This window comes from Xenopus tropicalis, chromosome 5, assembly GCF_000004195.4.
Source record: "Xenopus tropicalis strain Nigerian chromosome 5, UCB_Xtro_10.0, whole genome shotgun sequence".
Taxonomy (NCBI): Eukaryota; Metazoa; Chordata; class Amphibia; order Anura; family Pipidae; genus Xenopus; species Xenopus tropicalis.
Genome location: NC_030681.2, coordinates 19,540,753 through 19,798,818, shown reverse-complemented (window position 1 = coordinate 19,798,818; position 258,066 = coordinate 19,540,753). Strand labels below are relative to the sequence as shown.

Genomic DNA, 258,066 nt, shown 5'->3' with positions numbered 1-258,066 from the left:
TCTGTTTACACTTGCCCCACTAGGTAAGAGCATTCTTTATTCCTACTCTTCCTCCCAGTGCAAGGAGGAACAATGAGCCTTCTATAATTAGATACTTTCACGCTGCACAATAAAAGAGGAGTTTATTATGCAGAGAAATATAAAAAGGAAGGGAGATCATGGCAAAATTATTTCCAGCCCATCTCTTAACCCATGTAAAACGTTGATCTTTCGAGCTTGAATAACTTTATACAGTAGAATATATTTTAAATTAAATAAATATTTGTTGATTTTATGTGGTTGAGCAATTGTCTCTTTAAGACTCATGCCAAAATGGAAGATTAGTAGCTGCTACCTGCACTAATAATTGCTTTAATTGTGATTTCTAGAGACCAATTTCAAGTCAGTTACAAGTAGCAGCTAATCATCTTCTTATGTGACAAAAGCCTTAAATGTCCCCTAAAGTAACCTGACTCACTTTCCCTTTAATTATCCCATTCTGGGTATGTTGTAACTCCTGTTAAGACCCTGAATTAAGCCTTTTGTTTAAGGAGATATAGAAGGGTGTAACACATCAGCCAATCCCATTGCATTACAATACACGTGTATCAGATTGAACTCGGTTAAAAGGAAATAGAACTAGCAGTTCTGTTTGGGGTAAGGTAAAACAGCTGGCTCTGGTTTCATAGAGTCCTGTGCCATTGCTGTTATTGGCAGAAGTGATTATATGTATGATTTTACTCCATGGCGTAATTGTAAGGGCCTAGTGAAACAGACCACGATGGACAGGGCCAGAACTAGGGGTAAGTAGAAGAGTTGTGTACATTACAAATGCAGTGGGCGGAGGGAGCAGTAGGTGACGGGCAGGAGTGGGCATCTGAGGTTGGAGCAGATGATACTAAGGGGCTGATGGTGACGAGTGGGAGGGGCCATTCTGAGGTGGGCCAGTCTGAGATGACACTAGGGGACTTGCCTAGGGCACCCATCCCTGTGGGTCCAACACTGCAACTACAGCCATCTGTATCTACTGACTAATAATAATAATAGTCTATGGCCTATTTATAAGGAGGGCATAGTTACATAGTTACATAGGGTTCAAAAAAAGACCAGTTGAATGTTCAACCCTTCCAAGTAAACCCAGCATCCACAGACCTATACTGACCTATCTATCCACTCACATGCAGACCCATACTGACCTATCTATCCCCTCACATACAGACCCATACTGACCTATCTATCCACTCACACACAGACCCATACTGACCTATCCACTCACATACAGACCCATACTGACCTATCCACTCACATACAGACCCATACTGACCTATCTATCCACTCACATACAGACCCATACTGACCTATCTATCCACTCACATACAGACCCACACTGACCTATCTATCCACTCACATACAAACCCACACTGACCTATCTATACACTCACATACAGACCCATACTGACCTATCTATCCACTCACATACAGACCCATACTGACCTATCTATCCACTCACATACAAACCCACACTGACCTATCTATCCATTCACATACAGACCCATACTGACCTATCTATCCACTCACATACAGACCCATACTGACCTATCTATCCACTCACATACAAACCCACACTGACCTATCTATCCATTCACATACAGACCCATACTGACCTATCTATCCCCTCACATACAGACCCATACTGACCCATCTATCCACTCACATACAGACCCACACCGACCTATCTATCCACTCACATACAGACCCATACTGACCTATCTATCCACTCACATACAGACCCATACTGACCTATCTATACACTCACATACAGACCCACACTGACCTATCTATCCACTCACATACAGACCCACACTGACCTATCTATCCACTCACATACAAACCCACACTGACCTATCTATACACTCACATACAGACCCATACTGACCTATCTATCCACTCACATACAGACCCATACTGACCTATCTATCCACTCACATACAAACCCACACTGACCTATCTATCCATTCACATACAGACCCATACTGACCTATCTATCCACTCACATACAGACCCATACTGACCTATCTATCCACTCACATACAAACCCACACTGACCTATCTATCCATTCACATACAGACCCATACTGACCTATCTATCCCCTCACATACAGACCCATACTGACCCATCTATCCACTCACATACAGACCCACACCGACCTATCTATCCACTCACATACAGACCCATACTGACCTATCTATCCACTCACATACAGACCCATACTGACCTATCTATACACTCACATACAGACCCACACTGACCTATCTATCCACTCACATACAGACCCACACTGACCTATCTATCCACTCACATACAGACCCACACTGACCTATCTATACACTCAAATACAGACCCACACTGACCTATCTATACACTCACATACAGACCCACACTGACCTATCTATACACTCACATACAGACCCATACTGACCCATCTATCCACTCACATACAGACCCATACTGACCTATCTATCCACTCACATACAGACCCAGACTGACCCATCTATCCACTCACATACAGACCCACACTGACCTATCTATACACTCACATACAGACCCATACTGACCCATCTATACACTCACATACAGACCCATACTGACCCATCTATCCACTCACATACAGACCCATACTGACCCATCTATCCACTCACATACAGACCCATACTGACCTATCTATCCACTCATATACAGACCCATACTGACCTATCTATCCACTCAAATACAGACCCATACTGACCTATCTATCCACTCACATACTGACCCATACTGACCTATCTATATACTCACATACAGACCCATACTGACCTATCTATATACTCACATACAGACCCACACTGACCTATCTATACACTCACATACAGACCCATACTGATCTATCTATCCACTCACATACAGACCCACACTGACCTATCTATCCACTCACATACAGACCCACACTGACCTATCTATCCACTCACATACAGACCCATACTGACCTATCTATCCACTCACACACAGACCCATACTGACCTATCTATCCACTCACATACAGACCCATACTGACCTATCTATCCACTCACATACAGACCCATACTGACCTATCTATCCACTCACACACAGACCCATACTGACCTATCTATCCACTCACATACAGACCCATACTGACCTATCTATACACTCACATACAGACCCACACTGACCTATCTATACACTCACATACAGACCCATACTGACCTATCTATCCACTCACATACAGACCCACACTGACCTATCTATCCACTCACATACAGACCCACACTGACCTATCTATCCACTCACATACAGACCCACACTGACCTATCTATCCACTCACATACAGACCCATACTGACCTATCTATACACTCACATACAGACCCATACTGACCTATCTATACACTCACATACAGACCCATACTGACCTATCTATACACTCACATACAGACCCACACTGACCTATCTATCCACTCACATACAGACCCACACTGACCTATCTATCCACTCACATACAGACCCATACTGACCTATCTATACACTCACATACAGACCCATACTGACCTATCTATACACTCACATACAGACCCATACTGACCTATCTATCCACTCACATACAGACCCATACTGACCTATCTATACACTTACATACATAAACCCATACTGACCTATCTATCCACTCACATACAGACCCATACTGACCTATCTATACACTCACATACAGACCCACACTGACCTATCTATACACTCACATACAGACCCATACTGACCTATCTATACACTCACATACAGACCCATACTGAACTATCTATCCATTCACATACAGACCCATACTGACCTATCTATCCACTCACATACAGACCCATACTGACCTATCTATACACTCACATACAGACCCACACTGACCTATCTATACACTCACATACAGACCCATACTGACCTATCTATACACTCACATACAGACCCATACTGACCTATCTATACACTCACATACAGACCCATACTGACCTATCTATACACTCACATACAGACCCACACTGACCTATCTATCCACTCACATACAGACCCATACTGACCTATCTATCCACTCACATACAGACCCATACTGACCTATCTATACACTCACATACAGACCTACACTGACCTATCTATACACTCACATACAGACCCATACTGACCTATCTATACACTCACATACAGACCCACACTGACCTATCTATCCACTCACATACAGACCCATACTGACCTATCTATCCACTCACATACAGACCCATACTGACCTATCTATCCACTCACATACAGACCCATACTGACCTATCTATACACTCACATACAGACCCATACTGACCTATCTATCCACTCACATACAGACCCATACTGACCTATCTATACACTCACATACAGACCCACACTGACCTATCTATCCACTCACATACAGACCCATACTGACCTATCTATACACTCACATACAGACCCATACTGACCTATCTATACACTCACATACAGACCCACACTGACCTATCTATACACTCACATACAGACCCACACTGACCTATCTATCCACTCACATACAGACCCATACTGACCTATCTATCCACTCACATACAGACCCATACTGACCTATCTATACACTCAATATCAACTTCCACTGTCCATCATTTTAAGGTAATGTTATTGTAATCAGATACCATCCTAAATAACATGCAAAACCTTCCTAAGTAGGTAAATTGTTTACATGATTCCTGATCTAGTAGTAGTGGAAGAACTGGTTGTTCCTGTAGAGCCAAACCAGAGATGTTAGGGCAACTCTTGGAAAACTTTAATTGTCTTTTCAGATAACAACAAAGTAATTCTGGCATGGAGTTCCACTTAATAAGCATAATGTGGCTTTGGCATCTTTCATGGGAAGGTGGCAGCTGTCATCATGTGCTAAAGCTTCTTCTTAGAAGAAAGTGTCTATGTTGAGTTAGGGCTGTCATAGTGTGTGGATAAGTATTATAGACTTTGGCTGTGGGATAGCAGGAATAGTAGGGAGAGATGGTGCCTATAGTAGCAGTGGGGGGATAATAGCCTCTGGGAAGGGACTGTGGCTGTGGAATAGCAAGGTATAGTAGAGACAGATGGTGCCTATAGTAGCAGTGGGGGGATAATAACCTCTGTGAAGGGACTGTGGCTGTGGAATAGCAGGTATAGTAGGGAGAGATGGTGCCTATAGTAGCAGTGGGGGGATAATAGCCTCTGGGAAGGGACTGTGGCTGTGGGATAGCAGGTATAGTAGGGAGAGATGGTGCCTATAGTAGCAGTGGGATAATAGCCTCTGGGAAGGGACTGTGGCTGTGGGATAGCAGGTATAGTAGGGAGAGATGGTGCCTATAGTAGCAGTGGGATAATAGCCTCTGGGAAGGGACTGGGGCTGTGGGATAGCAGGTATAGTAGGGAGAGATGGTGCCTATAGTAGCAGTGGGGGAATAATAGCCTATGGGAAGGGACTGGGGCTGTGGGATAGCAGGTATAGTAGGGAGAGATGGTGCCTATAGTAGCAGTGGCATAATAGCCTCTGGGAAGGGACGGGGCTGTGGGATAGCAGGTATAGTAGGGAGAGATGGTGCCTATAGTAGCAGTGGGGGGATAATAGCCTCTGGGAAGGGACTGGGGCTGTGGGATAGCAGGTATAGTAGGGAGAGATGGTGCCTATAGTAGCAGTGGGATAATAGCCTCTGGGAAGGGACTGGGGCTGTGGGATAGCAGGTATAGTAGGGAGAGATGGTGCCTATAGTAGCAGTGGGATAATAGCCTCTGGGAAGGGACTGGGGCTGTGGGATAGCAGGTATAGTAGGGAGAGATGGTGCCTATAGTAGCAGTGAGGGGATAATAACCTCTGGGAAGGGACTGGGGCTGTGGGATATCAGGTATATTAGGGAGAGATGGTGCCTATAGTAGCAGTGGGATAATAGCCTCTGGGAAGGGACTGGGGCTGTGGGATAGCAGGTATAGTAGGGAGAGATGGTGCCTATAGTAGCAGTGGGGGAATAATAGCCTATGGCAGTGCTGTCCAACTTCTGTGGTACCGAGGGCCGGAATTTTTCCGACCTACGTGGTGGAGGGCCGATAATGGAAGCCAGTTTTGACTACTCCCCTTTTTGAAACCGCACCCACTTGAAACCACACCCATGTTATCACATGACCATACCCATATTAATGGTTGTAGTACAGCAAAAACCTGCCATACTCTGCCTGCCCTACCCTGCCTGTGTGTGCCATACTCTGCCTTCCCTACCCTGCCTGCATGTGCCATACTCTGCCTGCCCTACCCTGCCTGTGTGTGCCATACTCTGCCTGCCCTACCCTGCCTGTGTGTGCCATACTCTGCCTTCCATACCCTGCCTGCATGTGCCATACTTTCACTGTGTTTGTCATTCTTGGCTGGTTTGTGCCATACTTGGCCTGTGTGTGCCATACTCTGCCTTCCCTACCCTGCCTGTGTGTGCCATACTCTGCTTGCCCTATGATGCCTATGCTGTATGGCGCACACAGGCAGCCTGCAGTGACACAATGCTGGCACTGCTCCTACGGTCTGCACAATAACTATATATTAAAAAACTTTTTAATTGCAGTACCACCTCAGTATATGTTCTTTTTGTAGTGTGCAGGGATTATTTGTGGGTTTCTACTGCTCCTGAGGTGTGAACAGGGGAACAATGGGGGTGATTACAGCCTGAGCCTGAGGTGTGAACAATGCAGAGATTAAAAGGTGTGAACAACACAGGGGATTACATATTTAAACAATACAGAGGGATTACAGCCTGAATCTGAGGTGAGAACCATGCAGGGGGCCAGTTAATCACAGTACTGATAGCATTTAAAGCTTACACAAGAGTAAGCCATCAAAGCAGCCAGACAGGTGGGGGGCCACACAGAGGGGGGTCGCGGGCCGCCAGTTGGACAGCACTGGCCTATGGGAAGGGACTGGGGCTGTGGGATAGCAGGTATAGTAGGGAGAGATGGTGCCTATAGTAACAGTGGGGGGATAATAGCCTCTGGGAAGGGACTGGGGCTGTGGGATAGCAGGTATAGTAGGGAGAGATGGTGCCTATAGTAGCAGTGGGGGGATAATAGCCTCTGGGAAGGGACTGGGGCTGTGGGATAGCAGGTATAGTAGGGAGAGATGGTGCCTATAGTAGCAGTGGGATAATAGCCTCTGGGAAGGGACTGGGGCCGTGGGATAGCAGGTATAGTAGGGAGAGATGGTGCCTATAGTAGCAGTGGGATAATAGCCTCTGGGAAGGGACTGGGGCCGTGGGATAGCAGGTATAGTAGGGAGAGATGGTGCCTATAGTAGCAGTGGGATAATAGCCTCTGGGAAGGGACTGGGGCCGTGGGATAGCAGGTATAGTAGGGAGAGATGGTGCCTATAGTAGCAGCGGGATAATAGCCTTTGGGAAGGGACTGTGGCTGTGGGATAGCAGGTATAGTAGAGAGAGATGGTGCCTATAGTAGCAGTGGGGGGATAATAGCCTCTGGGAAGGGACTGGGGCTGTGGGATAGCAGGTATAGTAGGGAGAGATGGTGCCTATAGTAGCAGTGGGGGATAATAGCCTTTGGGAAGGGACTGGGGCTGTGGGATAGCAGGTATAGTAGGGAGAGATGGTGCCTATAGTAGCAGTGGGGGGATAATAGCCTCTGGGAAGGGACTGTGGCTGTGGGATAGCAGGTATAGTAGGGAGAGATGGTGCCTATAGTAGCAGCGGGATAATAGCCTCTGGGGAGGAACTGTGGCTGTTTGGTCATGGTGTTTATCTGGTAGCAAAATCATTGAACTGAAAAAACAACCAAACAGAGATTGCATAAATTGGGCAGATTTTCCCTTTGTTGTCTTTTCTCTGCCCAAACAAGTTGGATGTGTCTGCTGTAGGAAGTAATACAGTATCAGTTTTGCTCCAGGTGTAGTAACCAATAGCAACAATCCAACAGTTAGCATTTATTGGTTTAGTTATAGAATAGTGAACTTATGTAGCTAATTGGTTATTATACCTGAAGGAAACCTTTTTTTATGCTGTTTTTGCATCTTTGATTTATACTGGGAGATAATAAGTTACTTGTAAATTTCAGATTGTATATTTCCCCAGTAGTTGCGCCAACCCTATGTACATTCCAGAGCATGGATTGGATCTACCAATACATTATATGCAAAATATTTTCTTTTAAAGGATAATATCATTGAATGATGTATTATATATAATCTGGAATATTAATTTTTAGAGCCAGCAGTCATAAATTATATATTTTGATGACAGCTTTGACTCCACACATGGGCATATTGCCATTTATCTTAAACATATCTACCCCATATTATGTCTTTTGTAGCAGCATTTATCCCAGCAGGGGACTTCAGCTGGCACTGAGGTACCAAAACAGTAGCATTTACATTGGTTTCAGGTCAGTCATACTCAATGTGGGGAATCATTAAGGCAGAAGAAGAACAAAGACTTAGTAAACAAAGAAAATTTACATTTTTGAGGTTTTATGCAGGAGCAGATTCCCCTTCCATGGGGCTCAGTTTCGGCAGACAGGTAGCTGGCGGGACTTCATTCGTCTCTTAAATATTCCCTCTAGTCGCTCTTATTTCTTTTAAGTGCTGCTTAAGTTTTAACATGAACTAAAACTACCATCAAATAGTTTTGATCAAAATTCTGTGTATTTACATGGAGTACGTATGTGTGCTTGTGTGCAGGTTATTGTTTGTGTAAAGCTGTGCCCTATTTACTTAAGGTCCAAATTGTGTGAAAAAGAAACAGAAACTTTGCCCCAGGCCAGTGCTTCTGATAGCAGAAAACTGCCCCCTTTTTTTTTTCTTAATTATTATTATTATTATATAGATATCGCATGTCCTAACAGATACATTATGTAACTTCCTTGCTTAATAGCATATCTTCCTTCTCCTTTCTTGCTACTTGAAATCTATTGTATAAACATCAGTGTTTATCTTTCATATACAATAGTAACAAAAAATATTCTGGTTTAAGTGCATTTGCTTTATGTATAGTAAAAGGAGGAGATCTAAAGGTCCCCATACACCTGAAGATTCACTCGCTTGGCGAGGTGGGCGATATCGGGGGAACATGTAGGCTAATTCCCCTATGCACTGGGGCCAAACGATCAAATTATAATGCGGCAATGGGGCAGTCGGTTCAGGGACCGCATCAAGGAGCCAATGCAGTCCCCGATCCAACTGAATCTTTTAACCTGCCTGATCGATATCTGCCCAATTTCAGGCCAGATATCAGTTGGGTATGGCTGTCGTTTCTGCCACTACATGGGCCGATAAGCTGCCGATATCGGCAGCTACAATCAGCCCGTGTATGGGGACCTTAAGGCTTCAACAGATAAATAAAGTTTCAGAGTATATACCACCTCCCCAATATAAGTAGAATAATACACAATCATTTATAAATTACTCTGCACTCTTTATAAATAAACAAACACAAAGGGGCTATACTTTTGCAATTTCCCTTGACAAAGCCTTCTGCTGAACTTTGGGGCGATTCTCACTTTCCCAAAGTATCTGCTTTCTGGTATTCTGGAAAAACTCCCACACCTGACCCTAACCAGAAAAACTTCATACCCAAACTTTGCATGGGAAGGTTCGGGGAGATTAGTCGCCCATGGATGCGCACTCTCTGTTTGCTACTTCTGCGCCCAACTCTGGTTCCAAGACAGGGAATCTTCGGGGCCAGAGGAGGAATGTACTTCCCCAGTCCGACCCACACCCAACCTGAATCTGCAATGGTCACCCAAATATCAATCCAAACACGCCCAACCCACACATTACCACTGTATAAGCTAAACTTCTGTATTGCTACAATCTTCAAGTAAATTGAGTGCCTAATTGCAAAAGCATAGCACCTTTGTATTTCCATTTATTCACTTACAGTTCAATAACATTTTTATATGAGTTTAACTCAATGATAAGTACACTTTCTTTTGGAGAAACTCTATGCAGCCAAATCTAATTTGTGGATTAGAAATTACTGCTATAAAATAAACAAGGGCTATGAATATCCTATAAATTATATCCTTATAAAGGGTGCTTAGTGATGTAATTTTTATCACATAAAACTGAAACTTGTGTATTATAATAAATAATGTACCCTCCAATGTAAGGGGATATCAGATGCCACCGAGGGGTTCCATGACCATTATAAAATCCTTCGGCCTTTGGTCTTGTGCTTTTATATGGTCTTGAAACTCATCTGTAACTTAGAATATCCTTATATTTTACAACAGGGGATACTTTATTTACTATATTCAGTATGCACAGATCGGGTGCAACGTTTGCTCCACATCTAGCAACCAATCAGAGATTTTGGTTTAGGAAGACCTTAATATGCAGCATGTGAATTATTTTAGATGCTTTTAAGGGGAATCTTTCTAAATATATCTGAAATATCAGTTAAAAATGCTGGCAAATTTCTTAAATATTCTAGTTATTCGTCACTATTCCTTTCTCAGAAATCTGTCTTCCTTCATTCTCTCTTCATGCAAAAGTTGTTGTCTGATTTCAAATGACAGGTAGGTTTAATACATGCTGGGAGACTCCCTTTACTAGCAGATGTGTTGGAGCTGCAGTAACTCTAATAACCAATGCATAAATCATGTGGAAAGAGAGTATTTCTAGTTATTTTGAAAAATGGAGCTCTAACACATTATCTAGGCAAAGGGAGTCCCTCCAAGTGATGTATTAGACCTATCTAGTTCTGGATTTGGACTCAAAATAGGCTCTGGAATGTAAAGTACATTTTAGTAGACTTAAGGTATGAAGATCCAAATTATGGAAAGACCAATTATCTGGAATACCCTTGGTCCTGAGCATTCTGGATAACGGGTCCTATACCTGTACTACACACATTTTCCATACACATTCAGTAAAAAATGTTTTGTTGTTTTAAAGCTGCCTTTGAATGTAATTGCTATTGAAAGCAGAGTTTGTCTGATTGTTTATAGTATCTGCACTGCACTGCTGGTTCTGACTCTTAAAACAACTGAGGAGAAGCAGCAGAAGAAAACTGACTCCTGTTACAGGTATGGGACCCATTATCCAGAATGCAGGGGACCTGGGGTTTTCTTGATAAGGGGTCTTTCCGTAATTTAGATCTCCTACCTTAAGTCTACTAAAAAAAAAATATTTAAATAGTAATTAAACTCAAAAGGATAGTTTGCCTCCAATAAGGATTAATTATATCTTAGTTGGGATCAAGTACAGGTACTGTTTTATTATTACAGAGAAAAGGGAATCCTTTAACCATTAAATAAACCCAATAGGGCTGTTCTGCCCCCAATAAGGGGTAATTATATCTTAGTTGGGATCAAGTACAGGTACTGTTTTATTATTACAGAGAAAAGGGAATCCTTTAACCATTAAATAAACCCAATAGGGCTGTTCTGCCCCCAATAAGGGGTAATTATATCTTAGTTGGGATCAAGTACAGGTACTGTTTTATTATTACAGAGAAAAGGGAATCATTTAACCATTAAATAAACCCAACAGGGCTGTTCTGCCCCCAATAAGGGGTAATTATATCTTAGTTGGGATCAAGTACAGGTACTGTTTTATTATTACAGAGAAAAGGGAATTATTTAACCATTAAATAAACCCAATAGGGCTGTTCTGCCCCCAATAAGGGGTAATTATATCTTAGTTGGGATCAAGGACAGGTACTGTTTTATTATTACAGAGAAAAGGGAATCATTTAAACATGAAATAAACCCAATAGGACTGTTCTGCCCCCAATAAGAGGTAATTGTATCTTAGTTGGGATCAAGTACAGGTACTGTTTTATTATTACGGAGAAAAAGAAAATCATTTTTGTGGCTAATGGCATTCCGGATAAGGGTCCGATACCTATATATTGTTTTGAAGATCCAAAAACCAGAGAACTGAAAGGGATAAAGGAAATACTGCAACCAATAGCAATTTCATTTACAAATCCTTTTAAAACCAGTGAATATTGTTAATGAATATATACTGGCTAGTTGTTTAGGAATTCATTTGGTTTCATACTGCATACTGTTTTTGGGTGGAGATGAACTTTAATATCAGGCCTTGCCCTGTACCCAGATTCTTCCTCCGGGAGGAAATATTTCATTTAAATTTAACCTTGAAGCTTACAAATAGGGACTATTTGCATGTAGTTGAGCAATGTACAAAGCTGCGCAATTGCTACAAAGTTTGGGCTGTGTCAAAACAATTACCGGCCTCTTAACATTTGGTATCCGAGTAACAACACATAATAACACTGTCATTAAATCATTATATTACATTCCATTAAAAAATAAATATATATATGTGTGTGTGTATACATCAAAATATTATGGTACTTGGATTAAAATACACATAAAATAGCAAGGTTAATGCAGGGGAACCAAAACATTGAATAATAATTCTTCACCTTATTTTGTGTACAGATTGTGTGCATACAATCTGTTATCCAGAATGCTTGGGACCTTGAGTTTTCCAGATAAGGGATCTTTCTGTAATTTAGATCACCACAAGTCTGCTAAAAAACCTTTAAACTTGAAATAAACCACATGGGATTGTTTTGTCACCAAAATGGATTTATGCAGCCTAAGCTGGCCATACATGGCAAGGTTGCCAAATGAAAATTCACAGTCCTGCTGTAGGTTCCAGTATTCAAAGAAAGTACTCGTCAACAGGTAACAGGCCCCGTGCTGGCTGTACACCTTTCAAATTCAATATAAATAACCTGGAGAGTACACATGTTCTTCAGTGCAACAGTGTAATTTATTGAGATATCACTGTATGTATGTATGTATAACCTTATTTATAAAGCACCACAAGGGTACGCAGCGCTGTACAATCTTACAGAATACAAAATTACACACAGGGAGGACAAGTGATATAATAAATAAATACAATAAATATATATATAAGTGCCATGTCGTATGAGACACAGTAGGAAGGAGGTCCCTGCCCCGTAGAGCTTACAATCTAAGTGATATCTCAATAAATTACACTGTTGCACTGAAGAACATGTGTACTCTCCAGGTTATTTGTATTGAATTTGAAAGGTTGCCAAACGAGCAGATCTTCTCCCGATATGCACACCTATGGCCCTGGGGCCAAATGATTGAATTAGAACAGCGGGTATAGGCACTGTTGGTTTGGGGACCATATCAAGGTGCCGATGTGATCCCCGATCCGAAGGGAAAAATCAAACCTGACTGATCAAGACCTGTTTTATTATTACAGAGATATAATAATTTATAAAAATGAAAATTATTTGCTTAAAAATGACTCTATGAGATATGGCCTTCCCGTAATATGGAGTTTTCTGAATTATAAATTTCTGGATAAGGGATCCCATACCTGTATTTAAATCCTCTGAGTCTGGACATATTTTGAAATATGTATTGCTCAGTTGCACTGTCACTTAGCATTTTCCACTGCACTCATTTCTGAACACAGTGCAGCATATTTTAATCCAGCGTTCGGGTAGGATACATGTGTATATATAGAGGAATAACGCACATAACACACCTTGACATTACCTTCATTAGTTGTTGAACTACAGGTATGGGACTTGTTATTCAGAATGCTTGGGACCTGGGGTATTCTGGGTAAGGAATCTTTCTGTAATTTTGGTACCTCACGCCTACTAAAAAATCAACTTTAATTAAATCCAATAGGATAGTTTTACCTCCAATAAGGGGTAACTATATCTTGGTCGGGATCAAGTACAAGGTACGGTTTTATCATTACAGAGAAAAATAAATCATTTTTAAAAACTTTTTTTTTGTTTTATTAAAATGAAGTCTATGAGAGATTGCCTTTCCATGATTCAGAGCTTTCTGGATAATGGGTTTCCGGGTAAGGGATCCCATATCTGTACTACTATCACCCACGGATACCAATTGAGTCATATATATATATTTGTGGTCCTTTAGAAGGGTCGGACTAGGCCCCTTGAGTGGATGTGGGAGCCCTGGGGGGCCTGCACACCCCCAGTCCAACCCTGCAGGAGGGTGCACAATGGGGGTGGTGATAGCCCCCTGTGGGCCCTAAACACCCAAGTCTGACCAACAAAGTTGCAGGGACAGAGAGCTCTCAGAATATCTAACTGCAACATTCGCAGCTTATAGCATTTGAACCAAAATTACCAAACATGGGAATTGCAAATTCACAGTTCATTTGTATTCATTTTCTTCCGTCTTTGCAATGAAAATTATTTAATATGACCTATTGTCTAAAAATAATATGTTTTTTTGTGATAATATGCATCTATTCATACAGGTATTGGCTGCCATACTGCCTGTCTCAGAGACATTAGCAGAATCTCTGCTGTTTATAAAAAGCAAACAGAAACATTCAGTATATTTTTTTACTACTTATAGCAGAATCATATGTACAGTAAATAGGTAAGTTGCAAACTTTTCTATAAAGATAGGGTTTAATTATATGTAACCATAAAGACATATAAGCGAGACCCATCCTATATTTCAGCCAGGGGAGCGGATTCACCAAGACTTGTAAATGAAGGAACTCAACAAACCTCTCTATTCGCCAGAATCATAAAACAAGGTTAGTTATATATACAGTTAAATATACAGTGACTTAGCATGACGCATTTTGTACTTTCCTTTAGCACTAGTCATAGTCCTGTTGGACTAATTTTATAAACGCCTCTTTTATGAGCCTGGTGTCTGGAGAAAGGTGGCCATACACGCACCGATATTCGTACGATAATCGGTGCGTGTATGGCATGTCGGCGAGTCGACCGATATCGCAGGAAGCTGCCGATATCGGACGACTCGCCGATCGGACAAGTTTGAAAATTTTGATCGGGCGCCATAGAAGGCGCCTGACCAAAATTCTCCCTTCAGAGCTGAATCGGCAGAAGGAGGTAGAAATCCTATTGTTTCTACCTCCTTACCTGCCGATTCAGCCCTGAATGGTGTGTGGCGGATCTTACGATGTTTCGTGCGACCGATGGTGTATGGCCACCTGAAGGCTTCTTGAGTCCCTGCAATTTATAAGTGATTTTAAGGGCATCCAACTTCCAACAAGAAGGCCATATACATTAAAATTCACCAGTTTTGCAAGGCCGCCTAACAAGTGCCTCTTTGCCTGAGTTGGCCACCTTCATTCTGGGACAGATATGGTCCCTGCTAAACAGGATTTTTAATCCTGCCTGATATATGTCTGCACGATTTTTGTCCAGACATCTATCAGATATCGGCCCGTATAGATGGCCAGATTAGCTGCCCATTTAAAGGGGCTGAATCAGCAGCTCAAATCTGGCCAGTTTAGCTACTTGGCTAGACACTGTTGACAGTGGACAGATTTGACTAATCCAACAAGTTGATAAGATCACTACATGGAAATACCCCCATTCTAGCAGTCTCTTGCTGATAGTCTCACTGGGCAACCTGGTTTTCCATTTGACTGGTCATCTGAAACACTCATGGACCAGTGAGGGGAATGATCAAATTGTGTATAAAGATTTGTGATGCCACCTTAATGCTTTTGTGATCATGTTGTAGAAAACTATGACTATTATGAGATGGTACGCTCTCTGACTGGTCAGCCACTTGGTTGAATGGACAGAGACTGTACGAGGGGTCAGTTATATGTAATAATATGCAATAAGCCAACATGGTGCAGGGGCAGGTAAAATGTTCAATCCTGCCTGATTCCTGAACTGACCATTATTCATAGTACATAGGGATGTAGCGAACATCGCCAAAAATGTTCGCGAACCCGTTCGCGGACTTTCGCCAAAACTCGCGAATATTCGCGAACTTTGCGAACCCCATAGACTTCAATGGGAAGGCGAACTTTAAAACCTAGAAAAGCCATTTCTGGCCAGAAAACTGATTTTAAAGTTGTTTAAAGGGTGCCACGACCTGGACAGTGGCATGCAGGAGGGGGATCAAGGGCAAAAATTTCTCTGAAAAATACTTTGTAAAAAAAACGCAAAAAAAACGCCAAAAAATAACGCCAAAAAAAACCGCAAGCTATTCCTATGTATACGCAAAGGCGAAAACCGAAGCAAAAAAACGCGGCGGAAAAAAACGAGGCGAAAAAACGCGGCGCAAAAAAACCCTGCGGCGAACCCAAAATGGCGAACATCGCCAAAAGTTCGCAAATTTGCGGACTTGCGAACACCCGATGTTCGCGCGAATTAGTTCGCCGGCGAACAGTTCGCTACATCTCTAATAGTACATAGATATTGATTTTGATTGGTGGGCTACCATACACATATAAAAAAAAAACAACAAAACTTAGGGGCTGATTTACTAACCCACGAATCCGACCCGAATTGGAAAAGTTCCGACTTGAAAACGAACATTTTGCGACTTTTTCGTATTTGTTGCGATTTTTTCGGCTTCTTTACAAATTTTTCGTTACCAATACGATTTTTGCGTAAAAACGCGAGTTTTTCGTAGCCATTACGAAAGTTGCGTAAAAAGTTGCGCTTTTTTCGTAGCGTTAAAACTTACGTGAAAAGTTGCGCCTTTTTCATAGCGTTAAAACTTAAATGGTGCAAAGTTTCACGTAAGTTTTAACGCTACGAAAAAAGCGCAACTTTTTGCGCAAGTTTTAATGCTACGAAAAATCGCCAGATTTTACACAACTTTCGTAATGGCTACGAAAAACTCGCGTTTTTACGCAAAAATCGTATTGGTAACGAAAAATTCGTAAAGAAGCCGAAAAAATCGCAAAAAATACGAAAAAATCGCAAAAAATACGAAAAAATCGCAAAATACCGATCATTACGAAAAAAACGCAATCGGACTCATTTCGACCCGTTCGTGGGTTAGTAAATGTGCCCCTTAGTCTCATACAGTATTATTAATGAGTGTATAGCCAGCTTAGGGGCCATTTCTTTGCCTCTAAGGCAGGGACCCCCAACCTTTTTACCTGTGAGCCACACTCAAATGTAAAAAGACTTGGGAAGCAACACAAACATGAAAAATGTTCATGAGGGAGCCAAATAAGGGCTGTGATTGGCTATTTAGTAGCCCCTATGTGGACTGGCAGCCTACAGGAGGCTCTGTTTGGCAGTACAACTTTTATGCAACCAAAATGTGCCCCCAATCCAGGAATTAAAAAATAAACACCTGCTTTGAGGCCACTGGGAGCAAAATCCAAGGGGTTGGGGAGTAATATGTTGCTCACAAATGACTGGCTGGGGAACGCTGCTCTAAGGGAATGGTCTGAAATAGAACCAAAAGTATAGTTTATGTCAGATTAGCGGCATAACTATAGAGGAAACCAACCCCGTGGTGGCAGGGAGGCCTGGGGGACAGAGGGGCCTGTACCACAGATTCTGCTTTCTCTATAGTTTTAGCAAAGCCCCCTCCCCACTGCTCTCCTACCTGAGAGTTAGTGGATGGGGAGGGGGGATGTGAGGGTGGGTAGTGTTTGCTTAAAACTCTGGGTCCCTCTGAAGATTTTTTTGCAGGGGGGCCTGGCAAGGTCTAGGAAAATCATTGTGTAAGAGAGATTTCCTAGGAAGATTTCATATGAACCTTCTCTAATTTTCCTGCAGCTCGCTAAATTTCCAGAAATCCATAGGTTGGACAAGAGTTTCTGCTGTTCAGCAAAGATATTTCTGAGGTTAATGTGTCTTTAAAGGTGAGGTGGCATCTGTACATGCATGTCAAAGCAGCCTTGTCATGGTAGCTATTGTCCTTCGGCCAGTGAAGGGCTTCTGTTTCCAGCAGCAATCTGCCTCCAGCATTGTTAATATTTGTTCTACCCGCTTTGGATTTTCCACTCTTGGCACTTTAACATTAGGTGTTTGACAACTGACATATGAGCAAACTGCCCAGTGCCCAAGAGGAACACGCTCCTGTCAATTTTGCTACAAAAAAACTAAAGTGACCCTTGAGATGAAGGACAAACAAGCTGTCAGATCATGTAAAAGGAAAGCACAAATAGATCTGTGGTTGACAAATAAGAAAAAGAATATGTGTGGAAAATAGTGTGGGGATAGCTACGTAAAAAGGGCAGAGCTTAATGGACTATTGTCTTTTTTTAAAGGGATGGTTCCCCTTCGGGTTAGTTTTCTACAAAAAAACTAAAGTGACCCTTGAGATGATGGACAAACAAGTGTTTTGCTGTGGAACGCCGGAACGCCAGAACACTATGTGATAAGTAATGTGCATTGATATATCAGGACATGTAACAGCAAAGTGCAAATGGTTTCCATTTTCTCTGTAATAATAAAACAGTACCTTGTACTTGATCCCAACTAAGATATAATTACCCCTTATTGGGGGCAGAACAGCCCTATTGGGTTTATTTAATGGTTAAATGATTCCCTTTTCTCTGTAATAATAAAACAGTACCTGTACTTGATCCCAACTAAGATATAATTACCCCTTATTGGGGGCAGAACAGCCCTATTGGGTTTTTTTCATGGTTAAATGATTCCCTTTTCTCTGTAATAATAAAACAGTACCTGTACTTGATCCCAACTAAGATATAATTACCCCTTATTGGGGGCAGAACAGCCCTATTGGGTTTATTTAATGGTTAAATGATTCCCTTTTCTTTGTAATAATAAAACAGTACCTGTACTTGATCCCAACTAATAATGAATCCTTATTGGAGGCAGAACAGCCCTATTGGGTTTGTTTAACTTTTAAATAATTTTTAGTGACTTAAGGTACAGAGACCCAAATTATGGAAAGATCCCTTATCTGGAAAACCTCAGATCCCGAGCATTCTGTATAACTGATCCCATACCTGTATATATAATAGTCTGTACACTGTAGAACTGAGATTTATTACAATGGCCTGTGTATAGTCTATTAGGAATGATATAAATAATATATTTGCATGCTTCTCTATGGAATCATTTGAGGTTAATATAACCACAGCCCAGTTGCTTTCTTATTGTACCAGCAGTTTTCTCCCTGAATACACACAGGTAATGTATATCTGTGAATAGCCGAGGTTAATCTATTTGTGTCATCACCAGTGGCATATAACACCGCGCCATTCCATATTCACCTGCGGGCACCATCCACTGCCTCAATTAGAGCGACACTTTATAAAGGAGTGGGCCAGTTCTGAGAGCCTGGCACCTGTTGGAGCATTTACAAAAGGTCTTTCAGGGTCACATTACCGGATTGTAAATCAGCTCCTGAGAACCTCGAGTAAAAGTAAATTGAAACGACTGCTTTTAATATGCAAATAGTGTCTCTGAGGTGTCAAGGTACAGTGCAGGGATTATTCTTGAAGCAAGATGGAAATCAGGGCACTGAACCCAACAGGCATGTATATGGATTGGCAATCTGTGGGGCTGCCATAGTGGGCTGGTGCGGACTGTTTGGGCCTCTGTTTACTTGAAATGCCAGGGCCTTTATTGAATCCCAGGCCAGGCCTGCTGGCAGCGGATGATGGAACTTGAAGCATTTAATGGGACCTGTGTCCCACACATAAAAAGCTGCATAAAATGTCCGTTGCAAATTAAAAATGAAACCCAAATTCTGTTTTTTATTAAAACATTCATACCCATTATAAATGCATTTAAAAACCAGAGGTGTCAATCATATATTGCCTGCCCCGTGTCTATGCCTTAGGCATAGAGGCGGGGCAGGCAATTATTTTCACATGTATGTATTCTATACATCAGTGATCCCCAACCAGTGGCTCAGGGGCAACATATTGCTCCCCAACCCCTTGGATGTTGCTCCCAGTGGCCTCAAAGCAGGTGCTTATTTTTGAATTTCTGGCTTGGAGGCAAGTTTTGCATAATAACCAATATTGCCAAACAGAGCCTTCTGTAGGCTGCCAGTCCACATAGGGGCTACCAAATAGCCAATTATAGCTCTTATCTGCACCCCCAATAACTTTTTCCATGCTTGTGTTGCTCCCCAACACTTTTTCCATTTTAATGTGGCTCACAGGTATAAAAGGTTGGGGATCCCTGCTATACATACACATGGGCGTCAGGTACTAGATTATGGACCATAAACAAGATTTCGGGATGATGCAAAGCTTGTCTTTACAAAATGGCAGCTGCCTGCTTGCTGTTATTGTGTACTTCCAAGTCTGAGGGAAACTAATTTATGTAGTGTATATAAAGTTTATTTTGTGCAGTTTACATAGAAAAAGGGATCTGAAATTATTTTTTTAAGGTGACAGGTCCCCTTTAACAAAAGAAGGAGGGCCAAAGGATGTAGATTACTGATATCTAACCGATCAGAAACTGTGACTATGTTATGAGTTGTCTCACCAAAGAAGTAGGGCTTTACTGATGCATTTCACAGCAGGTTCTGGGCATGCATATATATATTATGTCTCATGTGCTATCCACTGCCTTCCTAGAGCTTTTCGAGCTTCTGAAGATAAACGCACTGTTTTTCCAGAGCATACATCATACATTCTGCTACCTGGTCCTGACTCCTTTAGGTCTGTTAATGAGTTGCATTGTTTCAGGAGTTAATACTAGAAGAGCAGAAAATAGAAACAGCTAGACAGAAACCACTTTCAATAACAATTACCTTTACAAATAACTTGGAGAGTGGGGTGGGTAAGGGCGTGACCATACCCTAAACTGTTGTTTTAACAACTTTTAAATTTACAAATATAGTCAAACAGCAACATGGTAGTTCTAAGAATAAGCAGTTTCACAAAAAAGTACTCACTTCACATATAAACATTATAGGCCTCCAAAGTGGGCTAAACCACCTGCTACATTAACCTTTCCCCACAAACAGCCCCACCAGCCCAATAAATAGTGACTGTCTATGGCATCTTACAGCAGCCCGTCTGGCATTTGGCAGAACCCACAGATTGCCAGTCTGGGCCTTACATAACATGCACCATAAGGTCTGGAGGAACAAAAAAAAAGGGTGTTGGTCTCTAGGGAATAGGGGCACTCATCTGGAAGAATCCTTTAACCTTTCCTCCTTTCTTTAAGCTTTATCTGTTGATATAATGGGAAAATTCATAGAAAGGTAGATTAGTCAGGGAGGAAAGTTCATTGACATCTAATAAAAGTACAAGGGTGGAAGCACATGATGAACCCCAGTCCAAAAGGACTACCTAAAATGAAGACAATGTCACTCTGCAGCTCCAACCCGGCCCAAGCAAAGCCTCCCATAGGGCTCAATGGCACTCTGCAGCTCCAACCCGGCCCAAGGAATGTCTCCCATAGGGCTCAATGGCACTCTGCAGCTCCAACCCGGCCCAAGGAAAGTCTCCCATAGGGCTCAATGGCACTCTGCAACTCCAACCCGGCCCAAGGAAAGTCTCCCATAGGGCTCAATGGCACTCTGCAGCTCCAACCCGGCCCAAGGAAAGTCTCCCATAGGGCTCAATGGCACTCTGCAGCTCCAACCCGGCCCAAGGAAAGCCTCCCATAGGGCTCAATGGCACTCTGCAGCTCCAACCCGGCCCAAGGAAAGTCTCCCATAGGGCTCAATGGCACTCTGCAGCTCCAACCTGGCCCAAGGAAAGTCTCCCATAGGGCTCAATGGCACTCTGCAGCTCCAACCCGGCCCAAGGAAAGTCTCCCATAGGGCTCAATGGCACTCTGCAGCTCCAACCTGGCCCAAGGAAAGTCACCCATAGGGCTCAATGGCACTCTGCAGCTCCAACCTGGCCCAAGGAAAGTCTCCCATAGGGCTCAATGGCACTCTGCAGCTCCAACCTGGCCCAAGGAAAGCCTCCCATAGGGCTCAATGGCACTCTGCAGCTCCAACCCGGCCCAAGGAAAGTCTCCCATAGGGCTCAATGGCACTCTGCAGCTCCAACCCGGCCCAAGGAAAGTCTCCCATAGGGCTCAATGGCACTCTGCAGCTCCAACCCGGCCCAAGGAAAGTCTCCCATAGGGCTCAATGGCACTCTGCAGCTCCAACCCGGCCCAAGGAAAGTCTCCCATAGGGCTCAATGGCACTCTGCAGCTCCAACCTGGCCCAAGGAAAGTCACGATAACGAAGCTTGAATGAATCCAAAACTCGGTGCGACAATATGATTTTGACGCACAAATTTTGTTGCAAGGTACAAAATTGTCTTGCAAGCTACGAAATTGTGGCAGAAAATACGCTCAGAGCATTCGTACATTAATAAATGTCCCCTTTAGTGTTGCATGTTAAATTGGTCACTGGCCAGCAGACTGGGCAAATGGGCCTTTCTGGAGCTGCACCTTTTAGACGAGGTGACAGAAGAGCTGTGGGTTGCTGTGCCCCATATGTGCATTTACATATGGACACTATGCTCTGAGTGAAAGGCAATGTTAAATGTCAAGCAAATTCTGATTGGACTGTCAGGTTACTTGGGGCTCAAACAATATCAGCCCCTGTGTGTCCATCTTTAGTCCTTAAAAAGTTGCTCCTCCAAACATGCACCCCCAATACACCATACTCCTATGATTTGCTAACTAAAGCCATTTGTTCCACTGTGATCCAATTATTGCAAAGAAGGTTACTCGGATTCCCGTATGAATACACACAGCAGTTTTTCCTGCTCTACCAGTTGGGATTTTGGTGAGCAAAATAACAAATGAAAGTCCTGGGTTTGGAAACACTGTATAGTTGGCCTCGGCCTGCTCATTTGAGACAACGCTGTGCACCAACAAAGAACAAGAGTTGGCAGGCAAATGGCAAGTGAAACATTTATATTCTATTTATATGGCTTACAAGCTAAATACGGCACTTGTGCTCGTGGGTAAATCTGGCTGTTTAATTCATTGTAAATCTATGGTAATTAGTGATGAGCGAATCTGTCCTGTTTCGCTTCACCATAAAATTCACGAAAACGGCAAGCAAATTCACAAAACAGCAAAAAATTTGCGAAACGCCTGTGTCTTTCTCCTTTTGTCGCATGCCCTTTTTTGACACACCCATCCCCAAAAACACTAATGTTAATGGCTAATGTCCCTTGGTAGATGAATAAACACCCAGACCACTGATGAGCCCAGCATGCTGTGCAGTTGATAAACTTTGGTAGATCCCTGATCCACTGCCTCTCATTAATCTTATTTTTTTTAACTTCTGTGGGACACAGACTCACTCACTCTGGAAATTCTTTGTGCAGTTTTCTATTGTAAATAATGCATGGTGCCATGACTCTTCCATGGTTCATAGATAGCCTTCTCTTACCCTTAATGCTTTAAATGTTACTATGACATCAGCAAGATTCTTAGCTCCTTTCAACTCAATGGGCTCATTTCTGAACACAAGAGCCTGTTCAGCATGCCCTATTGAGCTGCAATTGCATACATGGATGCTAAGGAGTCTTGTAAATTCTGACCGTTCTAGACCTGGTGATTGTGTAGATAGATGGATGCGACTGACTTGAACTACGGAAATCTGATGCTAATGTCATTATCGACACCATCCTCACTAAAAGCCACAAACCCCAACTTGCACCCACTGTCAACAAAAAGCAAATGCTAATTTGGGCCCCACTCTAAAGCAGATGCCGTTTAGTATGGGCCAACACAGACTTGAATAAATCCCACTGCAAAGTCCATATTGTGTTGCCAAAAGCTCACAAACCACAATTTTCCTTAAGTACCGCCTGCCCCAAGTAGGTGTTAATTTTCGCACAGACTAATGCGATATTTAGCGTGTTTAACGCTTCTTTTGTGTTTGTGAATCATGTGTTAGTATTATTTCTATGCGAGAATTAAGGAAATGCAAGGTAAATAACGCATGCGATATGCATCTTAATGCATGCGATAATACTTTAGCGAATCAAGCGTTATTTTTTGCGTCAATTTTAATGTAAAAAAGCATGCGATAACGCATTCCGCACTTTAGTGAATCAACCCTAATATTTCTTCGTTCAGCATCATTGCAGCCAGTAAGTATTGCTAGCGTGGGAGCAGAGCACCATGAAAGAAAGAGTTGGTGCGTGCCGAATCAATAGCTATTTATGTTTTCCCATCAGCGATTTACATTACTGGGAGTAAGGGCCAAGTCTGGGTGGAAAAGGGATCACTTTAGTGTTTATTCAGTATGGTTCATCCAGGACGAGGGAGCAAGAAGACAATTGAAGATCTGGTTCTGAAGTTTCTAGATTAGTGAAGGGGTTCATAAATACATCTGTATATCAGCCTGACAAAGGAGAGTATTTTTTGGCCCCTGCTTCACAGCAAAATATGATAAAATGGCGAGGGCAACAAGAAAGTCTGATTATAAGCCAGAGCTACACTGAAGGCAGGTTTCAAATACAAAAACAAGTACAGTGCCCAGGCAGCACTCCATAAATCATTCTTCATAATACATAAAGTCCCTCATCTTCTATCCCACTTGGTTGATACCCATTTTATGTGCCTCAGTATTTGTTCCTCCCCCTGCCCTGCCCTGAGCATAGCACAATGCTCCAAGCCCAGTCATGGCAAGGTTTGGCAAGGTTTACACCACACTTCCTGGCAGAGACACCACTAATATTTAGAAATAAATGGGCCTCTGAAAATGGTTTAGCCCCAGTTTCCTGATGGGCCCCATGAGGGGAGTCATCGTCGCTTGGGGGGGCTGATTGCCCCCTCATTGTTGTGCCCTAGGCAGGTGCCTTTTCTACCTGCCCTAGTTTTGGTCCTGCTTCCACCTCCTGCACCACACCACTATGCTGCTTTATCTCACTATGGGTATGGGATCCATTATCCAGAAACCCGTTATCTAGATAACTCTATATTATGGAAAGCCCTTCTCCCATAGACCCAATTGTAATCAAATATTTTAGATTTTTTAAAACTGATTTCCTTTTTCTCTGTAATGATAAAACAGTACCTTGTAATTGATCCCAACTAAGATATAATTAACCCTTATTGGGGGGCAGAACAGCCGTATTGGGTTTATTTAATGGTTAAATGATTCCCTTTTCTCTGTAATGATAAAACAGTACCTTGTAATTGATCCCAACTAAGATATAATTACCCCTTATTGGAGGCAGAACAGCCCTATTGGGTTTATTTAATGGTTAAATGATTCCCTTCTCTCTGTAATAATAAAACAGTACCTGTACTTGATCCCAACTAAGATATAATTACCCCTTATTGGAGGCAGAACAGCCCTATTGGGTTTATTTAATGGTTAAATGATTCCCTTTTCTCTGTAATAATAAAACAGTACCTGTACTTGATCCCAACTAAGATATAATTACCCCTTATTGGGGGCAGAACAGCCCTATTGGGTTTATTTAATGGTTAAACCTGTACTTGATCCCAGGTGCAATTTAATTAATTTTTATGGGAGGCAAAACAATCCTATTGGGTTTAATTAATGTTTTATTGATTTTTGTAGTAGACTTAAGGTATGGAGATCCAAATTACAGAAAGACCCCTTGTCCAAAATGCCCTTGGTCCCAAGCATTCTGGATAATGGGTCCTATACCTATACAACATCTTCACTAACGTAGCGTATCTAGCATTATCTCACTCCAAGACACTCTTGTCTTTTACATTTATTTCATATCCTCATCCTCTTGATCCGGGCTTTCCTGTTGATCTGCACAATGCTGCCCTCTGGACCTTTATGTAATCCCCTGCCATGCAGCAATGTCTCTATCTGAGGGCTCTATCTTGGGGGGGGGGGGAAATGAATGTTATGATGTTCTGTTTCCTACAAGAGCAATATTTATTCAAGCGCCAGTGTCCCTAAAGGATTGTTCTACAGACAAAGAGGTTCCCTGCACCAGCCTGACATTTCCGACTACATTCCTTTAACATTGGCGAAGGCTTTCAGCGCTGACATCTTTGGTACTGCGAGCAGCCAAAGGAGCAAACCAATGGTTATTTATCAGCAAAGATTTATCACTGTCGAAGAAAACCATTTTTAGGACAAAGAAGACTTCTACATGGCTGCAAAACAATAAATATACAGAATATGATTTGTACTGCAGTTATTGCTTTGCAATCATACCACAATGGAACGCATGGCCATCTTTAATTTTGTTTTTATCTCTCCAAAGTTTTATATGGGTGGCGGGCTTGTGGGCGGGAAGCAGGGCCCAGCAAGTTTGGGGCCCACTGGGATTTTTCCCAGTACCCCAATGGGCCAATCCAACCCTTTTAGGACACAGGTGGCAAAGACAGGGCAGACGTTACAATTTGTAATGTCAATATTTTAGACCCTCCTCCTCTGCCAGGATTTCAAATAATGCAGAAACAGAAAAACAGTTTTGCAGCTGGTTATCAGCATATAAACATGGTATTTATTTATTCATAAGGAACAGATTACAGTGTTAGGTGTATTAAGCATTTCTGGTGTGTGTGGGGCTCTTTAACAAACTTTGGCTTGGAAGCCCGAGTTCCCCTCCAGAATGGCAGTAATCCCAGGGTTCCCTGTGCAATTACACTCCCAGTTGCATGAAATTCATCAGAGCAGACAGGGTGGGAGTATTGGTGCTTCTGACAAATTGCAATGGAACAGATAAAACACAAGTGCAACTGTACTTTGTATTTATTTCTATCTATTATTTTAATGACCTCCTGCCCCCCTCCGCTGTACAGCACTCCCCCATAAATAGTGCTATATAAGTAAAAATATAAAAACAAGCGCCTTATGGTGCAAAAGTACAGTGCAAATGCACACAGATGTAAGAGAAATTGCACTTGCCCCTAGCACCTTGCACATTCACATACAACTTACTTGTGCCAAATGAATCACACCCTAATGCTCTTATTAAAGCTGGAAGTGATGCCATTTCTGCAGAAACCATGTGGAAACCTGTTTTCAATTTACCAACATGCACCCACACTGGCAAAGAGCAGTCAGGCCCGGGCTGGCCACCTGTAGCCTCTGGCCAATGCCAGTTGGGCTGCTGTAAGATATTTGATATCACGGGAGCACTTACCGGAACCCAGATGGCCAAAGTCCCGAACGATAAAGAGATTTGTATGGAGCAATCCAACACTGCTGTTTTTAAAAAATCTTCATCTTTATTTTTTGAATCTCTATAAAAACATATTGTGCATATCCAAAAAAAGGACCACACGCTTATCAGGCTGCTGTAAGATGCCAGATTTTGCACTTTCTACATTGCACCTGCGGTTCTAAAATCACCTTAAGTTGGACATTGAAGATGAAGCCAATGCCAATTCAGGATGGATGGGGCAAATATAAAGAGGAGGGAAAAAAATTACAAAGGTGAGTACTGTCCAACCCGCAGAAACAATTATAGTTTAACAACAGCTGATGCCTGGTAGCTTGGTACCTTTGTTGTATTGAATATCCATGCCCTCCTCGCATGTCTCTACTTTAGATGTAGGAAATATAAAAAAAGTGTCAGGGACCAGGCTTCTGGGACATTACGGACAAACAATCCAATTGCCCCTTCCTGACTTGGCAGCCACTGTCCAAACACGTGACCTCTCTGTTGTCATATGGACCACACGGCCATTTTATAAGAACTGCAGTAATAATAACATTTAATATTGCTGACTAGTTCAGGGGAAGTGCAGGGGTATATCTATATTGGTGTACTTTTATGGGCTCTCTATGTAGATGGGGTAAAAAAACTTGGGATTTTCTTCTGTTATGCCTGGAATACTCCATGAGTGCACCACTGGTCACATCCACAATAACACCAAGCTGCACTACTGGCTACCTGGGTCGTGGTCCTGGGGGCTGTTAAATTCACAGTGATTGCTACTTGCTGCAACCAAAACATCAGGGACCACATCGGCTCGTTGATGCAGTCCCTGAACCGTCTTCGTCTATACCCATCATTCTAATTCGATCGTTTGGCCCCAGGGCCAAATGACCGAATTAGCCTGGATTCGCCCAATACCGCCCACCCGTAGGTGGGGGATATTGGGAGAAGATCCACTCGCTTGGCAACATTGCAAAGCGAGTGGATCTGAATGTGTATGGCCACCTTAAGCACCTATGCTATAATTTGTTATTGGATCTTATTATTTATCTCACATAAAGAATCAGTTCCTATGTTATAATCTGATAAACAAATATCTGTAACTGCACTGACACATGACAGAAATACCCCAGATAGAATTTGGCCAATATCCTGTGTTCTTTCCAACCAAGAGTTACTTGTGGTATATCTGACTGCCCCCACATATTTTATAATAAAAGAATCTCACACAAAGTTTGTAATTACATCATTGGGTCACGGTCGGCCATTAATCTATGTCAGTATAGGTATTCCCTTGTAGTAAGCACAATTCTCCAAGGAAGTTTGAGGGTAAATATTAGGGATGCACCAAAGCCACAAGTTTTTAAGTCAGCCAATTGGCAAAAAAATTTTGGGCAAATCCTAAACCATATACAGGAAAATCTTTATCACTCTTCAGATAGAGTTTGCTTCCTCTGGATCAGTTAGCAGTTAGGCAGGTTTTACTTGGATAAAGGGTCGAACTTGACGGAATTGTGTCTTTTTTCAATCTCATCTACTATCTAAACAGGTAATCCTGTAGCATCCGAGAAAGTGTTCTGGATTGTCATATAGATAAGAGGCGTGAAAAGTCTTTGGCTGCTATAATTGGAATTTTAATTGGCCCCAGCAGGGCGATGACCCAGGCAATTTTGTTTTCCATGTCATAAAAAGACATAAATCTAACACCTACAATTAATACTGTAAATTGCTAAAATCCATGTATAAATATAAATTCCCAGATCTTAGTAATGTTACTCACATTACACTAATTTGTTAATTACAAGTATGGGAATTACAGGTATCCAGAATGTTCGGGATCTGTGTTTTCCTGTGTAAAGGGCTTCTACTAAAAAACATTGTAACATTAAATAAACCCAATAGGATTGTTTTGCCCCCAATAAGAATTAATTGTATCTTAGTTGGGATCAAGTACAGGTACTGTTTTATTATTACAGAGAAAAGGGAATCATTTAACCATTAAATAAACCCAATAGGGCTGTTCTGCCCCCAATAAGGGGTAATTATATCTTAGTTGGGATCAAGTACAGGTACTGTTTTATTATTACAGAGAAAAGGGAATCATTTAACCATGAAATAAACCCAATAGGGCTGTTCTGCCCCCAATAAGGGGTAATTATATCTTAGTTGGGATCAAGTACAGGTACTGTTTTATTATTACAGAGAAAAGGGAATCATTTAACCATGAAATAAACCCAATAGGGCTGTTCTGCCCCCAATAAGGGGTAATTATATCTTAGTTGGGATCAAGTACAGGTGCTGTTTTATTATTACAGAGAAAAAGGATGTTTAGGATGGAGTTCCATATTTCAGAATTTTCTGTATAACAGGATTCCAGATAACAGATCCTATACCTGTATAGGTAAAAGGTAGCCCAGCTTTAAATCTCAAGGAACAGGAAAGGTAAAATAAATCACAACTGTATTACCTGGGGTGGTGTGAGTTGAGGAATATCTTTAGCGACCATTCAATGCACCATGTACTTTAACACAAGTGCTTAGTAATAATATTTTTTTTTAAATTCAGAGATAGGTTTTGTTATTAAAGGAGACAGGGGAGTCTTTCAGTTTATGACAGGGTTTGTGGCATGACACAAGGACAAACCTTCATTTAAATTCCTGACACTTCAATAAGTAAAATATGCAGTTAAGAATTGCAGGTGTTTCTTGGGTCATTGTGTTAATTGTCAGGCTCAGGGCAGGCCCGAGGCATCAAAGCCGCTCACATTTCAACCCGAACAAATGTGCTGTGATCATCTATCAAACAGACAATGGCAGAAAACCAGCTTTACTTATAAGAAGAATAGATATTTACTGTATGCGTTGCTTTATTGGCCAGCCGCACACTGGGCTGCTGCTTGTATAATAATATATATCAGAATGAGTTGCGGCACACACTGTCAGCACCGGTTATCCTTTTCCATGTAGTGGGACAATTATAGATTATAGCAAAATGATCAGCAGAAAAAGTAGCCTGTGGATCTCTTGAACAGGCTGGGGGGACCATAAAAATTCCTTGAAGGGTCACAGCCCTGCCTGCATCCAGTTGGCAGCCCTTGAGTTTCCTGCAGGCCGTTTGAGCAATAATTATCTTTCTGGGCACTTTTTAAAAAAAAATCTGCATGTTCAGAATGGGGAATGTGTCTGAACAAGTATTGCATTATGTCATATACACAACATATTCTGTGTGCACTGGTGGGGTAACTTGTGTTGGCTTGTAAAACACACACACATGGACAATTATTAAGGTTTTTTAATTTATTGATATTGACAGTGGTGTAACAAAATGTTACTGGGCCCATTACAGATTTAATTTAGGGTCCCAAAACATTGGTGAGTTGACCTGTTCTACCAAGATTTATTGAAATTGCTCATTAATTAAGGCCTTACTGGGCCTCTACACTCCTGCCCCCCCCCTGCAACCACAGGGTCTGCTGCCTCTGTATTTACTCCCCTGGCTATTGATTTTTAACAATATAAGTTTAAGGGTTTATTCATATTGCATTCAGGACAAGGGTCATTTTGCGTCACTTTAACCTGGTGCAGAGGGCAGAGATGGGCAGCACTGGAAGAGCTGAGCTGAAATTTCAATTTCACAGCCTTTTGCACCTCTAGTAACTTGCACCAAGCTGGGGCGAGTAAAGGTGGCCACATACAGACTGTATGTATGTATGTATAACTTTATTTATAAAGCGCCACAAGGGTACGCAGCGCTGTACAGTCTTACAGAATACAAAATTACACACAGGGAGGACAAGTGATATAATAAATAAATACATATATGTATATATATATATATATGTGCCATGTGGTATGAGACACAGTAGGAAGGAGGTCCCTGCCCCATAGAGCTTACAATCTAAGTGGTTGGGTAACATACAGGCACAATTGGAAGGTAAGAGTGCATCAGGTATGGGCATTTGCCCTTAAGCGCAGGACTGGGCAAAATAATGTCTTAGTGCTCCAGAAGGTACAGCTGAGCTTTTTCTTAAAGAGAGTGGGTGAGTTTTCCCTACGAAGGGATTCAGGGATAGAGTTCCAGAGGTAAGGAGCAGCGAGATAGAAAGGTTTAAGACGAGAGAGCGCAGTGGGTGTGGATGGTGTAAAGAGAAGGAGGCTCTGAGAGGAGCGGAGGAGACGACCAGGAACATGTAGGGAGACCAGTGAAGAAATGTAGTGAGGAGCAGAGGAGTGAAGGGCTTTGAATGTCAGCAGAAGGATTTTGTAAGCTATCCTTTGCTTGACAGGCAGCCATGCTAGTGAGCTTAGTTGAGGCTGAGCAGGATCCCTCTTAGGAGAGAGCAGGAGGATCCTGGCAGCAGAGTTTAAGATTGATTGCAGGGGAGAGAGGTGGGAGTCTGGGAGGCCGGTTAGTAGGAGATTGCAGTAATCTAAGCGGGAAAGGATAAGGGCATAGATTAGTGTTTTAGCTGTTGCTTGTAAAAGAAAGAGGCGTATCTTGGCAATATTGCGGAGGAAAAAGCGGCAGGTTTTGGCAGTGTTATTAATATGGTTAGAGAAGGAGAGAGACTGGTCAAAGATAACCCCAAGGCAGCGTGCAGAATTTACAGGGTTGATGGTCATGCCATCAATAGTAATGGTGAAAGGAGGAGAAGGGCCAGGTTTGGGCGGGAAGACCATGAGCTCTGTTTTAGCTAGGTTAAGTTTGAACTGGCGTCGGTTCATCCAGGAGGAGATAGCCAGGAGGCAGTTACCAATCTGGGTTTGGACATCAGCAGTTAGTGCAGGGGGGTCTAAATATATCTGGATGTCATCTGCATATAGGTGGTATTTAAGACCAAAAGAAGAAATAAGGTCTCCTAGAGAGAGAGTGTACAGGGAGAACAGCAGGGGACCAAGCACAGAGCCCTGAGGCACCCCCACACTAAGCGGAACCGGGGTAGAGGATTTGTTAGTAAGAGCGACAGAGAAGGAGCGGTTAGAGAGATAGGAAGAGAACCAGGATGCAGCCTGATCCCGGATACCCAGAGAATGGAGAATTTGCATAAGGATAGAATGGTCAACAGTATCAAAAGCAGAGGAAAGGTCTAGGAGAATGAGAACCGAGTAGCGTCCTTTGGCCTTGGCAGTCTGGAGATCATTTGCCACTCTACATAAGGCTGTCTCAGTGGAGTGCGCAGGCCGAAAACCAGACTGCATAGGGTCCAGCAGATTATGGGTGCAGAGGAAGTTAGTGACACGAGAAAAGACAAGATGTTCCAGGAGTTTAGAGGCTAGGGGCAGGAGAGACACAGGATGGTAGTTATAAAGGCAGGATGGGTCCAGTGTAGCCTTTTTAAGAATGGGTTTGACACATGCTTGTTTGAAGAGAGAGGGAAAAGTGCCAGAGAGGAATTGAATATGTGGGTAAGAGCTGGAGTAAGGGCAGGGGCACACTGTTTTAGTAGGGACGAGGGCATAGGATCCAGCGAGCAGGTAGTAGGCGGAGAGGAACGGAGAAGCTGAGAAACTTCAGACTCTGTTACGAGACTGAAGGAGCTGAATACGGAGAGAGGAGATTTAGGAAGGTTGAGATTACCGGTATCTGAGGGTTGGGAAAATTGATTGTGGATAGAATCGACTTTGCTTTTAAAGAAGTCAGCAAAGTCCTGGGGGGGGTGTTCAGATACGATTGATTCATTAGGTGAGGGATGAAGTAACGCGTTAAATATGGAGAATAAGCGCCGCGGGTTTGATTTATTATTATTTATAAGTGTGTTATAGTATACTTGCTTGGCCTGGGATAGGGCAGTATTGAGGCACACCATAAGAAATTTATAGTGGAGGAAGTCAGCTTTAACGCGTGATTTCCTCCAAATGCGCTCAGCAGATCGCGCACAGGAGCGCAGAAATCGCGTCTGAGGGTTAAGCCAGGGACGGGGATTGCGGGCACGACTGCGTTGGGGCTGCAGGGGGGCATGGGTGTTAATTGCAGATGATAAAATTGAGTTGTAGGTATTTACCAGTAACTCAGGATCAGAGGAAGCACAGGAGGAGGAGAGGCTAGAACTAAGAGTGTTAGAGAGGGCAGTTAAATCAACCATTCGCGTGTTGCGAATCAGGGTTTTAGGCGGAGAGTTAGAGGGAGAATGAGCCACGTGCGAGATAGAAAAGGAGATAAGATGATGATCTGAAAGAGGAAAAGGCTCACTGTTAAATGTAGATAGATCTAGATTTTTAGAAAAGACCAGATCTAGAAAATGACCATTCTTATGGGTAGCTGTATTAGTCCATTGCCGGAGATCAAAGGAGGAGGTTAGATGGAGAAATCGAGAGGGCCAGGGCTGAGAGGGGTCATCTATATGGCAATTGAAGTCGCCTAAAATGATTGCAGGGGTGTCAGAGCATAGAAAAAAAGAGAGCCAGGATTCAAAGTCAGAGAGAAAAGTAGCCAAGGATTTTGAAGAAGGAGGTCTGTAAACAACTGCCACCCGCACCGAGAGAGGGTGGAACAGCTGAACCGTATGCACCTCGAAAGAAGGAAACCTGAAAGTAGGGGGTATAGGGATTAGTTTAAACCGGCAATGAGAGGAGAGCAGAACCCCTACCCCTCCCCCACGGCCAGTAATGCGGGGAGTGTGAGAGAATGAAAGGCCGCCATAAGAGAGAGCTGCCTCAATAGCATTATCATTCTGAGAGAGCCAGGTCTCTGTTATGGCAAAAAGGTGAAAAGACTTGGAGCAAAACAGATCATGAACAAAAGCGGCTTTGTTAGTTACAGAGCGGGTATTGAGAAGGGCACAAGAGAAGGGGAGATAGGAAGAGGAGAGAGTGGGAATGTGAATAAGGTTAGACGGGTTAGCGGTTTGTGAGGGTTTTACCAGAGGAGAAGCATTGCGTGGGCGATAGGAAATGGGTATACGGCAGGGACCAGGATTGGGAGAGATATCATCTGCAGCCAGTAGTAGCAGTAAGGAGAGGGAGAGGAGGTGCGAGAATGATTTAAAATCATTATGCTTTTGTGAGGTATTGGTTGGAGGTGCTAGATTTTTCAAAAACGTATAAAGATTGTAAGAGCAGCAGTGTGTAGAATGGAGGAGAGAGGGAGATATTGTTATGGAGTAGGGACAGTCAGCTGGGGGGTTAAAGGAAGAAGTTACCTTTGGAAGCACAAATATGAAAGATAAAACTAATAAGAGCAATGACATTATGCAAGTAAACTGGGTCTTGAGTCAAATGGACTGAGGCTGGCCGGTCTTCTGCTGTTGCTTCCCTAGTTGTTCCTCCTGTTGCTCCTCTTGTCTAACTCCTTGTTAAACTCCTTTTCCAGTTCACTTGTGAATGATTCACTTTGGAAGGATTCACTTGTGCGCTGCTATCCCAAATGAGGTTCTTAAGATATAGGGAGAGCAAGCTGGGTCACTCCTGAACACAGGACTGGAGAATCAGGACTGATTGCAGCTGGTTAAATTACCTATAAGGCACTCACACAAGGGCCTGCTGGAACACCTGACCTCCAAGGCCCCTACTACTACCCCCACCCCAGTTTTTCACAAACCTCTGCCTGCCGTGAATATACCTACCACACAGACCCATAGCAGCGGGATTTCTCCTGGTGGGCCAGTCCATTTCTAGGTTGACATGGTGCATTGGTAGATGAAATTTTTAAACCTGCCCAATCCCAAAACCAACCAAAATCCATAGTACATGCATGTCGGTCAGGATTAGTGTGCTACCATACTTGTACCAATAATCAGAAAAAAACTGGGCATATGTTCTTGTTCAAGGAAGTGGGGGAAGAGGCCGGCGGCTGGGAATTTTAAGAGCCGCATTTTTATCTATGATCTAAAACCAACCATTGTCAGGCCAGTCAGTGTATTCCTAAATGGAAAACAACAAAGATATTTTTATATACTGATCTTTCAACACTCCCTTCAGTGTCCACTGCTGGCAAGGAGATGCTTAATACTTGAAAGTTAAGTCTGACACACTTTGACACTTGGTTAGTTGTGCGGTACACTTCCAAACTAACATTACTAGCTACTGGCCCATTCCCTTGGCTGGTATACTGCGCTGTGCTCTCGCACAAACCAAGGGCACACATACACATTAGGGTACATAACCCTTCTGCCTGTTACAGACTTCTGTCAGCTGATCTGAGCCCTCATATATATATATATATATATACACAGTGGTGTGAAAAACTATTTGCCCCCTTCCTGATTTCTTATTCTTTTGCATGTTTGTCACACTTAAATGTTTCTGCTCATCAAAAACCATTAAATATTAGTCAAAGATAACATAATTGAACACAAAATGCAGTTTTTAAATGAAGGTTTACGTTATTAAGGGAGAAAAAAAACTCCAAATCTACATGGCCCTGTGTGAAAAAGTGATTGCCCCCCTTGTTAAAAAATAACTTAACTGTGGTTTATCACACCTGAGTTCAATTTGTGTAGTCACCCCCAGGCCTGATTACTGCCACACCTGTTTCAATCAAGAAATCACTTAAATAGGAGCTACCTGACACAGAGAAGTAGACCAAAAGCACCTCAAAAGCTAGACATCATGCCAAGATCCAAAGAAATTGAGGAACAAATGAGAACAAAAGTAATTGAGATCTATCAGTCTGGTAAAGGTTATAAAGCCATTTCTAAAGCTTTGGGACTCCAGCGAACCACAGTGAGAGCCATTATCCACAAATGGCAAAAACATGGAACAGTGGTGAACCTTCCCAGGAGTGGCCGGCCGACCAAAATTACCCCAAGAGCGCAGAGACAACTCATCCGAGAGGCCACAAAAGACCCCAGGACAACATCTAAAGAACTGCAGGCCTCACTTGCTCAATTAAGGTCAGTGTTCACGACTCCACCATAAGAAAGAGACTGGGCAAAAACGGCCTGCATGGCAGATTTCCAAGGCGCAAACCACTTTTAAGCAAAAAGAACATTAAGGCTTGTCTCAATTTTGCTAAAAAACATCTCAATGATTGCCAAGACTTTTGGGAAAATACCTTGTGGACTGACGAGACAAAAGTTGAAATTTTTGGAAGGTGCGTGTCCCGTTACATCTGGCGTAAAAGTAACACAGCATTTCAGAAAAAGAACATCATACCAACAGTAAAATATGGTGGTGGTAGTGTGATGGTCTGGGGTTGTTTTGCTGCTTCAGGACCTGGAAGGCTTGCTGTGATAGATGGAACCATGAATTCTACTGTCTACCAAAAAATCCTGAAGGAGAATGTCCGGCCATCTGTTCGTCAACTCAAGCTGAAGCGATCTTGGGTGCTGCAGCAGGACAATGACCCAAAACACACCAGCAAATCCACCTCTGAATGGCTGAAGAAAAACAAAATGAAGACTTTGGAGTGGCCTAGTCAAAGTTCTGACCTGAATCCTATTGAGATGTTGTGGCATGACCTTAAAAAGGCGGTTCATGCTAGAAAATCCTCAAATAAAGCTGAATTACAACAATTCTGCAAAGATGAGTGGGCCAAAATTCCTCCAGAGCGCTGTAAAAGACTCGTTGCAAGTTATCGCAAACGCTTGATTGCAGTTATTGCTGCTAAGGGTGGCCCAACCAGTTATTAGGTTCAGGGGGCAATTACTTTTTCACACAGGGCCATGTAGGTTTGGATTTTTTTTCTCCCTAAATAATAAAAACCCTCATTTAAAAACTGCATTTTGTGTTTACTTGTGTTATCTTTGACTAATAGTTAAATGTGTTTGATGATCAGAAACATTTTGTGTGACAAACATGCAAAAGAATAAGAAATCAGGAAGGGGGCAAATAGTGTTTCACACCACTGTATATATATATATAATTAATATTCTGCTCATTAATCTTTCTTCCAAACCAAATAGGGGCTGATTTATGAAGGCTCATAGAAATACCTGAGTAACTATCGTTACTGCTAGGTAACATTTTTAGAGCCTTTGAAAAAAATAAAAGCAGAGTTGGACTGGGGGACCTGGGGCCCAGTGGGGACCCAACTCAGGGTCCTCCCCCACTTCCTGCTACGCCCCCAGCCATTTCTGCTCCAGTGCTTTTTACTTACTGTGGAAAACTGAAAATGGCTGTGTGGTTTACTTTGAAACACGCGACCATCTTTATCAGCAGCGGAGCAGGGTGAGGGCAGGTGGCAGGGCCCAAAAGGGTCGATACCAACCAGGTTTCTGGTAGCCCAATTGGCCAGTCCAACCATGAATAAAAGTAAAACTTCTGCAGGCCTTATAAAAACTTTACCTTCAAAATATGTATTATTTTCAATGGTAAATTTGTGGCAACTTTTTTCAGTTGCTTTTTACCTCAGTTTATTTTTTTTAAACGTTTTTCTAAAATGTATGTTTTAAAAATTAATTTGTCTCATTTTTTCCCTTTAGTGCTGGGACAAAATATAATTGCCAGAGCACAGGCTTTGTACATTTGAAATAAATATTGCAAAAATGAGGGGTAATTATATCTTAGTTGGGATCAAGTACAGGTACTGTTTTATTATTACAGAGAAAAGGGAATCATTTAACCATGAAATAAACCCAATAGGGCTGTTCTGCCCCCAATAAGGGGTAATTATATCTTAGTTGGGATCAAGTACAGGTACTGTTTTATTATTACAGAGAAAAGGGAATCATTTAACCATTAAATAAACCCAATAGGGCTGTTCTGCCCCCAATAAGGGGTAATTATATCTTAGTTGGGATCAAGTACAGGTACTGTTTTATTATTACAGAGAAAAGGGAATCATTTAACCATTAAATAAACCCAATAGGGCTGTTCTGCCCCCAATAAGGGGTAATTATATCTTAGTTGGGATCAAGTACAGGTACTGTTTTATTATTACAGAGAAAAGGGAATCATTTAACCATTAAATAAACCCAATAGGGCTGTTCTGCCCCCAATAAGGGGTAATTATATCTTAGTTGGGATCAAGTACAGGTACTGTTTTATTATTACAGAGAAAAGGGAATCATTTAACTATTAAATAAACCCAATAGGGCTGTTCTGCCCCCAATAAGGGGTAATTATATCTTAGTTGGGATCAAGTACAGGTACTGTTTTATTATTACAGAGAAAAGGGAATCATTTAACCATGAAATAAACCCAATAGGGCTGTTCTGCCCCAATAAGGGGTAATTATATCTTAGTTGGGATCAAGTACAGGTACTGTTTTATTATTACAGAGAAAAAGGAAATCAGTTTTAAAATTCGGAATTATTTGATTAAAATGGAGTCTATGGGAGACAGACTTCTGAGCTTTCTGGATAATGGGTTCTCGGATAAGGGATCCCAAACCTGTATATGCATGAGAATACCGCAGAGAAAGAAGAAGCCTACCCAGAGAGACTGTTTGACATTGTTGTATTTATTAAGTTCTGACACAAGTACACATTCACATCCTCTGTAAGTACAGTACATTTGGCACAGTAATAAAGTTTACGGTGAAGTAAAACAAATGAATGACAATAGATTTAAAACACATCCATAGGAAATAAAAAGGTCCTGTACAATAAAAGCATCACAATACAAAAACGGAATACCTTTATATTTATATATTTATATATATAGCCAGAACTATTTGCACATAATTTAAAAGAGGTAATTTTCAGCTTTTTTTTTTCATCTTTAATCTGCCTTTTTTTTTAATGAAAGAATGAACTGGTTTTGCCATGCTGCGGGGTTCCTGATATAGAATGCTAAACACAGAGTTAAGACGCTAGTGATCATTCCACGGTTTTTGTCATTTTTTTTGTCTTTTTTTTTTTTTTTTTGGCAAATTGCACAAAATGAAAAAAAAATAAAAATAAATAAAATGGCAGAAGGCAAGTTGAAGAAGAGCAAGAAATGTAACAGGTCGTCCATTTTGTTTTTGTTACTGGCAGTAGGATGGGTCTCACACAGGTAACAGACAAGCTAATGTAAACGCGGCAATGATAGAGAATGGGTTTCCCCTTTACCGAAGCAACAACTGCCCATGCAAAGCATCGACGGAACATGTACGGTCCTTAGTAAGGAGCTTTAGATGTTGTTGAACTACAATTACAAGTACCCCCATGACAAACCCTAATCCAGGCCTACTCCCAACAATGCAGAAACATCATAGATTTGCCCAAAACCCTGGGGCGTTTACTAAGATTGGAGATAAATATCTCTGGTGATGTGGCCCATAGCAACCAATCAGCAATAAGATCTGAACAGTCACCTACAAATTAGAAATCAAAGAAAGACCTAATAGGTTGCTACAGGCAACATCACCGGTGAGACCATACCCCCAGTAAACTCTGCCCCTTTTGAGTCTATTATCTGGCCAAGTCTTTAACTGGAACCATAAACATGTAGGCCATGAAAACCTGCTACTGTCAATAGGATTCCACAAAGGTTGTAGTTCAACAGCAACTAAAGGGCCACACATTAGACTATACTTTAGCAGAACAAGGCAATACGAACATCTCATATGCTGAACCCGCTAGAAACACCTTGCTCACAGGAGCTAATAAGGTCTATGTCACATGGGGCCTTTACTCAGATGGCGGAGGCCATGCCAATGTGCTCCATTTAAACTGAAGTGAGCATTTTCAGGCTGAAGACAGGAGCAAACCCTAAATGTAACATCACCCCTTGGGGTGAACGAGCCCCTCCCCTTACTCCCAAATCCCATCACTCTGTAAATGCCTTATACAATCAGCAGGGTGCCACGCAGCTTTCTGAATTTAAAGCCTGTCTATCCATGGGGAAGGGCACTTGACTCTATCAAATCCGTTATTATATTGGTATCGTGGCTGAGAATGGTTACGACAAAGCCAGTAGTGGTACGTTTTCTTTTTTACAATTGAGATGATGCATTCATTACGATGTTTCTATGCTTGTATAGGATTCCACAAACCAGTCTCCTTTCTCCCAGCCCACAGATCTACTGTTGATAACTTATAAATAACTGTCTGCGTCAATTAGAAATCGCCTCCATCTAACGAACAACCAAGCCAACGCATTTCGCAAAATATTTCAAAATCATCGTTAAGAATATAATTACACCTGAGTTCATAAAAAAAAATGGAAACTTGAAGTCCTGCTTGAGTGTGAGCAGCCAGACATAAAACTGACAAAGATCCTTATCGCAACAGGCCAAAAAATGAGAGCTCCGTTGTCCCAAATCAACAGCAGCGCTAGCAGTTATGTAAGTGGGAGGTTCTCAGCCCTTCCCTAGAGTTTAAAACTATTGGGTTATGTAATAAAAGGCAATTAGTTTGTCCAGGAGCAGTAACCCATATTAACCAATCAGCAGGAAGCATTTACTGGTCACCTGTTTAAAAGCAAACATCTTATTGGTTGCTATGGGTTACTGCTCCTGGGCAAACTTAGTGCGTTTTATCACGTTTATTGGAGCTGTTCTCCATATCTGCGTATGTCTTACCTTCACTTACATGGAGTGGACAGTAAATATTGTAGCATTTAGTTGGGAAGTATGCTATATTATATATATTTTCAAAATTAGATGGAGCATTCTAGGGACTTTCTCAAGAAAAGGGAACCTTCCTCGGGGCTTTAAGGGATTAAAAGTTGACCAAATAAACCATTATTGGGTGAGCGCTCCATCTATTTTGAATTATTCAGGTTTGATTTCATTGTAGCTGACAGCCATTATATATGAGTGACATGGAGTGACTGTATATATCTTGATGCATTGAAATATAATGGCTCCATGGGAAGCACTTTATCAGTACATATAACCAAACATAGATGGAGCCAGACAACACTTTGTCTTGAGAAAGGACCTTAAAAATTGACTAAATTAACTTTTTTTAAAATTTTTTAGATGAGTTTCAGATGAGTGCTCCATCTGTTTTTGATTATTCATGGTTAATTTCATGGTTGCCCAGGGCCATTATACGTGAGTGGCATGGAGTGCACGGTTTATATCTCAATTCACTAATTAAACAGAATGAGGAGGAGTTCTCACATTTAGCTATGTTCTGCCTACACTGATCCTGTTACATAGGCGGAGCGCATCTGATAATAATATTAAAGTGGGTGGAGCTTGTTAATAAATATATATAATCAGACAGTGGGAATGAGTAATAGCAAGTGGTTTGTGCCATTGGCGAGGGGTTTCTCTTCAGCACTGCAAAATAATTTTTCACTAAAGGGAAGGTCAGTAGGACCTGTTATCGCATACAATAAATATCCATTTATACATATTTACTTTGTATTGAATAATAAGCCTTAAGCTTTCACGGATTTCCTATATTGCTTAATAACTGAATTTATCCTATGGCCACAACAGGTGCTGTTATGTTTGCTTAGGAACAAAAACATCCCACCCTACACCTGCCAACACAAACAATATGGCGTCTCCTACTCATGGATAAATACCTGTATCCAGACAAGGAATATTTGGTGCACAAACTCATTTTTTTCATATTATTAGGGGCAATTAATACAATTTATTAATTTTATATTTGTTTTAATGCAAATCGCAGCACGGCCAATTTGCCTCACTAATATATGGTGATGTTATCAGATGCAAAGACTAATGACTAAAAAAATAAATAAAAACACGGGGGAACTATATGACAGGAATAGTGGGAGGAGCCTGTTTCAATGCAAATGAAAAATGCAATGGGAAAGGGAGTGATTAACCCAAACCTCCCTAAATCTTATTGAACTACCACTCCCAGCACCCTTTGCTGTCAGTCATTGGGTGTCGGTGGGGACGCTGGGAGTTTGCAGTTCAACAACATAAGGAGGGGCCTCAGGTAACCAATCCCTGTATTTAGGACATAGGGATAGGTAGCTGCAGATGTAAAACAAAATGGCTTACAAGTACTCACTGTGCCAGCACTAGTGCCCAACCAGCCCATTGCCGACCCTTCCTGCTCTTTCCTATCGACCCAATGTACTATACAAGGTTCCTAAGTACAGCTTGATAGAAGCTTACATCTTTTAAAAGAAAATTCTCACAGAAACTTGAACCAATACACATACAGAGTATTGCACATTGACCTTAATATAATGTGTTTTTTTCTCCATGAACTAACGTTTTTTTTTTAATAACATGCAGCAGTTTGAAACCTTTATAATGATTTAGACTCCACAGGCCTTGCAGCAAACACTATTTACAAAAATCTCACCTGTACAAAAGGGAAACAAAAAACAAAATAATTCTTCTTTTCGTGCCACTTTGTTTTTTCAAGAAGCAGGTGATCCGGCCACGTGAGTTCCTTCACACGGATCTCATCAACTGCTCGCTCTTCAGTCCAGTAAAGTAGATCATCGACTGTAATACATGTACACACAGCGGGGTTCCCCCCGAACATGAACGTAACACTGTTTGCACATCTGTAGCGGGGCGCTTAACCTCAGCGGGGGCGTGCCTGATGCCCAGGTCACAGGTGCAAATTCATAGTCAAGGTATCTTTATTGGTTTTTCCCATGTCAGTTTGATCAAGACGACACTATTCTTGCTTATAGTTCATTGTTTTTAAATTATTGTATTTTTGCTTTATTCTGCATTAAAATATGTTGGGGGAACCTCCTAGATGAGATGCAGGTATTGTCAGCAGAGTTATTGCCAGTCAATAGTAGGGCATAGACATTCTTCAACTCTGCTATTCTCATTCTGAATCCTCACCTCATCATGGCCCAAGCCAGACTCCATTTTATTCCAAGCTCACTGGTTACAACCAATCAAAACAGTGGCATTTGGGTGAGACAACTTTATGCACCATGTCGGCTGGTTTAGGTTCAAGGCAGAGCAGAACCAACGGGGGAAATTAGTAAAAAAAAACACATCATAATACTTGTTAGATATTCATACTGATCATCTCAGGAATGTCCAGCCTGCAGCCCTCCAGCTGCAACTCCTAGAACACCACCAACAGCTCTAATACCCAATAGCCTATGAGCAAAACATAGCATAATAAACACAATAGTGTTATGAATGGTCCACCAACAGTGTGCAAACTACCCCACCTAGAAACACTGTCCAAAAGTTTCTACAAAGTCAGAGGTCTCCAAAATACTACACAATAATAAGGTCATAGCCTTTCAGGCCACCGGAGACCCAAAGGGAACCATGTACCAAAATACAAGTTGCTGTCAGCCAATTGCATTGCTTCATTCGCACACATGCATATAAATATTTGCAAATCTTAATAGAACTTAAGATAGATGTTTGATTAGGTTTGTACTGGATTTTAGCAGTCCAAGGGTTCCTGCTATGTACATAGAAGAGAACAGCTCAGCTGACCAATGGCTTCCCTGACCAAATTTGTGACTTCTTGATCTTAACATCCATCCTGCTTCTAAGACAAGAATAACTATTTTAGTTTATGTTGATTTTATGTAACAGTTTGTGGAGAGCAAATGATGCAACAGTCATTGTGAAAATATAGCCTGTCCATAGGTAAGTGTGGTGTTCAACTTCTGGAGAATGAGAGAAACTAAGAGCTATTCTTCTCTCCCAGGATGAACATGTGGCCGACATGTGATCGGGGTAAACTGGTTGAGTGAAATGTAATACTTGTAATGACAAATAGTGCTGATTGGCCCTGAAATAACAGGCAATGGCTCGCAGGCCTGAACATCCTACTCTTAAGATGCAGTCAGCTGGGTGTAGACATCTAGGTGTAAATAGCAGGAAACCCAATAACTTGTTTTGTTGGATGAATAAAATAACAGATTGTTGCTAATATCTATCCAAAAATAATGTCCAGAACTGAGTTAGAGAAGTCAGGGGGTGGTCCTGGCAATGCAGGAACTCTGGCACAACCAGCCCAAGGTGTTGTGTAATAACAGGTACACAATATAATCAGTCATTTCTATTTTATCTATGATTTTGTCCCCTCCAAGGTTGTAAAGGGCCAATTCCACCTCTGTCTTACCCTGATCCAAAGCCTCTGATGTTTGCACTGCTTAATTGCAACACACTATGGGCCGTTTGAGCTCAAAGTGGGTAATTTAAAGGATATATTGCTCTAGCAACCCATAGTGACCAATCAGCAGGTACCATGTACCAGTCACCTGTTTTAATCCAAACATCTGATTGGTTGCTATGGCTTACTAGACCTGGAATATCTATATATCATCTTCCATGACTTTAGAAATACTCTCAGATCTGGTCCTCTATATACATACATAGTGAATAACCCTTCACTTTGATCCTAGGGTACAGACCTATAGCAGTGGCTTAAGCAGAACCATGGAAATGATAGATAATAAATGTACATCTCTCAGCATATCCACTTGGAATAACATTAAATATGATGCCACACACCTGAACTACCCTAGCCCCACCCTGGCACAGCTGGACACGCCCATATCTCACCAAGGATCTGTCCCACTTTGGGCAAGCTAATTAGTTATAATTGTAAAACCTTCCTGTTCTCGTTAATGGTCGGTGTTCAGATATTCATTCTTTTGCCCCCAACCTTACTTTTGCTGTAAATTAAAAAAAAAACACTTAAAAATATTTCTTTTAAAAAAAAAAATCAGGTTTTCGAGTATACTGTGGTCACGGCAGTGTGTTACAGCTACAGTTTCTTAAACATAAAAAATAAACGGTTTGCATTGCTCTGTAAGAGAAATTAGGAGTGCCTTTGAGAAATAACAAAACAAAAAAAAAACACAGGCAATAAATAATAAACTCTTTACATGGGTGTAGGCTCATAGTAGAACAAGACCGTAAGAATCCAATAAATCTCAGTCTCAGGTTGACTCTCTAAAACTCCTGCTCGTAGGAGCAGCCACAGTCTCCTTAGGACAGCGGCTCCTCCCCAAAGTACGAGAAGCCTTTGAATTCTTCCTGATTGATCTGCTTTACTATGGCTTCATCCACCAGTGTTAGCACAGGTTCTTCTCGTGTGAAATCCTGATCAAAGTTGTTTACGTCACGCTTGGTTTTCTGGGAAAAATAAAAGTAAGAAAAAACATTAACAACGATAATGAAGATATTCCTACAAAAGACAGACATGTTGGGGGCATTCTCATTAAGGCAATTAACGGTTACCGTACTTTTTTTTTCCATATAGCCTATAAGCTAAACAGCAAGACAATACTATTAAGACCAGAACCTCAAGATAGACCCATTATTTTGCACGGCAGTCAACATGGAATTGCCACTGTATTTATATTGCCTTGTGTTCCTGGGGTATTATACATGGAATTGCCACTGTATTTATATTGCCTTGTGTTCCTGGGGTATTATACATGGAATTTCCACTGTATTTATATTGCCTTGTGTTCCTGGGGTATTATACATGGAATTTCCACTGTATTTATATTGCCTTGTGTTCCTGGGGTATTATACATGGATTTGGCACTGTATTTATATTGCCTTGTGTTCCTGGGGTATTCCTGGGGCACTGTATTTATCCTGAGTATTATATATATTTATATATATATACACACAAGTTCAAAGGGAACAGGCACACTCGTATAGTATAGTATAATTATGCCTGGGTGCAGTATTGAAAAAGTATCATAGCATGCAAAACAGAAATGCCGCACTCACAGGACTCAGTGGTGAAAAAAATTATATTTTTTATTGCAACGTCAATCTAACGTTTCGGCTGCCTCTGCAGCCTTTCTCAAAAGTGAGAAACGTTAGATTGACGTTGCAATAAAAAATATAATTTTTTTCACCACTAAGTCCTGTGAGTGCGGCATTTCTGTTTTGCATGCTATATATATATATATATATATATATATATATATATATATATATGTGTGTAAGCCTGCTATGTGTTCTGGGGGTATTATACATGAAACTACCATTTGTTCATTTATATTTTTCTAAGGCTATATCTGTAAAATGGGAAGTGGCTTATTGGGCGTATGTCTCCCAAAGTGGGTGTGGCATAACATTTGGTGTGGTGCGCAAAGTGCTCTGCCATTTTCATCACTGTCCCTGTATTTCTGAAAATCTGGTCACCTTAAGCCAAAGTGATTCACTAATAATTTTTTTATGCAAGGTTGGATTTAACAAATCAATAAAGGCTTATAACTGGATGTTTAGCAGTTGTTTCAAAGAACCTAATGATGGTGATTGATGTAGCCCATTCATGCACTACAACTACATGCACAAAACAATTGGAAGCATTTCATCAAAACTACCCAAAATGGCTGACATATACCTGCTTGTGTATAGCCAGGATACCACTTGGCATGGCCCATCTAATGAAGCTAACTTTAGTAAGTAACAGAGCAGAAAAAAAGTCAGGGTTTCTGGAGATGGGGTTAAACATGTGTTCAGACTAGGAGATCAATGTCAGAACCCCCATTTAATGTCCTGACTATTCTCCATGCAAACAGTGCATTGTTGAGGAGAAATCTTTAGCTGCCTCCATACTCAGTCTACACCAGGGATCCCCAACCATTTTTACCCCTGAGCCACATTCAAATTTAAAAAGAGTTGGGGAGCAACACAAACAAACATTTACCTGAGGGTATCAAATAAAGGCTGTGGTTAATGGTAGCCCCTATGTGGACTGGCAGCCTACAGGAGGTTCTGTTTGGCAGTACACCTGGTTTTTATGCAACCAAAACTTGCCTCCAAGCCAGGAATTCAACAATAAGCACCTGCTTTGAGGCCACTGGGAGCAACATCCAAGGGGTTGGGGAGCAATATGTTGCTCGCGAGCCACTGGTTGGGGATCACTGGGCTACACTGTTGACCATCATAGATAATTGGCAGCAATATTCCTGCCAGCAACAAGCAAAGGCCACTGTTGGAAACTTAGTAGATGACACACTAACGACTGTCTGGTCTTGTTGCAGTCAAGTGGGGCCTTCTATGTATTGTCAGCATTTCCCCCACTAGTTCAAGGCCAGAGTTAGGCACTCAAGGCTGCTGCCTGCATCTCAGGGGAAATATCTACATAAATGAAGTGGCCATCCAACGATTTAGCACAGAAGACATAGTAAATGAACGACAATGGCTTCAAAATATTCCTAGTCTAAATTTCAAAATGGAATAGTTACAGTATGGCAACATCTTAAAGGGAAGCATAATTATGGCATGTGGGGGGGCTTAATTCACAAATACTGGAGGGATATCTGACATCTCTGTTGTATAAGCAGTCGTCTCCCATACACTGACATAACAAGGCTGTTTGCAAAGAGCAGCCACTTTAATTAAGGAACCTTAGAACAATCTACTGTTTAAAATTACCCCAGAGCGTTATTATGTAATAGACTGAGTAGGCAAATCAGTGCCATATGCAAACACCCCAGGGATTATATTTGCTTTTGCGCCAGTAGGTGTGTTTGTGCAAATATGTACATGAATAGAGAATCAACTGAGATCTTCTCTTCATATACATTTCCTCATCCCATTCCTCTTCTTTTCATCCTATTTGCTTTTCTCTTCATCTGTTGTCCTTTTCTTTTCCCCAGTCTATTATTCTTCCTATCTTCCCCAATTTTCTTCTTCCCCCTCTCATTTTAAGTGCCCCTTGCCCATCTTTGCCTATATTTGCCTCCCTCTATCAGCCTTTCTCTCCATCTTAACCCATTCCTATCTGCCTTCCCCTTATTCTTTTCTCCTGCCCTCCCTCAGTCTTCTCTATCTGCTTATTTTAGCTCCTCCTTTTTGTTTCATCTGCCTTTCCTCCTCCGTCCTCTTATGTCATGTGCCTGTCTTCCCCATTTGTCTTTATTTATTTATACCCCACTTCTATACAAATACCTTTTTCTATTTATTCCCCCCCCCCCCTTTTTTTTATCCTATTTCTCTCCTTCACTCCTCTTCCTACTCCTTCCAGGCATTCTCCCCTCATAACATACTTTTTTGGGGTTCCCATATATTTTTTAATGAAGTCTTCCACTTTTCTTACTATCGCCTTGACTATTCCTTCCCTTCCATTTGTATTTATTTCCTCCCTCTTCTCTTTCCTTTTATTGATCTTCACCACCACTTGTACTGTAATGCACTGGGGCTAGGGTTGCCACCTCTGCCGGCTAAGAAAGCTGGGCATGGGTGACGTCATTGGGGGTGGGAGAAAGCAGGGCCATGGCATAATGTGGGCGGGGCTATGACTTGTCAATGTGACCGAGTCCTGCCCGGTATTCCTAATCAAAACCTAATCTCTGTAATAATAAAACAGTACCTGTACTTGATCCCAACTAAGATATAATTACCCCTTATTGGGGGCAGAACAGTCCTATTGGGTTTATTTAATGGTTAAATGATTCCCTTTTCTCTGTAATAATAAAACAGTACCTGTACTTGATCCCAACTAAGATATAATTACCCCTTATTGGGGGCAGAACAGCCCTATTGGGTTTATTTAATGGTTAAATGATTCCCTTTTCTCTGTAATAATAAAACAGTACCTGTACTTGATCCCAACTAAGATATAATTACCCCTTATTGGGGGCAGAACAGCCCTATTGGGTTTATTTAATGGTTAAATGATTCCCTTTTCTCTGTAATAATAAAACAGTACCTGTACTTGATCCCAACTAAGATATAATTACCCCTTATTGGGGGCAGAACAGCCCTATTGGGTTTATTTAATGGTTAAATGATTCCCTTTTCTCTGTAATAATAAAACAGTACCTGTACTTGATCCCAACTAAGATATAATTACCCCTTATTGGGGGCAGAACAATCCTATTGGGTTTACTCAATGTTTAAATGATTTTTAATTGACCTAGAGAAGGTGACCCAAACTGCGGAAAGACCCCTTACCTAGAAAACACCAGGCCCAGAGCATTCTGATAAAAATAGATTTCAGTTATTTCTGGAAGATGCTTTGTTCAGAAGTGTTCATATCAGAATGCCTGATCTCTAGCACCATGAGAAGATCTCTTAAAAATATCTGACCCATAATATTTTAAAACATAAACATTCGTAGAGGGAGGGGGGAGCTGTTTTTGACATATCTGTTAGAAAAGCCATTAGCCACCCTTGCAGGGAAAGAAAAGAATCCAAAAAATGTCTTTTACACACAACAGCTCAGAGTTGCCTTCTTCAGGCCTGACAGACTGACATGCCTGAAATCATCTACAATTAGTGCTAAAAATAATATAAATATACCGTTCTGACACATGCATAAGAGCTTGTGTGAATAGTTACATAAATAAGCCCCTGTCAGAGGAACTGGATAGACAAGAACCAAGAGCAACAACACATACAAGTGCGCAGACACAAGAATACACACACGGTGTTATGTACACTGAGCCCAAGTGTTAGGGTTTGTAAGTTATTCTTCTGCCTCTAAACTTATAGCAGACTAACAAGGGCCCAGCGCCGGTATCATTACACACACTGGTCATGGTGGAAAACAAATTCTGCAGTTTGCATGTTTGGCCCAAACTATTTAACTAATACTTCGCTTAGTAGAAAATTACCCGAAATGGTTCTGTTAGAAAGGAACTCAAGGCTAAAGGAGGGGGTAATTATCCTTTGTTGTACTTAAAACCACTTAAACAGTCCCAAGTTTGTAGAACCACTAAGCTCGTTGTTTGAACCGAGCAAATCCCAGGAATTATATAATGACAATCTCAAATCTCTTACACCAGGTTTGGCAAACGAAGGACTCCACCTGCCAGTTGCTGTCGGACTACAACTCCCACCACCCCGCTGACCTTCCAGCTCAAAGCAAATCCAATAGTTAAAGTGAAAAAACTCACATCAATGTTCAGTAGCATTTATTTTTTGTTGTTAATTTACCATTTTGGTTGTGCAGCCCCAGCAGCCATCAGTAGTTTGGATGGATGGATCAATGGCGAAGTATAATGAGTGATGAATATAAACATATAGGTATTAACCCTGTCCGCGCTCCTAGTAGATTTATATATATGTTAAACTATTAAATTATCAAATTTCGGTGACCACACCAAAAAAAAAAGCTGAATATAAACATATAGCCTCACAGACAATAGACAACTATTACACTGGCAACACATTATTTCATATTGGAAGCTGGATACAGGCTGAATGGGAAGCCGATTTATTGAAAAGCCACAAAGTTGGTCTTGTATAATAATCAGCCCATGTGTGGGGGTCTTTAAATAAGTCTCTATTTGCCTGGTAACCCTATCATTTCCATGGGGCCATCTGCTTACCCAGAACAAAATGGAGCTTTACTTTAACTAGAACAGGCCAGTTGATTGGATCAGTGCTATTTCACCATCCAGATAACTGGGGCCAGAATAGGTGTATTAATGTTTACACCAATGACTTTTACAGAGATAAGGAAACCCCAGCAGCAGGAACATTTCACCTGAGCACATACACTGAGGACATAATGAAAGGGTTACTGTGCCGTTCAAGATGTTTCAGTAACAGAATGACTTCCAAACCGAAACTAGGGTTTAAGTGTTCTGAAGTGCTGAACATTTATCTGGCTTAAAACATTAGAACTAAAGTTGCTGTTCTTAAAAAAAGCTAAATCTTACTTACTGGGACTGCCCAAGGCAAATCCATAATGGAGAAGGACCTTCCAGCCTTTGTAGATAACAAACTTTACTGTAGCAAGCAATGTATGTACATATGTATGTATGTATGTATAACTTTATAAAGCGCCACAAGGGTACTCAGCCCTGTACAATCTTACAATATACACAATTACACACAGGGAGGACAAGTGTTATAATAAATACAATAAATAAGTATAAATGCACAGGGAGTAAGTGCCATGAGGTATGAGACACAGTAGGAAGGAGGTCCCTGCCCCGTAGAGCTTACAATCTAAGTGGTTGGGTAACATACAGGCACAATTGGAAGATAAGAGTGCACAAGGTATGGGCATTTGCCCTTAAGTGCAGGACTGGGCAAAATAATGTTTTAGTGCTCCAGAAGGTACAGCTGAGCTTTATCTTAAAGAGAGTGGGTGAGTTTTCCCTACGGAGAGATTCAGGGATAGAGTTCCAATGCCAGGCAGCAGCCACAAGGGCAAACAAGGGTTTGAGCTGTATTAAAAGGGGCACAGATTTATAGAAAGGGGGGGCAATTTGTCACTTTACAGAGTGCTGGTAATGCCCCTCTGAAACAAATAAGAGAGCTTAAGATCTGGACCAACTAGCAGTTAGGCAGGTTATATATAGAAATAAAAGGTTGAACTTGATGGACATGTGTTTTTTTTTCAACCTAACTTACTATGTTTGCAATGGTCACATAAATCTGTGCCCGACCCCAATGCTAAGCTCACACTAAAGCCCTGGAAATGTAAAGTACTAAAGACACAAACTGGAAGCTCCAGAAAAGTGACATTGTCATTGCCTAGAAATGCACCGTCGCTGGCAAAACAAACCCAGGTAACTTGTCACATGATGCAAGGCTTTCTAATCCTCTTTGCAATTAATTCTTTAAACCCTTATAATGCACATAATCACAGTACCTGTGTTTAAACCTGCAAGGGGAACATCACTTACAGATTACACCATCTTTTCTTACAGATAGAAAGTGTCTCCCAAATGTTTGGAACAAAAATCATCAGTCCCATCTTGCAACTACAATAACATATCAATGAACCAACTCCTATAGTTAGCAGCCCTGGTTCTGATCGGATCCAACAAAAGGAACACTTGAGGTGCCACTTTACCTTTAAAATTGTCTTGGAAATATATTTCTCAATGCTCTCTATTTTCAGGGCTACAGTAGCCTTTTGTATGCAGCAGGAGTAACGTTCGGCTTGTATGTTTAGGTTGCTGTAGCCCTGAAAGCATAGCAATCTGGAAAATATCTAGGATAAAGCCCCATTGCTGATCTAAGGAGGTTGGGGAAAATGGAAAAGCTAGGGGTTTGATCCCATTTTCATTAGGGGTGCATCAAATGCAGTCTGACATCTATAAAGAACTAGGCAACTGAGAGAAATATGGTTTTAAGCCATATCCTTTTCGATTTCAAATGCACATATTAAGGTTGGACTTTGTTTGCTATTTGGGCAGGCATATCCAAAACGCTTAATTCAGCGTAATATCCCTATTTTCATGTAGCAAGACCAGGGATCCCCAACCTTTCTTACTCGTGAGCCACAGTGAAATATAAAAAGACTTGGAGAGCAACACAAGCACCATAAAAGTTCATGGAGGAGCCAAATAAGGGCTGTGATTGGCTATTAGGCAGCCTCTATGCACACTATCAGCTTACAGGGGGCTTTATTTGGTAGGAAATCTTGTTTTTATTCAACCAAAACTTGCCCCCAAGCCAGGAATTTAAAAATAACTCCCTGGTTTGGGGGCACTGAGAGCAACATCCAAGGGGTTGGGGAGCAACATGTTGCCCCCGAGCCACTGGTTGGGGATCACTGAGCTAGATGATGCTATATCATTTAGTAGAGCATTGCCTCAAGGAAAGGGCAATTAATCTGCTTGGGAAATTTCCATGAAATATATATATGTCAATATCATAATATGTCAAGTACATTTAGTGTTAGACTGGATGGTGGACTCAGAACGGCTCCTCGCCCAAAACCCTGGGCACATCATCCTGTCAGTCTGTCCAGTCGGACCTAAAGACCCATTTATTCCCACATAACAATTTTCTCTCTCCCAGGAAACTGAAAATATGTTTTCAATTGACCTGACCTCCCCCCCAATTGCCACAAGAGAGAATACGGGGGGGGGGGGGGGGGGGGGTTGGTGTTGTGCCATTGGGTGGTCCTCATATGACTGTGGCAGTGGGCATGGGGGGTGTGTGGGGGCCCCTGAGATGGCAGCCATGGTGGGCCCTGGACTCCCCATTCTCCCCCCCCATCATTATAACACAGACATGATAAGCTCTTTTGGGCAGGGCTCTCTACACCTCCTGTATCGGTTATTGATTGCTTTATATGTTACTCTGTATGTCCAATGTATGTAACCCACTTATTGTACAGCGCTGCGGAATATGTTGGCGCTTTATAAATACATGTTAATAATAATAACAATAATGATATATTATATGTAGCATCAGAAAGAAAGCAGGCTGATATGCTAGGCTGCACAAATGCACAAAACAAACTCACGGATCCATCATATGAACAGAACAATTGAAAACATATTTTCAGTTTCCTGGGAGAGAGAAAATTGTTATGTGGGAATAAATGGGTCTTTAGGCTCAGGGGACAGGTCCGACTGGACAGACTGACAGGATGATGTGCACTGCCCCAATCTTCACAGAAATCGGAAAATAACATTCCTGGTGCTGAACAGAACATCAGTGTTTTATTTTGGTTCTGTACCCAGGAATCCAGTATAGAAAAACACTGCCTCGTTTTGCAAAGACAAAGTGTGATTTAAATGATAAGATAATGTACCATATAGTGGCTAAAAGCAAAGCATTTTGTTGCCAAAATATGAAGTATTTGTGTCTTCCTGAAAATACTGAGTAATATTATGTACAGCAGTGTATGCATGGGAACTCTCCCTGTCTGGCCCAGGGGGTCTCTGGCAGTGACTGTACCTGCTTCCTTGTTCCCAAAAGCAACAGTGCTGTCTTGCTTTATGGCAGGGAATCCAGATTTCCATTCTCTGTTTATAAGGTATATATATTTCCCTGCAGGTTAATTATGTATTTTAACAATTCAGCTTTAATTATACTGTTGACCAAACACATTTTACAAGAGAATTCACATGAACTCAAAAGACTTTGATATCATTATTTTCTACTTACAATTCGTGGTTTGAAAGGAGGCTTGACTTTCCTTTGCTCCAGAAGTACCCAATCAATTTCTTTGAAAAACGGGTGTTGCTTGATGGCTTCCTCCAGTCCCTGCGCGGCCACGCACCCTAATCTCTTATTGGGATTCTTTGTCATAAACTGAGAAAAAGAAAACAATGAGAAACACTGGTCAGTGCAACTGTTGGCGGTTTTGTTTGGTTGTACATTGCTATTAACTTGTGTCTGCTGAACAGAATTTTATAGAACAACAAGCCGGCCCATCTTCTGATTCATAGTTTTGGTATAACCTGCTGGCAAATAGAGTTTACAAATCGTGTAAAGTGAAAGCACTGTGTGCTATATACTCAGAGTCATATCTGGGGACAAGAAGTCATTGCGGAACAAGCAGCGAGCTGTGCAAAATGTTAATTTTCCACATATCCCCATTGCCGAACACCCTCTCAACGTCACAGTCACGTATTTTAATCTTTTTATCTAGAAAATCTCCAAAATAATTGTATACATATTCCTCCCTTCAGCAACACAAAAGATTGAGTGGGAAGTATGGAGTATGTGGGAGGAGTGAAAGGGGTCAGGTGACAGCAGATCACTTCCTCCTTCCCTGAAATAACAACGATTGGCTGGAGGGGCAGCTCTGTTGCCACGGGTACAGCTAGGGACAACTTTTAGAGACATTTGCTGGGATCATTTTTCCACGGGGACAGGCAATCTGAAACAGGGTGAGTCCCCCTGAAACGGGGACTGATGGTAACCTTAAAAGAGAAGGAAAGGCTAATAAAGAGTTAATCTCAAGCTGCAGGCATACCTTCAGTTCACTCAATAGTGCCCTTAAGTCTCCCAATATTTCTCCCGTTCAGATGATCAGAAGCCAAACAGGAAGAAAAAACGCTGAGCTGTGTAAAGAAAGTTCCCATAATGCCTCACTCCTGCACAGACACCCAGACCAGTGTACATGCTCAGTTAGTTAGACTATGAGTCAGCTCCCTGCTGATTGGCTCAGATCCACATTCCTAAGGGGGGGGGGGAGTGAGATCTTAGCATTCTTGAGGGAGGGGGGAGCAGGAGAGAGGAGAAAGCAGAGAGCTGCGTGTCTGTGGCACAGGAATTACAGACACAACAAATCTTTTGACAGCGTTTCTGTGAGTGCTTATGGCTGTATTTACCTTTCTGATAAAGCTTACTTAGTTTTTACCTTTCCTTCTCTTTTAAATCAGTCCAATCCAAATCCATATGTGAATGCAATTTCTGTTTATTAATGTTATTTAACACATTATTTCAGCAAATGATACACACAGAGCTGAATAAGTTTCAAGATTGAGCAATAAATGATAAAAGGTCAAAGCCTGTTGCCTTAATTGCAGAAATGTGCCCAGGACAGCAATACAATCAGAAAGCCTTCTAGACAGGGGGAACCCTTCACTCCTCAGCTCAGTTCCATTACAGAAAGCCATGCCTTAAAGGAGCTGTCTCTGGCTTCAGTAAGTGAGGCATAAGCCCAGCGTCTGCAAGCACAATGTGAGGAAATCAAGGGTTCCAAGCCTAATCCCCTGTTAGCATTTTGCAGTAAACTGCACAGACGCCTTCTTGCTTCCTCTGCCTTTCCTGTAGAACACAACAAGCCAGCGAGGGTATGTGACTCACAGCACAGAAAGCTCCGCGGCTATTAATAATGTCCCAGCAATGAATGCGCAAATCGCTAATTTTTTAACTTAGGAGATTAGTGCATCCTCATTTTTCTTTTTATATTGCATTATTTCTAATGAGTCATGGGTGCAACATAAGAGTAACAGTATAAGTGCCACTTGTAATCCATTTTTTTTTTAATTGGGGTCAACCAGGGAGTTTCACTTGGATGAAGCCACTGGTGTGAGCCGCCATTCAGTGGTGACATCCATATAACTATGTATATAGCTGAGCATGTTCTGGAAAGGACAGTGAGCCGCAGAGCTGACAGTTATCTGCAGGTCTCCCCACATTTATAAGCTGGCATAGGTGGTGCATAGGGACATACAATCAGGAAAACCATGACTATTAGGAAATCTTTCTGTCGGCCTTTGTTAGTTTGTTCTTTAATTAAAATCAACTCATTTTAAACGAACGCTACATACTTGCCATACAGGCAACCACCAGGCCTCAGCCAAAGACATGCCAACATTTTAGGAGTCATTTACTGTGTGCAAAATGCAAAAACAAAAACGACCACAATCGGACAGTTTTCTGCACCTTGAACACTGCTTTTGCTCTTATTGTATTACCATTTTGAAGTATAGGGGCCTGCAATGAGCCCCTTGAATAGAGCCATGCTTGCGTTAGGCAGTGCTCTATCCAAGAGAGGAGAGTGGGGGAGGCATATAGGGTCCCCCCTCCCACCATTACTTGTATGAACCACAAATTATGATGTGCAGGTTAAAAAAAGTCAGCAGCCAGAGTCAGCCCACCTCTGTTTATAGACCCACACCTGACCTGTCCAATCTCTGATGTCATGAAGGGGGCGGAGCAAAATAGATGCTCACCTATAAATAGAGGCTGCCGGAGGCAGAAGCAATGCATAGTAAGGGTCACGGGCAGAGGGAAGAGCATGTCCTGAACCCATAAAACTTGTGGGACCCTTGGGTTTCTGGCCGACGCATACATCACTAACACGCAAGTTATTGAGCAGCAGGAGACACAAGATGCAACAGGGCGCTGTGCTTACGGACTGCCCCACACTCTTACACCCCTTATAGCTCAAACACTTGTGACTCTACCAGTGCAACAGTTTCTTTCCTCTGCCTTTTTTCCTTCTTTCATAGTTTCCTTCCCACCCTTTTCCTCTGCTTACACCTTTCTATGGCACCCGTATTATTGTCCCCAGGTTTTTTTAAGCATTATTATCACTATTATTTCACATTCTAATTAATTATAATAATAGAAATATTTATTACATTATTGCGCCATAATTAGTTGGTGATGTAGTGTGCTCTTTAATTGTAATCAATGTATTTACATTTGATTACATAGTTACATAGTTAAGTTGGGTTGAAAAAAGAACAAAGTCCATCAAGTTTAACCCTTCCAAGTGAACCCGGCCCAGCTGCACCGGGTCTATTAATGCTACAAACTGTCAACTAATGTGAATAACTGACAGCTGCAGCATCACACAGGGCACCAGATGTGCCAGACGGGGGGGGGGGAGGAGATGAACAGCAAGTGTGAATTCACACAGTGGCCCTAATAATTACTAGAGTGCTGTTCATCCTTAGAGTACTTTCTGGCTAATATTTTAAAAGTCACACATTTTGCACCAGGTCCAGTAACTCCTAGTAACTAAGTAATGTTTGCTTGCAGGCAGGTGACCGGTATATGTAACATACTGGTTGGTTGATATGGGTAACTATACCTGGTGCAAATGTCACAATATTTACATTATCCCAAGTGATCCTTATGTATGTGCTATTGGCATCGCTGGTGCTGGCACACTGGTAACTCCGGGTATGCTGCAGGCACAAGTGATGCACATTAATTGGGAGGGGGAGCTTGGTTGCTTTATAAACCTTTAAAAACACTACCAATGACTAATGCAATGCAGTTAATACAGGGAATAAATTCTATACCACAAACAATGATGCAAACTAAATTAACATCATAAGAAATTAGAGGAAAGTGGAACCTGGAGTGAACAGAGCATAGGATACGGGTCTGACTCGTAAAATAGTGAGGTTACTGCCTAATCTGGCAAACATCGATATGTCTGCCTCCATTTACACCATAGTAGCACTGACATAGATGGCTAAAGGGTAACAATGTGCGGGTCAGGCAAAACTCAACCCACACCGACCCTAGGCCACAAAACCTTAACCCACACCGACCCTAACCCACAAAGCCTTAACCTGCACAATATTGCCATTGTAGGACCCGCACCCAACCTGTACCCACATCTTTTCGCTGTGTACACTACTTCTACATTGCGGGTTAACCTGCACATCACTACTAGAGGGATCTTGTAGGTAGTAATGGCATTCAAGTGTTGTGGTACAGCAGGTATATAGAACTAGTATGAAAGAAAAAATGAATGGTGATTTAAGACATGATGGTGGTGGCACCACTGCTATATATCAGCTCAGTCTTAGGGGTGTATTTATTAACACAGGACATTAACATTGGCAACCAACCTACAATTCATTTTGAAAGGTCGCCTATAAGTTAGAATACCAAAGCTGATTATTTGCTTTGGGCAACATCACCGGTAAAGTTGTCTCCAACGTTACGAAATACACCCCTTAGTGTATTATAGGGAACGTTCTACTCCCATGACAAAATATTATGGTATTAGAAATCACCAAGGAGAAATGTGACCATATAAAGGCAGGGGCCAAGTTAGGACTGCCATCTTGTTTTGGCAAAAAAAACAAGATTTCTATCTTTTTAATACTACTCAACAAGTATAACTGATTCTATCCCACTGTACCATTCATAGACAGATATTTATTATGGGTTATGAATGGCTTATGTGCTAAGATACTCATTAAGTTGCAAAAGTATATCAGGCTGTAAAGCACCACACCTAATAATCTCTGATAATTTACATTAATAGTATAATTAGGTAATGAGAAATATTTCCAGTCATGGACAAAAAAAAGATGATATTTTATTCTGGCTTAATATCAACCCCCCAGGTATCTTATATGCAGTCAGTTTCATGTTTCCCAAACAATTCTTGCATTTATTTGTTCCGTACATCATCTGCTGGATTAATCTTGCCGCTCCGCGCCTCACCTTTGGATAATTTGTGCCTATTTAAATGACGGCGGTTCTTGTTGCTACAGCTTCAAAAGCCAAGAAGCCGCGTTTTTTTTTCTGTCTGGAAACTTGGAAACCTCTTTGCCTTTCTGTGCCAGAAGCTTATTGGAAAACAAGTGGAAGAGCTTCCTCTCGCTCAGAGTAGAACAACAAACTGTCTAATTTGTTTGTGACATCGGGTTACTAATAACCCGCCACAAGATTTCTCTACCACATGAGGGAAGGAGAGTGAGAAATTAACAGTAACAGGTCGTTAATGCACAAATTTACTAAGGTTTAGAGAGGCACAAAACATTTTTAGGTTTCATCCTGCCTTTATCCTATTTACAAAAGGCCAACACACATTTCCAGTGTTTTACAAAGACTGTTCATTATTTACATTTACACATTTTATCTATTATGTCTGTGATGTCTATAAAAAAAAGATGGTGATGTGGCGGGTATTACAAATATGTAATTTTTCCTACTTCCCTGAACTGTTCAACCACCCAAAACACACTTGATTGACAGGTAGGTCTAATGCACCTTTTAGGGGGGCTCCCTTTTCTAGCAGATGTATTAATGTTAGTATATAGTTTATATATGTGAGTGTATAGATAGGTCAGTGTGGGTCTGTATGTGAGTGGATAGATAGGTCAGTGTGGGTCTGTATGTGAGTGTATAGATAGGTCAGTATGGGTCTGTATGTGAGTGTATAGATAGGTCAGTATGGGTCTGTATGTGAGTGGATAGATAGGTCAGTATGGGTCTGTATGTGAGTGGATAGATAGGTCAGTATGGGTCTGTATGTGAGTGGATAGATAGGTCAGTATGGGTCTGTATGTGAGTGGATAGATAGGTCAGTGTGGGTCTGTATGTGAGTGGATAGATAGGTCAGTATGGGTCTGTATGTGAGTGGATAGATAGGTCAGTGTGGGTCTGTATGTGAGTGGATAGATAGGTCAGTATGGGTCTGTATGTGAGTGGATAGATAGGTCAGTATGGGTCTGTATGTGAGTGGATAGATAGGTCAGTGTGGGTCTGTATGTGAGTGTATAGATAGGTCAGTGTGGGTCTGTATGTGAGTGGATAGATAGGTCAGTATGGGTCTGTATGTGAGTGGATAGATAGGTCAGTATGGGTCTGTATGTGAGTGGATAGATAGGTCAGTATGGGTCTGTATGTGAGTGGATAGATAGGTCAGTATGAGTCTGTATGTGAGTGGATAGATAGGTCAGTATGGGTCTGTATGTGAGTGTATAGATAGGTCAGTGTGGGTCTGTATGTGAGTGTATAGATAGGTCAGTATGGGTCTGTATGTGAGTGTATAGATAGGTCAGTATGGGTCTGTATGTGAGTGGATAGATAGGTCAGTATGGGTCTGTATGTGAGTGGATAGATAGGTCAGTATGAGTCTGTATGTGAGTGTATAGATAGGTCAGTATGGGTCTGTATGTGAGTGGATAGATAGGTCAGTATGGGTCTGTATGTGAGTGGATAGATAGGTCAGTATGGGTCTGTATGTGAGTGGATAGATAGGTCAGTATGAGTCTGTATGTGAGTAGATAGATAGGTCAGTATGGGTCTGTATGTGAGTGTATAGATAGGTCAGTGTGGGTCTGTATGTGAGTGTATAGATAGGTCAGTATGGGTCTGTATGTGAGTGTATAGATAGGTCAGTATGGGTCTGTATGTGAGTGGATAGATAGGTCAGTATGGGTCTGTATGTGAGTGGATAGATAGGTCAGTATGAGTCTGTATGTGAGTGGATAGATAGGTCAGTATGGGTCTGTATGTGAGTGTATAGATAGGTCAGTATGGGTCTGTATGTGAGTGTATAGATAGGTCAGTGTGGGTCTGTATGTGAGTGGATAGATAGGTCAGTATGGGTCTGTATGTGAGTGGATAGATTTATTTAGAAAATTTCTTATTTCAGTGAGAAAAAGCTTATTTTATATTTTAAATGTGTGATAGATCCCCATTTAAATCTGTCTGTCCAAGCAGCAACCCACCCAAGGCAGCATGGGCAGTACAACGGTTAATAGACAGGTGACACTGAAAACTGCTGCAGTAGGAACAGCAATAGGTGGAAATAATCGGCACACAGGCTAAAACATGGGTGGCTATATCAGGGGTTTGATAGTGTAATGAATTGATCTGTTGATGCAGGCATGAGATCATTATTAAAATTGCTCTTTTATTGTTTTCTATGCTGTTTATTTAGAACAGACCTGTCCATCATTTTCCATTCAGTGACCCATTGGGGGAAATGCAGAGTAGTCAGGGGCGAGGTGGCGTCATATTAAGTTATTAATATGGTATCTGTGCTTTGCCCCCCTGATCTCCAGCTCAATAGCTCCACTCGGGGCCCACCAACAGTAAACGATTTGTAAAAATCAATATAAAAGCCCAAGCTGACTAATCAGTAACATGGGTGAATCTGTCAGAATTTTTGTAATCAACGGGGCTTCCATATAAATGTTGGTGGGGCATAAAACATATGTTTAAACATTAACTATGGAAAGGAACCTTGTGGTCTGTTTGTGGCCAAAGTGATAGGAAGAGGGGCTTACAGTAGGGTGGAGTGGATATAGCAGCTAAATGGTTGATGGGTGGAAGAGGAGACGGCTACAGGACTTAATAGCAACATGGTAGGGGAATCGCAGTCAACAGTTAGATTGTTCCCACCACCAGCGTGCAATACATATGCTGCTAGGCAGACATATTACTTTATGTAAGTGGGGGTGTCGGAGAAGTGTTGCTTTTCGTGAAGTGTAACTGCCAGTTGTCAGGATAATGTTAGCTCATATCCACTAGAACAATATCTTGCATTCTAGTATAAGGATTTTGGTGATATGTTCAGTAAATAACAATACAACAACCATAATTCTTCCTTGTGTGACAATACTTTATTTACATTAAAACACAATTAGGAAAAGCAATTAAACGTCGATGTCAGATGAAACCTTTCCTAATTATCTCTGACTAGCTGTAGATCATATTGCACAACAACTCTGCATACATAAATCACCAGGCCCTTCGTAGAGAAGCCATTGGAGCTCATCAGTTATTAAACCGACTCGAACAAAGAAGATAAAGGTCCTCTCTGAACAGCAATTTGAATAGTGAACCAAAACTAATTTATGGAGATGGACAGAATATTGCTGTACTGGTGATTGTTAATGCTCACCATGCCTAAGAACTGGGCCAACTGGAACTTATAGAAGAGATTATTATACTCTTTGATGTGCTATAGCCCAGTCCACTGCTTAAGTCTCAGACTTGACATTTGTTCTTCTTCCCCTTCCAATATCCTCTTGTCAAACTTAGGGAATAAAAGGCTAAAGTGACAAGAAGGTGGGGCTAAATCAGCACCACCCTACAGTATGTCTGCTCATACTGTATAAATGCCATGAAACTAACTCTAGCATAGATGAGTTTACATGTACTAACCACAAATACGTAAAGAAAGACATGTTTAGTGTCCCTTGGAGACACCTACATAGTATCTATTTTCATAGTGCATCTTTAAATATTAATCTTTTCTCTGATGGGAAGGAAAAAACATCCTCTGCAGAACAAGTGTTGGCTCCTTTAATAACAGCGGCACACAACCTGATCCAAGCATTGCGTTATCATGTGTTACTTTGCACATAATTCCTGGTGTCAAGCAACACATGAAAGTCACACAATATGGATTGCTATTAAGTTACAAAAGAACAACTATAACTCAGTAGCTGAACTTTGGAGTAGGATGTCCTCTCCATCAGATGCCCCTAAAGGAAGGAGCCATGCCAACTTGAAACACTGCACTACCTTTAGCGATAATTACAATGCATTATCATTGCTAAACAGCATTTCCTAGCTTACCAGTTGACTTGGCAGGCACTAGAATCTGTAAACGGTGGCACAGATAACAGAGGCTGCCTTTGTTGTATCTTCCCATTTTACACAGTTCTCCATTCTCAGGTTTACACATCACAAAAAAAAAAAAAAAATCAGTAAACGCAAACATTATGTTCCTTTCCCACAAGAAGGGTAATTTATCCCAGGCCCCATTATCCTAACAGTGGCATTATGAACTAGGTTTGAACTCCCTTTGGGGTAGCTGTTCTGTATTAGTCAATTTCATTTTTTGGAAAGAAAATAATAAACAAATAACATAAGAGACTCACTGCTTTTAAAATGCTGACTGCTTCTTTACTGAGCCAAACTGGGTACAGAACATCATCATGAAGGATGGATTCAAAGAGGTCGTCTTCATTGTCCGCTTCAAAGGGAGGTTGACCAGCCATCATCTCATACATTAGAACACCAAGGGCCCACCAATCCACCGATGGTCCATATTCCAACTCTTGAAGTATCTATTGAGGAGACAGAGGTTCTAGTGAATTAAAGAGGTTACTAAAACTATGGTTCCCAAAATCCCAAATTGCTTGCTATGCCAATGATGTAGGGCTGCACTGTCAACCTCTGTCCTTACAGTAAGCCAATGATTGGACAGGGACCAAACTGTAGTCAAACATTTGGCTGCCAGCAACACAGGATAAGTCACATTGTTAGCCAATGGGCAATGCTGGAGGAGGTGGGCAGTTAAAAGTTGACAAACTAATAGTCTGTGAAACCTAATAGTCTGTGAAACCTTTCAGCAAACTAGGGGGCTATGTGATCAATTGTGATCCACTGGGCTTCCATATCTTTGAATGCTAAGACTATGTTTAGAAATATAATGAAACCAGAGAACCTTGGGATTTATATAAACAGCAGCAGCCCAACTACTGCTCAAGGCCTATATATATAAAACCAACCTCCTTCATAATTTTATATGGGATCTTTCCGTAATTTGGATCTCCATACCTTAACTCTACTTAAAAATGATTTAAACCCAATAGGATTGTTTTGCCTCAAATAAGGATTAATTATATCATAGTTGGGATCAAGTACAGGTACTGTTTTATTATTACAGAGAAAAGGGAATCATTTAACCATGAAATAAACCCAATAGGGCTGTTCTGCCCCCAATAAGGGGTAATTATATTTTAGTTGGGATCAAGTACAGGTACTGTTTTATTATTACAGAGAAAAGTGAATCATTTAACCATTAAATAAACCCAATAGGGCTGTTCTGCCCCCAATAAGGGGTAATTATATCTGAGTTGGGATCAAGTACAGGTGCTGTTTTATTATTACAGAGAAAAGGGAATCATTTAACCATTAAATAAACCCAATAGGGCTGTTCTGCCCCCAATAAGGGGTAATTATATCTTAGTTGGGATCAAGTACAGGTACTGTTTTATTATTACAGAGAAAAGGGAATCATTTAACCATTAAATAAACCCAATAGGGCTGTTCTGCCCCCAATAAGGGGTAATTATATTTTAGTTGGGATCAAGTACAGGTACTGTTTTATTATTACAGAGAAAAGGGAATCATTTAACCATGAAATAAACCCAATAGGGCTGTTTTGCCCCCAATAAGGGGTAATTATATCTTAGTTGGGATCAAGTACAGGTACTGTTTTATTATTACAGAGAAAAGGAAATCATTTAACCATGAAATAAACCCAATAGGGCTGTTCTGCCCCAATAAGGGGTAATTATATCTTAGTTGGGATCAAGTACAGGTACTGTTTTATTATTACAGAGAAAAGGAAATAATTTAACCATGAAATAAACCCAATAGGGCTGTTCTGCCCCCAATAAGGGGTAATTATATCTTAGTTGGGATCAAGTACAGGTACTGTTTTATTATTACAGAGAAAAGGGAATCATTTAACCATTAAATAAACCCAATAGGACTGTTCTGCCCCAATAAGGGGTAATTATATCTTAGTTGGGATCACGTACAAGGTACTGTTTTATTATTACAGAGAAAAAGGCAATCATTATAAGAGACGGCCTTTCTGTAATTTAGAGCTTTATGGATAACGGATCCTATACCTGTACATACATATGTAGATTTTGTTGTTATTGTATTGCCAAATACATCATTTTAATATTTCCCCTTGTAGAAACAGTTTTTGTAATCTAATGATTAATGTTACGATTCAACCTACAAGTGAATGGTTCCTCGCCCACATACATGAAACCATTCAATGTCACTGAATCCTATTAAATCAGACAAGCAGTGAGGGCAAAGCACAACTCACAATGAATAGCTCTTCTTATAACATATTCATTTATCATGTAAAATTCTTTATAAGTGTGCCTGAGGGTTCATTTTAGTACTTTTGATAAATAAGTCAGAGCAGATGAAACATCTCACAAAGCGTACATTTACTGAAACGGGAAAAGGCCGTAGTATATAATCAGCCCTGGTTAGTCTCAGCGCAGTGTTTCTTGGCACACTGCAGCCTGTGACATACTCTAAAGTGAAACAAACAGATGTAAAGAAAATGTAAAATATCTATTCGCTTCAGAATGAATCAGTGTGAGTTCTGGAGACTTTGGCTCGAACGCGGTTTAATCTGAATGGCTTCTGATAGAATAAACTCCAACGAATTAGCTCAAGTTTTTATCTTGAAAAAGAAATTTAAAATAGAAAAAAACAGATTAAATAAATTGAAAAATGAAGAATTTTTAAATAGGATTATTATTATTATATTGTTTGTTTTCCGGGTGGAATGTTTTATTTGCAAGATCAGGTGATTCCAGAAAATGTGAATAAGTTAAGGAACTACATATATTTTCTGCCATTATTTACCCCGACATGAAGGTCAACCGATAAAAAATATGACAGGAATACTGTCATGAGAAAACATGTTTTTCTTTTTAAACGCATCAGTTAATAGAGCTTCTCCAGCAGATTCCTGCATTGTAATCCGTTTTAAAAAAGAACAAACAGATTTTTTAATAACTCATTTTGAAAACAGACATTCTTATTTTCCCTAGTGCCCACAGCCATGTGACCTGTGCTCTGATAAACTTCAGTCACACTTTACTGCTGCGCTGCAAGTTGGAGTGATATCGCCCCGCCTCCCCTCCCAGCAGCCGATCAGCAGAACAAAAGGAAGGGAGCAAGACAGCAGCTCTCAGTAGGTATCAGAATAGCACTCAATAGTAAGAAATCCAAGTCAGGCTTGGGACTCCTCCAGTTACATGGGAGTAGGAGAAACAATAGGTTAGCTGAAAGCAGTTCTATTGTGTAGCGCTGGCTCCTTCTGAAAGCTCAGACTCAGGCACAATGCACTGAGATGGCGCCTACACACCAATATAACAGCTAAAAAATACATGTATTGGTTCAAAAATTAAATGTTAAATGATAGAATAAATTATTTGAGATGTCGATAGTGTAATAAAAACTGTGCCATAAAAATTATGAAAGGAATGAGTTCACTCATTTACTATACTGTACATGATGGATTGGTTCTTTGTTGTGTGGGTTTAGTTGTAGCACCAAATCCTCATTTTTAGGATTGGGATGAATCATTCTCACAGGATTCAGCCAAATCTAATCCAGAGTCTAATTTGCACAAGCAAATTTCACAATTCCTTAAATGTGTGCCCTAAAGTCATGTGATATTTAGGATTCAGCCAAATAACATCAGATCCTGGATCTGTCGTATCCCTAGTTGTTAATGAAGTTCAGGAAATGTGGCTCATATAATAAATCCTCATTTAATAGAGTCAACTCCTTTTTATTAGAATTATCTGAAATAACTGAATATGCTGACTGTAACGCTTTGGGAAGAACCGAATCCACTTTATCGGATTCGGCTGAACCCTGACTCCAAAGATTCGGCTGAATAATGAACCAAATCCAAATTTTCAACTTCCTTGTTTACATGACAAAAAGTCACGTGATCTTTAGGGTTCGGATTCGGTTTGGCTAGGAGCGTGGATCTGAGCAAATCCGAAAAAGCCTGAATCTTATCCAAATCCCGAACCAAATCCTGGATTCGGAAAATCCCTATTTAAAATGAAAATATATTAAATTAGACATGTAAATATTTGGAACATTTCAATTATTTTGATGTATTGACAAACAGCTGTTCTGTGCTCAATATACGCACATTTCTAGTTAACTGATATCAAACAGCAATGGCACAGATGTCGGAGTATAACAACAGAAAGGGCAATGGGTCAATATTTAATTATTAACTAAATAGGGATTTATTTACAGTTCACCTTGCTCTTTTCTCAAAGGCCGTGCAATAATTTTACCCAGCGGAGCAGAAAAGTAGGAAGATTTAATGGCTGAAAGTGTTTTTTTGCTTTCAAACACTGGACCTTGGCTTTGGTTTAAACCAATGAAAAACTCCTATTCCTGTGATGCAAGCACCTCATTTAGTTACTCATATCTCCCTCAATGTGATATTTTGCAATAACTGATCTGTAAATTAGTAATTACTTTTCCATTATTAAATGTTATAACAATTATATTAATGACTAAGTCACAGGGAGTCAGCGTGCCAACATAACACTTTACGGCTCACAAAACAAATATCATTTGCAGTTATTAAGGCCTTTTAGTTACCTTTTAGATTTTATTTCCTTTTCACGTCCTAAGATGCTCGTTTGGAACGAAAACATGGGGTACATCTTACTTTTCAACATATAAGAATACATTGAATATTTTCATTTAATAAATACTGCATATTAATATTATATATGTGGCAAATGCAAAGGAAAACTTTGCCTAGAACATCTTGTTTTGCTTCTGAGTCCAATGAATTCCTTGCTAAATAAGATTATGTTATTGTGGGGGGGGGGGGGGGGTTGTAAATTTAGAACGGCGACTGCCAAACCAGATAATCTATAGCAAACACATACCTCAGGCGCTATGTAATCTGGCGTTCCGCAGAAGGTGGTTGTAGTGACACCATTCAATATTCCTTCCTTACACATCCCAAAGTCGGCCAGTTTGCAGTGGCCTTCTGCATCCAGAAGAATATTGTCCAGTTTAAGGTCCCTAGAGGAGGAAATATAGCCGTTAGCAAGAAGAACAGTTTGATCAAGCAAACAAGTTAGTTGTCATATTGCATGGAATTTGTATCTGACCTCATAATACCACATGAACCCTAAAAAGCAGTGTTCGAAATGGGCCACTGGGAAAAAACCCGGTGGGCCTGGACCCGATCCCTGTTGCCGCTTCCCCTGGTCGCCAAAGTCCTTCCCTGATGCGTTTCACTTATGCGTGCTCAGGGGAGGGCGGAGAGGGCGTGACACGGCCGGCAGGGGCACCTTGGGGGGTGCGCCAGCCCTGGTGGGCCCTGCCCCCCCAATCCAACCCTGGTAAAGGCAATGCAAATGCATTTTGTTTTTCCTACGATACCCATCATAATAAAACCGTATTGCTTTAACAATCCTTCCTTTCATAAATGTAGGGTTGCACATGCTTTGAACCTACGGCTAAGTCTGGAAAGATAGATATTGTTCATCTGGAATTTTATAATGCAGATTATTAATAGGAAAAGACAGGGTTCCCCCTGACTGAAAGCAGGTATAAATGTCTCTATGTAAATGTGGTACGTTTCTCCTTTAATACCTGGTCTCTAGTCTGCTACACTAGAAAAACATGAAAAACTCAGATGTGCAAGTTGCAATAGAAAACAAACATTTAAAAAGTCATCAATATAACTGCTAAAAACCAATTCAAAGAAGTCAGTAGGTTATCTGAAAATAATACATTAAACAACCTAAGTACACAAGCAAAGTACAGTATAACAAGCTATGGATCATTCTATCAAGTCTATAGTCAACGGAGTGTAAAGAGAGCTCTTATCACACATTGCTGTGTATAAAGCACCCTGCAGTGAAAAATAATCAATTTTCTATTTAATGTGCTTTCCCTGACTCCCTGAATTTCAGTGCCATCATATCAATCATTGTAATGATCTAAATTTAATGAAACAAGTGCTTAAACGGTGTAAAAACTCTGTATTTCTTGGGTTGATATGCAAACCTTATCAGTGGGACCTACCTAGGATATCATATTAATTACATCACATTTATATATATATAGATATTATATACATATATATTAGATTAATTAAAGTCCACAAGATGAACGACTGGCCAATCACAGCCCTTATTTGGCTCCTCCATGAACTTTTATGGTGCTTGTGTTGCTCTCCAAGTCTTTTTACATTTGACTGTGGCTCACAAGTAAGAAAGGTTGGGGGCTCCTGCCCTAAGGGTTGAGACTTGCAACTGTTTCCCCATGCTTGGTGTCCAGGCTCCCATTAGTATGTTAAATAGTTATCATAATGAGGAACTTTATTAATTATAAGCCATACTGAGTAGCTAAAGCCAACTCTCAGAATTCATCTGAAAACGGTTAAAAAGGACCTTTACCAAAAACCTTTTTTTTGCATAAAGAAATGCAGGGGGCATAATACGTATGAGTAATATCAGGCTGTAAAGCCACAATGACTTACCTGCCCCTATTTCTCTAATTATCCTATATCCCCCTATTATTGCTATACATAGAATTCATTTAAAAACCACCCAACGCAGTTTAAAATTCTTTTGTGTTATTAGTGTATTATGGAATCATCAATGTCATGTTTGAAATTGAAGTTTCATCAAAGACATAACCAATGATATTCAGGAATACAATTTAACCAATGAAAAAAGTAGTTCAGGTTTAAATATATACTTTTTGTAGAAAACTAAACTGGTGGTAATTTTCAAACCATAAGAATTTTTGCCCCTTTCTGTGTTCATCTACTATCTTCTCTCAGGTATAATCCTTAATTAGCAACTTATTTGCTACTATATATATATATATATATATATATATAGAGAGAGAGAGAAAAAACTTTCACAAAATATGGGAAATTTAGCAAAACATGTTTCAATAATTGACATCATATAAGCTAGTTTTTTTCTTGCAATTTCTAGTGCAGGTTACAGAGAATATTTAACAACTTTAACTGCATGAAATGAAAATAAAAATATAATTCTATAATGATTAAATAATATTTGCAAAAATGACTTTTGTTGCTCAATAGTTTAATTTATTTAATCATTAATATTAATATTTTTACTCAATTTTAATTTGATTCATGTTATATTAAAAAATAATGACTCTTTCATGAAACATATGGACTTTTCAATTTCGTTTATACTACAATATAATAACAAACACAGCTTTTTTTTTTTTTAAATGCAGAATTAATTTAATAATTATGGAAAAAGCTTCATTATTTCTTATGAAGAATAAAGATATAGTGATGTAAAAACATCAGATTGTACCAGTATGGGGTCCATTACCAGGAAACCCATTATCCAAAAGCTCTGAATTACGGAAAGCCTGTCTCCCATAGCCGCCATTATAATCAAATAATTCTGATTTATAAAATGATTTCCTTTTTCTCTGTAATAATAAAACAGTACCTGTACTTGATCCCAACTAAGATATAATTACCCCTTATTGGGGGCAGAACAGCCCTATTGGGTTTATTTAATGGTTAAATGATTCCCTTTTCTCTGTAATAATAAAACAGTACCTGTACTTGATCCCAACTAAGATATAATTACCCCTTATTGGGGCAGAACAGCCCTATTGGGTTTATTTAATGGTTAAATGATTCCCTTTTCTCTGTAATAATAAAACAGTACCTGTACTTGATCCCAACTAAGATATAATCACCCCTTATTGGGGGCAGAACAGCCCTATTGGGTTTATTTAATGGTTAAATGATTCCCTTTTCTCTGTAATAATAAAACAGTACCTGTACTTGATCCCAACTAAGATATAATTACCCCTTATTGGGGGCAGAACAGCCCTATTGGGTTTATTTAATGGTTAAATGATTCCCTTTTCTCTGTAATAATAAAACAGTACCTGTACTTGATCCCAACTAAGATATAATTACCCCTTATTGGGGGCAAAACAATCCTATTGGGTTTAATTACTGTTTTATTGTTTTTTTAGTAGACTTAAGGTGTGGAGATCCAAATCACAGAAAGACCCATTATCTGGAATACCATTGGTCCTGAGCATTCTGGATAACAGGTCCTATACCTGTACTTTTTTCAAATTAGGGCAAATAATAAAATATTACACACTATTCCAGCCTCTTTCAGGCACAAATTTGCTCAAATCAGCTTCAATTACAGAGCAGGCTTATTGCTTGATCTAATTCGCAAATAATGTAAAAAATGCAAAATAAATATTTATAAAGAAATGGGATTTCACTAACATTATCTGGATGTTTACAGTGCTCATTTTTTAAAATTTCTTTTACCAATTTTTTACCAATAATTTATTTTACCAACTTTTTACCAATTTCTTTTTACAATCTATTTGAATTAAATGTGAAGACACACGGAGCTACTAGTAGCAGCTACTTGTCACGGCTACTAAAACAGACAATGCTGATCATTTGCTGATAATTGTCTCTACATGCGTTTTAGCAGAGGCAATTGTCAGTATTGTCTATAGCAGGGGATTTTCTGGAGATTAGTAGTACCGAAAAAGTAGCTGCTACTAGTTGCTCCGTGTGTCTTCACCCTTACAAATACATTAGATCATGTTAAAGATAGCGGGATCTTTTTCCCATTAAAAAAAGATTAAAGAACAGTAGGTCACCACTTTAGACTTGAGGAACAGAACTTTCAATTTCTAAGTTGAGGTTGGGGAATGCCCAGCCGAGTCATATTGTGATGGCAGGTTCTATTAATGCCTTTAAGAGGGTTTGGAAGACGTGTTGGACAATCATAATATCCAAGGATATAGTGAACTAAAGTTCTACAGTTAGGGGTTGACCTTGATGGACTTTTTCCAACCCAAATGAACTATAGAACGATGCATAAATAAGACTTTAAGCTATAAGGGTTTGACTTAAGGGAACAAAGAGACTTCAAACCACTGACTGATTGTTCAATATGACTGGGCTGCTGTTTAGTGATATAGAACTGAAAAAATCCAAACCAGTGTTTTCAAGCATAGTATCTAACTCTTCTCTTTCACGAAAGAGTGTTGCAAGGTCCTACATTAATCTCCAAATTGCCCTTTTAGTTTACATTGCTGCCCAGTAGCATTAGAATTAATTGGCAATACTAATAATAATATGGAGTGTTGTAAAGGGAAAGCAGCCTGTCGATATCAATAGCAAAGGATTTAGAAGAAGCTCCAACAGGGGCTGCCGGTCTTCTTGTAGAATCTTCGATCTATTACTATTGTCTCTCAAAGAATGCAACTTGGTGAATAGCGACAAGTCTATTATCTCACTTTTCTTATATATGATGGACATGTACAAATATCCCTACATGACCCTGGACATGACTGCAGACAGTCACCTAAGCGCAGCAGGTCCTGCCATGGCTTCATTGTAGTTGGGAGACTGTGCAGCCCCTCGGTTTGTTCCAGCTGGTGGTGTTCCAGTTCTGCCTGTCATTGCTGCATTATCACATTCTTCGCCAGAAAGTTCATTCCAACATTTTCAGCCCAACATTAGGTTATTAAAGGGGTTAAGTATAGTACGTGCATTACAGAGCATGTGCCCTGCAAAGCAAACCCACAAAGTCTCGTTTTCAGTGTTTATGCTGGTCATTTAAATAGCTTATCAGACTTGTTCCCACATGGTACCTTATCCTGCACGTTTACAGCTTAAATAAAAAATATGAACAAAAACAGTACAAAGCGACAGAAGGAAAACAATCTCTCCCAGCATGTGGCGAGCGATACATTGGAAGGAATCCCCTGTATAAGGTCTATTTCATTAAAGAATATTAAACGCCCAATAAAAGAAGAAATGAATGCATATTAAACAACTGTAACGTGAAAACCTAAAAAATAAGGTAAATTTGTTTAGAGTTTTATTCTCAAGGATTCAAAAGGACTTATGAGGTTATGAAATATAAGGCACTAAGTTTGCCAAGGAGCAGTAACCCATAGCAACCAATCAGCAGGTAGAATTTACTGGTCACCTGTTTAAAACCAATCATCATTTTGGCTGCTATGGGTTACTGCTATCGGGCAAACTCATTGCCTTTTATTACATATGGGGGTTAGTGTTCTTATTCTTTGGTCTGGTAAATGGCTACCAGTACATTTGTGGGAGACATAACAACCTCAGCACGTTTCCACACGTCAGTGCAAGTATTGTTCTCTTGAAATGCTTGACAGATAGTTGTTGAAAGACAGTGGTGGCATCTCTAGCTTATAATCAGACACCCTGTGTGGAGAGGTACAGCAATTTCGTGGAATGGGAGTCTGCACCTCACCTTCAGACAATGCCTGGAAGAGAAGCAATTCATCTCCTTTATGATTTTCTTCTGGCCTTTGTTTTCCTAATCTCCCCTCTTTCTACCACTTATCCCACTTATCATCCATTATGATTCTCAACTCCTTCTCCATGTTATTTTCCACTTGCCTCTCCATTGCCTCATCCTGCTACAAGGAAGACTCTATTTCTACCTGTCCCTCCATCTGGCTAACAGACTCTCTACCACTACAACAATTTATGACCAGAGTGAACTATATACACAATGTGACATGCCTTGTAGCAATATTGGAAGATCAAGTAGAGAAACACCACGTAGAACACCTACAAAAGCCACATACAAAAGTGCAGCAACTCGCGCAAACTGAAGAACACATAGAGAGCCACCATGTGTCCTATGATGTTGATAGACTGCTATACTTTTTATATAACCTTAATCTTATCTATCCCATTAAAATAACCAAATGGTATGACTTGTTTTTGATTCCCCTCTACCCTACCTTCATGCATTATATTTCTCCTCCACACGTCTCCCTCTGCTCAACCAACTTTTACCCAAACTTAATTTTCCTATGCCTCTTATACATCCACTCAATGCTAAAACTTTCTAAATGTATTCCCTCTATTGTTGCCACCAAGAATCTGGAACCATCTATGGCTATGCTCAGATGAATACATAAAAAAAATAACCAATATATCCTATGTATGCTTCTTATAAGAATACATAAAATCATTTATTTCCACTACCACCAATACATTCTGCCACACTTATACCAATGAGTTCTATGCCAAAAAAGCTTTTGGGAGAACAAAATCATGAGATTAGTCAGAGTAAAGACAAAGGGTTGGTTTGGAGAGCTTAGTCAGGTTTAAGAGTACTTCATAGGTTGGCAAATCTGTGTAAATACAGCCGCTTTTTTTCCATGTGAACAATATTTAGCATATGTTTGTATAATGAACTCAGAGAACATTTTCCCAAACATAGTAATCCGGTTATGCAACTGAATTAACGTAAGCCACTTCTTCTAATCATGAAGAGGACTTTAAACAAACTACTTGTAACAAGGCAGGAAGTTCTATTGTGCCAACTGCAAAAATATAAATATAGGATGTCTATGGAAGACAAGGAGATGGATTGACTCTTTCACTGTAAATATTCTATGTACGTTATATAACAGAATGCCAAAAATAGACCATGCCCAAACATTTCAAACAATATTTACAGAGTGACGGTTTAGAAATGGCTGATGGAAGACCAAAATATAATGGTAATATTTTGAATTCCCCTGTTAACGCAAATAATTAGAACATACAGAAAAGCAGAAATAACCAAAGCTTCTGCAGCTTGTTTGTTCTTTATTTATGGGGGGGGAGATTTTTTTACGTCAAACCTTTCTAAATCTATTTTTGGGTTAGGATAACCCTAATATTGTGGAATGCTCCAGCGCGTTAGCCTTATCCTTGTCTGTTAGCAAAGGCTTTGTATACTAACCATGACCTCTTTAACCAGTTTTGTCTCTTGAAAATGTGGACAATGGGTCTGCAAAAAACCTTTTTCTTATGATCATGTTGCTTAATCTAGGGTCTAACCTGATATTCATTTATGATAATAAAGCCAAAGGTTTTGTTATTATCTTTGAGTTGAAACTGCTGTCTAGCTGTTAAGCTGACCATGTGCCTTGAGAACCCCTCCTCTGGCCAAGCAATGGGCCATATCAGGCTGATCAGCTGCATCATACTATGGGCCTACGGAAACCCAAAAGGATTTTTAAGGCTGGCAGGTTGATATCTGGCTGATTTTTAACCAGATACTGATCATGTAGGCTGTTGGAAGGCCCAGATACATGGGCCAACAATCTTTCACTCACTCATCACTTGGTCTGCACTGAATTAACAGCTTATATCACCCAAAGTATGGCCATGTTGTAGCTTCCATCATTCCAGCTACAGTCAGGTGAAGCAAGTTGCAGGTAAAACTCAGTCCATGTATAATGAAGCAGTAGAATTCTTAATGAATTAGATAAAAGTGAGTGTAGGACTGGCCAGACTGGGGATGACTTTGACGAATTGGCCAGTTTGAAATATATATCAATATATAGACAAACAATCCCTGTTTTGTTTAAAGCGAAGGGCATTTATGGAAGCTGAATGCACAAATATATTGATAATGGGTGAGTGCAGCAGACTGCTTTTTTTTTTTTTTTTTAAGTGCCCTCCAGTTTTGATGTTGGTGGATATGGTTTTCCTGCACCCCCAGCCGAGGGTCTGGGGTTGATGCACCTGGACCATGTTCTACTTCTGGCGAGTTGATATAGTTTTTTTGGGCTAGACATGGTTATATTTGTTTTATGCTTAATGTTTTGGCCAGGTTTAGGCCCCTACTTGGTTGTTAATGTCTGAATGAAGGATTATTTGTAATCCTATAATATTACAAATATATCCTTTGCCTAGGATCAATATTGCCTTGGACCATGGGCCAACTCTCAGAACTTAACTTTAATTCCTCCTCTCCTCCCTCAAACTCTTTATTATCCTAGCCTCGTTTCTCTACATACTTTACTCTATTCTTCCATCTATCAAACTTCCTTGTTCCCATACAGAAATAGGGAATGACCAGGAAATAGGCTAAATAATTAGAAGCAAGAGGGCCTACTGACACCTGGGCCCACCGGGAGTTTCCCTGGTATCCTGGTGGGCCAGTCCCAGTCCAACACTGTAAATATATATATATATATATATATATATGTCGCATAGCATCGCCACACTACATAGAATATATATAAAAAGAACAAAAATTTAAGACCTAATGGAAAGCTGTCTTCCATACAACATACTTTACGGTCATTTACAGGTGATCTTTCCCATTTACAGAAGTTGCAGTGCCAATATACAATAGCAATGCTTTTCATGACCATTCAGCGGCATTGTTCTTTATCCTATTAATCCTAAGTATGGCACCCTAAATCCCTGATATTCTGACACATCCTAATTACTGAAATCTGATTGTTGCCCGATTAGGGTCTGCTAAGGTAATATAAGCAACAGTCCTGTCTGTCTGCATCGAGCCTCTTCCTGTTCATGATTCAGTAGTGATGGGAGGAAAGGGCACGGACTGCAAAGCCTCACATCTGCTGCCCACCGATTCAATTCCTCTGGAGACGAGGGGAACAAACTCAGGAAGTGGCAGAGGACTGTAGACGCAAAGGAAAGAAGGGAAGAGATCGCCTTGATCTGCGCCGGGTCACATGAGGGCCACAGTGTGCGGGCTCTGCTAAGCCCTTCGCTTACACTGAAACACTGGCACACACAGCTGGCAGCGGCTGCTGGCAGTTTGCAGATGTTAACACTCGGCACTCAGGCAAACAATTGAAACCCCTGAGCAAGCAAACAAGTAGAGGCAGGAGTTCTGCACGGCGCTGGGGCTTTGTCCCTGGAAACACCGCAGGGTTACAGGTAACAGCCAAGTGTTTGCAACATAAATTAAATGTTCATTTGTTCTCCATCATACACGCCTGAATGTGTTTAAGTGCAATGTTCCCTGTCTCAGCTCTATTCTGGGCTAAAGTTTCAGGGAAAAACACGTCACATTGTCTTCAATAACAACACTGCCACCAAGTAGTAAAATATGCCTTATTATCAGTAGCAGTAAAGTGTCAATCAAGAGTTAAAGGGGTTATTTGCCTCTGAGTTAACTTTTAGTATAATGTAGAGAGTAACATTCTGAGGCAATATACAGCTGGGCTTCATTTTTTTTATTATTTGTGGTTTTTAATTATTTCACTTTTTGTTCAGCAGCTCTGCAGTTTGGAATTTCAGCACATATTTGGTTGCTGGGGTTCAAATTACCTTAGCAACCAGGGAGTGTTTTGAGAGACGGGTGTATTTATAGGAGAAAAACTGAATAGAAATAAAGGAATAAAAAGTAACAATAACAAAAAAGTTGCAGCCTTACAGAGCAATAGTTATTTGGTTGCTGGGGTCAGTGACCCCCATATGAAGGTTGGAAAGAGTCAAAGCGGCACATAATTCAAAAACTATAAAAATGAATAATGGAGTCCAATTGAAAAGTTGCTTAGAAATGGCAATTTTATAACATAGTAAGTTAACTAAAGGATGAACCACCCCTTTGAGTATGAGGCCAGGCATTGGCATTATAGAAAGACCAACCCACATCCGCAACAATCCAGCCCCTTAAAACAACCAATAAGATGTTTCTGTCATTGTATAGACCAGATGGAAAAAAACTGTGGATTTGTTGCTCTTCGTTAATTAATTAATTATCCAGAATGCTCGGGACCTGGGGTTTTCCAGATAAGGGATCTTTCCATAATTTGGATCTCAATAACTTAAGTCTGCTAAAAATAATTTAAGTAAAATAAACCCAATAGGATTGTTTTGCCTCCAATAAGGGGTAATTATATCTTAGTTGGGATCAAGTACAGGTACTGTTTTATTATTACAGAGAAAAGGGAATCATTTAACCATTAAATAAACCCAATAGGGCTGTTCTGCCCCAATAAGGGGTAATTATATCTTAGTTGGGATCAAGTACAGGTACTGTTTTATTATTACAGAGAAAAGGGAATCATTTAACCATTAAATAAACCCAATAGGGCTGTTCTGCCCCAATAAGGGGTAATTATATCTTAGTTGGGATCAAGTACAGGTACTGTTTTATTATTACAGAGAAAAGGGAATCATTTTTAAAAATTAGAGTTATTTTCTTATAATGGAGACTATGGGAAATGACCTTTCCGTAATTCGGAACTTTCTGGATAATGGGTTTCCGGATAAAGGATCCCATACCTTTACTGTCAATGAAGGAGAGATAGAAAGTAAAAGGAGTAAAAAAAAAGTTTATTAGCTCCAGAAACCAGACAGATGTTTACTGGTTTCTGTTACTGTTAAGATGATAATTAAAACATTAGATTGGATGCAGAGCTATATTGTGCATAGAGAGGGCATTAATGATCTAAATGATCTATAGTAAGGTGCTCTAGACATGGCTAAAGCAGGGATCAAACCTGAAACACTGAATTACTTGTTAGTTACTATATACTATATAGTACATAATGTACACCTTGTAAAATATAAGGATATTACAAGTCACTGAGGAGTTCCATGACTTTATAAAGGCACAGGGCTGAAGGCAAAGCGTTTTTATACAGGTCATGGAACTCTGAGGTACTGTAATACTTATATTTTATAACAGGGGTACATTACTTAATATAATACACAAATTTTAGTGAGAAATGTGACAATAATTTCTCACTAAAATAATCACTGACATCACTATAAGAACATCATCTGCAGAACATTCATGCCTTTAGTGTATTATTGTGTATGATATTAGTGGAAAAATGTTGTACAGGTATAGGACCCGTTATCCAGAATGCTCAGGACCAAGGGTTTTCTGGATAGGTTGAACTTGATGGACATATGTCTTTTTTCAACCTAACTTACTATGTTACTATGTAATATAATACAGAAGCAAACACTGCCTATTGTGCATCGAGATGATATAAACATGACACAATACAAGAACATTTTCTATGGAAGTGAATATTCCCTACCTGTATATAACACCGTGCTGGTGAAGAAACATGAGGGCTGAGGTGACTTCAGCAGCATAAAACCGTGACCGAGGTTCATCAAATTTACGAGAGCGCTGAATCTGGAACATTAGATCCCCTCCATTCACATACTCCATGACAAAAAACAAGCGGTCCTAAGGGGAAAAGACCAAAACAATTATTGTCTAAGAGCGGGTCATTTTGACTGTTTGGCACCAACTGATGGAATCAAGTTGTAACAAGTGAACCCTATACACACTGAGGCTTATGAACCAAAATTCGTATTTATGTCATTTTTGTATGTTTTCCCTATTTCACTTAATTTAAAAAAAATTTATTCATTAAAGAATCAAAAGGAAAAAAAATACAATAGAAAAAATTAACAAAAAACCTTTAACACCTCTCACTTTTCATTCAAATTTCAGAAACTCAAATTGTAGAGATTTCTTAAAAATGAAAAAGTCAGCATCTAAAAGGGGACGCGTTCACATCAAATTCAAGCTATTTTTTACAATTCAAGCCTTTGAGACCAATTTGAAATCTGTCGACTTGTAGAAAATGCTGGGTAGAATGTGATTTCACTGCATTTAAGGGTTTTTTCCCCCAATTTTAAGTTTTATTAACATTTTTGCAATAGAGTTTCTGTAATTTGAGTTATTTCCCCCATACCTGCACGCAGAAGTTCACCTTAACAGTGAGAAAATGATCTATTCGTTGCCACTAGAGTACTCCATGACAATGACTGGCAAATTCTTTTCACAACCTTAGAGAAATATATATATATAGCTACCGTATGCTGAATATATATAACCATGTAATAAACAAAATCCATCAGGAACATTCAGTGAAAAGCCGAACGTAACAAGAAAGTTGCTATTTTCACCCTTCTGCGCAAGGACCGGCCCCAAGATTTGGAAGAACAAAGACAGACGGAAAAGGACTGCTCTCTCACAGCTACCTCAGTCTGGTAAGGTCTTCTCCTAACAGGAGCACCATCCCGGGGTATAAGGCAAGTGACTGAAATCACTGGGGGTACCTACCTAACATTTTGGAAAGTCACCAATCAAGATTTAAAATTTTAAAGAATTAGAAAAAAATGAAAGTTCAATTTTTGATAAATCAACGTCTTTATCATCCTTTGCAGAACATTCTTTTTGCTCTGCAGTGTGTTGTACTTCCATTGTTGCAATCAGTTTTGACTGGCAGCTTCTTCATCCCATCTGTAAAAGCTCACACCCACTGCAACAAAGTCCCAGTTCTAGCTATCGATGGGATTCTGGGAATTGCATTGCATCAGCTGGAAGGCACAGGTAGGACATTCCTGCTGTGTATAATAAAAATACCTAACAAAGCTAAAGTTACATGCCTGCATGCACATCTACTGTGAACCTCATCCACAGCCCATCGTAGGCCTTGGCCAACAGGACTCTCCTTTCTGCAAGCCTTGGGCACCAATACTACTTAGCCAGCACTGATGCTTAGTTCCCACTATTGGGGAAAACCTACTGAAAAATGCACACATTTTTTTGTTGAAGGGATGCTAGAAGTCTGGACACTCCTGAGATAAATATCCATAGATTATGGAAATGCGGGACATTCATTGAACTATCCAGAACAGCGGGATGTGCTGGCTGGAGCCACCCATGTGTATTGACGTCACACGTACGCACGGGGCGCAACCTTATAAAAGGGTCTGTCATCGCCGCAGAAGAAGGAGCCGAAAAAGAAGACAACAACTTCAGGGGGCACTGTCTATGAGGCAATTGGGGGCACTGTGTATGGGGGCAATTGGGGCACTGTCTATGGGGGTCAATTGGGGGCACTTTCTATGGGGGGTACTGTCTATGGGGGCACTTTTTATGGTTGGTACTGTCTATGGGGGGTGCTGTCTATGGGGGCAATGTGTATGGGGGGTACTGTCTATTGGGCCACTGGGGGCACTGTGGATGGATGGCAAAACTGGTACATAGTTATAACTCACTTATAACTGCCTTCTCTCTATATTTGTATTTTATATGTAGGAGTTGATATATTGCTTTCCTTAGGTAGTACAGTATTAGGGTATAAAACATTTTGTGTCTGATTCCGTCATTTCAACTATATAAAAGTATTTTTTTTAAATGGGGTGTGGTAATTGGGGCGTGGCCACAAAAGTTGGTGTGGTCAAAAAAATTGCCACGCTGCACACAACAAATGTTTTTGTCCCTCTTTTCATTTTTAAATGTTGGGAGTTATGAAATATCTATTATCAGATAGATAGATATTGCACAATATACATCCTGAGGACACGTATAGCCCTAAGCACATATCTTGTTTCCAGAATCCAGAATATACTGCTGTATGTAGCCATCTTCTGTAGCAGATATCTCAGGGACTCTGAACTATAAAATAGTTAGTGCAGTTTTTGTGAGAAATATAACAAAGATGACAAATGCCTTGGGAAACGTGAATAAATCAGCCAAATTCTAGCCCTTGTATATTTATTCTGCCAGCCCAGAAGTCTTGAGCAGGAAAACATTCAGAAGACGGAGTTAAAAGCAAGAGTTCCCATGGTTTAGGATGGCTGCTGAATACACTGAGTACCAAAGCATGCCAATATTGGAAACTTATTGAAGCTGAAATGTCACACTTTGTTCTCTGGACTTCTGCTGCTGTTTGCTTATCAACTGTGGAGAAAGAGTGTAAATACAATGGGGGCGAGGAAGCCTTAAACCCTGTAAACAAAACGTGTGTGGGATTTTCCCAAATACGAGCAGAGCCTACGGTCATGCAAGTACCTGTGTGTTAAAATGAAACAGAAGTGAAGGCGCTACTGCTTAACCAAACACCCTGTGTATAATGTTGGCCTATCATTTCCAGCATTCCTCAATGTCTTTTAGAAAGTGGTTGCTACACACCAATCACAATCAAGGGATTTATCACACCATTGTTGGATTTCAATAAGCCGGACATAAACTCACATATAAGGGCCAAATACTGTGCTGAAAATGGACATTAAAATGTGCCCACTGCATTGCCTTACACTAAGGAACTTGCACGGGGGATTTAAGCTGCTGATTCAAGTCCTTCAGACTCATTTGGCAGCTCATTTGCCTCCCCGACTAATATCTTGACAAAAATTGGTGTTGATCAGGCAGGTTTGATTTTTCAGTTGGATTTAGGATGGTATTGGCTCATTGATGCAGTCTGTGCTCTGATGGCTCCTATACCCCTTAGGGTCAAACCATCAAGTTATTGCCCACCAATTGAGTGGATCTTAATGTGCATGGCCACCGGGTACATGATTTTCTGTATAATGCCACCTCATAAAACATGTTTATTGTGCAAAAGCCATCAGAAGTTAGATTGCTACCCAGCTGAACACATCATCCTCTTGCCTGTTCTGTTGTGATCAACATAATACGTGAATTTTTTGTTAACGCGTAGGAAGGTGGCATTGTTGAGAAATAAGCCGACTGAAAGCATGGCTTTGATGGTTTGTTTTGCCCACACAAGGCTGATTATACACTACCACATCAATTAGAATCTCCTAATTATGAAATCATTTTTTGTTAATTGATGATTCCATGACTAATTTATTTATGGTAGCCAGGATTATTCAGCCAGTAGAGGAGTATTTACATTTCCATCAATGGTCACATTTATGTCGAAAGAGAAACAAGAAGACCATTATCGCCTGCTAATTAACTATATTACTATTTATTGATACTGAGTACATCCTCAGGGCTATGGAACAAAAGGCATTCTGAGCATGGATAACATGGGTTGTAGGAAGCTCTTTCCTTTGAAGGATAATGGGAAATGCTGTGATGAGACCTTAAATAGCAATGTTTGACCACAAACACAGTTATAACATTTTGGGTAACATCAAGAGTAAGTGGCAATTTGACGCTCTTCCCTTTGCCTTCAATAGGTTGCAGCCTGCTCTGCTCCTGTTGTTTTGATTAATCTTCAGGCAGTTGCACTTCATAGTGGTGACCTCTCCACCCATAATCCCTGACTGTGGAGAGACAGTAGCTATGAGTGCTCAACCCACAATATTACCTAAGCCCAGTCATTTATTGGCTCAAGGGATACACATGACTAAAATAAACTTCATTTGTAGACAAATAACCACCTACACTAGGGATTAATTGAACCAGGAACCATCTAATATTAGCAAATTAAACAGTAAATATATATATCAGGGGTCCATAATCATTGAAAACACCTGAATACCAAATGCTGAACAAAAAATTAGCAAGATTCACCAAAATTCCATATGAAAACCCGCTGCTTTATAGTCATGAGACTTTACGGCAGAAATCCTCAAATGTTACCAGTTCAAGCCTCACTTGAGGGTCCAACATGGCTCCTTGAAGGTCTAGCCTTTTGTCAGGGCCACCATAGCCCATAAATGAGTATCTATATAGAATATTATTGTATTCAGTCATAGTTTCAAAAATATCTAAAGCAGCTAATATATATTGCCCCCAAATCTTACCCTAACTGACCTTCAAGCTGGGCTTTCAGATGTATCTAGGAAAGCAAATGGCCATATTCCTTCATTCTCATCCATTTTTGGACTGGCATGCCCCCAAAAAATCCTAAATAGAGACTTTTTTTTTTTTTAGAATCATGTACAGGTATGGGATCCCTTATCCGGAAACCCGTTATCCAGAAAGTTACGAATTACATAAAGGCCATCTCCCATAGACTCCATTATAAACAAATAATTTCAATTTTTAAAAATGATTCCCTTTTCTCTATAATAATAAAACAGTACCTGTACTTGATCCCAACTAAGATATAATTACCCCTTATTGGGGGCAGAACAGCCCTATTGGGTTTATTTAATGGTTAAATGATTCCCTTTTCTCTGTAATAATAAAACAGTACCTGTACTTGATCCCAACTAAGATATAATTACCCCTTATTGGGGGCAGAACAGCCCTATTGGGTTTATTTAATGGTTAAATGATTCCCTTTTCTCTGTAATAATAAAACAGTACCTGTACTTGATCCCAACTAAGATATAATTACCCCTTATTGGGGGCAGAACAGCCCTATTGGGTTTATTTAATGGTTAAATGATTCCCTTTTCTCTGTAATAATAAAACAGTACCTGTACTTGATCCCAACTAAGATATAATTACCCCTTATTGGGGGCAGAACAGCCCTATTGGGTTTATTTAATGGTTAAATGATTCCCTTTTCTCTGTAATAATAAAACAGTACCTGTACTTGATCCCAACTAAGATATAATTACCCCTTATTGGGGCAGAACAGCCCTATTGGGTTTATTTCATGGTTAAATGATTCCCTTTTCTCTGTAATAATAAAACAGTACTTGTACTTGATCCCAACTAAGATATAATTACCCCTTATTGGGGGCAGAACAGCCCTATTGGGTTTATTTAACAGTTATATGATTCTTAGGAGACTTAAAGTGTGGAGATCTAAATTATGGAAAGACCCCTTATCCGGAAAACCTCAGGTCCCGAGCATTCTGGATAACAGGTTCCATACCTGATTCTATTACACTGATATGGTTTTGGACCTGTTTCTCCAGTTTAAACCACTCTTTCTGTGTTTTGATCTCCCTAAAAAGAACAATACGTTTCTGTATCTATTGCCATTGCTCCTATAAGTATTTTTGCAGAATATGCTGCATTTATTTCACATCTTCAAAACCCCAAAATAAATGAACATACACAGCAAAAAGGTAAGGCTCATGGGAGCACTAAACAGAAACTTTATGTTCCTTTAATGGAGATGAAAGAATTATGAAAACCAACTGTAGAAATACATCTAAAACCATTTCAACGCAACAAGACGTTTAAAAGAAAAATGTCTTTTTTGTGTATTTTTTTAAGTTTGCCAGGCCGAGGCCAGCTTCTTAGAAGCCTAGTAAATCCATAACTATGTCTACTAAACAGACATCCAACTGATCACTAACTCTTCAATATATGCTAGCGCTCTCTCTAGGAACTACATTCTTGAAAGTGGCAGCCATGATGAACTGCAAACAAAATACAAAAATGAAGAATAACACCATTAAAGAATGCTTTCCAAAAGCCCCAGGGAACTTGTTGTTAATTAATCAAATAGGCGGGGAAGTAATGTAACTAGAATCAATTTATCAACTAAACCACTTAAGCAGAGAAAAAAAATGAGCTTTTGTTAGCAAGTAGCCTTTACCAGGAAATCTCAGTCAGACATAGGCCTGGCACAAGGCATATCTGTATTTTGAGAAGCCGCCTTAAGTCTAAATGTTATGTTTGTGATCGTGCTGCTACTCTCTAAGGTTCAGTTAATGGTTCAGCCATCCATGGCGGCTACGGCTTTTATCCAATGTAACAAAACAAAAAAAAATACTATTGGTTAAGCAAGGGTCATGGAACAACTTAGCAGCTACTGTAACGCCATCTTTTATGAGGATTATATATAAAAACTCACTGATTTACACCTAAACAATGTGAGAAACCAGACTGACCATAAAAGTTTGCATCAATATTCATTAGTCCCATGAAGGAAGCATTCACAAGCAAAACCAAGAGCTTCATGAATGTGGCTGGATCCATATAGGCCACTACCTCCATATTAAGAACCCATTTAATCACAGTAAAAATCCCCTTGAAGAGCCCTAGTTCCGATATAATATCACTGATAATTAGAGAATTGGGAAATTGTGCAGATCCATTCAGAAAGGAGCCTTAGAGCATGTGATCTACATGTGCATGTAAATAACACAGTAATGTAAAGTTAACTAACTGGCATTTCTTCCATGGGATGGTGCAGTTGGCATGCTAAGCCTACAGTAGAGTGTATTTTACATAAGAAGGGTTGCCTAAAGGCCAGTTACAGGGAGATTTTAGGGTGAAAATGTATTTGGTGTCTTAGATATTTTTGGATCTGTAGCTGAATTGTTACTACATCAATTATTTGCAATAGCTGTAACCGTATTAGCTAAAGGGATGGGATATTGAAAGTATGAAGGTAGACTGGTAAGGTTGGAGTTGCCTTCTCTGGAAAAAAGATGCTATGGAGGGGACATAATTACCCTATACCAGTAGATAAGAGGGGACTATAGGCAGATAGGGGAATCTTTTTTGCCCATAAACGATCAGCGCACCAGAGGCCCCCCTTTACAGTCACGGAACTTTCTATGAAGCAGAGTTCAAGGTCATTCACGGTGAGGGCAGTGAGATTGATGAAAGCACCTCCTAGTGATGTTATAATGGCAGATTCTGTTAATGCCTATAAGAGAGGCCTAGATGAGTTCTCAAACAAGTATAATATTCAAGGCTATTGTGATACTAATATTGGTAAATATAGTTTATATATGTGAGTTTACAGACAGGTCTGTAGAAGTATGTGTATTATATATATATATATATATATATATATATATATGCACTGGGGTCCATTTGGAGAGGTTGAAGTTACTTTAGTCTTTTTACAACCTAACAACTATATAATGGGGGGATTCTATCCAAAGGAAGAACCACCAAAGTATGCCTTGACCTGAAAAAGTTTGACAACCACTGATCTTAAGGCAACCAAGGAATGTCTGTACCAAGAGATGTAACTTTGAGTGATTCAATGGTGGGGTTGAAAGTGTTTCTTGCAATCAGCACAGATATATAATTATGGCACGGGGTGACCAGGAAGGAGTTTGCCCTTGTGAGGTTGAATTGGAAGCTGGCCAATCAGGGGTTTCTTTCTGTTCATCTGGATCAATCTGCAAAGTGCTTTGGAAAGGTTGATCTGAATGGGCTTGCAATCTTTCAGATAGATCCTTGATCTTGTTGTAACTTTTCAGCCTCCTATAAGGATATCCAAAGTGCCAGCCAAGCAGGGAATGATGCAGTATGGGCAGGAATGTTGTGCTTGGAACCAACAGAAATACGTGCACGTGAGCCCATTTTCCCAACGCGAAATGAAATCCACACTGGTCTCCTACTGAACCCTCCTTACTTCCACCAATTGGGTTAGTTCTGCGCATCCAGGTTTGGAGAATGTAAATAGCGCACAATTGCAAATAAATTTTATTTTAGAAAATCATTTCCTCATTCTTTATTGGTTTCCCAACAAGCATTAAATTTTATTACCAAGTTTTTGTTATTTTTTTTTTTTTAAACAGGATGCTGAAAAAGTTTGTTTAGAAATGCTCAAAAAGGCATCAAGTGACCCACCCGTTTCAGCACGAATAAACATTTCCTGCTGATGATTAAAACCACCAAGACAATCGGCAGTCTGCTAAGATAAAAGGGCACAGCATCTGATAACGCCACGCTCTGCCAGAGCCCATACATGCACTTATATAAGAGTTTCTCCAAGCTGCTAGCAGCACTCTCATTATTTTATATAATGTTTTATTGCATGTAAAGCCTCACTCGTTTACAAGGCAAAGCACTTAATTGCCATAATCTTGGGCAAGGCTGATTTCCCATGAGTGGCAATGACTCTGAGCTAAACCAGTGTTTATGAAGTACACACAAATAGGAGGATTACATGAAGAAACATAATCTTATGAAATGATGGAAGAACACTAGGGCTGAAGTAGCCCCCTGTGTGAGTGATGGGTTATATAATTAGCAAATGTAGGACTGAGCAGTACAACTCTAATTACACTTCTGTGGTTCTGAAAATGCACCATAATTGCAGTATTCACCCCAATTTATCGGTGTTTCCAGAAGTCATTTATTTTTCAAGTTGGAGCCTTTAAGGTCCTCATACACGGGCCGATTCTAGTTGCCGATGTCAGTTCCTTAGACCGATTCGGCAGCTAATCGGCCCGTGAATGGGCACTACCGACGGGACTGCCCGACCGATATGTGGCCTGAAATCATCCAGATCTTGATCGGGCAAGTTAAAAAAATTTGCACATTATGTGACCTGTTTAAAGGAGAATGCAAGTCAAAATGTAAAAAGCATACTGCCCAATAGTCCTCCTATTGTTTAGTAAAAACGCCACACTTTTGGCTCACCTAATCACATATTTACTCAGTCACACTTACTTCACATTTTCTAGAACAGGCAGCCATCTCTAAAAAGGTATTCTCCCTTCCTTTCCCTCCTTGCTTCATACTGCACATGTGTTTCATTCCCTCCCCCCCTGCCAGATCCGCTTCTGATTGGCTGGTGGGCATGTGTAGCTCAGAACAGGAGACAGGATCAAGTTACACACATGCTCAGAGAATAGGAAGGCTGCCGCTGGCACCTACAGGAAGGGGAGAGAGATTTCAGTGATGTCACTGTAGGCTTCACACTGCTGTAGGCTGCCAGCACCATATCTCAGAGAAGCAAGCAGGGATCTGGGAATTTAGATATGCAGTAAGTAACATAGTAACATAGTAACATAGTAAGTTGGGTTGAAAAAAGACATATACGTCCATCAAGTTCAACCATAATGCCTATATATAACCTGCCTAACTACTAGTTGATCCAGAGGAAGGCAAAAAACCCCATCTGAAGCCTCTCTAATTTGCCACTTAAAAAGTACTTAAAAAGAATGCCTTTAGACTTACTTTTAATTTATATTAACCATTCATTGTCCTTTAAAAAAAAGACAGGTTTAACAGCGTAAAAAAAACGGCATTACTTTTAATTCTTTTTTTCTTTCACTGGAACTTATGTAACATAACAACATAAAATCTGGTGTTCAGACGGTGAAATTTACCATTTATTTATTTATAGCATAAATTACAGGCCGTTAATCTTGCACACTAAGCATTAGCTACTATATAAACTGTGCTACTGTCTGAAATTCCTTTCTCAGCTTTAACGCTCACAAAAACACAGAACTGTGAAACCAATGCTAAGGGTTATCAGGTTGCACTCCACATATCTGCATTTAAGGATAAAGGTTACAAGCGCCTTTTCTGTAATTACATCCAATTTTGTCTCTACAGTAAGTTTAGTTTTTATGTTTACCAAATAAGATTTCCTGGGGGATTTCATTACTGTTCCAGTGATATAACGCTGCGGCTGGGTTTAGTCTATGCATTCTGTGCACATTTTAGCAAACAGCGGAGCTGGCTAGGGTCCATCTAGTTCAGGGATCCCCAACCTTTTTTACTCGTGAGCTACACTCCAGATGTTAAAAGTGTTGGGGAGCAACACAAGCTTGAAAAAGTTCTTTGGGGATGGCAAATAAGGGCTGTGATTGGCTATTAGGAAGCCCCATGTGGACTGCTGGCCTGCAGGAGCCTCTGCTTGGAGTAATTGTGTCTCTGGGCTTCCAAAACTTGCGTCCGAGCCAGAAATGTAAAAATGCCACCTAAAAATGCCACTGGGAGCAACATGTTACTCACGAGCCACTGGTTGGGGACCACTGATCTAGATTGTGCTGAGCCAATCATATGCATGTATAACTAGAAAAGTTGCATTTAAAGGGGCCTCTGGGGTCGTTTATAAATACTGGGCAAATTTGCACATGGACAGTTTAGGTGCCCATACACCTTAAGATCCGCTCGTTTGTTGTCAAGCAAGCGGATCTTCTCCCGATATCCCCCCACCTACAGTTGGGCGATATCAGGAGAATCCAGGCTAATTCGATCATTTGGCCCTGGGGTCAAATGATCAAATTATTATGGCGGTTATAGGCAAAGTCGGTCCGGAGACCGCATCAAAAAGCCGAAGCGGTCCCCGATCCGACTAGATTTTTTTTAACTTGCCCGATCGATATCTGGCCGATTTCAGGCCAGATATCGGTCGGGCAGGCCCGTCGGTAGTGCGCATACACGGCCCGATTAGCTGCCGAATCTGTCTAAGGGACTGATATCGGCAGCTAGAATCGGCCAATGTATGGGGACCGTAACCCATGCAACCAACCAGATACATGCTTTCTATGTTCAACCTGCAGCTAGCTGAAAAAAAAGCTAATCACTGATTGGTCGCTATGGGTTATTGCCCAGATGCAAACTTGCCCAGTGTTTTTAAATGAGCCCTACTGAGCTTCCGCTAAATTACATACAGTGCTTTCCTAGTTTCATTTTTGCATGAATTTAATATGGGCTTTGTGAATGCGGAAACTGTTTATCTGTTAGGTTACTAGATCTGAGGCAAAGCAGCAAGTCGTGGCACAGCCCGCCAAGCTAAAGCTACAGCCACCTTTAAGGCACAACTTTTTTGTTCTGCGAATTTCTGAATGTGACGTTGCCAAAATAATGCCCTGGTGAGAACTGCAAGTACTTTATGTCTCCGTGCCGGGGCTGTTTTTTCCTCCTTTGAAGCTCTAGGCACGCAGCTCAGACATTGGATGTTAGCAGGAAGAATTAAAAAAAGACTAATTCCAGTTCTAACTTTCTTTACCAAAAGCAGCCGCTCATTGGTTCCTTCTCAGTTACTGAGGGCCGTCTGTTAGCCGGCAATAGAATGGGCAGCCTTTCTGCTATGCTATGTCTTTTAGCAATTTTCCCACATACTTGGAAACAAAGGTCATCTGGTGAATGGAAGTTTCTTGCAAGAACACCCATGTGGATGCAGAGAGGGAAGAATGGAAAATGAGCAGGAGATATAATGGCGTCACTCAGGAAGTATTACATGGAAAAAAAGAACCAGTGCTCAGCATTTCTGTACAAAATGTCCTTATCTAAGAAAAGCCCTAAACAAGCACAAGACAAAATGTTTCGGTTCCGTCATTGCTGCAAGTCTCTAGACAGAGCGATATATATATATCTTGACTTGTAGCCCAATGGCTTATAGGGAATGCTGGGTCTTGTAGTTCACTAATAGGGAGGGGGTGCATATTTGTTTCAGGGTTAATTAATCTGCTTACTGTGCCTCGGCTAATTATATCACTGTTAAATGAGGCACAGGAATAGCAGCAGGGAGAGATGTATGGTAAAAGGGTAGGTGCACCTACAATTATGATTTTTTTGGAAATAAAATGGCAACATTTGGAAACCATTTCCAGCAATAATTTGTCACCGGGCCTCTATAATGGCACTATAAGATGCCATGATATATGGTACATGGTAGCTCTCCAGCAGCCAATCAGATGGTGAGATTACAAGGGTCCATACACTGTATGAATGATCAGACCAGGAGGGGGTGATGGGGAACTGTGGGTCCCTTCCTCGCTAATGCCCCATACACTGGCACGTATCAGGCACCGGCACATAGAATTTTCCAGAATGACCATCCCTGGACCCAATATCCACAGTACAAGGGTGAGAGTGTATCTGAATGGTGACTCAGCAGGTTAGCACGGATACAAGTGTTAACAGCTTTGAGAACATAAGCTGAACATCCAGTGTCCTTTCCCATACCATAAAAATAAACACAAGTAAAATCCTTGGGGACATTTAAAATCCTCTATGTCTCTGCTGTTAGAAAGGAAAGAACTGGGCGGCATGGTGGCTCTACTGCATTGCAGAGTGTGATTCAGACTTGCAAGCACTGAGTGTGTTCTCTCCAGATGGGTTTTTCTTCAGATATTTAGGATCACTTCAAACCACACCCATGTTATCACAAGAGCTTTTAAGACCATCCCCACATTAATGGTTTTAGTGCAGCAAAAACCCAAATGGTTGGTGCTTACTATAGGGATTTAAACCTTCATTCATATGTGAGAAAAGTTCATTATGTCATATTAAGACACACCCTTAAACCCATATGCCTCCCCTATAAATAGCAAAGCAACCCCCTGCATACACACCTAAGGGACCATATAATGACTATTTCCAAATGCTAACAAACTCCCAAAACAAACCCCTGTCAGGTTCACCTAACACAGGCAGCATAGGGCAGGCAGAGTATGGCACACACAGGCAGCATAGGGCAGGCAGAGTATGGCACACACAGGCAGCATAGGGCAGGCAGAGTATGGCACACACAGGCAGCATAGGGCAGGCAGAGTATGGCACACACAGGCAGCATAGGGCAGGCAGAGTATGGCACACACAGGCAGCATAGGGCAGGCAGAGTATGGCACACACAGGCAGCATAGGGCAGGCAGAGTATGGCACACACAGGCAGCATAGGGCAGGCAGAGTATGGCACACACAGGCAGCATAGGGCAGGCAGAGTATGGCACACACAGGCAGCATAGGGCAGGCACAGTATGGCACACACAGGCAGCATAGGGCAGGCACAGTATGGCACACACAGGCAGCATAGGGCAGGCAGAGTATGGCACACACAGGCAGAATAGGGCAGGCAGAGTATGGCACACACAGGCAGCATAGGGCAGGCAGAGTATGGCACACACAGGCAGCATAGGGCAGGCAGAGTATGGCACACACAGGCAGCATAGGGCAGGCAGAGTATGGCACACACAGGCAGCATAGGGCAGGCAGAGTATGGCACACAGAGGCAGGGTAGGGCAGGCAGAGTATGGCACACACAGGCAGCGTAGGGCAGGCAGAGTATGGCACACAGAGGCAGGGTAGGGCAGGCAGAGTATGGCACACACAGGCAGGGTAGGGCAGGCAGAGTATGGTACACATAGGCATTTGTTCTTTTACATCTGTATCATTGTTGGTAGCTAAGGGTGACTCCTGAGCTGAACCCAACACATTTTAGTGTTTTTTTCTGGTTGGTTACTTATTAAGTCTTACACCTCAGCCGTCTTTGTTCAAGAGCACACACTAAAAGTGGCCACAGACTGTAAGATCCATTAGTTTGGCGAGGTCACCAAGTGATAGGATCTTCTTCTGATAAGCCCACCTATGGGCCAATTTCAGGCTAGAAGCCAGTTGGGAAGGCCCGTCAGTGGTGCCCATGAAGGGGCAGATAAGCTGCTGAATCGGTCTAAAGTAACGATTTTGGCAGCTAAAATTGGCTGGATCTTACCCGATATGCCCACCTATGGGTGGCCACCTTAAGCTAGCATTTCTTCAGATATAGCTGGTTGAAGGGATTATTTGCTGGGGTCTCTGCGACTATTTTCTAAAGGGATTTCTGATTTTAATTGGTTTATGGTAGGAGGAATGTGAATGGCTTCTGATTTCAAAAACTTTTCCATTATATTTCATAGGGTGGCACTTTTGGCCGGCTTTTAGCCACCTCACCCTACTGATAAGTCACCAGGGTGAGGTTCTTGTGTTCAGAGACCAGCCAATGAGTCTGCAGCTCAGGAAGCCGATCAGAACTCTTCAGTCCAGCTCAACAGCAAGTAAACAAAGGGGAACAGGGTTCAGCAACCTGAAACAACCTCTAATATCTTACAACATGCAGATTCTAAGACACATCAGGTGGACTTCCCAAAATGCGGCCAATGAAAACATCTAACCAAATCAGAATAAAACAATGAAATATTATTTCTGCCGTTGGAGTCAAGGAAGTGAAAGGAAAACAGCACAGGAACCCAAATCCCTGCTATTAATCTACTTTATTGTGCTGCATCTATTAATAGGAGTGGGAAAAACAGTTTTTTTCCATCTAAATACAGAAAATGCAACAATGTTTCAGAACAAAAACTAGAATAGAAATGGAAATTCCCTATCAGAATGCATGGAATTTGTTCCTTTGTAATGAATTTTATAGTTAAAAGAGGATGAAAAGGAAATATCACACAGCGCTGTCTAAGCTCTATGCTGCATGCAGGGCTTTATCTCTAATAGCTCCATACATCTATGCACTACTCTGGCACCTCAGCTTTTGGCCTCATCTTAAGATGGCCATACATGCACCAATATAATCCTATGAAACTATGTTTCGTACAAATTTCAGACGAAATTGTCGTAATAATTTTGGTACCATGCATTTTGGCCTGATAACTATAAAATCTGTATTTGTATAGTAATCTCTCTGTGTACGTATTGATATCCTTGGGGGACCTAAATGCATTTCCAGAAGGTCACATTCGTATGATTGTTGTCTGACGTTCGTCGGAAGAAGACTAAAATCTGAACGTGTATGGCCAGCTCTAGGCTACAATTCCGTAAATCTTAATACTGGAGAATTATTTAAACCAGTGACTTAGCTAATTGGACCAACAGAGGCTGTGTGTTAGCCAAGCTGATTAAGTCTTTGAGGATTAGCATGTAGTTGCACAGAATAAATTTGTACAAAGAGAATCACGAAAAGGGATTTGTTGGTTCCTCGCCAACAATCCTTATATTATTTGCATCGTATTGGAGAAATCAACCTTGGAGGGTTTCTTTGGAAGAGTACAAGGGAGACCCCTGCCGCACACCCTAGCTCTCCAAAATTGAACACCTGGTGCACACTGCTGGAGGGCTCGGCACCCTCCCAAAACCAGTGGAAATGCAAAAAGCAAAATGGCACTCAGGTTTACAGGGAATTAATCCCTTTAATGAATATTTATTTGCGAAAAAAGCAACGTTTCGAGGCAAGGTAGCCCCTTTATCAAGCATTGATAAAGGGGCTACCTTGCCTCGAAACGTTGCTTTTTTCGCAAATAAATATTCATTAAAGGGATTAATTCCCTGTAAACCTGAGTGCCATTTTGCTTTTTGCATTTCCAAGGGTTTCTTTGGAAGTCATCTAAGAAGCTCAACCCACTTTGTTAATAAAATATGGAGCACTTAAGCAAAATACCTTTCCAGCAAACCTAAAACATAAGCTTATAAATAACTGCTTTAGACCTGCTTCTACACACTTATGGAACCATGAAGGATTTCCAGCTTTAGAACTTTCTATAAAATCTAGGGCTCTGCCCCCTATTTCACACAGTACACCCTTAACCCATTGATTGTCACTTCTGAACTTTCCTTATTCCGGCCTACAACTGCCCCAAACGTACACCTTCCTGGCATATACAGGCTTCTTTACTGCACCCACCAAGGACTAAGACCCCCAAATCCTTATGCACAGTTTCATCACTGCACGTATTGCTTTACACAAAGCTAAGCAAGAAAAGTCTGGTGTTCTTTTAACCAAGAAATGCTGCAAGGCACCTTAAAAGGTGCATGGCCTAAAGGATATGGTCAGTGGTGTGTAGTATGGCAATGGTAATGTCCTAGAACCCCAATTCTACTAAAAGTGACCTGTGATGGCAATCATATAAAGCAGGGCAGAGCCAACTGATGAAAAAAAAAAAGTTCTTGTAGAGCACATGTATCACCTGAAAAGGTGTGGGCTAATAGAACCAATGCTCTAGTTGGGGAAAACAATAGTCTTTTTTTTTTTTTTTTTTTTTTAGAAAGAAATAGCCCCCAACAGTGCTAAGCTGCCTACATCAGGAGGGAGGTCCCAGTGCAGACAGCCATGTTGTGGAAATCACATGAACATAACGAGCAAGTGCCACAACTTACCCATTATACCCATTCATGTGACATAGGTGGCATCCAACACTCCTTCGTCACATACATGGGAATAATGATCTAGCGGGGAGTATCACTGATTATACGCATGCATGCTAAATAACATGGCTGCCCGCACCGAGAAATCCTTCCCAGTGTGGGCGGCCTAGCGCTGGAGGGGATTGTTTTGTTTTTTTATTTGAAAAACCTAGTTTCCCCCAGACGGAGTGCGGTCTCTATTAGCCAGCACCTCTAGTGGAGAAAGCAATTTTCGGATTATAGGTGCCCTTTAAGATTAATATCAGTATGTGAGTATATCATGACATAATAAGGCTAGACTGATATACAAATAGTGGCTATATACACACATCTATATATGGATATTGTTAATCTCTATGCAAAAATAATATTTACACAAAATCTTTGACATACGCCCAGTGAGTGAGGGCAAAGCACAAGTATAAAGGATGAAAGATCAGATAGGGGCACAGATAGGAATTTCCTCGCAGGTCTGTTTATGTGACATAATGTGCCTGGCAGGGAATCTAATAACAAGCGCCGTATCAGCAGCTCAGGCCCGGTAGCCTTGAACATCAAAGAAGGAAAGTTTTATCAGATAGTGTAACATGATTGCTTCTGCGCAAATCCCCAACGAGCAGATGGCAGAGGATGCAGCCTATTCTTTTCATCAAGAGGAAAAAGAGCACAGAGTGGGGACGCCCTGGGTCTATCATTATTTGATATATGGGCGGAATAGACCAAGTGTGCCCACAACCATCCGGACTGTAATCCAAACATTAGAGCAATGTTCGGGGAATGCAAGACCTTTGTCTGTTATACGGTAAATGTTTACAGGAACTTGGGTCTCGGGGCAACAGACGTTGGGAGCAGCGCGGGGCCAAGAAGCACTGGCAGTGGAGGCATACCTTACTAAATAAGATTCTGCTCCTTTTGGGGTAGGAAGCATTGTATATATACATACAGTAAGTGTAGGGGACTGGTAACATGGTTGGCCCTTTTCTCAGGCAGCCCCCTAGTATATTAGACAGCTAAGGAGGTCCTTATGTTTAGAAAGAAAGGGAGCTCCTTTTCCTGGGTCAAAGTATGACCAATGTAGTTCCATAAATTGTGTTAATTTATATAAGCTGGAGCAGCCATGTGCTCTGGGTCCATTGCCAGAGGAATTCCACCTAAGCAGGAAGGTGAGGGGAAAGTAGAAGCTAGGTTAAGTAGGGCCTAGTCATTGTCAGGATATATCAATCATAGATCACACTAGGCGTCATAGATAGTTTAGGGCTTAACTCATAGAGCATCCTGAAGCTCCAACGAGGTATAGTGGGATTAGTATCCTGGGTGCACTATTGCACAGGGTAGGGACAAAAGTGTACAGAACTAGGGACAAGGAGTTGACCTAGGTTCTACTTGAAGGAAGATCCATCTTTATGAGCAAATCCATCATTGTTGAGCTAATCCTTTGTGCATTAATAAATACTAAGGGGCAGAGTTTTGTATGAAGGTACAGTTGTGAGTATATGCCTGACACCTGTGCAAAAGGTATATCCTGCTTTATTGATATTCAAGTACTCCTTTGTATATCAAGTTAATAAAAGCTTGTTGTTTGTGTTCAAGAACCACTGGTAATATTATTAATATCTCAATCCGAGAGATACAGTTGTGCTAGACCCTGCTTCCAATACATACAAGGGCTCACACCTGAGAAACAGAGTTTCATCCAGGACAATAATTGGCAAAGCGACTGCATTTGGGAGCCCTGGGTAGCCCTATTTTACCATGGCCTTACATTAGAAAACCGTTGTCCCAGTTCTACAGATTCCTAGCAGATGTTTGCATTTAAGTGCTGACTAGTAAATGCCACGTGCTAAACTATCACGAGTGATTACGTTGCCCCCTTTCTTTGGACTGACATTCCGCATATTTTTATCCTGTACAAGTAAAATATTTTAAGAAGAAACTACATTTATTGCATTGAATTCTCCTCTGTTCTTTTATCTGTTGTCCAAACAAAGCCCCACCCTACTGCCCTATTGTGATCAATGGAGCTTGAGATAATACATATACTGCTGCCATTGAAACAACACATGATTTCTAAAACCAATGGCACTTGAAGTTATATAACAGGTGAACTTTAGGCTTCCGTACATTTTGGGCAATTTCATTTCCTGATGTTTCCTGGCCTTTCTTCATTATGATTCTTGGCATTGACAGTGGAAACCAGTAACCCTAATGGGATAATACATGAAGCTAAAACGGTTTCAGCTTCTAAGAATTTGTCTCAATAACTCAATAATGAAGAACAAACTATAAATATGACTGGGCCCTTGTTTTAGAAAGTTTTTGGTTTGACAATATGGAAAATATATTTTTAATTCAACGGAATCACCATGAGGATAATTTTGCACTAGTGGCTTGACCACGTTAAAACACCCCCCCTCCACCTTTTACAAACTACGGGGGCTTCAGAATAGCTAATGTAGAAAGAGCTATATAACACTGATACATTTTCAGTTATAAAATATAATTCTGCTCTTAGGGTTACCAGGAGTCCCCGTGTCTCATTGCCAAAGTGCCCATAGGTTTTGGGACAGAGATGGCATCCACTCTCTTAGTTCATACTAGAAACCTTCTAGTCCAGTGGTTCTCAATCTTCCTAATGCTGCAACCCTTTAATACAGTTCCTTATGTTGTGGTGACCCCCAACCATAGAGGAGCGGTGTCTCGGTTCCTAAGACCATCGGAAATATGTGTTTTTCGATGGTCTTAGGCGACCCCTGTGAAAGGGTTTGTTTGACCCCCAAAGGGGTCCCGACTATATACTTCCAGGCTTTGAAAACATACATATCACTTTCACAATTCATTAGTAGGATAAATTCTTGACACGGGAGGACCTATTGCAACAGTAGACTTAGAAATGGCAGTCTAGGACCAGCTGCCCAAATGTTAACTTTATAGGCTACTCTGGGCCTAGATATCAATCTTTATGCACAACTGTCTCCGACCTGCACGTAAGATCTATATAATGTCTTGTACAACGTCAGCATTTTGACATAATCCAAACTACAAGCATGTATATACTGCAATCAACTGACTTTGTTCATGGGAGGGGTGGAAGGAAGGGCAACACTGTAACTGAGCTTAAAAAAATTAGGTATTTATATTTAGGTGAAGAAAGATTGGGGTTTGTAGTCAGTCAATTGAGGTTCTAAAATTTCCCCCCCTAAAACTAATTGGAAGATACAACAGATAGCTGGTCTACCTTTGACAAACAAGAAATGACAAAGGAATTGGCACGGATTTACAAATATAGGTAGTTAAAATTGCAACCAATCAGATCTTTGCTTTCATTTTCTAATGTATAACAGACAGCTTAAAGCTAATTGCTGATTGGTTGCTACTGGCAATCATACTTGTGCTATTTAGAACCTTTGTTAATGAATGATCCCAATAGAATAATGTTACTATGACGTCCTAGAGTTAGAAAGGGTATTTTCCTTTGTTAATGGCAGGTAATGTGGCAGTCTTGACTGTTTACTATGAGTTCAGGAGACACTATTTGTATTTGTTACATTCATCATTAGGTGCCACTAATGTATTTTAAAAGAAACCATACCCTTAGGATAAGGGAAAACTGTCTGGGATTAAATCAGAAGAAAGGCTAAAAACTTGTTTTTGGGCAAAACTACAAAAAATTAATTGGGCCATAATTGTTAGATATTTCTGTAAGCTCTACGGGGCAGGGACCTCCTTCCTACTGTGTCTCATACTACATGGCACTTATTCCCTGTGCATTTATATATATTTATTGTATTTAATTATTATAACACTTGTCCTCCCTGTGTGTAATTTTGTATTCGATAAGATTGTACAGCGCTGCGTACCCTTGTGGCGCTTTATAAATAAAGTTATACATACATACATATTTCCAAATACATATTCCATAGATAGACTGCAAGTTGCATATACTTGATTTATCCGTTTGTTCTCAAGTTCCAAGCCTTATTGCATTTCACTGGACTCCACTGTCTCCGTTACCCACCCCCTGTTTGTAGACTGGGGCATTAATACCATAGAATTAATTACATACATATATATCCCTTTAAATGGAGCATTTCTCAAACCTTGTGGAGTGAGAGAAGCGAGGGCTCGGTGCCAGCTGAGGGAATATATCTTTTCACAATACAGAAATTGAATTAGCAGGTGTGCCTCCTATAAGCCTTAATAAGAAAATTCCGCTGGCACAAAAGTGGAATATATTATATCATTCTGGGCATCTTCTTATTTATAAAAGGAAAAGCAAAAGTGGTAACAAAACTTTATGTCCATGTCCTTCTTAAATGAAGAGAGGGACATTATTCAGCAGCATATAAAGACCCTAGCTTTGCTTAGGAACCAGCTTCTCACTACCAACTAAGCACAGTGTTTATAAACAAGTGGAATAAATAGCACCCACATATATCAGAAATATATTAACTTGCTAACATTAGGGTTGCCACCTGGTGGCTTTTGACCTGGACAGGTTGGATTTCAGTAGGGCTGTCTGGGTCTAATGGAAAACCAAGCAGGATTGACAAGGCGATCACCCATTCAAAGATCTGTACTTCATAACCCCACCTCTAATGTCACGGGCCCCACCCACGTCATCAGTCCCACCCCCGTAATGTCACCGACTCTGCTTCTAAAATAACTTAGGCCAACCCATAGCCATACTCTTTGCCACATTAGCACTTGCCCTTATTTCTGGCAAACCTAGCCCAATTTACCCCAGAATCTGGGACTGTTAAATGCCCAATACCCTGAATGCTACCCATGTTTCAGGTTTGCAGATAAGGAGGAGCAAGTAATACAGGGGGTTTATATAAAAGGTGAATCTGCACTGTTTTTCCCTATTAATGACACTCATTTCCCATGATTCCATGCAAATAACAAGGTGCCCAGTCTTTTAGAATATGCATAGTCGCACTACATTTGAGGCCCTGGCTACAGTATATGAATTTGTATATAAATTGGTCTATTTGCTGCATGCATTTCCATCTGCGCTATGAACCTTTTAGTGTTGAATGTTTTCTCAAGAAATTTTCTACATAAACAATTTCAAACAAATGTGCCCGGTATCCATCTCTGCATGTTCCGACTCTCCCCTGTGCCCTGAGTGAACTGCACGGGGTATGTCATGCCAAGCATGCAGGGAGCTCAGCAGTCAGAACATGTCTTGAAAGTTTTATTCCACGTTATTTGTGTTTATAGGCTATAAATAAGAGAGATAAGCTTATGGCAAGGATCCTACAGCAGATAACACACACAAATGAACAATAAAACAGTTGATCTATTCAATTCAATATCCCTAATTTCATTCAATTATTTCCATGCCATTAAGTCATTGATATATACCACCTGTGATTCTGAGGGAGCACATTGCACGATGCTTAACGTATAGGCTCTTGAAATGCAGACAAGGAGTTTTGGTAAGCTGGTAAGTTAGACTAGAGGCCACTGGATCATTGGGAGATCTGGTCTCCTGGTGGGAAAACATTAGCTTTTAGGTCAGGGTTCCCCAACATTTCTTACTCGGGAGCCACAGTCAAATGTAAAAAGACTTGGAGAGCAACACAAGCACCATAAAAGTTCATGGAGGAGCCAAATAAGGGCTGTGATTGGCTATTAGGGGCCTCTATGCACCCTATCAGCTTACAGGGGCTTTATTTGGTAGGAAATCTTGTTTTTATTCAACCAAAACTTGCCCCCAAGTCAGGGATTCAAAAATAACTCCCTGGTTTGGGGGACACTGAGAGCAACATCCAAGGGGTTGGGGAGCAACATGTTGCCCCTGAGCCACGGTTTGGGGATCACTGTGTTAGGTAACAGAATCTGCCTCAAGAATTATATACTATTAATACTATTGTCTTACTATATCTTGAAACAATATACCATAAGTAATTTAGATACAAAGCTGGTTAATCTTTGTTAAGTTCCTAATAACATAAACATATCTACTGAAATAGAGTCTTTCCCATCTTGACAGCCATAAGGGCTCTGGTACAGGGGGAGATTAGTCGCCCGCAACAAGGGAGATTTGTCGCGGGTGACTAATCTCCCCGTGTACCAGAGCCCTAAAGTGAAGTCCATCTTTGCCTACAGATACCGACAACTAACCATTGTGATTCACACCCAAGCCTCCTATGGAAAGGGAGGAGGTTATTGTTGTCTTGTTGTTGTTAAGACATTCCCCACCCGGGCTATGGACTTGGGTCCATGAAAACCAAACAAAGTCTCTCTAGATATTCCTTTGCTTTGCTGAACTGACAAGTTCCAAACTGTGATTGCATTTACTTCCCACTATGCTACATATATCATAATATTTCTCCGGGAGTTGGTCTAATCCCAACACAAAGCAAATCTTTTTGTTAAGGAAACTGTTTCTGTAGCCCGTGCATCAAGTCCCATACTCTCTGAGCCATTAGAAGAGATAACAGAATCCCAGACAAAGCCATCATGCCCTGCCTAATGGGCTATTTCACAGACATCAGCTTATTACTGGAGGGCCCAGCAAGACTCAGAACTGGGATAAACTCACATAAGTATAAACTCTTCTCACCCCTCAGTATCATGTCCCTAATGAAGGCCAGTATCATAGAGGTTACATTAGAATCATTACATTTCTTATGGTTTTATCTCAGCAAGTAAATGCTAAACAGCCATGCACTGCAAATACTTTTCTAATTGGCAGGTTCCAGACATAAACACTAGGAACGCCTATTTAAAAATAAATAGAAGTCATTAACCCTGCAAGTAATTATCAGCGTGAAAAGATATAACCAAACAGAGAGGCATTTTCTGGTGTAAAGTTGTAATTGAGTATTTCAGATGATCTCCTGTATAAATTTCTTTACATTTGTACGATAATTATTATTTATATAGCAACAACATAATGTTTAATGCTAAAAGGGATTCTGTCATGATTTTTATGGGGTACTTTCTATTTCTAAATGACACTGTTTACATAGCAAATCATTCATTCTACCACTTACAATGTTATTCTTAAACAAACATGTTTTATTTTCCCTGTAATATTGGTGTGTAGGCGCCATCTCAGTGCATTGTGCCTGAGTCTGAACTTTCAGGACCCGAGTCCCATAAATAAGGGGTTTCTCCTGCCAGGGTGCTATTCTACCACTAGGTGGGGCAGGGGAGCACCTTTATCAATGCCAACCATTTCTGAACTCATTTTGATCTCTACAATTTTTATTATTATTAACATTTATTTATAAAGCACCAACATATTCAACACCACTGTACAATAGGTGGGTTTCATATATTGGACATACAGAGTAACATATAAAGCAACCAATAACGGATACAGGAGGTGTAGAGAGCCCTGCCCAAAAGAGCTTACAATCTACAATGATGCAATCTTCTCCAGCCTTTAGGAAAGAGTAAAGGCATGTGGGGGTGTCAGAAATCATTGTCTCTCATTGTTTTTAATGCATTTTGGACTAAAGTTTCCTTTGCTTCTCACTGTAATTAATGTATTTTGGGTGTCACTTAAGAGTCTGGCCAACTTGCCCCCCCATGTGCACACGTGAAACGAACACACGCCATGCACAGTGATTTTGTGGGGGGAGGAGATCGCAGTGATAAGTGGCGGTGCCAAGAGAGCCCAGACTACGAGTATTCAGAAGAGGTACCTGCCTAGTACCCCCCACCATTACTCCCTAGGGAGATGCTTCTTCTGCCTACTCCCAGTTCCAGCCGTGATACCTCCAGGCATTTTGTTTTGGAATTTTCCTGTGAGCTGAAGGTTTTTGAGATTTGAGCACGTGAACCCCATATACTAACGGGTGAATATACCCCAAAACTAGTCCAGTCTGATTTTTTTTCATTATTAATGCGATGCCACTAAACCCTGTTTCTCATTGTATTTAATGTATTTTTGGTGCCACTGCTTCTGCCGCAACCAAGCAGCATGTACTCTTGGATCCTGTGTAAAAGAAATGCAACTTTTATGACAAACCCACCAATCAGAGCAGATTACAAATTAACCAATAAAAGATGAAAGCATTCCATTGATTTTAAAAGCAAATATTGACTGAAACGTGCAAGGGCATGTAGCCCCAAAGTTTCTGCTCCCAAAATTAAGCTTTTACCACATAAAGTAATGAAATTGACATTAAGGACCGTGGACATTGGCCCGGAATGTGCCCGTATGAAGGTTGGACAAGAGGTTTGCACAAGGCTGGACGAGGAGAATTACACATGTATAAGCTGTGGGTCCAGCATGTTCTGCTGAGAATCAGTGTTTACATTGGTACGTTTCAACTAGAAAACACCATCTCAAACAGCTCTTTGCAACTCGATAAGATCTGACCCAAGTAATTTTCATAGCTCGGATTATTTTGGTGGGAGATCACAGGTTCTATTGCCGGTCTACAAGACATAATGTCCTCTCTTTGTCTGGGAATCTGCGTAAATATTACAATTTGCCATTGACTTGGAGACATTCAAGTATCTTTCTCACAGAAAAAGATTTGTGCACTTCAGCTGAACCTGAATCCAGCAATACATCAAACAATCAGATGTTGGATTACCATCAAGAGAACAACCCTTAGTAGTAAACTCAAATCATGTAAAGGCCTCAGACTTAATTCAGCCTAAAACCACAAGGGATGTTTACAATTCCCCTGGGCAGAAGTGCAAGCACACTTAAGCTGGCCATACACGTGGCGATCTAACGATGTTTTGTGCGACCATTGGTCGCACGAAACATCGTCAGATCCGCCACACACAGTCAGGGCTGAAACAGCAGATAAGGAGGTAGAAACAATAGGATTTCTACCTCCTTCTGCCGATTCAGCCCTGACGGTAGATTTTGCTCAGGTGCCTTCTATGGCGCCCGATTAAAATTTTCTAACCTGGCCGATCGGCGAGTCGTCCGATATCAGCAGCTTCCTGCGATATCGGTCGTCTCGCCGACATGACATACACGCACCAAATATCGTACGAAACGAGGTTTCATACGATAGTATCGGTGCGTGTATGGCCAGCTTAAGGATGAAGACAGACTGGGCAATTAGTCGCCATCATATTTTAAAAAACCCAGTTGCAGCAACTAAAGTTCACAGTTGCAGTGTCTAATTATGTTGATAAATATACAAGTTGTTGCAACCTTGAGGTACAAGTCACCATTATGTTTAGCTGTGACTAATCTCCCATCTGCCTTCACCCTAAGGGCAAAGACACACGGAGCTACTAGTAGCAGATACACAGTCACAGCTACAAAAATAGGCAATGCTAAGCATTTACTGATAATTGTCTCTACATGTGTTGTAGCAGAGGCAATTCTCAGTACTGTCTATGGCAGGGTATTTTCTGGCGTTTAGTAGCTGTGACAAGTAGCTGCTGCTAGTAGCTCAGTGTGCCTTAGTCCTAACATCAAAACATGGGGTTTGTACTTTTTTTTTTTTTTTAAAAAAGCAAATTCTCAGAACTGTTATTGTGCGGATTCTTATTACAAATACCTGAAACAATGTGCCCTTAGGTCAATTTTGAAAAACAAAAGCAAAAGGTATTTAGGTAAAACATGAATAAAAAAATAATTCACTTCTTTCAGTGTCTTTGTGAAATTAAACTTCCATTCCTAAAATAAGATCCCATAGAGAAGACATGGGCATATAATGAGATACTGTGCAACCTATTGCCTAGTCTTGGCTTATTCCCCTAATAAGACGTTTTATTTCTCATGCACAGAGTCTCGACACTTGCACAGCCATGCTCTTTCCCATTAATTCCCATCCATTTCCCACATCGATGCTGGCAAAGCACATTTATTATAAAAACACGTTCCATGCCAGCAAGATTCTGAGAGCTGATCTTGGTGTTTAGCTATCCTAGAAATGTGCTCCAGACATAATGTCTAAAAAAGAAAAAAGAAAATCTAATATTGTTTTTCTTGCAAACGAAAAGCGATGAGATAATGATTATTGGAAACAAAAATATCTATGCTATTAACAGTGACAAATTAGCCCCGAACAAATGCCTACGTGGATGGATAACTCTGGTTTAAGATTTTGTGGCTATGCCCAGGATAATAATGAGTTTGAAGAATAGGAATATAACATAAAAAATACACAGTTTTCTTTAAATCTGAGGATTACTGTGACCTTTCATCGGTAAGAAGATATTGCTGTATATGGATAAGTTACCAAGATGTGTCCCAGTGGGGAAGAGGTGCTATTAGTGTTTGCCCATCCTGTGGTGTTTCTGTAAGTTTCTTTAAGTTAAACCGTCACTAATGGAGGTTCTGTTCTTATGCAGTTGTCACTGGGTTGCCAAGATCTTGTAGAGATCCCCACAACTGATGGGACTGTACCCTAAGGAGCCTTGTAAATCAAACTCTGGCTTATGCCTCCCAGTGCAGCCTTACAGATGGGCATGCCAACAAGTAAAAATGTGGCCCCAATGGGAAAATGCACCACACATGCAGTCACACCCCCCACCTTAACCATGCCCATGATCCTGTTGCACCAAGCAAGCCCCATCCCCTAAAAAATCCAAGAAACTTAGGTACCCCCCTGCTACTTGAGTTTACCCTTTCGCCCCATGATGGTGGTCCAGCTTCATGCTGGCAAGCTGCAGCACAGAGGACATTTTTTCTGAGTGGCTGGTCTCCCTACCTCTCTGCCAATATTCTTTTGTACCAAGTTTAAGGGTTCGAGCGGGTATGAAAATCTCTTACCAAATTCAGGCCATGTTGGGCCTTGGTTGAGAAGGTGCGGGTTAGAGTTACCCAAGAAATTCCCAACCCGTGCATTACTACTTGCTAGACCTTTGCAGTTCAAGCCTCATTGGATGTCTAAACTTTAGTTATGGTCCCCTTAGCTCTTAAGGCATAGTTTCAAGAATATCTAGGATGGCACATAGGTTTTGACCCTCAGATTTTGACTTTCAAATGTTCAGGTGTATCCAGGAGGACATATAAACATCTAAATCTTTCCCACACTGGTGAATCCCCCACCACCACTGCCCCAGTGTGCCCCACAGTTGAGGTATAGCAAGGGGGAACAAAATGATAGGATTTGGGCAGTAGAAATACTCAGCATATGTAAATATGAACATCAAGAAGCCACAAAGAATGACAAAAAATATTCTGGCTGCTTTCCAGCTTTCTACCTATAATCCTTCCCGAAAAGGCTGATCTTAAAAAAAACAGGTGATGCTGGTAAATAATGATGGTGTCATTTATTGAAAGAATAAACATGTAATTGCATATGTTTGCGGTGCCTTCACATGGAAACTGCTGATGTCTCTTGCATTGCTTGGCACTGTTGTGATGTAAATGTGACCTTTGCAGAAAAATATTTTAGCAAATGTTTAGTTGACTCACCTTTCTGTTCTAAGGTAGGACTCATTCCTGGCACAGACCCACCGCTCATTCATCACAGTGGGCACCAAAAGATCAATTTCACTCGATACATTCTTTATATTATATTATTTATATATATATATATATATATATATATATATATATATATATATAGTTGCATTGAGGAAGACTTGTTTATCTTGGCCAGGGATGTTCAAATGGACTGCACAGAGGCTCCATAGACCTTACTTTACAACATTGTGATTTTAACGGAGTCTCGTCTTCCAACATGCTGCATGGAATGTAGTTGGCCACTAAATGGAATAAGTTGGAGAGCACTGGTCTAGGCAGTAGCCTGGCCATCTATAAACACTACAGCAAGGTCTCCCTTATCTGCACTCTCTATCAATAGGCCTTACTGGTCTGATTCTGACCTTAAGGCCCCCATACACGGGCCAATTTTTTACTGTCAAACGACCGATTCGATACTATCGTTAAGTTATCCTATAGTTGATGGTGTGCACTAATCGACCCGACATTATCGTCCCCAAAATCGATCGGCCAGGTTTAAAAATTTTAGTCGTTTAACGATAAAATCTGCCAGTTGGTGTGAGTGTCAGACATTTGTCTTCGAACGATTGTTCTCTGCGCATGTCATGATTGCCAGCAGCAGAAGTCAACGAACATAAATAAATAAATACCGCTTCTGCCACGACATTGGATCGTACGTAGATGTACGATCGTACGTATTTTACGATAATGATACGATTAAATCTTTTGCAAATTATCGTTGCCCGTGGATGGCATATCGTATGGAAACCCGATCGCCATACGATCGTTTGTCGATATAATCGTTCGTCGCACAACGAGTGAAATCGCCTCGTGTATGGGGACCTTAAGTCTTTGGATACCCTTTGCTCCAAGGTATTGCATTTTATTTGGAGGGATTGGCAAGAATCAGGGTTCTAGGTATCATTTATCTTGAGCCTTTGCAGCAGTGCCATTTTCCAAGGATTGCAGCAGAGTGTTCCCTATGATGTTGGTTTTTATGACATGCTCCACCTAGTGGCAGAATGCAGAATCTATTAATTAAAATATTTAAAAAATAATGTAACAGTAAATTGTATAAGGGGAAAAAAAATAAACTAGGAAAATCCAGCAAGATAACCCTGCAGATTTGCATCTTGAACAAAGCACATCCACAATTCCACTATCCCCCTGATAGGTAGCTACATGGTCCTGAGAGTTTAGTAGAAACTGTAGATGAAATACTGCTTGTACTATTTCTATGCACTGTAACTAAATCTCCCAGAATCTTTGGGTATTTGATAAATGAACCAATAACATCCGTATTTTTGATAATTTTCTTGGTGGTGGCAACGCCGAAAATGGTTTTATAATGAAAGAAGAAGAAAAGCCAATATTGTTTTCCCTGCATAGATTTATACTGCTATGCCTTGGGAGCTGCCATAATAACCGCAAACACAACTATAAAGTTAATCCTTTTGGTTTTTGAGCCATTGCAGTGGGTGCTTTTCTGAAACATCTGCTCAGCTATAAAAATGAGTTACTAGAGAAAATGAGTATCCAAGCTATAAATTATAAAGCATTTATGCAATGCTGCTAGCAAGTGTGCGCGAGCCAAGGACGCAGCATGTATAGAACTGTACACAGTTTGAAAGCAAATAGAAATAGATGAGTTGGCCCCCGGCCAGTTAAGAGGCAGACTATTAGCTAAAAATAAAATGGTTGTACAGGCAGAACTGTCATGTTTAGCAAAGTGTTTTCATACACTAAATGCCAAGAACTGCATACACCCTGTATAGAAAATGTAAACATGAAATAGGAGAAGAATTGGACATAAGCCTGACAGAAAGGGAAGGTGGCGCCCAGGCACACACACACATTGCCTTAATGGATTATCCAGTGGCATTTTTTAGCCAGTGAATCCACCATTTCAATTCATTAAATTGGGATATACTTGGCAGTACCGTAAACTGGGGCTTTTCAGCCTAAAGCTGGCCACACACATGGTGATTTTAGATCTTTAGTGTGTCCGATGGTCACATGAAAGATCGTTCCCACCCTCCACAGATGTTCAAGGCTGAATTGTCAGATATGGAGGTAGAAACAATAGGATTTCTACCTCCTTCTGCTGATTCAGCCCTGAAGGTAGATTTTGCTCAGGCGCCTTTAATGGCACCTGATCAAAATCTTTAACCCGCCCGATCGGTGAGTCGACCGATATCCGTTGCCTCGCAGAGTCGCCATACACACACCGAATATTGTACGAAACAAGGTTCATTGGTGCATGTATGGCCAGCTTTAAAGTGCTCAGCTGTATAGCCACACATTTCCCATTCAGGTGAACAGGAACCAGTAATAGTGGATTTGTTGTCTTCTCTGCTGCTGGAGAGTATGCACAAAGTTCCATCAGCCTAGCTGCCCATATACAGCCCTACAATATTCCACATTTGGGCCTTGAAATAAGAAGTGGTGAAAAGTGAGGCAGAACAGGACAGAAGAAAAGAAAATCATTGGAGTGACTGCCTGCCCTACTTATGTCTAACTGGGGATCAGTCACATATCTATCATGCAAGTTATAAAATTGTGTTGGGAGTTATAAAATTTGGCCCTTTCAGTAGGGACTCTACTGAAGGGTTTAAAGAGGCCCCATTATAATCTAATTGTTGGGGGGGAAAAAAGTTGGATAAGATTAAAACTGAGTGGAATCCCATAAGAACTCTCCAGATACAATTTTAATAAACTTTCCCCGTCTCATTAAAGTAGTGGTTGGCAATCTCTTTCAGTTCAAGCTCCTCTTTGACTCATGTAATAAATACAGATATAGGAAAATATTGGTGTACTGGTCATCCAGTCATAGATTCTAGAATATCTACGAAAGCCAATACATATTCATCCCAAATCTGAACCTAACAAATCTTCAAGATGGGCTTTCAGGTGTTCCTAGGAGAGCAATTGGCTATTTTACAAAATTCCCACCCTAACTGGCCTAAAGGCTGAGCCCCCCTGTCTCTGCTCCAAGCTCCACAGTTTGGGGATTAATGCAAGTATTCCCCACATTCACATATGAGTTAATTGAAGGCCCTAAACTGCACAGACCTAGAAGCTGAACTTGGGTACTAAAAAGTACGCTGCAGTTTGCCCATGTTTTCTTCTAACACCTAAAACTATTTAGCACAGCCATTCTGAGGTCATCCAATCGCCATATAATTTGCCTTATTTTTTAAAACCACCCACTAATATAATTTTTTAAAATAACAGTTTGCCTTTAAAGAGTCAGAAAGGCCATTTTAACAATGACAAATAGCAAATAAATGTGTGGGTGATAACAAAAAGCCTTCAAAAAATGAGGTTCCCATGAAAGTTAAATAGCTTTTTCCTGTGCAACGAGGCTATTAAAATAATTCAACCTAATCGCTGTTTATACGAAGCCGAGCACTAGGCTAAGCATTGAGTTTACATTACAAAAGATGGAAATAAACATCCACCCTGCCATTCAGATCAACAAATTCAATATCTGGTGAATGGTAAGAACATCTGATGGATTCGATGGATTAGGGAACAGCAGTAAATATTTAGGCCAAAGAGCAAATTTATGGGGTTATTTATTGCGTAGGAGGTGAAATATTATGGCTAACGGAATACAGGGTATTATTACAGCACAAATACAAAGATTTTTTTTTATGATTTATGCTCTTTAAAACTGACAGATATTCGTGATGTTGCCTCAATGGAAACCCAGTGGCCTCACATTGAATAGATGGTGAAAATGCTAAATGTAATAAGTGTCATTTAGACCTGTGGCGGAAATAACAAAGAGCCGTGGAGGAACCCACAGGGCAAACTTCCGGCACTCCAGTAGGCGAGTCCAACCCTGCTTACTACAATTGCTTTAATATTCATTTGTTACATATATAATTATATATATAAACAAGGAATGGACAAAAAAATTGACGTTTTGGTCACAAACCCTTGTGAAACCTTTAGTCTTTTTAAAACGAAACTTAAAGACTCCCTTTTGGAGCACTCGCCCAGCACTTGATCTGGGAACTGGCACTTATATTGTAGTGTCACCCACTGTGACCTACAGCACTTATATTTGCCTATTTGTGTCTGTAAGTTACCCTCCCATATAGATTGTAAGCTCTACGGGGCAGGGACCTCCTTCCTCTTGTGTCTTCGACTCTTAACTTATTGCAACTGTACCTTGTATTTATTGTTATACTTTGTATCTATCTATTATTATCTTAATAACCCCCTGTTTGTATTAATTTATTCTACTGTACAGCGCTGCGTACATAAGTAGCACTTTATAAATATATACATACATACATACATAAATACATAGGTCAAAGCAACATTGTATGTTGATGACAAGAGGTGTCAAAGGCCCCCTACTCTGTTCAGGGATGGTGTTTCCAAGCTGGTGGGGCAATCATAATGAGGGGATATTAGGCCTATTATAATGATGGGAATAGCTGACTTACCTCAAGGTATCATATTTATGGTTTGAATGCTTTGATTTAAAATTCATTTTTAGCTGCACAATCCAGAGGAACATCATTAGATCAGTTTTGTGCCACAGAATCAGTACAGCATTATAGTTCTCCTCCATCTGTAAGACATTCCATTTAAGAACCTGCCCAGGACAATGTAGGTCACTATAAAAATATATAACAGCTCATGTGTAAAACTCTGTAAAAATATACTTTTTTAGTAGTATGTGCCATGGGGTAATCCTAAATAGAAAACTGCCATTTTAAGTACTAAGGGCCGCCCCCTGGGATCATAGGATTCACAGCGCACACAAACGCTTGAGAAAAGAAGCGCAATATTCCCAAAATGTCACATACAGAATATTTGGTGCTCTGGACAGATAAGTTCTCACTGATATTTTACTTTTGAACTGTATTTGGATACAGAACTTTTATTCATGTCCTCATAAAGGCTACCAATCAGATTATTGCATTAATTGTTCTACCTGCAGCTGGCTGAAAAAAGTAGGAAAATTGGTTTCTAAGGGTTACTGCCTACGGCAAATGTGCCCATTGTTGATAAATGAGCCCCAGTGAGTGCTGCCAGGTACTTGAGAACAGTGTATATTTTGCTTTATGGTTTTGCAGTAAAAACCTTGTGCAGAGCCATATATCAAATTAAGTAAAAAAATATTACCACTTTCTGAGCTAAATTTGACTTCATTTCCCCCCCCCCGCTTGCCCCCCTGCTGAGCCCGGGATATTTCAGTAAACAGCCATCAAACTTTATTTGGTTGTTTGATTGTTCCCACATTGCTAAAGAATATAAAATAAATGCCGTGCTGGAATAAACAGGCGCAAATAGTCAGCATTGTGGGAATCGTCCGTATAACTGCCACTTCCCAAGGATCTTATCTATTGTTTTACATAACAAGCAATTTGTTTGTTTTCTTCGTTTCCGCACGTCAAGCACAAATGCGAGCATCAAATTCAGCAGCAGCTCTTTGGTCGTTGGCTTATTTTTATCACGACATGGGGTAGAAATGGTATTCTGATCTGGCACTGATTCACTTCGGGAGAAGGGTTATAACTGGAATTGTGAATCATGGCAGTTGGGGATATGCCGCTGATCCGGGAGAAATCTATACACAATGCACGAATACAGTATCAAATAGTTTCAGTTCCTGACTCAAGAGAGTCCAAATGAGTTGGTGCCGGTGGAGTTGTTGCTTTGCTTACCATGTGCCCTTTACCAGTAGAACACGTGTGTCCCTCTTACTCAGCTGAGCCCTAAGCATAAGGGTCACTGTCCTTACTATGCCAGTAACAATATATGAATAAACTGGGCTCTCATTGTTCTTGGACGGGAACATTACGGAAGAACAAACAATAGAAATAAGGCACTTCTCTTCGTACAATGGATAATTTTAATATCTCACATGAAGTTTATTTTCTTTCACCAAGAGCACAATGGAAGTTAACCTCTCCCCCTAGGTCTCAGACCCCGAGTACCGGATATTCAATGGATGTCTTCTAAGGGTATACACTCTGAGCCCTACCACACTGAAGCGTCTACTCTTGAGGGTGTCTCCTGGGGAAGTCCTCCACAGTGGGCAAAGGGACTGCCCACACTAGCTCTCTTGTCTCCAAGAAAATTCTATCCTATCACTAACTAGGAGACCTCTTTCATTTGGTCCCTCCTGCTTCAAGCTCCTACCAAGGCCACACACCTGGCCTCCTGCCTCAGGCTCCTATTGGCCCTGCTGCCTCAACTGGAATTAAACTCAGGATCTCAGAGCTGCAAGTCCTCACCAATGAGCCACCATGCAATTCTCATTTTGCTTTGTTGTCCCTGGTTTCTATGAAAAGTATTATGAACCCTATGGCATTTTTAAGCTGGTGTAACGTTCCACTGTGAATGTCCTTCTTTCTGCCCTCCCATAACCATCTATAGCGTCATCACAATTAAAAAAAAAAAACTTGAAACATGACTGGCTGACCAATAAAGTTTTAGTTTAATACAGATTATTTGCAGACAAAACTTTCTAGTAAAAAAAAATGACAAAGACATAGCCGCTGAAGGAACAGCCACCCTTAGGTTTATCATTTCATCCCCATTATTTTATGAAGATTTACTATGCATACAGGCTAGGGCTCCTATACTAAATACTGTTCAGAAGGAACAGCCTCTTCAGGTACCTGTACACAGGGATAACATAAAACTCTGATTCCATTAATGGCAAAGTACAGAGCAATATCTGTGGGTTGTTGTTTTTTTTGGAAGCATCACTGTTCTTGACATTGACCTAAAACTATCCTGGTGGGCAGAAATTTTTTTTTTTTATTAGAAAAAATTGCTGCTGTTGTAAAGTAGCTTTTAAATGCTTTACGGGGTACGACACTAAGCAGTTGAACGCAAGCTCTTCTGTATTCCTTTTTGCTACAGATTTAAGGACTAGCTTTTTTTATTTGTTAATGAAGAATTTTAATGAATAAGCGTCAGATCCAAACCAGTCGTGCCAGTATAAACACTATTAATCGGGTCTGCTGAAACCGCAAGCTTTCCAAACCCTACTGCTCTCTCATCAATGAGCTGATAGACACGCTGGGAAATGAGCGGAAAGTTAGTTGGGAAGAGAGCAAAATAAGGGAAAGGCAAGTTAATTTAGATTTATAAAGCTTTTTGACCCATCAAAGATGCAGTCCATTCCTCTTAATCTATTTAGCTGGGAGCCATAAAAGGGGTTGCAGATAAAGCCCACAGTTCCAGTTTTAAATCACAGTCAGAGCTGAGTTGGAAGGCCTGGGTGAAGCCATGGACTCAACTCTGTGTAGGGTATGGATATTGCTGGAGAACCTGAGAGTGAAGGCCCCAGTAGGAGCCTGAGGGGGAGGCCCCGGTAGGAGCCTGAGGGTGAAGGCCCCGGTAGGAGCCTGAGGGTGAAGGCCCCGGTAGGAGCCTGAGGGTGAAAGCCCCGGTAGGAGCCTGAGGGTGAAGGCCCCGGTAGGAGCCTGAGGGTGAAGGCCCCGGTAGGAGCCTGAGGGTGAAGGCCCCGGTAGGAGCCTGAGGGTGAAGGCCCCGGTAGAAGCCTGAGGGTGAGGGCCCCGGTAGGAGCCTGAGGGTGAGGGCCCCAGTAGGAGCCTGAGGGTGACGGCCCTAGTAGGAGCCTGAGGGTGACGGCCCTAGTAGGAGCCTGAGGATGGAGGCCCTGGTAGGACCCTACATACCTTCCGATAGCACTTGAGATATTAAACTGCCATAAAGTGCCATTGTCAGTAGCAACCAATACATATCTTCCCTTTCATTTTCCAACTTGTAGAAGACTAATTGCTGGTTGGTTGCTGTTGGAAAGTGCAATATATCACCTATGTTCATAATTCAGCCCCCCGAAAGTACCCAACGAGGGGCCTGTTCTATAAATATACCTATCCGCCTACTCACTTTCTTTCTCCAAAACCATCATTTTCATTATGAAGCAACTGGTTTCTTATTTACAAGCATCTAGCAGTTTCAGAGAACTGCAGTGCATTATGGGGGAGCTCTCTATATTTAGTGGTATTCATTCCCATTCCTAGAATAGACCCAGTGCAATAAATGTTGGATGCTTATTAGAAGCCAGAAAATGTGGTTACGCTGAATATAGCCCCAAACATAAAGAGCCCATTAAGCCTGGTCATTGGGCCAGCGGGGGGAAAGGAGCGCAAAGCCTCAATGGATCATATTTAGAAAGGCTTTATAAATCCACAGCATTCTGATTCCCTTGCAAAACAAATAGGCACCCCAAATCATTAACAAACTACAAATCCCAGAGTGCACCCCTGGTTATACAGTACTGCAAACCCGCTCCTTTGCCCTAATACGCACAATATTATAATCTCAGGAAAATTCTCTCTTGCTAGCATTTACTGAAAAGTTATTTTACAGGGGAACCACCCAAAAAGCAATATACATTAATTAAGCCAAACCATATTATTACATTAGAAATCATGAAAAGGCTGCATATTTTTTAATTGATGTATATTGCAAAGTTGCTTAAAATTATGTTTACTTTTAAATAGCTTAAGTTGTGTATGGGCAGAGTTCCACTTTAATAAATACGTTGTTCTTTTATGCAGCGATGCCTAGTGATATATGGTGTATTTTGGCTACCATTATTTTCCACAGTATGATAATAGGCCCCTTAGTGTAAATAACAAGCAGCCTGACTGCAACGGCTGTACCCCTTGTGACACAGTGTACTCGCTTTAGAAAGCTCTCTGCTGCCACCCTGTGGATTCACAACATAATATCCCATATAAGAATCCCTCAATTATCTTCAGCGCATCCAATGGTGGTTACAGCTTTATTACACGACATGACCGTACAGTTTGTAGGGGTTGGTTTGTGATTAAATACATCCCAAGGAATCTGTTTATACCTCTGCCCTTTCCTGTATCCTAGAGCTGGGGGGGTCGTACAGAAGAACATGGAACTGCTAAAATATAAAGGACACAAACATACAGGTCTGCTGATCGGCATTGTGATGAGATTGCCTGTGTCCTGTTTATCCAAAGCCAGAATGAATCACAGAAAGGCAGTTCTCCAGTTGGGCACGGCAGTTACATTTAGCAACAAGTGGCTTCTTGGTAAATCTGTGCAAATATTTACTATTCATTATTCCGTGGGAAATTCTGTGGGACTGCAATAAAACCCTTTTAATGGGGTTGTTTACCTTTAAATCAACTTTTAGTATGAACTGATATTCTGCAGCTCTCCAGTTTGGAATTTCAGCAGATATCTGGTTGCTAGAGCTGGTTTACCTTAGCAACTAGAATATGAATAGGAGAAGGTGTGAGTAAAAATATAAGGAATAAAAAGTAACAATAATAATAATAAAAGCGTAGCCTCATAAGGGAATATTTTTTTTAGCTGCTGGGGTCAGTGACCCCCATTTGAAAGTCAGAGAGATGTACAGTAGAAGAGAAAGGCCTTCTTCTATGATGCCACCCATTTTTCCCGCAGGCCGAGAATCAGCCCCTTATGGCATCACATTGGCGCAGATTACAGCAGCCCAATCTGTCAGGCTGGTATAAAGGAAGCACAGCTGCAAGGGGCATTTTGTGACCCCAGTTGCATACGTCATAAGGTTGATTACTCAAAAGGTAAAAAAGCCATTGATCCCGTGCCTGTGTAGGAGACCATGTTCTCTCGCACGCGAGGTCTCTGTGCCCAAATCTGGCTGAACAGAGAACTGAATTCGTCCAGCCCTGCCCTGGTCCCTGACACACATGTTCAGCATAGGGGAGTCATTGGTACGGTGACACTGTATCTCCCAGAGCTACAGAGTTGGGCAGCTGGAATGTCCCTATTTTGGCAAGAACTTCATAATTTATAGAAATGGCAATGGGAATGTGTTCAGGTGAGGCCGACTGGGCATGACCAAGTAGGATGAGGACTACAAAGTCCTGCTGCTCCAGATGCTTGGGAAGAATAACAAAGGTCAGCATTTTAATGCCTCTAAATTACTTATGTGACAAACTATGTGTTATTAAAGTTAGTACAGGTATGGGATCCCTTATCCGGAAACCCGTTATCCAGAAAGCTCCGAATTACGGAATGTCTGTCTCCCATAGACTCCATTTTAATCAAATAATTCAGAATTTTAAAACTGATTCCCTTTTTCTCTGTTGTAATAAAACAGTACCTTGTAATTGATCCCAACTAGAGTATAAATAATCCTTAATGGATGCAAAACAATCCCATAGGGTTTAATTAATGTTTTATTGATTCTTTAGTAGACTTAAGGTATGGAGATCCAAATTATGGAAAGACCCCTTATCCGGAATACCCTTGGTCCCGAGCATTCTGGATAACGGGTCCTATACCTGTACTTAGTGTTAGTGTTATTAAAGTCACATTACTGCAACTCAAGGTGGCCATATACCTGCCAAACCAAACGATTGGATCTTTCCACCCATATGGCCATCTAAGGTGGACAATATCGTAGTCATTCAGTCGTGTTAGAACAACAGGAATAGGACATATCAGAGCAAGGATCTCATCAATGAGCCGACGCAGTCCCAATTCTGATGGGAAAATCAAATCGGCCCGATTAATACTTGGCCAATTTTCAGCCAGATATTGGCCCATACACAGCAGGCAGGTAAGCTATTGAATAAGTCTGAAGGACTCAAATCGGCAGCTGAAATCTGCCTGTGTATGGCCACCTTTACAAGCAGGGGATATCAGTGTTACTTGCCCCCCTGGAAAGAAGAGAGTAGTTGTGGCCGCCAGTGCATGGCCACGTGCCGGTTACCTTTGTCTGGAAGCAGCAGTAGAGCTGGGTCAGGTAAGGATGCCTCCGTGCCAAGGCCAGAATCCTCTTCTCCGTCATAGTGCAGTCTACATCGTCATCTTGCAGAATGACATCTTTCTTCAGGACTTTTACGGCGTAAACTTCATCCCTGCCCTTGAGCTCGGCCAGCATAACCTGCAAAGCGTGGGATTAAGCCTGGTTATTCCAGGGACCAGGGTATCTGCAGAATGTAGGCATACTCATAGCTCATGGGAGATTATTCAACACAAGCAGCTGATTAAAGGGAAAGCAGAACCCTGTACATTCCCCCCAACAGCTTTCATTTGGAATGAGGACAGAACCAAGCATACCTAAGCAATATTCCCATAAGTGCAACTTTTATTTCTCACCTTTCCAAAACTGCCTTTTCCTAATACTTTGATGAAGTTGAAGTCTTCCAGGCCTGTCCTCTTGTGCTCGTGCAGTTTCACCTCGCCGTTCTCACCATTTTCCCCCGTACCGCTCAGCTGGTTCTCTGTGGCGGCTGTAGCTGTCGACTTGTGTTCTTCCCCCCGGTTATCAAACGACAAAGCTTTTCTAATGTTGTTTTCCAGATCTTTTATTTCTAAAGGGAAGAGGATGAGGCAGAGAAAACAGACAAATCATTTTTGATTTCCCAATGGTGCCTATGATAAAACTTGGGGGTTCAGATTGTATCTTTGTACCTTGTGACCAGAGGCGGCCAGTGTTTGACTCCATATGGGGCTCATTTATAAATGATGGGCACATTTGCACTTGAGTAGTAACCCATGGTAACCAATTAAATGTATGATATAATTGTTCAAGCTGCAGCTAGTTGAAAAAAGCCATGGGTTAGTATGGGTTAATGCCCATGGGAAAATCTGCCCATGTTTATAAATGACTCCCCAACTGCAAAGTTTAATAAAGAGGCGTTGTGGGTTGTGATGCCAGTGGGTGGGCAAATTTCATAATTGAATAGGTTTCTGAGATAATTGGGCCTGAGGAAGCCATATAGTAAGCACATGTAACCCACAGAGTACAGTAAGGAGGTAGGAAGAACAGCTGCAGGGGTCACTTTGTGACTCAAATGGTGGACTGAAGCAGACCCATACAGGCAAGGGGGTAAATATCAGAACGATACAATGGAAAATTGATCTGGTTTTCCCCATTTCGATTTAGCCAAAAAGGGGCAGAAAAAAAATCTTACCCTGATCACATGGAGAGGTTGGTGCAGATTTTGACCTATCATCTTCAACGGCCGGACCCCCAGGGACAGGCTGCTGTGTCTCAGCACCTGCAATTAACTAATTAAACAAAATGAGAGATTTGGTAAAAAAAAAAAAAAAGCTGACACAAGATATGAGGTTATCCCCAGTGGCAAGGAACCTGCAAGTCCCATCAGCTGATATTGGCTCCAACTCCCAGTACCCCCAGCTTTTGCCATGATTATGAGAGTTGCAGTTCAGCAACACCTGTTGGGCTGCAGGTTCCCTATAACTTGTACACCCACAGATTTACACGAAGCCCCTAAAAAACAAAAGCACAGAAAAAGATTTTTTTTCACATTAAGCAGAGAATGATTAGTTGCACCCCTGCAATAAGTAATGTATTAATCAGGCAAGACTGACATCTGCAAAACGAAACCCAAGTGAGATTCTAAAGTTAATTAGGTCTGTAGCTTTAAGAGTGGAACCTACAGGTGCAGTTATAAAGTGAGCCTTCCCAGCTACCATACAGGAAAGCAGGTGTAGGGGATTAGTGCGGATTATGGATCAGAACCCTTAGAGCTAAGCTACCAGGGTGACTTACTTGGAGCGACCTAATGAGGTACAAGGCATATTTATAAAGCAACGCATTTCACGCCACTGTGTACTACCCCATGGATTTAGCTCCGATGTAATATGGTGGTTGGGAAAGAATGCAGCATGGAGTATTATCACTTCATAGGATAGTAAGGAAGCAACCTATAGCAACCAATCAGCATGCAGCATTTACTGGTCACCAGTTTAAAAGCAAAATTGGTTGCTATGAGTTACTGCACCTGGGCAAACCTTGTGCCTTTTATTACATATGGGGTAGAGACACTCCCCGCAAGTGGCCCTTGTAGCTCAGCCCTATATATAAGATATGTTCAGGACAGGAGGTTCACACGATGAGAGCGAGTGTCAGTAAAGCAGCAGAGAGAGGCGACACAGAGCGCCGCTGGCGGCGGGTTCATAGCATACCTTCATCGGTGAAAATATAAGGGCGTTTCTTTTCTGTTATAGGATGGAAAAACAGGTAATCAGGTACGACCTTAGTAATGAATTTGCCTTAATGAATGCCCTTTATACAGCGGGTAAAGGGAAAGTTCACCTAAAGAGATAAAACCCTTGGTACAGTAGAAGGCTTCATGCGCACTGGCATTCTGGGTGCTACTCCCGCCCTCCCACTGGAGGTATGAAGATGGAGTAATCAGGAGACTTGATATCCCAAAAGGGATGTACGAACACAGAACAAAGACATAATGCAAAAAAAACCCATATGAAAATAAAGGTAGCCTTAAATTCACTTGAAGGTTGCTAGGGCTTATGACTGTAGCAACCAAACAGCAGTTCATCTACAAAGTTGGATGGCAGCTGAATAAGAAGGTAAATAAATAAATACAGAAAAGACAAATAAAATACCAGTATTTCTACTGCAAAACATTCCACGCCAACTACCAGTAGTGTTCTTGGGCAATACCCTGGGCACAGGGGTTAGCTGCTACAGGGGGGCATTTACACTGGCACAGTATGAACAGCGCCGACCATAACTAGTGTCCCATCGCCCTCAGCAGTGGGTATCAGCAAATGCACTCACTGCCCGTAGGTACCAGGGATAGGAATGTACCTTTTTCCTTCGCTGCCCGGCAGCTGTGATTTTATCCGGCGTGACACCGAGATCTGCTAATACTTTTGCTATCCCCCGAGAGTCCACGCCACAGTTTGGTGCTACGTTCGATTCACAGCGGCGGTGGACGTTCATTTTACAGACTGAAAGAGAGCATGGGAGAACAAATTTGTTTCTGCTCAGTAACACGGCATTGCATTCACCCCAATTCCCTTTCCTTCCTATTGCCAGGGATGCACATCTGCTGCTAATAACCTTTTCCTACAGTTTCCATTACTCTTGCAACAAAACTTTTCTTTTCGAAAGCTGGTCCTCTAGTGCCCTCTGGTGGCATCAGCAGATATCTTCCTTAGCGCCCACAGACCCTCTGCATCTTACACCAGTGATCCTTAGTTTTTGTGAAGATTCCCTGATGAGAGCTAATTGCTGGTTTACTTTTGAACAGGGCCAGGTGAATCAGCCAGCCTTGCAATACACAGAGGTGGGCTATATGATGGCAGCTTTGAAAACAGACTTAACATAAGCAATGTATCTCCCCCAGATTTTAGCCAAGATACAGTGGATATAAAAAGTCTACAGGTTCCTGTGCTGTACAAAAATGAGACAAAGATAAATAATTTCAGAACTTTTTCACCTTTAATGTGACCTATAAACTGTACCACTCAATTGAAAAACAAACTGAAATCTTTTAGGAAGAAAACCAAAGAAAACTAAAATAATGTGGTTGCATAAGTGTGCACACCCTCTTCTAACTGGGATGTATTTGTGTTCAGAATTAAGCAATCACATTCAAAATCATGTTAAACAGGAGTCACATACACCTGCCATCATTTAAAGTGCCTCTGATTAACCCCAAATAAAGTTCAGCTGCTCCAGTTGGTCTTTCCTGACATTTGTTTAGTCGCATCCCACAGCAAAAGCCATGGTCCCCAGAGAGCTTCTAAAGCATCAGAGGGATCTCATTGTTAAAAGATATCAGTCAGGAGCTGCAGAATTATCTGGCAAGTACTGGCTGTGTGGTACATGCAACAACAATCTCCCGTATTCTTCATATGTCTGGGCTATGGGGTAGAGTGGCAAGGGGAAAGCCTTTTCTTACAAAGAAGAACATCCAAGCCAGGCTACATTTTGCAAAAACACATCTGAAGTCTCCCAAATGCATGTGGGAAAAGGTATTAAGGTCTGATGAAACCAAGGTTGAACTTTTTGGCCATAATTCCAAAAAATATGTTTGGCGCAAAAACAATACTGCACATCACCAAAAGAACACCATACCCAAGGTGAAGCATGGTGGTGGCAGCATCATGGTTTGGGGCTGTTTTTCTTTAGCTGGAACTGGGGCCTTAGTTAAGATAGAGGGAATTATGAACAGTTCCAAATACCAGTCAATATTGGCACAAATCCTTCAGGCTTCTGCTAGAAAGCTGAACATGAGGAGGAACTTCACCTTTCAGCATGACAACGACCCAAAGCATACATCCAAATCAACAAAGGAATGGCTTCACCGGAAGAAGATTAAAGTTTTGGAATGGCCCAGCCAGAGCCCAGACCTGAATCCGATTGAAAATCTGTGGGTTCATCTGAAGAGGGCTGTGCCCAGGAGATGCCCTCACAATATGACAGATTTGGAGTGTTTCTGCAAAGAAGAGTGGGCATGCTGATAGACTCATACCCAAAATGACTGAGTGCTGTAATAAAATCAAAAGGTGCTTCAACAAATTATTAGTTTAAGGGTGTGCACACTTATGCAACCACATTATTTTAGTTTTTTTGGTTTTCTGGTTTTCTTCCCTCCACCTAAAAGATTTCAGTTTGTTTTTCAATTGAGTGGTACAGTTTATAGGTCACATTAAAGGTGGAAAAAGTTCTGAAATTATTTATCTTTGTCTCATTTTTGTACAGCACAGGAACCTGACATTTTAACAGGGGTGTGTAGACTTTTTATATTCACTGTACCCTTTAGCTTTGGGCCAAGTTACCCTTTAGCTTTGGGCCAAGTTACCCTTTAGCATTGGGCCAAGTTACCCTTTAGCATTGGGCCAAGTTACCCTTAAGCATTGGGCCAAGTTACCCTTAAGCATTGGGCCAAGTTACCCTTAAGCATTGGGCCAAGTTACCCTTAAGCATTGGGCCAAGTTACCCTTTAGCATTGGGCCAAGTTACCCTTAAGCATTGGGCCAAGTTACCCTTAAGCATTGGGCCAAGTTACCCTTTAGCATTGGGCCAAGTTACCCTTAAGCATTGGGCCAAGTTACCCTTTAGCATTGGGCCAAGTTACCCTTAAGCATTGGGCCAAGTTACCCTTAAGCATTGGGCCAAGTTACCCTTAAGCATTGGGCCAAGTTACCCTTAAGCATTGGGCCAAGTTACCCTTAAGCATTGGGCCAAGTTACCCTTTAGCATTGGGCCAAGTTACCCTTAAGCATTGGGCCAAGTTACCCTTAAGCATTGGGCCAAGTTACCCTTTAGCATTGGGCCAAGTTACCCTTAAGCATTGGGCCAAGTTACCCTTTAGCATTGGGCCAAGTTACCCTTAAGCATTGGGCCAAGTTACCCTTAAGCATTGGGCCAAGTTACCCTTAAGCATTGGGCCAAGTTACCCTTAAGCATTGGGCCAAGTTACCCTTAAGCATTGGGCCAAGTTACCCTTAAGCATTGGGCCAAGTTACCCTTAAGCATTGGGCCAAGTTACCCTTTAGCTTTGGGCCAAGTTACCCTTTAGCTATGGGCCAACTTACCCTTTAGCTTTGGGCCAACTTACCCTTTAGCTTTGGGCCAACTTACCCTTTAGCTTTGGGCCAACTTACCCTTTAGCTTTGGGCCAAGTTACCCTTTAGCTTTGGGCCAACTTACCCTTTAGCTTTGGGCCAAGTTACCCTTTAGCTTTGGGCCAAGTTACCCTTTAGCTTTGGGCCAAGTGCAAACTGGAGAAACACCATTTTCAAATATGGGCACAGGTCACTATTTAATGGCAACTAAAAGAGTATTATTCTGTTACTACTTACCACACTTAAGGGGGTGTATAAAGTATATTATATAAGACTTATGTAAGTCCCAGAACCACAAGCCGTGGGCCACTTACCTTTGCACTGCAAGCCTTGCCTCAAGAGGCCCCAGAGTAATGAACCACAGTGGTCACAGAACGTGGGTACTTTGTAGTTATGGATGCCAAACTTGTGGGGCATGTTGACACTAAAACGCTGAGAGCCCACCTGTAAGATTATAATATATTCATTAAATGAATAACTCCCCCCAGTGAATAAAACCACAGGATTACTGCTGCCCCAGACCCACTTTGCTTATGGTGCCGCTTACGGGTTTCTAATGACTTTCTCATTCATCAGATCCCCCACAATCCTTAATAAAATAACCTCATTGGTACATTATTAAAAAGTTCTATTCAGTTGTGCATTGGTACAACTCCCTGCACCCTGGGACTTGTAGTTCTACACCAGGAGCTCTACCAATAAAAGTGAGTGGGAATACACAGAAGAGAAGGATGTTTTCCAACAAAGGCTGTTCCTCAAGCTAAATATTTACCTCGTCGGGGGTTTCCTGTTTCTTTAGGCCGGCGCACTTGGTTATTATAAGCTCATGGCACCGCTTGTGAACTACGCAAGTGCAAACTGGAAACAGAAACACAAGTGGTATTATCTCAAAGAAACAACCATTCACATCACTCTAACTCATATTTATTTATATATAACATAATAATAATGGGCAAAATACATTATTTCATGTAGGTATCCTAGGTATGAGGAATAATAGTCCCTTTTTAATCCCTACAAAATTACATGAAAACAATATCTGTTTCATTCATACAGTAGAACTGGCCCCTCCCCTGGGCCCCAGGATGAGTAGCTCAGAAGCTACTTATCTGGTCTTTGACCGGTCAAAATTATGGCTACCACCAGAGGGTGCTGTTATGTTGTTGGTCTAAGAGCTTGCATTCATTAACATGTAAACACAGATCAGCTGATACATCACTATGAAGGGGAGGAGGTTGGTATATGTCATTGGGGAATATAATATGTATATAAAATGCCCCTATGCCTGCAGTTCACTCAGTCTCCTAAAGGTGGCAGAGCAGCACACAGAGTTAGATGCATACAGTTAGTTGCTTACTTACCTTGACATTGATATCCCTGTTTTCCTATAACTCCCCTGCAACAATAAGCAAACAATAATAATGAGACAATGAGGGCAGGAGGGTAGAATTCGTATTTGGGGAGGGGGAAACAACAGATTCCTATGGGGTAAAATGTTTTTTTCTTACAAGCAAAAATTCTATCCTATGGTTTGCTATCAGGCCTCCTCTGCACCCATTCAGGTGTGTTTACCAAAGCCATAAAGGAGTAGTTCACTTTTGAATTAACTTTCAAAATGCTGTAAACAATGATATTCTGAGACATTTAGCAATTGGTTTCCATGCTTTATTTTTTATGGTTTTTCAGTTATTTTGCTTTTTGTTCAGCAGCCCTCCATTTGGTATTTTAGCAGCTATCTGACTGCTAGGGTCTTTTTTGCCCTAGTAACCAGGCAGTGGTTTAAACAACAAATGGGAATATGGATAGTAGAGGGTCTGCACAGAAAGAAAAGTAATAAAAATGAACAATAATAAAAATGTAGCCGTACAGAGCAATAGTTTTGGGCTGCCGGGGTCAGTGACCCCAATTTGGAAAACTGAAAAGTGGCAGAAGAGAAAGGCAAATAATTTAAGAACTGTGAAAAATAAATAATAAAAACCAAAGTTGCTAGGAATATGGCATTCTATCAGGGTTGGTCTGGGCCGGGGGGCCCCGCCGGCCCAGAATCGATCCCTGCCGGAGCACTCCAGGGGTCACAGGTCCCCTAAGTATGGGCGCTCGGGGGAGGGTGCACCACGGCAGGGGTCCCTTTGGGGGTGTGGGGCCCCTGCAGTGGCAGCCCCGGTGGGCCCTGAACCCCCAGTCCGACCCTGCATTCTAAAACATACTAAAAGTTAACGTAAATTCCCAAAAATAGGGCCCCAGATTGTGCAAGAATGGTTCCCCCCCATCTCTCCCATAACCCATTAATAAGGGAAGGGATTCGGAAGCACTAGGTACCCACTGGGGCTGCGCTGAGCTACAGCTGTGCCTACTGTGCCAAATTAGTGCCAAAATCTGGGTATTTGGGAATAATAGAAAATGGTGTCAAATCTGGCATCAAATGAATCATCATTGGAAAAAGAAATCTCTCTATATAAAAGTGTTTAGATCCCTATTAGAGAATTTGTGCGTGAATGTTCCCCAGGGCACAGGTGAGTGAGCTTAATGGCATCAGGAGTCGGAGGCGCAGGGTGGCAGCGAGAAGCTCACAAACACTTCACGTCACTTGTATTATAAATAGCTGCAGCGAGGATTTATTTAGCTCTTTAAAATGCAAATTGCAGGGCCGTGTAACTCGGGAAATGGGACTATGATTTGCCTGTAATTCATGTGCAATAAGGAGCTGCATTAGAAACGTCCCTCTGATATTAGTAACGAGCACTTACAGCACCTTAATGAGTCACTGTCTGACGGTCACACACACGGACCCCTGCTGCTCGCTGCTCATTGGCCCCCGGGCACAGGGGGAGCTGAATCCAATAGGCTTTGCCTTTCTATGCAATTGTAGCCTGTGGGTGGCAGGTTATTTCCTTTGCAAAGGCACTTACAGGCCCTCCATGGGAGCCTCCCACACACCTCAGCCCAGCTCCGCTCCAGTGTTACAGAATAATCCCTATATAGCAGCGATCCTTACACTCATGTACAGCAAGGTATATTCATCTACCATACACAGGGCTATTATCCCACTGCTACTATAGGCACCATCTCTCCCTACTATACCTGCTATCCCACAGCCCCAGTCCCTTCCCAGAGGCTATTATCCCCCCACTGCTACTATAGGCACAATCTCTCCCTACTATACCTGCTATCCCACAGCCACAGTCCCTTCCCAGAGACTATTATCCCCCCACTGCTACTATAGTCACCATCTCTCCCTACTATACCTACTATCCCACAGCCACAGTCCCTTCCCAGAGGCTATTATCCCACTGCTACTATAGGCACCATCTCTCCCTACTATACCTGCTATCCCACAGCCCCAGTCCCTTCCCAGAGGCTATTATCCCCCCACTGCTACTATAGGCACCATCTCTCCCTACTATACCTGCTATCCCACAGCCCCAGTCCCTTCCCAGAGGCTATTTTCCCCCCACTGCTACTATAGGCACCATCTCTCCCTACTATACCTGCTATCCCACAGCCCCAGTCCCTTCCCAGAGGCTATTATCCCCCCACTGCTACTATAGGCACCATCTCTCCCCTACTATACCTGCTATCCCACAGCCCCAGTCCCTTCCCAGAGGCTATTTTCCCCCCACTGCTACTATAGGCACCATCTCTCCCTACTATACCTGCTATCCCACAGCCACAGTCCCTTCCCAGAGGCTATTATCCCCCCACTGCTACTATAGGCACCATCTCTCCCTACTATACCTGCTATCCCACAGCCCCAGTCCCTTCCCAGAGGCTATTTTCCCTCCGCTGCTACTATAGGCACCATCTCTCCCTACTATACCTGCTATCCCACAGCCCCAGTCCCTTCCCAGAGGCTATTTTCCCTCCGCTGCTACTATAGGCACCATCTCTCCCTACTATACCTGCTATCCCACAGCCACAGTCCCTTCCCAGAGGCTATTATCCCCCCACTGCTACTATAGGCACCATCTCTCCCTACTATACCTGCTATCCCACAGCCCCAGTCCCTTCCCAGAGGCTATTATCCCCCCACTGCTACTATAGGCACCATCTCTCCCTACTATACCTGCTATCCCACAGCCCCAGTCCCTTCCCAGAGGTTATTATCCCCCCACTGCCACTATAGGCACCATCTCTCCCTACTATACCTGCTATCCCACAGCCCCAGTCCCTTCCCAGAGGCTATTATCCCCCACTGCTACTATAGGCACCATCTCTCCCTACTATACCTGCTATCCCACAGCCCCAGTCCCTTCCCAGAGGCTATTATCCCCCCACTGCTACTATAGGCACAATCTCTCCCTACTATACCTGCTATCCCACAGCCACAGTCCCTTCCCAGAGACTATTATCCCCCCACTGCTACTATAGTCACCATCTCTCCCTACTATACCTACTATCCCACAGCCACAGTCCCTTCCCAGAGGCTATTATCCCACTGCTACTATAGGCACCATCTCTCCCTACTATACCTGCTATCCCACAGCCCCAGTCCCTTCCCAGAGGCTATTATCCCCCCACTGCTACTATAGGCACCATCTCTCCCTACTATACCTGCTATCCCACAGCCACAGTCCCTTCCCAGAGGCTATTATCCCACTGTTACTATAGGCACCATCTCTCCCTACTATACCTGCTATCCCACAGCCCCAGTCCCTTCCCAGAGGCTATTTTCCCCCCACTGCTACTATAGGCACCATCTCTCCCTACTATACCTGCTATCCCACAGCCCCAGTCCCTTCCCAGAGGCTATTATCCCCCCACTGCTACTATAGGCACCATCTCTCCCCTACTATACCTGCTATCCCACAGCCACAGTCCCTTCCCAGAGGCTATTTTCCCCCCACTGCTACTATAGGCACCATCTCTCCCTACTATACCTGCTATCCCACAGCCACAGTCCCTTCCCAGAGGCTATTATCCCCCCACTGCTACTATAGGCACCATCTCTCCCTACTATACCTGCTATCCCACAGCCCCAGTCCCTTCCCAGAGGCTATTTTCCCTCCGCTGCTACTATAGGCACCATCTCTCCCTACTATACCTGCTATCCCACAGCCACAGTCCCTTCCCAGAGGCTATTTTCCCTCCGCTGCTACTATAGGCACCATCTCTCCCTACTATACCTGCTATCCCACAGCCACAGTCCCTTCCCAGAGGCTATTATCCCCCCACTGCTACTATAGGCACCATCTCTCCCTACTATACCTGCTATCCCACAGCCCCAGTCCCTTCCCAGAGGCTATTATCCCCCCACTGCTACTATAGGCAAGATCCAAGTTAGACAGGCACAAAGAATTTAAAATGGAATTCTCTCTCATTTCCATGAATAACCGGTTCCCCTGATGATAAAATCACCTGCAGCAACATGTCATGAAGCATTTTTGGGTGAATAATGCCAGTACAGGGCAACCCACAATGCCCCCTACATGGGTCACTGCATTAATTCAGTGACCTCCAATTTCTATACAGACCAATATTAGGCTGATTGGGCCAATAAAAATCTGTTCTGCCTCAAGCTCTGTGTGTTTGTGTACAGTCCTGGCCATTAAAGGCTGGGGAATTCTTCGTAACAAAAACAAAGAATAATACATTCTTAGAATAACCCCCAATCTGTGTTATTCTAACAATGTATGGACAGAAGGACAGTGTGCGGCTCATCTGCTGAACCCATTTGCTGCCTGCTGGCTCTGGGAGCCCCTGTCATTTCCGTGCCGTCGGTACCATACTACAAGAAGCCAAGGAATGTTTTCCTGTTTTGTATTTGCTCTGAGTGCCGTGTGAATGACAGGATCTATCAGGCAGGAAGAGACACGTGCCCAGAGGTAGAAGAATGCGTGTGCAGGATAACATGAGATGCGTGTGTGCTGCCTGTGCGTGGGTGTGCGGAACAATACAGTCAGTAGCAATGTAGGTAGTGCTGCGAAGCAAAAACTGAATGCGAGTGATTTGGAGCAGACAATGAATGGGGACCGACAAACACTGATTCAGCCATTGCTCAAGAACTCCCCATAAGCTTCAAAGCCTCACCTCCGATTGTACCCCAAACTGTGGGTCTTCCCCACTAGGGGAGCATAAGGCAGTAGATAAGGGTCTCTAGATATTCCTGATACTACAGTAGGTAGCAGTTATCCCCTGTATAGGGAGACCAACAAGGCATCCCATTCAGGGGCAGCTCCATGTGTGCCGCCCAGCTTCCATGCAGAGGAATGATTATCTGCTATGTCACACGCAGGGAAAAACAAAAAGCAATTGAAATCAAATCAATAAAAATAACTGCAACTCCCATTGTGCTCAGTGATAAAAGCCCTTGCAGGATGCCAGGAGTCAGAGTAACCCCACGCTTGCTACGCATGTCAGTCTATTACTTTCCAGCAGAGGGAGCACTTGCACCGACCTGGAGAACTTCATTGAAGTTCTGCACTATCATGTAAGGGCCCTAAGGGATCTAACAGGAGAGGTGCCTTTCTAATGGCAGCCGAGTTTGCAGGTCAGATGTGGCCCTTTAAGGGAATTTTATGACCCTCTATCAGCGAGGGTCAACCAGACTTGTTTGTATGACATAAATTTAATGTAAGTTACCCCCTAAATACTGTACAATAAGTGGCACATCTGTTAATTGACCCAAGAAAAAACTGGACCACATTGGAAAAAAATTGCACCGCACTATACTAGACTACTGTATATGTTCCTGGCATTGGACATAGTTTGGACAGAAGACGCTTCAGGTCAATATCTCTGCCAGTAAGTTATGGCAAGACACTTTCTCTTCATGGGCCCTAGGCAGATTGCAAGTTCATCGGGGTAGTTTTACGACAAAAACACAATTTTCCCTGAGCACCACAAAGAAACACTTGAATCAAAAACAAACAGAGCCCTGGGCAGGGTAGCAATTATGTGCCCCCTCCTTCCACTGCTTCCTTTCTCAGAGGCACAATATAGTGGTTGCTGCACTCAAATACTGCCAAGACTGTATGTGCCACCCTGCTCCTAGTCTGTCTTGGCTAAGTCAGGTAGAACTGGCGGGGCAACTTATTTTTATGCCTAGAGTTCTTGTGCATAAGCCAGCTCTGAGTGGTACAGAATGAATCAGTTTGGGTCTAATTCAAGTGCAGATCAGTACCAGAGATACTAGGCTCCCAGAAGCATCAGAGGGATGGGGAATACAGTAGCCAGGCTCTGCTCCCACCCCCAGTACCAGGCTGTAATGTACCAGCGGGAAGTACCCGAGCCATTACTGTGCCAGCCTGAAGACTGGAAGTACCAATTGCTCTGTACCAATCTTTGCTTATAAGTTAAGTGGTATAATTACACCAAAATCATTACTGTAGGAACTATGCGTTATCACAATGTTTGGAATCAAATAAAAAGAACTAAAGAACTAAGAAGCTGAACTGAAGCTTGAAGCAAAGACATGAAAGCAGGTGCAAACAGTTGGTAAAACCCCTAAATGAATAATATGTCTTACAGGGTGGGCATAGTTTTCCCTACCCCCCAGGCCACTGTTAGCACCTGCTTTCCTGACATTCCCCTACCTGTCTGTTCTTGTTTCACCAAGGAGAGCCACCTCTTTGGTCTCATTTCTTGCTGGGGTTCGGTGTGGGCAGTGGGCACACTGGGCAGGAAAATGCTATGACACACCACTTTCACTGAGATACAAAGTAATTTGAGACAAAACCCTTTATCTCGCCCCCTTCAGTACATATGGAAACAGATAGAAAGTCCCAGTGGTGCTGCACGGTCGGCCCACAACTTAGCCTGTGTTTTAGATTTTGGCCCCCTTATGTAATTGAGGTTGACACCCCCTGGTATAGAGCCGCTAGTTGCGACTATAAAAATACCTGTATAATGGGTATTTCCCTGGGGTTTAAACAGTGGGAGTGCAGCCTCACTAAAATGCCCTTACAGTTTAATTTGCTATATAACAGATAGGACCACATGATCCCCCAAGGAATATATAAGGCAAGGAATTTGCCTTGACCTTTTTCTTGAATCCATCTCAAGCTTAAGGGTTGATAAGTCGGAAGAGCCTGGGGCAGGTATGTCCAGGCAGATTAAGCAAGAAATGCAATGAACAAGGGTTGGCCACCGTAGGGCTAGAACCCAATGAGTAGCTCAAGGAGCATAAAGAAGTTAGGGCTTGGTAGTACAGCAGCCATAAATTCCACACAGATTAGTAAGTGGGTTGACAGTGTATAGGGCCCAAGTGCCAGTTAGGGGTAAAGGTTCTTCCCATGAAAAGCTGTAGTCTTAGGAAACAAAAGTCAACTGCGTTACACCTTTCCATTGTGCAAGGTCCTAATGTGTACCCTTTTGCAAGTATGGCTTAATTATTGAAACAGTGGCATCTGTAACTTTGTCATTAGATAAATTGGGCCCAGACCTAATAAATAACCACAGGCTAAAAGTGTGCAGGATTTCAACTTTACAACTGGATCCATCTCCCTAAGCAGAACCTGCCTGCTACGCGCTACAGATTGTCCAACTAATGGTATTCGTTTCTGGACACCCGTACTTCATCCCAGAACCCACCAACCATTTTGCCAAACTAAATACCTGTGTAGAATATTGTCCCTTTAAATGTATGACAAATATATTCATGAACCAGATTTTGGATCAGGCAGATGCAATAACAGTTTGCAGATTTATATCTGGAAGAAGCACAAGCCTATTTCACTCCTACACTCTGAGCTGAGAGAAACACTACAGCTGAGGGAGGGGTGCAGAGCAGTTGGGCAGGGAGAACAGATAAATAACATGTAAAGCATAAAGTAGGGTTAAACAAGGTCCATAACCTGTAAGCAGCTCTGCTCGGTGACGCCCTGATTGTTGCCGGATTGTTGAGCACAGCAGGATTATAAATCAATGCAACTTTGCCAAACTGGGTACCATAATATGGATTAGAAAGAATAGACAAAACATAGGCCTTACCATATAAAATCCCGGCAGTGGGAACAGTAGGTTGGTTGTCTAAGGTATGTTGCCATAAACTTATGCCCGTTAACCTGGTGGACCCTGCGCCGCACAGCACCCTGCCGCTTCCTGGGCCGCATTCGCTCCCTGAATACACGTTCTTCATTTTCTTTGGGTGCTGTAGGGAAAAAAAACTAAAAATATTAATATATACACACCAAAAGGCCTTACTGTTATATGCAATACCTATACAGTACCTTGTACTTAATCCCTTCTAAAATGTAATTAATCCTTATTGCAGCCAAAACAATCCTATTGGGTTTATTTAATGTTTTACTGATTTTTTTGGTAGACAAAGTATGGAGATCCAAATTACAAAAAGGCCCCTTAGCCCTAGTTCCCAAGCATTCTGGATAACAGGTTCTATACCTGTACTATCTCAGTAGGATTCATATCATACTAGGAGTCAAGTGACTCCTGAAGGTTTTACCATCATCATAAAATATTTGCTTTTGCATTTGGACAGCACTGTTTTATTGGGTCATTCAGGCTTATTATATGTAAAGAACAATCCTTTAATGATGTCCCTGTACTGAACCTGGAATAAAAAAAAATCCCATGATTCCTGCCAAGATTCATATAAGTGCTGAAGTGCTGGCACTGAATGCTGGGAGTTAAATGCACTCTTGCTCCATTGGCTTGGCTTGGCCTGGCTTTCTAAGGCCACGTGCAACATCAGGAAGCCTGCGGGCACATCATGTGTTTAACTGCTGAATGGCTCTGGGTGTACTGATAATTACCAACAATAAAAAAAACTAATTGCAATGAAGTCGGCTCCAAGGTCAGACAGTCAATTTTAATGAAAACAAAAACATCCAGACTTGCCGAGTCAGGCTCTGGCGCTCCATCTGCCTGATGGAACTGTCATCTTGCTGAGGGGACAAATCTGGAGATAAATGAGGGTTATTCACTGTTCCTACAAGGCCAAGCTGTGAATATTACATAAATGAACTTAGATTGGTCTGTGTCAAAAAACGGCACAATGAAATGAATGACTGATACTTTCCAACTTTTATATAAGAATATTAAGTCACCTCTATCCTCCCACCCAACCATCAGATTTCCATTCACAGCCTGGGGCTCCTCTGATGGATTGGCTTAAGCCCTAACCCTTTATTAAGCACAGAGAGGGCTCCAACAGTGAGGGCTCCATCGGTACCCCAGCCAATCAGGATTACATGGAACCATTCAGGACCCACAACTGGAACTCACTATCAGGGAACTTAATGGCTCTGAGAGAAGAGAAGATAAGGCAGAGGAAGAGGCTGCTAGAGCCCCAGCATATACAGTTTAATCAAAATGGTCATGAATTTAGTATCTAATTAAAACCAGTAAATGCAGGTTAAAAAATGAACAAACATACTCATCGGATGATGTTTTAGGACATAGGAAAGAACAGGTTGGCTAATGAGCCCATAAAAGAGCACTTATACGGATTGGGCCGGGACAGACATATCATCCAGCCGACTCCTCTAGGATGTGCATGAAATTGGTCCTTGGCTTCTAAGGTTTCCCATTCTATTCTGCCTAATGGCATTTCTGTCTTACAAAATGATGTTTTCCTCATAGCTGCTTGCATGGTAATTTGATTGCCAGGACTGTGTTGGCTGTATGAAATACAAGACCACTAAAACAGCAAGATAATATAATTGGAGAATTACCCTGTGTGTAGGATATGGCTTTATTTTGCCTTAAATCAGAGTTGCCTTTAGGGGGGTGCATAGTGTGTGCCCTCAAAACACAGTAGTTGTAGGCAGGTGTTGGGTACATCGAAGGGGAGTGCTGGGAGTTGTACCTAAACAACTAAAGGGCTTTAGTTGTACTGTGGTTTTTTTTATTGGTCTGCCCTACTTCCCTCATAAATGGACCAAAAAAAATATGACTGCATATTCTCCTACTCAAGCCATATAGTGCTGTGTATTTAATGCTAAACATGATCGGCACAATCCATTAGATCACATACATTATATAGAACTAGTGATTTTCTCTCTGCTGTGCCTTGCATTTGGGGAGATTAGGAAAGTGTTGTGATGGCACAGGAGCTCCCTCTACTGGGGAGACATAATGGAAGTAGTAACAGGGGTACTGCACACTACTTATCTCCTCCCTGGAGCAGCCCAATCACACACACAACCTGGTAGCACCCACACTTCTTATTATAAAAATTCCTGCAGGCCAGTGGACTGTAAAGAGGCAATAGTTTCTCGACATCTTTAAAGGGGAAGTACTCCCTCATTATAAATTTAGATTCAGCTGAATAAAAAAAAAGGGCACAGGTTATTGTGTGTACATAACATTACTTCCCTGTATACTTCTATTTAACATATGAGCAGCACCCTCTGGGGTGTATTAAGACAAAAAGGGGCCCTGGGCATGGACATGATTTGGGACCTCACCATTGTACTGTTACAGTTATATCTTTCCCAGAGATACAGAGCTGTCTTTGGGGGGCAAATGAGCAGAAATCAGTGGGGTGCGGGAGTTACTTTTGTGCTGGGTCCTGGAAATCAAGGTTATTGGTTAGTATGTAACAGAGGCTCCAAATGTCCTCCATGAAAAGAGCTTTAATCTATGGGCCCTGTGGGTTTCTTAGGCAGTCCTACCACAATGCTTTCTATTGCCATGCATATCTCAATGGACCCGATGGCTAATTGTTTTTTAGCTTTGCACCCCAAGCACCTGATGTATATAAACATAAATGAGCAGACGTGTGCTCTGTGCATTAGCAAATGCCGGTACCGCTTAGTACCCACTAATCCTCTTTAGCAGCCAAGGGTAAATCCTGATACACTGCCATGTATAAATCATTATAATATGAGAGTTACAGTAGGAATGTTACAGTGGATTGTTTTGGAACTCTGCATTGCCTATGCCCAGTGTGGTGCATAACACGTTTCTCAGTTAAAAACTGGAACACGGCTTAGAACAAAATTACCAGCAGGGGGCAGACAAACACAGATAAGCAAATCTTAATTTTCGTCTACAGTAATATCAAACCTGCTGCTTTCTAGCTGTTCTGAACTACAATTCCCATCCACAGTGAGATTCCGCCACTCTCTATTAATTTCTATGGCATTTTTAAGGACAGATTTATTAAAAAGGGTAAGCATTATCTTATTAATAAATACTTTTAAAAATCCCATAGCAAGGATTGGAGAGTGGTGGAATTTTACTCTAGCGGCGAGATTTAACTTCACTCCTTGATAAATATACCCCATAGTATTTTTTAGTTAGTACAGGTATGGGACCTGTTATCCAGAATGCTCGGGACCTGGGGTTTTCCGGATAAGGGGTCTCCATAACTTAAGTCTGCTAAAAATCATTTAACCATTAAATAACCCCAATAGGGCTGTTCTGCCCCCATTAAGGGGTAATTATATCTTAGTTGGGATCAAGTACAGGTACTGTTTTATTATTACAGAGAAAAGGGAATCATTTAACCATTAAATAAACCCAATAGGGCTGTTCTGCCCCAATAAGGGGTAATTATATCTTAGTTGGGATCAAGTACAGGTACTGTTTTATTATTACAGAGATAAGGGAATCATATTAAAAAATTAGAATTATTTGCTTATAATGGAGTCTATGGGAGATGGCTTTTCTGTCATTTAGAACTTTCTGGATGACGGGTTTCCGGATAAGGGATCCAATACCTGTACAAGCAAAACTGACAGCTGTGGGAGGCAGGACCCATAGAATGCCTCTGCAGATGTCCCCTTAGTGGCCTGTATATGAGAGCCGCATAGCGCTGTTGTGACTTTCAGTTGCCCATGAGGACTATAATCCTGGGGACTGTGCCAACAATAGGATGTGTTTCAGGCTGTACCAGGCCAGCGGAACAAAGTGCCTATAAATGGATATTTAATAGTCCCTGGCAGAGATATCTTTGTGCAGCAATATCAGGGATGGCTATCCTGCTGTCCTTGAGATCAGGGGGGACCCAGGTTAAATCAGCAGTGGGACCCAGGAGAGAACGGATATAGAATCAGTTACCATTACTACTATTCCTACAAGGGTTGCGACCTTTCCTATTACAGGTATGGGACCCATTATCCAGAACCCATTATCCAGAATGCTCGGGACCTGGGGTTTTCCGGTAAGGGGTCTTTCCATAATTTGGATCTCCATAACTTAAGTCTGCTAAAAATCATTTAAATATTGAATAAACCCAATAGGCTTGTTTTGCTTCCAATAAGGGGTCATTATATCTTAGTTGGGATCAAGTACAGGTACTGTTTTATTATTACAGGGAAAAGGGAATCATTTAACCATTAAATAAACCCAATAGGGCTGTTCTGCCCCCAATAAGGGGTAATTATATCTTAGTTGGGATCAAGTACAGGTACTGTTTTATTATTACAGAGAAAAGGGGATCATTTAACCATTAAATAAACCCAATAGGACTGTTCTGCCCCCAATAAGGGGTAATTATATCTTAGTTGGGATCAAGTACAGGTACTGTTTTATTATTACAGAGAAAAGGGAATCATTTAACCATTAAATAAACCCAATAGGGCTGTTCTGCCCCAATAAGGGGTAATTATATCTTAGTTGGGATCAAGTACAGGTACTGTTTTATTATTACAGAGAAAAGGGGATCATTTAACCATTAAATAAACCCAATAGGACTGTTCTGCCCCCAATAAGGGGTAATTATATCTTAGTTGGGATCAAGTACAGGTACTGTTTTATTATTACAGAGAAAAGGGAATCATTTAACCATTAAATAAACCCAATAGGGCTGTTCTGCCCCCAATAAGGGGTAATTATATCTTAGTTGGGATCAAGTACAGGTACTGTTTTATTATTACAGGAAAAAAGGGAATCATTTTTAAAAATTAGAATTATTTGCTTATAATGGAGTCTATGGGAGATGGCCTTTCCGTAATTCTGAACTTTCTGGATATTGGGTTTCCAGATAAGGGATCCCATACCTGTAATAACATTGGGATCAAGCATCATTTTTATCAGCCAGGTGGCCACCCTAACTACTGCACACAGAAATGCTATGGAACAAAATATAATTATACCCACCCAAAACTGCATGTGATCCAGACCCATAAAGTAAAAATCCCATATCCCTATTCAAAGGCAGGCAATATTAAAGCCGGTCTGTGTTCCCTTGGACAGATAAGGAACGGTCTATGGCTGGTGGCAGTGGGGGGTGCTGCATCATTCCTTTGTGTATATGCTGCCAGCCCAGCCATTTAACCAGAGACTCAGATTAAAGGGGAACTCTGGCTTACAAATTTGTTAAAAAGCCCCACACAACATAGAAACCCCTAATATACCTATTACTGTAAACTGTTAATTCAAAAAGTAGGAATAAATATCATCTTTATATACTGAAATCCAGCTGCAAAACAGTTCTTCTCTTTCTGCATCATTTGAAATCCTGGCAGGGGAGGAGGGACTAAAACAATGATGTTACAAACTGTAACAACTTCTCCACATAATTGACATCACCTGTGCAGGGAATTGTGGGATTTGAAGGATGCAGGCTAAAGGCAGGCTGAGGTAGTCGATTACTGTTAGTTACCGTAGACTACACTTTTTTTGTGTGCATCAAAGTAGCCAGCCAGATCAGCAGGGGAACAGGGAGCGGGGCTTAGGGAACTGTTCCAACCCATATTATTACATTAAAAATCATTAAAAGGCTGCATATTGTTTTAACTGATGTTTATTGCAAAGTTACTTGAAATTATGTTTACTTTTGATAAAGCTTCAGTACAGTTTGGGTGGAGTTCCCCTTTAACATGCAACCAATAGGAAGAGGTCTTTAAAATTCAGCTACAGCCAGAATAATCACAGCTACATTAAGTTCATGTATGGCCATCTTTAGGCCCATGGCACACTGAGCAAAATCTCCATGGGCATTTTCCACCAGCGGAGAAGTGCCAGAACATGGCCAGCCAGGCTGTCATTTACTGAATGAAATTGGCCTGACACAGATGGTGACAGAGGGATTCCATTCAAGTAAATGGCGTATTGGAAAGTTGCAAAGCCTGGAATCTAGGGGAAGGGGTTTGTTTATACAGATGTTTTTTTTTTTATAGTGGACTGCTAATTTGTTTTGACTGCTCATATGAACCAAAAGTATAATGTGACTTAATGATACTTATTGCACTAATTCCAGATATAGAGCATGAAATACCAAAACACAAGCCCTATTCATTGCATGCTGAAAAGGAGTCTATATTGTCCCTTTATGTTTTGGTCCTTGTGTAGGAATATTCTAGTTCTTACTGGCAGAGCTGCCGGGGGAAAACAGACACAGTACTGGTTGGGCCCAGGTTGGGTACCCACTGTCTAATCTGTGGGGTCTGCTATTTGCACTAAAATTTCTTATTCCTTCTAATCAAACCAGGACTGGGGTATCCCGTGCTTAACCCTAGAATATCTGCACATTGTAAATAAAGCAGTGCCTCTCTCCTAATTATTCTGCCCAAGCAGAACCTTTCAGCATTATGCAGAGACCACGGAAAAACATCTTTAAACATAAAGAACCGATAGAGAAATGAGAAAAAAAGGGTGCAAGATAAAAATAAATTGTGATGCCACATTCACAGAGTGCAATGTCAACACCTTGTCGCTTATTCCTGGCACATTCCATTTCTGCTCTGCGGGGTGCCACCTACGGGTGTGAAGCATCATGTGACAGCAATGGAAGATCACATGGATCCTGCACTGGTACTGGGTAAGGGGCATATTTAATATTGGTACAGGTATCAGATCCCTTATTCGGAAACCCATTATCCAGAAAGTTTCGAATTACAGAAAGGCCATCTTCCATAGACTACATTATAAGCAAATAATTCTAATTCTGAAAAATGATTTCCTTTTTCTCTGTAATAATAAAACAGTACCTGTACTTGATCCCAACTAAGATATAATTACCCCTTATTGGGGGCAGAACAGCCCTATTGGGTTTATTTAATGGTTAAATGATTCCCTTTTCTCTGTAATAATAAAACAGTACCTGTACTTGATCCCAACTAAGATATAATTACCCCTTATTGGGGGCAGAACAGCCCTATTGGGTTTATTTAATGGTTAAATGATTTTTAGCAGACTTAAGTTATGGAGATCCAAATTATGGAAAGATCCCTTATCCGGAAAACCCCAGGTCCCGAGCATTCTGGATAACAAGTCCAATACCTGTATTTAGTATTGGTTGGTACAATATCATCTACAGCAAATACTGTTTCCTGTGTATGGGGCCCACCAATTGGACTACCCAATCAGAGATGGCCAGTGCCAACATCATCTGAAGTCCAGGGAGATTGGTTAAAGGACAGGGCAGGACCTAGAAGGGTATATACCTTTATTTATTCTCCATATAGTGCAAAGTAATAATGTGTGGCCCTTCGCTGCTAAACATGCTCTAATGCCTTAATGTTCCTCCTGAGATGCAGCTATTTGCAGAATTCCATTTATAGAACTAATATTCTGTTATTCCCACCAAGAATACATGCAGCGTGCGATTTCTTTCGTTCCTTTACAACTAAAAGGTCATTATACAGTTACCACGGTTACCAAGCGCAGCATGTCAAATTACACCTTAAATAAGATTTCTTGGAAAATAAAATCAAGAACAGCACTGCATTTGTTTTAGAGGGAGAGCAAAGGCCAGGCCATGTAGCACCGTTACATCCAGTCTGTGGGTTTCCTGCTGTTGCTGAACTACAAGTCTCAGAGAGAGCAGCTGATCGAGCAGATGGGGTGGGGGACAGAGAACAGGGATTATGTAACAGATGAAGGCTCAATGGCTGCTTACATGGGCCAAGATCATTATGCGAACAGTGCTTAGTCAGATATTGATCAATAAGGTGGGACGTTACCTGGGGGTAAGAACTGTGTCTACCCAATGAGAGGATACATCGATGTCTAACCTAAAGGAGAACTAAAGCTTAGGCACCCATCGCTTAAAATTGTTTCCTCCACCAGAGGTGATACTGAACTTACTACACCAGCCTAAAGGTTCAGCTTCTGAACAGCAACAATGATCCAGGTCTTTACAGTTATCACAGTAGTTCCCCATCTTGGAAAGTGTCAGTGACACACACATGCTCAGTGGGCTCTAAGCTAGTGAGAAGCTAAGCTTTGGGGTCGTCTCAAATTAACAAGCAGAAGATGGGGTTTACCTGCCTGACTACTATTCAGCCTTATACTGCGAGATTTATATTCTATATATACAGTATATTGTGAGATTTATATTCTATATATATAGTATATTGTAACATTTATATTCTATATATACAGTATATTGTGAGTGGATCCCTTAGCTCAGGTAAGTGCCAGCAGAACAGAGCATGTGAAGGGAATCGGCAGAAAAGAAGATGGGGGGCTACTGGGGCATCTTTGGGGGCACAGACCATCCCTGCTAAAGGGCAGTGGGTGACTTGGGCTGGTACAGAATTCCAATCCCAAACATAATGCACATTTCTATCCAACTTCTTAAGATGTAGTTCTCCTTCTACAAAGATTTGGAATACAAATTCTACACATTATGTTTTGGGCATCTGTACCAGCCCAAGGCCCCCACACCCTTTAGCAGGGAAGATCTGTGCCCCCAAAGATGCCCCATTTTCCCTTTTTTTTTTTATACAGATTCACTGCACATGCTTTGTGCTGCTGAACTCACAGTGTATATATAATGCAAAAGTCTCAATACAAGGCTGATTAGTAGATTCACATTACATGGCAGTTTAGAAACTAATATATTCTGCATCAGAATATAAAAACTATCTCTGTAGCGTCAGCTTTTCTACAGCCGTCATTGGTTCAATCCCAGCCAGGGCACTATCTGCAAGGAGTCTGTAAGTTCTCCCCGTGTCTGGGTAGGTTTGCCCCAGGTACTTTGGGTTCCTCCCACATTCCATAAACATACAGGCAGGTTAACTGGATCCTGGTAACATTGACCCTAGTGTGTGTGAATGTGATTTAAATTGTAAGCTCCAATGAATAACCTCTTGGCTGACAGTCACACCAAGTGGCAGTTTAAAAAAAAAAAAAAAAAAGGCATAAATACTGCAGGATGTTTTTCAGTCCCTTTCCCAACGCCGTCTGCCTCAGCCACCAAGAGAAAATGGATTGGCGATCTCTGAAGACAGTCTCAAAGCAATCATCCCATCAATAGACCTAATATTCACATGCTTCTATTGATTAGCGCTGTTAATGGACTCATTAAGCATGGGCTTTATTGTGACCTTTAAAACAACTGATGACGTGTGGCTTAGATTCATCCCCATGTAGCACTGCGGCACGGATAGAGGGAAAGGAACAAGGAGAAGGGATGTTCCTAGTGCTAGTGAGTAATTAGCATTAACATGCTCAGTAATTAGTCTTTTTTTTTTTAGTTGTGGAGTAATCCTCTCATTCAGCAGCCGGGATCCGCCGCCCGCAGACAGCCGTATCCCCAAAGTATAAGGCAGAGAGGAAGCACAAGCAGAATCTGGATTGTCCTCATTTTGCCTTTGTGTTCTACAGTCACTTCACATTAGGGTGGGGACGTAGCTGCCCTCAGGCTGTGCTCGCACCTCCCCACCCTCCTCACGCAATATCTGTGCCGGGAAAGCCTGCAACTAATCCTACACTTTCCCAGGGAGCAGGAGAAAGCGCTCAGGAAAAGCTTACGGAAAGGCCCATTTCTATTTTCTGCCAATCACAGGAGGCCAAAGTGGGCCCAAAACTTGCACACAGGCCTTCTCCTTGGGAGCCATCATTCTAGAGTTCCCACAAGTCCCAGTTTCAGGGGCACAGGCCCCATTTTGAATCCTTGTTCCCCAAATATTTCCCTGTTTATCAGCTAACCCTCCCCATGATTTTGTTAACATATTTATCTCCCGTTTTTTGCTTTTTTTCATAATAAACTGAGGGACAGTTTCCCACAGCTCACATTTCTTGAGAAAATCTTATACAGGTCCTTTTCAAAAAATTAGCATATTGTGATAAAGTTCATTATTTTCTGTAATGTACTGATAAACATTAGACTTTCATATATTTTAGATTCATTACACACAACTGAAGTAGTTCAAGCCTTTTCTTGTTTTAATATTGATGATTGTGGCATACAGCTCATGAAAACCCAAAATTCCTATCTCAAAAAATTAGCATATCATGAAAAGGTTCTCTAAACGAGCTATTAACCTAATCATCTGAATCAACAAATTAACTCTAAAAACCTGCAAAAGATTCCTGAGGCTTTTAAAAACTCCCAGCCTGGTTCATTACTCAAAACCGCAATCATGGGTAAGACTGCCGACCTGACTGCTGTCCAGAAGGCCATGATTGACACCCTCAAGCAAGAGGGTCAGACACAAAAAGAAATTTCTGAACAAATAGGCTGTTCCCAGAGTGCTGTATCAAGGCACCTCAGTGGGAAGTCTGTGGGAAGGAAAAAGTGTGGCAGAAAACGCTGCACAACGAGAAGAGGTGACTGGGCCCTGAGGAAGATTGTGGAGAAGGACCGATTCCTGACCTTGGGGGACCTGCAGAAGCAGTGGACTGAGTCTGGAGTAGAAACATCCAGAGCCACCGTGTACAGGCGCGTGCAGGAAATGGGCTACAGGTGCTGCATTCCCCAGGTCAAGCCACTTTTGAACCAGAAACAGCGGCAGAAGCGCCTGACCTGGGCTACAGAGAAGCAGCACTGGACTGTTGCTCAGTGGTCCAAAGTATGTCATTCGGAAATCAAGGTGCCAGAGTCTGGAGGAAGACTGGGGAGAGGGAAATGCCAAAATGCCTGAAGTCCAGTGTCAAGTACCCACAGTCAGTGATGGTCTGGGGTGCCATGTCAGCTGCTGGTGTTGGTCCACTGTGTTTTATCAAGGGCAGGGTCAATGCAGCTAGCTATCAGGAGATTTTGGAGCACTTCATGCTTCCATCTGCTGAAAAGCTTTATGGAGATGAAGATTTCATTTTTCAGCATGACCTGGCACCTGCTCACAGTGCCAAAACCAGTGGTAAATGGTTTACTGACCATGGTATTACTGTGCTCAATTGGCCTGCCAACTCTCCTGACCTGAACCCCATAGAGAATCTGTGGGATATTGTGAAGAGAAAGTTGAGAGACACAAGACCCAACACTCTGGATGAGCTTAAGGCCGCTATTGAAGCATCCTGGGCCTCCATAACACCTGAGCAGTGCCACAGGCTGATTGCCTCCATGCCACGCCGCATTGAAGCAGTCATTTCTGCAAAAGGATTCCCGACCAAGTATTGAGTGCATAACTGAACATAATTATTTGAAGGTTGACTTTTTTTGTATTAAAAACACTTTTCTTTTATTGGGCGGATGAAATATGCTAATTTTTTGAGATAGGAATTTTGGGTTTTCATGAGCTGTATGCCACAATCATCAATATTAAAACAAGAAAAGGCTTGAACTACTTCAGTTGTGTGTAATGAATCTAAAATATATGAAAGTCTAAGGTTTATCAGTACATTACAGAAAATAATGAACTTTATCACAATATGCTAATTTTTTGAAAAGGACCTGTATATCCTCCTGCACTGAGATACAATTGTAACTAATAAGCTAAACAGGTCTCTTGGGGGAACTGAGACTCAGATTAAAGGGCAATTTTAGCTTCAATAGCAAAACTGTAATAAAAGATAAAAGACCACAAAACTCCAAAAACTGTATTCAAACTTTAAATGACCTGCTAAATTGTATAAAATGGGAGTGGTATTTAGGGGGTGTGGTCACAAAAATGGAGTGTGGTCATCTCTTTTTGTCCCTCTTTACATTTTTCAAATGCTGGGAGGTATGGAATCATCAGCTAGGGCCAGAGCCTGTATTACTAATGTACTGGAAATGTTCTTGCTGGTAAATCTGTAAATTCCTCACCTGCCCCTCCCTGAACAGCTCTGCTACCCCTCCAAGCCTTGGTTCCGCCCCCCCACCGCCTACAGCTCCCAGGCACTCCCTCGACCCGCCCATTCCCCACCCATGTGACATCACCACCCCATCCCTCTCCTCCCTGTCAGCAAAATTCATAAGAAAAGGTGGCAACCATAGCTGGCTAGTTTGTATGTATTTATGTATGTATGTATGTATGTCTAACTTTATTTATAAAGCGCCACAAGGGTACTCAGCGCTGTACAGTCTTACAATATACACAATTACACACACAAGTGTTGGGCCTTTGCCATGTTGGGCACTTTGCAGGCGCCCCCTGCTGGGCACACCACAGGTTGGGTTGCCATCTGGCCGGTACACTACCTGCCAAGGCCGGGTCTGGTCAGATTTACCGGCGATGTATTTGACTTATGTAAGTAACAGTGGTTCTACTCCCGGGCCCACCCCGAAATGTCGCTTCCAGGATGGTCTGTTAGCCCTTGTGCCTCTGATTTTTTGATACATGTATAGGACCTGTTATCCAGAATGCTCGGACCAAGGGTCTTCCGGATAAAGGGTCTTTCTGTAATTTGGATCGCCATAACTTAAGTCTACTAAAAAAATCAATAAAACATTAAACCCAATAGGATTCATTTTGCATCCAATAAGGATTATTTATATCTTAGTTGGGATAAAGTACAAGGTACTGTTTTATTATTACAGATAAAAGGGAATAATTTAACCATTAAATAAACCCAATAGGGCTGTTCTGCCCCCAATAAGGGGTAATTATATCTTAGTTGGGATCAAGTACAGGTACTGTTTTATTATTACAGAGAAAAGGGAATCATTTAACCCTTAAATAAACCCAATAGGGCTGTTGTGCCCCCAATAAGGGGTAATTATATCTTAGTTGGGATCAAGTACAGGTACTGTTTTATTATTACAGAGAAAAGGGAATCATTTAACCATTAAATAAACCCAATAGGATTGTTCTGCCCCCAATAAGGGGTAATTATATCTTAGTTGGGATCAAGTACAGGTACTGTTTTATTATTACAGATAAAAGGGAATAATTTAACCATTAAATAAACCCAATAGGGCTGTTCTGCCCCCAATAAGGGGTAATTATATCTTAGTTGGGATCAAGTACAGGTACTGTTTTATTATTACAGATAAAAGGGAATAATTTAACCATTAAATAAACCCAATAGGGCTGTTCTGCCCCCAATAAGGGGTAATTATATCTTAGTTGGGATCAAGTACAGGTACTGTTTTATTATTACAGAGAAAAGGGAATCATTTAACCATTAAATAAACCCAATAGGGCTGTTCTGCCCCAATAAGGGGTAATTATATCTTAGTTGGGATCAAGTACAGGTACTGTTTTATTACTACAGAGTAAAGGGAATCAGTTTTAAAATTCTGAATTATTCGATTAAAATGGAGTCTATGGGAGACAGGCTTTCCGTAATTTGGAGCTTTCTGGATAACGAGTTAACGGTTAAGGGATCCCGTACCTGTACATACAAAGACAAAGAACTGCTGTGACCCAAGGTCCCCTAATACCTGTTTATCATGCTACTATAGAGCAAAATATGACACTTTGCATTAATATTATGCTGCGATTTTAAATATGATCTTTAGGTTGAAACAGGAGAGCTTCTTTCTGGAACAGAGAGGAACTACATCTCCCAACATCCCACTTACAGCCACAGCTGTAGAACTGCCAGTTGCCAATCTGTGTCACAGACCAGAATAAAGGAAGACTCACAAGAAAACAGAGGGAGAAGCACTGAAGATAATCGGAAGATGCATTTGTCCCCTTTGTCAACACAATGACCAAGGAAGGAAGTGCAATTTCCTTTTGAGGAATCTGTCCAAAAAGAACAATTGGACATTGAGATTTATTTTAAATTCCGCATGGTAAAGAGGCTGGAATGTTCTTAATATAGAACACCATAAAGATTCTAGAAGATGCCAAATTTATTTAAAAAAAAAAAACAACCAAAAAACAATGCTTACGTGTCCTGACTGAAGGAAAGAGATAGGGGCAGCGCATTGATGCCTATTAACTCTAAACATAGTTTAGACTATTTATTATCATAATTTATATAGTGCCAACATGGCACTATATATGGTTGTATACATTGAACATACAGCTTTCATAGAGCTGAGCAATATAGGAGGTAAATAGGGCCCTCCAGCTCAATAGAATGTCTCAGCATTAATCTACTGTAAATCCTATTAGGTTTGGTTACAACGAAAAACATATGTGTTGTATTTTAAAAGGTAAACTTTATGAAGAAAGAGGGAATATTTAATTTGCCTGTACTGGAAAACAGTGTCGCTGTTGCTGGCTATGGAGAGGATGGTGGGACTAAGCTGGTGAGTTCTGCAATGCCAATCTCTGTGCCACTGTGCATTGGTATCTGTTCTAAAATAAATTTGTTGATATCTTTTAGAGCTTGTTTTGAAAATGTCAATGACTATCGCTGAATTTTGATATCAATAAATGCTGTACAGGTATGGAATTTCTTATCCGGAAACGAATACAGGAATGGGACCTGCTATCCCGAATGCTCGGGACCTCGGTTTTTCCGGATAAGGGGTCTTTCTGTAATTTGGATTTCCATAACCTAAGCCTGCTAAAATTCATTTAAATATTGAATAAACCCAATAGGTTTGTTTTGCCTCCAATAAGGATTATTTACATCTTAGTTGGGATCAAGTACAGGTACTGTTTTATTATTACAGAGAAAAGGGAATCATTTAACCATTAAATAAACCCAATAGGGCTGTTCTGCCCCCAATAAGGGGTAATTATATCTTAGTTGGGATCAAGTACAGGTACTGTTTTATTATTACAGAGAAATTAAAAATGAGAACTATTTACTTATAATGGAGTCTATAGAAGATGCCAGTGGGATGACTGGCGAAACGTCTTCAAGAAAAAGAAAAAAAAAAACACAGCAAGTCCAGTTGATTTGACTTATTACTACAGATATAACTACAACCACTTTCAGGTAAGCTCTTACCTTGAAATTGAACCCAATCATGTGAAGAGTCGCCAGCTTTTCGGTAAGAAAAATATTGGCTTCCCTAGGGCTGGACACTTGCCATCCACCTAACCCAACCACCACCTACTTGTATGACTAGTACCAGGGATGGAAGAAGGGGTAGGCAGAAGATGCACATTCCTAGGGAGCAATAGTATGGGGACACATCACTTCTCCTGCTGCCCTGAATTCCTATGCCTAAGTTCTTGGGCTACAGGACTACAGAACAGGCCACAGGTGATTCAGTCGTAAGGTGGGGCTGTTGTGGTGAACAAGCAGGGGCTGTTGTGGTGAACAAGCAGAGGCTGTTGTGATGGGCCAGCAGACAGGCAGGCAAGCAAGTGAAGGGAAAGTGCAAAGCAGGAGCAGGTAATCATCTAGGCTGCCGATATCTCTAGTCCCAGCTTTGGCTAGTTCCACTAGTACTGGAAATAGGGGACAACCCTGGAACTGGCCGCACAATGTCTCCAGGACTCCAAGTCTATATTCCATAAACAATGTGCCTTGCCAGCATATAGGAGCAGCAAGATATCCCTAAAATCTTGCCACCCTAGACATTCCCACAATGCTGCCTGCATTACCACCATTTTTACCTGCTTCAATGGTAAAATAATGGCTAAAAGGGAACCCTAGAGGCAATATAGCAGACAGAAGTAAGCCCTACAAAGAAAAGGCCTCATGCTGGGCAAGCATTGAGTGCTTTGGGCCCACATTCAACTTCAGCTGCTTGTCAGAAACAATCCAGTGGAAGCCCAGCATTTTCAGAATTCTTTACCATGTTGATGATACTAAATCTTCTATAACATAAATAACCATAAGAAAGTACATTGGAGAGGAAACAGACCAAAAACACAGTAACTTGTGTTCAACTTTTGACTCTCCTGTAAGTCTGAAAGGCACAGCTGGACACATGCATAATAGTTCAATTAAATGCTTTTTATTATTCACCGGCAAGCGTAGCATTAACATTCGGTGCTAAAATCATTAGGGCCCTTTGTAAGGCACAATGTATTGCTGTGTTCCTTCTGGAGGAGCTCGGAGCTCTTGAAAGTGATTCATAAAATGTACACAGCCGGCAAAATGTACAATGGACATCAAAGGGCTGCTAATACTGCGAGCTGTACTGCTAAGCGTTATTGAAATTCTAATTATTGCAGTTGAAAGCAGATCCCCCTTTGCTTTGCAACCGTGTCTGTTTAATTACTTAGATTATAGGAGCCCGTATATTAATGTATAGCTTGCTATTTAATGCAAAAAATACAAGTTTCCCAACAATAAAAGTGCCAGGGTTACTTTTTACTGCACTGGCTGTAAAAGTTTTCAGAACATGATATACAATGGAAGGGGGATCCCACTGCGAGTGCTCCGAGGAGGCAACTGGCTTTGAACTTCTTGCTCCCACGTCAGGACATGGTACTCAGCATGCGCCATGCACAGCAGTTAGCCAGGAATGTAGGCAAAGTGTATTATGCTAGCTGCTAAGGGAAAAAAAACAAGTCAAATATCTACATTTTTCTTTAAAAACAGAAAATGATATCATTTTAGGTGTTGCAAGATATTCTCCTGTTTCTCAAGTTGGCCATACCCTGGCTCTTTGGTATCGATATTGTACAAATGGCCATTCATGGTGTGACCACCTTTCCATTGTTCCAATATTTCTGGATATTTTTCATCATCACAAAAGTTATCATCATTAATCTGTACTCTCTGTGAGCCAGCAGCTTGTTGGAGCTACAGAAGGACACACCAGCACAAACATGAGAAGCAGCGGTCACATTGATGAGCATTAAGCAATGGTGGTGGATCAATTTTGCTTTAGGGCTGTGGCACAAAAAATACTGAGAATTATTCAACTAATTTAACTATATATCAGCATACCCTAATATTTTTTTTAAAAAAAGTTAAAGCTAAGAAAAAGTGGAACAAAAACAGATATGTCAGGAAGGAGTCTTTGGAATTGCCTTCAAAGCTCTCAGACAAGAAAATTATTAAATATCTTTGGGAAATGGTGCATGCAAAGAGGTCTGTGGAGCACATAGAGCTTTTCTGCTTGTATATTTCATTGGAGAAATGCTTGATACCCCTCTGTGCCTTCTGGATACAAGGTGGAACAAAAACAGATATGCCAGGAATGAGCCTTTGGCATTGCCTTTGAAGTTCCCAGACACAAACATTACTGAATATCTTTGGGAGATTGGTGCATCAAAGAGATCTAGGGAGCACATAGAGCTTATCTGCTGGTATATTTCACTGGAGAAACGCTTGATACCCCTCTGTGCCACCTGGCATTTATATAAATGAAAACAGATAGTGACAGGGGCATCCACACATGTGAATGACAGATGTCACATAGGTGTACCAGGCATAGTTTCCACTAACTAAAATATTTTAGGGAAGAAGCCCTACATGGCCCATTATCCAGTGCCTCAAATTTGTTTATTTTTCCTCAAAATAAAGAAGTATGACCAGAAAGACATATATCTTGCTTTAAGAAATACATTTACATCAGCCAACCGAGTATATTGACAGAACTCCCAGACCAAATGGGCGACCTCAGTGGACATACACCAGATTGTGGGTTTGATCTACATAGGGTTTGTCTCGGCTTCTGTTCTGGCTTAAAATGGGTGAAGTTTCTTTGTACAAAAATAATAAATGGCTACAGAATTACTAATAAGTATTTATTCTGCAGTGCTGTACCACAGAAGGGTAGACACAGTAAACATTCAAGTTAAATACAAATACTGACTGAAGCAGAAGGTAAAGAGAACCCTGCTCATTACGCTTTATAATCTCATAGATCCTCACACTGCTGGATAATACAAACATCCAAATCCATGTGGGCTTTGAAGAGTAAAGATATCCATCTCAGAACATTACTGCCAATATCTGATGATGATCTGATGGGCATTGTCACAAACGCACCACCATACAAGTCTATTGTTGTTTATAAATTGCTAATATGATTCTCTCAGCTGAGTTTGCCCATCCCTTATATCTGCCACTGCTCAACTTTCTCCTGCAGGGCTTTGAAGGCAACTTGGCTAAGTATATATATCTTGTAATACACTTCCCACAAAGAACCCACGGGATCTCTAAATCACATCACTCCAAGTTTTATGGAGTTAGAAATGAGCCTGATCTGTGTTTCTGAAGGCAGAGTAACAACCCAAAGTATTTAGTGGTCACAAACTGACCTGTTAGTGCCAAACAATGTATTTTAGCTTATTTTGCTTTTTATTTTCTTTGGAGGGTTTATAAGGCTAGAAATGTGAACAATTCTAAAATGTGATGACTTTTTTCATCAGCAGAACTTATTTGGGCCCCACAGCAAAAAAAACCAAGACATTTCCATAAACAGGTATGGAAACTACATTAGTCACAGCCCCACTTGGTCCCCTACACTTCCTGTACCCCACAGGATTCTTCAATAGTTACACCCCTGAACACCAGCTCTAACACTGTTCATCAATGCCAGTGGGGTTCCATGATGTTTAGAATTAGTCCCTTTAATACCTTTGATATTTCTTTCTGCAATAAAAAATAGTAGCTATATCAAGGTGTATGACTTATTTGAACACACTTTTTGGATCACACAGGTCCCGAAGTAGGGAGGAGAGGCACGGTTTGAATAAAATGTTTGGGTCACAAAGCGGATTCTAAAGGTCACCATACACGGGCCGATTCTAGCTGCCGATATCGGTCCCTTAGACTGATTCGGCAGCTAATCGGCCCGTGTATGGGCACTACCGACGGGCCTATCGGACTGATATCTGGCCTGAAATTGGCCAGATCTCGATCAGGCAGGTTAAAAAGTCTAGTCGGATCGGGGACCGCATAGGCTCGTTGATGTGGTCCCCGAACTGACTTTGTCTATACCCGTCGTTATAATTCGACTGTTTGGCCCCAGGGCCTGGATTCTCCCGATATCGGGAGAAGATCCGCTTGCTTGGCGACATCGCCAAGCGAGCGGATCTGAAGGTGTATGGGGACCTTAAGTGCAGAACTAGGAGTAGGGAGGAGAGGCATGTCTCAGACACAATGGCAGGAAAGATGGAGCACAGTTATAGGTGGGAGTAACCAGTGGTGGGGCAGGCAAGAAGGCAGGGCGCCAGGCTAAGTAGTGTTACCTTGGGTGGCAATAGTACATAATCGGCATTGCCAAGAAACATTGGCCAAGAAACACTGGCCTACATGATCCAGTAAACATGACATTATAGCAAATGTACTATTTTGCGGTTATTGCTCATAAATTAGGTGTGTTAATGTTAATTTCAACTTCTAGCAAGCCGCACCTAGTCTGTGTCTCCATTTAATAATGGCCTGCCCTGGTCTCCTCTGCAGCAAACACTGCATTACTGTCATTAACAGCAGCACAAAAGCAGACGTTTAAAAGATTTTGAAAAATGTGTTTGCATCGGGAGAATAAACAAAACAACAACAACTGTTGTGCAGTGGAAATTAGGATCCCAATTCCCAGAGACCATTCCGGAACCCGAAGCGATACTGGGGTGTGACTGATGGTCGCCAGTGCCAGACAGTGGCGCCATAATATTATAAATGGGACATGAACACTGAGCATCTTGTAGCTGCGGGCAAAGCTGTCGCCTACTGTAGCTGTCCATACACCAAAGAGAAAGCATTAGTGAAAAATTAATGAGATTATTTAAATCAATGCAAATGCCTACTTTACGTTAATTAGCCTTACAGGGTTGATGTGGCGCGGTGCTTCCATGCGGGAAATCATATGCCTAAATAAAATAATATGTACCATAATGATTATGAAGTTTTACACAGAGATTAGGAATCACTGGGAAACACAGCAATACCAGGGTCTATAGATACTGGTCAGTACTGGTGGTTCCATTCTGTGGGGGTAGGGTTGCCACCTCTCTGGTTTTGAACTGGGCAGCCCTATTTCTTAAAGTGACACTGACATTAAAAACTACTCTTCAAAATACTATTGATCATTTTTTGCTGATAGGTTTAGTCCGCCAACCTGACCGTCCCTTCTCAGCCTGTCAGTGATAGCTTCTAATGGTAACGGACTGTGCTGCACAAATATGGCAGCCCCCTCATACAGAAATATGGAGGATCAAATAGGGAATGTAAAGCAGCGACAAATACTTTTAAGACAAAATTGTTAACACGCAAAGACAATGTTATGATAGATGTAATAAAAAGGTTTAATTTTTAGTGTCGGTATCTCTTTAAGGGGGCTCCTGTCCAGTTATTCTGGTTTTAAAGCCAGACATGCCAGCCATGGGGTGTGTGACATCAAAGCCCCAAACATGACAATCACCTCCCCACCACAAACATCACTGTTACGCCCACTCAGGGTCGGACTGGGGGGTGCAGGGCCCACCGGGGCTCCCGCCACAGGGGCCCTGCAGGTGCCCCAGCCAGCCGTGTCCCCTACCCCCCCCCCAGGGGCCCCCCTAACCCCCCCATCCGACGTCTCCCCTGAGCGCGTATAAATTGAACGCGTCAGGGGAGGAACAGTCACAGTTGGGGAGCGCCGGCAAGGGTCGGACTGGGCCGCTGGGGCCCATTGGGATTTTTCCCTGCGCCACTGATGTCACGGTGCCACCCCAAAGTCATCGGCCTGCCCCCTTTGTCCAGCTTTTTAAGGTGCCAACCCTATGTGGGGCCCACTCATTGCCTTTAGAGAGCTACTACACCTTTTTGCCTTTGTATTTGTCGACAAGAAATATGAAATATTCCATAACTTCCATTAAATCCATGATCTCAACTCACAGTTTCAGCCTTGAATAAGACTCCACTGTTCCCTGGTCACAACCAGTCATGTTTTTAGGATTTGATCACCTTTATTCCTCACCTTATCCAAAACAAGTATTCCAGGAGCTCCAACTCTTTTGTGATAAGGAATGTTATGTGCATAATATTATATATTTCTTCAAAAAATGCATTCTATGACCCAATCTCTGTTATAGACCTCTTGGTTTTGGTCCGCTTTCCATTGCAGTAAATGTCAATTATCACTAGTGGCATAAGACATAGCTATGGGTGATCCATTGAACCAGAGCATCTTCAGACTGTACAGTTTTACTCTTAAAGGGCTGGGTTCACCTTTAAATTGACTTTTAATATATTATAGAATATCCTATTCCTAGCAACTCTGCAGTTGGTCTTCAGTGTCTTTTTTATAGTTTTTAAATTATTTGCCTTCCTCTGCAACATCTTTCCTGCTTTCAAATAGGGGTCGCTGACCCCAACGGCCAGAAAATATTGCTCAGTGAGGCTACAATATTTTTGTTATTGTTACTTTTTATTACTTATCTTTCCCTTCAGAGCCTCTCCTATTTTTATTCCAGTCTCTTATTTAACCCACTGCCTGGTTGCTGAGGTAAACAAGACCCTAGCAACCAGATAGCTGCTGAAATTCTAAACTGGAAAAGCTGCTGAACAAAAAAACTAAATACAGGTATGGGATCCCTTATCCGGAAACCCGTTATGCAGAAAGCTTCGAATTACGGAAATCTTGTTTCCCATAGACTCCATTTTAATCAAATAATTCAGAATTTTAAAACTGATTTCCTTCTCTGTAGAAATAAAACATTACCTTGTAATTAATCCCAACTAGGATATAATTAAAAAATTAACTAAATGACAGAAAAGCCATCTCCCATAGACTCCATTATAAGCAAATAATTCTAATTTTTTAATATGATTCCCTTTTCTCTGTAATAATAAAACAGTACCTGTACTTGATCCCAACTAAGATATAATTACCCCTTATTGGGGCAGAACAGCCCTATTGGGTTTATTTAATGGTTAAATGATTCCCTTTTCTCTGTAATAATAAAACAGTACCTGTACTTGATCCCAACTAAGATATAATTACCCCTTATTGGGGGCAGAACAGCCCTATTGGGTTTATTTAATGGTTAAATGATTCCCTTTTCTCTGTAATAATAAAACAGTACCTGTACTTGATCCCAACTAAGATATAATTACCCCTTATTGGGGGCACAACAGCCCTATTGGGTTTATTTAATGGTTAAATGATTCCCTTTTCTCTGTAATAATAAAACAGTACCTGTACTTGATCCCAACTAAGATATAATTACCCCTAATTGGGGCAGAACAGCCCTATTGGGTTTAATTAATGGTTAAATGATTCCCTTTTCTCTGTAATAATAAAACAGTACCTGTACTTGATCCCAACTAAGATATAATTACCCCTTATTGGGGGCAGAACAGTCCTATTGTGTTTATTTCTTGGTTAAATGATTCCCTTTTCTCTGTAATAATAAAACAGTATATCTTAGTTGGGATCAAGTACAGGTACAGGTATGGGATCCCTTATCCGGAAACCCGTTATCCAGAAAGCTCCAAATTACGGAAAGCCCGTCTCCCATAGACTCCATTTTAATCAAGTAATTCAGAATTTTAAAACTGATTTCCTTTTTCTCTGTAGTAATTAAACAGCACCTTGCAATTGATCCCAACTAAGATGTTAATAATCATTATTGGAGGCAAAACCATTGTATTGTGTTTAATTCATGTTTTTGTGATTTGTTATTAGACTTAAGGTATGGAGATCCAAATTACGGAAAGACCCTTTATCCGGAATACCCTTGGTCCCGAGCATTCTGGATAACGGGTCCTATACCTGTACTGTTTTATTATTACAGAGAAAAGGGAATCATTTAACCATTAATTAAACCCAATAGGGCTGTTCTGCCCCCAATAAGGGGTAATTATATCTTAGTTGGGATCAAGTACAGGTAATTACCCCTTATTGGAGCAGAACAGCCCTATTGGGTTTATTTAATGGTTAAATGATTCCCTTTTCTCTGTAATAATAAAACAGTACCTGTACTTGATCCCAACTTAGATGCAATTACCCCTTATTGGGGGCAGAACAGCCCTATTGGGTTTATTTCATGGTTAAATGATTCCCTTTTCTCTGTAATAATAAAACAGTACCTGTACTTGATCCCAACTAAGATATAATTACCCCTTATTGGGGGCAGAACAGCCCTATTGGGTTTATTTCATGGTTAAATGATTCCCTTTTCTCTGTAATAATAAGACAGTACCTGTACTTGATCCCAACTAAGATATAATTACCCCTTATTGGGGGCAGAACAGCCCTATTGGGTTTATTTCATGGTTAAATGATTCCCTTTTCTCTGTAATAATAAAACAGTACCTGTACTTGATCCCAACTAAGATATAATTACCCCTTATTGGGGCAGAACAGCCCTATTGGGTTTATTTCATGGTTAAATGATTCCCTTTTCTCTGTAATAATAAAACAGTACCTGTAATTGATCCCAACTAAGATATACAGTAAATAATCCTTATTGGATGCAAGACAATGTTATTGGGTTTAATTAATGTTTTATTGATTTTTTAGTAGACAAAGTATGGAGTTCCAAATTACGGAAAGACCCCTTATCCGGAATACCCTTGGTCCCGAGCATTCTGGATAACAGGTCCTATACCTGTAACTAAAAACACACAAAAAATAAAAATCAATTCCAAGTTGTCTCAGAATCTCACTAAAAGTTAATGTAATGGTGACATTAAAAAACACACTTTCACCTGGGGAGCAGATGGGACTCTCTGTGCCTTTTTAGAGTAACAAATGGGTTTTGAAGGCCCCAGCAATGACTAGAACCCCTATAACTGTACCCCCTGTACCCCCATGACACACTAATAATCCATTAGCCATACGTCTGTATGTTTTGCATTGTTCATTTGCTGTCCCAGGGGTGACCAAGGCCCACTGAGCGCTGCACTTGTGAGTCACTTTACAGTCCAAGGGAATGTTACTGGGGCTGGCTCAGGTTCAGAGACCACACAGCACTCAGGCAGCAAGGCAACACTAACCACATCAAGCTTTTTACGAAAAGTGAAAAAATATCCATGCGCTCCCTAAGCTTTTACTTTTAACCCTTAAGCAGAAACACGGCCAGGCAGATCAGGCAGCTGAGCTAAAGCAGCCTTAGATATGTAGGTGATTTGTCTATATGGCATCTCCACTGGAGGTACCGGCCTGAGCGATAAAAAGCCAGGTGGCAACCTTAATCCCATATAACAAAGTATAATGAACACATTCTTTCTCATGATCAAAAACCTGCCAGACAGCATCCATTGATCTTAGCCTACTCTAAAAACACAGTGCTTGCCAGATATTCCATTAGGTGCCTGGGATGGAGCCAAGAGAGGGCTAGGAAGCTACAAAGAGGGAGATGGGGCTATGTTGGATCTCAAGACCTCTTTGCAGCTGGGAGGGAAAGAACTGGCAGAGTTTCAAAACTCTGAAAATATAAATCATCCAGCGGCCGGCTCACACTGGCCATCCAGAACCCAACACGCTCCCTTTTAAAAAAAAAAAAAAAAAAAATGAGTAAAATAACAGAGAAAAGGATAATTAGGGTCGAGAAAGGGAGAAGTGGCAACTTTAATAAATGACCTGCCATTTCTGGTTTGTTTGGGTGGGAGAAGCGCAAGCAACTGTGACCCCAGGAGCAAACTGGGGCCAATGTATCTGAACTTATGAAATGTAAACAGCAAATACATGCTTTATATTAGTAGAGTTTACTCAAAGGTGGTGACAGGGAAGAACCTCAGTAACTGCCATGATTTCTACAAGCCACGCCCAGTTACACCCGTTAAACTCATAACCACCGCCCCTTCTTGGCTCCATAACTGCATGCTGCCCTGGGTACACAGACATTTATGGGGCATACAGCCATATGGAACCAAGCTTCCTTTCCTCAGTCTGTCTCTTTGCAATGAGAGTTCATTTCAGGTAACGGAATAGAGAAGAAATAAAAAAACCACAGGGTTAAAAGAAAACAGAAAACAAGGCAGCTGCTGAACAGGTTTCTCTCAGTAATAATCATGGAACGGGGGAACAATTTTATTCAGAAAACAGTAATGGGTTTAATAATTGAAAAGAACACGGAGCAGCAAAAAGCTGTGAGTTGCAGGACGGCCTGACCCCCGCGCCGATTCTCAGAACTCAAGTGCTTCTCGTTGGTGGATCGGATACCTATTTAGCTGGCTCAGCATCCGGTAAATACATATACCTGCCAATTGTTTTTCACAGGACAGGGCTGAATCCATGGCAAAATAGGTTGGGCCTACTGGGAGGCACCATTGCCAAGGGGGAAACATCTAAAAGGTGCATGAAACAAATTAAGCATTATATATATTCACTCTATGTGGTGTTACTGATCCGTAAATGGCAGCCCTGGGTTGCATTATTTATATTTAGCTGACATGTTTATGCAGCACTTTACAAAAACTACTGTTCATCATTAACTCCAGTCCCTGCCCCAGGGGAGCTTGCAATCTATTTACCTTTAATCAGTACGGTTTGTCAGAAAACATTTAGTTCTTTGCAGATGCCTCACTCTAGCCTGCAGGCACTCTGTCCTGGGTTCTGTGCCAGCTGATGGTACCTCCTCTGGTATTTTAATTCCAGGAATTCAATATTATAATGTGCCCACTCTTTTCTCATAGTACTTTGCTGGTGCGTCACCCTCACATGAGATTTGTGTGCCCAACAATTCATGCCCAGAGGAAATATTCCATGCCAATTCAGTGTTATACTGGGGCACCAGAGAACCTGACCTCTAGGGCCCCCCCATACTCCTTGGGACGGTTGCCTCTGTGACTCGTGCAACAGCGGTGAGAGGCGACGGGTGCCTGCCCAGGGTAAAAGGAGACTGGCTGTGTAGTGTATCAGTATATGGGCAAGCCTATGTAGCTGCCACAATAAACTAGCCAGGGCCCACTGGAATTTTCCCCGAAAGCCCTCGGCCAGTTTTAAGCTAGAAAAAGTTGCTTTATAAGATAAACATTGTGCTGGGTTTGACAGATGGCATAAAGCCATGTATACAAAATAGGTCTCAGGTTTCATAAAGCCACATATTACACTGTACACATATGGGACCTGTTATTCGGAACCCTCTGGGGCCTGGGGTTTTTCGGATAAGGTATCTTTCTGTAATCTGGATCTCCAAGTCTGCTAAAAATCATTTAAATATTAAATAAACCCAATAGGACTGTTCTGCCCCCAATAAGGGGTAATTATATCTTAGTTGGGATCAAGTACAGGTACTGTTTTATTATTACAGAGAAAAGGGAATCATTTAACCATTAAATAAACCCAATAGGGCTGTTCTGCCCCCAATAAGGGGTAATTATATCTTAGTTGGGATCAAGTACAGGTACAGGTATCGGACCCCTTATCCGGAAACCCGTTATCCAGAAAGCTCCGAATTACGGAAAGCCCGTCTCCCATAGACTCCATTATAAGCAAATAATTCAGAATTTTAAAACTGATTTCCTTTTTTTATGTAGAAATAAAACAGAACCTTGTAATTGATCCCAATTAAGATATAAATAATCCTTATTGGATGCAAAACAATCCTATTGGGTTTAATTAATGTTTTATTAATTTTTTAGTAGACTTAAGGTATGGAGATCCAAATTATGGAAAGACCCCTTATCCGGAATACCCTTGGTCCCGAGCATTCTGGATAATGGGTCCTATACCTGTACTGTTTTATTATTACAGAGAAAAGGGAATCATTTAACCATGAAATAAACCCAATAGGGCTGTTCTGCCCCACAATAAGGGGTAATTATATCTTAGTTGGGATCAAGTACAGGTACTGTTTTATTATTACAGAGAAAAGGGAATCATTTAACCATTAAATAAACCCAATAGGGCTGTTCTGCCCCCAATAAGGGGTAATTATATCTTAGTTGGGATCAAGTACAGGTACTGTTTTATTATTACAGAGAAAAGGGAATCATTTAACCATTAAATAAACCCAATAGGGCTGTTCTGCACCCAATAAGGGGTAATTATATCTTAGTCGGGATCAAGTACAAGGTACTGTTTTAATTTTACAGAGAAAAAGGAACTCATTTTTAAAAATTAGAATTATTTGCTTATAATAGAGTCTATGGGAGATGGCCTTCCCGTAATTCGGAACAGGAACTTTATTCCAGAGCAGAGTACCATAAATGGGTGCATACAATGAACATACAGATTTAGATACAAAATAATCAATAAAAGACCTATAATGGATCCTGCCCAAGAGCTTACAATCTAAAAAGAAAAGGGGTAGACGACCAAGAGTGTGGGGATGCCCAATTGTCCCCAGGCAATAAGAAATCAGAGGTAACATTAGTAACTGACATAAATCCTATTATACTGCATTAGAGGGAATAAGTCAGTTGTACTTTTTACTAATACCTCTAGGACAATATGCATAAAGCAAATGACATGTCTGCCTGCAATTGCCTTTTTGCATTTACTAGTGGGTGTGATTACATGGGGTCTGCTGGTTTTATATACTGTATAACAGTGCTGAATTAGAGAGCGTATGTAATGATAATCTATCTTTAAAGATCTGCATAGGGCCTAAGGGAAGAGAAGGCCTGTGCCTGGAACTGACTGCATGCCCGTCAGGGAGCACTGACCTTGGCTGCACTTAGTGGCTCATATGGCGGAAATGCTTCTCACCGCACATGAATTATGTCAGTTAGCCATATGCTTTGGTTAAAGTGTTGCTGGCAGTCTGTATGTGATTTATGGCTCTGATATGCTGCCCTCTTGGCAAGTTAATCAGGTATATTTCTCCATTTGTGTCAGACAAATGTTTATTTTACAGATAGATCAGGAGCAATGCATACATTTATTTGTTTCTTTGTGAAGAAATGCTATAAAGATTATAGATGAATCGCTTCCCACTACCCTTCCTCTAGGGCAGTGGAACAAGGGGAGTTTAGTCGCCCAGCGACAAATCTTCATTATTGTGGGCGACTAATCTCCCCGCAATACCATCCCACTGGCAAGAACATAAATCGCCGTTGGGATGGAATACGCAATGCTACGATTTCCCGAAGACGCCCAAAGTTTCTTCTAAAGGAAACCTTGGCTGGTATTTTACTGGCTAGGTCCTCTTCTCCGATCTGTTTTGGGGGGCAAAGGGGCAGTGCTTATAGGAGTGTGATGCTTATACATGCCATGTGGCAGTAGTCTTAGGGGGTATAGATAGGGCAGACTTCACAGCAGCTAGGAGGTACCGCTGGTGACAGTAATACTATGAGTTCCTTCCTCAGGGCAGTCAACGTTTCTGTGCTGCAAAACTGTCACACTGCCACACTATCTAGGAAACCAGAGGGTCAATGGACAAAGGTCAGTTCTCCAGTCTGTCAAGGTAGGTAGGAGAACAGATTACATGGCCAATCAGGATTATTTAATAAAAAGAAAACCAAATCTAAAAACTCATATATATTTTCCAGATTACAGGATGTGATGCTGTGATTGTTGATGTCCTTCTTGAGGTTACAAAGGAAACATTGCTTTTCAGTACTGAAGTAAAATGGGAAACTGGCCAGATGTTAGGTTTGTGTCTTTTAAGGACAGAGTATTATGAACTACACAGTAGCTCTTTAGGACTGATTTATCAAAAAAAAAAATTCTGAGATCAAGTCACAAGTAAAAAAACACGCAGTTTTTCCTGTCGGAGAACTGAATTCTCACACATTATTTCTCGATTCCCTTGGGCGCAAAGACGCTTGAGAAAATCTTTCTCGAGTTGCACAACTATATTAAATGGATTAACTAGTCCAACTTGACATCTCTCAAGTAAGTCCACTGATTGAATACTTCTATAAAAGCAACGCTGGTGTACCCATTGGCAGGAATAGATCTCGGCACCTTTAAGCTCCTGGGTTTCTTAGGCACTATCTTCTCATACCAATCCTTTTGTTTTCACCCTTCATTATCCTATTTGGGCAATACCCGGTTCTCAGTCATGATTATTTAACAATATGTTGTATTATGCCATAAATTTGTCTAAATATCTGAGCATCTTTGGAGCTAATTATTGATCCTACATATCTGTTGGGCCAAAGATGTCAAATTAATTGGCAAAGAGCGATCAACACTGCAACAGATCAATACATCTCAATCTGTGGAGCTGTGGGGTTGGTGGGGATTAAAGCAGAGGCAAGGGGGGCTCAGTCTGAGAGCAAGTCAAGATACCACTTGGGGAAAGTGAGTTCTTCTAGACCTACAAGAAAGCTCTGCTTGAAACAGGTGAGGTGAGATTTATTATTGGCTCTCCAGTTCTTGGAACTATGGCTGAATGCCTGATAAAACAATGTTTTCCTAGATCTCTGATGGGAATAAGAGGAGTTGAATGTTCATTTGCCTCCCTGTCACTAATGTTCAGGAAGGTCACCCTGAACTTTCTTTATCACTTCCCACACCCTCTGCCATGTTATTATATTTCCCAACCAATGATAGAAGATAGTGATAAGTGAATCTGTCCCATTTCGCTTCCCCTAAAAATTCGCAAAAGAGCAAAAATTCGCGAAATGCATTGCAATGGGTGAGTTTTTTTTGCATCTACAGCCATTGGAGTTTGTGGCCAAACCTGGCAAAATATTTTGCTCATCATTAGATAATAGAAAGGGTTGTCACCTAAGCTTATGGGGTGTGGTATGACATGACCACAGGGCAGTGAATGAAACTCTCCTTGGCACATATAATTTGAGATACCTTGAAATTATGACATAGAGGTCTAGTCTGTAACAGCCAGCCATTTGGGGCAAACCGAAGGCCAGTTTCAGTTCGGAGGAACCTTTCCGTGCCCATAAAGCAAAACTAGCACATTTCACGGAAAACTATATTATGACAAGGGCAGATTTGTGAGTTTCATCCCAAACACGAGTAGGATCATCAACCAACCAACCAACCAACCAGTCAGATCACTGTCTGTCTGACAAAACAAATGTATTGCTCTGACCAAGAACTCAGGGTGCCTTTGGGATCCTCAGATTTGGTATTTCCAACATGGAAGATGCAGCTGAATCCACTCGTATAGTTAGAGTTTGCTGATCCCCTTAATTGCATTTCAATTAAGGGGACCAGTGGGCCTTCTGGGTCCCACACAGGTTCTGCTTCCCTTATCTTCCCTTATTGTTATGTCTCTGGCTGAATCCTTAGAATTCATATGAACCAAATCTAATCCTTTTTTTTTTTTTTTTTTTTTGATGGATGATGCTGTTTTATCAATTGTGCTCAAATATGCATATGCAAATCAAATTCAGTACAGTATTCAGATAATTCTTCATAGTCAAAAAGAAAATGTGGGAGTTGAAGGCACGTCCCAGTCCCCTCTTTCCCAGTTATTCCCAAGCATGTGCAATAGCGGCCCCGCCCCCTGTTCCCCCACTGATCTGACGGACTACTTTGAGACAACAGTAGTCGACTCTTCTCAGCCTTTATTTAGTTCCTGCATGCTATATGTAAGCTGTGGATAAGTTGTTACAAATTGTAAAATCAATGTTTTAGTCCCTCCTCCCCTACCAGGATTTCATATGATGCAGAAAGAGAAGAACTGTTTTGCAGCTGGATTTCAGCATATAAAAATGGTATTTATTCATACTTTTTGAAGGAACAGATTACAGTGATAGGTATATTAGGGGCTTCTGTGTTTGGCGGGGCTCTTTAACCAATTTTGGTTCGGAAGCCGAAGTGCCCCTTTAAATAAGTAAAGCTCCCTATCGGTGCTCTGTAACACCCGGTGGGCACTTGAGCAACTTTCTTTTTCTGAGTAGCTTAACGTCAATGGAAAGAGAGATGAACAGCAAAAACCAAGAAGAGCTTACATCTCTGCCTGGAAAAGGCATAAAGTGGAGGATCTCAGCAGAGCAAGTAACATTATTCTAACACACAAGAAGGCTAAACATCATCAGCGCTAATTGTTTAACAGAGAACTCTCAATCTCCTGCCATTTCATCTCGGCACAAATAAAAGAGGATGATGTACATATCCCACACAAACAAAGGGGAATGATGTGCGTGCTGTTTGTGACTATGTGCCTGTGCTCTGCTGCATAATACTATGATCCTCAATAGTCTACAGCTGAAAGGTAATGGAAAATAAAGTCTTTTTGAAGGACAAGGAAAGGTTAAATCAACATTCTGCCTTAAACTGGGGCACTTCTAGAAAAAAGGAAAAAAAATACATTGTTGTGGGGTACTTGGCTGGGGAGAGCTGCCATCTTTCTGAATTTCCCAACTATATACCTTGCCCTGGGGACCTGTTATCCAGAATGTTCGGGGCCTGGGGTTTTCCTGATAAGGGATCTTTCCATAATTTGGATCTCCATAACTTACGTCTGCTAAAAGCATTTAAATATTGAATAAACCCAATAGGATTGTTCTGCCTCCAATAAGGATTAATTATATCTTAGTTGGGATCAAGTACAGGTACTGTTTTATTATTACAGAGAAAAGGGAATCATTTAACCATTAAATAAACCCAATAGGACTGTTCTGCCCCCAATAAGGGGTAATTATATCTTAGTTGGGATCAAGTACAGGTACTGTTTTATTATTACAGAGAAAAAGGAATCATTTAACCATTAAATAAACCCAATAGGGCTGTTCTGCCCCAATAAGGATTAATTATATCTTAGTTGGGATCAAGTACAGGTACTGTTTTATTATTACAGAGAAAAGGGAATCATTTAACCATTAAATAAACCCAATAGGACTGTTCTGCCCCCAATAAGGGGTAATTATATCTTAGTTGGGATCAAGTACAGGTACTGTTTTATTATTACAGAGAAAAGGGAATCATTTAACCATTAAATAAACCCAATAGGGCTGTTCTGCCCCAATAAGGATTAATTATATCTTAGTTGGGATCAAGTACAGGTACTGTTTTATTATTACAGAGAAAAGGGAATCATTTAACCATTAAATAAACCCAATAGGGCTGTTCTGCCCCCAATAAGGGGTAATTATATCTTAGTTGGCATCAAGTACAGGTACTGTTTTATTATTACAGAGAAAAGGGAATCATTTAACCATGAAATAAACCCAATAGGGCTGTACTGCCACCAATAAGGGGTAATTATATCTTAGTTGGGATCAAGTACAAGGTACTCTTTTATAATTACAGAGAAAAAGGAAATAATTAAAAAAATTAGAATTATTTGCTTATCTGTTGCCTACATTCCCTTAGTTTCGGCCTCTCTCTAAGCCCGGTGCACTGGAGGTGACTGGGGGAAATAAGCATTGGACCTTGCCTTGGACCCCCTTACCTGTCGGCCCAGCACTGGTTTGTTCTAGCCCTGCCATCCTAAAGTTTGCAGCACAAACTGGGGTTACAGGAGATACAAAAGGCACACACACTTCCCATCACAGCCATGAAATGAACTGAAAGAACAACTTACCTTCACCTGAGGACCCAGAAAGATCAATGATTACGTATACTTTTCCTTCTGGCTCCAAATCAATCTGCAGATGGAGAGAAAAAAAAAACATCATCATATTCTGCTCACTGATTGGTTGCTATAGGCAACTAGACCTGTGGCAAACTTTGCACCTTTTATTACATTACCTTTCATGGCAATGCCATTTTAAACGTAACTAAAGGGCAAGTAAAACCAGAAAATGAAAATGTATTTAAACATATTGTACATTAAGCCTGACCTGCCAAATATGCATTATTTCTGAAAAAAGTCAGCTTAAAAATACATTTATTGTATGTTTGCAAGTTTGTCTGTTGGCAAAGAGCTAACCTAAGGATAAAAGGGGGGGGGCGGGGTTTGATTATAGAATATTGCATTGTATTACAGGTATAGGACCCGTTATCCAGAATGCTCGGGACCAAGGGTATTCCGGATAAAGGGTCTTTCTGTTATTTGGATCTCCATACCTTAAGTCTACTAAAAAATTAATAAAATATTTATTAAACCCAATAGGATTGTTTTGCATCCAATAAGGGGTAATTATATCTTAGTTGAGATCAAGTACAAGGTACTGTTTTATTATTACAGAGAAAAGGGAATCATTTAACCATTAAATAAACCCAATAGGGCTGTTCTGCCCCCAATAAGGGGTAATTATATCTTAGTTGGGATCAAGTACAGGTACTGTTTTATTATTACAGAGAAAAGGGAATCATTTAACCATTAAATAAACCCAATAGGGCTGTTCTGCCCCCAATAAGGGGTAATTATATCTTAGTTGGGATCAATTACAATGTACAGTGTTATTACTACAGAGAAAAAGGAAATCCGTTTTAAAATTCTGAATTATTTGATTAAAATGGAGTCTATGGGAGACGGGCTTTCCGTAATTCGGAACTTTCTGGATAACGGGTTTCCGGATAAGGGATCCCATACCTGTATTATCATCTCTTATTTAAATATATATATATTTATATATGGATGGCTACAGGCGCTGGAGCAGATACTTAATACATTACAATAAAGACGAGCCACCTACAAGGCAAATAACATGAGGAATAACTGTACTTGTAACGATCTGGCTCTGAAACCGAGCAAATGAATGTCCCACAGTGATTAATACCTCTTGAAATTTCCTTATACAAGCAATGATCGTAGAAGAGCATGGAGACCTTGTGAATAATGGCAAGAAATCCACTTCCTAGTGATTTAGCCGTACATTTTGAAAATACATTTATAAATAGTTGTCCTTTAATGTGACAACCTAATTCTTTTTTATGACTTTTATTTTTAGACTGGCTTCTGTGCTGTTGCCCGGCAACCGGTACAACAAGTCTCTTAAGGACCGACAAAGACAGTTTGACATGCTGGTGGCCAACACTCCCAACATAATCACGTTACAGGGTACAAGGCTGCCTGATTAGACATGCCATTAGTGAGCCAATGCATATTAAACAGCCAGCATTCCAATGAGATCATGGCTCATGAAGACAACTTCCAGAGCTGCCGGCACTTGCTGCCCAGACCATTCCAGAAAGCCCATGGAACTGACTACATTACAGAATGTTCCTAGAGCAGCTGTAACGTGTAGGACACACATGATATTTGTGGTGGATTCACGGTTGTCCTTAGATTTTCTTAACTTCAGGGAGCTGTCTCAATGCCCAAGTCAGTTCCTAAATACATATTTATACAAATAAAAGTTCCAAAGTAGAAAACACTTGCTAGACAATTCAGGGCACCGCCTTGGGTAGGTACCTCATTGTTGGTAGAAATAAGAGAACCAAGCAATCAAATCAGTCAGTTAATCTGTGAGGCCACCATATGAGATGCTAGCAACACCTTCTTGCTCAGATAAAAGCTAAAACTGGCCACACACGCACTGATAATATCGTACGAAACCTCATTTTTGTACAATATTCGGTGCATGTATGGCAAGTTGGCAAGTCGACCGATATCGCAGGAAGCTGCTGATATCGGTCGACTCGCTGTTCGGGCTAGTTAAAAAATTTTGATCGGGCACCATAGAAGGCGCCTGACCAAAATCTGCCTTCGGCGCTGAATCGGCAGAAGGAGGTAGAAATCCTATTGTTTCTACCTCCTTATCTGCTGTTTCAGTCCTGAACGGTGTGTGGCTGATTGTACGATCTTTCGTGCGACCGATCGTTCGCAAATCGCCACGTGTGTGGCCACCTTAATGCTGGTCATACATGCAGCGTCCGACTGGGCCACCAGGATACTACAAATACTCTTGGTGGGAAACATGAGTCCTTCTGTTCACCCAGCCATTTGCCTTGCATGCCTATACAATAGCCTTTCCTCATTGCTATACCAGAAGAAAAGAAAAGAAATGGAAGGAAGGAAGGATAGATAATTATACATATGGAAAAGTGATTAAGTGAATAAAGAAGGTGAATGTAAAGAGAAGGAAAATTTTTTGGAGAGCGGCCCCTGGCACCCTAGTCCAACAATGCATACATGGGGTGTGGAAGGTTCTTTCACACTATGCCTTTTGGGAAAAGGCTGCTACTGTATTAGAAACATAATTTGTCTTCTGGGATAGCATGCAAAGGAAAAATTTGTGACCACTTGTGAAATACTGACACAACGATAAAGTGGATTCCAGAGCCCTGTTAATTAGAAGGGCCCCAACAGTAGTATCTCATAAGCTGCCCTGCCGTTAGGAAAATGTACAGGATTGTGCAATTTGAGCTAATAGTTGGGGAAAACCTGCAGCTAATACCAGCTTTGTATAAAAGTTGCAGCCCCCTTGGACCACCCGAAAACTAACAATGCCCTTAGCAGCAAATTCAACAGTTTCTGGAGGACACACACACCAGTAATCTTTTTCTAGTAAAATGTAATCCCACAAAGATACTAATTGTAAATAACATAGTTGGCTTTGCTACAACTGAGATGTATAACAACCACATATTTCCCATACTTTAGTCAGTGATTTAGTAACCTCATATTGTGATAAAAACTTATTACTTAGCACCCATCACCTCCTCCAGCAACCTGCCTGCTGCTTTACTAATTAAACTAAATGGAAGATACAGTGTATTCAACTCACGATTCCTTTCTGTATATAGAGAGAGAGAGTTAACACTGTGCCAAAAACCATTCCACAGATTCCATCTATGAATCTGCAGGTTAAACACACTACAAAAAGAACCCAAAAGTTGTTAATGTTGCTGAATTGTGAACTTTCTAATGTTCTGACTGGGTGCCAGTTGGTGTAATGCAGCTAATGTGCTAGTGATCTGATGGAATACAGGTTGGTTGTAAACCTTTGTATGTATGTAATGGTGCATGCTTAGAACATGGGTTCTAGCGGGATTGACGAAGAATTAATTGGGCCCCGTAAGCCTGCTAGGCAACATCCTGATCGGCCCATAATCTATCCTTCTTGGCAGTCCCTACTCTTCAATCCCTCATAATGGCGGCCCATGGCCTAGTAGTCCAAAGAGGGTTCTAGAGAGAGAGAGAGCTGGTCCAGCCCAGTGAAGATTCATATACACCCAACATTTAGAGATTTAGAAGCCATGGCTTCTAAATGGCTTTATTTGCTGGAAAACCCCATTTTAGCATATGGTTTGGCCACTTGGTGTAGAGTGTCATTTGGGTAATAGTATAAATTTATTAAACTAATTTTTGAGTCCTTATTTCACATTACTATTTAAGAGTAATTTTAATTTTAAAAAAGTCCAGGAGTTGATCTTTATTGCCCTAACAGCATGCCTTTAGTCCACTCCCTCATATTGTTATATGGTTCCGAGTAAGAGTTTATTTTGGGTCCTTCAACCCAATGTTCATACCCTAGCAGCTCACCCACTAGCAATTTGTGTTTAATTGTAGGCAATGTTTCATTGGCATTTCATTGGAACATTCTTTATTTCTTGTGCGGATCACAGTCCAAGTGTGCCATCCAGATGATTCAGGGCCTAATTTCACTCAGTGGAATTCATCAAAGAAGATAGATGTTCTGAGACATGTATTGTGGATAGAATAAGCCAAAATAAAGCAAAACGCAGCATTGTTAAAGCCACTGATTCTGTGCTATGAACGTGTTATAAAAGGAGTGAAAAAGGAAGGAGGGGAACCTGAGTTAAATAAAACTGTTCACAGCAGTATTTCTGAGCCATAATAATGGAAGGAAAGGTTGTGCCGAACGATGATGTGGGAGGAATTAATTGGATTAACCGTGCCCGAATTGTTCTACTAGAGATATCCAACATGTACACGGCACCTACAGTCCTGGGCTTGGATCAACGCTGAGTTCTACAGAAAGAAAAATCACAAACAAAATGTCTCACTCTGAAAGCCAAATACAAAAAATTCTTCTATTTTTAGTCATTAAATAAAAGAAAAAGCTCACCCAACGTGGAACTTTTAAGGGGCCTATTTACAAAATGTTAAGGGGTTACGTGTTATGTGCAGTGTAGAACATTTTCTTTGCAGCAACTGCACTCAGGGGCCCCTTGGGAGGTTGTCAGTGCATCAGAAATAGTGCAAGCAGAGGTGCAACAGTAAGGGAGCAGGACAGGGGGCAGTACAAGGGGAGGAGGGACAGGTGGTAACATCAGTCAACATCAGTCAATATTTCCATACAATGCTGTAAGACATGGCAACTCGCCAATATTCAATAAAGGGTACTTGTGGGGTAAACATGTCATGGTAATAAAGGAAGTTTTGTAGCAAGGTTCTGTGTGATTGCTCTCCTCACTACTTTTTCAGCTGCTGTTTGATTTGTTTGGCTCTGGTACCAAGTTAATAAGGGTAGGTGAGCATGTTTACTAGTGGAGAGAGGTTAGTAGGCATTGCTTCACTTTCCCTCATTTTATTTCATGAGTCACCCTGATTTTATCCCTGGGCACCTGCTGTAACAGGTCTGTCACCCCAGTCCAGTAATTTGCACCTGAAACCTAACTTACCCCCTACACTAACATACACAGAATTGTCACCCAAAGTCCTCTGATATCCATGAAGAGCACGGCAGGGGACTAGAGGGAAGGGGAGTCAAGCAATCGTAGCCAAGATGTACCCAGTTCCCTTCAGATCCAGTTTGGACACAAGCACCAATGAGTTTTATTCATCAAACAGGTTGGAGGAATGATGGCACTGGCCCCTTATTTATTCTGCTTTGTCTTATTTAAATGCATCATACATTTAGAGAGCACTATATTTACCCTACCCTGGCATGTGTTTTGGGGTTCTCGTACACAGACCTGTCATGTGTTTTGGGGTTCTCATACACAGACCTGTCATGTGTTTTGGGGTTCTCATACACAGACCTGGCATGTGTTTTAGGGTTCTCATACACAGACCTGGCACGTGTTTTGTGCACAGTATACATAAAACTGGAACTGCATTTATCTTGACATGTGTTTTGTGGTATTACAGGTATGGGACCTGTTATCCAGAATGCTCAGGACCTGGTGTTTTCCGGATAAGGGAACTTTCCGTAATTTGCTAAGTCTGCTAAAAATCCTTTAAATATTGAATAAAACCAATGGGCTTGTTTAGATTTCCTCATCAAAGAACACTTTTTTTGGCTACACCTTAAAAGGGCCGAAGTAGTATTGGTTAAATTAAAACCTAAATAAGAAACAGTGGCCTTCTGGCTTCAGATGAGTCAAAGGAAAACCAAAAACAAATGCTGTAAAATGACAAAGGCAGATACAAAGAAGAATCAAAAAGCAAAATATTTCAGCACATAAATTCAAAGTTAACGCAATATTAACCCTTTCAGTCCCCGGATCTTTGGAACGCAACACGCCACGTGTTTCCAGTAGACATATGCCATGGCGCAGATCCAAAATGAAGCTGTAGACCTGGTAAAGCTGAATAACTGATTCGGCACCTAAAAACTCTTGTCAAAAAGGCTGCCTATGGATTTGACTAAAGAGAATGTTAAAAAGTTTTATCCTTTCCTTCATTATTCATAGCTTTCATGGTGTTACTGGCACTGTTTGTAATCGGAGGCTTGGCCAAGATCCCACCACCTTCCATATGAATAGGGTTGCCATCTGTCTTGTTTTGACTCTGACAGCTCGGGTTTTGGAAGGGCTGCCAGGGTCAAAACCTTTGGCCATACTCTCTCCAACTGTACTTCTGAAATGGAAGTGCTACCATAGTTCATATGTAGGGTTGCCAACTCTGCTGGCTAAGAGAGCAGGGCAGGAGGTGGGGGTATCGTCATGGGGGGGGGGGGGAGGAGGGGACGGGGGTTTCCTGATTAGGGAAACCAGGCAGAACTCAGTAACATTGAGGTGGTGATCATAGCGCCAGCCCTGTGACAGTACAACCCTGCCTCCTCCCCACAACATCATGGCCCCGCCCCTCCCCCCATGACCCCGCCCCCTCCCTGGCTTTCTTAGCCAGCAGAGGTAGCAGCCCTACTTATGAACTATGGTAGCTTTTTAATTTCACGGGTACAGTCGGAAAGAGTATGGCCAAAGATCATTGGGGTGTGGTTTGCTTTGCTGGTGTTCATATATTCATGTTCAGCATAACCAGAAATAACCCCCTAAATTAGCTCATAGTCTAGAATGCCACAAAAACTATAGGGGAGTGTGCAAAGTGCGTGTATAAACCCATAATTCCAATGCAATTATGGCTGTGCTTTGCATTGCGTCCACCACTATGGCACCTGATGGCCTTGCAGTTGCTGATTCATTGGGCGCAAACATTAGTACACCAATTAGAGGCAACCCACTGTGGGAATCATGGAGCTACCACCTGGATGGGCTTTTATTATTTTTGAGAGTTTAAGGCTATATTTTTGGGTTTGTTTAGAATTAAAAGCAGCAGAGTGAATTTAGCACTGAATGAATGGCCGACATGGTGACAAGCAGCTGCATGGTCTCTACTGGGAATTACAGATCACAGCCATTTTCCTAACTAATTCTGCTTCCTGTGGAGGATAGACCAACGAGTAAATGATACATAACATTTGACTTCTAAGGAACTGCTATCTGTTCTCACTCTCAGTGTTAGTGGTTTTTGCCCAACAATAAGTTACTGTAAAGATGTGGCTTTGGAGGGTTGAAGTGTAATACTCCACATCCTGACCAGCAAACCCTTATTCTAGTACTAGTTACATGCTTTCTCACATCCATTTTTTCCTAATTTTAACAGTCGTCATTTAAAGGGACACTGCACTGCAATCTGTTATGTGTAGAAATGCGCTTAGAACATGAAAATACACAAATCATTACACTTTGACATCATCATCATCTTGCTTTCTCTTTGTACAGCCTATTTCAAAAACTAAGTTGGAGATTGTTGGAGAGCTCCATTTATGACCCCTATAAGCTGGCTAAGCCCCTCCCAGTGATGCCAGGACACTCCTCTAGGACAGCAAGGACACAATAAAAGTGTGATAAAGCCACAGTCAGCCAGGGAAATAGTTCAAGTGCAACCATCAGGCTGAGCCAGTAGCATTTTTATAGAATTTGGGGGGGGGGGAAGGCAGAAAGACATTCCTTTGCCATTGACCTATTAATTTTTCTTTTTTTAATTGCCCTTTAAAGAGAATGCAGTAATTCAATTAGTCACTTTACTTCAGAAAATACGATATTTCCAGACTATATTATCCAAAGAGATTAATTGCATTTTTAATCCATAAAGATCACTTGAAGGCCCATGGGACTCTACTAGGACAGCCCTGTTCTAAATAACAATAATAATTATTATACTTGTGGGATTATCGACATAAGTCATAATAGTTTGCAAAAGTCATAGATACTGTCCAGCACAAAACCCCCATGGTTTTACTTCAATTGCAAAGTAGGAAAATGAACCCTACTAAGAATCAATTTCCCATCAAAATGATACGGCAACCTCCCTTTTTTGCCCATTTGCCTTAACACAAATTGGACCGAAATGTAAATCTGCTTAGCAAAAATGCAATTTCCTATACCCTAGGCATAGCAGAACAACTTATGAGGGTCCATTGTGTCCATTCTTAATATTTCTATAGTATCAAACCAAACAATTTGGTACCATCTGGACATCTAGTGGGTCAGTGAGGGCCATTCCCTGCTCTAAATAAGTGACATGACTGCAATTTCTGTAAACAAAATAGATGAGTTGATCATATTTAAAACGTGATGAAATGATTAGATTGCTGCCATTGCATTTATTGGAATATTCACTTATCCCAAATGTAATTCAGTATGACATGATTGGATGATCTAGCCATGGCCAAGGCAGAGGCATATGATTACAGTGGGATTCATCTTTCCAAATAAGAATATTGTTATACTGATGCTTCCCACAGAGCAGATGCAGTCACTAAATAAGAGTCTTTCAAGCTGTCCCTACTTATACCAACACCCCCTTACCCAAATCATCATGCCTGGCATTCAGCTCTCCCCATGTCCCCCCCCCCCCCCCAAACCATGGTGCCAACTTCATGTTTCCCCTCCTGTTGGTGATACAGTGTCAGTTTGTGGCCCCGAAAAGGCTCAATTCTGAAAGAGCTCTATTATTTACTGTTGTTAATCATTATGTTCAGGCCCTCTTCTATTCACCTTTTATTCTGGCATTCAAATTGCCAGCTTGTTGCTAAGGCAAGCCACTATTAGCAGAGAGAAAATTCGGAACAGCACAAAACATCACACTGCAATTTTATACGTCTCAAGCAAGTTTCCTTAGTGCCACGGTATGATCCATATAAGTAGTAAACAGTACCATATACATTCAGAACTAGTTTAAAAAGCTTTTATTCCAACATGGCTACATCAAGGACTATACAAGTGGTGTTTCAGGCCATAGCAGCCCTTTTTTTAAGCTCCAAGCAAGCCACTATAGCAATCAGATATTCCACAATTGTCCTAGGGTTTTAGTTTTATAAATAAGTAAGAAACGGCTCAATCTATAAAAGCAGGAGTGAACGGATATCTAACGTAATAGCCAGAACACTACTTCATCCTTTGCAGCTTTCTGTGAGTCAGACAGCGACTTGAGGGGGAATATATGGGACATAACTGTTCAGTTAGCTAGACCTGTGTGCTCTGGATCAAAAGCCAGCAAAATGAACAGTTTTGTCCCATGTGCCCTTCAAGTTACTAACAGGTTAGGGAGACACAAAGTAAGAAGTTGGGTTTTACCTATTATGTCAGATATCCAATCACTCCAGCCATTATAGATTACATTTCTTGGCTTACTAACTATATTGAAAACATTCTTCAATATAGTTATATATAGTTTTATTCTTATACTAATCCGTTCCTTCCTTTCAATCTGCGGAATCAGGTATGTCTGTGTACAAAAATATTTATATTTATTTTTGGAAGTTGAGATAAAGTGTATGCACTGTTCTCTACATAAACTCAACTAAACGAACTAGTGTCAAAGAGGAGGTTCATGTTCCCTTTAGTTTTGACAGCCAATGAGAAGTTCACCAATTTCCCATCTTCCCATCCTTGGGATTTCAATATTAAAGGAGAAGGAAAGGTAAAAACTAAGTAAGCTGTATTAGAAAGGTCTATGTAAATACACCCATAAGCACTTACAGTAATGCTGCGCCGAGTCCTCTATCAAAAGAAACACAGGATTTCTTGTCTCTTTTTTGTAAACATGATGTTCCAGTGTCAGACTTCCACTCTCAGTAACATTCTTAATTCCAGTGGCCAGAGTCTGCACAGTTCTCTTCCCTCTCCTGCTCCCCCTCCTATAAGAATGCTAAGAACTCCTTCCCCCCTCCCTTAGGAATGTGTGATCTCAGCTATAACGGCTAGAGACTGCAGGCAGGAAGCCATTTAAAATGGCAGCTGCTATCTTAAGCAAATGGAGAAAGCTTCTAAAGCTGTTTACTCAGGTATGGTAATGGTTTCTGCAGAATAAATATGGTGTTCTAGGTGGCACTAATGTGGCAAATCTATTGGCAGTAAAATGCCAAAATGACTTCTCCTTTAATGTCTAAATCTTTTCAGGTTACAGTTTAAAAACTGGTAGTGCCCCCTCGGCTCATAAAAAGGCTACAGCTACATACAGTACTATATATTATATATATTGTCTTCACTGTCACACTGCTATAGTGTTCCAAGAACATCAGCACAATGTACCCCAACAGTCTGTCTTTCAGACATAGACTTGGGTCCCCAAACTGAGCCAGCCCTTATGTATGGGACCCATTGGGGTAATCAATAGGATACCAGCCCCCTCACTCTTATGCATACAAGTATCCAGCTCCTGATTTGAGATGGCGTTGGTGAGTGCTGCCTGTTGTGCGGCTTTGCTGATTCTAGGTTCATGCTAACAGCAAAACCACAAACTACTGCTGAACAGATGGGGTTTGGGGGGGAGGGGGTTATTGTAGGCAACCCACACAGTTTGTTAAAACAGTCTTACCATAATATAAATATAACTTATTAATAACTCCCAGTAGAGTAGGATTTATATTACATATTATATATATATATAAATAAATGATACTTGTGAATCTTTAACCTAATAGCCTATTAAAAGAGAAGTTCAGAAAACTTATTTTCACTACATCATAGATAGACCTATTCTAAGCAACTTTTCAACTGAAATATTTGCTCTCCAGGTCTGCCTCTTTCTAGTCATCTCAACATGCAATCTGGTTGTCTGGGTCAACCAAAAAATAGATTGACTGTGAGGTTTCAATTTTAGTGTTAATTTTTCTATCTTTTTCTTTCTCAGCAGTCCCTCTGTTATTCATCTTCCTTTCTGATTTTTAAACTGTATCCTCGTTGCTAGGGTGATTAAGCCCTAGGAACAAGGTTTTTAAAAATGACAACTCTTATAGTAGCAGAACCAAAAATGTAAACATTTAAAAGAATTATTAAAGAAAAGCAAAAATAAAAAAAGAAGAAAACAACTGCCTACATTACAACAACAACAAGGTTAGCTATAAAGGAGAAGGAAAGGTACAGTCACTGGGGGGTGCCAAAATGTTAGGCACCCGAGTAATTGTAATGACTTAGCAGATACCCCGGGCCGGTGCTCCTGTTAGCAGAATACCACACCCGCCTGGGTAGCTGTGAGACAGTGATCCTCTTCCTTCTATTGTCTTTGCGACGGCATTTGGAAGAACAAATACAGACGGGCTGGTACGTTTTTCTCCTAACAGGAGCACCAACCTGGGGTATAAGGTAAGAGATTACAATTACTGGGGTGCCTAAAGTTTTGACACTCCCCAGTGATTTTACCTCTCCTTCTCCTTTAAGGTAAACACTTTTTTAACTGTAGACAGTTTCACGGCGAAACCTAAGAAAAAAAATCACTCATCACTTCTAGACATCTCAGCAGAATGTTTAAGGTGGTCCCTAAAAACTAGAGGAAAGGCACCTAAAATTCTTAGTAAGACTGCTTGGTTCTTCTGAAAGACTGCAACTTTTTGGGGTTCAAGCCCCACTCTTTGGTCCTCCTTTTTGTCAGGGTGCCATTCTTAAAGGTTTACATATACAGGTATGGGACCTGTTATCCAGAAAGCTCTGGACTTGGTATTTTCCAGATAGGGGATCTTTCTGTAATTTGGATTTCCATAACTGAAATCTGCTAAACAACATTTAAATATTGAATAAACCCAATAGGGCTGTTCTGCCCACAATAAGGGGTAATTATATCTTAGTTGGGATCAAGTACAGGTACTGTTTTATTATTACAGAGAAAAGGGAATCATTTAACCATTAAATAAACCCAATAGGGCTGTTCTGCCCCAATAAGGGGTAATTATATCTTAGTTGGGATCAAATACAGGTACTGTTTTATTATTACAGAGAAAAGGGAATAATTTAACCATTAAATAAACCCAATAGGGCTGTTCTGCCCCCAATAAGGGGTAATTATATATCTTAGTTGGGATCAAGTACAGGTACTGTTTTATTATTACAGAGAAAAGGGAGTCATTTAACCATTAAATAAACCCAATAGGGCTGTTCTGCCCCCAATAAGGGGTAATTATATCTTAGTTGGGATCAAGTACAGGTACTGTTTTATTAATACAGAGAAAAGGGAATAATTTTTAAAAAATTAGAATTATTTGCTTATAATTGAGTCTATAGGCGATGGCCTTTCCGTAACTTGGAATTTCTGGATAACGGGTTTCCGCATAAGGGACTTCATACTTGTACATAGAAAGCATCCTGATATTGCCCATTCTTCAATAGCTTTTAGAGATCCACTCTAACTTACTTCCACCATAGGCCTAAATCCCCCCACCCCCACCCCAAGTCAGTGCTTTGGGCCAACCCAAGAATTACGCAATCACTACCCTATGAAGATCCAGCCAGACAGGTTCACAAGAGAGTGACCTATTGAGTGCATTAGGTTCACCAGTTCTATGCATGGATTAAATCCCAGAACCATCAGTCACAGTGACTGCAGCTCTGCACACCTGGTACAGCTTAAATATATAGGCAGGATGAAATCTCCTGGTGTCATGTGTTATAGTTCAGTTCATCATAACGTTCTTATTAAAAGGCAAAGCAGAGCAGCTAAGGGAGCCAAGACTGCCAGGCCATTGAAGATCTGCCACATTAATCACAATGACTTTGCGTGAAACCCTAATTGCTCTTGTCAGAGAATGTTCAACAGTAATTTATAAGGCTGAAGTAATGAAGACAATGATTTAGCAGCGAGGGTGACCTTGACTGCTGTAACAAGAGCCAAGGCCAGCAATCCAGGGGGAGGTGGGGTGGAATAAAACAAATCTGTGCAATGGCTGCGTTATACGGCACAGTGTGATTTTTGGCGGCGCTCCATCTCGGATTCCCTGGCCCCATTGACTGTGCTCCTATGGCTCTATCAAACATGCAGCACTAGAATTTTTCTGCCCTGGAGCCTATGCATTTTCTGTTGGGCGTAGGTCCCGTTTCAAATACTCTAGGCATCCCTGCTATGAGGTGTCTTGGCCTTGATAATAGGGATGTAGATTCTCAAAAACATCATCCAAGCCGGTAATGAGCTGTAAAAAGTCAAATACTGGCCCATTTCAGGCAAACAGGCTGTAACCTAAAGGATTTACATCTCTGTCCTTGACCATGTTCTTCACCAGTACTTGATAACCCCTATAGAACTTCAAAGTGAGACCACCCCTTGCTCACCTATTTGGTCCAATTCCTTTAGCACCAACTCCAACCACTGAACTCCGACTGTTTTGCAGAACTTGATCTCTTAACCTAAATGGCAGGATGCTTAAGGAACAATTGCCATTTGGTTACTCCTCAAGTACCTAATATCATAAGAAATGCTAGACTCTAAGGGGACTTCTCACATTGGATGATGCCAGTAACCAGGAGAATAGCACCTCCTGCCATAGGAAACAAGACTTTTTACTTGTATTTGTTATATCCTTATATGTTTTGCTGTTTAGAAGTATTGTTATAGTCCTACTTTAGTTCCAGGAGTACTGTAGCCACAAAGAGCAATCGTTTTTGTCTGCCAGGATCCATTTAAATAAAAAAAAAAAAATTAACAAATAAATAATAAGACATTCTAAGAATAAAACATTACATAATAAAACACACTAAAAAAAAAAACATCCCTTTCAAGAAGAAGAGTCAGAAACATATGTACAGTACTGTATATACAAATAATTGTCTCGTTTTGCTTTGAAACTCCAGTCATTTCAATCAGAAAGTTCCCCGTTAAACCTCTGGGGATCTGTACATGCAAAAAAACACTTTTTTTGACAACTGCTTTTTAACACTGCTAGATATAAAGTCCATTAACGCTTGTGAATATATGATACCAGCCCAGACATACTGTACAGTGCACCGTGGATGAACCCTGGTATGAGAAGAGCCTGTCACGTCTGCTTAGACTCTGAGACTCAGCCAAAGTGAATTTATTGTACTTACAGAGGAGACTTCACCTTGGTCTCAACACAAAATCAGTGGGAGCAGTTGACTTATTCCCAGTATATAATGGGGTTTGGCCAAGAATGAGGCTGATTTGATTGGACAGCAGAAATGAGTATTGCACAATATGTATCAGTCGTGCACACAGGCCCCTCTTTATTAGCCCCTATTTTCATTTTTGCTGAGCTACTCCAAGCAACCCCTGACAGCATTTGAAGGAACAGAGTAGATCCATTTAAATGCGAAAGCCCTTCATACCCTCCGAATCTATCAACTGCAAGTAGGGTTACCACCTGGCCTACCAGCCTAGCAGGTAAAATACAAGCCAAGGCTAGGGCCGGTAATATACTTTCCAGTACATCTATAATAATTTATCGATCCAGTTCCCCGGCCCACAGCCAATCTGCCCCTTTTTGGTCAGATACTCACCAAATTCTGTATTAAGTCAATGCTGGCCTGGCTCTGCCCCTTTGATGTCACAGCTCCATCCTATGACATCACCGCCCCTCCTATTTATGTCACTGCCCGCCCACTCAAGGCCCATCGCCCAACTCTACCAGCATAGATTTTTTTAAAAAGATGGCAACCCCAACTGCACCCCACTGGCCACAGTCTCTATATTTACTTTAGAATGCCACCCAGCTGAATTACTCAAATGATAACACAATCCTAATTAGCACACAATTAAGGCATTATCTGTGCTGTGTTTGTCACTGACAGGCATGCACCACTGGCCTTCTGGGACCTCAGCCTCGGCCTGCAGTGAGCAATTAGCGGACGTGGCTGGTGTTGAACAATACGGCGTTACATGGCTGATATTAATGGATTGAGACAAGGTGTCAATCAACCTTCTTGTGTTATGACACACGTTTATAGCATTAAAATATGGGGGAAATGTGTCAGACAGAGGATGTAGCAAGTTGTGTCACCAACTCAAGCAGGTTTATTTATATTTTGTGTAAATGAACGCAGCCAAAGCCGATAGGTCTATCACATATGAGAAACTGAATAAAATATTATATATCTACATGTGTGTTTCTAGATAATATGATATAATTTTATTCATCGTTTTACTCTTTATCTCTATTGAAACTGACCCAAAGTGTAGTACCTGACTAGATAGTCTAGACAATATAGCTGAAATAGACCAAACAGCCTAATCAAATCAGGTTTGTTATAGGAGCTGCCATTTTGCTTGCCGCTTTAGAAACATTTTCAGGAACCATATATAGGAAAGCATTCGTAATGGGCATACATAGTTGGTGCAGCTCAACCAATATTTTACTATGGCCCTTTAGCCTTATCCAACAATTGGCAGAGACTGGCCTGCTTACCCACATGTCATGGCTTAGATGCCAACAAGGGCACACAGCATAATTCCAGATGTTCTGTTAATCACTGGCATATTTTAAAGCAACATTTGCCTGCCCCATGACTGCACCCACAGGCCCAGACGACTGTCACTGTAATTAATAGGTAGCAATTTCCAGCGTTTTGTTTTTAGCCCATAGAGCTATTAATCATGAAACCTTCCCTAGCCCTATTCAGCTATGGAGCTTTCAGGCAGGTTGCTAGACTTACTTTCCACTTCTTCTATTAATATTATCATCAACGTGTATTTATAAAACACCAACAAATTCCACAATGCCATACAATAAGTGGGTGTACACATCGAACATATGGATTTTGAGAACACCTACGGGTGGGCGATATCGGGAGAATCCAGGCTAATTCGATCTTTTGGCCCTGGGGTCTAGGCAGGGGACCGCATCAACGAACCAATGCGGTCCCCGATCCGACTAGATTTTTTAACCTGCCCGATTTCAGGCCAGATATCTGTCGGGGAGGCCCGTCAGTAGTGCCCATACATGGGCCGATTAGTTGCTGAATCGGTCTAAGGGACCGATATCAGCAGCTAGAATCGGCCCGTGTATGGGAACCTTAACCCCCATATGTAACAAGGCAATAAGTTTGCCCAGGACCAGTAACCCATAAAATGGTTGTTTTTAAACAGGTGACCAGTAAATTCTACCTGCTGATTGGTTGTTATGGGTTACTGCTCCTGGGCAAACTTAGTGCCTCTCATTACATAACCCCATAAAAAACAGCTCATGAACACATGCTCAGAAATACCCAGATAGGGAATATAGCGGAGTAACTAGGGATGGACGAAAAAATTTGCGTTGCTTCCTTTGATGTGGGCATCACTTTTTATGACACGCACGTTGGCTTTTGGTGCTTGTGTAGTTTTTAACGTGCGCATCATTCTTTTGATGCGAGTGCTACAAGCACTGAGCGAATTATTTCCCCCATCCCTAACAGTAATTAACAGAGCTCAGTAACTAAGGGTAATGATTTGTTAGTCAAAATAAAGAATAATATGAGAGTAGAAGAAACAAAGCTGTTAGCATTACAGTATGTGTATGTTTTGTATAACCCTGCTTTGCATGGCCACAGTGACCTTACATCACATCTCTTATCTTGCTCAGAATAAAAGATAATGTTTAAGATATTTACATCTGTGCTTATTCACCAAATATGCTTTGTGTTGTATCTTACAAGCCTTGTTGCTTCCAAGCTGTTTTAAATGAACATGAGAATAAGCCTTCACTTAATTCCTTTGTTTTCCTCCTTGTAAATATTTAATCCCAAATTAGACTCCAGCTTCCCACCTAAAATGCTTCCATCACTGAAAGTCAAAGGGAGTCATCTAGTACAAGTGCACCCCAAATTTGAAATAATATCATGGGATCCAAGGAACACTGTAGCAGCTATCCAGGGGGGCATGGGGTTTATGTAGAAGAGTCAAAATGGACCAAACATGCTCTCTTCTACGCACCTTGAGTAGAGTAAGTACAGGAATGGAACCTCTTATCTGGAAACCTGCTATCCAGAATTATGGGAAGGTCTTTATCCTTAGACTCAATTTTAATCAAATAATTCAAATTCAACAGAATCTTGTACTTGATCCCAACTGAGAGAGAGAAAAGAGAAAACTAGAGACACTAAAGTATTGTATTCAACTTAATCTATATATAGAAGTACCAGAAGTTAGGCCGGTGTGGGCGATATTCATCTGAAAATGCTTGTGAGCCTTTATAGGCAATGATACTCCTGTACTGGCAAGAAAGAAAGTATTTGAATTATCGATTAAATAGTCTGTATTTGTTTATAACTACTAAGTATTACATGTTTAGGGTTTAGCCCAGACTAAACAGTACAGGTATGGAATCAGGTATCCGGAAATCCATTACACAGAAAGCACCGGATTACGGGAAGGCCATCTCCCATAGACTCAGTTTTATTTAAATCATTCAAAATGTTAAAATATTTTCTTCCCCTTTAATAATAAAACAGTACTTTGTATTTGACCCCAGTTAAGATATAATTAATCCTCATTGGTGGAAAAACAATTCTACTGGGTTTATTTACATTTAGGCTGATGCCACACGTGGCATTTTTCCGCTGCGTATTTTCTCAGCCTAAAAACTACGCACAAGCCACACAGCCCCTGACTATGGCGTTTTTCAGCCTCGTACTGGTGACGTAGCAAATCCCGTTTCCATGGTGCTAATAGTGAGAAATAGTAAAAAAACGCTGTGTAATTCCGCTAGGTTTGGCAGCTACCTTTGTGTATACATAGGAATAGCTTGCTGTGCAAATACTGGCGTATTTTGGCAAACGCTTGAAAAATCCGTGGTAAGGCGTTTTTTAGCGTATTTATGCATTGTGTAGTTAGCTTCGAGTCTTTTCAAGTTATTTCTATGGATGATGATATCGTGCGTTTTTCAGCCGCTGAGAGAATTAGAAAATACGCAGTGTAAAAACGCCACGTGTGGCATCAGCCTTATGTATGGAGATCCAAATTATGGAAAGACCCTTTATTTGGAAAACCCCAGGTCCCAAGTATTCTGAATAATAGGTCCCATACCTACTGAATACTCAATAACAGGGACCCAAGTATTGACAGGGCCCAGTGCTATTAGACCCTCAGATAACTGTGCAGTAACCTGTAACAGTGCTAGTGAGTAGGTTAGTGAATCACCATTTCCCAGTTTAGGTTTTATAAGCAATTAATAAGCAATTATTAATAACAAATGTCAGTATCGCAATATGCAGCGGCTTTATAAAAACGTATGTTCTGCCTGTGTGTCACATCCAGGGGCAAATGAAACCCATGCAGGTCAAAGACTATCAGTAACAGCAAGATAGCCTTTGGCTAAAAGCTGACATAAAAAATGTATGCTCCACTGAGATTTGGTCTTTCTGACAGCTGCCATGAACGCTGCAAGCACAGACTCGGGTCAGCCATTACTGAGACTGCACAGAACTGACTCAGCCGTTTGTATGGAACAATACTAGCAAGCCTGCCCCGGCTTATATATTGACTGCCAATGCACATACTGTATACAGAAAGTTTTAACTATAGAAGATGCTTATGGCTGTATTTACATAGACCTTTCTGATACAGCTTACTTAGTTTTTACTTTTCCTTCTCCTTAAAAGGTTGATTTCTCCTGTTATTGTGTGTATGCAGCCATGGCGCCCAGTCTTATAGCTAGCACCCCTGCCAATCGGACATCCCTCTCTCTTTGTCTCCTCTGGAATGAAGGGAAACTAATGCATCTTACAGAGAAGATCTCTGGTGTTGGCTTATTGGCGTAACTTGCTCAGTGCCTCAGCAGACACTCGTTCGTGCTACAGCGCTATCAGCCTGTCAAGTGTTTCGAGAAGAAATTTCTTGGCGGAGCCTTGCACGTGGCCCCACAGCCAGATAACTGAAATCACCAAGAAAGAGCTGGAAAATACAATAAGCTGACAAAACAGTGCAAAAATGTGTATCATTTTACTGTATATTTTGGCAATAAAAAATGTAAAATTCTCCCCCCACCTCTCATGTACTCCAGATGGTTTTACTTTCTTTTTCTACATCAACAGAGATCTGGGAAGCCTTGTACTCCTGTCTGCTCAATCTGCAAATGCATCTCAGCTCTGACAGCGAGAACACTGATCCGCTCCAGGAGAGACGGAGAGAAAGGGGCATCCATGTGCCTACGGCGGGAACATGTGTGTCCTGCCAATGTACCCTCCCTGTCTGTGTGATAGATACAGAAGTGCCAGCAGTGGGAATTGAGATACACAGGCACATTCAATTACATGCCTTTTATCTTTGGGCTGGGCAGCTTTACACTCCGTATGGTTTACATTTACCCTATTTTTCTTACAATACATTGACATAGGTTATCCTACAAAAAGACCTTTATTTATCTGCTTTCCTAGAAGTATCCATATTTAAGGGCACTACAGTGTCTTTGGGTATTGCAAGTATGGCAGCACCCACCTGTCTGGGCTCTGTCCTGTCCCCCCCCTTGATGGTGGCCCTGGGCGCCGAAATTGTAACACCGGTGTTGACCTTATTGTGAGCCTGAAAAAGCCGCAACTTGGGGGGAAAGGAAAGTAGAAGGTTTAGGGTGAAGACACACAGAGCTACTAGTCACAGCTACTAAAATAGACAATGATCTTCACTGATAATTGTCTCTGTGTGTTTTAGCAGAGGCAATTCTCAGTATTGTATATGGCAGGTTATTTTCTGCCATTTAGTAGCCACGACAAGCAGCTGCTACTAAGTAGCTCCATGTGTCTTCACCCTTAAATCATCTTCATCTAAACAAACCACTCTGTTTATAGGGGGAGAGAAGGAAAGGTAGTACAGGAAAAATGTTCCATTAGTGCTTTAAATATTGTTTTAAAACATAGGAAGAATACAGTTTCAACACAAGTCCTATTTATTGGGGCCACATTGAGCAAATGTGTATATACACGCATTTTGTCCCTTTCTGACTTACCTTGCCAACTGGCCCTGCAATATTCATATTTCTATCACATACCAGATGTTTTACTTCTAAACAGGGAAGGTGTAATGACCAACAGCTGTTGCTCGGGAGGGGGTGCGAGGTGCCAGAAAGATAATATCAGCAGCATTCTATCTAACCGCACTCAGCCATGGGAATTTCATACCAAGGTGCAGAATGGGCCTTGCAACTTCTCTTGAGTTCTGACACTCTGTGAATTTGAGATAAAGAACAGTGCGGATTTCATAACAGGGCAGGAAAATAAATCAAATGCAGCTCAGGCTAATATGTGCACCAAGAGGCAGAACACAGAAGGGTCAGAACATGGAGGATGTTGCACAGAGGGGCAGAAATGGTTCTGCATAGATCCAGAATTCTGGGTATTTCACACTAGGGGGCTGATTTACTAACCCACGAATCCGACCCGAATTGGAAAAGTTCCGACTTGAAAACGAACATTTTGCGACTTTTTCGTATGTTTTGCGATTTTTTCGGATTCTGTACGAATTTTTCGTTACCAATACGATTTTTGCGTAAAAACGCGAGTTTTTCGTATCCATTACGAAAGTTGCGTAAAAAGTTGCGCATTTTTCGTAGAGTTAAAACTTACGCGAAAAGTTGCGCATTTTTCGTAGCGTTAAGTTTTAACGCTACGAAAAATGCGCAACTTTTCGCGTAAGTTTTAATGCTACGAAAAATGCGCAACTTTTTACGCAACTTTCGTAATGGATAGGAAAACTCGCGTTTTTACGCAAAAATCGTATTGGTAACGAAAAATTCGTAAAGAATCCGAAAAAATCGCAAAACATACGAAAAAATCGCAAAATACCGATCATTACGAAAAAAACGCAATCGGACTCCATTCGACCCGTTCGTGGGTAAGTAAATCAGCCCCTAAGTAGCAAAATGTTGTGTATATTGCACTAAGCAGCCAAATTGTAGGCATATTGTGCTCATGGGCAGACCTCTATGTATAATGTACCAAGGAGCACATCTTTGAGTATTTTGAGCTAAGGAGCAGATTTCTATGTATATTATACTAAAAAACAGAACTTGGTGTATATTGTGCTGAGGGGAGAAGAATTCTGGGTATGCTTTAATGAAGAACAACAACTCTGGGTATAGTCCAAAGTCTGTCTATACAGTACCAAGGACACAGAACTCTAGGAATATATCATAAAATCTTGGATGTACAGGTATCGGACCCCTTATCCGGAAACCCGTTATCCAGAAACCTCCGAATTACGGAATGCCCGTCTCCCATAGACTCCATTTTAATCAAATAATTCAGAATTTTAAAACTGATTTCCCTTTTCTATGTAGAAATAAAACAGAACCTTGTAATTAATTCCAGCTAAGATATAATTAATCCTTATTGGATGCAAAACAATCCTATTGGGTTTAATTAATGTTTTATTGATTTTTTAGTAGACTTAAGGTATTGAGATCCAAATTATGGAAAGACCCCTTATCCGGAATACCCTTGGTCCCGAGCATTCTGGATAATGGGTCCTATACCTGTACTACAAGATAGAAAACTGGATATATCATGGCATGGTAAATAGTAGTTGCCAATAGCAACTAGTCAACATTTCATTTTGGACACTCCAGTACAAGTAGGGTTGCCCCCTAGTCAGTATCTGACCAGCTAGATTATGGTCTAATCACCAGCTAGGGCCAGTGCTGGTATAACAAATTTGAAAGGGTGGCAACCCTACCTATAACTCCCTTCCTTTTCTGACCCTCTCCATGGCCGATCGCCACTTTTAAGCAAAGACCCGCCTTTGCCCCACACATGTCCCTGCCCAGTCCGCCCACTTCACACCCTGTTATATCATCAACCCACCCCCAATCAACGTGCCTGCATGTCCCCAACCCGAAAGGCCGAAACTATCGGCAAAGCCCTAAGAACAAGTTGGATGATAGCAAAGACCTGATTGTCTTCCATTGGCAACTGCATTATTTCAGGGGGTTATGTAATAAAAGGTGAAAAGTTTGCTGCAGGTCTAGTCAGCTACAGTAACCAATCAGCAGGTATTTTACTGGTCACGTGGTCATACAACACAAAACACAACTATAAATAAGGCATGGCACGCAGTGTAAAGGATCAATATTACCAAGCTTTGTTATTGTAGGTTTACATAGCAACAGTAAGGAGGTTAGATGAGTTTATTTTAAAGTTGGAATTGTGTATTAAATTGGATCCAAAATATTTGATACCTTTGGTTCCTAGGAAAATTGCCCTGCTGCCATAAACATAGCCGGTCTTGTTCTAATAAAGATAAGCCCCCCCGATCTTATGGGATTTGTTTGATGTGCCTCGGCAGTTATATCCCTGCACTATTTACATTTCTCACAAAACATTCCCTGGCAACTAAGCAATATGATTTTAGAGCAATCACTGACTTTCCCCAGGGACTAAATGAAAAACATCGGGTTACATAATCTGGTGCTGGAAATGTGCCTGCGCAGAATGTACTCGATCTGCAATTTAGGCCACATTCTCTATAGATTTGCATTGAAATTTTATACAGTGCTAGACATGTATGTCCAATACGCAGGCCTCCAGATGCTGGCAATGATGGCTCCCAGGATGGTGGGAGTTGTAGTTGACAACAGCTGTAATACCACAAGTAACATTCCTGTGTTTCTCTACAAACCTCAGTTACCATCAAATTAAATAAATGCTACAGAGATTTTTAACAGTGGGAGTCAAAGATTTACATCAGCGAAGTCCAAAATCCATCTTGTTTTATGCTCTGGTGCAATCCCCATGCAAAGGTAGCCAAAAGATCTTACTATAAGGTATCAAATGTAAGTAATCAGGAGTCACATCTGAGGGCCCTGTATGTTATAGAATGGCCTATTCTTTTTGATTTGGTCTTCATTTTTTATAGTTTTTAACTATTTACCTTACTTTTCTATTTCCAGCTTTCAAACTGGGGATCACTGACCCCAGCAGGCAAAAAACTACTGCTCTGTGAGGCTACAATTTTATTGTTATTGTTACCTTTTATTCCTTATCTTTCTATTTAGTCCACCTCTATTCATATTCCTGTCTCTCTTTCAACCTAATGCCTGGTTACTAAGTTAAATTGGACCCTAGCAACAATATAGCTGCTTAAATTGCAAACTAGAGAGCGGCTGAACAATAAGCTTAATTGTTCAAAAACCATAAAAAATAGACCAATTGCAAACTGTCTCAGAATAGCACTCTCTACATCATACTTAAAGTTTATTAAAAGTAAACAAACCCCGTTAAGGAGCCAGCGGACCTTGAGGCAAAGATCTAATTTGTGGGCCTCCTGCCAGCACCCCAAAAAAAATGTTGACCAACAGTCATTGCAATGTCATTACAAAATGATAAAACAAAATTAAAAGTAAAAAGTCTGAATTTCTGTATTGTATTGCTCTCCCAGTGGATTAACAGGAGGGCTCTGCCATGTCAGGGGAACACTTCAGTCTGAAGTTAAAGCAGATAAAAGTCTGGCTGGGGGGCCCCAGGGGAGCCATGGGCAAATGCCCCTTTTGCACATTTATTAAAAACGCTGTGGTGCACATTTAGGGAGAAAGGAAATTCAGCATTTGGTATAACACAACAACACTTTGCTCGCCTGCTCCAAAGCTGCAGGAACATTATAACGCAAAAAATATAGTGCCTTCCCGACCCAATGTAGAACAGAGCACTGCCCATCTCCATTTGTAACCTGCGCCATCAGCATAACCGAACCGGGAGGCGCCAGAGACATTACAGTAGATCAAAATTGACATCATGATAACAAATGTTATTTCATATCGTGGACCCATCGGTCTCCAAACTGGTGACACACATAGTAAAAAAAGTGATTAGAGTAGACACAACTCAGTAAAAGCTATAAAAATAGCACTAAGGCTATACCACAGCTTCTGGGGGCATAAGTGAATGCCCCATTGCCCATAGAAGGAATCCCAGTAGCGATATCTGAATATCTGAGGGTAGGGGCATATGATAAATACCCCACTGTAGGAATACATAAGGCTCATTCATATGAGTGGTCTGCAGCTATTAGGACTGACATGTGACAAGTCAGGTTAAATCTAAGGGCAGTGACACATGGGGAGATTAGGAGCCGTGCAACAAATCTTTGCTGTCGTGGGCGACAAATCTCCCCGCAATGCCATCCCACACGAGGCGCCCAAAGTTTCCTCTCACGGCAACTTTGGCAAATTGCGGCGCCGCGTATGCCATCCCACTGGCAATTTACATTTTAGCCGGTGGGATGGCATTGCGGGGAGATTAGTCGCACACAACAACGAAGATTTGTCGCACAGCAATTAATCTCCCCATGTGTCACTGCCCTTTGGGTTTCTGTTATTACCCTACATCCCTGGTAGAACACTGCCCTACAAAAGAAAACTCATACAGCTTAAGGCCCATTTAACATAGTGAATAAGTGGTCACAGACTGAAACAGTAAGGGACTAAATAAACAATTAACTAGACAGGGTTGATGAGGGTATGCAAACTATACCTACTGGTTTGCATTGGTCTCCTAAAACAAATCAACCTCTATGTTAATCCCACGAGTAACTGGCGCACTCACTGATTGGCCTTTCTGTGTTATTTTATGAAGGTGGATAATAAATGAAGCATATGTCAAGCGCACATATAAAAAGCAAAAACATGGAATCACATAATTACATTCCAGCTTTATGTATGTTTGTCTTTCTGATGCCCACGTCATACATGTGGGCTACAAATGTGTCAAACGCATCCAGAGCAGTTCTTTTTGCCTGACGTCATTCTTATAAACGGTAACATTCGCTTGATTTCAATTAACGGCAAGAGGTAACTAGAAGAGAAGAAAAATTAGCTCAGAGTTCTTCTACTTTTGAACAAACCCTGTTTTCATTGTCTAGTTTTGAACATATTTTAAGATATTTTAGACTGCTAATGAAGTAGAAACACCACCTAGAAAATAAAAAGAATGAGCCGAGGAGAGTCACCTGCTGTCTCTTTGGTCCATTCATTATATGAGCAATTACTGCTGCTGATATCTTGAAAACGTAAAACAAAAATGTATGTCAGTTGCAAAAAATGGTTAGAAAAGTGCTCTGAGTAATTTTACATTTGGTGCTATAAAGCCTGCCTATCAAGCTGTCCAGGCTCCCTTTGTCTTAATCCAGCAAGGATATTCAGAAAGCAGAGGCTGTATTTATATAGTATGTATGTATGTATGTATGTATGTATGTATGTATGGCTATGGGACCTGTTATCCAGAAAGATCAGGACCTGGTGTTTTAAGGATAAGGGGCCTTTCCATAATTTGGATCCCCATGCCTTAAGTCTAATAAATAATCATTGAAGCATTAGGTAAACCCAATAGGATTGTTCTGCCCCCAATAAGGGGTAATTATATCTTAGTTGGGACCAAGTACAGGTACTGTTTTATTATTACAGAGAAAAGGGAATCATTTAACCATTAAATAAACCCAATAGGGCTGTTCTGCCCCCAATAAGGGGTAATTATATCTTAGTTGGGATCAAGTACAGGTACTGTTTTATTATTACAGAGAAAAGGGAATCATTTAACCATTAAATAAACCCAATAGGGCTGTTCTGCCCCAATAAGGGGTAATTATATCTTAGTTGGGATCAAGTACAGGTACTGTTTTATTATTACAGAGAAAAGGGAATCATTTAACCATTAAATAAACCCAATAGGGCTATTCTGCCCCCAATAAGGGGTAATTATATCTTAGTTGGGATCAAGTAAAGGTACTTTAAAAATAAGAATTATTTAATTTAAATGGATCCTATGGGAGATGGCCTTCCCGTAATTAGGATGTTTTTGGATAACAGGTTTCCAGATAATGGATTCCACACCTGCATATGTATCTAGCCGCCTTACTCAAGAAAGCCCTTTCTAATATTAAATTTAATTCCACCCTTGATGCCATGGATAATTCCACACAACAACACTGAAGGATATTCAAACACACTGTCAAATGTTAATACAGATTTAGTTCCCAAGTCCTTCCTGGACATCAACTCCATGTCCGTAAACCTAAAATCCCGAGCTCTTTCCAAGGAATTTCTTGATTACAGAACTGCTCCAGCACTGCTCTCAATTCGCAAACCAACAATAAAATCCAACCATCACTCACGGGCCATCTGCCTGGACGCTGACCAGCTCCGTAATCACTCAGGATTTGCTTTTTGTGATTCCTGGGTACCTTGCCAAATACAGGCAGGGATTGAACGCAAATGCACAGCACCTATTACAAAAGATCTGTTATTGGAAACATCATAAAATGAGAAGAAAAAGAAAAAGTACGGTATAAAGCAAAATACTTTAATTATTGTCCCTATGCTTGGAATTTATCTGGATCAGTCGGTTCTGCTGTAAGCCATTGAGGCTCTTAGACAAAAGGCTAAAGACTAAAGGCCATTCATGGCTCTCTGCACACCTGCAGGATGAAAGCCTCTCTCATATATAATAGGACCGTTACTGCCAAGAAATAATTTATGTGCAGAAGTTGGACAGATATAACCGTTATGTGTAAAGATATTTTCACTTTATGGTGTTATTGTAATCGTTCCTGTAGCAATAAGAACATAATAATGCAAATGTGCTTATATTCATAGCCATTGTTCCTATAGGGCACCACAACTTTGAGTAGAATGCCCAATTCTTACCAACTTTTCAATTGGTCTTCATTATTTATTCTTTATAGTTTTTAAGTTATTTGCCTTCTTATTCTACTTCTTTTCATCAGGCAAAAATCTATTGCTCTGTGAGGCTTCATTTGCATTGTTATTGTTAAACTGTATTACTTATCTTTCTGTTCACTCTCTTATTATCTTATCAGCCTCTCTTATCCTTATTCCAATCTCTTATTCAAACCACTGCCTGGAAGACTAGTTGTAATCTGCTTCAGAATATCACTGTCTCCGAAATAACAGAAGAGCCAGCTCCCATCGGCTTCATTTTAATCAAATAATTGAACCCTTAAAAAAATGATTTCCTTTTTCTCTGTAATAATAAAATAGTGCCCTGTACTTAATCCCAATTAAGATATAATAAATCGTTACTGGGGCAAAACAATCCTATTTGGTTTATTTAACATTTAAATGATGGAGTTCCAAATTACAAAAAGACCCCTTATCTGGTAAGAAGTATTGCATATTCTAGATAACATGTCCCCTACCTGTATATATCAATGGCCCTTCTGTAACTATTTTTACAGGGGGTGCCTTATTCCCTATATATTAATGACCCTTCTGTAAATATATATTTATACAGTATATAAAACATTGATCGAAGGCACATCCCAACTGATTTCCTGATGCACCCAACGGGGCACTGCAAGCTTACAAATAAAAAGGGCGAACAAATTAAAATAGTAAAATGTATATTTCCCCAAAGCCAAATGTCAATGTGTTCTCCAGACCCTATCTATTATAGATATTGTTCAGCCAATGAAAAACGCCACAGCCCAATAGCAAGAATGGGGCATTAGATAGAACATCAAGCAAATACTTCTCATCTTTAAATCATAAAGCACAAAGGGCTGGCCAGGATCAAGGCCGTAATGCACTAGTATAAGCGGCTTTGCTTCAGCCAGCAACACGAGGATTATTCAGGGGAAAACAGGAAAAATCAGGGCCCACTTATTTAAATTAATATGTCATTTTATGTGCATTATGTAATATTATTAGTTCTATTTAACTTCATCATTGCCAATGGCAATGGATCATCTTGTAGTCAACATGGGTTATCAGTTTATTCCAGAACTTTTCTCTGTTTTTAGATTTGGACTTTTTGGGGGTAAACGTTTGGTTATGCCCCCCTATTATTCGTTTATGAGGTTAACACATTAATGTATCAATCATAATGCTGCTGTTGCAAGAACACACCACCAAATAATGGTTGGTATAAAATGTGGCCCTTATTGACTGTGCTTCTAGACAGCAAATAATTTTAATGTACCATGGAGACACTGTCGGACTGGGGTGCCAAGGGCGCACCAGAAAACCTTAGACCCACTCTCCCTTCTCTTTTCACTTCCTTTCTTTAGTCTTATTGACTTCTTTTTACATACTATTATCTATCATTTTCTCCATTTCTTCTGTTTACTCATATTAATCAATACTCATATAGTGTGTTGGAGGGCCAGATTATATTCAAATAAAATGATAAACTGAAGTTCTAGAGCAGACTAGTGGTCATAAAAATCATGTGGAGGATCACATATGGCCCATGGGCTTCCAGCCCTGGACTTGGCAAAGCACCTGACACAAAGGGGCCTATTTATTACACCGTGTAAAGAAACGACAGCAAAATTTGCCACATAAAAAGCAGCATAATTTTTTACACCATCTGTTTTTGCCCAAAAAGTCTTGATTCCTGCACCCAAAAAAAACACTGCTCATTCTATACTCTTTTTGTAGTGTAATTAGAGATAAAAATAGATAGAAAACATAGCCATTTTGTGTTTTTGCCAGGGGGAGTGTATTTCCGATTGCATCTGCACCTGCATTACGGCAGGGCTCATAGCTATACGCTCAGGAGTAGAGCAAATATCTCACAAAACACCTGATTGGCTTCTGTCTGATTGTATCTAGGAGAGGCACCCTCTGCACCCACAGTAGTTCTATCACTAAGGAGAGGTAAGGAGATTAAAACCCATTCAACTTTAACATAAATGAAAGAAATCTGAACTGATGAACCCATGATAGAAATAATACAACAGTTTTTCTCTAAAGAAATAAATAAAAGGACATTTAGTGAAATGAAACAAAAACCCAGAGTTTTATGTTGGCCCAAACTGACCGCAGAACTTGTAACTTCAACCACTCCACTTGGCTGCTTCAGTCTACAGTGCAGCTCTCAGTACGTTCATTTGACACCTTGTGAATAAATAAGTAGGCCTCCATTTTGCCTCACTAATTCCCACAAATTGATTGAATTTGCATTGTAGTCAGATGCCTCCTCTAACCGGATCCTGAAAACCTGGTTACAATGGAAATATCATTTTCCCTAGTTGGACAGCAGGTCAGTTCGGTCACTGTGGGGATCGTCTTTTCACCCACTCTCTACCCTACTGAAGGGATCTGGCACCCAAAATGGTACAAATCAGCTACGTGTCCTGTAAAAGTACTCAGACATTCACTTTATCATCATCTGAGGGTTTACGTCCCCTTTAAATGTTCTTGTCCATGCCTCGGATGAAACTGATCTTAGGTATAAAATATACCTGCATTATTTTCATGTAAATTGCCCTTTTGCACCTTGGCCCTCTGGAGGCGTTGGCAGCTTGGGAATATATATACATTTGTTCGAATAAGGCATCCGATACCTTGAGTGTATCAATATTTAATGTTATGTGCAAAAGTGGCAGCAACTTTCTTCTCAGTGGGAAACATAATCTCCTAATTTGCCATTTGCTCCAAGGAAGCCGAAGCTCTAACTCCCAGTCTCACCCCGTGTCTCATACCAGCAAGCCTAACACTCACTCCTCCAATCTGAGACACATGTGCTCTCTCGTGAAATTCAGTGCACAGCAAAATTTACTGTATATTAAATAAACGATGCAACTGGTTACAAAAAACTTGTGGCCTGGCAGAATCAATAGAAAGGATCATAAATGAGGGTCAGGTTGGAAAAAAACTGCATTTACTTTATTAGAGGGGAGTGGTAGGAAGTGTAAACAAAACAATGATCCGTTAGTTATTTATAATGTGAAAATATGCATCAAATAAATGCAGAATGTATTTTGCTTAAATGAGGTTAGGTCTAAATCACTAGGGGTGATTATTAGGCACCCCCGGTTAGTGTAATGACTTACCCGATACCACAGGCCAGGGTTGGACTGGGGGGTGAAGGGCCCACTGGGGCCCACGCCCATAGCCTCCCCACCCCCGGAGGAGCCCCCTAACCCCCTTCACAGGGCCCCCCACCCAACGTTCTTCCCCGAGTGTGTAAATTTAACGCGTCGGGGCAGGGGGAGCGCCGCAAGGGTCGGGTCTGGGCCGCCGCGGCCCACCGGGATTTTTCCCGGTGTCCCAGTCTGACCCTGCCCTGAAATATACCCCCTGCAATGGCCTGGGGTATATTTCCGAGAGTACAACGGAGTGATCATCTTCTTCCACTTCTTCATTTTTCAATGCCCCCAGACCATCGCGAGTGCAGTAGAGTTTTAGTAGTGTTTTATTTCAGCTTTTCACTCTAATGTGCATGCAAACCCACGTGAAAAAGTAGAGGCAGGAAGAGGATGGTGTCATGGTGCTTGCTGAAAGGTTCCCCTAATTTGGTGCAGTTTCCTGCTAACAAGAGCACTCACTGGCTAGGGGTATCAGATAACTTGAGTACAATACTTAATATTTGGTTTATAGATGGGTACCTATAGAAGTGAATGTCTATTTTGCTGTGAGTATCTCTAAACCTGCCTATGGCTGATGGTCACCAAGAGCTTCTATGCACATTTTTAAGGTACCCCACTTGCTCTGTACTTCTCCAACTGCCTCAAATTTAACTTTACATTGCCAAGCTACAATGACACAAACATTAACTTACTCACTGACAACTGGCTCTCCAACTAGCTGATAATCAGTAGAGTCAAGGAGAATGAGAGTGGGTATACATTCAAAAACTGTGCCATCCTTATTTCCGAATGGCCCGAACTCTGTAGCTGATCATAACACACAGAATAGAGAGGCTGACAGCAGCCAAGTCTGGTCTCTTCCCTTTCCATCCCTGGTTCTCTGGTAGCAAGAAGCGTGCCACTTGAAGCCAATATAGTCTTATGCAGGGCCCTTATGGTGTACACACAGCTTTTATTATCCTCGGTTTTTTTAAGAATGCCCTTTACTGCTCCTTCGCATGAACATATCCCTTTACCCGAATGATACAAGCCCCTGATGAAATTGACCCTTCTGTGTTGTGTTACTGTGATAGGTACCTTAGGCTAATATCTGACGTGGTGTATTCTCTGCAAGCCGAAAAATGATTTCAGAGAATATGCCCCGCTACTGCCAAATTCCCCCACCTGTGCCTACACTGGGATGCATTAAATACGCTCGGGTATAGGCACATGTAGCCGATATCTGCCAAAACACGCAAGGCTTTGCATTTTCAGCAGATATTGGCTACATGGGACTGCACCCGAGCGTATTCAATGCTTCCCGGTGCAGGCACAGGTAGAAGTTTTTTCAAACATAGAGGCGTATTCTCAGCAAGCATTAGCCTTAGATTGTAAGATCTTTGGAGCCTGTAAATGATGCTCAATCACTGTAAAAGTGCTGAGAACAGTATGATAATAATGGTACTGGATCACTCTACCGCTGGGATCATAAAAATGCCGTTTAGGACAGTACCCGGCAGGATGACCTACAGCTGGACAAGCTTAACCCATTCTAATATAGTTGTATAGTATTGTATAGGCTATGAATTAAAGGGCTTGTTAACCTTAAAAATAACTTATTATGATGTAGAACAGTGATCCCCAACCAGTGGCTTGGGGGCAACATGTTGCTCCCCAACCCCTTGGATGTTGCTCTCAGTGCCCCCAAACCAGGGAGTTATTTTTGAATTCCTGACTTGGGGGCAAGTTTTGGTTGAATAAAAACAAGATTTACTACCAAATAAAGCCTCTGTAAGCTGATAGGGTGCATAGGAGCTGCCTAATAGCCAATCACAGCCCTTATTTGGCACCTCCATGAACTTTTATGGTGCTTGTGTTGCTCTCCAAGTCTTTTTACATTTGACTGTGGCTCACGAATAAGAAAGGTTGGGGACCCCTGATGGATGTAGAGAGTAATATTCTGAGGCAATTTGCAATTGGCCTTCATTTTTTATTATTTGTGATTTTTTAAATTATTTAGCTTTTTTCTTCAGCAGCTCTTAAGGTGGCCATACACGTGGCGATCCGCCACACACCATTCAGGGCTGAATCAGCAGGTAAGGAGGTAGAAACAATAGGATTTCTACCTCCTTCGGCCGATTCAGCGCTGAAGGGAGATTTTGGTCAGGCGCCTTCTATGGCGCCCGATCAAAATTTTCCAACTGGTCCGATCGGCAAGTCGGCCGATATCAGCAGCTTCCTGCGATATCGGTCGACTCGCAGACATACCATACACGCACCGAATATCGTACAAAACGAGGTTTCGTACGATATTATCGGTGCGTGTATGGCCACCTTTAGGTTTGGAATTGCGGCAGCTATCTAGTAGTTAGGGTCTGTTACCCTAGCAACCAGCCAGTGGTTTGAATGAGAGACTGAGATATGAATAGGAGTGGGCCTGAATAGAAAGATAAGTGATAAAACAATAAGAATAAATGTATAGCTTCACAGACCAACAGTTTCTTGGCTAGATAAAACCCCCACCTGTGCTGTTATTGCAGGGTTCGGAGGGGACTAGAGGACCGGTGCCGAGGACCTTGCTAACATGCAAACGAACAAACCAGTGCAGACTTTTTGAAGGAACAGATGGGCTTTAGGGAGAACAAAACAAAGGCAAAGGCGCATTTGGGCACACATTTCTAGTTCTGGGAGTCAATCAAGAACACGAGCCAGACATCTGCTCAGGAACTTCACAATACAACAGTGACGCATGAGAGTGCATCATGTGTGGGATGGTACGAGCTGCTCGCTGTGACAGCCAATAAAAGAGCTTCCCCCAAACCAACGGAGCCCACACATATCTGTTCACATTCACCATTAGATAAGCGAAGGCATCAGCTCACCTCTTCTACCTCACTCTGTGTTCATGCACAAGTTTTGTTTCTCTGCATCAGAGGTTCAACCACTAAAGTGAATGTGTTCCCCCTGTAGATAACAGTGGTATGTGCGAACGCGTGGAGGTAAGTCAAGTGAAAGTTAGGCCACAGCATTATAAAGAGCTTTCAAAGTGCATCAGCTTTTATTTAACACAAAAGTGATGCCAAAAACACATTGGTTTAGAATGACATTCCCCTTGCAAATGATAACAGATGAGGCCGATAAATGTACCGCATTGTAAAACGTAAGGATGTCACAGTGGAGTTCTATGGCCAAGTGCCAATTACTGATATCATCACTAAGCACTGTGAAATGTGCCCCCTATGTTACAACAGGAGGTATATTATTTTGTGACACAAATTACACCACTAATTTAACTACACAAGCGCCATGAACATCCTGTAAATTATATCCTTATAATCCCATGAAACGTGACACAAATTAAGTACCTCTTGCCCATTGGTTGTATGCTTTTAAACCCCTATTATTTACAATAAGCAGTACATTATAGGCTGTATATCAATGGGTCTTCTATATACATTATTGCCTATATATTGGCTTATGGTAAGGAGACCCAAATTACAGAAAAACCCTTTATCCCGAAAACCTTACTGTAGGTCCTCGAAACTTAACAAATGATCGTCATGGTATGAAAATTATCGGGGCGATTTTATCAGTAAATGTATGGCCAGCTTAACAAATTTTGTGGGTAAAAAGTGGGGCACCCATGCTTAGGTGTGTGGAAGTCTCAGTGACCAGTCACAAGCCTATATAGAGCGCTGCAGGAAAGCAGGAGGAAAATGATTGGCCACACCACTGACCAGGCACTGCTACCTGTAAAGGTGGCCACACACGTGGCGATCTGACGATCTTTCGTGCGACCATCGGTCACACGAAAGATCGTCAGATCCGCCACTAACTCTCAGGGCTGAAACAGGCAGATAAGGAGGTAGAAACAATAGGATTTCTACCTCCTTCTGCCGATTCAGCGCTGAAGGCAGATTTTGGTCAGGCGCCTTCTATGGCGCCCGATCAAAATCTTTTAATTTGCCATTCACGCACCGAATATCGTACAAAACGAGGTTTTGTACGATATTATCGGTGTGTGTATGGCCAGCTTTAGACAGCCTTAGAGCACCGGGTCCCCATACATCACAATCCTACAGCTGCAGCCTTGTCTTTGCTTTTAAGGTGGCCACACACGTGGCGATTTTAGAAAGATCGTACAATCTACCACTAACCGTTCAGGACTGAAATGGCAGATAAGGAGGTAGAAACAATAGGATTTCTACCTCCTTCTGCCGATTCAGCTCTCAAGACAGATTTTGCTCAGGCGCCTTCTATGGCACCCGATCAAAATCTTTTAACCGGCCCGATCGGCGAGTCGACCGATATCAGCAGCCTCCTGCGATGTCAGTCGACTCGCTGACTTGCCATACACGCACCAAATATCGTACGAAACGAGGTTTCATACGATATTATTGATGCATGTATGGCCAGCTTTAGCCAGATATTTCAGTATAAACTCATTATCAGAGTATCAATAGCTGCACATATAGATCAATCTTAAAAAAACCTCATTCGATTTCCTGAAAAGCTGCCAGGAGAGGCCCATGACGGATTCGGCTCTGAGAGTAAGAAAGCAGAGCAAAGGCAGAACAAACAGAATTGCTGAACCTTTAAAATACATCATTACCAGAAACCCACAAATATTAACCAGGATTACCATAAAGAAGGCTGGGCCAGCGAGTGATGCACTTACCCATTTAAGGCCCAGTCTCCCACTCCGGTATTTGCCATACACCATTTACAGTGTTTGGTGCGAGAGTGACAAAAGCTCTATTCTGAGCAATTCAGCCATGCCTTATGCTTAGCAGCCTTCCAATATGCACTTTAAATAACAAGAAAGCCTGTATGTGTCCTTTTGTAGTTATGTAGTTATGTTTGTGTGACGTGTTCATTGTGTAACCATAGCAGGTAGGAGAGAGTTATTTGTCTAGCTAGTGTATTCTCTAGTTCCACAGTCAAATTAGCAGTATATGTATGTAAATACATTTTTTAGACATCTGGATGAGTATATTCCCCCTTTAATATTTATTGGCGGCCCACTGTTTCCACTGGATGTGCTTGTTTTGCTAGGTTACCGAGGCTGTGTATAATAAGTGTCACTCAGAGCTGTCACAGCACAACCTCATCCAGGGGTTCAAACCAAAGTGACTTTGCTATCCTTGATAGCCGATTTATTGCGGACACATGGCACAGGCCCCAGGCTCGGCCTGTCAGAAGCATTTAGCGTCCGGCTCAGTGAGAAACATGTTGAGCGTGTCTGCTCGGGCTGCCCATTCTGCCGTGAGAAGCGCTAATTCATGGCCGGGTCCCACAACATGACGCAAGCGTATAATGTTACACAGACGTTTGCAAATCCTCCCGGCTCACTTCCTTTGCTTGTCTGTCAGGTGAGAGTTACAGGAGCCAGCGCTACTGCCATGGCAGTGCTCTCACTTCCCTAGGATTCCTCAGTAAGCAGCTTTAGGAGAGAGTTAGCCTTAATGGCTTTAATAAGGGGATGTAAATGTCAGCTATTTTATGTACCCAGAGTAATGGGAGTATTTAGTCCTCCATCAGTGCGCACATTAACCCTCAGAGCGCTATACTAAGCAATGCAATTTAGCTCAAAGGGGGGAACAGAACCCAAAGCTTGTTACATTCAGACCCCCCATTCCTGCAGAACTTACGCTCTAGGAGCCACAAGCAGAGGGTAATTTTTGTATTTGGTGAGATTATTATTATTATTATTAACATTTATTTATTAAGTGCCAACATATTCCGCAGCGCTGTACAATAAGTGGGTTTCATACATTGGACATACAGAGTAACATATAAAGCAATCAATAACTGATACAGGAGGTGAAGCTAGCCCTGCCCAAAAGAGCTTACAATTTCAGAAAAGGCTGGGGCCAGGAGTACAATATAATTGTATTAGCAGGTAACTGTGTAATTACCTGTAGTTGCGGCCTTACCCGTCCCCAATCCCCACATCCAGGCTAGCCTCTTGTCCCTTGCCCCTCGACCCCCCTGCCCAACTCCTCACGTCTGCCTGATTGGCCCTGATCCACTGCCTCTACATCACTCTTCAGCCCATTTTGCATCATCAGTTTTTCACCAAGAAAGCTGCCAACCCTAAGTTTAATACATGGCAGGATAAATGCAGTGCCAATTGCAAGTATATAATCCTATAACACACAGATGGATAAAAGCAGTGGCAGTTTCATGTATAGGATTTGTTTTCTGGAAACCAGTTATCCAGAAAGTTTCAAATTACAGGAAGGCCATCTCCCACAGACTCCATTTTAAGAAAATAATTTTTAAATTGATTTTTCAAAGCTATTTTTTCTTCTCTGTAATAATAAAACAATACCTAAGTAACTAAGCTGCATCTATATTGGTGGTAAAACAATCCTATTGAATTTAAATGATTTTTTAGCAGAGTTAAGGTCTGGTGATACAAATCACAGAAAGATCCTTTATCCGGAAAACACCAGGTCTCAAGCATTCTGGATAATAGATAACTGATCCCCAACTAGTGGCTTACAAGCAACATGTTGCTCACCACCCTTTTGATGTTGTACTCAGTGGCCTCAGAGTAGGTACCATTTTTTAAATTCTGGCTTGGAAACAAGTTTTGGAAGCCCAGAGACACAGTTTTACCCTCCTACAGGCCATCAGTCCACATGGGGCTACCAAATAGCCAATCACAGCCCTTATTTGGCACCCCCAAAGAACTCTTTTCTTGCTTGTGTGGCTCACCAACACTTTTTACATGCGAATGTGAGTAAAAAGGAAGTTTGGGGATCCCTATAATAGATCCTATACCTTTATAATGCCTCTAAGATCACATGGCTGGATAAATATGGTGCCAATTCTGTGTGTAATGCCATGGTCATGCTTACTGTAGGAAATTCATTGGTGATGATTAGATTAGATTTATCAAGGCTTCATTGAAATCCGCCTATGGGTGCAGCAAACATTCTTCACAGCCTGGGCACAAAACACAGCACGCGATGTCAGTCAAAACGAATAAAACAACAGCAAGATGGCCATACTGTGTGCGGCCCCCTCGTACACTATCCATCTATTCAGCCTTTATACTTTGTAGCACTACCAGTCAGAGTAAACATGCTAAGGAATGCTTCCCTGTTACACAGCTATTCTGACACGGAAAGGAAACACAAGGGATAACTGGTTTGTTACATGCAAAGCGACTTTCCAACATTCTGACCGGGAGGCTGAATGGAAAAACAGCTTCAGTGGAGAAGAGTTACTATAGATTTTCCTATTTTTATCTGCTCACACGTGCAGTTCCTCTATGTGCACTGCTGAGAACATCTCTGCTTCTAATTAGCCAGACTTGGCATGGGCGCAGGCATTGCTCTGCATGACTGAGCAGGATCTCGGATCTCTTCCCTGTTTGGGTTCAGTGTGTTACACTATAGCTTTTATATATTTATTTTACCTTGCATGTAGTGGTTTGGAACAGGACATACATTGCCTGATGTGCAGGGTCAGACTGGGGGGTGCAGGGCCCATTGGGGCTGCCGCCACAGGGGGCCCCGCCCTAGCCCCCATGCAGGGCCCCCTCCACCTGCCCGATCCCTCCCCCAAGCACCTGTAAATAAAACTTACCCCCAACTCATTGGGGGAGGGAGCCAGTGGGCCGGGGGAAGTGCCCAACAGGGAATGGGTGTGGGACGGGTTTTTTCCCAGCAGCCCGCCGGCCCAGTCCCAGGTGCTGATGTGCCAGGTCATGGGATGTCTGATGTGACTTCCACTATCCTGGAAGTGGAAGTCACATCAGAGTGGGAGTGGGGGAATATTATTTTTTATAATAAAGGTATGGGATCTGTTATCCAGAATGCTGGGGGTTTTCCAGATAAGGGATCTTTCCTTAATTTGGATACCTTAAGTCTGCTTAAAAAAAAATAATTTTAATATTAAATAAATCCATTAGGATTGTTTTGCCTCCAATAAGGATTAATTATATCCTAGTTGGAATAAAGTACTGTTTTAAAGGAAATAATTTTAAAACATTATAATAATTTGTTTATAATGGAGCCAATAGAAGGCCTTCATGTTATTTGGAGCTTTCTGGATAATGGGTTTCGGAATAATAGGCCAGATACCTGTACACGTGTTTCAGTTTTGTGACATCATTATGCACTGATTCTAACTGATGACATCACTAAGTACTTTACAGATTACTATATAAGATCATTTTTTATAGGTTTGTGTGTATTATATTATAATGCGGTCTCACTACTGGAGCTGCATAATGATCACACTGAGGGGCCACACAGCACGATGGTGGATCTGTTTGCTCGCAGATTACCACAGCTGCACGTGCGCGGCCGGCTTTTGAACGCTAAAAGAGAACAGGAAAAAGATTTTCCTCACATCATTGTTTCTTCTTCTTCTCCTCAGAGTAATTAGCTACGAGAGATAAGGGAAGGGAGCCGGCAGGAAGCATTGCCACTGAATAGGAGTTTGTTTTTCTAACAGTTTACACCAAGCATGAAACAGAGCTAACTGCTGCAAAGAGATAAACACACATACACTTCCAGCTTACGGCTATCAGTGAGAAATGCCACAGATCCGTATCCAGAATCAAAGCGAAAAGTGGTTGGATGATTCCAACAGGAAAACATTGTCTGCACGACTGAGGTTCAGAATACCTAAACTAACCCAGAAACCTCCATATATTAACCCTTACAGCAGGCATGACTAACACTGGCGCAACAGACAACCGGACCACTGAATGATACAAAATGCCCCATAGCAGGTAATATAGAAGCAGTTAAAATGCTTGGGGCCAAGGTTTATAGTAAGGTGGTCGCAAAGTAAAAGATAGGGCTCACTTCCGCCCCTAAAACATCATTATAAGATGTCTGTGTTAGGTTTGCTCAAGTTCTAGACCAGTCAACCAGACCCAGTTGAATGTTTACTATGGGACCAAGCGATGGACATGCACAGTCAATATCTGACTGAAAATCAACCAGATATCAATCACGCAGGACTGATTTGTCCCATCTGAAGAGGGTTGCACTGGTTTGTCGAAGTGGTCCTCATCCAGTGGTCCTGTAGGCCCCTCTGTAGGATTCAATCTTTGGCGCTTCCTGACCTAGAGTGTGGGTGGCCAAATTGGGTCCAAATACTGGATCTGGTATTGTATGGCCAGTTTAACTCATAGAAGCAACCTAGCAAGTGCCATAGTCTTACCATTAGACTGTTGGCAAATGGACTGTTGTACAGCACCATATTGTTGGGATGTTAAGAGTGGGAGGTTAGCATCAGCTTGGAAACAACAAGTTAAAGGAAATCTATACCCCCATAAGACATAACCAACTGATAGTTTATTTCATATGAAGTGACCTATTAAAGAATATATCAGTAAATATTGCCCTTTTACATCTTTTCCCTTGAGCCACCATTTTGTGATGGGCTGGGTTCTCCCTCAGAGATCAGCTGACAGGAAATAATGCAGCTCTTACAGTAAAAGAGAAAACTTTGCCCATTAATTGGCTGTTGTACCCTAACATGTCTGTGTGCACCGTGAATCCTACGATCCCAGGAGGCGGCCCTTAGTAATTAAAATGGCGATTTTGTATTTAGGATTACCCAATGGCACATACTACTAAAAAAAGTATATTTCTATAGAAATTGTTTATTTAGATGAAGCAGTGTTTCACATACAAGCAGTTTTAGGCAATATATTTTTATATGGACCTACATTGTTCAGGGGTACAGTTTTTCTTTAATCTTCAAGGTCTGGCAGCAGGTTATGGAGGGGACCCCATAGGTAAGAGGCAAAGATAGCATTGTATTGACACTGCCATTTTCCACTTGATGGAAGTAGCTATCAATACGCTCCTTGTAACCCTGCCTTGAGCCAAGGCTATGTTACACCAGCATCTCCGTCAGGCTATGGATCTCCACATGCAGACAATGGAGTTAACACCCTAGCATTCGAGAAGGCGTTCTGTGGTAAGTTGCTGATTTTTATGCCATTGCACAGACAGGAGTTTCTAGGCGTTTCGTTGCCAGCGCTCAGCAGCATCATGGATTATCTGGCAAGGTCTGTGGGAAGATTATGAGTAGAGATTTTAAAGTGCCAGAAAAAGCAGAGACTGTGCGTGATTCACGCTGGTGACTCACTATGTGCAACTGTGGGCTTCCGAGCCTCTCTCTTTGGCTTCGAGAGTCAGTTATGTTCCAACAGTTGGCTGCACCTGAGAATGCAAATCCTCTGCCCGTGCCACTCGCTCTGAAATGAACCGAGAGGGGAAAAACCACCACCTAGCTCTGATAAAAAACAGCTACAGATATTATTATGTTATTACCATCCTGTAATTGTATAACACTGACATATTCAACAGGGTTTTGCAGAGATTCTACATCATAGTTACATAGGGTTGAAAAAAGACCATCAAGAGTCCATCAAGTTCAACCCTTCCAAGTAAACCCCGCACACACAACCTATACACTCACATACATAAACTATATATACAAACATTAATACTAACTGTAGATATTAGTATCACAATAGCCTTGGATATTCTGATTGTTCAAGAACTCATCCAGGCCCCTATTAAAGCATTAACAGAATCTGACATTACCACATCTCTAGGAAGGGCATTCCACAACCTCACTGCCCTCACCGAGCCCCTGCCCCAGTGGAGATCACAGTCTGAGGTCCCTATCACATTCACATACCAGGATCCAATTAACCTGCCTGTATATACTGGAAGGTTCGAGGAAACCACACTAGCACAGGGAGAACATACACACTCCATGCAGGTAGTGCCTCTATAGGAAAGTGGATTTTACTATCAACAAAGGGAGGGTTTCATTTACTGTTAGGGCAGTCAAATTATGGAATTATTAGGTGATTATGGGCAAGATTCCATTGCCATTTGTGGACAGGTTTTACCTGCCATCATGAAGAGCAAGACTAGAGGCCCCAGGGCCATCATCTTAATATAATTTAGTCTTCACATATGCTGTATGAAATGAATTGGCTTAATAGATGCAATAAATTGGACAGAACTGGTCTAGAGCAACTAGCTTCTCTCAACTTATTTTATAATGAGCACCCATGAAAGCTGGTGCCCCCATAACCCTACCCCTGCCAACAGGATCACTGAGCAAAGAGACTGACTGGCTGCACAGAGTGAACAAGTAATGGTTCATAAAGGTAAACACTGGGGCAGGGAATAATATTAATAATGTATCATCTCTGCAAAACCCATTAAAATATGCTGGTGCTATATAAATCAAGCATAATAACAATATTAATGTAGCCTCTAAACTGCAGTCATTCGACAATAGTAAAAGAGGGGTTTCTGGCCCAAATGCAAGTCATTACGGCCGAAGCACACTCAGCAGTCGATCCTTATTATGAGTAGTAGTGACAGCGGCAGGTTTGTGTAATGGAGATATTTCTCTCATTGTCAGAGACTGGGCCCCTTGTCAGAACAGAATGACATTTTATGGAGCAAAGTACAAAAAGTCCTTGAGGAAAGAAAACCTGCTGCTCTCAGCAAGAAACCTGGAAGCAGGACATAAGTACAGGATAACAGTGAGCCCAATTACACCGCCAGTGATACACTACAGCGGCCAAGCACAAAAAGGTAAATGTCACCGAGAGGTCTATTATGTGTATAGAGCTAAATCCAATGGGCACCTGTGGCTTGGCTTGGAGACTTGGATAGTGCTGGACTGAACTGTTACAAATGCCTTACAGGCAGGGACAGATTAACCTTCATTTTTGCACTGGGTGGTTCCACACTGCCGGCCCCAATGGGGGTATTGGGGCCGGCAGTGTGGAACCACCCAGTGCACCTATGCCCTTCCCCACCCAATTTAAGCCCCTTTTTACCAATGCTGGGCGCCACTTCAAACTATCAGCCCCATCGCCCAGACGTAAATCTGTCCCTGTTTACAGGGGACAAATTTGCCCAATTCAAGTATGGCTTATGTCCACTATAATCTTCCAAAATACTGGGTAAAACCTGCTTTTACTGTAGCTATTGGGCAAAAAGGGCTCACTTAGGATAGATATGGCACTATGGTGCATTTCCATCCAGTTAATAGATACTGCTAACAAGTTAGCCTTTCTCTTTTTTAGTTAGAAAAAAGAACACAAAATGGCCCCATGGGTGACTGAGTCTAATTTCGCTTGATCCAGTATATGGCGAGCCAAGGATACGGTCAGTGTTCAGGTAGCTGGGTGCAGTAAGGGGCAGGGTGCCATGTAGAGGTTCACCAATGCACACCATGACTTGATGACCTATTCTTGGACCATGGTTATTTGTTTTTCCTATTTGAGAAAGGAAATGGGTAACTGAGGAGAGAAAAAAAGAAGGAAGAAAAAGGAAAACAAAGACAAGAATACACAGAAGGGGAAAGAAGAAAGGGTGAAGAAGGGACCAGAGAAGCGAGGAGGCCAAAACTACAAAAGAGGAGCAAGAAATAACAAGAAATAGGAGGGAAAAGGAGGATATTTTAGAGTGCGGACCGATAAGGTTTAAGGTTGCAAAATATGCCCAGGCACCCCAAGTTCAAAGGCTCATGGAATGGCAGCACAGTGGCTCAGTGAATAGCACTTCTGCCTTGTGCTGCGGGTTCTGAGTTCTGAGCCAGGAAGCTATATGCAAAGAGTTTCTATGTTCTCCCTGTCTCTCATGGGTTTCCTCCCAGATCCCAAAAACACGCACTCAGGTTAACTGGTTTCTAACTATATTGGCCATAGCATTTGTGATAGGGACTTTAGATTGTAAGTTCCTCTGGGGAAAGGACAGATTTAAATGGTGAATAATCTTTGTGAAGCACTGTGGAAATGTGTCCACGCTATATAAACAGGAAATAAAAAATAAGTGGGTTCTGTAATCTTACCAATGAATCTGCAGATATCAGAATATGGTTGCTATGTTGCTACATCCCTTTAAGAGAGTGTCCTAGAGCAGTGCTGTCCAACTGGCGGCCCGCGACCCCCTCTGTGTGGCCCCCCACCTGTCTGGCTGCTTTGATGGCTTACTCTTGTGTAAGCTTTAAATGGTATCAGTACTGTGATTAACTGGCCCCCTGCATGGTTCTCACCTCAGATTCAGGCTGTAATCAGGCTGTATTGTTTAAATATGTAATCCCCTGTGTTTTTCACACCTTTTAATACCTGCATTGTTCAACCCCTGCAGTGTTCACACCTCAGTCTCAGGCTGTAATCACCCCCATTGTTCCCTTGTTCACACCTCAGGAGCAGTAGAAACCCACAAATAAACCCTGCACACTACAAAAAGAACATATACTGAGGTGGTACTGCAATTAAAACGTTTTTTAATATATAGTTATTGTGCAGACTGTAGGAGCAGTGCCAGCATTGTGTCACTGTAGGCTGCCTGTGTGTGCCATACACACAGGCAGCATAGGGCAAGCAGAGTATGGCACACACAGGCAGGGTAGGGAAGGCAGAGTATGGCACACACAGGCAGAGTAGGGCAGGCAGAGTATGGCACACACAGGCCAAGTTTGACACAAACCAGCCAAGAATGGCACACACAGTGAAAGTATGGCACACGCAGGCAGGGTAGGGAAGGCAGAGTATGGCACACAGGCAGGGTAGGGCAGGCAGAGTATGGCACACACAGGCCAAGTATGGCACAAACCAGCCAAGAATGGCACACACAGTGAAAGTATGGCACGCAGGCAGGGTAGGGCAGGCAGAGTATGGCACACACAAAGGCAGGGTAGGGCAGGCAGAGTATGGCACACAGGCAGGGTAGGGAAGGCAGAGTATGGCACACACAAAGGCAGGGTAGGGAAGGCAGAGTATGGCACACACACAGGCATGGTAGGGAAGGCAGAGTGTGGCAGGTTTTTGCTGTACTACAACCATTAATATGGGTATGGTCATGTGATAACATGGGTGTGGTTTCAAGTGGGTGCGGTTTTAAAAAGGGGAGTGGTCAAAACTGGCTTCCATTATCGGCCCTCCACCACGTAGGTCGGAAAAATTCCGGCCCTCGGTACAACAGAAGTTGGACAGCACTGTCCTAGAGCATTTGCTGGGGAAGGACAAAAACAAAGAAGGCTAGTTAGAAAAAACTGGGAAAGAAGGCCATTTTTTTTCTCCCTTAGAATCCCCTAAGAGCCCTAAAACCCCAGCTTGAAGATCAATTAGACTGGGGGTTACATTTATTTGTTGCCATACATATTATTGCAAATGTGGCTTAATGACAGATACAGTGATTTTTAATTATGTCTGTAACCTAGTTAAGGGGGACCCCACTTGCGCATTTGTGTGTTACAAAAAAATGTATGCAAAACTTTCCCATAAAACATATATTTAGGCCACGTTCCATGGAATGCTATTGAGGTCACCTTCCATAGGATATTACTGAGACCATGTTCCATAGGATGTTACCGAGGCCACGTGCCATAGGACGTTACCGAGGCCACGTGCCATAGGACGTTACCGAGGCCACGTGCCATAGGACGTTACCGAGGCCACGTGCCATAGGACGTTACCGAGGCCACGTGCCATAGGACGTTACCGAGGCCACGTGCCATAGGACGTTACCGAGGCCACGTGCCATAGGACGTTACCGAGGCCACGTGCCATAGGACGTTACCGAGGCCACGTGCCATAGGACGTTACCGAGGCCACGTGCCATAGGACGTTACCGAGGCCACGTGCCATAGGACGTTACCGAGGCCACGTGCCATAGGACGTTACCGAGGCCACGTGCCATAGGAAGTTAATGGAGGCCACGTTCCATAGGAAGTTAATGGGGGCCACGTTCCATAAGACGTTAATGGGGGCCATGTTCCATAAGACGTTAATGGGGGCCATGTTCCATAAGACGTTAATGGGGGCCATGTTCCATAAGACGTTAATGGGGGCCACGTTCCATAGGATGTTTAGCTTACAGGACTGGGACCAAAAGAGTTAATGGCAGTTGAAAATTACTGTTTTCCTCCATCAGTGATCTATAATGTAGCACAAGCTTTTAATTATTTCCCTCTGCAATGCTAAATGTCTGACTTTTGAATCCTAGATCAAAGTCCTTCTTTTATTTCTTCCCTTTTCTCTCTCCCCGCAAGCACATGTGATTGCACTCTTTCAGCGCTGGTCCCATCCGCTATCAAAATACATGTAAAACCATTCATTGGAAAATGCTGGTATTATTTTCCTTTATGAGGAAAATACAGCCCAACAGAGACAATGATTGTATTCACTCTTCTTATGGTATAGACATACTGAGGCTCTTCCCACGGCCAGCAGCACTGGGTGATATACAGGTGCCCCCACTTATGGGATTCCCAGTACCCTTCCTACAGTAACTATCCTGCAGCCAATGGAGTATGAAGTTGTTGCTGGGCCCCCAAATTTCAAATAAATCCATAACATTTTAGAAGATCCCCTTTTTCCTTAAACATATACTAAGCTTAAAAAGGAGACAAATTTAGGCCATGCCCAAAAATGCCCAGACATTTTGCCCTAAACCCCAAGAGAGAGGATGCCAGAGATAGAAAATTAGTGATTCTAGGACCACAAAAGGGGTGGAGCCCATGTGGAAAGGGATGAGTTTTGATAAATTGGGGGTGGGTGGTTTTGCAAAATTGGGGAGCAGTCAGGCCTGATCAAGGGTCTGCTGGTCATGCAAGGGGCCTAATACATGACCATTGAGGTACATGCAGATCTAATGCATAATGCACTTTCCAAGACAGGATTTAGCAGGCTGGAATATCTGCCAGTGAAAGCAAGTTTGGAATGTCTGTGAGTTGTAGTTGAACAACACCCGATCCTAGCTTTAAGCTCTCCATCTATAAAAATGGCCTGATGGCTGGCTATCACTGCCTTTAAGGAGATGATGAGCTTCTGCAGAGGATGGAACAAAGAGAGCTTGTTTTTCCTGCTTTCTTTAGTATTTTTTGGCAAATGTTTCAAACGCAGTTATTTTCTCCCTCGTTTGTGAGCCCTCGCTGTATTCCACTGTCACATGTTCATCAAAGGCTCAATACCACCGGCCAGAAAATGCTCAGTGAACCTCATCCAAATGCACCCGATTTATTGGTGCTGCACAGACAACGGCCTCATGTTAGGGCTGCTACACCCGCTAGTTTCATAGCATTGTGCCATAGGGCTGCTGTAGGCTACAATTTCTTTTATTTTCCCTGAGCATTTGCTTAATGGTAGTATTAAAAGAGGACGGTGTATTGGTTTCCCTTTCACTTCCTTTCCCCTAGGTATAATTAGGGCTCATCTTGCAGTTTTAACCTTGCCTAAGCCGCTGGCTGCACTCTCCTTGCTGCCTACAAATGTTTTATAATCCCATTACATAAAGGCTGGGAAAGGGGGCCTAACACTCCAGCAGTGTCACGGGACGCTAATGGCCCTCTCCATATCAGGGACGACTCTGCAGGGGGAGAAATTTAAAAAGAACGTTGGGCAAAGCACTAATGTGTTATAGAACAGGAACTAGGTAAAAAACAAAACAGGGCTTTAAGCAAATCTGCACTACCTACATGTGGGTAAATGACAAATACCCCATTTATACACCCCCACATCTCTCATTCTGCCATGCAGTGATCTGGGGGAAAATGGGCTGCACTGCTGTTAAAGTAGTCATCAGATATGCCCAAACCTTTCACAGTAACATGTCACTATGCCTTTAGAGAAAGAATAGCGTGACTACGGTTTATGTAGGCATAGTTACACATTTCTGTTAAAACGTGAAATGTGTCACTATCCCCCTTAAGGGGGTTATAGGCTGACCCAACTATGAATAATCATAGTCATAACATTAGATTGTTTAAGGATGCAGTGATACAGTATTAAAAGGGCAGTGGGGTTAATAAAATGTGATTAGTATCAATATTTGTTTCATTATTTAAGTAAATTATTGGGGTTTTTTGTAAGTTTCCCTTACATCACTGAGAGAATTCTATTTCCTTTGCCTCCTCAGCCTCCATGGCCAGTAAAGGTGACCATGTGCAGGTCGATAAAAGCTGTAGATGGACCAAGTCGGCAGCTTCTCAGCCTGGGAATGGGGCCCTCAGAGGGGCCTACGTGACCAATATCTGGCCAAAAATTAGCAATATGTCGATGGGGCAGTTAAAAAATTCCACTGGGGCAAGGAATGCATCTGCTCATTGATGGAACCCTCAGCCAGACAGACTACATCCCATCAATGTGATTCAATATTGCTCATGTCAAGGTGGGCATATCAGGGAAAGATCCACTCGTCTGACAACCTTGCCAGATATGCACATCCTTTCCGTGTCAGTATTGCTTACAAAGCAAATCCATGTCATTTCCTGACATTTTGGCACCACCGACAAACTTGAAATTGCTCTGTGGTAACAGACTTTCTTTATGGGGTGAATCCAACCAACCCGCGGTGTCTATGCTTGTACATATGCACATATTCGCATCATTTAGCTTACAGATTTTTATATTCCCCAGATTGCATGTTTCTATTATCATAACCCACTGCCATCATGTTCCCCTCCTCCCAACGCGAGGCATATGATCAGAGTTAGCAGCCGTAAGAGACATGTCGGCAGTGACTGCTACCTGGGTGCTTAGAATTCCCCCGCTGGCTTTAACACCACTCTGAGACATTTGTGAGCAAGTTCAAATAGGAGTGGAAGCTGCTATACATTTATATATAATCAATAAACTCCTGGAACTATGGATAGCGCCATTTATAGCATTGGCCACACCCCAACGCAATCACACCATTCTTACTTGACTGCTAAGCCACACCCCTTGGTGTATATTTTAACAACAAAAAAAACAAAGGAGCCCTGCGGGAGGTGCAAGAAGCTTGTTAGCCTGAAATACAATGACAGTTTTAGGCAAGGCTAAAAGAACCATCTAATCAAATAATACCTTTATGGGTATTACAGATATGTATAGTGGAACAGCACAGAAGTAAAAAATTGTTTTCATCTCAATGTTAATATTTAAGTTGCTTCTTTTTAACTGTATTTAAGCTACAGTGCTGTATGCAGTACTGACTGCCCGTGTCCCTGCTACTCTCCCCCGTATGCATCAAATGCAAATACAGGTGATATCATCACAGGGAGACACCAGACAAGCAGATACACCTGTCCCCATACAGGGCATGCCGCTGCATGTGTACCTTCAATAACAGACTTAAAGTGGGCGTTGTGTGTACAGAACAAGGATGTATTTATCATTAAAGAACTTCTTATTGCCTTAATTGATTAATACTTTGACTTACAATGGGGGTAATAGAAATCATTCAGTACATTCCGAATATGTGTGTATATATATATATATATATATATATATATATATATATATATATATATATATAGACAGATAGGGGATGTTCTTTTTTTCCCCATAAAAAGGATCAGCGCACCAGAGGCCCCCACTTTAGATTAGAAGAACAGAACTTTCATTTGAAGCAGCCAAAGTGGTTTTTCACGGTGAGGGCAGTGAGGTTGGGGAATGCCCTTCCTAGTAATGTTATAAAGGCAGATTCTGTTAATGCCTATAAGAGGGGCCTGGATGATTTTCTGAACAAGCATAGTATCAAAGGCTATTGTGATACTAATATCTACAGTTAGTACTGATGTTGGTATATATAGTTTATGTATGTGAGTGTATAGATAGGTCAGTATGGGTCTGTATGTGAGTGGATAGATAGGTCAGTGTGGGTCTGTATGTGAGTGGATAGATAGGTCAGTGTGGGTCTGTATGTGAGTGGATAGATAGGTCAGTATGGGTCTGTATGTGAGTGTATAGATAGGTCAGTATGGGTCTGTATGTGAGTGGATAGATAGGTCAGTATGGGTCTGTATGTGAGTGGATAGATAGGTCAGTATGGGTCTGTATGTGAGTATATACAGTGGTGTGAAAAACTATTTGCCCCCTTCCTGATTTTTATTCTTTTGCATGTTTGTCACACTTAAATGTTTCTGCTCATCAAAAACCATTAACTATTAGTCAAAGATAACATAATTGAACACAAAATGCAGTTTTTAAATGAAGGTTTACGTTATTAAGGGAGAATTAAGGGAGTAATTGAGATCTATCAGTCTGGTAAAGGTTATAAAGCCATTTCTAAAGCTTTGGGACTCCAGGGAACCCCAGTGAGAGCCATTATCCACAAATGGCAAAAACATGGAACAGTGGTGAACCTTCCCAGGAGTGGCCGGCCGACCAAAATTACCCCAAGATCGCAGAGACAACTCACCCGAGAGGCCACAAAAGACCCCAGGACAACATCTAAAGAACTGCAGGCCTCACTTGCCTCAATTAAGGTCAGTGTTCACGACTCCACCATAAGAAAGAGACTGGGCAAAAACGGCCTGCATGGCAGATTTCCAAGGCGCAAACCACTTTTAAGCAAAAAGAACATTATGGCTCGTCTCAATTTTGCTAAAAATCATCTCAATGATTGCCAAGACTTTTGGGAAAATATCTTGTGGACCGACGAGACAAAAGTTGAACTTTTTGGAAGGTGCGTGTCCCGTTACATCTGGCGTAAAAGTAACACAGCATTTCAGAAAAAGAACATCATACCAACAGTAAAATATGGTGGTGGTAGTGTGATGGTCTGGGGTTGTTTTGCTGCTTCAGGACCTGGAAGGCTTGCTGTGATAGATGGAACCATGAATTCTACGGTCTACCAAAAAATCCTGAAGGAGAATGTCCGGCCATCTGTTCGTCAACTCAAGCTGAAGCGATCTTGGGTGCTGCAGCAGGACAATGACCCAAAACACACCAGCAAATCCACCTTTGAATGGCTGAAGAAAAACAAAAAGAAGACTTTGGAGTGGCCTAGTCAAAGTCCTGACCTGAATCCTATTGAGATGTTGTGGCATGACCTTAAAAAGGCGGTTCATGATAGAAAACCCTCAAATAAAGCTGAATTACAACAATTCTGCAAAGATGAGTGGGCCAAAATTCCTCCAGAGTGCTGTAAAAGACTCGTTGCAAGTTATCGCAAACGCTTGATTGCAGTTATTGCTGCTAAGGGTGGCCCAACCAGTTATTAGGTTCAGGGGGCAATTACTTTTTCACACAGGGCCATGTAGGTTTGGATTTTTTTTCTCCCTAAATAATAAAAACCCTCATTTAAAAACTGCATTTTGTGTTTACTTGTGTTATCTTTGACTAATAGTTAAATGTGTTTGATGATCAGAAACATTTTGTGTGACAAACATGCAAAAGAATAAGAAATCAGGAAGGGGGCAAATAGTTTTTCACACCACTGTAGATAGGTCAGTATGGGTCTGTATGTGAGTGGATAGACAGGTCAGTATGGGTCTGTATGTGAGTGGATAGATAGGTCAGTATGGGTCTGTATGTGAGTGGATAGATAGGTCAGTATGGGTCTGTATGTAAGTGGATAGATAGGTCAGTGTGGGTCTGTATGTGAGTGGATAGATAGGTCAGTATGGGTCTGTATGTGAGTGGATAGATAGGTCAGTATGGGTCTGTATGTGAGTGGATAGATAGGTCAGTGTGGGTCTGTATTTGAGTGGATAGATAGGTCAGTATGGGTCTGTATGTGAATGGATAGATAGGTCAGTATGGGATTCCAGATCATATAAATGGATTTTGGGGTGGACCAATCAGACAGCAAGCAGATCAAACCCTGTGTGGATTTGTTTTATTGATCACATTAGTAAATCATGTCAGGTCAGGGAGATGCTTGAAGTTGCAGTACAACACCGTCTCTACAGCAGGATACAAATGCATACAAAGATACATGTTACTGAACTTCTTTTCAGATTCTCAGTACAAATATATAATATCTGCCTCCTGAGTAACAAATAAGGTGTTACCATGCTACCCTGCCTGTCTTTCCATGCCAGGCCTGAATAACTGGTTCCATTGCAGAGGTGTAGTGGTACATTGTATCTTCTATGATTCATCCGGTTACGGAGCAGGAATATTTAGGAAGTGCTTTTTTATTCCATGATCTGCAGTTTAAGGGACTAAAGGCATAAAGGAAGTTACAAAGGAAGCTGAATTTACTCTTTTAGGCAAATAAAGCCCCACTAAGAATGCTTGCCCCCACGTGACTGTCCCACGGAATATGCAGGTGTTTAATAAAGGTTGGGAACCCCTGCCCTAAGAAATCTTGGACCCCCCTGCAACTAGATCATTCCCCTCGAGCAGTAAAGCCATGGGGGATTTTTACATGTGAACAAGGTGGCTGTGCCATAGAAAGCAGGGAACACACAGGGCTCTGCAGTTGGAATGGAATTGTGTTTGGAGGCAAATAGATATTGTTAAAACAAAGATAAGCACTAGTTTGCCCTATTTTAGCGTAGGGAACCACATTACACTGTGTCACTGCTGTTTTGTATCACATGACCCCTTTTTGGCATCACCTGCCCCTGGCTGTCCCTTGTGAAGGGTGGGCAACTGTCTCAACACAAGGCCTGAGATATTGGCTTCTGCAGATGGGGTCTCACCCCTTATATATTGTGTAATTGCAATAATGTCTCCAATTTTGATCTCTAATCTCTCTCTAAAGGAGATATAAACCCATAATTACAATTGCACACAACAAAATAAAGAGCAGTTCTCAGCAACTTTCCAGGATATGTTAAATAAGAACTGAAGCTCAATGATATGGAATCTCATGCTAAAGAATTTCCAATTTATATTCATTACAAATAATCAATTATTTAAAGTTGCTTAGAATTATAGTTTCTTTCATTAGGCCAATTTTACTTAAGCAATTTTATTTTCTCTTCCTCTCAGACACACAGAAAAAGTATATCTCTTATATCTGTTATATATGTTTTATAACAGTTAAACTAGACCCCCACAACCCTCTTTATGTGCTGTGCCAGTCAGTATATGTATATAAGCTGTATGCTTCATGTATACATCCTACTATTATACAGCACTGCTGAGAATGTTGGCACTTTATAAGTTGATTAATAATACCACCAACCTCCTAACAACCAAAGAAGCCAAAATCATTGCCTTAAAGGAGAATTAAATTCCCCACCCTACCATTTTAACTCTTAGCATCCCCGTATAGGATCCCCTTACCAACTGCATATTTCACACAGACACAGGGGTCTATGCAGATCCTTTCTGATTTATATTCCAAACTCTTGTTCAAATCATTGCCTGATTGCTAGGGTAAATTGCACCCTAGCAACCAGATAACTGCTAAAATACCAAACTGCAGAGCTGCTGAACAAAAAGCTAAATAACTGAAAAACCATAAAAAATAAAAAATTAAGACCAATTACAAACTGCCTTAGCATAACAATGTCTATATTATGCCAAAAGTCTATGTCAGTGACACAGACAAGCAACACTTTTCTGATCAACACAAACATTTCACTATATATTCTGATTCTAATTTCTTTGTACTTGCCTGATGGGAATACCAAGAGGTAAATATAATGTTTCCTTTCTCCTCCCCCCTTATTTGCTATAAATGCCCAGCTAGGAGGCATTGCCTGTGAGCCTTGGGGCAGGACATAATGTGATTAGGGGAATGGTTGCAAATAACCATAGAAGGATCAACCTTCTCTATCTCATAGGCTATACAGCCTGTAGGCATAACGACTGGCCCGCTTTTCATTCTCAGAACAGGTATATGATCTGTTATCCAGAAAGCTCCAAATTATGACAAAGCCATCTCCCATGGACACCATTTTAATCAAATAATTCAATTTAAATAATGATTTCTTTTTTCTCTGAAATAATAAAACAGTAGCTTGTACTTGATCCCAAATACACTGGAGGTTACTGGAGGTATGTAGATCCAAATTATGGAAAGACTCCTTATCCTTAAAACCCCAGGTCCCAATTATTCTGGATAACAGGTCCCAGACAGACAGTTTATCTGCCCTGAAATCTGGCTGAAATGTGCATAGTGACAGGCAAATCCCATGCATTCCAGTTAACACACACAGAAGAGGGCCATATCTGAGTTTTATCCACTGGTGTTTCCCCCCACCAGCCGAGGAGAACACTGTAATGTGAGGTTAAACTAGTACTAAAATCCATGTTACAATTATAGTACATTTTTGGGCAAATGGATATTCAAGAGCAGGGGACCCTAAGCTTTTTTTACCCATTTAAATAAAAAAAAAAAGTTGAGGAGCAACACACGCATGACAACAGTTCCTGGGGGGTGCCCAGTAAGGGCTATTATTGGTTATCTGATAGCCCTATAGAAGGCTCTGTATGGCAGTACACAATCTTTTTGCCTCCAAAACTTGCCTCCAAGCCAGAAGTTCAAAGACGAGCCCCTGCTCTGAGGCCACTGGGAGCAACATCCAAGGGTTTGGGTGCAACATGATGCGCCGCTGGTTGGGGATCACTGTTCAAGAGAATAAGCCAGAGATTCATAATATCATGGGGGGGACTTACTGGAAAATATAGATAAAGTAAAGTATGCACATAACCTGCAAATTTTGCTTAGCTGCATCCAGCCAGAAGCCTTCCAACACTACCAGGGGGTTTCCATTTCTCTTACAATTGGGCATTGCAACAATGGTTTCCTGACCCCCTTTTTAACTGCTATATTGATATTCTTATTATCCCCGATGTATCATTCTCACAATTACTAATAACATTAAAAATTAAATGTAATAATTCTGTATTCAGGGACCACTTTAATAAATCATTGGCAGAGTGAAGAAGCCAGATTGTCTGACCACTAATCCAGTGCCCACAGCTAAATACATCATTTTGTCTTATTTGCTGACATAAACAACACGGGCTGCAAAGGAGAATGAGATATATATAATATTGAAGAGAAGCCATGATTTCCAAATACAGGGGTGCTTCCAGGACTATTTACCCATAGCAACCAATCATTTGTTTGCTTTCAACCAGTCGACCACAAAAATGTTAATTGGTTGCTATGGGTTACAAAACCTGTAAAAAACCTATTTCTAAGCTGCACATATTCCCTATTTACAAGCCATTCTCTTGTATATGAGTAACACACAGCTCAGATGCAGATTCTCCCTACTAAAATCAAGTTTCAGAACTCATCATCAGGCAAACAGAAAAGGAAACACCATGCAGTGTCTCAATCACTGATCCATGCACGCTCTACAGTGGTGGCATTAAAGGGAACTTAACCTGCAGAAATGGTGTTTTTCTTTAGACATAATTAATGGGATTTCGCTGTACTTGCTGTGATAATCACATGAAACCTTTGCATCCCTACAGCCACTTCCCTAGTGTTATTTGCAGAATTGCTCATGTTAGTAGGTTCCTACAGACTAGCAGCCTTATATCAAAGCATTTGTTCCATGTGGGGTATCAAGAAAGCTTGTTGTGCATTTATGTTCACACTAATTGTTTGAAGGCATTTTCTCCATTGATCATTTATGCATATTAAAGGGCAAGAAAATGCTGGTAACATCTGGTCTTCTTGACTATTCCACAGTGCTTCTCTCCACACCCCCACAAGTACTATGATATTGTTCCTTCTGCTTCAAACCTTTTAATTTATCGCAGCCACCTACATTTTTATCCATTCACTGCTTCTTTTTTATCCATTTTGGTGGATGACTGTCAGCACATATATGTGAGTATAGATCAGTAGTGGAAAATTAGGGCCAAAGTATGGCCATCTGGTAACTTTTCTGCTACACATGGGCCCAATGGCCCATCCCCAGGCACAACATTGCATTTACAGATACACAGGATAATCTTGCTTTCAGTCTTTGAAATGCCCATGCAATGATTTGAATATAACCCCACAATAAAGCAAGGCAGGACTGCTGTTCTCTACACTAAGGGGCCCATTTATCACCGTATGATTGGTTACGAATAGAAAAAAATTCGTATTTTTCCTAACTTTTAGAACTGTGTGTATTTTCCGCAACTTTTTGGTACTTTGCAACAACTTGCACGACAATTTGTGCAACAAAATCGTTTTTGTCGCAACGAGTATGAAAGTTTCGAAATTCATTCAAGCTTCAGTATCGTGACTTTCTTTTGGCCAGGTTGGAGCTGCAGAGTGCCATTGAGCCCTATGGGAGACTTTCCTTGGGCCGGGTTGGAGCTGCAGAGTGCCATTGAGCCCTATGGGAGACTTTCCTTGGGCCAGGTTGGAGCTGCAGAGTGCCATTGAGCCCTATGGGAGACTTTCCTTGGGCCGGGTTGGAGCTGCAGAGTGCCATTGAGCCCTATGGGAGACTTTCCTTGGGCCAGGTTGGAGCTGCAGAGTGCCATTGAGCCCTATGGGAGACTTTCCTTGGGCCAGGTTGGAGCTGCAGAGTGCCATTGAGCCCTATGGGAGGCTTTCCTTGGGCCGGGTTGGAGCTGCAGAGTGCCATTGAGCCCTATGGGAGACTTTCCTTGGGCCAGGTTGGAGCTGCAGAGTGCCATTGAGCCCTATGGGAGACTTTCCTTGGGCCAGGTTGGAGCTGCAGAGTGCCATTGAGCCCTATGGGAGGCTTTCCTTGGGCCGGGTTGGAGCTGCAGAGTGCCATTGAGCCCTATGGGAGACTTTCCTTGGGCCGGGTTGGAGCTGCAGAGTGCCATTGAGCCCTATGGGAGACTTTCCTTGGGCCGGGTTGGAGCTGCAGAGTGCCATTGAGCCCTATGGGAGACTTTCCTTGGGCCGGGTTGGAGCTGCAGAGTGCCATTGAGCCCTATGGGAGACTTTCCTTGGGCCGGGTTGGAGCTGCAGAGTGCCATTGAGCCCTATGGGAGACATTCCTTGGGCCAGGTTGGAGCTGCAGAGTGCCATTGAGCCCTATGGGAGACATTCCTTGGGCCGGGTTGGAGCTGCAGAGTGCCATTGAGCCCTATGGGAGACTTTCCTTGGGCCGGGTTGGAGCTGCAGAGTGCCATTGAGCCCTATGGGAGACTTTCCTTGGGCCGGGTTGGAGCTGCAGAGTGCCATTGAGCCCTTTGGAAAGCTTCCCACATCATGCACTGAAGTGTCAGAAAGGGTTTCACGCCATTTCCAATAGATGGGATCGCCATACGTAGACGATTATTTCAATAGGAAAATTTCTGAACTTTTGGATCGTACAAAATGTTTGTAGTCAAATGAAAAAACATTTTCGTGACATTTTCGATCATCAAAAATGATCGGATTTCGCTATTCGTCTATTAGTGAATCGGCCCCTTAGAGTTATGATCACCTGACCAGCAGGTCATTTTCATTATAGAAGAAGCCCTGCGAATACACACAAATAGTGTACTTCTATTATTACTTGTTTTAAGCATGGTTGACCTAAAGCCATCCAGATACTGTTGAGTTATTACTCCCAGAACTAAAAAAAGAAAAAAAAAAGCTGTTGATGCTATGCACGACATCTGGAGGGCTGCAGGCCGCTAATCCCTGATTTGGCCTATAAATGTAATACTTCCTTAGTTTAACAGAAATACATTTTTTTCCTTAGATTTCTTGTTGCTATAGAGATTAATTTGCCATGAATAAGTCTGTAAGAAAGACACTGTCTTGATCCAGTTTATGGCTAAAAGGCTTATGGGTATCGCTGTAGTTCTCTCAGCTCTGTGCCACCTTGGCTTCCGTTTCTGCATCAACGGCCTCAGAGAAGCACCTGGACCCTGGCCAGAGGTTATGGAGAATCTGATCCTGCAAGGTCAGTGAGACAGGAGGAGGATTACCCTCCCCGTGGGCAGCCAAATACACACAAATATATTACCACTAGATTACCACAGAAACCCAAGAGCTCCCCCAGGTACAAAGAACAACACATATATAAGAAAGAACCATTAAAGAAACAGAAACATACAGGGGGTCTCACAATGGTTGGAATTTAAAAAGACATTTTTTTGGTAATCCCACATCAAAGAATATAAACACTTTCCCATTAAACATATTGCTCATTGTTGGAAAAGTATTTATACTAAATCCTAAATGTTCTTCATATTTAAAATAAAACAACACCGGTATACGCATATGGGACAGAAATAAGCACTTTTCATTTTTTTGGGCGCCACTGGTCCTTTAAGCAGAAGAGAATGACTATCACCTCAGCAATTATATGGTCCTGCTACTTAAGATAGCGCAAATTACAGGCACTAAAGGAAAAGTGCAATCAAAAGCACAAGGCCATCAATATTTTATCTTGCGCAAACAATCATAAAGGTCTTTCCAAAGCAAAAGTCAACATTCACCATTGATGATAACATTCCTTAAGATAAGGGAATGGCTCATGGTGCTAATTAAGCCTCTTATGGCACCCCAGTAATATTCTCTATTACTTAGGGGTCACCCCCTAACATCACACTATTTAGGTCAGGCAACAGCTGCATTTAAATCAGTGGATGACAGCATGATCCCTTTGGCAATAGACAAAATGCTACCTGAGCTTCAGGCCAATATCAGTGAAGAACCCATCATGATGGCCCCATAGGCTCCCCGTGTATGGCCACCTAAAGATTCAGGCTGGTGTCAAAATGGGTGGCCAAGTAAAGCTATGCTTGAAATGCCTTTTTGGCTAGTGGGATGGGGCTCAGCATGTTGCAAGGTGAGTCTCCATTATGTCATTACCAACATCTTAGAAAGTCTCAGCAAGATATCCATATTTTTTGGCTGCACTTGCCTATGGTCAGAATTGAACTCAGCTTCCCCACCAACAATTTCTATAGTGACTCGCTAGAATGGCTACCAGGGAACCATACACTATTTTTGGCTACTTCCTTGCATGTGGTAAGAAAGTAGATGGGCAAACCACATTAGAAGCGCTGCATACAAACTGCATGATATAAGTGACCAACTACTAAACAGCATCACTACTATAGATCAAGAAAATGGCCAATACCTATAGCACATCCAATCACAAAAATACATATCTAACAGTGTTTATCTGCATATTTTAAAAAAAAAAAATTATGGCACCCTGACCGTGGCCACATGCGGTTTTCTGAACTCATGTGGATAAAACCCTAGGGAAAAGAATAAGACAGGCCAGGGATTTGAATCACAAGACATTAGGATAATTGAGGGCACACCAGTAAGGCAGAGCATAAGACGCACAGAAGGAAGATGCAGCGGGTAGTGTAACAAAGCCAGTCGAGTGAGTAGCCAACGCTTGATTTAGCAATAAGGTTTGCTTGGATGTAGGCTTTGGGATAATTAACTTTAGATCAAGTACAAGCATAGTAATACATATGATCAGTTACAAAGCAGCTCAGAATCTCTAAGCCACTGAAAATAAGCCACCCCTAGGCACGGACGTAATGGGAAATATAAGGCAATCTTCAGTTTATTGTGCCTTGAGAGGTATCTGTTGTTCCAGCAGCTTTACACAACTAAACCTTGTGATTAGTGATGGACGAAATAATTTGCCAGCGAATTTCCGCATTTTGCAATTGAAAAAAATTTGCCATGGAAAAATTTGATGCACGGAATTAAAATGACGTGAGTCAAAAAAAAAAAAATGGTTGTTTGCGCCACAATAAAAACACACCCCGATTTTTTTGCCACATTACATTTATGCGGTTTTGCAAATTTTTCACCGTTCCGCAAGTCTTTTGCAAGATTCGCTAGTTTTTCAGAATAGCAAAATGGGACAGATTCGCTCATCACTACTTGTGGGAAGTTACAAAAATATTTAGACCCCCCCAAAAAATAAATGATTTGGGGACAACAAAATGGGAATTCCTTGGCCTGTTGCCATGTGGGGTAATTTGATAGCATTCAGTGCCCGTTTGTGACACCCCCAATACATGGTTAGGGTTGGGTGAGCTAACAGCTATCTCACCCTCAACACTATGTTCTGTGGTCTCCGTAATTGTTTTAAAGCCAATAAAAATATACTTTGTTACAGCTTCTCGAATTTGCTTAATGCAGTATATTATTACCCATAAACAGACATTTAATGTACTAAACATTTTGAAGCCTGTTAATGGAACAAAATTAATATGACGGATGCAATATGGCCTATGCTTGATAAGCTATAAAGGCTTCCTAACCTGATCTTCCCCAGTTGACTCAGACCCAGACAGGCAATGTGTGTATTCTGGCAAATGCCAGAGGTGCTGCTATAAGATGCCATAGACCAGGAGTCCCCAACCTTTTTTTATCTATATGCAAGCAACCCAAGCATGCAAAACGTTTCTGGGGGTGCCAATAAGGGCTGTGATTGGCTATTGGTAGCCCCTGTGTAGCCTGGCAGTCTACAGGAGGCTGTGTTTGGCAGTACATGTGTTTTTTCTAACAAATAAACTTGCCTTTAGGCCAGAAACTCACAAATAAGTACCTGCCATTGGGAACAACATCCAATGGGTTGATGATCAACATGTTGCTTGCGAACCACTGCTTGGGTTCCACTGCCATAAACACTATTTATTGGCTGATGGGGGGGCATTTTGTGCCACTGTGTACTTGAAATGCCTATTTTGAATCCCAGCCTAGACGTGCTCACAGCACCCAACTGGACAAGCGTACAAGCCAGGATTTACGATGGGTTGCACAGAGCAATCAAAGTTTATTTCATCTGATTTTCACTTTTGCATTAAGTTTTGGTAAGATGTAGACAGTGATATTGTGAGACAATTTTATTTTTCTGGTTAATGAATTATTTAGCTGTTTGTTCAGTTGGGCCTTTTAGCTGCTATCTGGTTGTTGGGGTCCTGTTTACCATAGCGACCAGTGGCCCCCATCCAAGGACAAATCCCATTAGCCCTTTATTACTTCAATCACAGGTCTATGTGACATGTATTACACATTATCCCACTAATTGTTGTGACATTGGACATCAGGTTCTCTGGTTCGGCCTAGGAAGCTCAGTCTGACAGTGCTTGCTGTTTTTGCTGACTACCAGTCAAAGAGGGGCCGCTAGTGATAAAACATGGATGCCCACATGCACTCTCCATGAATGAACCCAACTGAAGCCCTTTTAATGCCTGCCTTGCGCCACTAAGTATTGTGCTCTGTGCCTCGTGCAAAAGTGAAAACCTTCTGCACAAGGGCTTAGTGTATCCCCACCTAAGCAAAGCCATTTTTCCATCCCGTTCAAACGGCCACTATATGCTTTAAATGCACGTAAACTCATATAATAACATTATAATAATTCCACTATCTGGTGTTACTTGCCCTTTAAGATAATACCCAAACCCACAGTTTGTCACAAGACATAACTCCGGTTGGAAATCCCTGCTGCAAATTCTCAGCTGGCACCTGAAATCTGGTGGGAAGAAGAGGCCTGTTGCTCTGTAGCCTGAAGGGTTGGCGGCCGACTCCATCTGGCCTCATGCAGTTCCCCATCTGCCCCTCCGCAGCCCACGTGATGAGCAAAAGAACAGCCAACACAATGTGAAAGTCACATAACGAAATGACGAGCCGGTGAGACGCAGGCAGAGGGTAATGGGAGCGATTTCATGGAATACTTTGTCTCTGAATGCTAAACCCAAGCACACGGGGGGGGGGGGGGTATTATTATATAAAATATGTTTAGAGAGTCTCACGTACATCCCACGCTACCAACAGCCAGACAGATACCTAGTTAGGTCAGTGGGTATTTTACAGAGGACAGAGTTTTGCATCCTGCTACTGAAACAGTTAGAATGGCATTGAATGGCACAGGGGCTCTCCCAGCCAGCAGCAGGGACTGCCTGTAAACAAAGATGGCTGCAACTCCCAGCACTCATCGGCTGTTTCAATTTACCACCATCTTGATAGCTGCGAGTTGCCACACCTTCTTGTAATGGATATGGCACACAAAGCATTTTCAGGGGATTGGCTGCTCCATCCCCTCAAATGACAACTATAGGTGCAGAGCTCAGCTCCAGTGCACCCCATAACTTGTGTCTAAAGCTGGCAATATGCATTCAAATTTTAGTCCTCTTCCGTCAAACATTCGGATATCAATTGTAGGATAGAGCCCTAAAAATAACAAATTGGAGGATGTTCTGAACATAAGCAGACAACAATCGTACGAACGTAACATCCCAGCAATGCATTGTACATACCCCAAGGATATCAGATACACAAAACATGCACAGATTTTATCGTTACCTGACCAGAATTTTCTAACCTGTCTGATTGACTAATGCCCGCTCACCACGGTACGAAAATCAGGACGATAACCTGGAGCCCACACACGAAAATTGTACGAAACATAAAAGTTTCATGTAATTATATTTGTGGGTGTATGACCAGCTTAAATGACATGGAGTAAGGCCCGGAAGGGAGTCCGCCTATGTGTATCCCCAGCTTGCCCATAATTATTACAGTGCTTCTGTGCTATGCAATAATTAAATGACCCCTAATGTGTTTCACAGACCAAAATTCTAAACATACTTCTTAAAAAAGACTACTGCATTCAAATGTAAGTTCCTAGTGTGTATTAAATGGGATGCAAACCCACAGAACAGTTCAACAAAGTTGTTTTTGGACTACAAATCCCAGAATAATGTAACATATAATGAAGGCTGAGGCATGCTGGGAGCTGTAGTCCAGAAGTCCAGAGTTGCATTCGTAAAGCAATATTGCAAAATAAAACTTTTCCCAAAATCTCTACAGCCAGCAACTTCTTTAAAATGCAAAAAATCCCAGTTGATCTGTGTACATCTGGCTCCATGTTCATTGTTTCGACAATTAGAGTTGGAATCTTTTAGCATTGTTTCATAGCACTGAACAATGTCCTTTACCCCCCAGTATGATTCCAGTGACATATAATGAAGGGAAAAAAAATGACATAATTATCTCTATATGGAACATAACAGCAAGATGCCTGACATAGTACTGGGAATCAGCATTTTCACTGGTCAATTCTTTTGCATTTATAATGAAGTTTTTTAGCAGCAGAATTCTCATTGGGGAATTTTCTTGCATCTATAATTATGCTTTTTGCCAACTTCTATAGCAAAACTAGGGGGCACAGTCGGACAGCATCATGGCTGGCTTGACAACCCCTTTATGATAACAGAGAGTACTGGATACAGGGGCAAATTGAAAATGGGGTGGATGGAGCAGAGTTACAGCCCTATTAATAAAAGTCAAAATTACAGGGAGCAAATGAGTTGCCCGACATTATTGTAAGAATGAAGCATTTCTATCCAAGATATTTTGGTACCCTTAATTATTTATTTGAAGCCGAAGCCCTGTTTTGAACTTCTTTAAAGGGTCAGTATACAGTCCCTACAGTCAACAGAAGGCATTTGCTGAACATACTTGCTAACCCCTGAAGCACAGAGGGCCCTGTATTACATGGATATGTACCTACTGACCCTTGCTGGGATGGTGGTTATTGTCGTTCAACAACATCGTCGTTCAAGTAACATTAATGCACACAAGCATGATATAAAGAGGGCTCTTCTTCCACAACCGTAGTAAACAAGAAAATTCCTAGCATAGCTGCTCATGATAATATTTACATCCCCCTACATAGCAAGTGTGCAAGTGCAGATTACAGCGTTCGGAATACCTGACTAAAAGCACTCCATTAACACCACGACTCATTATTTATCGTGGGCCACTAGTCTGTTTAACACTAAGCAACTGGAAGCCCATAAATTTTTATCAGCACGGCAATAAAACCCCATAAAATGATTCGCAGAGTTGCCGTGCATAAACATGGATTTCTCTGGAAATGGAAATGATTTTAGGGAAAGCTTAGGTGCCCCTGTTCCAGCTCTGTGAGAGGCTCTCGGAACATTTATAAATATTTATATATATTTTGTGTAACCTTTGCAGAGGACAAGATGAGAGATGTGTTTTTCTACAGAGAAGTTGGCATGGGTTCATCAAAAATTAATATTAGGTTGGTCCTCTGTTACTCCAACAGCATTTACTCAACAGCAATGGCTTTCCACTAGATGTTGGAACATTCTGGCACTGGCAGAACTTGCGCATGTCCACCCGCAAGAGCAAAAGGGAGGTTAGGCCTGGCTCTCAGACAGTTCCATTCATACAATGGGTGTTCAGTTGGGTTGAGGTCAGGGTTCATTGCAGGGCAGTCAAGTTCTTCCAATACCATTTCAGCTAACCTATTCTGTATGGAGCTCAGTTTATGGACAGAGACGTTATTGTGCTGAACCAGAAAAGGGACTATTACCCAAGTGATTGGCACAAAGTAGAAAGCATTGTCGAGAATTCCATTGAATGCCATAGTCTTAAGGTTTGCTTCCGCTAAACCCAGGAGCTGTAGCCAAACCATCAAGGAAGGTCCTAGGTCAGCACTCCTCCTCCACCAAACATTACAGTCAGCACTATGCATGGAAGCAGGTAGCATTCTCCTAGAATCTGCCAAACCCAGACTCATCAGCCAGAGGGTGAAATATGATTTATAACTCCAGAGAATGCATTTCCAATGCTGCAGAGTTCAATGGCAGCAGCCTTTACACCATCCAAGCCATGATGTTGGTTACACAAGGCTGGTGCACCACTAGGGTTGCCACCTCTGCCGGTTTAAGTCTCCAGGTGGGGGGCAGCAGTGATATCACAGGGGGTGGGCAGCGACATCACAGGGTGGGGGAGAGATGGGGCAGTGATGTCACAGGGTGGAGCTATTATGTGGTGATCGGCAATTGGTCGATCGATGTGTCAATCTCAGTGAGTCCTGCCAGCATTCCTAATTTGGAAAACTGAGCAGGAGGTTTTGACCCGGACAGCTCTTCCGAAAACAGGGCTGTCTGAATCAAAACAGGACAGGTGGCAATCCTATGCACCGCTGCATTGTGACATCAGATTATTATTAGTCCATAGGGCTCCAAGGTCCATCAGTGCCTGGTCCTTACAAGCTCCTGCGTGTGAACCTATCACTGTACTTTTGGCACTTTCACAAAATTCCCTGCCCCAAGACAAGGTTTTCAGGCTACTATATGCAGTGTGCTGAACTGTGGTCGACCAGTGTACTATTTTTGAGTTTGAAAATTGAGAATTAGTTCTGATTACCTTATACCTACCAGGACCATCGGGTAGATATTGGCACAACATGGACACTATTATTATTATTATTAGTACAAATTTACATGAAATTGGCTCTAGGGTTCCCGCCATGACATGAAATAAGATCATATATCACAAAAGGGTAAATAGCAGAATTAGGACCTTTTTTCATTCCAATTTCTTCATGGAACTTTATGGAGCAAAACAGAGTTTAATGGAGTTTTTACTACACAGAACATTTTGTTACCAACTAATCTTGATGTTATCCTTGTCACTTACCACCCTGATCATCAGAATCAGTAATCGTGCAACAGCTCAAGAATAATATGGCAACTCCTAGATTATTACTGTTTATCCTGCTGGGCAGTGTTACCCATAATTATATGATTTATATGATATATGTTATTCTTTGCTAAGTGGAAACCTTACTGCCTGCATAATATACTTTTCTAAGTCTGCAAAAGCAGGAAAGTAGCATCTTTAAACCCCTAGCTTAAGAGATCAACTCCCAGCATGCTTAGTTATGGAGCACATAAGACCTACTTCTTTGCTTCCATGTTAATGGAATGGTTGTATAAGCTATCTGAATGGGGCCCCTTTCCCAGAATCCAAATGTGTTGGGTCTGTACCCAAGGGCAGAAGCCCAGCCAAGATCATTCTTTCAGGCATTCAGCGTCATTCCCTACTCTCATGGGTACAAACCCACAGGGCACAATATGATTAAATTAAATATTGCTGTGCTTTGTAAAGTAGAAAACTCCACCACATGCCAAACATACCCTTAAAGGAAAACTAAACCCTCGAACAATGTACTGTATATACTCGAGTATAAGCCTAGTTTTTCAGCACCCAAAATGTGCTTAAAAAGTCACCCTCGGCTTATACTCGAGTCGAGTGCCATGGGTCCCTCCAGACTAGCACCCTCTGTCCTTTGTGTGCTAATTAGGCCACCCGCAACCAGACTCTCCAGTTGCTGATTGAGCTAAGGGAGTAGGGGGTATTTTTTTTTTTGTTGACCCTCTTCTCCACTTACAGAGCTAGTTTACTGTTTTTCTTACAAATAAATATTCAAAAACGTATACCCCACTACTGCCTCATTTAATGTAATTTTATTGGTATTTATTTTGATTATTGAAACTTAGCAGTAGCTGCTGCATTTTCCACCCTAGGCTTATACTCGAGTCAATAAGTTTTTCCAGTTTAATTAGGTAAAATTAGGTACCTCGGCTTATAATCGGATCGGCTTATACTCGAGTATATATGGTAGGGGTCTCTAAAATATATTGCATAAAACAGCCCATATGTAAAACCCTGCTTCAAACAAACCAAAAGCACACATACATGTGTCACCTCAGCCAATTAATGGACAAAGTTCTGCCTTTTACTCCCACACTACTTCCTGTGCTGCATTATTTCCTGTCAGCTGATCTCTGAGGGAGCACCCAGACCATCACAAAATGGTGGCAATTGGCAATATTTACTGATTATATATATATATTCAGGTTGGTGAGATTCTTTAATAGGCCACTTAATATGATATAAACTATCTGTTGGTTAAGTATTCATTCTGGGGGTATAGTTTTCCTTTTAATTGCCAGTGGGTATGTACCCTTCCATCAAATTGGCTAATGAAGGTAAATATCTTCTTTTTACAGGGTAACCGAGATGTTGAATTTTCTCCAGAATAAGAGTCTGGAAAACAAAGTAAAACAGGAATGAATAATTCATATGTATATTTATGCCCTTGCAAAATAATGGCACATTATTAAAGCTCGGGAATCACAGGGTGCTATCAAACAGAATGGTACGGCTGCCAAGCAGGCTGACATGAAACCTTAGCCCTGCTGGGAGCTGGCATCTCACAACAGCTGGGGCGCCCAAGGTTGCCCTTGAATAGCCCAGCTCTCCTTCATTTCTAGAAGCCCTTGCTGATTGCAGGTGTTTATTTTACAGCCCTATTAGATGAGCTGCGCAATAGAAGCCATGAATGGCGAATCACTTTCATTTTATGCACCATCTGGGAGAGGAGACGGCGGCTTCCAAGTGCAGCCTCAACAGAATACAAATCTCGCTTACAAGATGGAGTGGGTTTACATGATTACGGGATTCTATGTATACAGAGTTCTGATTTACCGTTGTTCAAAAGGAAACAATGCCATGTTTATGAGTAGGAAACTGCCATAGTGCTTGGTAGAATGCATCCTATGAAAAAGCCCACCCTCCCCATGTTTTTAGGGGGGATATCTGGCAAATTGCTTTTCCTTGCTCCTATCTCTTTCTATACAATAGCACATGTGTTGTGTGCGGCAGGGAAGGAAAGAAAATATTCATTCACATGACTGCCATTGCTGCCTTCACCTGCGGTGACCTGCGCTCCATCACTAACTGCTTGTGGAATGGAACTGATAGTCATGTGATAGATTATATGATGATTAAGATAAGGGTCCCAACACATGGGCCTGTAACCCTTTCAGCACCATTACACTGCCCACTAATCTCTCCCTTCAACAGGAATGCCGAGGGCCTCGCTGCCTTGTTCAAAAACAACCCCCGCATCCTCAGAGAGCTGCTGTAAATTTAACATTGGCTGCCCCTTTATTATAGCATATGCACTCAAACCAATATCCAGCACATTGCTAAAGGTGCCCATACACATTGAGATCTGCTCGTTTAGCGAGATTGCCTCAATTGGGAAATATTGGGCTAATTCGATTGTTTGGCCCTAGGGCGGGCATAGATGCCATTAGACAGAGGACCGCATCAATAAGCCAATGCAGACCCCCAACTAACGGAAAAAAATCAAACCTGTCTGATTGACACCTGGCTGATTTTCATGGATATTGACAGTGGGGGCCCCATCCATGGGCAGATTTGATGCCAAATTGGTCTAAAGGACTCAAATAAACAGTTTTAATCTGCACTTATATGGTCTCCTTAATCCTACGCTGCATGGGATTGCTAATTAGGTATAAGCACAGGGCTGGTGTATTGCTCCACATGATCAGCAGCCCTATGCCTATTTTTAAGGGGCCACAAGTAGCATAGGTAGAGCATATAATATTCACATGAATGGGAAACGACTGAAAAAGGGGGGCAGGCAAATACTCCCCGAGAGCTCATTGGTGGTCAAAATGTCTTATGTGCTACAGGTTTAAAGCAGTCGTGGGAAATCGAACTGTTTCCGCTGCTCAGGTACCGGGGAGGGGTGGACGAATAGGGTTATGTGAGCTGTGCCACTGTACAACAATATATGTAACTACCCATTCTTATTAATGAAAAGAAAATTAGAGAGGTAATTGAAGACCATAAAAATGCCTGCAGTGTAACCATGGCATCAGCCTGCATCAGCAGCGCAAAAAAAAAAAAAAAAAATGACAATATTTGCAACATGTCTTCCCACAGATGCTCCTACTGAAACCTGCATGATACATATGGATAAGCAGAGCAGTTCCTGGGGGAGGGGGGAGCAATCAGCGGCCCTGTGCAGCAGAGGGACCCCAGAGAGCAGCAACTGTAGCTAGGAACAGTGCAACAGTAGCGCTAGACTGCGGTATATACGTAACCTTCCCGACCGATTCCACGTATTATACACTATTTCCATTTCCATATGATTCCTAAATGAGCTGGTAAGCTAAGCAATTTGGCAGCTCCCCACCTTATCCACATATCTAAATAAATCAGAGAAGGGACACTATAACTATGCCATTTATTCCCTTTATTTTCTGTTCAACAGAAATGTAATCTGCTTGGTCTGATATGAGAGTGGTAGAGATAAGAAAGCTTAGCTGACTACAACAAACAAAACCCCCTGCACTTGTAAAATACTCGAATGCCTAAAATCTGAACCTATCACAGGTCAGCACTACTAAATAAGATTACTGGAAACCAGAAATTAAGTGATTGCCATAACAGTGCTTAACTTTGACGCAGTTGGCCAGCTTGAAGTAAATTGCAGTATATGGACAAACAATCCCTATTTTGCCTAAAGGGAACGGCATATCTTTGTAGCTTAATGCACAGAATGGCTTAATGTTCAATATATTTTAATAATGGGTGAGTGCAGAGGGGCTCTTGTTGCTGTCTGTATGAGCCTCGGTCTAATGGTTTAAAATTTAGTGGTAAGCTCAACTTTCCCTTGCTATATATATATATTATATTATATATATTATATAGTATATATTATACACACACACACACACACACACAATGTACACACACACACACACTTTAGTCTCCCTTTGAGTCTCACAGGCCCTTTAAATTGAAAGTGCTTGCCAATCACTCAGTGGGACCATTACTCCCTTTCCCCTCCCAGTTTATCCCCAAGAGCTAATAAACAGGAAAACAGCACTGGGCTCTGTCCCTAGACATTTGCAAGGCACTAATTGACATCCACTAATTGACGTTAAATCACAAGGCGCCACCAGGGAAATGCCAAATCTTACATTACTTTTCCTTGAAACATTTTCCCAGGTTTGAGATTGGGGAAGGAGAAGAAGATGATTGCACTTGAATAATTTAGATCCGTTTGCATGGTTCCAGATGCTGGCACGCCATATGAGTGGCAAGGGGACAATTAGTACAGAGGGGGGTGAGGATTTGTTTGTGCACAATTACCATCATATGAGTCTCTACAGATCCTGTAATGATATCAGATTGGAACCATTCTTTGGATTCCAATCAGTCTGGGCACCGAGCTGCTTTAAGGGGCACCAAATTAGATAACTACCCAGGGTCCGGCACATGGAGGGGACATGCACAGAGGTATGAACATTAGGCTTAGTACATACAGATAGATCTCAAGAGCAGCAGGGCAAGATAGAATACCCGATGCCCAACTTGTGGCCCTTTTGTTTTTATATTACAAAGTGTGGCCCCAAAAGGTCTGTTTTGCCATACAGGCCTCCAAAACTGGCAATGCAATGACTGACAGTATACCACAAGGCAGCAATAGCTGATGCATTAAATGGACACTATGCCCAATTTAAAAGCAGCATTGAAACATAGATTGTGTATAGGAAATATTTAATCCATCTCGGCATACTAATGCCTGAGTGGGAATGGCCATATTGACTGCCACTGCAGTGGCTTTTCCCAGCGGAACCTTAGATGGTGGAAGCATCATGGCAGCTCTTCATACATGCAAAGCAGGAATGTTCTGCACACATAAGCACCCCATAATGCAATTGGACACTAAAGATATATGGTTTATTTTCCATTTATTGTCCCCACCCCCTGAAGTTATGAGGTACATCTCTTGCCTGGGGGTGCAGGACGATGTGGCTTACAACTAAAAGTACTTTTATTAATACGTGACTGCACTGTGGCTCTGATTTCACAAAACCAGAGGTTGGACACCTTTGCATAATTAGGAAATTATGACCCCTGCTAACCTAGTACAGGTATCGGACAGCTTATCTGGAAACCCATTATCCAGAAAGTTCCGAATTACAGAAATGTTATCTCCCATAGACTCCATTTTAATCAAATAATTCAGATTTTTAAAATTGATTTCCCTTTTTTCTGTAAAAATGAAACAGTGCTTTGTATTTGATCCCAAATAAAATATAATTAATCCTTATTATATGCAAAATAATCCTATTGGGTTTAATTAATGTTTTATTAATTTTTTAGTATACTTAAGGTATGAAGATCCAAATTACGGAAAGACCCCTTATCCGGAATACCCTTGGTCCCGAGTATTGTGGATAATGGGTACTATACCTGTACTGCCCAACAGCTTAGTGGTTGGACTTATACCAGACAAGGCAGTTTCTCAGTTGAACTTATTTCTGCCAGTGAAGAAACGCCTGAAACAGCACCTCCCATGGAGGCCTGTGAAAACTGCCTGTCACCACTGGTACCAGCATTTTTTGCCCAGAAAACACACATTAGAGCACTTACAGGCTGAAAACTGCTAGTACCAGCAGTAAGATACAGAGCAGAGCCACCTAGCAGGGTTGAACTAACACCGGCAGGCTAAGGGAATAAGCACTAGAAGTATTTTGGAAATACAGAGAATTATGAAACAGAAATGGGTACTAATTACTATGGCATACTGGGCAGCTTTGACTACCAATACAAGTTCAATGGCCATTGCTGAGAACAGGAATTCTGCAGCTCAGGAACCATGTTTGCCTGTTTCACAGTGTCACAGGTATATAAAGAATGTGCGTCTCTTACCTCTCTCACTTTCTATATATTTATAGACAAACATATTTAGATTAAGGGGTAGCTCACCATTAAATTAACTTTTAGGGCAGTGGCACACGGGGATATTAGTCGCACGCGACTAATCGTGGTGAAGATTTATCATGGACGACTAATCTCCCCGTGTGCCACTGCCCTTAGCGTGATGGATATGACATGGATATTCTGAAACAACTTTTTTTGTGGTTTAGCTTTTTGTTTAGCAGCTTTTCACTTTGGTATTTCAGCAGCTATCCTGTTTCTAGGGTCTTATTTACCCTAGAAACCATGCAGTGGTTTGAATAAGAGTCTGGAATATGACTAGACAAAGGACCGAATAGGAACTTCAAGTATTAAAAAAAAAAGCTGGAAAGCGTCAGAAAAAAGGCAAATAATTCTAAACCTATAAATAATGAAGACCAATGGCATAGTTGCAATGAATAGGACATTCTACAACATACTTAAAGTTAACTCAAAAGGGAACCACTCCTATAAAGGGCAAGTCAACCCAAAATATAATTTTTTGCCTAATTAAAGAAAACAAAATGTAAAGCAACTTTGCAATATACATTCATTACAAATTTCTAAATGATTTCTGCGTTATTTATAAGTATAATTGCTAATAAAAGCAGTGTTTGCCTGTCCTTTTCTATTCTCTGCCCTGGTGGCTTAAAATAGCAATTACATTTACAAATAACTTTTAAATAACTAAAAATGTTTAATAAATTCATATAGGAAAGTTGTTTGGAATTATGATTTCTTTTATTAGGCAAAATAATTTTTGGGGTTGATACGTCCTTTAAAGACACAAATAAGTGTCAATTCTCAACTAGCATATCTTGAATGAAACAACGCACTATGGATACAATGTAATGTGAAAAACTAACATTATCACTTTGAAAACGGCAGTAGTGACTTTCATTGCAGTACTTTCATGACACGGAACAAAATACCTGTAATGTTAGCCTTAACGCCCAGCCTACGGGCAACTTGGGAGCTGTGCCATACCATAACCTATAAAAATGATTAGTAATTACTTTGACTAATTCCCCACAATACATTCAAAGCAGAAGTCCGATTGGTTGTTGTTGGCTGCTGTGCGGGCCAGTAAAGAAAATGCACAAACCACAATAGCCCCACCCTGCTTTATGGCAGAGATCAACTAAACACTCAGGATCAATTGTAAAGCATCACTGCCATTGTTATGTCAAAAGACACAAGGGATCGACAATGACACTTTACTGCACTGCTGCTGGAAGAGGCCTCTGGCTGACTTTGCTGTGGAAGTGCAATTGATTAGGTCTTATAGCTGAATGTCAGACCATTATGTATCATGAAATAAATAACCGGCACTAGAACCTTGAATGTGACACAAAATTCTAGCAATGATTATAGTGTAATACATAAAGTTGGATCATGTGATAACAATATCCCTTTAAGGCCCCAGCATTCCCGTGCCTTACACGAACTTCCAATCCCTTATGGCGCCCTTGTGCATTCTGAGAGCTAGAGAACCTGTAACACTCTCACACGCTATAAAGATACAGTGTTGCCAGAAGTGATGCTATAATGCTGGATTGAAGCCATGTGCTTTCTCTGCACAGTAAATACCATTCTGTGTGTACAGGCTAAACAGTCCAGGTACATAAAGATGGTGGCGCTGATAGCAAATAACCCTGTGTGCACTGTTGGCCTGCGCTTGTTTCTCTTTTACTGAAAATATGCATTTATACCACTCACACATTGCTTGGGGCCTTAAGGTTTCCTGGCACTTCGTAAGTAATTAGGAAATAAAGATAAGATCTTACTACAAAGTTGCAGTTTCTAACTGTCCAAAACATTACTGCTGTTACCTTCTCCCTGGGAGCAAACATGTACTATTCAAAACTGTGGACTCAATTTTTTCCTGTCCCAGTACAATCTCCAATATAATACAAAAGAAATACATGAACTGATCTATACTGTGGCCTTCTGCAAAGCTGTCATTAGGGACCCAAGTTGTAAAGTAGGGATAGTAGCCTCCGGGAAGGGACTGTGGCTGTGGGATAGCAGGTATAGTAGGGAGAGATGGTGCCTATAGTAGCAGCAGTGGGATAATAGCCTCTGGTAAGGGACTGGGGCTGTGGGATAGCAGGTATAGTAGGGAGAGATGGTGCCTATAGTAGCAGTGGGGGATAATAGCCTCCGGGAAGGGACTGTGGCTGTGGGATAGCAGGTATAGTAGGGAGAGATGGTGCCTATAGTAGCAGTGGGATAATAGCCTCTGGGAAGGGACTGGGGCTGTGGGATAGCAGGTATAGTAGGGAGAGATGGTGCCTATAGTAGCAGTGGGGGGATAATAGCCTCTGGGAAGGGACTGGGGCTGTGGGATAGCAGGTATAGTAGGGAGAGATGGTGCCTATAGTAGCAGTGGGGGGATAATAGCCTCTGGGAAGGGACTGGGGCTGTGGGATAGCAGGTACAGTTGGTGACTATAGTAGCAGTGGGATAATAGACTCTAGGAAGGGACTGGGGCTGTGGGATAGGAGGTATAGTAGGGAGAAATGGTGCCTATAGTAGCAGTGGGGGGATAATAGCCTCTGGGAAGGGACTGGGGCTGTGGGATAGCAGGTATAGTAGGGAGAGATGGTGCCTATAGTAGCAGTGGGATAATAGCCTCTGGGAAGGGACTGTGGCTGTGGGATAGCAGGTATAGTAGGGAGAGATGGTGCCTATAGTAGCAGTGGGGGGATAATAGCCTCTGGGAAGGGACTGGGGCTCTGGGATAGCAGGTATAGTAGGGAGAGATGGTGCCTATAGTAGCAGTGGGATAGTAGCCTCTGGGAAGGGACTGTGGCTGTGGGATAGCAGGTATAGTAAGGAGAGATGGTGCCTATAGTAGCAGCAGGGATAAGAGTACTAACAATGGAGAAGAAGATAATAAAGATAAAAACCAGACTAATACTGCCAACTTGCAACTCTTCAGTTTTGTTGCAGTACAACTCCCTGCAGCCGAAACAGAAGCAAAGATCTAATTGGTTACTGCACTTGCCTTATTAGTAAATATGTTCATTTACTCCTAAACATACTTTTTCTTTCAAGAATTTTAACAACAGTAAAGCCCTCCATTGCTGCCCATGCTGCTAATTAACAAATGGTGTGCAGAGAACATAATTTAGATCTGAAAGGTCAAATTACAGTTCAAATGGAGAATGCAGGTGTTCCAAACAGCAGTTAGATATATATAATAGATAATATATATTATGTGTGGGTCCACATCAGCGTCTATCAGAATTTGCTTATAGAATACTGTATAATATGCAGCACAAATTGCAGCCCCCCATTTGTACTGAATCAGATTTCAGAGGCAGTGTAGTTCAGCTATGGCCGGACGTGTGCTGATTGGATGCCCCATGACAGTTTGGTTTGTACTTGACTGAAATGACGCACAGGGTTGCTTCTGATACCCACAGAGCAGTTGCACTGCCATAACGTATGTTGGGTGCAAGCTCCGTGGTTAACCAACATGGTAACCTGAAACACCTGCGCTCACGGGGCAGCACCCACACCTCCACTCTCGTCACAGCGCAGCACCATTCTCAGAACTAAAAGCCTCCTGTAACTGAAAGACCACCTTAGGCACAAGAATACAGACAGAAGATGGGACACAGTACCCAGTGACGCGGACACAGTAAGCCACATGAACACCAAGCCGATGATGCCAACCCACTTGGTTCCAGGTGACCTTTTACTGAATCCTAATGTTAAATCAACTCTGCACTGGTTCTGTATTGCACCTATATTAGTACATCAGCCCCTTTCCCCTCTTACAGACAGGGTATTTTGGGGGCAGCAGAGCCCACAGCCAGACCTGAGCTGCCCCACATCTTACAGTCAGTTCTAACCTACAACTCCCTGATGAAACGATGGACAACCCCTATATAAAGTGTTCTGAGCCCAATCCGACCCACTTTGTACTCCCTCATTCAGCATCCCTAATCAGAAGGCAGGCATTCTCTGCTTTAACTGTGGCTGCTCCTAATCTGTGGCCCCTTCACAGAGTATATTTACTGCAATGCTGCAAAGTGCTGCTGATTGCTTGCCCCTTCCCAGAGGGTATTGATGGTATGTATTGTGAGGTGCAGCTGATTTGGGGCCCTTTCCCATGGGATATTGACAGCATTAGTTTGGGTGCTGCTAACTTGTGGCCCTTTCCCAGGGTATTTTCACTACAATGCTACAGGTACTAATGACTTGTGGCCCTTTCCCAGGGTATTTTCACTACAATGCTACAGGTACTAATGACTTGTGGCCCTTTACCAGGGTATATTCACTACAATGCTACAGGTACTGATGACTTGTGGCCCTTTCCCAGGGTATATTCACTACAATGCTACAGGTACTAATGACTTGTGGCCCTTTCCCAGGGTATATTCACTACAATGCTACAGGTACTAATGACTTGTGGCCCTTTCCCAGGGTATATTCACTACAATGCTACAGGTACTAATGACTTGTGGCCCTTTCCCAGGGTATATTCACTACAATGCTACAGGTACTGATGACTTGTGGCCCTTTCCCAGGGTATATTCACTACAATGCTACAGGTACTAATGACTTGTGGCCCTTTCCCAGGGTATATTCACTACAATGCTACAGGTACTAATGACTTGTGGCCCTTTCCCAGGGTATATTCACTACAATGCTACAGGTACTGATGACTTGTGGCCCTTTCCCAGGGTATATTCACTACAATGCTACAGGTACTAATGACTTGTGGCCCTTTCCCAGGGTATATTCACTACAATGCTACAGGTACTAATGACTTGTGGCCCTTTCCCAGGGTATATTCACTACAATGCTACAGGTACTGATGACTTGTGGCCCTTTCCCAGGGTATATTCAGATGCCCCATGACAGTTTGGTTTGTACTTGACTGAAATGACGCACAGTGTTGCTTCTGACACCCACAGAGCAGTTGCACTGCCATAACGTATGTTGGGTGCAAGCTCCGTGGTTAACCAACATGGTAACCTGAAACATCTGAAACATATTCACTACAATGCTACAGGTACTAATGACTTGTGGCCCTTTCCCAGGGTATATTCACTACAATGCTACAGGTACTAATGACTTGTGGTCCTTTCCAAGGGTATATTCACTACAATGCTACAGGTACTAATGACTTGTGGTCCTTTCCCAGGGTATATTCACTACAATGCTACAGGTACTGATGACTTGTGGCTCCTTCCCAGAGGGTATTTCTTGCCCTGCTACATGTGCTGTTGTTCCCCCTAAATAATCTACGTGCCACAGTCACATATACTGTAGTGTAGGCTATAGGTTGTGATTACCAGATGCTTTTTACACTGCTGTGATTTCAATGTTCATTGATTGGTACTCAATGTGCCCCCCTGCCCACTAGGCCAGCAAAGCCACTGCCAGGGCGCCCAGCACTAACTCAAACAGCCATTTATATTTCAGTAGAGAGTTTCTGCCAAATGGCCCTTTGCTAGATGCCCAAGCAAACACTGGCACCTCCTGGGTACAAAGACAAGTGCTGCATGCAAGGCACGGGGATTTAGTGCCCTCTGCCACCGGCCCACAAGCAGAGTGTGCCGAAGGAAAAGCCCTGTCATTCCTTATTAGAGGATTTCCTCCACGCTCCGGTAGTACAACAATAGGCAGAGTAGGGGGCAATTGCCGGATTTGCAGGGAAGGGATTCCATTTTCCCTTTTTTTTTTTGTTAACCACTGTCACAAAGTAGCCTTAATGCTACCCTAGCCCTATAATACACATATGCCCTATAACTCAGCACCCCTAATAAAGTTCTGTACCTGTGGTGTCTGAGCTACGGCCCTCCAGTTGCTTTTTTAAGCTGAACCCCAAAACTCTTTAGGTTAAAGATGCACGGAGCTACTTGTCACAGCTACTAAAATAGACAATATTAATCATTTACTGATAACTGTCTCTACAAGGGTTTTAGCAGAGGCAATTCTCAGTATTGTCTATGGCAGGGTATTTTCTGGAGTTTAGTAGCCGTGACAAGTAGCTGCTACTAAGCAGCCCTGTGTGCCTTCACCCTTAAACTGTATAGAAATACTACATGCTCTGGAACAGCTATAGAGCAGGTCTATAGAGTGCAGCAAATGAGATTATGGATGGATGGGTGAAAGCCATCACTTACCCAGTCCTCGAAGTGTCGGCTCCCATTTTGCAGTAGATCCTCAAACTGGATGGTGCAGTTGGCTACAAAATCGTCGTACCCTATGGGGGAATCATGGAAGACCGCCAGCTCGATCTTCTTGCCGTTGGAGACGTCCGTAGAGAAGTCATCGTGCCAGGTGGGGTTGTTGGACTTTTGCTTGGTGGAGGTCTGTCCTATCCTGGAGTCGTCCACATTGACAGCAATGTAGGGGTCCAGCAGAAAGGTCTGGGGTCGGGGGCCCACGGCATGTCTCAGGGACCAGGCGGTGGGCTTCAGGTTGGTCGCCTCACAAATCCGAATTTTCAGCAAACCATTAAATACAACCATGGTGGGCCAAGGTGTCTGGGGATGGGGTTGCCTCCCAGCAGAGGTGTAACTAGGGCAATTAGGGCACAGACTGGCAGACAAGTGTAAGGGCCACAGCTAGTGGCTTCCTATGCATTAAGATGGAGAGGAGTAAATGAAAAGGGGCATTAGCGCTAGGGCTTGCGCCTATGTGGCCCTAAGGTTCAATGGCCACAGACTGGGCAAGACGTGGGCGCAGTCAATCCAAGTTACACCTCTGCATGTCCCTATGGGCAGCCCGCTGGGGGGGGGGGGGGTGCGGGAATAGAACGATCCGCTGCCCCCTTATTCCACTCGCAGCGCTGCGGCAGCCGCTGGATACATGGGCTTCGCTAACGGGAAAACAAGGGGGGGTGCAAATCCAGCACTAATCCCGGCCGGCTGCTCTCCTACCTACCGTATCGGCTCATCCATGGGGAGGGGGGCTCGGAGGTGTTGGTGCAATCCGGGCTTTCCTGCCAAAATGCTGCCTGTGAGCAGCCGCACCCCCCCCCCTGCCTCCCTGGGAGTCTTAGTACAACCTTCTCCCCCACAAGCAGCCCCAGCCGGGCAGTTCGCTCTCACAGCCGCAGCCCAATCGGGATCCTCCTCACCCACATGCCCCGGGGACCTCTCCGCTGCTCCGGGCTGGGCTTCGGCTGCAGGGAGACGGCTCTGGGTAGCTCCCCGCTTGGATGCCTTGTACCGCCGCTGCCACTGCTGCCTCCACCGCTGATTAGCAACACCCCAGCTCTCCTCCCCTCTCCTTGTAATGCAGGAAATGCACAAAAGACGTCAGAGTGTGAGTGTGTGTCTGTGTGTGAGTGTGTCTGTGTGTGTCTGTGAGAGAGAGAGAGAAAGGCAGGGATCTCACACAATACACAATATCTGTAACAGATCACACACATACATGCAACACTGATCCCTCCGCATTTCCACAGGGGGCAGGGGGGGGGGGGGGGGGCAATTCTTTATTTTAAAGGGGATATAAAGCCAAACATCAGTCTGCCTCATTGAAAGCCACTGCCATTCTAAGCAATACTTTCATTAACAAAATGGCTAATAGTTTTAAAAGTTATTTGCCATTGAAAGCAGTGTGTGGTGGTTTCTGCACCCCTGGTTCTGACTCTGGAGCGGATGTAGCACTCCTGCAGGGAAGGCCAGTGGGTACATGGGCTGCATTGTTTCAAATACTGCTTTGGTTTGTATATGGGAAAGCGGCTTAATTTTGTTTTTATGTTGTATGATGTATAAATACAGTAGGTAGGTATAACTGCACTGGGATTTACAGTCAGCGTCGGACTGGCCCACCAGTATACCAGGAAAACTCCCGGTGGGCCCAGAAGTGAATGGGTCCCTCTTGCTCACCCAACCATCTGCTTTGTATACCTATCCTATGGCTATTGCACAAATCTATATGAGAAGAAATTGGGGGAAAGGTAGTGGGTAATAGTACGTAAAAAGAAGTAATTAAAAGATTAAAGAAAGTGATTAAATGGAGAAGGGGAGGGTGGGCAAAGGGTCTAAAGTTTTCTGGTGGGCCCTTAGCACCCCAGTCCGACACTGTTTACAGTATTGATAGTATCTGTAAGTTGCTAGCAACATGCAATACGGCCTAAGGGTTGTGGCAAACACTGAGATTAGACGCCCGCGACAAATCTCCCCAATATGACATCCCACCGACGAGAATGTAAATCACCGGTGGGATGGCATACGTGGTGCCGCGATTGCCAAAGTTTCCTCTTGAGGCAACTTCGGCGATTTCGGCAAATCGCCGCGTATGCCATCCCACCGGCGATTTACATTCTCGTGTCGGGGAGATTTGTTGATGAATTTAAACTCCCAGCATCCCCTTTAGGGCTGTGGCACAAGCTGAAATTAGACGCCCACGACAAATCTCCCTTGTCGTGGGTGACTCATTTCAGCTAAAGGGGATGCTGGGAGTTTAAATTCATCAACAGATTCCAGAGAGCAAGAGAAAGATGCCTAGTGAGTGCCTTTGGTACATATAAATCACAGAGAGACTGGCAAATACAGTTCATTGGCCCTGTCTATATTATGGTAGGTCTGTAATCCGGCGCAATGATCTTTGTGCATATTACTCTTTACAGGTCTGAAAAGCAGACACATTGGGCCGTACGTATGGGAGCCCAGCCATACAGTGCCGGGAACTTTATGCTTATTACCCCTGGCAGATCCATAGTGGGCTTATTTATCAGTTTTCAAGTTTGTGAATTTAAATTTCTTTTTCTAAATTGAATAAACTCGCCTATCGAATGGTTGCTTATTTATTAATAAGAAAAACTTGTTCGAATAAAAAACTGGAATATCTTGAATTTACAGTTTGCAAACTCGAGCTTGAGAATATGGTTTGACTTTGCCTATGATAACTTCCATTGACTTTTATAGAAGCTTGCAAGCTTTTAAATGGCAAATTTTTACATTCGAGTTTTTAAGGTTTTTTTGCACTTAATAAATACCAGATATTCGAGTTTTTGAACCATAACTCAAATTAAAAAAAATCGAACTCAACTGTTGATAAATCACCTCCTGTACTTTTAAAAATGTGAATTATTTGATTAAAATGGAGTCTATGGGAGATGGCCTAATTCGGAGCTTTCTAGATAATGGGATTCCGGATAATGGATCCCATACCTGTATTAGTAATATAGTGCTGTAATACCCAGCCAGGCCAGCCATACTGTGCTCTGAGCTTTATGCATATTACCAGGCCAACCCCAGGGAACAGGCGGGTCACTTTTCCCTCACCATGTATTTATATTACAGCACTAATGACACAGTACAGTATTAATACAAATAATAAAGATGTGTTTATAAAGGGCCCTGATTGTACACTGCGAAGGGCTCTGTGCATATTACCTTGTGGGGAAATATACGGGTGTGTGTGTGTATATACCTGATCTTCTGTGTGGCCATTATTGTTTAGATTCCCCCCCCCCCCCCCCCCCCCCCCCCCCCCGAGCTGCTTGTTGGGTCAGGGACCATTCACAGCCCTCCTCTGATTGGCCCTCTGGCCAGTCATTGATCAAAGCAAATATAAACAAGATTAGCTTTGCATCATTATTGTCCCTACGTGTGTGTCCATCACTCCTCCATGTTTACGGTGGCTCTGCCTGCCCGTTAAGGGTGTGTCCAATCAATGATCCTGGCTGGCAGTGTTTCAAAGCAGATGTTAAAGAGAAATTAGCACAAAAGCTTCATCACACAGAAATGTAAAACTTTCTATATATAATCAGTTAAAAATTCTAACCCGTTTCTGAAATATGCAAGTTTCTCTTCACTCCCCTCCAACATCTGTCTCTTTATTCTCCCTTTAGGCAGGAGTTGGGTGTCGGCCAGTTATATCTAATATATCTTTTTTTTGGTGGGGGGGGGACTTCCTTTTCTAGCAGATGTATTAAAGCTTTAAAGGGGACCTGTCACCCCCAAAAAAATAATTCCAGATCCCTTTCTATCATGTTAATAAACTTTACTTACACCATATAAACCATTTCATTTTTTTTTCCCTTCAGTCCAGCAGGCGACACCATTTTGTGAGCACTGTTATGAAGGCGGAGCTTTGTATCACCCCAAAATCTTATGCATTTGTTTCCTAGGTGGCATCTAGGGAGTGCTGAATGGAAAGTTAAAGTAATTGCAATTAAAAATCTGAGATGTCAATCATATATTGCCTGCCCTGCCTCTATGCCAAGCTCAGATTTTTAAATCCATTTATAACAGGTACGGATGATTTAATTAAAAAAAGAACTTGGGTTTCATGTTTAATGTTTAAAGGACTTTTATTATACAGCTCTTTACGTGTGGGGGGGGGGGGACAGTTCCCCTTTAAAAGAGTGAGCTCTAATACATGTTTTAAGCAAAAGGAGCACCCCTCAAAGGTTAAAATGGACCTAACTGTCAATCAAAATCAGACTGCCAACTCCTGCATGAAGAGTGACGGATGGCGGGGGTGGAATTTTGGGGGGCTTAGTTCTTGAGCAGGGGTAGAGAATAGTGATGAGTTAATCTGTCCCATATCGCTTTGCAAAAAAATTTGCGAAACAGCAAGAAGTAGCAAAATACATTGAAATCTACGGGCGTTTTTTCACCCATTGGAGTCTACGGGCGTTTTTTCACCCATTGGAGTCTACGGGCATTTTTTCACCCATTGGAGTCTACGGGCGTTTTTTCACCCATTGGAGTCTACGGGCATTTTTTCACCCATTGGAGTCTACGGGCGTTTTTTCACCCATTGGAGTCTACGGGCGTTTTTTCACCCATTGGAGTCTACGGGCGTTTTTTCACCCATTGGAGTCTACGGGCGTTTTTTCACCCATTGGAGTCTACGGGCGTTTTTTCACCCATTGGAGTCTACGGGCGTTTTTTCACCCATTGGAGTCTATGGGCATTTTTTTCACCCATTGAAGTCTATGGGTGTTTTTATGTGATGAGATTTTGCTCATCACTAGCAGGGAATATTAAGGGATTTGGGGCTTAGGCCAGTCATTTACTGGTTAAAGAAATTATTTATTAGCCCCTACCAACACAATGTCACTCTCCTCCACTGCAGATGAGGCAGAAGGCGACACCAGGACATTTTTTTGGCCAAGGAGAACCAAAATATCACTAGGTAGCAAGGGACCACTGTGCACTTTCTGCCCCTTTCTGTTGAATTTTGACAGTTCCCTCAGATCCCTCAGCTTGGAATATGAAAAGCCCACAGAGCAGTTTTGCCCTGATATCAGGGGCAGGGGTAACTGCATCGGGGCAGCGGTTTGATTTCTGAACCACGAGGTGAGGCTGCAGGGAAAGTTTTTACCTTAAGAGGCCCTGTACTCTGTGCACAAACACAATCTCCGCTGGTGGCCAACGCTGCCATTGTACCAAGCACACAAGCCAGCTTACCTTGGCACCAACACCTAAAAGAGCATTCTCTGAGCAAGTTCATGATGGCTTTTACCGAGACAAATATTTATGTGAGACCTGTCAGGGATCCGTCTTTGACATTTTACAGCTAGCATCACGCCTAATACCCGGCCTTGTTATTAAATCCCATCCCTGAGCGCAGGTCTCCTCAACAGGAGCTTACAATGCAGTGTTTGGAATATACAATTAAACATCCTGATGTGGATTATATTAGCAGCAGATGAGAGGGAGATGTATGTCAGCATCCAGCAAAAAATGTATTAAAAAAATATATATATATTTGGGTATAAGGTGTTGTTGACCATTAAATTAACTTTTAGTATTTTGTAGATAGTGTTTTCTGAAACAATTAATTTTCATTTTTTATTATTAGTGGTTTTTTAATTATTTAGCTTTTTTATTCATGAACTCGTTAGTTTGGTATTTTAGCAGCTACATGGTTGCTAAGGTCCAAATTACCCTAGCAACCAGCCAGTGGTTTGAGAAACTGGAATATGAATAGAAAGATAAGCTATAAAAATGAAATTGTAGCCTAACAGAGCAGTTGTTTTGTGGCTGGTGGGGTCAGTGACCCCCCCTTTTGAAAAGCTGGAAAGAGGAAAGCAAATAATTCAAAAATAGTAAAAAAAAAAAAAAATAAAAATTGAAAAGTTCATAAATGGCCATAATAAATGAGTATTATGAGTTAGATATCACAGTATAATTCCCCCACTTTCTGTTCATTCCTATGGGATTTTTAGAAAAGTATTTTTTATCAATGGGCGGAGTTCACCATTTGATAAACATGCTTGCAAAGATCCTATAGGAATGAATAAAGAGTGGAGGGGGAGGCTCTAATTTTTACACTTTGATAAATTGGCCCCTAAGACACAATGCTGCTCATAACATTATGGGTGCATCGGGGATTAGTTGCTTACAATAAATCTTCGCTACAACGGGTGACTAATCTCAGTGAGATGCTTTCCCACCAGCAATAAAGTGAATCACCAGTGGGAAAACATACGTGGTGTTTCGTTTTTCTAAAGTTGCCTGAAGTTTCCTCCAGAGGCCTCATCTTTATTTATCACGGCCAACGAATCACCCCAGTACCCTAAGACCCCTTCATTTGGAGAGGTTGCCAAACTAGCAGACATTTCCTGATTGCCCACCTACATGGTTATGTTATTGTTTGGCCCCCAGGCCAGCGATCAAATTACAACAGGCGCCTGTACAGGAGCATCAGGAGAGGCCAGCTTGATAAATGGCTGTATAAGGCCTGAAACGTTATTATAATGCCTTGAAAGCGTGCAATAAAGGCATTTTATTTTAAAAGAACAAGAGTGGTGCTGTTTCAGATTGTATCCTGAGGACTGCATCAGTTTTCAACGCAGTCCTCACGCAATGGGGCTTTTTAATTTTCATTTGAGTAGGACCCAAACATAGGCAGATACCCTGCCACCTTGGTGGTAAAAAATACGTGGCGCGAATTTGCCCCACGTTTTGTTGCACCTTAACAATATTAATAACAAAATCTTGCCATCCTATAGTAACTAAAATGGCCCTGGTTTTCATACTGGCAAAGATTTGTGGGAAACAGTAGCAAAGACTTCTGGGTAAAACTGGCCACACCAATTTCCTGGCACTTTGTCCACTTTACATTACATGCTAGCAAAACTGGCTTCTCATCTGGTGGTTGGAAAAGGGCCATAATCATTAAAAGGACACTAAAGTCACATAACAACCATGACATTTTCACTTGGTAGTTAATGAAATCCAGTCAAAATGTATAATAAACTCCTCCTTATCTATAAACCTAAGACACAATCAGGCATTCGAGAAAGAGTGGTGTTTGTTTATACAAGTTCATCTCTCCTGGGGAAAGAAGGGGGATGAAGTATGAGTGAAAAATAATATACCTATCACTGTAATGTTATTGTATTCTATGTTATTTTATTTCTGCATCATTTTAAATCCTGGCAGGGGAGGAGGGACTAAAGCACTGATGTTACAAACTACATACACCACAATGCACTGGACTATGAAGTTACTTTCTTTACTGACATCAAGTGCGCAGGGGAATTGTGGGATTAGGAGGATTCAGGCTGAGAATAGTCGACTACAGTTACATTCTATTTGAGTCTCAAAGTAGTCAGCCAGATCAGCAGGGGAACAGGGAGCCAGGCTTAGGGAACAGTTCCAAACCATAATATTGCATTAAAAATCATGAAAAGGCTGCATATTTTTTAATTGATGCATGTTGCAAAGATGCTTGAAAAGCTTATGTTGTACTTGGGTGACGTTCCCCTTTAAATATAAACCCTATTTTTGGGCTTATATTAAACATATATTATACTTTTAACAGATCTTATCCATTCTCTTTCACAGTCACAATACTGTATATACACACACACACACACATATATATATATATATATATATATATATATATATACACACACACACACACAGACATAAGAAAGGCTGCCATGTTATCCTTGCTATATGTGCTGTTGTGCTGTGATCGTGTTGCTTTTACCCCCCGCAGGCTACAGGACGGCACGCTGAATGACGACCTACAGGACATTGGTGCTGACTTCTGATCAATGTACTGATGCAGTGTTAATTGCAATTAGCCAGCTGCTCCTCTAACAATCAGCTCAGCAACTCACTAAGCACAGTATGGCAGTTGTTATGGGGAAAGTCACAGGAAGATGAGTTTCATTAGTGGAAAACCCTTAGGTTCCGGGGTCCAAAGGGTGTAATTTGTAATGTTTATTACCAATATTCTCTGCAGTTTATATGCAATGTATATTGTGACTTTACTAACATGAAAATCTAAGGGAAGCTCAGCCCAATGTTATACAAAGTAGGGATGCACCGAACCCAGTTTTGCCGAACTGAATCCGAATCCTGTAGCCCGTGGGGGGTAAAAGCTTGACGAAAATGTTTTCACTTCCATGTTGACGCGGAGATTTAACCCTTCCAAATCCTAATTAGGACAGTGGATTCAGCCGAATCCGTAACCTGCTGCCGAATAATGAACTGAATCCTGGATTCGGTACATCCCTAGTACAAAGACAGGCAGTTTCTGCAGTGAGCCAGACACAGCTCATGAGTGAGGACCCCTTTATCTTCTGTATCTGTACTAGCACCCCAAATGCTTGTATAGATATGCTATACAGTAGGTTGTGTCACACAGACTCTCCCACACTCTGGTAAGGGAGAGCCACACGAGCATTAGGGCTCTGGCACACTTGCGAGGCAACTTCGGCGATTTCCCGAAATCGTGCCGCCGCGTGTGCCATCCCACCGGCAACTTACATTGTCGCCGGTGGGATGGCAACTCGGGGAGATTAGTCGCCCGCAAACAGGGAGTTTTGTCGCGGGCGACTAATCTCCCCGTGTGCCAGAGCCCTTAGGGGAGCCTTCCTGGTGATAATAATGATTGGCAACAATAAAGTCCTCTGTGTTTATCTACCCCAGTGCTGTCCAACTGGCGGCCCCAACTGACCCCCCTCTGTGTGGCCCCCCACTGTCTGTCTGGCTGCTTTGATAACTTACCTTTGTGTAAGCTTTAAATGGTATCAGTACTGGCCCCCTGCATGGTTCTCACCTCAGATTCAGGCTGTAAACCCCCTGTACTGTTTAAAAATGTAATCCCCTGTGTTGTTCAGTGGTCAAAACTAGCTTCCATTATCGGCTCTCCACCACAGAGGCCGGAAAAATTCCAGCCTTAGGTGCCACAGAAGTTGGACAGCACTGATCTACCCCATTGAGATCTCTTGTAATAGGGTCCATGGTCGGGGGGAAGGTGACGGCAGGGTTTGGGTCTGGGTCAATTAATTATGTCATTTAAAATGCCAGGTTATTACATGCAAGGGGGAGGTGGCAGAGATTTGAGTGGGAAGGGGAAAGATGTTCATTCAGAGCAGGTCCAGACTGGCATTCCAAGTACACAGAGACGCAAACAGCCCCCACCAGCCCAATAAATAGTGACTGTATATGGCACCTTACAGCAGCCCCTCCGGCATTTGCCTGACACCACAGATTGCCAGTCTGGGCCTGGTTTGGAGGTCTGTATTTATTTTGCATAGTGCATATATAAGATGGTAAATACATTAGTTAGTTGGCCTTTACATGGATTTTCATTGTCTGCACAAAGTCACACAGGTGACAATTTTAACTTTCCCCCCAATTTTAAAAAAAAAACAAATAATTCTGCGCCCGAGGTTAAATTGCATGATCCTATTAGGCGCGCAAAGTAGGTCGAAGGAAGTCCCATGCAGCCGTACCTTCATAATCCACCCCACTAAATCTTTAAATGCATCTGCATTAACACATCGTTGTCACTCTGACACTAAAGTCTCACAGCGTCTTTGTCCAGGGTCTGCGCTGTGAGGGGAAGTAAATTCGCCATCAAGCAGACGATGGGCAGATTTTGGCACGAGGCGGCCATTCGCTCTGCAAGAAATTAAGCCTCAAGAAAATCAGGAATTTTGGAAATGGCACTTGGCTAAAAAAGCAGAAGAGTCAGTCCAAGACGACTTGGAAATGGAATCAGACAGAAGCAGTAACAGTGGGTAAAGCAGGATCACTTGACTAATGCACATTTAACCCTTTGCTTAATGCTTAAGCTCATCAGTTCTAGATGTGCACTTACATGGCTCTTAAGCTTTTATGCTAATCTGCCCTAAATAACCCACACGGCATGGGTATTTCTCTGAAACAACTCATATTGAAACACACGGACACTGCTGGCCACTGGCCACATTGCTGACTGTTGCTTTGGTATGGTACAAATGTAAACATGGGGCAGAGCAGTCATTCGCCCTAGCACCCTAGCCTCCAAGAGGGCCACAAGAAACCCCAATAAACATACTGTCAGTGCTGTATTACCCATGACTACAAGACAGTATCAAGAACTGTGTCTGATTAAAGGAACAGTAACACCAAAAAATGAAAGTGTTTTAAAGTAATTGAAATATAACGTACTGTGGCCCTGCACTGGTAAAACTGGGGTGTTTGCTTCAGGAACACTACTATAGTTTATATAAATAAGCTGCTGTGTAGCCATGGGGGCAGCCATTGAAGCTAGAAAAAAGGAGAAAAGGCACAGGTTACATAGCAGATAACAGATAAGACACCATTGTATTCTACAGGGTTTATCTGTTAGCTGCTATATAACCTGTGCCTTTTCTTCTTTTGAATGGCTGCCCCCATGGCTACACACCAGGGTTTATATAAACTCTAGTAATGTTTCTGAAACAAACACAACACTTTTACCAGTGCAGGGCGGCAGTACATTATAGTTTAATTTCTTTAAAATATATACATTTTTTGGTGTTACTGTTCCTTTAACTTGGCCTGTGTCTTGTATTGAGACCACTTGCCTTTCAGCTTCCGTGTTTATGTGTATGTATGTATGTATGTATGTATAACTTTATTAATAAAGCTCCCCAAGGGTACGCAGCGCTGTACAATCTTATATAATATATATAAATGTACAGGGAATAAGCACCATGTGGTATGAGACACAGTAGGGAGGAGGTCCCTGCCCCGTAGAGCTTACAATCTAAGTGACGAAAAGTCACATTGTTTTAAGGATTCAGATTCGGTTCGGCCAGGACCATGGATTTGGCCAAATCTGAATCCTCCTGAAAAAAGCCAAATCTTGGCCAAATACCAAACCGAATCCTGGATTCGGTGCATCCCTAAATTAAAGGTACTTAATGTTCCTTGAAATTCTCCATTGGAAATTGAGCCCTGCTGCACCCACTGACACAGGGCAACCATGGAGCTACCGCCTGGTCTAGAGGTGCTCAGTAGTTTCAGGGTTCCCTGAGCGCCCTGCACCAATCACTGCAGTTTAATTGCACCAAGAATAGAGCTCACTCATAACTCACACATGGAACATTGGAAGTGATTGCAGGCAGACTTCAAAAACATTAACTATAACTAGAGTTGCTGCCTTATTTTGTTTGTAATACTGGTCTTCAGGTCGGATGCTGACTGTGATGTCATTTGGGGGGCTATGATATAAGGGGAGTAAAAATAGGCAGGGAAAGAGCGAATGGGCCACGAGAAATGAGCAGACAGGGTGGGGAAATAGGCTGGGCAGAGATGGGCCTATGACTATAAAGGCTGATTGGCAGCGAAGAAGGTGAGAAAAGGAAGGGATTTATAGAGTATTACAAATTTACCAGTACCCTAGCTGGTAATTTACAGCCTAGCTGGTTAAATACAGACCAGGCGAAAACTCTAATTGCAACTGTGCCTGATTTGCGATGAAGTGCGTGCACATTTGCATTCACCTTGGCTAACTAAATGCAGTAGGAGCAGCGCAATCACGTCAAAAGCATTGCCCCTTTTGTGACACCAGGATTCTAACAAAAGATACTGTACGTGGGGAAAAAAAACACTGTGCTCAAATTTGCACTTTGCTCTCTGCACTCGCGGACATAGATGTGTCCTAAATAATTCCCCAAAATGGAAAGCCATGTACATGGAATGCAAACATTCTTGTCACGCACTAATAAGCTTAGGACCCAGAACAGAAGCTAGCCTCAGCTGGCAATCGGGTTCAGTAAGAAGAGAGGGAGAGTTCTGTAGGTACCAGCTTTTACTGATGCCCTTTTGGGGCACTGGACTTTTTATGGGAACACCTACAGCTCCACAAAGGTGACAGAATCACAATGGCGCTGAGAGCCAATATACAGTAGATGTAAGCAGCAGCCAGGCAAGGAATCAAGGAGTCGCAGCCCATATTAAGGCCAAGGGAGCAAATTCTCTTCTAAAGGTGATTCAGTGCCAACACAGTGTGTGAGGTGCCCGTGTGTGATGCCAGGGAGTACAGGGAGCACCTGTGACAAGTGGTGACTATAAAGGCCCCTCCTGTAACACAACATATGTGTGATATACAGTCTGCAGCATAATGTGTCTTGAGGGGAAAATTGCCATCTTGGAGTCAGGAAGGAATTTTTTCCCCTCTGCGGCAAATTAGAGAGGCTTCAGATTGGGTTTTTTGCCTTCCTCTGGATCAACTAGTAGTTAGGCAGGTTATATATAGGCATTATGGTTGAACTTGATGGACGTATGTCTTTTTTCAACCCAACTTACTATGTTACTATGTTACTTTATACCATGATCCAAAGCACCGGTCAGGGCTGCCATTAGAAATCATAGGGCTATTAGTTAGTAGGGCCCTCCCCCAAAGGGCCCAATATTTAATTTATTGATCACCTGGGCCGCCTGGTAGGAGGCCCTGCCAACAAGTAGAATAGGGCCATGATGAAAAAAATTACCTGTGCACTGACCTCCACTGTCCCAATCCACTCCATACACGCCACATTATGCTCAAACCCCTCCCATGATCCACGCAAACTCCACCCACTCCCCCTCCACAAACTTGGTAAACAACCTGCATTTAATTTGGTATTTAAAATAAAGGTTTTGCACAGAAATGGGAAATTCCTAGTAGCCTTTTCCCTCTGCTAATGTTACAATGCCGGGCAGATTTCATAGGTACAAAATAAGTCATGGGTTCCAGAAACAGCCATAGTCACAGGTGTGGAAGGGAGCTGCCATATTGGCACTTCTCTGGAATGAGTGTTGGAGCTACCAGGGGGCTGGGGGTGAAATGCACCGGGGGCCTGCCAGCAGGACTCTGGGGATGCTTTAAAATGCAGTAAGGGGGGGGGGGGTGAGGCCTAATTTTATATTTCTTATAGTTTTTTTAAATGATTTGCCTTCCTCATTAGACTTTTTCCAGCTTTCGAGTGGGGGTCACTGACCCCATCAGCCAAATACTATTGCTCTGTGAGGCTACAACTGTATTGTTATTGTTACTTTTTATTACTAATCTCTCTATTTAGGTCCTTCACTGTTTATATCCCTGTCTCTCTTTTAAACTACTGCCTTGTTGCTAGGTTAAATTGGACCCTAGCAACCCGATTGCAGATGAAATTCCAAACTGGAGAGCTGCTGAACAAAAACCTAATGAATTCAAGAAAAACAAATAATAAAAATGAAGGCCAATTGCAGATTGTATCAGAAAAACTCTTTCTACATCATACTAAAAGTTAATTTAAATGTGAACTACACCTTTAACTGCAGCAAATGCAACAGTTATATGACTATTTACCTGCCAGCACTACTAATTTATGTGGGAGCAAGAAATCACTAAACATAAGGGAATATTGCAATGATGATGTAGTAGTAGAGTTGTATAGTTCTGCAGCTTCCAGTTACCTGACAGGGAATGTTACCCTTTCTAGCGTGTGACCTTTCCATGCCCTGGGCTGACAAAGCCTACAGAATGGAGTGACAGCGCTCTCTAGTGGTAGTAATGCTAAACTACAAAAGCAGGGCTCAAAGTCATTCATGAAAAATTGTAACATATAACCTAACAGCCTTTTTAAATGATACCTTACGGCCTTTTGTGGAGTACTGTTTTTTGTGGGATTTGTATTAAGGAAAACTACAAAACCACATTTAAAACAATCAAGACAGACACATTGCGTAATGAGTACTTGGGTAATGAGTACTAACCCAGGCACAGAGAACCCACTACTAAAAGTGCTGAACCCACTGCAAGCGGAAGCGGATAAATATATTGATACATATATATATATTTCTATACAAAAAATTGTTACCATCTGATTACGCTAATATTTTATTACTATCACTAAGTATAGTGATAAAAGTAAATATAAAGGCAAAGCTATCCTGTGTAACTGTAACGGCATACATACAGTAATCCAATATTTATTTTTAGTCAAATATCTGCTGAATAACAGTCTATGGGGCCGATTCACTAAAGGTCGATACTACGAGCGCTATTTATAGCATGCGTTAAAAATGTAATCGCTTATTTTTTGTGACAATGCTCGATTCACTATAGGGTACTTGCGTTAATTTAGATGCGATGTTGTTTGCGTTATTTAACTCGCGACGAGCATTTCTCTTGCGTTATTTTCCGTGGGTACATTAATTCCCGCTGCACGCAATATATTTCACTGCGTGCTATATTAGCGCACGATTTAACGCACGTAACCGTTACGTTCGTAAAACTACTTTTCTGCAAATGCCCATTTCCCTGCAAACTGGCGGCTGCATCACTCTGGGGCCAACACAGACTTGAATAAATCCCACTGCAAAGTCCATATTGTGTTGCCAGAAGCTCACGAACCACAATTTTCTTTAAGTACCGCCTGCCCCAAGTAGGTGTTAATTTTCACACAGACTAATGCGATATTTAGCGCATCTAACGCTTCTTTTGTGTTTGTGAATCATGCGTTAGTATTATTTCTATGCATGAATATGCACTAATTCTTAATGCATCCCCAATATATCTGTGGCTTTCATTTCCCTTCTATTAGGGACAGGTATGGGATCTGTTATCTGATAACCCATTACCCAGAAAGCTCCAAATTTTTGGAAGACCATCTCCCATAAATTCTATTTTAATCAAATAACTTGAAATGTAAAAAGTATTTCCTTTTTCTCTGTAGTAATAAAACAGTATTTTGTAATTAATCCTTATTGGAGGCAAAACAATCCTATTGGGTTTATTTAATGTTTAGATGATTTTTAGCAAACTTAAGGTATGGAGATTGCAAGAAATCCCCTAATCTGGAAAACCCTGTTTTTTTTTTTTTTTGATGTTTAGCTCTAAAGGTGGCCATACACACTAAGATCCGCTCACTTGGAGAGGTCACCAAGTGAGCAGATCTTCTCCCGATATCCCCATCTATGGGTGAGCGATACCTGGCTAATTTGGTTGTGTGGCCCTGGGGCCAAACGATCCAATTACAATGAGGGGTATAGGCGTCCGTCGATTCGGGGACCACATCAATGAGCCAATGTGGTCCCTGATCAGACTAATTTTCAAACCTGCCCGAGATCAGGCAGAGATCAGACCGATTTCAGGCCAGATGTTGGTCGGGCAGGCCAGTCGTTAGTGCCAATACACGGGCCGATAAGCTGCCAAATTGGTTGAATGGACCGACATTGGCAGCTAGAATTGGCCAGTGTATGGCCACCTTAAGTACACGGAGCCAGAAACACTGGTCTGTGGGCCCCTGGCACAAACTGCACTTTCAGCAGTATTGGTTTTCATATTCCCAGGACCTAGGGTAGGTCTGGCAGAAAGAAACAAAATACCAAAAATAATGGAGTAAGTCTACTGCCAGATGTGGCTGATTCTCAGCCTGTGGATAAACTGTCCCTATGCTCCAAAAAGCTTTATTATGTGCCGGTGCCATTGCGTCAGTCCAGGGTGGGGACACACAGAGCAAATTTAGATTATGGAGTGTCACACCGAAATCCATTCCGCGTGCCTGCATTCGAGGCAGACACAATGGCTCCGGCACATCAAGAAGCTTTTTAGAGTGTAGGGGCGGATTTTGAGCCTATGTTTATTCGCAGGCCGAGAATCCACCATGTCTGGCAGTAGCTTAAAGCTCAGTGTTTTTGTTCATTTCAGCAATGATCGGTATAGTCTGTAGCTCATTTTGAACCTTAATTTGTTAGCAAAGTGCTAAAAGTTCTCTCCCCTTCAGCTCAGATATCCATTTGGGTTTACCAGGTTCACATAGAGACCTGCGGCAGATCCACATTCCCAGAAGAGTAATTCTTGTTCCACAAATTCACCTTGCCCCAGTAGTGACTAATATGCAGAGCAGATGGCAATCCTGGCACGAGCCGGGCATATGCAAGCGCAGAATGAGGCCTTTGCATGGGTGATTAATCACATGACTAACCGCCGGTTACAACACGTTTACATTAGCTGCAACTGTAACCAAGATTTTCAAACAGAACAAAGTTTGGAGGATATAAATTAATTTTGGTGCCAAAAATAATGTAATCAAGGGTTAGGAAAGCATTTTATGTATTTATTTTATCTGATAAATTCCTAGTCCTATTCACTTCCTATTTCCTAAGCCTTCACGTTTGTGTGCCTTGGCAATACAGTGTATATATAACTTTCCATTCGAAAGAATCCCGGCCAAAAAGGAAAATACTTTTATTTATACAGGAAAAATCTAATTTCAGTGTATAGATTCGAAAGGGCAGTTATTCTTGTAAGGGAAAGTCATTCTGCTACCGACCACATTCACCTTCGGAAAGCAGAACGTTCCTACAGTGCTTTTTGTTTTTACTAGCAGATACAATATAAGGAGTGTGAACTGCTGTGTGCAATATACACCAAAATCCATGGAAAGGAAATATTAGTTAGGTCCCCCCAAGAAATGCAGTCACAAAGATGGTTGTTATAGGATATTGAATAGAGTATGTAATCATTGCCCTTTGGACTGGTCACCCCTCTCACTGCTTGGGGTGCAGTTTGGGGACCATTGCCTGGATAAGTGCTTCCGTGCTACAAAGCAGGGGGGGGTTTTGGACATTTTTAGTCTATGTTACATGTTGCTCCTGAGCCAATGGCTGGGGATCACTGGCCAACGACAAGAAAGCCAACACTGTCTCAAGAAAACCATAGTTGTGGGAGCTTCCTTGGCAGCTTCCATGTTCAATTTAAGGGGCCCATTCATTAATGCACGATCTTTCGCTGGTTAAAAGCATGATTGGAAAAAAATTGCAGTAACCATGATCATTTCTGATTCTTTTCTGATAATTTCTTTCCTTAGTCCCCCAAAAATATTGTGGTTGCGATCCAAAAGTCACAAAATTTTCGGATCTGAACAATCGCAAACAGCGGGAAAACCTTTGAAACTTCAGTGCATGCTTTTGGAAGCATAGGACTCAATGGCACACTGCAGCTCCAACCCGGCCCAAGAAAAGTCTCCCATAGGGCTCAATGGCACTCTGCAGCTCCAACCCGGCCCAAGAAAAGTCTCCCATAGGGCTCAATGGCACTCTGCAGCTCCAACCCGGCCCAAGGAAAGTCTCCCATAGGGCTCAATGGCACTCTGCAGCTCCAACCCGGCCCAAGGAAAGTCTCCCATAGGGCGCAATGGCACTCTGCAGCTCCAACCTGGCCCAAGGAAAGTCTCCCATAGGGCTCAATGGCACTCTGCAGCTCCAACCTGGCCCAAGGAAAGTCTCCCATAGGGTGCAATGGCACTCTGCAGCTCCAACCCGGCCCAAGGAAAGTCTCCCATAGGGCTCAATGGCACTCTGCAGCTCCAACCTGGCCCAAGGAAAGTCTCCCATAGGGCTCAATGGCACTCTGCAGCTCCAACCTGGCCCAAGGAAAGCCACCCATAGGGCGCAATGGCACTCTGCAGCTCCAACCCGGCCCAAGGAAAGTCTCCCATAGGGCTAAATGGCACTCTGCAGCTCCAACCCGGCCCAAGGAAAGCCACCCATAGGGCGCAATGGCACTCTGCAGCTCCAACCCGGCCCAAGGAAAGTCTCCCATAGGGCTCAATGGCACTCTGCAGCTCCAACCTGGCCCAAGGAAAGTCACCCATAGGGCTCAATGGCACTCTGCAGCTCCAACCCGGCCCAAGGAAAGTCTCCCATAGGGCTCAATGGCACTCTGCAGCTCCAACCTGGCCCAAGGAAAGTCTCCCATAGGGCTCAATGGCACCCTGCAGCTCCAACCCGGCCCAAGGAAAGTCTCCCATAGGGCTCAATGGCACTCTGCAGCTCCAACCCGGCCCAAGGAAAGTCTCCCATAGGGCTCAATGGCACTCTGCAGCTCCAACCCGGCCCAAGGAAAGTCTCCCATAGGGCTCAATGGCACTCTGCAGCTCCAACCCGGCCCAAGGAAAGTCTCCCATAGGGCTCAATGGCACTCTGCAGCTCCAACCTGGCCCAAGGAAAGTCTCCCATAGGGCTCAATGGCACTCTGCAGCTCCAACCCGGCCCAAGGAAAGTCTCCCATAGGGCTCAATGGCACTCTGCAGCTCCAACCTGGCCAAAAGATAGTCACTATACCAGAGCTAAACCATGAAAAAGTCGATATTATCGTGGTCTTTACGAAAAGTTCTAAAAATCAGGGAAAGAAAATTGTGGTTTTGTGAATGGGCCCCTAACTGTCAGGATCCACTGTGGCAGTAGGTGTCACACCCATCTATACACACATTCTTCTAAAACCTCCGCCAGGGAACTGTACTGCATTCATTTGCTTTCAACAGTGTATCAATTGCTAAGAGAAACTTTTTTTTTTTTTTTTAAAAAAAATATTTTTATTGAGTTTTTAATAACAAAGAAATGTAGCAGTAGAAATACAGATGGCAAATGTAACAAAGATAGAGAATTATTGCAACAAAAATTTGTAGTAGTAAAGTACGTTGTTTTCCTACTGTAACGATACCGAAGGGTGAGGTCGGACGAAGCATATTTGCGGTTCTCAGAGCCCTGCGCTTTTCTCCCTGGCTGAGAGAAGCAGATCCGCTTCTGTACGCCGCTCTGTGTGCCTGCACTGAAGGCTATGGTAACTGCCCGAGTGTGCACACACAGAGAGGAGCGGATCGGAGGTTGGCATGGAAAACGCAAAAGTGAACGTTACATTTCTTGCTTCGTCTGACCTCACCTTTAAAAGAAGGAACATTTCTTGATAGCAAATAAACTATTTAACCAAACATTAACTGATTTTTGCATAACAGAAAAATTGTAACAGAAGCAATAAATGTCATGATGTAAAATGACATCTTACTTACCACCGCAGTTATTCCCTAATCTTGAGAAAGGAAAAAAACACTAGGCAGGATTTATATCAGCTAGCAGTACCTTCTATATGGCTTGATGAAATTATGATCACTTGTCCAACCTCACAGCCTTTTAAGCAGAAATAAGGGAAAGGGAATCCACAAGTTCAATAAAGCCGTCCAATGGTCTTTTCTTAGATAAATGCGGGTAAGAGATTCACTCATACCAAAGACTCTGCACTAAAAGCATTGTACTATCGGACAATGCCCCCATGTGTGTCCCATTGTACCCTCTCCACCACAGTTTCTAAAGGTGGCCATACACAGTCCTTTTGACCGATTCAGCAGCTTATCTGCCCAAGTATGGGCAGGAACAACGGACCAACATCTGGCC

At 41.7% G+C, this 258,066-nt stretch overlaps 1 protein-coding gene across 2 annotated transcripts; it reads right to left on the bottom strand.

Annotated features, from left to right (window-relative positions):
* Positions 1–38,190: 38,190 nt before the first annotated feature.
* On the bottom strand, positions 38,191–240,014 carry prkce (protein kinase C epsilon). 2 transcript variants are annotated; one of them, XM_012962692.3, is made up of 16 exons: positions 238,810–240,014; positions 163,083–163,146; positions 130,888–131,047; positions 123,321–123,355; positions 122,732–122,817; positions 122,274–122,403; positions 119,192–119,334; positions 118,546–118,578; positions 117,528–117,624; positions 116,710–116,924; positions 116,321–116,494; positions 77,956–78,110; positions 66,981–67,119; positions 62,385–62,573; positions 53,443–53,589; positions 38,191–44,745 (listed from the first exon to the last, which is right to left on the bottom strand). In XM_012962692.3, the coding sequence occupies exons 1-16, from the start codon at positions 239,155–239,157 to the stop codon at positions 44,599–44,601; spliced, it is 2,262 nt and encodes a 753-aa protein (XP_012818146.1). In that variant the 5' UTR covers positions 239,158–240,014; the 3' UTR covers positions 38,191–44,598. The 2 variants fall into 2 exon arrangements, with proteins under 2 accessions (XP_012818146.1, NP_001107724.1); NM_001114252.1 differs by lacking the exon at positions 118,546–118,578 and having other exon boundaries at positions 40,652–44,745; positions 238,810–239,269.
* Between the last annotated feature and the right edge of the window lie 18,052 nt (positions 240,015–258,066).

Bases quoted from the DNA above. Each gene is read 5' to 3' on its own strand.
- prkce (XM_012962692.3), bottom strand. From the start codon at position 239,157: ATGGTTGTATTTAATGGTTTGCTGAAAATTCGGATTTGTGAGGCGACC. The intron at 123,356-130,887 runs GTAAGGCCTATG...TTATTGTTGCAG, and splicing joins CACTGCCGGGATTTTATATG to GGGAGTTATAGGAAAACAGG. The intron at 78,111-116,320 runs GTAACCGGCACG...TTTTCCCCTTAG, and splicing joins ACTGCTGCTTCCAGACAAAG to GACCGCTTGTTTTTTGTCAT.